Below are 288,358 nucleotides of genomic sequence, written 5' to 3'. Positions count from 1 at the left end.
CTGTACACACAGGCTTCCCCAGGAGAGTGTTTTCTCTTTAGAAGCAATGTCCTTGTAAACAGTCTTGTTCTGAGAGGCAGAGTACACAGTGAAAAGAGTGATGGTATTGGAGTTAGACTACCTGGAGTCACATCCTATCTCTACTACTTCCTACATTTGAGTCTTTGGCCTAGCCAATTAACCTAGGCCTCAGTTTCTTCATCTGTAAAATGAGGAATAGACGGACAAGTCCCTTCCAGCTTTACATCTATGGACTTGAGTGTTACTTTCTTTTATTCCTACCTCTCCAATATTAAAACATCAACAACTTTGTTAAAACAGTTTTGAACTGGGTTTTGGCGGGGGGGGGGGGGGGGGGGGGGGGGTTGAGGGGATGGGAGAGGAGGACAGCAAGGTGTCATGTAGATCTCTAGGGCAGACCTGGGATTTCAATAGTGTGGGCAGCATCTACCAAGCTAGATCAGCAACCCCTCTGCAATATCTTGAAAAGATGGAGTGGGGACAGGTTAAGAGACTTGCCCAGAGCTGCATAGACAATATGTTGGCTGTCACCAGGAACCTTTCCAGCTTCCTGGTCCAGAAATCACGCCCTGGAGGAATTAACTCTTTCACCCTTCCCAGAATTCCTTCCCTGGGGCCCTGATGTCTTGATTGGTGGTTGCCTACACATTACCTCCTACATCTAGGCCAGACTCCAGCCATACTTCCTAGTCCCTGGCCATCTTCTTGCCAGCAGTCTTGCCACCTAACAAGTATTCTCAGTCCCACCTCCACCCCTCTATCCCAGCTTTTTAACTCTGGATGCATAATCAACTCCACCATTGTTCTTGAAAAGAGTGTGTCAGTCTCCTTCCCTATGGCTACAACTCAGCACACCCATAACTTTCCAAGCTAAAATATCACTCTCCAGCTAAGCCTTATCTACATGTGCTGCCTACCCTTATTAAATTGTAAGCTCTTTGAGGGTACAGATGAGTTTTGCTTTTGTGTTTGTATCCACAGGACCTTATACAGTGATTAGCACATTGTAAGCATTTATTAAATGCTTTTAAAAAATATTATTCATGGGGGCAGCTAGGTGGTTCAGTAGATAAAGTACCAGCCCTGGATTCAGGAGGACCTGAGTTCAAATGTGGCCTCAGACACTTAACACTTACTAGCTGTTTGACCCTGGACAAGTCACTTAACCCCCATTGCTAAAAAAAAAAAAAAAGCAAAAATATTATTCATGTAACAGAACTAGCACTTGAATTCAGGTCTTCTTGACTTTGAGTCCAGATCCTCTTTCCATACTGTCTCTCTATGAGCCTGTAGACACTCATTTATTGTTATTGTTCATTTATTTCAGTTGTGTCCAACTCCTCATGACTGCATTTTCTTGGCAAAGATCCTGGAGTAGTTTGATATTTCCTTCTTCAGCTCATTTTACAGATGAGGATACTGAGGGAAACAGGGTTAAGTGACTTGCCCAGAATCACACAGATATTAAACGTCTGAGGCCAGATTTGAACTCTGGAAGATGAGTTTTCCTGACTTTAAGCCCAGCACTCTATCCACTGAGACACCTAACTGCCCCAGATACTCATTAATAAAGACTAAATTCCTAGGTAGCTCCTATAGAATTAAATTACACAGTCAATGAACACTCAAAGAATTCATCATGGCTCCCGCTACTTCCATAAAATACTGAAGTGAGATTTAGGCCATTTACTTATAAAACCTTGATCAAAAAAGGCACACTGAAATTGAATCATAACCTCGAAGAAGTTTAATTTGGCTTTCCAGATTAATCAAGAACAGATATGCAGCTCCAGATACTGTCTTCGGTTTCCAAATGAGTTAGAACATAGACCTATGATCCTAATATATAGCATGTTCTACAAATGTGGACCAGTTCCTAAAATGAAGTCTCTTTGAATGAAAAAAGTCATAGGCATATATTATAAATATTATATGTATATTATAAAACATTGCTATTTTAAAATACAGGAGACAAAAGGTAATAGGCCTGCTGTTCTCTGTCCTGGTCAGACCACATTTAGAAAATTGTGCTCAGGGCATTTTAAGAAGGAAGAGTTCTCAGGGGCAGCTAGGTGGCACAGTAGATAGAGCACCAGCCCTGGATTCAAGAGGACCTGAGTTCAAATACGTCCTCAGACACTTGACACTTGCTAGCTGTGTGACCCTGGGCAAGTCACTTAACCCCAAATGCCTCACCAAAAAAAAAAAAAAGAGAGAGAAGAAGGAAGAGTGCTCAGAGAAGGATGATGAAGGTTCTCAACATCATTTGATATGAGAATCTGTGAAGGGGATTTGGGATATTCAGTCTGGAGAAAAGAAAACTTGAAGGAAACATGATATTGTCCTCAACTAATTGAACAACTATCATGTGAAAGAAAGACTTGTTCTGCATTATCACAAAGGGCAAAACCAGGAACAATTGTCCAAAAAAAGTTATAGAGAAGTAGATTGACTGGATGTAAGAAAAAAACTTTGAAACAGAAATATTTAACAGTGGAATGAGTAGCCTCCATCACTGAATGAACTATACTGTTTGACCATTAATCTGGGAAAGGGATTCCTGTTTAGTTATGGATTGACAGAGATAATCTCTGCTCTTCCTTCCAACTCTCAAATTCTATGACTCTATAGACTAAAGAATAACACCAGTCTGAGCCTCACAGACTTCACATAAGTCAGATAGAAGGGAAAAGCACAGCCTGCTTAATACTAAGCATTGTTTTTGCAAGGGCAATAAATTATGTTTAAAACAGAAATGTGGTTTCAAAAGATACAGAGCAACTGGATTCTATACCATATTATCCCTCTTATCATGCCATTCCCTCTCTCCTCTCCTATTTCATTGTGCTCTCGGACTAAGTACCTATTTCTGGTGAGCTGAGGGCAAGGGAGATTTTTGAAGGTCTTATGCCAGTTCTTATACTCTCTCTTTAACAAATAAATGCTTTCTTGATGACTTGGTTTTTTACACCACAAATCATTCCCAAGTAACATACACTCATAGAACCCTCTCTTATAGTAAAGAAAGACAGTTAAGCAAACCAACTTTGGAATAATCCCCTTGTTTTCCAACATAAGTTATATACTATTCCCACAGTTCATCATCTCAATACTAAGAAGAGAGTAGTATGTTTCCTGATCTGTCCTCTTGATCAAAGATGAATCATTACACTCACAAAGACTTTCTTTTATGTTCTTTTACTAAGCTTTTCTTTTAGGCTTCTTTTCATCTTCATTATTGTAATTGTGGTGTATACTGTGCACCTGGTTTTACTTTCTTCACTCTGCATCAATTCATATATGTCTTTCTGTGCTTCTCCAAGTTCGTTTTATCCATTGTTTTTTATAACACAATAGCATTCCCTCACTTTCATATTCCACAATTTGTTTGGCTATTTCCCATCAATGGGCACCCACTTTGTCTCTTCCTTTTTCTTGCACCTTCTTCCATTCATACTGCTTTGTATTTTAGGCCCAAACTAAAGTTTCATATAAAGATCATCCACTCCTTTACTGAGCCATTTTATAAAGATTCATTCCAAATAAAAGAAACTTACTTTGTAGGCATCCGACCTTAAGGGAAATAACAAATAGCAAATGGATTCTTTTAATAATACTGTTAAGGGCTAAAATTCTAGCTAAACTGTCTAAAATATCTTATGAGTGGTCGCTAATAAATTATAAGCTTTAGCAAGAGTTAGACTTTTTGTTTGTTTGTTTTTGGTTTTGGTTTTTGTTTGTTTGTTTGTTTTGGTTTTGGTGAGGCAATTGGGGTTAAGTGACTTGCCCAGGGTCACACAGTTAGTAAGTGTTAAATGTCTGAGGCCAGGTTTGAACTCAGGTACTCCTGAATCCAGGGCTGGTGCTTTTATCCATTGCACCACCTAGCTGCCCCAAGAGTTAGACTTTTTGTTTTGGTTTGGTTTGGTTTTGTGGGGCAATGGGGGTTAAGTGACTTGCCCAGGGTCACACAGCTAGTAAGTGTCAAGTGTCTGAGGCCAGATTTTAACTCAGGTACTCCTGAATCCAGGGCTGGTGCTTTATCCACTGCGCCACCTAGCTGCCCCAAGAGTTAGACTTTTAAGCATTTATTAAGGAGAATAAGAATTTGATAAAGAGAGAAAGAAAGGCCTACATTCATCTATCTGTTAAAGGGAGAGCACATTTCTAGCTCCCCTCTCCGCCAGAGTCCAAAGGAAAGAGAGCGAAGCAGAGCACCTGGCTCCCCCTTCCTCCTCCCACCAGCAAATGTCACTTCCTAACGCCAAAGAAAAGCCGCATGGCCTTGCCCTCAAAGACCTTCCTTTCATGGCAGAGCTTTTCTACAGTAAGTCTCCAGCAGGTGGCGTCATTCCAATCATTACAATACATTACATCCTACTGTGTTACAAAATTGTCAGCATTAGGTGGGCCTGGGAGACAAGGGATTGGATTCCAATCCCATATTTCCCCGCCAGCTCATCCTGTGACTATCAGAAAGTCTCTCAACTTCTTCTACACTGTTTTATCATTATGAAAAATGGAGGTGATAATACTGGGCAATGTCTACAGAAACCAGATGCTGGGACTAGATAAAAAATAATAACTCCTATTTATATAGCCCTTTGAGGTCTACAAAATGATTTCCTTTGCCTAGAAGTCTCATATTGAAGTCATTCCACAGTCTGACTCCAACCAGCCTTTCCAGCCTTATTTCAAATGGTGCCTTTACACAGTTAAGCTAGTTTCCAAACTCAGCAAGGCACTGCTTCACATCTTCATGCATTCACACATTTCCCCTAAGTTTCCCCATGCATAGAATGAGCTTCCTCCTCACCTTCACCTTTTAGAATAATAATCTTTCTTCAAGGCTCAGCTCAGGTACTAGCTATATCCTTGGAGCTTTAATTCCCCATCTCTGTCCCCTCACATAACTCAGATCCAAGACTTTATCAACCCTTCCCCAGAATCTAGTAATAGGCTCTTAAATTAGTCTCCCTACATCCAGTCTCTTCCCTCTTCGAATTCTCCACACCACCTCGAGGCTACCAAACTGATATTTCCTAACATCAAGGTCTGACATATGGCTCTCATTTGCCTCTGCGATACAAATACAAATTCTCTCTCCATTTTAATCCTTTTGGGTTCTAACTTACTTCACATTACTTAAACTCCTGTACTTTCGGTCCAATCAAACTGTTCTACTTGATATTTATTCTCCATACCACTCAACCTCTCACCCTCCAGGCCTTTGCACAGGCTGTTCCCCACACCTATCCTTCTTTCTCTTCACTTCTTAAAATCCCCACCTGCCTCAAGGTTTGAAGAAGTGCTTGTCACCTACAAGAGACCTGTCCTGTTTCTCCCAGTCTTTCATGAACATGTGCATACACACACACAAACACACCCCATCCCAAATTTTGTTTTCTGTATGTTTTCTATTTACTTTCCTGTGCACATGTTGCTCCCTTGCCTATCTACCACAATGGAAACTCCTTAAGGGCAAGAACAGTTTTGTTTTAGTCTGTGTCACAATTAACCTCTCTGGGCCTCAGCACCTGGCATAATGCCTATGGCACTATAGTAGCACTTACTAAATGTTTATTGAATTGGATTGAATCAATCAACAAGCATTGATTAAGCACTTTCAAAGACTTAAATCGCACTGAATTTTCCCTCTTCTCAAATTTCCCCAAAGCATTTTGTCTGACTCTTTCCTTTGCCCCACTCACTCTAAACCTTGTATTATACTTATCTTTTTATGTCCCTTAACTTAACCTCCATAACTAATTTGGCAGGAGGGATTGCCTTTTATTTTTTTTTAATCTTTGCATCCCAATGCCTTCCATGTAGTAAATAATTAATTTTTTGTTGAATTGAATTGAATTTCCTCATAATTGCTTTAGCCTTATGAGGTAGGCAGTATAATTATTAGCATTACAATTTTATAAATGAGGATAATGGGACTCCAAGAAGTGACTTGATCATACTCAGAAAGATGCCCTCTGAGGTCCCTGCAGCTTAAATTCTCAAACCCTTTCCCCCTATGATTACCTTCCATTTATTCTGTAGCTTGTAAACAGCTGTAACATGGTCTCCTGATTAGAATGTATAAGGGGGCTCCTTGAGGTGCAAGGACTTTTTTTGCCTTTCTTTGCATCCCTGCACGTAGTATTGTGCCTAATGCTTAGTAGGCACTAAATAAATGCTTATCGATTGACTCATCATCTCAATGATAAGTTCTTCACTAACACAAACAAAACAAATAGATTTACTAAAGTGTGTACATCTATCTTACAATGTACAGAGACCCATTTGCCAGTCATGTTCTAAGCACTATGGGAGGGAGCTAGGTGGCGCAGTGGGATAGAGCACCAGCCCTGGAGGTCAGGAGGACCTGAGTTCAAATTTGAGCCTCAGACACTTAACACTTACTAGCTGTGTGACCCTGCGGCAAGTGACTTAATTCCAATTTGCCTCACCAAAAACAAACAAACACAAAAAAAAAAACCTAAGCACTATGGGAATGTAAAGATACCTTCAATGTAATGGAATTCTATTGTACATAAGAAATGAAAAAAGGGACAGGTTTCAGTAAAACCTAAAAAGACTCGTATGGATTGACCTGTGAAATGAGCAGACCTAAGAAAACAACTGATACATATTTTTTTAAAGTGTAAAAAAAAAAACTTTGAAAAATTTAATTACACTGACAAATACAATAATCAGCTATGATTCCAGAATGAAAATGTTCCTCCAAACCTCCGGACAGCAAGGTGATGGACTCAGGGTACAGATGAAACATATATTTTTGTACAAGACTAATTTAGGGAATTTGTCTTGCTTGACTATGCATATCTATATATATTTTTTCAAGGCAATGAGGGTTAGTGACTTGCCCAGGGTCACACAGCTAGTAAGTGCCAAGTGTGAGAGGCCCACATTTGAAACTCAGGTCCTCCTGAATCCAGGGCCAGTGCTTTATCTACTGTGCCACCTAGCTGCCCCAGACCATGCATATCTATTAAAAAGGGAGTTTTGTTGGGGGTGAGAGGGAGAGAAAATCTGGTTTTGTTCACTGAAAAAAATGTATTTTTAAAGATACCTTTTAAGAGTTTAGCAGCTCGGGGCAACTAGGTGGTGCAGTGGATAGAGCACCAGCCCTGGAGTCAGGAGTACTGAGTTCAAATCCGTCCTCAGGACACTTAACACTACACTAGCTCTTTGACCCTGGGCAAGTCACTTAACACCAATTGCCTCACTAAAAAAAAAAAAAAAAGAATTTAGCAGCTGGGGCAGCTAGGTGGCACAGTGGATAGGGTACTGGCCCTGGATTCAGGAGGACCTGAGCTCAAATCCAGCTGCAGGCACTTGACACTTGCTAGCTGTGTGACCCTGAGCAAGTCACTTGACCCCAATTGCCTCAACAAAAAAAAAAAAAAAAAAACCCAAGAGTTTAGCAGCTAATAATGAAGAGCAAAATGAGCAGAACTAAGAGAACATTATATACAATAACAGCAATATTGTTTTAGGAACAACTTTAAAAGACTAAAGCATTTTGACTATTTAAATACCCAAACTGACTACAAAGGACATACAGAGGAAGAGAAAGAATTGATAAATAGAAATATGTATAGAATGATTGTGTGTGTGCATATATATATATATATGTGTGTGTGTGTGTATATATATATATATATATATACCATGCACACACACATATGTATGTACTAATGGTAGCCATGTCAAGGATGGAGGAGGGGTGGGAAGAAGAAAAAAAGTGGGGGGGGGGAATTTACATGATAAATTATAGACTTAAAAGGAACAGCAAGTTGCACATAAAGATTTGCAGTCAATGTGCAATCATCTTTTTTTAATTTACTATGCTTGGTTTTATTCCATAAATTAAAAATATCATAATTTTTTTTCATTTACCAGCTAATTCGGTGGTCAGAGAAACAAAATATTTGTCATTAGTCGTTTAGTCAATCATTTGTGTCTGAACTCTTCGTGATTCCGTTTTGAGGTTTTTCTTGGCAAAGATACTGGAGTAGTTAGCCATTTCCTTCTCCAGCTCGTTTTACAGATGGAGGAAACTGAGGCAAAACAGGGTTAAGTGACTTTCCCATGGTGCACAAACTAGTAAATGTCTGAGGCCAATCTTGAACTCAGGTCTTCCTGAATCTAGGTCTGGCATTTTATCCACTGTACCACATAGCTACCCAAACAAAATAAAAAGCATTGAAAGGGAGAAAAAAAGAGGTACAGAGGAATGAATGTAGATGTGGAATAAGACCGGGTTAAAATCCCAAATAGGTCACTTACTACATGTATGATCTTGGGCAAGACATTAACCTCTCTGGACTTCTGTTTACCCATCTGTAATATGAAGTATTTAACATAAATGACCTCTGAGGTCCCTTCTTCCTCTAAATCTGCAATCCTCTGCTCCCTATGAAAAGTTAAGCATTAATACTGGTCACATAACAATACAAGAATTAAAACAGTTACAGTCATGTAAGAGTTAAACAAACACAATAGCTGTCACTCCTTAGCAATGTCATAAAATTCATTGTCAAAGGGCTGGGAGAAACAACAAATGACAACAGAAGAGAGTGCTTACAACCCTTTGAAATAAAGTACTATAGCAGAGTCTTTTCCAAATAAAATAATAATGGCATTGTTGATGAGACATAACGAGGTCAGGATAACTGGGGCTTTGAACCAGTGTACTGACAGAGGGATAGAATGCATCCTCCCCTCAGGAGTCCTTATGACTTTGGCATCCTCTCCCCAGGCCTATCTTCTCTGACTGCCATGACCTTAACTCCTGGGCTACCTGTAATTCTATGGAAGATGGCTCCCCCCATTTCTCAGTGCAACTATGCCTCCATTGTACTGTCCCCAGCCTTACCCTAACTGAAATTGCCCCCTGGTATCTGAAATCTACATGCTAATAAACACCTCCCCACCTCCCCCCAGAACAGCATGTTATAAGCTTGGGAAATACTCACTTGGACTAGCTCTAATGGGCAATCGCCAACTTCCTAATAGGTTGTATTACCAGGATTCCTTTGTTAGATGCTTTTGGGAACACAGAAGGCATTTTCCCAGAGAAAACAGGGAGGTTCCACCATGGCAGTCAGGTTCCCAAGCAGACCACTGAAGTTTATTTTAACCCATAATGGAGCTGAACTATTTGACTATTAATACCAAGCCTGAAGCTCTGGGTTGCAGAATTTTAATAGAACCTAAAAGTTGGAAAGGACAAAAGAGGTTATCTAGGTCCTGGGAGAGCAGCAGGCCCTTTGGTCTAGAGCCGGGGAACGAGGAAAAGTTTCCTTCCCCTTTCAGTCCTAATCAAAATTTTGAACTAGAGACGGGCAGTGTGGTGTTATGATTGGATTAAATTATCTCTACAGTCCCTCTAACATTAACAACTTTATGCACTCTGTAGAATATATGAACATCCTCCTCAGCACTACTATCTCAGCTAGCTATTAGGAAGAATGGCATCTGACTAAACTAATACATGAAAAGTCATGGATGACTTAATCTACCCCCTCGGGGCTTAATTAATAAATTAATGACATTAATAACTCTCATATGGTTCTTTTTTTCAAAGTACATTTTTCACTATCCTGTGAGGTAAGGTGATACCTCACAATTCACCATGAGGAAGCTGAGCCTCTAAAAGTTAAGTAGTTAAGCCTATGGATTGTCCCAGACCTCATAGTTGGCTAATGTCAGAAGCCTGGTCTCCTGACCTCAAGTCAAGTGTGCTGAGTTGCTAATAAAGAAGAATTTCTAATGTCTAGAAGTAAGTATAATTAAAGTGGAGGGGGAAATTCAGCAATGTGAGAGGAAAGAGTTGGTTTTTGTTTGGGGGTTTTTTGAGGGGAGTATTTTTGGGGGGAGGAGGAAAGGAGTGTTGTGGGTAGGGATACCACTGAGTCTATCTGAGAGTCTGTCTACAAAGCCAGAGCCTTAAGCTGAAAAGCACCAAGCTGGGACTCAGGAGACTGGGGGTAGGATTTCAGCTCTTCCTGTTGTATGACTTGGGGCAAGTCTCTTGACAATCATTCCACAATCCACAATACAGCTCAAGAGTCATGGTTAGACTTTATCTGAAGTTCTGTGTTTCATCCTGACCACGATTTTTAGGAAGGATATTGATAAACTACAGCCTTCTCAGAAAAGGATGACCAGGAAGGTGAGGGGACTAGAAATCATTTTCTGTCCTACAACTGGCTGAAAGACAAAGGAATGTTTATCATGGAGAAGAAAAGGCTTGGGTACAAATACGAAAGTGGCTAGGTGGCACAGAGGATAGACTACTGGGCCTAGAGTCAGAAAGACCTGAGTTCAAATCCAGCTTCAGATACTTACTAGCTGTGTGACCTTGGGTAAGTAATTTAACCGTTTTTGCCTCAGTTTCCCCATTTGTAGAATGAGCTGGAGAAGGAAATGGCAAACCACTTCAGTACCTTTGCCAGGAAAACCCCAAATGGGGTTTCAAAGAGTCAGACACAACTAAAACAACAGAACGATAACAACCAAAAAAATGGAGATAATAATAGCACTTACCTCTCAAGGTTGTTGTGAGGATCAAATAAGATAATAACTGAAAATCACTTAGCACAGTACCTAGCATATAGTAAACACTATATAGATGTCAGCTATGATTATTATTATTATTTTCAAGGATTTGAAGGATGGCGTTCAGATGAGTAATTAGTCTTGCCCAAAAGAGCAGAACTAGAAGCAAAGAGTAGAAGCTGCAAAGACACAGATTTCAGGCTTGATATAAGAAATTATTTCTTAATAATCAAGGCTGTCTGGAAGTGTGATGAACTGGCATCAGAGGGAACAGAATACCCCTCACTTAACTAATATTAAGCAAGGGATGAAAGGCCACTTGCTAGGTCTTTTCAAAGTTAGAAGAGACCTTTGAGATCCCTGTCCAACCTCATCATTTTACAGAAGTATGGACCTGGCAGATTCTGAGATGTTTTGACAATAACAAAAGGGTTACTGAGTTTAAAACTTCCACAGGCAGATGTCGATTAAGAGCAACAGAGACTTGAGGGTCCCTGCAAATCATTTGTAGATTTTTTCTTTATTTTCTTCTATGCAGTAGATAGATATGGATGGATGGATAGATAGATAGATAGATGATAGATAGATAGATAGATAGATAGATAGATAGATAGATAGATAGATAGATAGATAGATAGATAGATAGATGATAGATAAATGGATAGTATTTATCAAGTGCTTACTAATCTCTACTCTCAAGAAACTCATATTCTAGTTGAGGAAAACAACACATATAGGGAATTTGGAAATGAATGGAGAAGGGAAGGAAGAGTATCCTTATAGGAGCAAGGAAGATATCAAGGATAAAGAGGAAGAGGAGGAGGATGAAGAGAAAGATGAGGAGAAGAGGAAAAGGTTAAAGTGGCCAGTCTGACATGAAGCCATAACTAGGGCCCCTCCTGAAAATAATGGACTGGACAGGCAGTCACCAGTCAAGACAGCAAGGCTTTTGCATTGGACAGGGAGCATACTGCAGCTGGAAGACTTTGACTATCCATCACTTCACCTCTAAAAACCTTTCTCATCTATAAAATGATTGGATTCAATGTGCTCAAAGGTCCCTTGCAGCTCTCATTCCAATCACCATTTGAAACTAAGGCGAAAAACAAAGTTACTAAAATGTCCATAACCTATGACCCAGAGACTCTACTACTAGTCATATACCAGCAGCAAGGAGGTCATTGATAAAAAAAAAAGTCCCCCAAATACCCCAAAATATTTATAGCAGTACTATTTATGGGAGCAAAGAGCCAGAAACAAAGTAGATGCCCACTGGTTGGAAAATGGCTAAACAAATTATGGTAAATGGATGGAATGGAATGTTCCTGCTTTAAGAAGCAATGAATGTTTTTAAAAAAAAATTCCATCAACAAGAAATCTCCAAAAAAAAGAGAGAGTTCCATCAACAAGAAGCAATGAATGTGTTGAATACAATTAAGCTTAAAAAGACTTAAACGAGCTGATGCAGAGCGAAATAAGCAGATCCAAGAAAATCTCTACACAAGTACTATAACAATTTCAATGGAAAGAACAACCACCACAACACAGTCGAAAATGAATGCGGGGCAGCTAGGTGGCACAGTGGATAAAGCACCGGCCCTGGATTCAGGAGAACCTGAGTTTAAATCTGGCCTCAGACACTTAACACTTAATAGCTGTGTGACCCTGGGCAAGTCACTTAACTCTCATTGCCCTGCAAAAAAAAAAAAAAAAGAAAAGAAAGAAAATGAATGCCAAAAAATTACAAAGAATAACATGGAGTCAAAGAAGAGATAGAAGACCTCTCCTCCTTACTCCTTTGCAGAGGTGGGAGGTTTTCAGATTTTTTTCTATTGCTGTATTGATCAATTTTGCTGATTGTTTTCCTTCTTTTTATTTTTTAAAAATGTGTTCATCAAAAAGAAATATGTTCATCATTATATGAGATGGTTCTGTGGGAGGGGAAAGGAGAAGGGGCAAGAGGAAAATTTAGGTGATGTAAAAGCAAAATCATATCAAAAAAGATCAAAGATATCAAAGAAATTGATCAAAAAAAGATATCAAAGAAATTTTCTTTTTAAAAAAAAAAAAAAGATACCATGTATAATGGAATAACTAGGTCAGACAAAGACAGTGAGAAAGACAGAAGCTAGATCCCCCAAAGTCAATGAACAATCTTTTCCCAACTTCATTACTCCCTTACACAAGCTTTCTGCATTCTAAAGTTTGCAGTCTTTTTCCATGGAAATACATCTTCAATTTTGTTATGGAAGCTTAATAGGAAAATATGATTCAATTAATCTAAACTTGCTTAACAGTCCATTTTCATGAGGGATCTCTGAATATTCCCCAAGTTTGGCCTCATTTTTTCACTTGGCTTACCATGTGTTATAGGATCATATAAACAATTTCTCTCTTCTTCTAATGACTTCTATCATTATAAAAAATGATCATTTAGGGGCAGCTAGGTGACACAGTGGATAGAGTACTGGCCCTGGAGTCAGGAGTACCTGAGTTCAAATCCAGCCTCAGTATTTAACACTTACTAGCTGTGTGACCCTGGGCAAGTCACTTAACCCCAACTGCCTCACTAAAAAAAAATAAAATAAAATAAATTTTTAAAAAAATCATTTAACTTGTATATACCTTTTAACATTTCAATGAAAGTTGTATGGTGTAGTCAAAGGGAAGAGCTTCATCTTCTAATGGCCATAAAAGCACTACATTCTTGATTCTCTTTGCAGATAAGGAAACTGAGGCACAGAGCCATCATATGACTTGATTCAAGGTACACAGCTAGGGCAGAGCTAGGACTAGAAGCTCAAGCTTCCTGTTTGAGATATAACAAAGTCTTTTAGCTGTTTTCATTTATTTAGACATTTATTTCTTTCTATATTTATTTACATGTGAGTTCCTTGGGGACAGGGACTATGTTTCCACCTTTTTACCAGCCTGGAAAGGTAGAAGAAGGCAAATTGGCCTGATGTCAAATGCTAGGCTGAGGTTGCATTTTATACTAGAAGCAAAGGTCTTTGAGCAAGGTAAGGCTTTGACATAGTAAGGCTTACATCTTAGAAGGTTATTGGCAGTTATGTGGGTAAGTTCAAAATGGATTGCGAAGAGAGGATCTAGAAGGAGGGAGAGTGGTATAAAGGCCTATATCATTCATTATTAAATTATACAATGAAATCCCTTTATAACAATGATTTGGAGGAAAGAATTAATGGCTACACTATAAGCTAACCCTGTTATACTATGTAACATAGGATTTTGCTATGTCTACTTGTATTTCAGGAGAGTGAGTTGATTTGTAATATTTCTCAATCTGCGTGATAAGGACCAGAGAGACAGCATGGCCATGGCACTGTGGATAGAGAAGCAGCCTTAGAGTTGGTGAGATCTGGATTCAAATCCTGCTGGCACATTCTGGCTGTAAGACCATGAGCAAATCATTTAACCTTTCAGTAAATCAGGCAACTCTCTGACAGAACATTTGCCAGTATTTGGGGGGGGGGCGGGGCAATGGGGGTTAAGTGACTTGCCCAGGGTCACACAGCTAGTGTCAAGTGTCTTAGGCTGGATTTGAACTCAGGTACTCCTGAATCCAGGGCCAGTGCTTTATCCACTGCACCACCTAGCCGCCCCCAGTATTTTTTTTAATGTAGCTTTAATTTATTTAGATACTGGTCAAGGATCCAACTGGAGTGCCTTCTAGGAAAGAGTTTTTTGTTTGTTTCTGAAGAAAGGAATTTTTTGTTGTAGTGTTTGTCTTTCTTGGAAGGTATAAATAAGTACATCCAGTCACTGTAAACAAATCCTCAACAGAATAACTAGTAAAGTTCAGAAGCAAAAACAAAACAAAACAAAACAAAACTGATCTCATCCAAAATCTTTTGTGCTCCTTTTATTAAAATCCTGAACAACTTGTTCCATCTTTGAGGCTGGGTACCAATCCAGAAAATGGCAAAAAAAAAAACCCAAAAAACAGTTTTTGCTACATCAGAAGCAACAGGATGTTTCCTAAACAATGTCATGTCCACTCCTCCTTTATGTGAAATTGGAGAGGAAGAGAAGGGAAATATCAGCAGTGTACAGTGTTCACTGTTATCATGCAACATGCAGCTGTTAAATAACATTGGCCTGTCTTGACTGGTGGAAGGGGTTTCCACACCTGGAGTTCCCCTCTCACAACAACAGCAATAATGAGCACTGTTAGAGCAAGTTTCGATGTCATGTCCAGTTGCACATGGTTATAGTTGGGTGTGGTTTGGCAATTACAATGCAGGCTGTCTCTCCTCCAGGCCTCAAGCTATAGCCCTATTTATTCAGCCACTTTTAAATGCTGTCACACTGTTCTACTGGTCAAGGAGGCCTGTCCACATCTGAAAACCAGAAACTGAGCCAAGTCTCAGGAGGAAGATTATAGCCTAACCCTGCTAGTTTGTGTCCTACAGAAGCTATTCTCCATGCTAAAGAATTGTGCTTCTCAATAACTGTGTCTAGATAAGCCCTTGGGCAGCACTGTTGGGAGATTGTGCACTTGGGAGTCCTAAGATGCATAATGTGAGTGATGGAGGACAAGCTCATTCGAGTTTCTCATACTGGGGTTTAGCTAGAGAAAAATACCTCATTCTTTTCATAGATGATGGCATTATGTTAAAATATCACTGGATATGAACTCCCAAAATGACATGCATAATTGATGGGGAATTCTGCCAACTGTTCCCAGCTCAACACAAATGTGTTTCATTAAAAAGAAATTACCAAGGAGAGAGAAGGAGATGGAGACAGAGACAGAGATAGAGAAGGACAGAAACAGGCAGAGAAAGAGACAGAGAAAGAGGGAAATACAAATCGGTTAAAATATCTAGGACTGGTGTTTCAAAATGGTACTAGAGAAACATACCTATCACCTTTCAATGAAAAGGTGGAGGTCTACTGAAGCAGAATGGTGAATATATCATTAGATACCATCACTGTGGTGGTTCTTTTTAATTAACTGTTTTTATTTGTTACAAGGCAGGGTTCATTTAAGGAAAAGTAAAAAGGAGGATTTATATAGAAATGGTTGAGATATAAAAACAAAACACACCAATAAAATTAATTTAATTTTTCAAAGGATATATATTGGAGTGGGGGTGGGGAGTGAAATATTATTGGACCTGGACAGCCCAAGTAACAGCTAGCTCCCAGAGCACTTGAGGAATCATTAGTGGGAGACCCTTCTCCTTTGTCTGCAAGCATGGGTGGGAACAACTCATTTTCGACTTCACAGAAATTGAGAAGGTGAATGGAGAGGGGTCCTTGTGCTAATACCCTATTTCTGTTCCCTTGAAAATATTCCTTTGGGCCTTGCATTTCTCATCTGGGTCTGGGGTGTGAGGGAACGATTTCGCTTTCAAAGCTTCAGCAGTATCTGCGGACCCATATTTGAGTTGTGGGAGTGAAAAATGAACTGGCTTTTATAAAAAGCTGCATTGTCTGCTGCTCAGGTGGATTCCAAGTGGGCTCACTTTTAACTTTCCATGGGAATACTCCCCGAGAAAGAAAAGGCCCTTTGTTACGCTGTGTTTTGTTTGGGGCACAGTAAATTGGTTCTATTCTCTCCTTCCTTTGCGGAGAGCCTATCATGACAGCACCATTGATGAGCAACCAAAAAGTTACAACCAGAAATAATGAAAAGGATGAACCTGCAAACAGACCTGATTTGTCATTTTCCAGCCTTTCACCAGCGGTCAGTGTTCCCCCACCACCACCACCACCACCACCACCACACCTCCAAACTGGAAAGAGCACAAGGAACTTGTGTCTGACAGGGACATCTTGGCCTGGGATGTTCTTGTCTCTTGTCTCTCTAACAGGGAAAGGTGGATATATTACCTTGTTGTTTGTTTGTTTGTTTGAAACAATTCTTTGATTCCCATTCTTAATACATACAGTGAAGAACCCAGAATTTAGATCTAGAAGGATCCTTCCTCCTCCATCTAGTCCAAACCCTAGACTAAAAAGACTGAGTCCTAGAGAGGAAATGTGATTGAATGATAACAGCTTGCATTTACATAGGGTTTTAAATGCTTTACATACATTATCTCATTGTACCATACAAAAACCCTGTGAGGTAAGGTATTCTTATCTCCATTTATAGGTGAGGAAACTGAGGCCAGTGAGATTAATAGTAATAATTCACATCTGCATAGCCTTTTAAGGTCTTCAAAGCCCTTTGCATATATAATATCTCATTTGATCTTCACAACTTCACAACTACTATTACTTTTATTATTACCATTTTACAAATGAGAAACAAAGGCTCAGAGAGGAGCATCTGAGACAGGACCGAAAGCTATTCAAGTCTTCCAAACTATAAGTCTGGTGCTCTATTTTCTACCACAGTCCTTCTGTGGTTCTTCTCCAAATCTTTCCATAAATTCTACAGAAAGGATTGACCCAATGGACTTGAGGTCTTTCCCTGCGTCTTTTGATATTTCGCAGAATCATAAAATCCCAGAATTTGACAGGTGAAAAAAACGAATTGTCGCTAAAACACGCCTGCCAAGTGGTCTCCAGACTCTTCTTGAATCTCTCCCAGGAGGGGGAAGTCCCCCACCACTGCTACACTAGGCAGCCAGCCCATTCCACTTATGGACAATTTTCCTTGTCCAGATTAGCCAGGGGGGATTCAAATCCAGGTCTTTCTGCTTCTGAGGGAAGCATAGGCTCCCGAACACAACAGTCCTTCTCAGGCTTGTTCCAGGTCATATAGACAGAGAGAAAAAGCAGTAGATGACAAACCAGGTCCTCTGACTCCGGCTCCCTCCCTCCTTCCACTGTCCTCTGTTGCCTGAATGACTGCCTGCTCACCTTCAAACTCCTTGAAATCGTCTGTCCCTGTTTGGCTTTAGATAAGTCGCTGAAAATTTGATTGTACTCAATCGGTTTGCTTATCAAGGGAGCCATTTAAACTCTCCCCAGGCCCAACGATTAAGCTCTTTAGCCTTTATCTTTGCTGAAATGTGCCCTTCAGGTGTGGGCTAACCTTTGCCCTCCTACCGGAGCTTACCTAACCCAAGTCAGGAGACTGCATTTTCCTAGGCAGAGTGTCCAGAATTTAGGAATTCTGCTGTGATCAGGTCACATCCAAAAACTAATATTGAGTTCTGAGTGTTTAGAAAGAACAATTAACATTAGGTCAGGTCCAGAGGAGGGAGCAAGGATAATGAAGGGACTTGAGGCTGTGCAATATAGAATAGTGAGTGTTTTAACCAGGAGAATAAATGATATGGGCAGTGCTATGGCTGTTTTCCAATAGGTAAAGAGTTCTCATAAGTAAAATGGATTAGATTAATTCTATCTCCCCAGGGCAGTACCAGTACATAGAAGTTATAAGATATCAATTCAACATAAGAAAGAGATTTTCAACAATTAGAACTGTCCAACAATGGAAAGAACTGACTCAAGAATGAGTGAGCTTGGGGACAGCTAGGTGGCACGGTGGATAGAGCACTGGCACCTGGAGTCAGGAGGACCTGAGTTCAAATCTGACCTCGACACCTAACACTAGCTATGTGACCCTGGGCAAGTCATTTAACCCCAATTGCCTCACCAAAAAAAAAAAAAAAAAAGAATGAGTGAACTCTGTGTCACTGGAAGCATCCAAGCAGAACCAGGATGACCTATCAAAGATTGACTTAATAAGTGCCTCTTGGGAGTGTAGCACTAGGCTAGGTGTGGGGATATAGAAAGTTTAACTAGATCATGATTCCTTCCATCACGAAGCTACACGGGAGACAGGACAACAACGAAGAGAACTACAACACACACCACATAAGTGCACTAAATGCTGACAAATGCCATTGTTGACGTAGGGTAGCCTGAAACACTTCCTGGAGGATCTGCACTTTAAAGGACAGATAGGAATTCAAAGAGCAAAGGATCAGAGGGAGGACAGAACTGCATTAGTAAAGACAAGAAAAGACTAGAAAGGCCAGGGAACAGAGACTAGACCAATTTGGCTAATTATGTGTCGGGGAGCAGTAACAGACAAGGCTGGAAAGGTAGTATAGCATCAAATTGTAGAGGGTCTTGAATGCCAGGCAAAGAAGTTTCAACTTTATTCAGTAGACAATAGGGATTCCTGAAGATGTCTGAGGAAAGGAATGATGGAGACTATAGAAAGAATTTCTGTAGCTCTAATGTGGGAAAATCCACTCCATCCTCAGGCTGCCCAGTGTAGGCTTGGACAGCTCTAATAGTTGAGGAAATTTGCCTCTGTCGTGTAGTAGAAGATATAAATATTACCTTCTCCTGTAAACATTCTCTAGGTGAACCATCCTCCGTTCTTTTAACCAATTCTCATTTAGCATGAACTTAGCCAGCCTAACTGCCCTCCTCTCAACATTCACCAGTCTCTCAATGTCTTTTCTAAACCATGGTGCCTCAAACTGAAGCTAATATTCCAGGTGTGATCTGACCAGGGCAGAGTACAGAGACTCTCACTTCCTTACTCCTGGAAGCCCGGCCTTCTTTAATATGATTCAGGATCACATCAGCTTTGGGTGCCTGCTGTATCATATGACTGACTACTTCCTTCCCTGGTTTCCTTCAAGCCCTAGATAAAATCCCACCTTCTACAAGAAACCTTCTCTGATCCCCCTTAATGCCAGTACCTTCCCTTTGTTGGTTCACTCTAATTTATCCTGTCTATATCTTGTTTGTGCATTGTCTCCTCCATTAGACTAAGCTTCTCAAGGGCAAAAACTGTCTTTTGCCTTTCTTTGTATCTCCAGTGCTTAACTCATGCTGTTGTTCAGCCGTTTCAGTCTTGTCTGACTCTTTATGGGCCCATTTGGGGTTTTCTTGGCAAAGATACTGGAGTGGTTTGCCATTTCCTTCTCCAGCTCATTTTACAGATGAGGAAACTGAGGCAAATAGGGTTAAGTGATTTTCCCAGGCTAATAAGTGTCTGAGGCCAGATGTGAACTCATGAAGATGAGTCTTCCTGACTCCAGAACCAGCTCCTAGCTGTCACCTAGCTTGGCACATAGTAGGCACTATATAAATGATTGTTGACCTGACTTAAGGTAAAGGTTGGACATATCCACTGATGGGTGCTTCCCATCTGCCCCCTCTCTGCTCCCAGTGAGGCCAAAAGACTCAATGACTGATATTTGGAGGAATGCTGACATGGCTGTGGAACGTACTTCTGGAAATAGAGTGATAGCCAGGGAGGCAAGACTAACTTCTTGAACAGCATTCTCCATGCACTAAGGAAGATCAGGTGAAAGAGACTAATTAGTAACACCCAGTGATTAAAAAAAAAAATCAGATTCACTCAGCTGCTCCCAGATCTGTTCATTATGTTCCTCCCTTCAGTCCAGTAATGAAGTGTCTCTTCTCTGATACTCAGAACCGAGGGCAAGAACTCCATTCTAGGTCAGGCCTGGGCAAGGAGCCCTGACTTCCACATTTGAATGTCACCACCCTGTTCCTACACTCGGATCCTTGGATTCATCTTCCTTCTCCATTACCCCCCACATCCAATCAGCTGCCAACTCCCGTGAAATCTACTTCCCCGATGTTTCTCACACCCTTCTCCTATTCTCCACCCCCTCACATTTGCTTGGGCTGCTCCCTCTGCTCTAGGGTTATACAGAACACAGTTTGAGAAATTCCCATTCAGCACCCATGTCCACCACCCTAACTTAGGCTGTCATCATCTCTTGCCTGGTCTATGGCAATAATTCAGCTAATTGGCAGCCTCGGTGCCAATCTCTCCTCTCTGACTCTTATTATCTGCAGGACCTCAGCTGGGCCCACTTCCTGAGCCTTGGTTCCCTCATCTGTAAAATGAGGGGGTTGGACTAGACCACCTCTGAGGTTTCTTCCAGCTCTAGACCTGACTTTTTTTTTTTTTAGTGAGGCAATTGGGGTTAAGTGACTTGCCCAGGGTCACACAGCTAGTAAGTGTTAAGTGTCTGAGGCCAGATCCGAACTCAGGTACTCCTGACTCCAGGGCCGGTGCTCTATCCACTAGACCTGACTTTTTGATCCCATGATCCCTTTCCAATTCATTCCTCACAAGCTGCCCAAGTGACATTTCTAAAGCACAGGCATGAGTATGTCATGGCTCTGCTGAGAAACCCTCAGAAGGTCCCGACTGCCCGACTGCCCCTAGGATAAAACGTGAACTCCTCGACTTGGCACTTACAACCCTTCACAATCTAGTTACCATCTATCTCTCCAGGCTGATTTCACAACATTCACCCTCATACATCCTCTGTTCTGGCCAAACTGGTCTGCTTGCTGATCCCCATATAGGACATGCCATCTTCTACCTCTATACTTTTGCAGAGGCTGCCCCCATGCCAGGAGCACTCTCCTTCCTCATCTACCCTTCTTGGGATCTCTAATTCCTTCAAGGTTCAACTCAAATGCCAATTCCTATATAGTGCCTTTCCTGATCCCCCAGTTGTGAGTATTCTCTCCTCCCCTCCCACCACTGAAATTTGTTTGTATTTACTTTGAATATATTTCACATCTACTTATCTGCGTATGCCTTGTATCTTCCCTTCTCCCCTCCTCCCCTTCCAGGTAGAATGATCTCTTTGAGGTCAGGAATGGCTTCATCTTTGCCTGTATTCCCAGCATCAGCTGCAATACTGGATCCATAGTTGGTGCTTAATAAAAATTGGATTTAAGTGCCTACTGTGAGTAAGGCACTGTGATACACTCTGGACTTATGATGATAAAAAATGAAATAGTCCCTGCCCTCAACAAGTCAGACAGTAGTTGGCATTTACATAGTGCTTGCCTTTCTTAATTCAGGCAAAGTGCTGTACATACATTCATCATCTCATTTAATGCTCACAACAACCCCGTGGTACTTTTATTGTCCCCATTTTACATTTGAGGAAGCTGATTCTTAAGTTACTTGAGGGGCAGCTAGATGGCACAGTGGATAGAGCACCAGCCCTGGAGTTAGGAGGAGGACCTGAGTTCAAATCCAGCCTCAGACACTTAACACTTACTAGCTGTGTGACCCTGGGCAAGTCACTTAACCCCAATTGCCTCACCAAAAAAAAAAAGAAAGAAAGAAAAGTTAAGTTACTTGACCAGTAAGAGTCAGAAGCAAGGTTCAAGCCCAGGTCCTTTTACTTTAAGTCTAGCACTTGACTCACTCTGCTTCCCACCCACCATGCCTCTGGCTCATAGCCTGTTGTCTAGCTAGTCAAGGAACTTACACGTGCTAAGGCATATATACAGGTAACTATAATACCAATACTCCGTTTGCCTACTTCACAGGGTTAGAAAGAAAGGACAGTGTGGTTAGGTCCCAAAAAGCTGAATTCAAATTCCATCTCTGACATACTGACCCGGTGAGCAGGGAAAGTCACTTAACCTCTCAATGGCCAAGGTAGGTCACCAGGACTAAAAACTACAGAGAAAGAACCAATCTGTGTTGGTGGAAGGCATTCTCTATCCTAATGAAATCATGCATCGAGTTTCCTCCCTAGGATAGATATGTATGTATAGTGTTTCGTTGACCATAAAGCTCTTATAGACATATCTACTGTTCCTTTTATTATTATACAAAATGAAAAGTACAGGAAAGAGTTGTGAACAGAATGCTTTATGAGGTTGGAGGCAGGAAAGGTCATTACTGTCTGGTTGGGATTAGGGAAGGCTTCCTGAAGAAGTGGCATTTGAGCTGTTATTGAAAGGATGAGTAGTAGAAGGAATTCACCCGGTTGGGGGAAGGGGTTCTTTGGGGAGGACAGGAAGGCATTTCAGGCATAGAGAGCAGCAATGAGCAAATCACAGGTATGTATGAGCTATAAACAGGCCAGTTTGTCAGGGCTGTAGAGTAGACAGATGGGATTAGTGGGAGAGAAGCCTCAAACAGTAAGGTGGCACCCGACTTCAGAGGGCCTCGAATGCCAGCTTAAAGGGTTTGGGTTTTATTCCATAGACAATAGGGATCTTTCCTTCTAGAGAATAGTATTTCTGAAAGAAAAGAGGGAAATCCATTTAACAAACAGAAAGAGCCCTTAGCTGACATTTACATAGCAGTTTAAGGTTTACAAAATACATTTTCTTATTTGAGTCTCCCATCAACCCTGTGACATAGAGCCAGATGTGAAGGAAGAAAAGTCTTCTCTGCTCACAGTCACTCTGAGGCCTTAGGATAGAGTGGGGTTCCTGTGGTTTAGATAAGTACCTGAAATAGTCCTATCAATTCCCAGAGCAGAGACAGGAGGTCTGGGGTACCCCCTGGTGTGGGAGCTGCTTTTGGAGTAGGTAAGAGAAGAGACCTCCTTCAATTTATATCCCAAACCCTGACTGAGCAGGATCTAAATTTCCTTTCTAGAGACCTGGGGCAGGAGTACAGCACTATTTCTAAATCCTGTGGTGGCTTTGAATCAGGTCAAGTACTTGCATTTGTTGCATTTTTTGTATCCCTAAGGTCCATGGGAGTAACCACACTGAGGGTAAAAATCTTCCTTGAAGGAGAGCACATCTAGTTTTCTTTCTGTCTACTACCACTGGAACTACCACATTCACTTTTGCCTTAGCTGTGATAATAGCTTCCTAACTGTCAGATAGTCAGTCAGCCCACATGAATTTATTAGACACCTACTATGTGCCAAACACTATCTCCAGAGATAGAAAGTAAACAGTCTCTGACCTCAAGAAGCTTACAATATAAAGGGGGAGAGACAATTGTGTACTGACAAGATACAGACAGAATAAACTGGAAATATGAACAAAGGGAACTCACTAATATTAAGGGGAAGTTGGAAAGCCTTCTTATAGAAGATAGGTTTTCAGTGGCGATTAGAAGGAAGCCAGGAGGTGGGGACAAGGAGGGAGAGAGTTCTAAGCATAAGGGGACAGACACTGAAAATGTCCAGAGTCAGGAGATAGAACATCTTGTGTAAGGAACAGCAAAGAGGCCAATGGATCGAAGACCAGTGGAGGGGAGAGAGGTAGAAGACTGCAAGGGAAGGAGGAAGGCAGGTTATGAAGAGGGGTTTTTTGGGGGGGTAAGGGGGGTTGGGTAATTGAGGTTAAGTGACTTGCCCAGGGTCACACAGGGTCAGATTTGAACTCAGGTTCTCCTGAATCCAGGGCCGGTGCTTTATCCACTGTGCCACCTAGCTGCCCCATGAAGAGTTTTTAAAGTCCTTCTTGCAGTTGAGTCCATGAATGAGTGGAGTTCCCTCCACAGATCCACACTGTGCCCCACAAATTGCTGAAAACAGGAGTGATCATAGAATGTCTTTGTATCCCTAGCACCTAATGCAGTACCCAGCTGTGTTGTAGACACTTCAAAATGTTTGTTTGTTTGTTGATTGATCTTTCTTGTGAAACTGTTTCCAGAAACTAGCATGTATCAAAGGAGACCCAGCACCTACCTAAGGCAGGGCTTCCTAACCTTAACTTTAGTCTTCTGTGTGATGGAGCCCTTCTGTTGTCTGATAAAATCTATGGAGTTAAGTCCTTACTAGGTTTCCCTCCTCGGAGGTCTTCAGGCAAAGGCTGGGTTGGATGATCATTTATGTCCTCTGCATAAAATAAAGTACACAGACTTAAAAAGAAAACATATTGGGGCAGCTAGGTGGCGCAGTGGATAGAGCACCGGCCCTGGAGTCAGGAGGACCTGAGTTCAAATCCGGCCTCAGACACTTGACACTTACCAGCTGTGTGACCCTGGGCAAGTCACTTAACCCCCATTGCCTCACTAAAAAAAAAGAAAAAAACCCATATTATACGGAAATGGTTACCAAAATACTTTTTTAAAAAACCCATATTATACTGAAATGGTTACCAAAATACTTTTTTAAAAAACCCATATTATACGGAAATGGTTACCAAAATACTTTTTTTAAAAACCCATATTATACTGAAATGGTTACCAAAATACTTTTTTAAAAAACCCATATTATACGGAAATGGTTACCAAAATACTTTTTTAAAAAACAAGTTCATGGACCCCAGGTTAAGAACTCTTAGTTTTCCAGATTTCTTAGATTCTATATAAAAACTTTCATTCTTATAGTACTTTAAGGTTATAAAGTACTTGATTCAAAATAACCCTATGAGAGCCTGATTATATAAATAACATTATCCTCATTTTACAGATGAGGAAACAGAAGCTCAGAGAGGTCAAGGACTTGCCCAAGATCACAAAGCTAGAAAGTTCTAGAAATTCAATACAAATAGAATTTCCTTTACACTACACTAGGCTATATTCCCTTCTTTAAAAGAACATTTCTAGGGGGCAGCTAGGTGGTACAGTGGATAAAGCACTGGCCCTGGACTCAGGAGGACCCGAGTTCAAATCTGGCCTCAAACACTTGACACTTACTAGCTGTGTGACTCTGGGCAAGTCACTTAACCCTCATTGCCCCACCCAAAAAAACCCACACATTTCTGGATTTTTTCAGATTAAAAATCTGTATAAGCATGTTTGGATTGATAGCAATCCATAAATAAAATCCATAAATGATACCAATGTGGGGCTAATTATTCTTACATATTACAGCCTTCTATTCTCCCCCTACCCTCCCCCCTCCAAGGTGCTAAAAAGTAGTTACATGGATAAGAGTTGTGCCTTCTGTCTCAGCCCACCCCACTCTCCATGGGTGTTAAGCCATAAAATAGCCAAAAGGAAAGCAGCAGGAGGGGGGAGAAGAGCCTGGGAAATCTCCATATTGAATGAGTGTTGTGATTACTTTTATAACCCCAGCAAGTGGCTGAATATTCTAATCCCAGCCCCCACTTCTACCCTCAGTGGCACAGTAGAAAGACTACTGGCTCTAGAGTCAGAGGATATAGGTTGGAATTCTGGATCATTCACTTATCATCTGTCTCATCTTGGTCCACTTAAGAGAGATGGAATAGATGACTTCTAATGTCTCTTCTGGATCTAAAACCTGTTATCTTCTTATAGGCATTATTATCCAGTACAATGGAATGTGAGTTCAAATGCCACACCTTATACTACTTGTGTGAACTGGAGCAAATCATTTAACATTCTTGAGCCTCAGTTTTCTCAACTGTAAAATAAGGCAATGAGATTAAGTGACCTCTGGTGGTCCTGCCAGGTCTAGCTCGATGACCCTATAATTGATTAAGTAATAGAGAATTGATGAGCTTTATAGCTCCCCTCCTCTGGGAATCTAGTCAGGCCAATGGCTCACTTTAAAAAGGCATTGTTCGGGGCAGCTAGGATAGAGCAATGGCCCTGGATTCAGGAGGACCTGAGTTCAAATCTGGACTCAGACACTTGACACTTATTAGCTGTATGACCCTGGGCAAGTCACTTAATCCCAATTGCCTCACCAAAAAAACAAAGGGGAAAAAAAGGCATTGTTCAAGTCTGTGGTCCAGTAATAGCAACTCACATTTTATATATCACTTTAAGTTTTGCAAAATGCCTTTGCAAACATACAAACAACCAAATATAGCTATTCAAAACAATTAAACAGGGGGCAGCTAGGTGGTGCAGTGGATAAAGCACTGGCCCTGGATTCAGGAGTACCTGAGTTCAAATCCAGCCTCAGACACTTGACACTTACTAGCTCTGTGACCCTAGGCAAGTCACTTAACCCCCATTGCCCCGCAAACAAAACAAAAGAAAAACAATTAAACATAGCTATTCTTTGTTAAGAGTCTGGACAGCCCTGTTCAAGCCCTGAGTTTGCCAAGAACTTGACGTGAGACCTTGCCAGTGATGTACTAGTAAATGTCTAACCGGCTCTTAGGGAGGAGGGGAGTAGAATGTATACATCACATACTTCTAAATTTTATCTGCATCATAAATATCTTCTCCATCACTTTCTTAATTCTAGACAATCAACAAAACAATGAATCCAGCTCTGATTTGTAGCTTTTGTTGATTTCTAAGGCATAAATGAAAATCTAACAATTGGCTCACTCAAGTTGACATTAACAGGGTCCAGTGCACATCTGGATCTTGCCCAAGTCATTAAAACTTTCAGGGTGTCAGTTTCCACATTTGTCAAATGAAGGTGCTAAACTCTTGGCTTTCTAAAGGCCTTTCTCGCTCTTATAGTCTATGTTCTAGAGGTTTTTTTTCTACTTCTAACATTCTAAGTGTTGTGTTCTAACACTATTTTCTAAGTTCTTGTCCAGCTCTGACATTCTATTCTAAAATTCCTTCCAGTTCTCATTATCTGTAACTTGTGGCTAGGCAATTAAAGAAGTGCCCAACAATGACAATAGATCCACTTGGACTTCCATAAGAGAAGAAATAGAAAATGCTTTTTTTTTCCAATAAAGATCAATAAGTATGAACAAAATCACATTTGGGGGGGTGGGGTTTGTATACTACATCCACTACATCTCTAGGGATTTTTTAAAGGGTATAATAAATTTAATGTGGAAGCACCAACACCATTCTGCTTGTCTATAGTCCTATCTGGACATAATTCTGTTCACTTCTGTGTGTTTGTGTTTCACTGATGCTCTTTTCTTTATTTTTTTAATCCCATATTACTAGCCACCAATTTCTCCACACAAAGTCCTCTCTTGTAACAAATAAGTGTTGTCACCTAAACCAAATCCACACGTTGGCTACATACGAACATTTATATCTCATTCTTTAACTCTAGTCAATCACTTCTTTGCCAAGAATCCAAGAAATGAAAGTGTAGTTCACCATCAGTCTTCTGGAGTAGTGGTTGGTCATTGCATTGATCAAGATTTATTGTCTTTCAAAGTCAATTTCATTTGCAATGTTGTAGTCATTGTATAACTACTCACTTCACTGTGCATCAGTTCAAATGAAGTGAGTCTTTCCAGGTTCCTCTGAATCTATTGGTAGCATTTTGGTAGCCACTGTGGCTCAGATTTCTATCAACTTCTATTTCACTCTAGAACTAACTATTTAATTCAAAGGTACAAAGTGCCATTGTCATTGCTTCTGTTAAATTAATAAATCAAGTAATAGTTTGACTCCAGGGAGAATAAAATGTAGCTCTTGAAGGTGACTGACAAGTATGTCTGTTTGTTGCTTATTAACAAAATTCTTAAAATACATAGTGTGCTTGGATATTCACAACTGAAAAAACCTACTAAAAACTGACATCTTTCAGTCAAAAAAAGATTTTTTAAAATCTTAATTTTAACCATTTAAACATTTTGGACTCTTTAAGATGCTGTATTTTTCCAATCGATTTTGAATATGTAGCATTCCCTCCAGACTATCTCCCCAGCTCAGCACTCACAGGTTCAGAGGCTGAGTTCCTGTGGGGCTAGCAGTAGCTTAAGTCTGTAACCTCTGGGTCCACACTCTTAAAACTATAGCTTATGAACCCCCACTAGTGAACTTCCCTTTAATAGTTAGCCAGGAGACACAATTAGCTCCAAGCAAAAACATTTAAGAAGCATGGTAAGAAATTTAGTTCCAAGACATTCCCCCTATAAAGCTGGGTCACCCTTTCCCACTAACACACACAGCGTACATAGGAAGAGTGGACACAACTAAAAATACACTTGTAGTGCAGCTGGGTCATGATTAGTTCAAATACTGGGTCCTGTAAAGTAGGGAAATGAGCAAATTATTTGAATTTGAAGTTATAATTATGTTAAATATGGTCATTGGTTCTAGGTCAGCAGAAATATGCAATCAAAATTCAGATAATGCAACAACTTCATTATTCTCACTATTGGGACCTACCTGTAAAGTACAATTGGGGAATACATGTGGTCAAAGCAATTCACACCTTCAACACTGCAGTTCTCAATGTCCTTTCTCTTCTCATGGAATTCTTATGCTGCTCTCCTTCTGGGTGCCACATCTCTGGGGGAAGATTCTTCAGTTGGGCTCCCTGGGTGTGCTCCTTCCAAAAGCTCAACTCTCCAATGTCAAGGGTACTTCTCTCTTGAATCTCTCCTAGTAGCAGTGGAAGGGTCACATTCAACTCCGACTTTAGACACTTAACACTCACTAGCTGTGTGAACCTGGGCAAGTCACTTAACCCCAATTGCCTCACAAAAAAAAAAAAAAATCAAGTGAACTGGCAGGTTTGGCTTTTTAGAGCCTATAGGGGAGTGGACAAGGATAAGCTTAAGCCAGACAGGCTAGCTGCCTTTCTAATTCCATCACAGTAAACTTTTTCACAATTTGTAAAAGGATACCAGCATTACACACTCATCACTGCATCTAGTTTAACAAATTAATATCTCATCTTTTCATTTATCTGCCCCTTACTTTCTGGAATTATATCAGCCAGGTAGAAGAGAGATTAGGTATAAATTAATCAATTATCAACAAATTAAGAAAGTTTTTTTTTTCATTACTAAAACTACTATAAAAAATTGTAATCCTTCAACTGGAAGGAAGTCCAAGGAAGGCCAAGTCCCCACCCTTAAGGAGTTTGCAATCTAGTGTAATAATTGGAATGACACCACCTGCTGGAGACTTGCTGTAGAAAAACTGCGCCATGAGGTGACTGTCTCTGAGGGCAAGACCATGCGTCTTTTTTTTTTTTTTGGCATCAGGAAGTGACGTTTGCTGGTGGGAGGAAGAAGGGGGAGCTGGGCGCTCTGACTTGCTCTTTTTCCTTTCCTGGGGACTCTGGTGGAGAAGGGAGCTAGAAATGCACTCTCCCTTTAATAGATAGATGTAGGCCTTTCTCTCTCTCTTTACCAAATTCTTATTCTCCTTAATAAATGCTTAAAAGCCTAACTCTTGCTAAAGCTTATAATTTATTGGCGACCACTCATTAGATATTTTAGACAGACTAGCTAGAATTTTAGCCCTTAACACTAATAATAATCACAAAATCCCTTTACACAGAGCTTTACAGCATACAAAATAGTCCTTCCCAACACTCCTGCAAGGCAGGTACTACAAATATAGCTTTCTTTTTTCTTTTCTTTTCTTCTTTTTTGGGCAGGGCAATGAGTGTTAAGTGGCTTGCCCAGGGTCACACAGCTAGTAAGTGTCAAGTGTCTGAGGCCATATTTGAACTCAGGTACTCCTGAATCCAGGGCCAGTTCTTTATCCACTGTGCCACCTAGCTGCGCCCCATACAAATACAGCTTTCTCATGTCATAGGGGATACTGAGATTTTTGTTGTTGTTCAGTTGTTTCAGTAGTGACCAACTCTTTGTGACCACATTTGGGGTTTTCTTTGCCAAGAAAAGATATTGGAGTGCTTTGCCATTTCCTTCTCCTGCTCATTAACAGATGAGAAAACTGAGCCAAACAGGGTTAAGTGACTTGCCCAGAGTCACACAGCTAGTTAGTGTCTGAGGTCAGATTTGAACTCAGGAAGTTGAGTCTTCCGAAATCTAAGTCTAGCACTATATCCACTGTGCCATCTAACTGACCCTATACTAAGACTAGCAGAGGCTAAATGACTGCTCGTGGTGATGAGGCCAATCAATGGCAGTGCTAAGACTTAACCTATATCTTCCTAGTCCAAGTCAAATGCTTTTCTCTGCTATTTCTGATCATTGCAATAGTCTCCTAATTGTTTTTCCTACCTCTAATCTCTATCCTTTCCAGTTCACCCTCTACACAACTTGCCTAATGGATATTCCTAAAGCACAAGTCTAAGCATGTCATTCACCTGCTCAGGAAGTTCCAGTGGCTCTCTGTTGCATATAGGTTAAAATTTAGTCTTCTATTTGGCATCAGAAACCTCAGAAAATTGGATCCACACTGCTCTTCCAGATATGTTGCCTATTATTATTCCTTACACATACTCTACATTCCACCCATACTATTTTACTTGCTATTCCCCATGCGCAACACTCTATATACCAACTTTGCATGCCTTTGCCCAGGTTGGCCCCAAATCTTCCTATCTCTGTTTTGTAGAATTCCTAGCTTCATTCAAGGTTTGGTTCAAGGACCACCTCCTACACCAGGCCTGTCCTGATTCTTCAAGTTTCTAGTGCCCTACCTCTCCCCCAAATTTTCTTTTTGTGTTTTATATACATATATATAGATATAATTTACTTATTTACTTTCTGCCCCCCAGCCCAGAAAACCCAAAATATAACGATGGAAAGAAAAAAGTAGATAATAAAGTATTAAACTAACTCTGAAAGACTTTACCATGCCTTCCAAACTAGTTAAAAAGTTTTAACAAATTTCTAGTATGAATTAAAAAGGGGAGTCTAGCCATTGGCTGGGCACAAGATTGAGTACAATCTAATAGTTTGAGGGTGAGTCAGTAAGATGTGAGTCAAGGCTATATAGGGTGTGCTAAAGGGTTAGGGGTCAGAGTGGGGTTTTCTCTCCTCTCTCCCCCTACTACATCACTATCAGCAACGGTGCCTTGAAACAATACTATTCAACCAGTGGCGATAATGGCAGCTAGGGGGTGCAGTGGATAGAGTACCCAGCCTGGAGTCAGGAAGACTAATGTTCTGATTTCAAATCTGGCCTCAGACACTTAATACCTGTGTGACCCTGGGAAAGTCACTTCACCCTCTTTGCCTCAGTTTCCTCACCTGTAAAATGAGCTGGAGAAGGAAATGGCAAAACATTCCAGTATCTTTGCCAAGAAAACCCCAAATGTGGTCATGGAGAGTAGGACACAACTGAAAATGACTGAACAACAACAATATTCAACCAGTGGGAAGCCCCTCGCCCAGCAATTTGAGCATGTGAATTGAAGAAAGTTCAAAGTCCTGTTGAGGGAGTAGAAACACATTCCTTCTGATCAGATACAGACACCTGGGGCAATCACTTGAGGACTGAAGCAGCTTCAAGGAACACAACACCTGGCATTGGATAAGAGAGCTGGCCACAGTCAAGGCAGAACTCTTCTTGTAATCTGAGTCCTCACCTAGGCCCTAGAGTAGCAGAGAGAGGACGATGCCTTGGCGAAATGTGCTCCCTACATAAGTTACTCATTGTTGCTGTGCTCTGACACCTTGCTAACTCTTCCCATAGATGCTAAATGCACTCGGGGAGAGCGTGCCTCAAGTTTCTGCTTTATAGTCACTGCTCTTACTAGGGTATTTTAGTAAATGCCTTTAAAAAGAAGGAATGATGTCTAATGGATGACTCCGCAGGCTACCCAGGAAACTATGGAGATCATGCCTGCTCTCTTCGAACCAACCCTGCAAACCTGTGAGTGCCACGTGGGAGAGGTGGCCCAGAAGGAGGGTTACATTTATTTTTCTACATAATGTTTCTCCCAAGAGAATGGAAGCCCCCTGTGGGAAGAGTTGATTTCATTTTTGTCTTTGTAGCCCTTATACCTAGTATAGTGCCTGACACATAGTATAGGCATAATAAATGCTTATTGAATGGATGAATGAATGAATACTGGGCTATGGTTGTCAACCTTTTGGAGTATGAGGACCAATTTTTACCATGCCCCCTCCCACTAATAATAGTTATTCTATTACTTTCCAATGACAGAGGAAAAACAACAAAAAGCTACTGTTAATTCATTAATTCTTTTAAAAGTATTTCTATTTTATTAACCATATTTCAACTCAAGTCAATTCAATAAACATGGCTTGATCAGCAAGGCACTGAGTTAGCTGATAAGAACATAAAGAGGAAGAAAGAAAAGGAAGGAAGGAAGGAAGGAAGAAAAAAGAGAGGGAAGGGAGGGAGGGGAAGGAAGAAAGGAAGGAAGGAAAAAGAAAGAAAGACAGATTAGGAAGGAAGGAGGGAAGGAGGGGAGGGGAAGAGAGAAAGAGAGAGAGAGAGAGAGAGAGAGAGAACAGAAAGAGTTCCTACCTTCAAGGTGCTACTGAGGGAGAATATAATATTTGTTACAATATACTGTACATGGTTCAATAACTTTGCAGCTCCCCAGGGACCCCAGCCCACCCAGAAGATAAGCCGTGTATACTGTGTATTAATTACTATTCAATTCTACAAACATTAAGGACCTACTGTGTGCGCAATTATAATCCACCTTGAAACTTAATTCATGTATAAACAAAGTTCTGGAATTGCTGAAAAGGAGAAAGAATTTGACTAGAGGGATTTGGGAAACCATACCAGGGAGAGCCCTGACTGTGGATTCAGAGGACCTGGGTTCAAACCCCAGCTCTGACTCTTCTCTTATTACCTGTGTGGCCTTGGGCCAGTTTCTTAATATACTTTTCATTCTAATGCCTTCTGTTGGTTATTTCCAATTTATCCTGTTTGCACATAATTATTTTCATGTTGTTTTCTCCATTAGACTGTGAACTCCTTGAGAGCAGGGACTTTTTGCCTTTCTTTGTTTCCCCAGCACTTAGCACAATGCCTGACACATGGTAGGAACGTAATAAATATTTGCTGACTCACTAACTAACCCACCACCTCCAATGGCTGTTTCCTTCTGTAAAATTAGAGAGTTATACTAGATGGTCTCTTTAAGTCCCTTCTAGATTTAAATCCTACAAATATAAACCATGGAAAAGGCAGCATTTCAGAGGAGCCTTTGATACTGGGGAAGAAGTTTTCTCACACTTTTCATTCAGTTGTTTGGGTTTTGTTGTTTTTTGTTTTAGTGAGGCAATTGGGGTTAAGTGACTTGCCCAGGGTCACACAGTCGTAAGTGTTAAGTGTCTGAGGCCAGATTTGAACTCAGGTACTCCTGAATCCAGGGCCAGTGCTCTATCCACTGTGCACCTAGCTGCCCCTTGTTTTGTTTGTTTTGTTTTGTTTTGTTTGTGTTGTTTGTTTGTTTGTTTCATTCGTTTGAATGACCCCATCTTCCAAGAATACCTGACTGTGGCTTAGAGGTGACCTTGGGTTCTAAGATCACTCCAGTGGAGCAGCGTATTGAATGGTTCTCAAAGGACCAGAAAGTTAAAGGTTATCTACCAACCAATGGATTCATTATTTTAGCTACAGAAACTAATGAAAATAAGGGTAAGTAAGGATGGAGTTCTCTTATTAAACCGATTAAATCAAGATTTTATCTAAATCATGGATCCTTTGAAGTCAGTCTCTAGTCATACTACATGAGCTACTCAATCAGAACTCTGGGCCCCAGTAATCTATCAAGTCAAGCTACTCTCATGAAGATTTCTTTTCAGGAGATGAGTTTGTTTTCAGGTTTTATTATCAGCTAGGTCTAGTCAAGGAGAACTTAACACCTCACGGCATTATTTCCTCTAAATCAATCAACAATCTATCAAAGCTATCCATAGTCATATGAATAAATATTCTGAATCACTTTTGATTAGAGAAATGCAAATTGAAACAACTTTGAGGTACTACCTCACACCTATCAGATTGGCTAATATGACATAAAAGGAAAATGATAAATATTCGAGAAGATGTGGGAAAATTGGGACATTAATGCATTTGTAATGTTTAAAATTTAAATGTGTGGTCACCTTAAATTAGAAGCTTTAGCACCAGTCTTTGGGCATTAAGCATTTATTAAAGCATGCCAAGTATTCAAGTGAAGTTCAGAAAGTTAAGAAAAGGCCTATCTAGCCTAGAGTTCCAGCCTGATCTGATTCTTCCTCAAGTCCTCTGCCATGAGCCTGCTTCAATCATGAACTCCCCAGAAAACTGAGTGTAGAAGCTTTTTATAGGTCGCAGCCATAGGTGGTCCCTTACACACTGCTTCAAGCTGATTGGTAGGCATCATCCAAATCCATTGGTTCACTGGACTTGAAGGTGGTCTCAAATTGAGTTCAAAGTCCTTAGCTTCTGAGAACAATACCGCCTTAAGGGCTAGCCAGGTGTGCTTACAATCTAGCTAACTTGAAGTAGGTGCTAATCAGTAGTCAATCACTCTCACTTAATTCAATCAGTTTAGATTACTCTCCAGGTGGGCCTTTGAGTATCTGGTAAACCCCATTATTTTATCACATATTGTTGATGGAGTTGTGAACTGATCCAACCATTCTGGAGAGCAATTTTCAACTATGCCCAAAGGGCAACCAAACTATGTATATCTATTAATCCAGCAGTATCACTACTAGGTCTGTATTCCAAAGAGGTCATAAAAAAGGGAAAAGTACTTACATGCACAAAAATATTTATAACTCTTTTTGTGATGGCAAAAACAATGTAAATTGAGGGGATGCCCATCAATTGGCAAATGGCTGAACAAGCTGTGGTATATGAACGTAATGGAATATTATTGTCCAGTAAGGAATGATGACAGGCAAATTTCAGAAAAACTTGGAAAGACTTATATGAACTGATGAAAAATGAAGTGAGCAGAAGCAGAAAAACATTGTACACAGTAACAGTAAACTTTGTGTTATCATCATCTATGAATGACTTAGCTCTTCTAAGCGACACAATGCTCCAAGACAATTACAAAGGATTCATGATGGAAAACTGCTCATCCAAATCCAGAGAAAGAACTGAAGGATTCTGAATGACATTGATGCATACTAGTTTCACTTTCTTCATTTTAATTTTTTTTTTATCCTTTTGGTCTATTTCTTCTTCACAATATGACTTAATATGGAAATAAGTTTTATATTGATTACACACATATAACCTATATCAGTTGCTTACCATTTTAGGAAGAGGGGAGGAGACAGAAAAGAGAAAAATTCAGGAATTCAAAATTTTGTAAAAACGAATGTTAAAAATTGTCTTTACATATAATTGGAAAATTAAATATTATTTAAAAAATGTTTAACCAACAATCAATCTGAGGAATACATACCAAAGAAAGAACCACAAGAACCACACCTTACTCTCTAGGAAGCTTATATTCTGACCAGAGAGACAAGTATGCCGATGAAAAAGTGTGCAAGTACATACATATATGTATGAATATACACATTGCATACATAGATGTATTATATATACTCTGTATGTATATGCATATGACATGTATGCATTTATTCTGTGTGTATAAATATATACTCACAGAGAGAATATCAAGAGAGCAAATACAAAGTTAAAATTACAAGGTCATTTGGAAGGGAGGACATTCGAATGGAGGAGATCAGGAAGGATTCATACAAAGGTTGGGCTTGAGTGCTTCTGGAAGGAAGAAGGAGTCTATGAAGGTGAGGAGGGGCTGCATTGGAGTCATGGAAAAAGGCAAGGAGATTGGAGATGGGATTTAGGTGTAAGGAACAAAGAGAAAGGCGTGTGGCTTAGATGGCAGGGAAGGGGAGTAATGAATTGATAAAGCTAAAGAGATAGGTGAAGGGGCAGCTAGATGGCACGGTGGATAGAGCACCGGCCCTGGATTCAGGAGGACCTGAGTTCAAATCCGGCCCTCAGACACTTAACACTTACTAGCTGTGAGACCCTGGGCAAGTCACCATAACCCCAATTGAGAGAGAGAGAGAGAGAGATAGGTGAGACCAAGTAGTGAAGGGCTTGAAAAACTCACCAGAAAATTTACTTTTCCCAAAAGCATGTCCCAAGTCTCTCTGCAAACAGCCCCAAGTTTGTCCCATTGCACTCTGCAATTTCATTCTAAGCAGCAAAGAGATGAAGGAGTAGGGGGACAGGGGACACAATGTATGCAACTGTCAGCAGAGGACAGGTGGGGAGGGAATTAAGGGAATCTCTCCTGAGATCCTAATCTAATACTAATATAACTTTGGGGGGGGGGAACCCCAGTCAAGAAACAAATCTAATTTCTCTTTTTTTTTCACCTAAATTGAAGCTTGTTTTTTAAAATTAATTTCCATCACCACACTTAGAAATACTGGCCACATTTTCAATATGTTTCTTACTTAGCATTTCATCTTCCATCATATTATAACTAATTATTTTGCTTTAATGGAATACTGTCTATAGAGCCCAAGCAGCCAGCAGCCTATGTCTGTGCTCTTCACCACCCACCATCTCCCACCTAAACATTCGTGTCCAGTGAAGTGTTAATAGAATTGTTTAAGAAGTATAAAGGTGAATGGCACTGGATCTGAGGAAAATTATGCCTACAATTATGCACTAATACTTCACCAAGAAGCAGAATGGCATTCCGTGCAAAATTATTATTTATCCCTGGAATTCCCCCTTTGCCTGTTACTAAATCAACTTTTAAAAAAATTCTTTGTTGGGCCAGTGGCATCCTGGGAGCAGTTCCCAGCTTCCACTACCTCCCCCACAGTACATACACCCTGCAAAGTTTCTGTTAAGCAACTGCAAATACCAAAATGAATTACAAGACCATAGGAAGGCACCAAATGAATTTTTCTTTTATTTGACCTGCCTTATTTATTTATTTATCTGGTTGTTTATTCATTCATTCATTCATTCGTTCGTTCATTCATTTGTTTTGCAGGACAATGAGGTTTAAGTGACTTGCCCAGGGTCACACAGCTCGTAGGTATCAAGTGTCTGAGACTGGATTTGAACTAAGGTTCTCCTGAATCCAAGGCTGGTGCTTTATCCACTGCTCTACCTTAGCTGCCCACCTGTTTTAATTTATAATGTTATAATTTGTGTGGGTATCAAGAGGGCAGAGTTCTCCTACCCGAGGCTTACTCACCTTTCTACCTTTCCTAGCACCTAATACACTGCTCAGCACACAACAGATGCTTAATAAATGTTAGTTTGAATATGGACCCCTTTGGCAGTCTAGTAAAGCCTATGAACCCCTTCTCAAAATAATGTTTGTTCAGGAGATCCATAATTGAAGAAAATGCTCAATTTATTTAGAAGTCAGTGAAAATAAAGATGTCATTTTTCCCATTCAACTTCAGGGACCCCTGACATCTATCCAGGGGCCTCAAATAAGTCTAGAGGCAGCATGCAAAGAGATTCATAATGACTTCTGAAAAAAATGTTCAGGGTAGGATTTATGCACAGAATGATCCACTTGGTAGAAGACAACATCATAGGATTTCAAAGTTGGCAGAGCCATAACCTCATTCAACCTTCTCATTTTTCCCAACTTACAGTCAACAAAAACAAGGGCAGCATGATGTGTACTTAAAAAAGAGTCAAAAAGCCTTGGTTCCCAGTGCAGCACAAAGGTTCTTTCTCTGACCTTCGACAACTCAATTTACCTCTCTGGTACTCATTTTCCTCATCTATAAAATAAAGGGGTTGGAGATCTCTATGATGATTTCTAGTCATAGAACTCTGCCTCTCACCCTTAGAATAAATGTAAGGTTCTTTAGGGTAAGAACTACTTTACTTTTGTCTCTGCATTCCCAGAACCTAGGAGAGTGTCTGGCATACTATAATAGGTGCTTGATTTAAAAAAACAAAACAAAGGGGCAGCTAGGTGGCGCAGTGGATAGAGCACTGGCCTTGGAGTCGGGAGTACCTGAGTTCAAATCCAGCCTCAGACACTTAACACTTACTAGCTGTGTGACCCTGGGCAAGTCACTTAACCCCAATTGCCTCACTAAAAAAAAAATTAAAAAAACAAAACAAAACAAACAAAATAAAAATAAACCTTGTTGATTCATTTGTAAGAAGTAATTATTAATGACCAATATCATGGGGAACTTTAGATTCCCCCCCCCCACCTCCCACCTTTCTGTTAAATGCTGAAAGTCAGACTGCTGGCCCTCTCAAGACCATACCCACATAGAATCAAGTATGCTGGCTGGGTCTGGGTGGGGTTTGAATTCCTTGAATTGATTACCTTACATAGAGATATTGTCTCAATCGAAAGGATTCTCAGTCCTTTGACCTGATATAATCCCACCTCTAGTTACAGAACCAATTAGATTTGATCATATATAATGATCCACCTCTTATCAAAAAGGGATAAAATCTGAAAAAGTAGCCACTGGCTAAGGAGACATTTTGTCAATCCCTTACCTGTAGAGATTGATAAATTGGTAATAGCTTGCCCCCAAAAATGTGTATCTTGTAATTATTGATTTAGCTCCATTATTTAATAGTTACTGCTATTTAGTAGGCACTTAATAAATGTTGCTATATATGAAGATGTTTATAAAATAGAGGAGGAGGGAAAAGGAAGAAGAAAAGGAAGAAGAGGAAGAAATTCAGAAGGGAAATATAAAACTATTGTGCAATATTTGAAAATCTGCCATCCAAAAGAGGTGAGAGGGGCAGCTAGGTGGTACAGTGGATAGAGCACCGGCCCTGGAGTCAGGAGTGCCTGAGTTCAAATCTGGCCTCAGACACTTAACACCTACTAGCTGTGTGACCCTGGGCAAGTCACTTAACCCCAATTGCCTCACTAAAAAAAAAAAAAAGAGAGAGAGAGATGAGATTTGCTCTGTTTAGCCCCAAAGGGCAGGAGCAATGAGAGGAAGTAGTAAAAACACAACTTTAGGCTCAATGTCAGGAAAAGCCTCCTAACAATTGGAGTTGTCTGGAAATGGAATGGCCTTTCCTCAAGAGGTTGCAGGGTCTCCTTCCATGGAGGTCCTCAAGCAGAGACTAGGTGACTACTTCTTGGGCCTGTTTCAGTGAGAAGGATGCCTTCCTTACATGGTTTGGATTGTATGGCTACAGAAGTCCTTTCCAACTCTCAGTATCTGTGATTCTCTAATTGATGGATAGCTGGATTGATTCAAGTGAATTCCATTCAAATCAAGGTGCTGTCCTGGGTTTCATCAAAAGGTGGCCAGCCTACTGATGATGTGCCTCCCTGAGATTAGCTGACCTAGTATTGGAAAAGCAGATTCCTATACCATACCCAACATCTTTCCAGCATGGTAGAACCTGCCAGAGCTTACACTCCCATTAGATTTTTAGATTGAGGGCAAGGACTGTCTTTTACCGGTTTTTGTATCCCCTGAACTTGGCATAATGGCTAGCACATAATAGACACTTACTAAATTCTGATTGAATGATTGATTGATTGACTGATTGATTACCTCCACTGGCATAACCTCCAAGAATGCAAGATGACCTCCACATCATAATGAAGCATCAAAATAGGATTTCTGCACAAAATATATACAAAATGGAAAGCAGCAAAGGCCCTTTGTAGAAGATGTCATTAGGGCTGAACCTTGAACTTGAAGAGAGTTAAGGAAGGGTTCCTATAAGCAAAGACAATTGGATGAAATGATCTCTAGGGGCGGCTAGATGGCGCAGTGGATAAAGTACTGGCCTTGGATTCAGGAGGACCTAAGTTCAAATCCAGCCTCAGACACTTGACACTTACTAGCTGTGTAACCCTGGGCAAGTCACTTAACCCTCATTGCCCTGCCAAAAAAACAAAAAGAAAAGAAATGATCTCTAAAGCCCCTTCCACCCCTACATTCTATGATGCTATTATCCTGTGAAGCCATGGGAGGGATGAGAACACTAAGGAAAGAAATGGTTCTATGAGCATTTCCGTCCACTGTACCCACTAAGAGAAAATATATTCAAGCCCTCTGCCAAGAGAGTCAGAACAGAAGTTCAGTCCTCTAATACCAACTTAAAGTGTCAGCCTAACCTACTGAGTTTCCCAGAAAAGATAAATCAGTTCTAGTAAGCCCTTTGAAGGCAAAGGCCTTGTCTTTTTACCTGTGCAGGTAACCCTTGACATTGACAGCTACCTCATTAGCTTCGGCCACCAGGAAAAGGGCAAGAGAGTATGTGGTTGGTGAGAGTACGTCATTTTTAATTCCATCATTTATTTCACAGGGAAATCTAGCAGTCAACTCTGTGTGTGTGTGTGTATGTATGTAAGTGTATTAAAAAGGGACTATTTGGAGTCCCTTTGTAATTAACAAGAAAGAAAAGAAAGAAATACAAAGCATCCAGCACTACAGTTTAAGCTCAAGGCTACTCTTGAATTTTAGTGGAAAGGCAAGAATCAAACAGAATGAGAAGGGAGGAGTTGAGATGGTCGCTAATGGCAACAGGACCCAAAGCCATAAGACTACCCAGAGGTAGTAGAGATTATATTTTTTTTTTCTGGGTTAATGAAGGGAGTATGATACTCTTGAATGGTATTGTAACGCTGTGAAGGAGAGGATCTGCTGCTTTTTAAAAGTTTGCATTTGCTTTTTTTTTTTTAATAAATTTTTGTTGACATCTTTTATTTTCACATTGACTAAGTTTCCCCCTGTATCCCTCCTCCCAGAGTGCCTCCCAGTATAACAAAGAATTGGTTTCAAAAGAAAAAATAAGAGAAAAAAAATCACCTGAACTGATTCAATATATACAAAAAACAGAACTAAGAGAATATTGTACAGTAACAGTGATATTGTTTTAAGAACAACATGGGGGGGGCAGCTAGGTGGCGCAGTGGATAGAGCACTGGCCCTGGAATCAGGAGTACCTGAGTTCAAATCCGGCCTCAGACACTTATACTTACAAGCTGTGTGACCCTGGGCAAGTCACTTAACCCTAATTGCCTCACTAAAAAAAAAAAAAAAGAACAACATTGGGGGCAGCTAGGTGGCACAGTGGATAAAGCACTGGCCCTGGATTCAGGAGGACCTGAGTTCAAATCCAGCTTCAGACACTTGACACTTACTAGCTGTGTGACCCTGGGCAAGTCACTTAACACCAATTGCCTCACCAAAAAAAAAAAAAAAAAAAGGAACAACATTGAGTGAATAGTGATTTTGACTATTATAAATACCCAAATTAACTACAAAGGACATATGAAAGAAAACACAATGCATCAGGAGAAAAAACTGATAAATAGAACCATGTATACAATGATTTTACATATATATACACACATACAAACATATTTGTATCTAATGGTAGCCATCTCTAGGGTGGGGAGAAGAAAGAAGGAAGAAAAAATTACATGATAACTTTATTATATATTAAAAAGGAATAGCAAGTCGTTTATAATAGATTTGCAGTTTCACATACAATTTCTATGTTATGAAAATGCTTGTTTTATCTCATAAAGTAAAAATTAAATAAATAAATAAGATTTTTTTTTTTAATTATGCAATCTTCTACACCCATTGACCTCCCAATAATATAAAGGGGTGGGAGGAGGGGAGAAAGGTGTCTTTTCCATATCTCTTCTTTGGAGCCATTACATTTGTTTTTAAGTATTCAAATTCTACATGTGTGGCACTGATAGTTATTATTCATTTTATTACTAGTAAAAAAGTATTTATCCTATGTTTAACATTAAAATCTTTATTGCTATTACTACTAACAGGTAGTTAGTAGCTAGGTGTTTCCTACCAGAGCTAAGGGGAATATCCATAATTTTGGCCTGGATTTCCTCATTCTAGAATGTTAAAAGTATTGTCATTTTCAAAATTAGACATTTCTCAACCACCTCAGGGTAAAAAGGCACAAAAAGTCACAAAGCATGGCTCCTGACCTCAAGGAGCTTACAATTTAGGCAGGGATACGGAATAAACACACAGAAATGAGTAAACAACAGTTGGCAGGATTCACAAGGGCCATGTTAATGGTTTATAAGGTTAATGCTAGCAAGGTTTCAGGGGAAGGGAAAAATTGCCATGGCTCTTCTAGGGTGGTCAGGAAAGACTTCAGAGAAGTCAAGCTTTAAAGAAAGAAGTGAATTTAGTAAAGTGGACAAGAGAGGAGGACATGTAGACAAGGAGTATAGCATCAACAAAGGGACGAGCCAGAAAATGCCCATGAACTAATCAGGGAACAATAACTATAGCGATGTGGGTATAATGGAGGGGCAATATTAGGGAGCTGTGGGAGAGGAAACTGAAGCCAGATTGTATTCACTTAGTATTGCAGACAGTGGGGAGCCTCTGAATTTTTTTTTTCTTTTTGCGGGGCAGTGAGGGTTAAGTGACTTGCCCAGGGTCACACAGCTAGTAAGTGTCAAGTGTCTGAAGCCAGATTTGAACTCAGGTCCTCCTGAATCCAGGGCCAATGCTTTATCCACTGTGCCACCTAGCTGCCCCCTTGAACTTCTTTAATTCCCCACATCCTAACACATAGCTGTTATTTCCATTGATCTTGGAAGGAGAGGGTAGAGCTATTCATAGAATGCTGGACTTGGAGTCAGGAAGACCTAAATTCAAATCCTGCCTTATATACTAACTGTATGACTTGGGGAAAATCATATCATCAACATCATAGCTAGCATTTATATAACACTATGTACCAGGCACTGTGCTAAGTGCTTTACAAATATCACATTTTGATCCTCAAAATGATCCTGAGAAGTAGGTGCTATTATTATCACACCCATTTTACAGATGAGAAAACTGAGGCAGACAGAGACTAAATGATTTGCCCAGGATCACACCCTAAGTAAGTATCTGAGGCTGGATTTGAACTCAGGTCTTCCTGATTTCAGGACCAGCACACTCTCCACTGTGCCACCTAGCTGCCCCTCTTAAGCTCTGTATGCCACAATTTCCTCATATGTAAAATGAGGATAATACTAACACCTACTTTACAGTAGGTGAGGATTAGATGAGATAATATTTGTAAATCACTTTTGCAAACTTTAAAGCTCTATACCAATGCTAGCTGTTATTAACTATAGAGGCAGCAATAGTCCTTGGAATGGCTTGGATGGGTTCCACATTGGGTCCTTGCTCTATAATATGGTCATTGCCCCAGAAGAGGCAAAGGAAACTGGACTTGGACACTGTCGCACTTAAGTTGGAGTCTCAGCTCTTCCACTTACAACCTGTGTGACTTTGAGCAAGTCATTCACTGAGTCTGTCTTGTGATTTCAATTACCACACCTGATGGTATGGGATGGTTTCTGAAGCCTCTTCACAGGCCTTAGAAGCATGTCATCATTCAGTGGAGTGAATGAGGTAAAGATGTTTAGCATAGAACAGAGAAGATTTCATGAGGGGCATGATAGCTAGAGCTAATTAGAAGTAGAATGTGGTTGCCTTGGGAAGAAATTAGATCTCCATCCTGAGAAGTTCTCAAGAAGAGGCTGGATGATCATTTGTCAGGTTAGCTGTAGGGAAACTTCTTTTTCAGGATTCAACTACACTATGTGGCCATGAAGGTCTCTTTCAGCCTCATGACCTAGGGGAAAAGATGCAATTTTAGACTATTTCATTTTAAGTATGCAGTAGGACATTTAAGTGGTTATATGGAAGAGGCAATTAAAAATGTGTAGGGGCAGCTAGGTGGCTCAGTGGATAAAGCACTGGCCCTAGATTCAGGAGGACCTGAGTTCAAATCCAGCCTCAGACACTTGACATTTACTAACTGTGTGACCCTGGGCAAGTCACTTAACCCTCATTGCCCCACAAAAATAAAAAAGGAAGGAAGGGAAGGAAGGAAGGAAGAAAGAAAGAAAAAGAAAATGTATATTGGGAGCTTAGAAGAGAGGTCCTGGAGGGTACAAAATTGGGAGTTATCTGAATAAGACATGATAATGAAAATGGAGAAAATGGGTGAGATCAGCCAATGAAAGGGCATTCTATTCCATCTTTGTATCCCCACTGCCTGGTACAGAGCTTTGCATGAGAAGCCACTTTATATTTATTGAAGTGAATGGAAAGATTGAAAAGAAGAGAAAAACAGAAGACTAAGAAATGAACCTTGGGGAACACCCACACAGTGAGAAAGAAGAAAGCAAGACCAGCAAAGGAAAGGGGGTGGGGACAAGGAACAGGCTGAGGAGGAAGAAACCAGGAGAGGACAGTGTCCCAGGGAACAAAGGAAGAGAGAGTTTTAAGGGGAGGGTAGTGGATTGTCTTAGATACTGCAGAGAGGTAAAAAAAAGAATGAGAACTAAGAGTGGGCTGCTGAAATTGGTCATTAAAAACACATGAATGACTGGATAGAATGGCTGGATGACAAGTGGAAGCAATGAGCTTCCCAGAAGCGAATCTTTGAAAGGGAGGAGAGATATGAGCAGGAGTGAACTCCTGGCTCCTACAGAAAAATAAAAGGGCCAGGTTTTTAAATGATCGTCCAAATGGAATGCTGAAGCTCTAGAAATGAGGCTCTCCCCAAGGGAAACTTCTTAGCCTCGCTGAGGTCAGGAAAGAGCTGTTTTCCTAGGACAGATGCTACCAAAATGAGCTGGAGGGAACACTGGTCAGGGAACTGAAGTGTGGATGCAACTGGGATTTGCTGAAGTTTGGCACTTAGCTAACAATAAACCAAGCCTTTGAAGAAGTTAAACAAAGGAGCCATTTGTCCACCCTGTTGGCTACAAAGTAAGGCAAGATTGCAGTGGGAGACTGGGAAATAAAAGGAGGGGAATGCCAAGAATGAGAGGAGAAAGGATGCTGCTTCCAGAGAAAAAGACTGCCTAGGCATTTCGCCTTGGAAGCGGATGGGTGAGAAAGGATACCGAATATACTTTATATATAACTTGAGAAAGGCAGGATCCCTGGGTATTTTAGTTTGGTTTGGGTTTGGTTTGGGTTTTTTCTCTAACCTACAACATTTGCTAATTTTTTTTGGGGGGGGGGGTCTTCTGGGTTCTTCTATTCATGTAGTATGCTAGAATTTTAAATAATCATTAAAGACTATACTTTCCTTCCTTCCCCTGCCCCCTTCCCTAAAGACTCTCCCCCACCCCCAACCCCAAGCTGGCAGGTTGGTGTAATGAATAGAGCACTGAGTTAGGAGCCATAGGATTCAAACTTTAATCTAAGTTCTTCTAATCTCCTTGCTGTTTCTCCAATAATATATTCCACCTCCCAACTCTCGGCATTTTCACTAGCTGTCCCCCAACACTTGGAATTTTCTCCCTCCTCATCTCTATCTTCTGACCTTCCTGGCTTCTTTCAACTAAAGCAAGTCACTTCCCTTCTCTGGACCTCTGTTTTCTCCTCTGTAAAATGGGAGTGTAAAGAAATTTCTTGTTAGTTTAGTGTAGTGCCTGGCCTGTAGCAGGTACTTAACTAATACTCCATCAATGATCGAGGAATGGGTTGGACTAGGAACTCAGTTTCCTTTTGTGTAGAAATAGAGAACTGAATTAGCTCATCTTTAAGGACCTTTCCAGGTATAACATTCTGTGGTCTATATTTTAACAGTCATGGTTCTCAGGTTCCTTCCAGCTTTAAGATTCGATGAAAAAGGGGCTGCTAGGTGGTGCAATGGATAAAGCACCAGCCCTGGATTCAGGAGGACCTGAGTTCAAATCCAGCCTCAGACACTTGATACTTACTAGCTATGTGACCCTGGGCAAGTCACTTAACCCTCATTGCCCCACCAAAAAAATAAAATAAAATAAATATATATACATATATATATACATACATACATACATATAAAACCTAAAGATTTTCCATATCCCTTTTGATAATCCCTATTAAGTGAGAGGAGGCAGCTAGATGGCTCAATGGATAGAGTGCTGGGCTTGGAGTCATGAAGACCTGTGTTCAAATACAGTCTCAGGAACTTACTAGCCAAGTCACTTAACCTCTGTTCGTCTCTGGAAAAGGAAATGGCAAACCACTCCAGTACCCTTGCCAAGAAAATCCCATGGACAGTATTGGCATGCTATAGTTCACAGGGTCACAAAGAGTCAGACAAGACTGATTGAATGGACAACAAAAATGTAAACTGAGGGTGCATTTGTTTAGTCTTCTATAATAGGTGGCAAAGTGGATAGAGTGCTTAGGGCCAGAAGAGGCAGAAAGTGGCCTATGACACTTACTCTGTGATCTTGGGCAAGTCACTTAACCCTGTTTGCCTCAGTTTCCTCAGCTGTAAAATCGTTTGGAGAAAGAAATGGCAAACCACTCCAGTATCTCTGCCAAGAAAACCCCAAATGGGGTCACAAACAGGTGGACACAATTGAACAATAATAAATGTCGTACTGGGTTTCCCCAACTAGTATTGAATCCCCCCCATACTTGCTGGTGAATCTCTTCTCCCCTTTGTATTTACAAAGGCACACACACACACAATATATATATATATTTGGGGGGGTGAGGCAATTGGGGCTAAGTGACTTGCCCAGGGTCACACAGCTAGTAAGTGTTAAGTGTCTGAGGCTGGATTTGAACTCAGGTCCTCCTGAATCCAGGACTGGTGCTCTATCCACTGCGCCACCTAGCTGCCCTAAAAATAATTTTTTTTTTTTACTTCTTCCTAGTCTTTTAACATTTGCCGGCTCTATTCTTTTAATCTAACATCCACACTTTCAAAATTATCTTTCTCTAGGAGATGTGTACTGATCTTGCTCTTATCTTGTCCCCATTTGTTGGAGTATGCTTGGCAGGTCTTACACAATTTGAAAGGATGTATGAAGTTACAGTCAAACCATCTCAGTGAGCAATCTTCGGTTTCTCCCCACCCCCCAAGTTAGGGATTTCTTTAGAAGTGTGGTTCTGTATCTTTAATGGAGATGCTTTAAGGAGTGATGTTATCTCACCACCAGCTGACACCCAATAGGAAACTCTGGGGTAGAGGAGAGGGTCAGGGAAGGAGGTGGGTGGATATGCAAATAAAAGGGGGGGTCTGGCATTGGAGTTTTTAAAGTACATGTCATACATTCTATACCTTTTGTTTTTGTGGAAATAAGAGAAAGTTTGGGGCAGATTTCTCATTCTTCCTGTGCCTCAAAATTCTACCTAAATGTAAAATCTACTAACTGAAAGAAAGTTCACCCACTTCATTAGACGGTTAAAATGCCTTCTTGCCTTGACTTAGTAGTGATGAAGCACTTTCAAATAATAATAAATAATTCAAAGATATAGACCCTTTTAAGGGGTACAAAGAGATTTCCTCCCACCAGCCCTATGAATTAGACGATGCAGATATTATTATTCCCTATTTACCCAGAGGTGTTGTCATAGTGGAAAGGGAGTTGACCCCTAAGCCAAGAGAACCTAGATTCCATCACTGCTTTGGACATATACAGGCAGGATGACCTGGGCAAGGTTCAGTGTTCTAGACAACTCTAAGACTACAAATAGCAAGAGACATCGTGGACTTGCATCGGTGGGGGAAAGTCCTCTCCTGGAGAAGGTAAGTTTACCTGCTTAGTGTTCTAGAACCAGAACTGGAAGCCAAGTCTTCTGATTCCCAAGTCCAAAGCTCTTTTTCCACATTGACTATTGCAAGGATAAATGATCATTTCTAAGATATTTTAGGTAAGAAAGTACTCAGTGGGGACAAAGTATTCTCTTCCTGAGAAGTAATCCAGTTTGACTGTTTACCTTAGTCTTAACCCTATAGATAACAGCAAAAGTCAGCCTCTAGATCTCATAGTATTTGGAGCTGAAAAGGAACTTGCTGGAGGGGGGGGGGGGAGGACATCTAGTCCAAACCTGTTTTTTACAGACAAGGAACCAAGGGCCCTGAGAGAGAAAATGCCTTAGCTAGATTCACAAAAGTAATCAGGTGGGACAAGCAAGATCTGAACTCAGGTCTTCTGATGCCATATCTTTCCACTGGACCATTTTATAGATGAGCAAACAGATCAGAGAGAATTAAATGCTTTGCCCAATGTCACACAGGCAATAAACATCAGAGTTTTCATTAGAACTCAGGTCCTATACCTCCAAAGCCAACGTTCTGACCAGCACTCCACCCTTTGCCTTCTAAAGGCCCAAGAAGTACTCAGATACTGCTGGCAATGATTTTAGGACCCTCGTGAACAATTGGGATTCAGGAGTACCTGAGTTCAAATCCGGCCTCAGACACTTGACACTTACTAGCTGTGTGACCCTGGGAAAGTCACAACCCCCACTGCCCCACAAAATAAAAACAAAAACAAAAACAATTGGGCTCAGGTCTTCTCATACATGTGGGAAACCTGACATTCCATCCATGCATGACTGGTGACTGACTCCTAAAACCACTGGGATGAAGTCTGGAAATTAGGACATAAAGATTGAGGTTTCTCACTACACAGCTATGTTGACATCTTCATTTTTTTGTAAAGTCTTCAAAGCACATTTTATTTGCAGGTATGTTTGTGTGATTGTGACATGGTTGAGAATACTGAGTCCCTGTGGTAGATGGTGTGGCAAGGTCCCCAAATCTGGAGGACCTGAGTTCAAATTCTGTTCCTGATACTTACTGTGATCTGGGACAGGACAAATAACTTCACTTTGCTAGCCCTCAGCTTGCTCCTCTATGAAGTGATAGGGATGAATTAGATAAACTCTAAGGTTTATTCCAACTCTGAATCCTATAGTCCTACAATGACCAGGTCTGAAAATCAATCAATCTCTCTCTCTCTCTCTCTCTCTCTCTCTCTCTCTTTGTGTGCGTTTGTGTGTGTGTGTGTGTGTGTGTGTGTGTGTGTGTGAGAGAGAGACACACACACACACACTCAATAAACTCCAGTGGTTACCACTCACCTCCAGGATCAAATATAAAAAATCCTCTGCCTGACATTCAAAGCCCTCCATGACCTGCCCCCTTCTACCTTTCCAAGTCTTCACCCACCTTACTTTACCCCAAGCACTCTTCAAACCCAGGGACACTGGCCTCTTTGCTGTGTCTTGCACAAAATATTGTATCTCCCAATTCCCAGACATTGTCACTGGCCATCTCCTCACACCTGCAATTCTCTCCCTCCTCTTCTCCATCTTCCAACTTTCCTGGCTTCCTTCACATTCTAGGGAACATCCTAACTTCATGAAGGTATTCCTGATTCTTACTTAATGCTAGTACCTTCCATTTGAGATTTTCTTCAATTTATCCTGTAGATAGTTTGTCCAAAGTTGTTTTCATGTTGTCTGTCCCACAATACTGTGATATCCTTGGGTTATTTGCATTTCTTTGTACCCCCAGCACTTAAAACAATGCCTGGAACCTAGTAGGTGCTTAATATATACTTGTCAACTGACTGACTGACCAGCAATATAGAGAGCTACTTTGGCTTTGGTCACTGTGAAATACACATTTTTATTCTTCTGACAAGGCTACACTCATTACTACTAAGTCTTTGCTAAATTACATTCTGGAACCATTCTACTCCTACCAACCTCCATGAGTACCTTCCTCTTCCTCCCAGATCCCACACTATTGAATTCTTCCTTCGAATTAGGTGGCTCATCTTATGTAATAAGAAACAGACCCTTATCTCCCCCCAACAATAACACTAAAAATATGGATATCCTCAAAGTATATGTACTTAAGCAGTGATAAATTTACCTTGGGCCTTTATGGATTCACAACTGTTTCAGTAATAATAATAATTCACATTGATATTCACTTTAAGGCTAAGGAAGCACCTCCTCACAACATTGTGAAATAGGGAGGGAAAGTATTACTAGATCCATTATATAAAGGAAGAAGCTAAGGTTCTGAGAAGTTCAATGAATATGCCCTACTTGCCGCTAAGATGTATCAGAGCTAAGGGATTTCCTCAAAGATTCCTCCCTTAAGAGAGTCAAGGGAGTATTCTCACAACAGTCCTGAGAAGTAAGTGCCCGAATTTCATAGAGGAGGAAACTGAGGCAGATGACAGTAAGAGGATTTGCTCAGGATCACACAACTAGTGTCTGAAACAGGATTTGAAATCAGGTCTTCAAACTATATGTCTACCATTCTATCTAATGTGCCACTTAGCATAGCAAAAAGGGTGCAGGTCCCATAGTCAGTCCAACCTAGATTCCAATTTTGCTACGGATGCCTCCTAGCTGTATGACCCTAAACATGTCACTTAATCTCCCTGGGCCCCAGTTTACTCATATAATTAATAGATTAGTTTAGATAGCCTTACAATGGAAAACACTACCAAATTGTAAACCTCCTTGAAGGCAGGGGTTATCATTTGTGGGGGAGGAGGGATGAACTGAAATTATGAAAAAGGAAACCAAGGCAGAACTACAGTGGGGGGGGGAGGTTGCTTTGGATGGGGGGTAGGATTTGGGGGTGTTTGGGAGTGGGGCTCTTGAGGGACGGAGCGGTTGTCTCTCTCCATTGTTGTCCTGGATGTGTTAAAGGTGATGCTCCCATGGCAGGTCGAATGCGTAAGACAAGTTCAGGAACAAGCAGCTGCCCGCAAAGCGCCTTGCGTGCGTGCGTGCGTGCGTTTTCCACGTCTCCTACCTGCCTACCTTGCTAGGGGAGTGATGGACATCGTCGCCGATGACTACTGATGGGTTAATTTTTACTACGTCTGATCCAGTTGGGTGGGTGTCTCTTAGGTACTTTTCCTTCTCGTGATTAATCTCTCTCTTCCTCTGCTTCCCCCATACGGTCTGGAGCGGGTGGGAAGAAAAGGATGGAGGAGCGGCCCTAACCAAGGATCCAACAACCGGGGATTCAGAAGAGCTAGGAGAGGCCTGCGTCAGCCGCCCCTCCCCCTCCCGGGTGGAATTAATAGACAGTCATCTTTGTCGCCAGTAGAGGGCACAATTACTTCACGTTAGCTCGCTGCTGGCTACGAGAAAGAGAGGGTGTAGTCCTGGAGGGAGGGAGAAGGCAGATCCAGAACGCTTTGCAGTATTCTTTGCTTGAAGGGGTCCTGTAGTCTGGGTGTGTTTCTGCAGCAAACTGTCACTTTTGCATTTCTTAAAAGCGGACTACTGCCCTCTCCTTTTTTGGTGGGGAAGTCATTAATTTAGCAGCTGAACACCCATCTACAAGCTTAATTTATGGAATAAAAAGCTCATAGTGCATAGATTCCCCAGCCCCAAATATCCCTTTTCCTTTCGGATGAGAAAGTTTGCTAAAAATTCCTGGGGTGAAGGGAGCGGAAGAAAAAAGGTCGGTCCTGGTTAATCTTGATTCCCGGGTTCCCATGGGTTATTTACTGCCAGCTTCTTTATGAATAATCGATCGCCCACCTTTTCTTCCATTTTGTGTACTTTTCAAAGATTTAAGGCTTTGGTTTTTTATTTTTGTTGTTTTTTAGATTCGGTTAAGTGGAAATTGTTACTTGAAATACAGCCAATATTTAAATAACCCTAGCCCCATCTAAGTGGAAAAGGAAGAAATAGGGGCGCCCCTTTGATGCTGAGGAAAATACATTTTTTCTGGGAGAAGGAAGGCATTTGCAAAATCACAATATTGTGGTGAAAGAAAGTTCCAGAGTGGAAAACATCAGAAATCGGTAGGGTGACTTTTCCGGCAAGGAAAGAGTTAACGGTTTTGCCTTCTCACCCCCTCTTACCCCACCCCCCGGGCCGCCTCCCAGTGCAGTGTCCACAACCCATTCGACTGCTGGACAGGCGCTGTGTCCGCAGCTCTCCGTCCGGTCCGGCCGTCCCCACCCTCCCAATTCGCCTTCCTTTTCCCTCCTTCAATTTCCCCAAATCCCTAGGAGCCTGGGACTTGAACAGGCAGACTCACACAGCTCAATGGTGCGCAGATAGGATCTGCAATTCCTTAATAAACCCGAAGCTGAAACCAGCTCCTTTTAGGTGGGAGGCTGGGGGGAGGGAAAGATTTAAACTGAGGAGAGTCAATATTCTCTGTGGTCAGTCCTAGTCCCTGCTTACCTCCTCCCCTCCCACCCCCCGGGGGCCCACATCCAGTGCCCTGATCCCAAGGGATTCGAGCTGTCCCCGGGCCTCGGGCTGTTTCTTCCTCCGGATTGGTTTCGAGGCTCGGGCACAGGATCTGTTGCCTCCAGCCTGGCTATGCCGGGGGAGACTGTCCATCGATTGGAGAGGGTTCCCTAGGTCGGAGGCGCCGCATCGTTTTCTTTCATTATTGCAATGCACTTACTCCATCGATTGAACAATAATGTATATTATTTTAATTCCCTCCTCCTCCTCCACGTTTAAATGCCACTTCTATCATCATTCCCTAAATGTTTTCCTTTCCCGAGACTTAGTAAACTGCACACCCGAAATAAGACGTACATGGTGTGGTTGTGTACGTTTTGTGTTTTGCAAATCGTTCAAACTCAGCTGTTCTGCGGAGACAGTCTGAAGCATGAATGAGAGGCATGAAATTTAAGACAGGAAAATCCTAAGTGTTCTTGAATCAGAGAAAGAAGAGAAAGGAAGAGGGGGGATGAGTCCTCACCTTTACACCAAAATGGGGGGGGGGGAACGTTAATCATATCCCTAGTACCATCTTTTTATATTATGTGAAGCTTACTTATGGTAAGCCTGCGTTTCAACTCTTCTGGTGAAATGGCCCCTCCCCTACTCTGTTCTATGCAGTGCAGTGTAAAAAAAAAAAAAAAGGAAAGGAAAGCGGAGGAAGAAAAAAAATCCCCATCTTGCAAATCCCCGCCCACCTCTGCTTTATAATGCAAGGGTCTCTGGGGCGGAAGACCCCTTGGCAGCAATTCTCAGCTTGGACTCCAAGCCTGCAGCGGCGCCCCCCAGTCTAGCTCTTCCCCTGCTTTCTCCCCGTCCCTGACCTGACTGAAGCTAGCTTTCCCGGTCTATTTGCAGTGACTACGGCCACAGGGGCAGAAGCTCCGGCTCCTCCTCCTGGATCTCTCCCGTACTAGGGAAGCTGGGTTTGGCGGGAAAGATAGGCGGATGGATCTGGCCTTGGTGGTATAAAAAGCCCGATTTTAGACGCTTTATCTGACTGTCTCTCCAGTAATACGGGAGAGCGGGATAGAATAGGAGAGCAAAGGAGAGACAGACAGGGGAGCGAAGAGAGAGGGGAGCGCTGAGAGTGAGAAGGGGGGTCTTCTCTTTCTACTAGCCTCTCCCCCCCTTCTCTACCCCTCCCTCTTTTCCCCTCCCGCTCCCCCCTCCTACGGCTGACTGCTGCAACGAAGAAACTTTGTATTGCATTGAGACTCGAATACTTTGCATTGGAACTTACAATACAGAAGGAGAAAGACTCCGGCAGAGGAGAGTGGATTCTGTCTCTGTACTGATACACTTCGGTCCTCTCTTCTTAAAGGCAATTCACCCCCTCCCGAAGAAGACCTGAATTCCCCTCGACTGCTTGAATTCCTGGTAAGTCCAAGAACGTATTTTATTTTTATTTTTAATTTATATATATATATATATATATATATATATATATATATATATATATATATATATATATATATATATATATATATATATATTGCTTTGCTAGTGACGAATCCTTGCCGGATTTTTTTTTTGAGTGGGGTTGCTTTTGCTCCCTCTTCTGCCTTGTCCTTCCTCCATTGACACTTCGGGGAAGAGTAGTCCTATTGAAACCTGGGGGTGACGGGGAGAACCCAGGGCAAGATTTGGGGTGAATTGTCAAGATGAAGGAGACAGTCGAAGTAGCGGGTGTGTGTGTGTTTTGCATTCCTGATCGTCTCGACATTTGGACATTTCTTGTGTATGTATAGAAGGAAGCTAGTTTGGGGCATTCCTGTCGTTTTTTCTGTTCTCGGTTCTCTCTCGTTGTTGGAGGGGACCAGTTGGGGGGTAATAGCTTGGTCATAAAGCTCTTTCGCCTTCTAGTCGGAATTACATATTGCGTCTGTGAGTGTGTGTGTGTGTGTGTGTGTGTGTGTGTGTGTGTGTGTGTGTGTGTGTGTGTGTGTGAGAGAGAGAGAGAGAGAGAGAGAGAGAGAGAGAGAGAGAGAGAGAGCGCTTTGTGCAGCCTGACTCTTGCTGGGAGAAAGGAGGGTATTTAAATTTCGGCTTAGCGCATTTCTGACAGTCAGACAGACACTGCGGCTCTCCTCAGACCGGCAAATCCAAAACTACGTTTAAAAACTCACCTTCCTCCTCCTCCTCCTCTCCCTCTCTATCTCTAATCAGTTGGTACTCGGCTTTTAAAAAAAAGAAATGAAAAGAAAAGAAAAGAAAGGTGTCCAGAGACATTTAAAATAAACCGGGAAGGGGGAGTGGGGGGGGGGAGAGAGAAAGAGACGGCTTTTGGATGGATGTGCGGAACTCCTGGAAATCATTTGCTCAGAGAAAAACAGGGTGAATCCCTTTCCCAGCCTACTCTTTTCATCCCGCCACCCCCGTGTTTCCCCCCCCCCAACCCTTGCTTTTTCAACGTGGGAGGAAGGGGAGATTTAGCGGGCTGAATGCTTTTGCAGAACAGCTGCTAACCCACCACCACCAACCACCACTCCCCATGGGATGGTGGGGAGAAAGGACACCACCACCCCGCATAAGGGCAAATTTTTTTCTTAATTTTTTTTTTGTTATATTACCCACCACCACCACCCCACCCCCCCAGACTACTGCTCTGAGTGAAAATCTGGGGAAAGGAGAGAAACCGGCAAAGACTAGTGGTGGGGAATATGGGGGGGGGCGGGGGTGTGGAGGCGGAGTAGAGAGGAAGATCGGATAGGAGGAGGCGCCGGCGGGGGTAGGAGGAGTGGAGAAGCCGGCTAGAGCTTTAGTGGGAATGGGAAAGGGAGCTGAGGGGAGCCCCTTAGCCGGGGGCGGGGAAGAGGAGGAGGAGGAGGAGGAGGAGGAGGGAGGGAGGGAGGGAGGGAGGGAGGGAGAGGAGGGAGGGAGGGAGGGAGGGAGGGAAGGAGGAGGGGGCCGGAGATACAGCTGCCAGCCCCGCCGCGCCTTTCTCCTTCTTCCTTCAGGTGGCGCAAAACTTTGCGTGTACGATTTTATTGGATCCCATTCCCGCCCCCGCCCCTCCCCTCAATTCCCCGCCCCTAGCCTTCTGAAGGAGAAGAGGGAGGATTTCGCCTTCTTGGAGTGTTAGGAACTGAATCCCCGGGGCTGAGCGCACCATTGTGCCGGCGCGGCGCCCGGCGCAAACTGTTGCCACCCGCTGGATCTTGGCGCAAACTTAGCCGGGGTTAATTGAGGGAGAGCAGCTGACTTGGCTCTGCTTTCGCAGCTCGTCGTGTATGTGCGTGAGCTGAGTTGTAGAGAAGGGGGCTTTATTTTATTTCATGAATTGTGTACTTTTACTTGGGGTCGGGGGGTTTTGCGCTCGTTGCGCTCTCCTTGGAAGCAGAGCCTAGATTAACTCGGACTCTTGTTCTCTCCCTTGTGTGCTTCTTCCCCCTTCTTTGTGTGCGCCCCCTCCCTACTCCAGGCAGGCAAGATGCCCCTCAGTGCCAGCTCCCCTAGCAAAACCTACGACTACGATTATGATTCGGTGCAGCCCTATTTCTACTTCGAGGAAGAGGAAAACTTCTACCAGCAGCAGCAGCACAGCGAGCTGCAGCCGCCGGCTCCCAGCGAGGATATCTGGAAGAAGTTCGAGCTGCTGCCCACGCCTCCCCTGTCTCCGAGCCGCCGCTCCAGCCTCTCGTCCTCATCCTCATCCGCTGGCGGCGGGGGCGGAGGCGGCGGGGGAGGCGGCTCCGTGCCCTCCACAGCCGACCAGCTGGAGATGGTGACTGAGCTGCTCGGAGGTGACATGGTCAACCAGAGTTTCATCTGCGACCCGGACGACGAGTCTTTCGTCAAGTCCATCATCATTCATGACTGCATGTGGAGTGGTTTCTCGGCTGCGGCCAAGCTGGTTTCCGAAAAGCTTGCCTCCTACCAGGCCACTCGCAAAGACAACCGGCACAGTGCACCTCCAACACACAGCCTCTACTTGCAAGACATGCACACGGCGGCTTCTGAGTGCATCGACCCCTCCGTGGTCTTCCCCTACCCGCTCAGTGAGAGCAACTCGCCCAAGCGCTGTACCTCCCCGGTCTCCTCTTCCTCCTTCTCCTCGTCCTCCACCTCCTCCTCCATGATGTCCTCGGTGGCCTCTTCCCCCCGCGCCAGCCCAGAGCCCCTGGCACTATGTGAGGACACACCACCCACCACAAGCAGCAGCAGCAGCAGCAGCAGTAGTAGCAGCAGCAGCAGCAGCAGCAGCGACTCTGGTAAGTCGAGCCACTTTCCCCGAGGCGGGGCTTGATAGCCTTTGAGGGTGATCGCTAGATTTGCGCTGGGGTCGCTTTAGATGACCCTACTTATCACCTGACCCATCGTGTCTGCCTGTGGACCCCATAACGTTCCTCAACATCTTTATAACGTCTGATTGACAAAGTTGGAAGGAAAGGATTTTGAAGGTTAGGTCCAGGTAAAAGTGAACATTCATTCGCTTTCTCCCGGGACCAAGTCTGCCCTCCAACCCCCAGAAATTTCATTACTAACCGATTTATCTTTAAACCCTCCTCAAGCTTATTCACTTCCCTAAAGCACTTTAAATACTGTGCCGGGATGAATAAAGAAGGATTTGAAAGGGGAGAGGTAATCTTCCTTTTCTATTGTCTTAATAAATTATTCTATTTCCCTTCCGGGCCACACTGATCTGCCCTCCTTTGAACCTTTGGGTTGGTAAGGGTTAAGGAGGGGGAGGGGCAGCAGTCTGGGTGGTGCTAAGTGAAAGTGACTAAAGTTTGAATGGGCTGGGAAGTTGGGATATTCTCAGCCTATTTCGAAAACTTGAGAAAGCAATTCAGTGCCAACACTGGCCTTTTTTTCCTTCCCACTCAGAACTTTTTGGCATAATTGCCGGTCCCCCTCCCCTTTTCCACTTCCTGTAAATTAGGAAGGTGCTACAATCCTACCAAAAAAGACTTGGAGTTATCATTTGCACTGCCCAACGGGTGCTTCATAAAGGCCCCTGAAAATAGGAGGTGCTGAGAATGCTTTGCTTTGGGTGTGTCCAAAGCCTCATTAAGTCTTAGGTAAGAATTGGCATCATTGTTGTATTCTGGTAAATTGCAATTTTCTTGTCTCAGCTGTAACCCCGGTTGTCATTTTTGGCCTTCCCTTGCAGAAAATCCCTTTTGAAAGTCATTGGTACTTAATCTCTACCTCTATCCCCATCCCCCTTTCTATGCCTGTTATCAAGTTTTGCAGTATCCACAAAATCCACCCACTAAATACTGCCCATTGGCTGCTATTCCTGGGGCAGTCAAACCCTTTTAAAAAACATTCATTATAGTTAAGAGGTAATGGGGAATGAGAAGGATGAATGAGCCTTTAGAAGACATGACATGATTCTTGTGTTCCCTTTGAGAACTAAATGCTCCCTTATTTATAGAGAATTCCACTTTCAAATAATGAACTAATTTTGGATTTAAGCTTAACCAAAGGGCTTTGACATCTATTTCATTATGGTGACTGGGAAGAAATTGTTAACCAGATGATTTCTATTTGTTGTCTTGCAGAAGAAGAACAAGAGGATGAGGAAGAGATCGATGTTGTTACAGTGGAAAAGAGGCAACCCTCTAGAAGATCAGAATCTGGCTCCCACCCAGCTGGTGGACACAGCAAACCTCCCCACAGTCCCCTAGTCTTGAAGAGGTGTCATGTCCCCACCCATCAGCACAACTATGCTGCTCCCCCCTCCACAAAGAAAGACTATCCCTCTGCTAAGAGGATTAAGTTGGACAGTGGCAGAATTCTCAAACAAATTAGCAACAACCGAAAATGTGCCAGCCCCCGGTCCTCGGACACTGAGGAGAACGACAAGAGGAGGACACACAACGTCTTAGAGCGCCAGCGGAGAAATGAACTTAAGTTAAGCTTCTTCGCCTTGCGAGACCAGATCCCGGAGTTAGAGAACAATGAGAAGGCGCCCAAAGTTGTCATCCTCAAAAAGGCCACAGCTTATATCATATCTATCCAGGCAGAGGAGCAAAAATTGTCTACAGAGAGTGAGCTGTTGAGGAAAGAACAACTTCAGTTGAAACTCAAACTTGAACGACTGCAGAACTCTTGTGCGTAAATTATAATGCGTTGTTTCAAGACTCATTTAAAAGCTCCTCTGTAAATGGCAACAAGTAATTAAATATGAACAATTTTGCCATTGCATGACATGCAACTACACAACCTTGGCCAAATTTTAGAACTGGAAAGTTTGGCCATGACAAAACTGCCTCAGTTTGTGCATAAAAAACACTTTTTTTATTCAGTTTCCTTTCATGTACTATATCAATTGGTTTTTTTTTATTTAAGTACATTTTTCTTTTTAAAATTGATTTTGATATTGCGTTTTAGAAAAAAATAAATATTTGGCAAATATAATTTCGCCAAATCCTGAGTAGCGTTTTTTGCTGTTTTTCCTGTATTTTCACTATACCTTGGCCTACTAATTAGGAATCTGGAGACCTAGGTTCTAATCCCACCTCTGATTCTAACTAGCAGTGTGACCATGAAATGAGGATGGGGGGGGGGGGGAATAAAGTGAGATTCTAATCAAAAGTTTCCTCTAGGGGCAGCTAGGTGGCACAGTGGATAGAGCACCAGCCCTGGAGTCAGAAGGACCTGAGTTCAAATCTGGCCTCAGATACTTAATACTAGCTGTGTGACACTGGGCAAGTCACTTAATCCCAATTGCCTCACCAAAAAAAAAGTTTCCTCTATTTGAACTACTTTAGTATTCTTTTCTGAAATGGGTCAAAACATAGAGGGGCCCTTGGTTCTCAAGACTAGAAGATGCTTCCTAACAGCTTATCTGACTGACATTAACTGGTCAAGATGAAGAGTTATAGTGATTGGCATAGAGAAGAGCAAAGGGTAAGAGTCTGAAGGGACCTCCTTAAAGCTGCAAAACAATTTCAATAAAAAGAGTTCCTATGATTTAGTTGTTAAAACATGCATACAGAGTAACTGGCACTGTGTGGTCTTGTATCTAAAACACCCAGAAGATAAATATCCATCCTGGCTATATGATATTGCCTAGTGAGCAGTTATAACTGATAACAATTGAGTTTTTGAAGCACTTCTGATTCTGGCTAAAAAACAAAGCAAAAAAACCCACAATACCTAATACTTGAGTATCGAGTTCAAAAAATTCATATGGGGAAAATGGAAGGCATTCAAAGAGACCTGAGTTCAATACCTGGTTTTTGCCACAGAAGCCAGGTATGTTACTTTAGGTAAGTCAATTAGTTTTTTCTGGTTCTCAGTTTTCTCATCTCTAAAAGGAGAGGATAAGACTAGGTAACCTCTGTAGGTTAAAAATTTCCAGCTGTTACCATTCTTGAATTAATCTGAAATTCAATGCCTCATGGCTCACTTAATAACATTGATGGTGCTCAGACTTCCAGAGTTGGAGAGGATTTCAAAAGTCACTTAATCCAGCCCATACATGTAGATGAATATGCACTTCCCCTATGATGAGGACATAAACAAATATTCCAATCAAATCTTTGCCCAAAGATCCAATGAGGGAAACCCAGTAAATAAGCATTTAATGATTGTTGAATAAATAAATGTTCCGTCATTTTAGTAACCCTAACTATTTTTATCATTCAACCCTTTTGCATCAACTATCCTCCCTACCCATGGTTCATTGTTTTGGGGAGGTTTTTATTGATGCAGCAAGTAAGGTTTGAGTCAAACAAAAAACATGGTTAGTAGAGTCACATAGTTGAGAAAAATATCACTATCTCCCCAAACATACCCTATGGTATTGGTTTAGAGCCTATAGCTGTTTGAATGCTTAATCAAGGTTATAAAAACATTTACAGGGCAGCCCAGTGGGTAGAGCTCTGGAGTCAGGAGGACCTGAGTTCAAATCGGCCTCAGACACTTGACACTTACTAGCTGTGTGGCCCTGGACAACTCACTTAACCCCAATTGCCTCACCAAAAAAAACAAAACAAAACAAAAACATTTACATCTTTTCACTCCTCAGTTTTCTTCTGTAAGGCATTGGCCCTGTATTCAGGAGCACCTGAGTTCAAATCCAGCCTAGCTGTGTGACCCTGGGAAAGTCACTTAACCTCTATTGCCTCTAAATAAATATGGAAAAAATGAGGGGTTTGGACTAGATGACCTTTACTCCTGTGTGAGTGATATTATCCAGTTCTAAAGATTCCCCTTTTACTTACTAAATCAATCAGTAACACTTAAAAGTGCCTACTAAGCGCTAGACAGTGCTAAGTATTATTTCTCTATGGGCTGCCGCCCTTATCTCCCCAGCACTACTGTTTCTTCACTCAGTTTTTATCTTCAACTGTGCTTCTCTTTTTGTCAATCAACCATTTATTAAGTGTCCAGGCACCAGTCCTAGATGGCAATCACCTTTCGCCTTGTTCAAATAGATAACTACCATCCACTCTTTCCTGGTTTCATAACATCCTTCAAACCTTTGAATACCTTTTCCTGAATTATCTCATTCCAGTCCTTGTTCCCACCAATGAAGATGACAAGTCTCCCTTCAGTTTGAGAAAGAGCATGGTGTCATGGAAAGAATGCATTCAATTCAGAGTCAAATCTCCTTTTCTGGTCCCTATAAAATATGTTAACCTCCCATTTTCTTCATGTAAAATGAGGGAGGACTGGACTATCTGACCTCTGAGGTTAAAATTCAGCTCTAAATTGGATATAGTCTCAATTCAAAGGGAGTCCTAACCAAGAGAAATTCTTTTTAAGCAGTTGAAAGTGTCTAAACTAGGGGACACAGCCTTAACAACTCACCATTTGCCTGGTGCCCCACCTGGGTTGACTTGTAGATAAAACAAAGGTACCTCCATATGAAAGGGAGCAGGTGTCACTTTTTCTTATCATTGAGGACTAGCCAATGAAATGGGGAAAATTCCTCACTAGGAAAACTACTTCCAGACCATCAGGAAAACACTCAGTAGAAACAGATCTTGGCTCTGTTAATTGTAGGGAAGTGTTCCAATATCCTAATAAGCCTATCTTTATTTTACCCAATTAGGGAATGATCCGACTACAGGCCAGATGCCAACTTCTTACCAGAAGGGCAAGGCTGATTTTGACCATAATACCAACTGGCCCTGAAAGCCACTCCAGAGTCCCAGGGGTTTATAGGCATTGTGAAATCCTTTGTATGTGACCACAATCAAGAACTGAAGGGCTGGGCAGGGAAGGAGTCAGAGGGGAGGGCGGTAGAGGGGAGGCTGGAAGAGAGTTAAAATGACTTTGTACACCTTGTGGAATAGCTTGGAAATTAATAGGATACCCCAGGGGGATGCCTGAGTCAGTTTGGCTTAGTGATGGAATGTGTAAGAAGGAAGGACGTTTTGGGGGGGTTTGTTTGGGGTTTTTGCTTCTGTATTGGAGAAACTAAGATCAACACCAATTTTTTAAATTAAGTTATTAAACCTCCTGAAAGCAATTTATTCCCTTGGAATTATAAGAGTTTCTCCCAATTTTGGACAGTTTGTCACGTTTAAATAAGAAAAGAGAATAGGAGATGGACATAGGAATTCTTAGTGTATACTTCTTAGGTAAAAGAGAGGAAATAGTTGGGATGGAGGTAGGCATTCCCTGAAGGGAGAATTCAGTAGCCTATAATTGACCCTGTCATTAAAATACATGTGTGCATATTTCTCTCATCCTGTGAAACTCCTGCCTACGTCTTTTTCTGAATCCTTCATAGAACTACCCAGAGTGCTAGAGGCCTTCTTGCAAGTCACTAATATTTCATAAATAGCTCACATTTCTAGTGGGGGAGAAAACATGGCAATAACTAGGTGCACACAAGTGCAAGTACCTTAAAAAAAAAGATACAAAGTTTACTAACAGGAAAGATAAGAAATGTACATAAATAACTGATTTTTAAAATTAGGATCTTTTAAGTGTAGACAAATTGCCAAGAGATCAGATGAGGAAAGGTTAAGTGGAAGTTTTGATTCAGTAAAACAAGCCCTTTTTGGCCAAGGAATAAAGTATTCCACACCCCAGTTTGCAGTTTTGTAGTTGCTGCTGTTTTCATTCAGACAGTACAGGGTTCCATCTCTGTTTAAGGTCATAGAGCATTATGTGAAGTTGTTGCAAATGGGATGACTATGCTAAGGAAGACAAGGAAGAATAAAGGAGACAAAAATGAAAAGAATCTGCCACCAAAACCATGGTTAGTCCATCTTGCTAAAGTTAGCAGCCCTTAAGTAGAAAAGTAAGAAATGTTACATCTAGTGAAATACAGTTGTGGTATATGAAGATCATGGAGTAATATTTGAAATGACACTTAGGAATTAAAATCAATTCATGAAGACTAGTCTGGATAAACACATCAATCAGCAGGCTAGTTAGTGTTAAGCATTCCCGAGCTAGGCATTAAGCCAGGCACTGGGCATCCAAAGACAAAAATGAAATAGGGCTTCCCTTTGAGAAACTTATATTCTATCAAGGGAGACACCATGTACCTATACAAGCAGAGATAAAATAAATGCAAGGTAATTATGTTGGGGGAAAGGAACAGTCAATCATTGGGCTTCATGCAGAAGATGAGCTAAATCTCAAAGGAAACCAGGAATTCAGAAAGGTGGAGGTAAAGAAGCAGTGGATTCAACATGACTCATGCAGAAATATGTTGAATGTGATTGTACATATATAACCTATATCAGATTGCTTTCTGTCCTGGGGAAGGGGGAAGGAAGGAAAGGAAGGAGAAAAATTTGGAACTAAAAATCTTATGAAAAAAATGTTGAAAACTATCTTTATGTGTACCTAGAAAATAATAAAATACTTTTATGATTTAAAAAAAGTGAACTCCAGGCATGGGAGATGGCCATCAAAAAGGAGAGCAGAATGTCCAATCAATATCATATTGCTTGCCCACTGAATCGGTGCAGGAGGGGTGGTAGGGAGGGAGAGGATTTGGAATTCAAAAAAAATGTTTAATGAATTTTTAAAAGTTTACATACAATTGGAAAATATTTAATGAAATAAATAAAATTTGTTAAAAAAAATTTTTAAAGGAGAATGGAGAGACAGGATGTTCTATATGCAGACCAATAAGGCAGCTAGTTTGGTTGGTCAGTAGAATGAATGAAGGAAAATAATATATAAGAAGACTGGGAAGGTAGGTTGAATTCAACTTTTGAAAGGCTTTAAATGTCAGAGGAATTGATCTGTTCCTAGAAGATGCTTGGGAGCTTCTAGAGCTTATGGAGTAAGGGAATAATATGGGCAGACCTTTGCTTTAAGAAAATCACTTTGGGGGGCAGCTAGGTAGCACCAGCCCTGGATTCAGGAGGACCTAAGTTCAAATCTAGCCTCAAACACTTGACACTAGCTGTATGACCCTGGTCAAATCACTTAACCCTCATTGCCCCCCCCCAAAAAAAAATCACCTTGGCAACTGTGTAAAAGGTAAATGAATGAAAAAAAATGTTTAAGAAGTTTTGACCACATTTCCCATAAGCCTGTAGCCAAGATTAACAGTATATTCAGAAGAATATACTAATTGAATGACTGGATTTAAAGAATAATCATTCGTGTCAACCTTGAAACAAATCTCTAGCAGAGATCCAGACATCTGATCAACTTTTTTTCAATGTAATATGTTTTCAATGATGTGGATAAGGATGTAGATGGAATGATTACCAAAATTTCATATAACAAAAAGATAGAAGGGATAGCTAACATACTGAATTGGAAGAGTTAGGATTCAAAAGAATCTTGATGCCTCAGAACATTGGACTGAATTGAATAAAGTGAAATAAGATTCAGTTCAGTTATTTCAGTCCTGTCTGACTTTCTGTGACCTGATTTGGAGTATTCTTGGCAAAGATGCTGGAGTAGTTTGACATTTCCTTCTCTAGCTCAATTTACAGAAGAGGAAACTGAGCCAGACAGGGTTAAATATCTTGTCCAAGGTCAAGCAGCTATTAAGTGTCTGAGACCAGATTTTAACTCAAGAAGATGAGATTTGACTCCAGGCCCAGCTCTCTATTCACTATTCACCACCTAGCTGCTTTTGCACCACCTATATTGAATAGGGGGAAATGAAAAGTCTTACACTTGGGTTAAAAAAATAAATTTCATATGTATACAATGAGGAATGCTTGGCTAAATAGTAAATCATGTGAAAAAGATGTGGGTGGGGGTTGACTCGCATTGCTCTATTAGCTCAACATGAGTCGCTAGTGGGTAATACAGTATTCAGAAAAGCAAAAAAGATCTTAGGGTGAACTTAGGGAAGAATGATGAACAATACTCTAGTAATGCTCTGCCCCTGTCAGATCAACAACTTCAGCTATTGTGTCCTGGTTTCCATATTTAAGGAAGCACACCAAAAAGATCAAAAGCATCTACGAGGGGGCAGCTAGGTGGCGCAGTGGATCGAGCACCAGCCCTGGAGTCAGGAGTACCTGGGTTCAAATCTGGCCTCAGACACTTAACACTTACTAGTTGTGTGACCCTGGGCAAGTCACTTAACCCCAATTGCCTCACTAAAAAAAAAAAAAAAGCATCTACGAGATGACCAGTATGGGAAAGAGCCTCAAAATTATGTCTAATGAAGTTTAATTGAAGGAAATGAGGGTGTTTGCCTGGAGAAAAGAAGATTCAGGAAGGAGCATAATAGTTCTTTAAATAATTTGAAAGGCTTCCATATGGAAGGGGGTTTAGATTTGCAGTCTGGTCCCACTCCCCCCACAGACCAAACCAGGAGCAATGAATAGGAGTTGCAAAGAGAGAGACTTCATTTCAATGCATGGAGAAAAGAAACTACCTAACAATCAAAGCTATCCCCAAGTGGAATGAGCTGTCGTGGGGTGGAAAGGGTTCTCCTTTATTAGAGGGATTCACTGACACGACCATTTGACAAGGACATCTTAGAAGGGATTCTTGTTTGGATTCTACTGCATGGCTTCTAAGGTCCCCTACAACTCTAAGAGTCTAATGAGTCTGTGCTTCCCTGGATAGAGTTATGGATTCCAAGTAGGTATATTGAATTCTAAAATATTACAGAGGCAATGGATTCCTTATCTGATGCAGGAACCCACCCCATCCCCATCCTTTTGCAGTTTCCTTGGGAAATGATTACCCAGCTTTTGCTTGAACACCTAACAGTGTCGGGTAACTCATTACCTCCCAAAGCAAAAAGTCTGGACTATTTCATATGATCAGGTCATTAGCAGAAGCAGCAACTTTCTTCACCCTCATCCCAGAGGGCTGCTTTCCAGGATCACTGTAAAGGGTAGTTTTGGGGACTGGATAAAAAGTCAGTGGCCCAATTGTGTCATGCCTTGCTATTTTCATGAATATCAGCCTTCCCCAAGTAGAATGTAAGCTCTTTGAGGATAGAGACTGTTTAATTTTTGCTCTGGATTCATGCCCAGCACTTAGCATAATATCTTGCACTTCGTAGGGTTTAGTAAATGCATGTTGATTTGGTTTGTATTGCAGAGTAGAAGAAAACATCTAAGAGAATGTGCATACAGATGAAACAAGGTGCCAAGTCCAGAGGAGAAAGGAAGAACCACAGAATGAATCATAAGGCTGGAAAGAAGCTCAGAGGACATCTAATCAAATTCTCTCATTTTACAGGTGAGGAAATTGAGACTCAGGGACTTGAAGTGACTTGTGCAAGCTCACACAGGTAGTAATCAGCAAAGGTGGGATTTAAACTCAAGTCCTCTGATTTCAGAACCAGTGTTCTTTCTACTAAACCATCACTGCAAAAGGGCTTAGCCTTTACTCTACAATATTATCCTGACTGGACTCAACTTGGCACTGAGAGAGACCTCCCAGAATTGAACAGTCCCACTGACCTATGGCAAGGCATTACTCGCATCCCTGGGGTGCACCCCAGGACCCACCCCAGTATCTGTCCTGGATGAAGAACCATGGTAACCTTTGTCTGAATGTTTGACTGGCTGTTTTAGACATGGAGTCAGAGGCCCTAGGACCCCCTCCATCAGCTGCTTGGGCCCCCAAAACATCAAGGGGTCCTGCCTATTAAACTTTTCAAAAACCAGTGTTAGCTGCTTTGAACCTCTATACAAAGCTCCTTGTGTGACATTGGAAAGATCCCAGGAGAGGCACTGGAGAAACTTTTCATGAGTTGTGGGAACCTCTCCAAGGCCTAATAGTACCACAGTGTGAGGAATTCAGAGACAGCCCTGACCCACATCTTTGCATCTCAGCCCACCTAAACCACCACATGCTTTGCTTAGGCCTGACCTGATTCCTAGGGTTATTTTTTCTGGGGTGAGGCAGTCCTCTCTCCCTCTTCTCAACAGACCAGTCTGTCATTTCTCTGACCTCACAAATCTCCCTCCCCTCTTATAGAGAGCAAGCAGCCTTTTCCACAATAAATCTGCATGTCTCAGAATTCCTCCCTTCCTCAGTTGTGGGAGCCCTCAAATTCACCCTTTCACATAAAACCCCTTTCTGTTTTCCTCTAGGAGGTAGGCTATGGGAGAGGATGGGGCACAGGAGGATGAGGAAGAAGGGGTATGTCCTTTTAAATAAATGGAAATGTGAGATTTCTTACAGAGACAAAACAGATGAAAGCAGCTCTCCTTACTGCTGACCACCTACTCTTACTCATTCTTCTCTGAGCTCCAGAAGGCAGTACCATTTCTAATATTCAGAACTGAAGAATTTTATCCTTATTGGTCAGAAGAGGCTAATTTTATTTAACAAATAAAATTCAACAGAAAAAAAAAAGTATGGGTCATTGATGCTTTCTGTTTTTCATATCACAGGCATTTCCTGATAGTCCTTTCTACCATCAAACCTTGCCCTAAAACAAAGGAAAAAAAGTTAAGGATAGAACAACCACATCTGATAATGCCAAAAGCATCCTGCTCCCCCACCTTTCTACCAAGAAGAAGAAAATGTGTTTCGTTTTCTGTTTAGTGGGACCAAGATTGGTCATTGCAATTAATTTGAGTTGAACTGCCTTTGGGGGCCAAAGTCATCATTAAGTTCCTGCTATGCTCTTGGCACTGTGGTTGTACATGATCCCTGATCTCAGAGAGCTTATGTTCTATTAGACAGGAAAAGTCATGTGAGCAGATCAATATGATAGATGGAAGAATGTGGCAAGGACAAAGAAGAGATCCAGACAGTGTTTCAAGAAAACACAAGGATGGAAAGATCACTTTTAGCTGAGAAAGTCAGAGAAGGCTTCATGGAGGAGGTGACACTTTTATTTATTTACTTGGATTGTTTGTTTGTGGAAGTGGCTTTTTAGATGGGCTTCAAAGAGAAAGAAGGATTCCAACAGGCAGGGATGTGAGGAAAGTACTTTTTAGGCATAGGAGAAAACCTACACAAAAGCACAAAGAAGAGAAGGCATAGAACACCATAAAGGAACTTAATTCAAGTGTTGGTATGGCTGGAACCTTGAGTATATGAAGGATAGATCTATGAAGTAGGCCTGGGAAAGGTAAGAGGGTCACTATGAAGAGTCTTAAATGCTAGGCTTTGGAATATGTAGCTTATCCTATATTGGCCAGTGACAGTTCTTGAGCTGGAGAGCAACATGGTCAGATGTGCACTGGCAAGATGAGCAATCGTGAAAGTTATTCAGAAAATGCTCAGGATTTTAATTAGATAAGACTTCATGGAGAAGAGGGAAACTGCTGGATCCTGAAGGACTAGTGGAATTGAGAGCAGCAGAGCAGAAGTGGGAAGTCATTGCAACTATTGGGACTTATGGCAAATCACTTGACCTGTGCCTTAGTTTCCTCATCTATAAAATGGGGCTTCTAATACCTGTAATACCTGCTTCCCATATGTGGTTATTGTAAGGACTGAATGAGATAAATTACCTAAGCAGTTCATAATTTGATGTTTGTTAAGTTCAGAGTAAAATGTTTTTGTTTTGTTTTTTTAAATCATTCCATAAGCTGTAAAGTGGTTTGTACATCTTAGGGAATCTTGTTCTTCCTGGTGGAAGGGTGAAAGATGGACAGCTCTTTGTGAAGTATGCCTCAAAAAAACTCTTATTGGTAGGTGTAGCAATGGCTAAGGAACAATCAGGACCTAGAATGAGCAGCTGTTTGTCATTTTTTGTCTCTGTGTGTCTATTTATCTTTCTGTTCCTGTCTCTGTCTCTCACTTTCTCTTCTTCTCTCTCTTTTCCCCTTCCCTTCCCTCATTCCCTCCCTCAGAACTCTGACTTTCATCATCTTTTCTTTCCCTCAACCCTTTTCAAATCCCTTGAATCCTTGCTCTGGGTCTGATTTCACTAAAGTATTTGATCTTTTCTGTTGAAATGACTCCATTCAGGTTCTGGTGACTTGACTACAGAGACAGATACCCAAGCTCACTTTCTTTTATTGGACTGAAGTGAGTTTGCTTGAAGACCAATGACATCAGCAGGGCGATGTCTTGACTTGCAGGTGATTTGGATTGAAATGAAGCAGAGATTTGCAAAGTCATCAGATGCCTTACTCTTTTCTCCAAAGTCATCAGAGTCCAGTGGCAAGATGTAAGTCAAGCTGATTAGTGATGGCCTAGGATGCCTTTTTACACTCGCTTGATAAGGAGAGAGACGAAGACTACAGTAAATGCATTTTCATTTCTTCCTTCATTTACAGGTCATGTTGTTACACCATATGCTCACACTCTCCATGTGCTTCTCCATTTCACTAAGGGAATGCTCATCTCCAATTCTTTGCATCCAGTTCTTCACTCTACTCACCCAGATTAGTTCAGGCCTTCATCACTTCCACCCTAGATTATTGCAATGGTCTCCTAATTGATATCTCTGACCCAACTTTCTCCTCACTCCAGTTCATCCCCACCCCTCTTTCTGGCAAAGTTAGTTTCCCTTAAATACAGATCTAACCATGTGACTCCCCTATTCCACCAACTCAAATGGCTCCCTATTAACTCTAGGATAAATTATAACCTCTTCTGTTAGCTTGTAAAGCTCTTCACAACCTTGACCCAACCTATCTTTCCAAAGTGATGGGACATTACTTCCAGTCTTCTTTCTGTTCCTCACATACTGCACTCAATCTCTATCTACTTACCTTTGTCCTGGATATTCCCCATGCCTGGAATTCACTCTGTTCTCACCTCTCCTTCATAGAGTCCTCTCTCTTCCTTTAAAATACCACTCAAAAGTCTTTCCTGATCCTGCCCCCCGCCAAAAAGTGCTAGTGCTATCCCACTCAATTACTACGTATTTAGTTATTTTGTACATATTTGTATTATATATCTATGTATATCTGTGTGTGTGTATATATATATATATATATATATCCCCTATATTTATAAAAATACTTGTCATCTTCCCATGCAAATGTAAGCTCACTGCAAGTAGGGATTGCTCCATTCTGTGTACTAATATCCCAAGCTCCTGTTAGCACAGTTCCTTGACAAGGAGTAGGTGCTTGATAAACGCTTGATGATTGATTGATGCTGATTGACTGATTGATTTGATGCCTTATAGTCACAACAATCAGAGAACTATCACATTTTAAAGCTGAAGAGAACTTAGACATTGTCCTGTTCAATCTCCTCCCAAATTTTACAAATCAGGAAATTGTGGCCCAGAGATGGGGAAGTCACTTACCCAAGGTCACAGAGGCAGTGAGGGGAAGATCCAGGACTAGACCCACATCTTCTGAATCCTAGTCTTGAGCTTTTATCCACTGTACCATATTGTCTGGCAGTTCTAATTCTGCTTCCTACCTTCTGACTGGCCATAAACCACGTCAGAAAACCCCTGCTTCCTTCCTCTTCCTTCCTTCCTTCCTCTTCCCTCCCCCCTTGTCCTCTTCTCTTAAAAAAAAAATCACCTCCTCTCCCAAACTCCAATCCCGTGGATGAGTGGATTAGCTTGGTTAAGAAGTGTTTGTTTGTGTGCAAGTGTGTAAGTGTGTGAGTGTGAAATTCTGGGTTTTGTTTATTTGTTTTACCCACTCAAAGCCCAAGTCTCAGACTCGCTTGACTTCCAGCTTTCTGCATGCCAAACCTTTTTTAGCTATTGGGGACACACAGAAAAGTGAACTGAATGCAAGGCTCTTAGTCAAACATTCTTGCTAAGCCACACACCCTTCCCATTTTCCCCTCAGAAGTCCTGAATCAAAGGTTCCTCATTTTTTGTGCTGTCCATCATTTCCTCTTTCTTCAGTTTCCAAAAGTTGCTTCCTTTTTTCTAATCCCTGACCTTAAAAATCACAGATTCATGGTGAGTGATAACAGCAGTCCAGATTTTCATGGCACTTTACAGTTTACAAAGAGTCATTGGAGCAGCCAGTGATGGCAACATGGAGTTGGGGGAAGAGGGCTGAATTTGGAGCCAGAAAACTTGGCCCTGAAACCCAGCTTAGATTCCTGCAGTGCTACCTGCACAACCAGGAGTAAACTGCTTTATTTGGGCCTCAAATAGATTATTACAGTAATCAAAAGGATGAATGAATGAGCATTTATTAAGTGCTTATTATATGCTAGGTACTGTGTTAAGAGTGATAATGGGGGCAGCTAGGTGGCGCAGTGGATAGAGCACCGGCCCTGGAGTCAGGAGTACCTGAGTTCAAATCCGGCCTCAGACACTTAACACTTAACTAGCTGTGTGACCCTGGGCAAGTCACTTAACCCCAATTGCCTCACTAAAAAAAAAAAAAAGAGTGATAATGGCTTGGTATAGTCAGAGGCCCTAGGTTCAAATCTTGACTCTGACATTTATTATCTGTGTGACCTTAGGCAAGTCATTTGACCTCTTTGGTCATCAGTTTCCTTATATGTAAAATGAGGGAATGGCAGCACATAATCCCTAAAGTAATTTTTCAGCCCTAGATTCTATGACACTAAAAAATAAAAACAAATGTAAATTATCAAGAATTTCTTTCATAACAACCCAGGTATGGAGTTTGGTTCTTGGTCTACACCTGCAATTTCATTGCTATAGGGAACTCTTGATGAAGAATCTCAATTGATGCAGAGAAACATCTGATCTGAAACTTGTAGTCTTAGAGTATTGGGAGGGAGGGAGGGAGGGAGGGAGGAAGGAAGGAAGGAAGGAAGGAAGGAAGGAAGGAAGGAAGGAAGGAAGGAAGGAAGGAAGGAAGGAAGGAAGGAAGGAAGGAAGGAAGGAAGGAAGGAAGGAAGGATATCTTCAAAACAACCCCAGGAGGTGGGTGCTATTAGTATTCTCAGAATTTTACAGGTAAGAGAACTGAGGCTAAAAAAAGTTTAAGTGGCTTGGCCAGGGTCAAATGGTAAGTGTCTGAAACAGGATTTGAACTTAGATCTTGATTCCAGGTCCAACACTATGCCATCCATACCCTGAATTCAAAACCCTTTCCCTCTATTAGATGCTCATTTGCATATCTTCTTAAATGTACAATAGGATCATTCTGTTAAAAGCATATCCTCAAAATCCTGGTTTTTCAACTTAATGACTGTAGGATTTGGGACAAATTCTTATATCTGAATTTACTATTCCTAATCTGCAAAATGGGGATAACAATTTGTATTGTCTACTTTACAAGGTTGTTATGAGGAAATTGCTTTGTAATCCTTATGTATGACCAAAACACAAATTCCTGAAGGTCTGAATAATCGTCACCAAAATTATTGCCACCCTTATGGTGTTGTGTGTGTGTGTATGTATAGGTACATTGGTGTGTGTGTGTATTTAATATGTATGTTTTGTGTGCATATATGTATTCATGGATGAATGGACAGATAGATTCACACCAAACCTATTATTCACTGGTGTATGGAATGCCCAGTGAAGAAATTCCCTTTACTAGTGCAGATACATAACAGCACAACTATTCCATAGAATTAAAATCAAGACCCAGAGAAATCTCAAGCTCAAACTATCTATAATGAACTTACATTTTTCCCACAAACCCACCCTTCTTCCAAATTTCCCCACTTTTGTTGAAGGTACCACAATTCTTCTAGTACTTTAGATTCCTAAGTTGAGCAATATCCAGAACTTCATATTCTGCATCACCCTTACATATCCAGTAAGTTGCCATTTCTAACTGCATAGAATCTCTTAAATTTGACCCCTTCTCTCTACTGATGCTTTTGTCCAATCATTTCAGTTGTGTCCAAGTCTTTGTGACCCTATTTGAGGTCTTCTTAAAAAGATACTACCATGGTTTGCCATTTTCTTCTCTAGCTCATTTTACAGATAAGAAACTGAGGAAAACAGTTAAGTGACTTGCCCAGGGTCACATACCTAGTAAATGTCTGAGGTCAGATTTAATCTCAGGACAATGAGTCTTCCTTACTTTAGGCCACACACTCTATATCCAATGTGCCACCTAATTGCCTCTCTATAGATGACCACCTAACATCTGGCCCTTGTTAACCTCCCACTCAGATTATTGAACGGTCTCTGATTTGGTATCCCTGCCTCAAGATTCTCTCCAGTGAAGTTCATTCTCAACACTGCTGACAAAATGGTTTTCCTTAAATACAAATCAGACCTTGTCATTCACCTCCTTGATCAATTCTGATGGCTTCCTATTGACTCTAGGATAAAATACAAAATCTTCTGTTCAGCTTTTAAAGACCTTCACATCCTGGCTCCAACATATCCTTTCAGCCTCATTGGGCAATACTCCCCTATCTGCATTCTGTAATCCAGCAAATTGGCCTTCTTTCTCTTCCTCACACATTGCTCTCCATCTCCACTGCCAGGCCTTTGCACTGGCTGTCCCCCATGCCTGGAATGCACTCACTTCTCACTTCGCAGATTACTGGACTTGGACTCAGGAAGATCTGAGGATCTCAGGAAGATCTGCAACCCCCCTCAGGCGTTTATTAGCTACATGACCCCAGTTGAATCACTTATCCTCTTTATGCCTGTTTTCTCAACTGTAAAATGGAAGTTGGACTTAATATCCATCCTCTCAGGTTCATTCTAGCTCTTTGGTCCTGTGAATCTATGTGTGCCATCTGGTAGAATCCCTCTCTTCAAGACTTGGTTCAAGTGCCATCTTCTACATATCTGTCCTGATCCTCCCAACTGTTAGTGTTTTTCTTCTTCAACTCCCTTGCATTGATCTTGTTAAGGCTAAAATTCTAGCTAAACTGTCTAAAATATCTAATGAGTGGTCGCCAATAAATTATAAACTTTAGCAAGAGTTAGACTTTTAAGCATTTATTAAGGAGAATAAGAATTTGGTAAAGTGAGAGAAAAAGGCCTAGATTCCTATCTATTAAAGGGAGAGCACATTTCTAGCTCCGCTCTCCACCAGAGTCCAGAGGAAAGAGAGTGAGCCCGAGCGCCCGTCTCTTCCTTCCTCCTCCCACTAGTCCGCGTCACTTCCTGATACCAAAGACAAGACTCCTGGTCTTGCCCTCAAAGACCTTCGCTTCATGGGCAGAACTCTTCTACAGTTAGTATCCAGCAGGTGGCGTTATTCCAATCGTTACAGTCCCCCCTGTTGTTCCTCAAGAAACAAAATGTTTCCTTGACGGAACAGTAAAAACAATATGATAACTATTGCTAACTAATAATATGTGAACAACAATATAGAAAAGGAAGAGAGGAAAGTTTTGTCCAGAGGGGCGATTTTTTTTGTCCTCATGAACCGACGCTTTGACATTAGTCTTGCAAAGGGAGGGCCTCTGCAGAGAATACATGTTACAGATGGTGTATATTATAACAGAAAGAGAAAAAAACCAACAAAAAGAACAAATCAAAACTGTTCATTTAAAGTCTCTGAAAGTCTTTTCTCAGATGTCCTCTAGGTGTAGTCGTGGAATGGAAGTCTTTTCAGGGGTTGATGTGTGGATGCTGGTAATCAGCCAGGAAAATTTCCTACAAAATTGAGCTTAACACAACTTTAAAATAGCTTTGTCAATAATCAAATCAAACAATGAAAGTTCTCAAAAACATGTCTAAGGGAATTCAGAATCTTAGTTGTTACACATGAAACATATAATAAAACAAAAATTGAACCATTCTTTAAAATTACATTATTATTATAGTCCCCCCTTATGGAGAGTAATTGAGAAGACAATTGCTGCGATATTAATTTTTAAAAATAATTTTTATCTTTGTTTCATCACTTTTTGCATCATCTGCCTAATTATCCTCATGCCATTATGAGAAATTTTAAAATCTAATATAATTGGTAACAGGTGTCAAGGCCAAATTCAACACTGTATTTATCATGACACCTGAGATAATTATGGGGGTTACCATAAAAGAACAGAGAAATGATGGGATATGAGCATTCCCACACTTGAGCAATATATACTGCCCATGCAGTATGCCAGGTCTAAAATAGGTGGATGGAATATATGTCCATGCCACCGAACATATTGGAGGAAACTGAGTCAGACTTAATCAGATGCATGGGATTGAGATGTCCATGGCATCAGGCATATAGGAGGGAGCATAGAAGCCACGTGTAGGAGCGAGATGGGTGGGATGAATACTTCCAGCCATCTGTACAATATTGTGGGGAAAAATAAAATAAAATATTAAACCAAGAGAATCCAACCTCAACATTTGTCAAAAGCCGTTCCCTCGGCCATACCTTGACTTCATGCATGTCTCCCCTCATGTGACAGTTCAGTGTCTGCTCTTGCATGTATTCCTCTTGTGATTGGATGGCATCTTGGCCAACTGGCATCTGATAACTCAGAATAAAGGCAATTAATGTCTTAAATGATAAGTTCCCATAATGCAAGTCTCATATGGATTTAAAAATTGAGGATAATAAATGATTGCAAAAAATGTGAATACATCTTGACTCAGAACACAATATATAATTATGCAACAATTTCAAATAATACCCCTTTTTTTTTACTTAGTATACAATTACTTTTGTGAAAAATCAGAACATACTTAAATACAAGTTAAAGCACAACAGAATCTCAAAGAACTTTTTTTTTTTTTGAAAAAAGAAAACTTTTACAAATGTTCCTCTCTCTCTCTTTTTTTTTTTTTGGGAATATGCTTATCAAAAATAATACTTCTAGAATCAATTTACACTTGCCATGGCAACCAATTTGCCAGGGAAATGCTTTAAAGAGTTTGATCAAATAATCAGTTGAGAAAAAATAACAAAAACAAACAACTCAGAATATGGGAGCACAATACTCCTAGAATTAACATTGTATAATAAAATCAAAACCATGTTTCAAAATTAGATAGATGAATGAATAGAAGAAAATACACGTGGAACAATAAAAGACAGTGAAATTCAAACTAAGGAAATCTAAATGAATATGAATTTAATATTAATAAGAGTATTATAAAATATAAACTTGATCACATGACTATAAAAAGCTTTTACAAATATTCTCCTTGTTTTAGAAACTAAGTATAAGACACAATCTCAAAAGCATGAAAATCTCTATGAAAATAAACCCATACCATTAATTTCAAAATGTATATATAATAGCATAGAAATACTATGTAACCTCTGAACTGACATTAATAATCTGAGTGAATTCAGAACACTCTTGATTCCAATATCTAAAATCCCCAATACTCATATCAATACCTTGCTGCTTACTTCTACATTTCTGTAAAATATATACCCTTCCATGGCAAAAGAAGCAGAGTCTTGAACTATGTTGATGATTGTCATTCTTATTCAGCTTAAGTTTTTCTTCTTTAACCCCTCTATATTGTCTGTCGGGCTTTTCACCATACAAATGCTTTATAAGATTACTAATTAAAGACAAAAGCAGGTTAGCAAAATTATGAACAAAACGAGCATATCTGGAATTTAAAGAGTTTTCTAAGATTGTCTCAAAAGCACAGCCAGGCCGGGGAAGGGCTGAGCCTGAAGCTGCAAATGCAGGTAGAAAAAGTTGAGCATGCGCATCAGATCTCTGGACTTCCCAGGCAGGGGAAGCTATGGGCTTGGCCATAGGAGGAGTAGAGGGTGGGGTCTGGAGAGGAGGGGAGGGACCAGAGCAATTTGAATCAGATTTGATTTTGAACTCAGGCCTGGATTCCTCTTCCCCCACTTTGCCTCCAGGTGCTAGGGGATTAAAAGCTTCTAGAGGGTGGGTCATTGCCTCCAGGCATGCAAAATTAGAGCAACAATTAGTGTTAGAATTGGGAAAAGCTGCAGGAATCTCTTCAGGTTTCTCTGAAAAAGCATGGTTGGGAGAGGGAGAGATATTTCCTTGTGTGAGTAAGTTGCTGGCTCTTTTAACAAAAAGAAAAAGAAAAATAGAAAATCCACAAAAACAAAGCATTAACATGATCTTATCTCCCATTTGTCTGGTTAAACAGACTAAAATCAAAAATAGGCTAATTAGGGAGTTTAAAAGGTCCATTCGAAAAAATTTAAAGGGAAAACACAGCCAGTACGCCAGTACTTAGCAGTTAAAGGGAGAGGGAGGGGAAATTTCTTACCCAACCAGAAGATCAGAAGACAGGTTTAGCTTTCCTCTTCGTGGTCAGCCATCTGTTAAGGCTAAAATTCTAGCTAAACTGTCTAAAATATCTAATGAGTGGTCGCCAATAAATTATAAACTTTAGCAAGAGTTAGACTTTTAAGCATTTATTAAGGAGAATAAGAATTTGGTAAAGTGAGAGAAAAAGGCCTAGATTCCTATCTATTAAAGGGAGAGCACATTTCTAGCTCCGCTCTCCACCAGAGTCCAGAGGAAAGAGAGTGAGCCCGAGCGCCCGTCTCTTCCTTCCTCCTCCCACTAGTCCGCGTCACTTCCTGATACCAAAGACAAGACTCCTGGTCTTGCCCTCAAAGACCTTCGCTTCATGGGCAGAACTCTTCTACAGTTAGTATCCAGCAGGTGGCGTTATTCCAATCGTTACAATCTGTATATATTCTCTTTATATATTTTTTGCATATTCTTCTATACATCTGCCCATTAGAAAGTAAATTCTTACAGAATAAATACTTCATCATTCCTAAGGTCTGGAGCAGTGCCTGCCACCTAGTAGGTACTTAATAAGTGCTAATTGATTAATGGAATTCATTACAAGTGATTTAAAATTAGAAAGGGAACTTGGCATAGTCAATATAGTCTTGGACTTGGCGTCAGAAAGACCTGGGATCAGGTCCCACCTCTGATACTAGCTATGTAACGTTGAGGAAGTCATTTAATATCTCCAGCCTCAGTCACAACTCTCTAAGACAGAAGTGTCAAACACTTCCCACTACTGACTGGGGCAGAACCAGACTAAAATATAATGGAGAGGGGCAGCTAGGTGTCACAGTGGATAAAGCACCGGCCCTGGTCTTAGGAGGACCTGAGTTCAAATCAGGCCTCAGACACTTGGCACTTACTAGCTGTGTGACCTTGGGCAAGTCACTTAACCCTCATTGCCCCACCCCCCCAAAAGTATAAAATGTAATGGAGATATAGTTAACAAAATAAATAAAAATAAAATAGAACAAGATGTTAATATATGGTTTTTTAAGTTAACATCCAGCCTATATTTGGGGATCCTTATGAATGATTTAATGGTTCCTATTTCTATTTGAGTTAGATAACCATTACTATTATGAGATTTTTAGATTTTTAAAATTAATTACTAGATTTAGTTATTATCCTATTGCTCAGGAAGCCACAGCTTCTTTATGTAAGGAAGGGAGCTGATGTAGTGAAAAAGTGTATTAGATAAAGATAAAAGGAGGTGCTGGGGCATTAGTACTATTGATGTTGATGATGGTGATGGTGGTGGTAATAATGGCAAAGTGAATGGAGGGATGGCCTTGAGATCTGGAAGACCATGTGTTCATTTCCAGCCTCTGACACATACTAGGTGGGTGATCATAGGCAAGTGAACTTAATTTCTCAGTGCCCTAGTAGCTCCTTAAGAAATACTCTGAGAAACTCTCTAAGTCTATAAATTACAGACAGATTTCCATTGGAGGATGAATTTTCCACACCAGAAATTCCCACACTGATGAAATAGTCAGTCAAAACCAAAAACAACCACTGAACCAATCCAAAGCTCCTGACATTTATACAGGCTTTAAGGTTTGCCAATCACTTTGTGAGCATGATCTCATCTGAGCTTCATAACAACCCTGTAAGGTAAATACTATAGGTAACATTATCCCCATTTAATAAATGGGTAATCTTTGGCAAGTCACTAAAGCTCAGAGAGGTTTAGTTATTTTGCCCAACATCACACAACTAGGAAGTGTCAAAGGCTGGATTCAATGCAATTCCAAGTCTACTATATCATGCTGTTTCCCTAAATCACTGAATGAGCTGATGATCAGAAATCAGAAGATCTGTATTTGAGTGAACTAGCTGTATGTTCTTAGACAAGTAACTTTGACCTTTATGAGCCTCAGTAAAATAGGGATTAGTGATACCTACGTTACTGACCTTAGAGAAAAATATGATTGATATAACCTGATGTCCTCTAGAAATGTTCCTCCTCTCCTTCCTACCACTGAGAAAGAAAGAAAAGCAACCCCTCTGTTACAAAGATTGTTAAACCAAACAAATTCCCATATTGCCCATGTCAAAAAATAATCCTTCTCGGTCTGTACTCTTGAGTTCTTCACTTCTCTGTCAGGAGGTGGGAAGCGCATGTCATCATGAGTCTTCTGGAATCATGGTCATTCTTTGTGTTGATCAGAATTCCTAAATCCTTCTAAGTTTTTTGTCCTCACATGACTGCTATTGTATAACTCGTTCTCTTGGTTCTGTTCACTTCACACTAAATCAGATCATACATGTCTTCCCAGGTTTCTCCAAAATTGTCCCCTTCATTATTTTATTTATTTATTTTTGGGGGGTGAGGCAAGTGGGGTTAAGTGACTTGCCCAGGGTCACACAGGTGGTAAGTGTCAAGTGTCTCAGGCCGGATTTGAACTCAGATCCTCCTGAATCCAGGGCTGGTGCTTTATCTACTGTGTCACCTAGCTCCACCCCCCCTTCATTATTTCTTATAGCACAATAATATTCCATCACATTCATATATCATAACTTGTTCAGGTATTCTCCAATTAATGGTCTGTCATTGACATCATTCTAAAGTACTTCAAACAGCTAATGAGCAAGGTTTATAGAACTCAATTCAGTAGGATTATATAAGCTTTGACTGGAAGGTTTTATAATAATTAGCAGAAATTGTTAAACTCTGGAATGTGTTGCCAAAGGAGAGTATGAGATCGAACATGATCCTGAATTAGAAAGGTCTCTAAAAAGAGCTCCATTTATAGAGGACTTTGAAGTTTTCAAAGTGTTTTCTTCACAACAACCCCAATAGGTAGGTAGGGCATGTAAGCCTACCCTCACTTTGCAGATTAGAAAACCAGGGCTTAGAGAGTGTGACTTGCCCAAGGTCACATAACTCATAAAAAGCAGGACCAGAATTTGGACTTGTTTCTGACTCCAAATACAGTCTTCTTTCTGCTACATCACTTGTCTCACTGGGTTGCTGTGAGGAAAGTGTTTTTGTTGTTGCTACTTGATGTAGGTTATGAGAGGAAGTATTAGACATGTAATTTCACCGTTACAAGGAACTTGAAGTGAAGACATTCCCTTTACCAATGTAAATTCGTGTTTTTTCTGTACCGTATAGTCTTAGGGAGTTGTCTGAGAGGTTGTGACTTAGCCAGAGTCATATAGCTAATATATGTCATCAGTGAGACTGTAACAGACATCGTCCTGGCTTCCAAGTCAGCTATCATCTAAATCAAGGAAATTATCAACATTTAATTGTCCTTCCTTCTCTACCTGTTTGACCCTGGGCAAGTCACCTAACTATTGGTGCTAGAAGCGTCTCTCTAAGTCTAAGTCTATAACTACAGAATAATTATAGATTTGCCTTGGTAGAGGGAGTTTCCTTATCAGGATTTCCTAACATTAATGAATCAATCAAACACACATACACACACACACACACACACACACACACACACACACACACACACACACGTCAAACTTCCGTTCCTTACACTGACTGTAAACTTCTTTGAAGTCTGACTGTGTTGCTTCTTGTTTCCTCCATAGTGCTGAAGATAATACTGGGTACATTACTGATAGGTAATAATAGGTAATTGGTGGGTTATAGGATTTAGTGCCAGAAGAGACCTTACCCCTTAGTCCAACAACATCATTTGACAGATGATCATATTGAGGTCCAGAAGGGAGAGTGACTTTCCCAAGGTCACATAGATAGTAAGTAGGAGAGCATGGACACCAAGGCCACTGACTCTTAATCCATCCCTATTTCAATAACACCAATATTTCCTTGTTGATTGATTAATACAAATCAGCTTCAAATTCCCTTGGAGTATCTCCTCCTTATAGGATATATGATGGCACTGCAGAAGAACAGGATTCAACCGCACCACCATATTTTCAGTCTGATGCCTGCAGCCAGTTTTCTCCCGAACTCAGCAAAGCTTGGCAAGATGTGTGCTTCCAAATCCTTTGTTGATATTAAGAAATATTGATGGACACACTGCTTGGCGGGAAGCTCCCAGAAAATCACAGCAAGCTTTGAACAAAGGCACTGTGTGTGGAGTTCTGGATCAAAGCCTTGTGTGCTCAAGAGGAAAAAAGAGGTCCCATGTTTCTTCTAATGATGTTAATTCATAGTCTAGTCAAGTATCGTCCCCATGTTGTACATGGTGATCAAGTAAATTTGTTATCTGCTCACCATTTGAGCCTAAGATAAATGCACTCTGATCCTGCATTTTGTGTAACCCATAATTCCTACCCTATTGTAGGTGATTTAATTAGAAGTTATAAATGACAAAACAGCTTGAGCCCCATTTACCTGAGTAATTTGCTCAGACAAGTCTGAAGAGTACTGCTATGTTCGTGAACACTTGGAAGTTCTTTGAGGGAAGTTTTCTCTGGTTACCATTGTGTATGTGCATGTGGTGGTGGGTGGGGAGAGGGGGGCGCATGTGGGCACCCACATGCATATGAAGAATGTTGAGGGAGTTTTGTAAATTAAATGTTTTATTAGGAATTTAATCTTGAACCTTGATATAACCCTCTGTACTTGTTTAATAACTATTTATATTTAAATTAGTTCATTTCAACACAAAAAGTATCATAAGGCCGTTTCACATCCCTCTGTCTTAAGTCCTTGTTAAGTACAAAGGGAATTTTTTAAAAATCAAGAAAATAATTTTTAAACATTTAATTTTTAATGACAGTTTTTGTTTTAATATCACCACTATGCATGTGCCCTCTCCTATCAGAGGACCATCCCTTGTAAAGAATAAAAAATAAAGCAAAAAGTTCAGTTCAGCAAAACTATCCAACATATGAAACAAGCCTGATAGTATATGCAGTGTTGCACACCCATGATTTTCACCTCTGTAAAGAAAGGAAGAAGGTACATTTTCTTTCATCTTTTCTTTGGGCCAAGATCACACAGTGCTGTTTCTTTTTATTGTATTTCTCAACTTATATTATTAGAGTCATTGTGTATATTTATTCCTGGTTTTCCTTTACTTTGCATCAGTTCATATAAGTCTTCCCATGTTTTCCTGAATTCTTCACCTTCATAATTTCTTACAGCCCATTCTATTTTATTACACCCATGTACCAAAACCTGCTTAGCCTTTTCCCCAAACAATGGGCCACTTTGTTCCCAATTACTTTCTTTTTTTTTAAAAAGTGCTATGATTAATATTTTGGCATATATGGAGCCTTTGTGTCAATCTGTGACTTTCTTAGGGGTATATGCTCAAAGCAGAATTGCAATAGCTTAAAAGAAACATGAAATGCACAAATTTAGAACCATTTCTATTCCAAATGTTTATATGGACTATTTGTGCCCAACCTGTGGTAGAACCTTCTGAGCCCATATTGTTCTGATCACTTACCTTGATCCCAATATAGTGGTGTCATCTGGGTCCTTTTGGAGCATGCGGGACAACAACCAACTGTCTGTAGTGGGATCTCTCTGGATCAGAGAGTGTGGACACTTTAGTTGCTTAAAAAAAAACCCAAGTTAAACATCAAGCAAAATAATATAAAGAGAGCCTTCCTCTTATCACTAGAAAGATGGTGAACTACAGATAGAAAATGTGACATACATTGTTAGATATAGACAATACATTGCTTTGTTTGCTTAACTATATTTCTTTCTTTTTTTTTTTTTGCGGGGCAATGGGGGTTAAGTGACTTGCCCAAGGTCACACAGCTAGTAAGTGTCTGAGGCTGGATTTGAACTCAGGTACTCCTGAATCCAGGGCCGGTGCTTTATCCACTGTGCTACCTAGCTGCCCCTTAACTATATTTCTTTTTCACAAGGGAGGGTTCTTTGAGCATGGAGAATAAGGAGTCATAAGGAAATGACAGAAACATTTTTTAAAAACATCTCTAAAATATACTGTTATAAAACTTTCCACTGGGATTTTTTTTTTGTCACATCATTTTTCCTCACAGGATCGTAGTATACAGTTCCTTCTTCTAGTTTTGATTGTTTCATTGTCATGTTTTAATTTACATATAGGTAAGGCACCAACAACCACTAGAAACTGTCTTTTCTGGAGAAAATACACTGTTTACTAATTCTTTCTATTGGTCTCCATCTCATATCCAGAGATGGCAATGAGAATTAGAGTTCCTTTATAATACATGGATTGTTTAGTAGTAAGTTCCCTGTCACTGGAGGTGTTTAAAAGTAGAGAATGACCATTTGTTGCAGGAATGTTGTAGTGGGTACCTGCTGTAGGTAACAGTTGGATTAGATAGTCTCTTCCAGGATGAGGCAGTATGGACTAGTAGGCATCCCTGGGGATCAAAAGGGACCTGGATTTTGATCATGGCTTTGATGTTTCTTAGATATACTGGGAAAGTTGTTTCATCCTTTATACTACTTCCTCTCACTAGGTTGTTGTAGGAAAAGTGCTATGAGAAACGTATAGGGCTATAGAAACACGGATTGCTATTATTGAGTCCTCTGACCTCCGAGTTCATTTTCAACCCTGTGTGTGATTCTATCAGTCTGGAATGCTACTGTGAGACCTCTACTTTACTCAAAACAATTTCTTCATTCTCCATTGATGTGTCCTTAGTCTAATGTTTCTTTTTGCCCACTGACCATATGTTCACATCTCTGCCTGCTCCCTCTTCATCCCTTCTGTGTCCTTTCTCTCTGATGGGGAAATTTCATTCTCCTCTTACATTCTTACCTGATCTTCATGCATTTTCATTCATTCTCTAATCACAGAATCTCAGCAGTGGCAATATAGACCAATTTGTACCTGGAAAAGAATCCCCACTATAATACTAACCGGTGGTTATTCAGCCCTTTTCCTTGAAGATCTGCAGTGAAGAAAGACTACTTGTAGGAATTACATAAGGCTTAAATCTTACTTTTTGAAACTTCCACCCATGACTCCTACTCCCCCTGCCCTCCTGGATCCATACTGAACATAGATTACACTGAATTGCATGGGTTGCAATATCTACTTGAGTTTATATTCTACTGTGGCAGATAACATCTTTCTTTTCTTTTCTACCTGATGGCCCTTCAAATATTTGAATAGAGGTATCATATCTCCTCTAAGTCTACTTTTCTCCAAATTAAACAGACCTTGTTCCTTCAACTGCTCCTCACCTGGCATAGTCTCCAATATTGGTCGCTGTCTTCTGGATATGCCCCAGTTTGTCTTTGTCCTTTCTAAAATGCTGTACCCCAAACCAAACAAAATACTCCAGATGAATGTGTCCATAAAATGTGGCATCCCAAACCAAACAAAATATTCTCAATGAAGTCTATATAAGTAGAATATAGCCCAGCTCCTTAAACTTTGGGTTGCAACCCTATATGAGGTCACATAAGTGAATGTGGGGGTTACGAAAAATTTGGCAACAGTAAAAGGTTATGTATACCTATTTTATATACCTTATATACCCAGGATGGTGTAAAAATTTCTCAGGGGAAAAGAGGTCGAGATAAGAAAAACATTTAAGAAGCCCTGGAATAGAGCATGAATTCAGCCCCCTAGCCTTGGACATGATACTTCTTTAAATGCAACCTGACTGTATTCACTTTTTTGTCTTCCAAAATAGTACTAGACTCTAGTAACTTACAATCTAATTAGGCAGTCAAGATATCCACTAATGAAATAATAAAATAACAACAGAGATAGGAGAGGTAAATGATTTATTTATTTATCTATTTATTTACTTATTTTTAGTGAGGCTGGTGACCTCATAAGCATATGGAGATGCAGGTGAGGAAAGTCCCCCTCCCAAGGCAGATCAGCACCTGCTCTGCTATTTTTATTCTAGCTGCCCAGGGCACTGAGACTAAGCAAATTCCCCAGGATCACAAAGCTAGTATGTGTCTGCTGACTACTACATGTTCCCTCTAGATGATTAAATGACAAAATGATGCTTATGACCTGTCGGGTCAGGCTTAGTGGGGACTAATGTTATTTGGAATAAAGGGTGTTGTGTTTGTGTTTTTTCCAGTTTTTTAAAAAAAGATTGGTTAAATTATACCTATAATGTATAAAGTACAGCACCTAAAGGGAAAAAAGATCATAAAACATACACCAAATTCAGTTAAATTCATCCATTATTTATCAAAGCATCTGCTATGGACATTGTTAGGTATTGGGTCATACAGAGATGAAAACAACAAATCCTTGCTTTAAGAAACTTACGTCATATATGATAGAGGAGAAACAATACAGATAAGTACAATATGAGGTCCAATGTGACCAGGGCAATAGAGAGATCCAGACAAAGCATTCTTACAAAATTTGAAGTGGAAGATCATAAACTCATAGTCATAGATTTAGCACTAGAAAGTACCTTTAAAGGCCATGTAATTCACTATGCTGATGAAATCTCCCCTTCCTTTTACCAGTGAGGAGACTGATTCCCAGAGAAAGAAGATGACTTACCAAGGTCAGGCTGGTTGTAAGTGATAAAGAATTTGAACCCAGTTCCTCTGACTCCAAGTTCGGGCTCTCTTTTGGCTTTGTTAAAGGCAAGGATAATTATTTTTACTGCATCAATTCTGTATTTCTCAGCTTGGCTTTTAAGATCCACCCCATTCCAGCCTTCCCCAAATGACCTTATTTGCCCAGTGTTTAATGTGCACTGGCTGTTTACTCTGTCTCACAAATAGTACATGCCCATTCTTGCCTCAGCTGCTTCACTCTTGTGCTTCTCTCTTGAGTGTCAACCCCTCTTTCTCCAACTAAACTATTTAACTAAATCCTCATCATTCTTTAAGGCCTGACCCATAGTTCTTCTTCATCTCCAGGAAATCTTTTTTGACTACTCTGGCTTCTATTCAACTGGATTGTAAACTTCTTGAGAATATAGACAAGGTCTTTCTCTCCTTTCCCCCTGGGGTGTGCTGAAGCCAGCTTAAAATCAGCAAATATTGCAAGCCAGGACTTGATTTACTACTTTGTTGATTTTTACACTTAATAAATGATGGAGAAGGGGGCAGCTAGGTGGCGCAGTGGATAGAGCACCAGCCCTGGAATCAGGAGGACCTGAGTTCAAATCTGACCTCAGACACTTAACACGTACTAGCTGTGTGACCCTGGGCAAGTCACTTAACCCCAATTGCCTCACCAAAAAATAAATAAATAAATAAATAAATAAATGATGGAGAAAATGTTAATAATGCAGATTAAACTTTAAAACATTTTGTATAGTTTTTTTCAAAGAGCCAAGTGTTTTACCAGCATATCCCAACTCTCCCCAGTAAATGCAAGGACAATGTTGGGGTCAGAGAGAGTAGATGCTCAAACATTTGTTGATAGATTTACTGGGGAAATTAATTGAATTTTTTTTACTGTGGGTGAATGATTAGTTTTACATATCCTTTTTCATTTCGTCAAAACACTGAGACCAAGTATGTTCATAAATTCATTTATTTATAGGGCTTTCTGTGGGTATAATGAAAAGATGCTGGTCTTATAGCCATAGGATTTGTGTTTCAGTTCAGACTATTATTTATTAGCCATGTGACCATTAGCAAGAAACGTCACCTGTCTGAACTTCAGTTCCCTCTAATGGAGATGATTTGCTATAGAGGCAATGTGTCATCCTGGATAGAGTGCTGGGCCTGGAATCAGGACAACTTGGGTTCACATACTATGCTTAACACTTACCAGCTGTGTGAGCCCTGGGCAAATCACTTAACCTCTTTGTTTCTCAAGCAATTCCATATGATTTATCTTCATGTGATAGATTCATGTTGGAAAAAGTTCTCATACCACTCACTCAATCAATCAATTGATGAACAAGCATTCACTAAGTGCCAGGCCCTAGGGATACAAAGACAATGAATAAAACAATTTACATTCTATTTGAGTTTACATTCTATTGGGGCAGACATCTATCTATCTATCTATCTATCTATCTATCTATCTATCTATCTATCTATCTATCTATCTATCTATCTATCTATCTATCTATCCATCCATGTACCTGTCTATACAATGCACATATACATACATATACACATATCTATATATGTATGTCTATACACATACACATAATAAAAACAAGGTTGTTGGGGAGATGAAGCACTAGATGCTTTAGGGATCAGGGAATGTTTCATGTAGAAGGTAGTGCTTGAGCTGCATCTTGAAGAAAGGGAGAGAGGTAGAGGAGAGGAGGGAGTGTATTCTAGGTATGAGGGAGGGCCAAGGGAAAGGCATAGAGACTGGAGGTTGAATAATGTGCATGAAGAACAGAAAGAAAGCCACTTTGACAGGATAATAAGAGAATGGGAAAGAGAGGAATGTATAGTGAGATTGGCAAAATCTGTTAAAGCCAAGTTGTGAAGGGCTTTAAAGGCCAAAAAGGAACTAATATTTAATCCTAGGGGCTATAGGAAGGTAATGAATTTTACTGAGGAGTGATATAGTCATATCTACATTTAAGGAAAATCGCTTTGGCAGCAGAGTGGAAGCTTAAATAAAGTAAGAAGAGACTTGAGGCAAGAAGATATTTTAAGAGGCCCTTGTAATAGTATTGGCAAGAGGTGACAAGAGCCTAAAATAAGGTGGTACTTTGTGAATTGAGGGAAGATGCTGTGGAAGTAGAAATGACAAGATTTGGCAAATGATTAGATAAGTAGGGGTTGTGATATGGTCAGACCAACACTTTAGGAAAATCACTTGGGCAGATGAGTAGAGGATGAAGTAGAATAGGAAGAGACTTGTGGCAGAGAGACAATCCAGCAGATTGCTGCAATAGTCCAGGTGTGAGGTGATGATAGTGGTGGCACTGTCAGAAGGGGGCATATGGGAGAGAATTTACAAAAGTAAAATTGATAAGCCCTGACAACAGGAGAGAGAGAGACAGAGACAGAGACAGAAAGAGAATGAATTGAAGATGACATATGCCTAGGTTGGGATCCTGGATGATTAGGAAGATGGTGATACATGACAGTAATAGGGAAGATAAGAAGAGGAGAAGGGTGGGGGTGGGGGAAGGTAATGAGTTTGGTTTTGGAGATATTGAGATTAAGATATCTAGGGGCAGCTAGATGGTGCAGTGGATAGAGCACCGGCCCTGAAGTCAGGAGTACCTGAGTTCAAATCCGGCCTCAGACACTTAACACTTACTAGCTGTGTGACCCTGGGCAAGTCACTTAACCCCAATTACCTCACTAAAAAAACAAAACAAAACAAAACAAAAAACAAAACAAAAAAAAAGATATCTAGAGAACATCTAGTTTGAGATGTAAAATAGGCAGTTAGAGATGGAGGCTGCAGGTTAGGACTGGATTGGTAGATTTGTGAATCATGATGGACAATGAGGCTGAGAAAAAGACATCAGACTTGGCAATTAAGTAGAATATTGGTATCTTTGAAGAGAGTGGTTTTAGTTGAGTGATGAGGTTCAAAGTCAAATTGCAAAGGACTGAAAAGTGAGTGAGGGGAAAGGAAGTCCATATAATGAAGTTGAGATAGCTTTTTCTAGGAGTTTGGTGGAGAAAGACAGGGAAGATATAGAATGACATCTTGAATATGTGATAGGATCTAGTGAAAGATTTTTAAGGATAGGAGAGACTTGGACATTCTTGAATACAGTACGGAAGTAAATAGTAGACATGGAAGGATTGAAAATTATTGACAGTGGATGATTGAGGTTGCAATCTTATGGGGAAGACAGGAGGGGATGGTATTGAGGGTATAGGTTGACCCAGCAAGGAGAAGGGTCACCTCATTATCAGAGACTAGAAGGAAAGAGAAAAGAGTGAGAGATGGTCAAGGGTTTTTGAGATGAAGAGAAGGGGAGAAGAAAGTTTTTGTCAAAAGTCTCAATTTTAACAGATCCTTTCAGAATTACCGGATTACTGTAAGGAAAATATTTTGTAAATATTAAAACATCACATAAATATGGACAATTATTATGAAGCACCTTAAAAGTGGGGTCTTTGTCATATTTATTCTATATATCTCATGGCATTTAGGACAATCTACTAAAATCAGTCAATTAGTCAATCAATAAACTTATCAAGTACCTATAATTTGCCTGGCACCGTGCTAACTGCTAAGGATAAAAATTTAGAAAAGAAAGGCTCTGCCTTCAATGAACTTATAATCTAATGCATATTATTAGAATGATTAGTCTAACTGCACATGATAGGTCCTCAAAAATATTTGCAGAATTAATGTAATTAGTCTAATTGCACATGATACGTGCTCAACAAAATTGTCAGAATTAAAGCAGCTTGAATTCTGAGCAACTGTAATAACTATTCTTAGGGGATAACAGACTGATCAGTCATTTCTCCCCTTTGCAGAGAATTGAGGATCTATGGGTGCAGAATGCTTCATATCTTGCCAAATGAGGTGTTGCTTTTTGCTTAATTGCTTTCCTTTGCTACCTGGGAGGGTTCAGTTCAGGGTATATCGCCAGGATATACCAAGGGGCTATAAGCAGGAATATCTGAAATGTAAAAGAAAACTATCAATAAAACGTTGATATTATTTTTACCATTACTATATGGGTCTATCCAGACCACTCTTCCCTCTTGCAAGGATAATTCTGAGTTGTCTCTTCCCAAATTCTGCTGCCTGGATATCTCTAGTGAAACCAGTGGATCACAAACATGAGAACTGTGGCTTTGTTGGTCTGCTCTCCTTGTATTTGGTGGAGTTTTGTGGCTGGGTCTTTCCAAATTGCATTTTGCTGTTTGGCCCCAAAAGAGCTTGTCTACACAATTTGAAAGAGGATGTTAAAGATAAGGCTGGATGTGAACCTGACTGACCTACTGACAACCAACCAAAGGCCTTATGTCTGGAATGTTCTAGCTAAGGGCTTAGCTGTTCTGATAATTGAGCTACATCCCACCTACCCACCCCGACTTCTTTGCTCTCTGGTGAGGGGAACTGAGCATGTAAGTAACCACATTCCAGATTGATGCTGGAATCATGAAAAATACTAAAGACAGTGTCCAGGTGAGTAGGCTTTTGGATGCAAATAGAGAGCCCAATGTCAAACATCTATTTCTATTGATCCAATAATTCCACCGTTGGGTATATACTTGGAAAGTGTTATTAAGACAAATGTGAAAAATAACAACAACAACAACAAAACAAAACAAAAGAGGTATCTATTAAAAGAGTAACATATTTTCATAGCTATAATCTACATATTGCAAAGAATTGGAACTAACCCAGCTGTCCAATAATGGAGGGACAGGTAAAGAAATTGTGGCACATTAATATTAATGTAATGCTGTCACCTAATTAAAAGCCGTAAGTGTAAGGAATACAAAGAAATCTGGAAAGACCTTTATGAAATAATGCAAAGTGAAAAATTGGAAAAATGGAAAGTGAGAATTAATGTACCTACAGAACCCTGATGTAGAAAATGACTGAAATGTTATGATGATTTAGACATTGGTATTAATGAATTTAAATGTTAATAGTTACAAGGCAAGCTGAGTTGTTTGTACACTGCTTTAGGGAAATCTGAGAGCAAACTCCCTCTACCAATTCAGGTCCATTCCCTCCCCACCCCCCCAATTTTGCAGATGATGGAACTTAGATTTAACAGGAGAAATGACTTGCCAAATCTCACATAGCAAATGAGCAGCAAAGCCAAGATTAGAACCCACTGGCTCCGTGGATAGGGCACTGGGCCTGGAGATAGGAAGACATGAGTTCAAATCCAGTCTCAGACACTTACTAGCTGTGGGATCTTGGGCAAGTCACTTAACTCTATTTACCTTAATCTATTGGAGAAGGAATTGGCAATCCACTCCAGTGTCTTTGACAAGAAAACCCCATGGACAGTATGGTTCATAGGGTCACCTAGGGTCACCAAGACCCTACACAACTGAGCAACAAAAACAATCTGGATTTCCAGTTGAGTGCTCCTGGCACCACACCACAGTAACTCTAATAATTATTGCTTTCATTGTTATACTGAGTACTTCCAAGAACAATAGCAAGGATCTTCTGCAATGCAAACTTAAAAGCCAAAGAGGGACATGGTTATATTTGCTTTAGATAAAATAAAGTTAGAAACTTGATCTGTACATCTGAGGTTCCTTACCAGCTAAGCCAGTTTAACCTGTTGGAAACTGTCTTAATATGCATGCATTTTTTTACAATGATGATGAATTAACCACATAGATATGCGTCATTTGTGAAAAAAAATGGATCATTAGAAGAACCTTGCCCTTTTTAGTGCTCAAGTAGTGAATGTACAATTCCAAAGTCTCCATAAGGAAAGCTTTCATAAGATCCTGGATCAAAATTTGATTAACTAGAGTTTTTTGGGATGGGAGGTGTTGGTGAATTTTCTTTGGCTTACTGAGTTAACCTGAGAGAGCTAGAAGAGATGTTAAAGAAGCCATGAAGTATGGTAGACCTGGGTTTGAATCCTGGGTTTGTCACTTATTAGCCACATGACTACAGACAACTAAGTCATATCTCTGTCCTTCAGTTTCCTCATCTATAAAATGGGGAGAATCAAACTCCCACTTCTGTTATATGCAAAATGCTATGAAGATGTGAATTATCATTACATAGTTCAACTCTCAAATTTGACAAATTAGATAAGAAACCTACAATATAATACTCTAAATGTGGTCAAACAAGAAGGTGAGCAGATTAGGTACCATGTCATACAAATGCCTGATGAAGAAACTGGGTATGTTTAGCATAAAGGAAAGAAGACTTGAGATGGTGGAGGCATGATAGAACTTCAAGTATTTGAAGTGGTATTATTTGATCAATCAAGGGATAAAAGAATCAATCAACAAATATTTATTAAGCGTTTACTATGGGACTTGGAATCTAGGAAAAGGAAAGTTGGTAGGGCATAACAGAATACGTGACCATTCAAATCCCCTCAGATACTACAAAAACTGAAGAAAGTCACTTGATTTCTCTGTGCCTCAGTTTCTTCTTTTGTAAAATGAAGGGGGAGGTGTATTCAATAACTTCCAAGGTCCCTTCCAACTTTAAATCTATGCTCCTATGATCCCCAAAGTAGTAGGGGCAGAAGGAGATCCCTCTCGATCTCTCTTTTTAAGCTTCCAGGTTCTAAGAAATCAGGCCTTGGGGGAATGAATGGACTTAGAAGAAACAACGGAGATCATCTAGTACAATCCCTCCCTCCCTGAAGCTATTCAGGGGTGTGCTGGAGCCAGCTGGAACTGGCTCACAGGAACAGATTATTAAATTTTCAGTGTGATAGACATTTACACCTTGGGAAATTGACAAACAGGACAAATCAGGGCTTGAGTTATTATTTTGTTGATTGTCTAGCCTTAAGAAAGGGATGGAGAAAATGTTAATAATGCATATTAAACTTTAAATTGTGGCCTGCATATGTTTTTTTTTTTTTCCAAAAGCCTATTGGTTAAACATTTAGCAGCACATTCCTGGATAGATTCCCCACTACAAGATTTTGGATAAATTCTTTTGAATGCTTTCAGAGGTCAACTTACCAGCACCCAAGCCAGTCCATTCCTTTACTAGAAAACTAATCATTTGGAGATTAATTTTTTTAAACTACTGAATCTGTTCCATTAAAAGTATCTTCTGAGGCCCCAAAGAACAAGTCCAATCTTTATTCTATGTTCAGCAATTCGATTCTCAATTTCAATCTCAATCTCTCTCCCTCATTCTCTCTCTCTCTCTCTCTCCCCTTCCCTCCCTTCCCTATCTCCTCTCTCTCTCTGTCTCTCTCTCTGTCTCTCTCTCTCTCTTTCCCTCCCTCCCTCCCTCCTCTTCTCCTCTACCCTCCCTCCTCTCTCTGTCTCTGTGTGTATTTCACTTCAAAATATTTTTTCCCTTTTTCAATTTGCTATAGAGTGTCCCAATGGTTGAAAAACCACCAATTAACCAGCTTTGGTAAATTCCCCAGATCATGGTGAAAGATAGTAAATTTCCCTATGTTCTGTCAAACTGGAATAAGCCTGGAGAAATTTCTGCATATGAAGGGGCTGGCAAAGAGTATGCTGTATTTCCTTGTGAAGTTTGTTCTGCAAATGTGGGGCTTGATAAATAATGTTTATGTATGTATGAATTCATAGATCAAAGTCTATTTTAAATGCATGTCTTATCGAAGCTCATTTTCATTGCTCTATAATTCAGTGAGGTCATATTGTCAGGGCACTTTTGCTAAAATAAGCATAAGTATGTATTTTCAGAGACTTATTTTTTTATAACATCACAGATCTGTGAGTGGGAACTCCCTTCACGGATACACAACAATCTCTTCTAATCCTGTCTTATTCTTATCTGTGTTTTATTTTAAATATCTACCCCAGTTTGTTGGGGGCCTTTCCACTGGTGGTTTTTAGAAGTTGCAGTGGATCACTCCAATAGTCCACTGCTTTTCTTGACTTCCTTGAGAGAGGACCAGTCCACCTCTTTTTCAGGTCATAGATATCCTCAGTGATGTCTGTTTTGCTATTTCCGGCATATAAGGTTTGATTTATTATCATATCAGAAAATCTAGGTCAGGTGTTGCATTGGGTTTGACAAAAGTATTAGTCATTATTCTTCAAGTCCCAAGGCACCTTCTTGGAAATTGATTCTCTGTATTGGGGGAATGTACCACACAGCTAGAAGGAACTTGTGAGTTCATCTCCTTCATTTTAGAGAAGAACAAACTTAAGGCTCAAAGGATGAGCTGGGGATTGAATCTCTGATGCCAGAGCCAGTGAGCACTCTTGTGCCTACTTAAAGCTGCCTCCTCTATATCAATTGTAGGCTCATAGACCTGGTGTTGGAAGGGACTTCAGGGGCCATTTGGTACAATCTCCTCATTTTATAGATGAGGAAACAAGTCCATGGTAAATGTGAGACTTGCAACAAAGGAAGATTTTAACTCAGGTTCTCTGACTCCAAGTCTAGAATTTCCCTCCCACTATACCATGTAACCTCCTCTGTCTCAGATATAATCTCTTGTTATTTGAGGTTGTTTACAACCCCTAGAAGTGCTTATAACTTATTTCCTTCCCTCTGCATCTCTCTGTAGGTAGGTTATTCTGCCCATCAGTAAGCACTGGAAGGCACTGTGCTAAGTGCTGGGGATACAAAAAAAGGCAAAAACTGATTCTTTCTCTCTTCTTGTTTCCTTTCCTTCTCTCTACCTCCCTCTCTCCTTTCTCTCTCTCTTCCTTTCCTTTCCTCTTTTTTCTCTATCTTTCTTTTTCCTCAACCCCCCTGTCTCTCTCTCTTTCTCTCTCTCACACATACATACATACGCATGCACACAGTTGCTTGGGCTAAGAATTGATAATGACTAATAAAAAATAATAAAAGTTTAAAAGTAAATGATAGTTATACATATATAATACTTTAAGGTTTGCAAAGCACTTAACATATATTATCTCATTTATTCTCCTAACAGTCTTGTAAGGTGGTTACCATTATTATCCCCCATTTTATAGATGAGATAACTGAAGCTCATAGAAACTAACCAACTTTTTCAGGATCACACAGCTAGTGTTGGAGTGGTATTTGAGCCTTTTGGAGTCTCCCTGACTTCAAATTAGCACTGTACAATTTGTTCATCTTTGCAGCAACAGCAATAATGTAGGTTAGTTAATCAAATTAAGCAAACAGGTTATTCATAAACTACAACTTCTACTTTGTGCTTAACTCTTGACTAAGCACTTACTCATATGCTGGAATTGTAGATTTATATCTGGAAGAGACCTTAGAGATAATAGCCTTGCCCAATCATTACCAAGACGGGGAAAAATATACACTTAAATAATTCTTCAAAATACTGTTTTAAAAAATTGAATTGCTATTTCATGGATAAGAAAATAAAACTAAAAATAAAATCTATTTAAAATGAGATTTTCAACTAAATTGTGGTAACCTTAAAACAAACAATCAACTTCCACTATATCTTAAATCTCTAGACTCCAAATTGTAATGTTATGGGCAAACACTGTCATTTGTAATCTGCACATATATATGATTATTTTTAGGGCATTTGGCCAGAAAAAGAAAATTTTACAACTATATAAAATGTGTTAAGCTAAAGAACTCCTTGTAGTTCTATGTGAGGTGTGGTGCCAAGTATATTGTATAAATATCTTTTGGCAGAATTGGTAGTGCCCAGCCCAGAACTTTCGATTAAAGAGGTAAATACACCTCATAAAAAGAGACTAAAACAATTTGGAATTATGCCCCCAAAGGAAAAGTGACTAAGATATCCATACCTCTTGAACCAGTAAATGACAGAAAGGTGTCACATACATCATGACATTGAAAGTAGTACTTTTTGGTGTAGCAAAGAACTAAGCAAAATGGATGCCTATTGATCAAGAAATGACTAAATAACTGTGGTACATTAATCCAATGGAAAATTACTGCAGTATAAAAGGTGACCAGTATTAAGAATTCAGAGATGCATGGGAAGATTCATATGAACTGATGCAGAGCATGGCAAGTAGAACATGGAAAATATATGCACAATGACAACATTAATAGAAAGAACTAAATAGCAGAACAGTATGGCATAATTATGACCAAGGTTTCCATTAGAAAAGACTTGAGAAAATGTACTTCTCTCCCTTAATTGCAGAATTAAGAAACTAAGGAATATTTTATGAGGTATCAAATGTAGTCCATATGTTGGCTGATGTTGTTGAACTCACTTCTCAAAAATCTCTTTTAAAAAATATTTGTTATAAGGGATAACTTAATGGACAGGGGTGAGGGGAAGGATACATCTGGACATTAAGAAGGGAAAAGAATGAATTATAAACATGAATAATTTTTCAAAAGACTTTGAGTGTCTGGTTTACCTTGGGTAAGTCTGACTTTCTTTTTTTTTTTTTTAGTGAGGCAATTGAGGTTAAGTGACTTGCTCAGGGTCACACAGCTAGTTAAGTGTTAAGTGTCTGAGGCCAGATTTGAACTCAGGTAGTCCTGACTCCAGGGCCAGTGCTTTATCCACTGCACTATCTAGCTGCCCCAAGTCTGACTTTCTTAACAACTGAGAGGAACATCCTTTAAATTCAGCCCCAGATTAATTCATTTATGAAATTAAAAGATCTAGTAAAGGCCTTTATTTAAGACAGGTAATGACTATAATCTTGTTGTCTTATCCTTGACTTCCAGCCCTTGTCCTTTAACTTAGAACACTGCTCAAAGATGAAGTTGAGTGCTACAAAGGCAAGCAGTCTCAGAGGTGTTTTTATTCTCTTTATCTCTTCTCCCTTCTCTCCATTGTTTTTCCTGTTCATTTCTTTGGTTTCTAAGTCTGTCCTTATTTCAGGGCAAAGAATGAAAATACTGTGAATGACTGAACCTATTGTGGTATGTGAATATAATGGAATATTATTGTACTGAAAGAGATGATGACTACAAAGAATCCAGAGAAAAACTAATAGGAAAATTTGTTCTAAATGATACTGAGTCTATAAAACAAAGCCCAGAGAATACTATAAAGCAATAACTGCAGTAATGCAAAGTAATGGAATCCAATTAAAGACATCAGAATTCAGTTTAAGTGCAAGACCCATCATTGGTGGCAACAGGACACCAATGAGGATTTGAACCTCTTTCCTCTCAGTAAAAAGGTGGTGAACCACAGGTACAGAATGTTTCATACACTGTCAGACAAGGACACTGTACATGATTTTGTTTTAACTGCTTTTGTCTTTTCTTATTGATCTGGACAGGTAACTTCATAAGGAAATTATTAGTGAGAAAATTCCATTTACCAAAAGATATAAGCATTTGATCTGCAACTTGTAGGTTCAAAGAGTTGTTTGGGTCACTGAGTGGTGGATTTGCCCATGGTCACACAGTATGTCAGAAGCAGAACCTGAGCTTAGGTGAACAACCATCAATTGTCTGCTATGTGCCAGGGTCTTTCAGACTCAAAGACAAGTTCTCTATATACTATGCCACACTGCCTCCCCCTCCCCATGTTATATGGGAAAGTGTGTGAAATAAATGATAAATTGTAGGATAAAATAAGAGTAGGAGACTAGGAACAACTGGATTAGATGGTATCAGAGCCAGGATGTGAACATGAATTTCTAGATGCCAAGTCTGCTGTGTTTTCTCCTGCACCAAGTTCTTTCTCACAAGGTAGGTGGGAGTCAATGATCTAAACACAGGATTTCCCAGAGGACCTAGAACTAGGCACACATATCTGGAAAGGAGATCAAAGACCAGGCTTAATCTAAGGAGGGGGTGGGAAACAGGAAAGACACATGTTTACAGCAGAGCCCACCTCTAGGCGCTCAATCCAGGCAGGGGCAAGAGTAAGGCAGGCGATCAACAAAGCCAGGGACTGGCATGTAATATGAAGGGGTTGGAATAGAAGGCCTCTGAAATTCCTTCCAGCTTGAGATCTTTGAACCTATGATGGAATGATCTGATTGAAACCTATCAGGGGTTCATACCTGGAGGATTGAGGCCACTGGGCTTCGCAGACCTGACAATGAGGGATGAGATCATGAAGACAAGGGTCCAGTTGTGGTCAGCTGGAGAATCACAGAATAAGCAATAGCATTGAAGTAAGTTTGAGTTCGCTTCCCCAATCCCCATTTGTACTGGCAGGATAGGGACTATGTTTCTTGATTATATTCATATCACAGTGCTTTGCACTGCCTAGTTCATGAGTACTTAATGAATGCCCAGTCAATCTGAAAGACTTTTATGGAGTTACTATAGTTAAAGAGACTGTAGGGGCACAGTGGATAGAGCACCGGCCCTGGATTCAGGAGTACCTGAGTTCAAATCCAGCCTCAGACACTTAACACTAGCTGTGTGACCCTGGGCAAGTCACTTAACCCCAATTGCCTCACTTAAAAAAACAAAAAACAAGAGACTGTAGTGAGTTGCCAGAGGTGGCTAGCTACTTGTCCCTTCAGGGCTCTAGGGCTGAGCCTGAAGAGTTGGGAGTATAGCTTGAGCTCCCACCGGTATGCTTTTCCACAATGATTATCAATTGATATCAACAGCAAGCTAGACTTACCTCTTAGTGAAGAGGATTTGTTAAGGAAGTATAGTAAGTATAATATAGGAAGTATAGTAAGAACATTTGGAATGAGCAATCCTTCAAAAGTCTGGGGACACATTTATTTTCCTACAATAACATAGAGAGTCTAGGGGGGAAAGGGCTCATTCTTAGAGAGCTCATGTGGCAAAGAAGTCATATCTCCTGACTATTATAAGTCCTTTTCATCCCTTTACAGATTCTTCATAGAGTTCTCCTTAGACATAGTGTAGTTTTCTGCTGGGTTCCCTGTAATGTTGTGAAGCTGCCTTTCCTCAGTGAGTCTGGTTCATCCTCCATTCCTGATGAAGATTATGTTAGGTCATTTCTCTTCTAAGGATAGTGCTATGCTTCCTATATGATATTTCAGTTTATAAAATCAGCCTCTTATCAAGGCAAAGTGGAGAAAGACTCTTCTTGCCCATCCCAATTGATTTCCTCTCAGACTACCTTCTCCTTTAAGTTGGTCTGCTACTTGAAGGCTAGAATCTAAATTGGTTTGCTATTTTACATAAGTCAGAATCTCCTCAACCAATCCTGACCCATTTCCTGTGTAGTGTATCACATCATCATATTTCATCCAGTTGTCTGAAGCACCAAACTTCTTGCCCAAATCATTAACTAGGTTGTTAGCATTCAATATGATGCCTTTGATCATAGATTGTTTCATATATGTGTTCTCATCTGATTAATTTTAAATGAGGATGGCGACTGATTGACCCAATAACCTCCTTCCATTTTAAATTAGGCTCTTTATCACTCTACTTCCTAAGGTTAGAAATGATCCCATATTTGAAAGTTGAGCTGAATCTACAGGTAAGGCTTGGACAATAGCCAAACCAATAAATGTTTCTGGAATTGAATTGTTATTACTAAAAATAATAGCTCTTATAGAATAAAAGCTCTTATTAGATAGTAATAACTCTTCAATACTTTCAGGATGAAAGTGCTTTTCTCACAGAAACATTTTGAGGGGGGTATTTTTTTTTATTTAGAGGTAGCTAGATGGCTCAGTGGAAGCACTAGGCCTGACGTCAGGAAGACCTGATTTCAAATACAGTCTTAGACATTTAGCAGCTGTGTCACCCTGGACAAGTCACTTAACCTCTGTTTGCTTTAATTCACTGGAGAAGGAAATGGCAAACCATTCCAGTATCTTTGCCAAGAAAACCGAAGGGATAGTATGGTGAATGGGGTCATGAAGAGTAGTACACAGCTGAATAACAACAATCTTCTCTAATTGGTGTTCTGGTACAATCCAGAGTATTATTTGGTAAGAAGTTTTAGACAAAGTGAAGTGTAAGTAAGAAAGTTATCAGGTGGGAGAGGGATCCGAGATGAAGCAGCATATGAATTGAGCTGGATTTTTACCCCCATTTGAATTGAAGCTCCTTGAGGGAAGGATTGTCCTTGATTATGTTTGTATCTGCAGCAATTAATACAGTGCCTGATTCATAGTAAGCACTTAATAAATGCTTGCTCTCTCTCTTTTAGTCAATTATTTTGGTTGCAAGAGATTGTAATGAGAGTTGTTATGAGTGGGAAAAATTATTTAGTGGTCAACCTTATGGTTTTGGACTTCTCTGTACTGTTAGGCTAGTCTTCAGGTGACAGACACAATTCATAACTAGGTCAAAACTCCTCCACACCCTTCCCCTCCCCCTGAAATATATGGGATAGTCAATTAATAAGAAAGTAATGAAAACTCATTATCTTTATTACCTTCCCCTCTTCCTAACTTCCTGTCATGGATACATACTCCTAGTTGTTCAGGCTTGAAACCTAAGTGTGTATTATTCTTGACTCCCCAAACTTTCATATTTAATCTGTCGCTAAGGTCTGCTGTTTCCACTTTCATTACATCTCTCCCCTATGCCTGCTTCTCTCTTCTGACAAGGTTGCCATCATTGGGTGAAGGCCCTCATCACCAAGACTATTGAAGAGCCTGCTGGTTAGTCTGCTTGCAACAAGTCCTTCCCCATTCCAATCGAAACTCCTCACAACTATCAAAGTGATCTTCCTAAAGCTCAGGTCTGACCATGTCACCTCCTCCCAACCCCCCACCTCAATAAACTTGCGTCTCCCTATCAGGCTTGGATATAAAATCTTCTGTTTCACATTTAAAGTCTTTCAAACCCTGCCCTTCCACCCCACTTTTATGGTATTCTTTTTTTTTTTTTTGTGAGGCAATTAGGGTTAAGTGACTTGCCCAGGGTCACACAGCTAGTAAGTGTTATGTGTCTGAGGCTGGATTTGAACTCAGGTACTCCTGACTCCAGGGCTGGTTCTCTGTCCACTGTGCCACCTAGCTGCCCTATGGTATTCTTAATCTTAAATCTCTCTACATAGTGTGTGATCCAGTAACCCTGATCTGTTGTTCTTCACACAAGACACTCCATCTGACTGAGCATTTTCAGTGGCTGTCCACCATACCTGGAATGCTCTGCCTCCTCGTCTCTCTGCCTGTTGTCTTTCTGGGCTTCTTACAAGCCCCAGCTAAAATCCCACATTGTACAGAAAGGCTTCCCAAATTTCTCTAAATTCTGGTGCTTTCTCTCTGTGATTTCTAACTTATCCTGTAAATATTTTCTATATATAGTTGTTTCCAACTTCCCAAATTTCTCTAAATTCTGGTGCTTTCTCTCTGTGATTTCTAACTTATCCTGTAAATATTTTCTATATATAGTTGTTTCCCAAATTTCTCTTAATTCTGGTGCTTTCTCTTTGTGATTTCTAATTTATCCTGTAAATATTTTCTATATATCGTTGTTTGCATGTTGGCTCCTCCATTATACTGTTAACTCCTTGAGGGCAGCATCTTTTGCCTTTCTTTGCATTCCTGGCCCTTAGCACAGTGCCTGTCATATTGTAGGTGCTTAATAAATAGTTAATGATTGAGTAATTGAATTAATGTTTGGGAGATAGGTTAATGCCACTGAATGAAATACTTTAAAATATATTATTCAGAAATTTGCCAGCGGTATAGGGGCCTTGGAAATATAGCACCCTCTCCCTCTCTAGTTGTTACTTCTCTACTTTTCTCTTTTTTCCTTTCATTATGTTCCCTGTAACCAGATTTTTTCAGATTCTACTTTGATGAAAATGATGGAGGACTACGTGTGGTGTGATGGTGTTGTACCATGGCTCCACTAGGGATGGCTCTGTTAGTATTATTTGTCTCTTTATCTCTTTCAGAGGTTATAAAAAAGAATTTTTTAATGAATCCCTTACCAGTTCAGCCATCATTCATACACTAATTGATAAATGAAGCTGACATTATTGATTACTTCCCTCCCTGAGCAAGTGATTTATTTGTAAAATGAGAGGAATAACTTTACTGAAGGCTGCCTCTGGCCCCAAATGGTGCAAATCAATCCCCAGGGACCGGAGAGGGGTTAGGAAAGGAAGTTTCTCTGCTTCCCTGTCCCTACCCCGAGTGGTGAAAAGAGTACCAACTTTGGAATCAGAATTCATTTTGAATTCTGGCTTTGACATCTGTTTATTGCCACTGTGAGCAAATCCCTTCACACATACCCTCCTCTCCCCCCACCTCAGGTATTGCATTTTAAACATTAAAGTGTTGGACTAGCTTGATCTCTGGATATGCTGGATCATAGATTCAGAGCTGGAAAGGGACCTTTGAAGTAATGTAACTCTGCCTCTTCAGCTTTCTTACAGATGAGGAAACTGAGGCTCTGAGAAGTGTGGGGATTTAGCTAAGGAAGTGAATAGGTTCAATTTCAGGTGCTTTGATATCAGAAATAAGCTCTTTCTAGAGCAACAAGCTGCAGTAGTAGCATTTTAATTTTCCTGTAGTAAAATGGAAAGGGCTCTGCTCTTGAGGGTCAGAACGTTGTATAATCAGAGGTAGGTCACATCAGTTTCTCAATCTGTAGAATGGGAATAATAATACTTGCATTACCCATCTCATGGAGATCATTCTGTGGAAGGTTCTTTTGTAAACTGAAATATTCTAAGATTCATATGTTCATAGATTTAGGCATGGAAAGGTTCTTAAGAGGTTAATTAGCACTTTTTTTGTTCGTTTGTTTTTGTGGGGCAATTGGGGTTAAGTGACTTGCCAAGGGTCACGCATCTAGTAAGTATTAAGTGTCTGAGGCCAGATTTGAACAAAGGGCCTCCTGAATCCAGGGCGGGTGCTCCATCCACTGCACCACCTAGCTGCCCCTAATTAGTACTTTTGACTTCACCTATAGGTAAGTTGAGATTCAAAGGTGAAGTGTGCCATGCCCAAGGTCAAAACTGGCATTTCAAACTCAGGTCCCCTAACTCCAAGTTCATTGTTTTTCCCACTTCACTTGGCTTACTTTCTATCCCTTACGATCCCCTGATGCTTCCCAGTTCAACTCTCTCATTTTAAATGAGGAAACTGAGGCCAAGGCAGGGAAAGTTCCTTATTAAAAGCTGACTTTTATATAAGCGATTTGAAATTTACGTCTTCTACATTCACTATCTTATTTGCTCTTCACAAGTTTGTGAGGTTGTATTAACATACTGCAGGTAGAATAACAAAGGCAAGACTAGCCGAGTTTCCAGATTTCTAACCCACTGCTTTTTCCACTATGCTAGGTCTCTTTTTTGGAGGGGATCCTAAAGCCTTCAGGCTCAAGGAATGAGGACCTGTTCAAGAAAGGCACGAACTTCCCGCTACCCTCCCCCATTAAAAAAAAAATCCGCGCACGTGTATCTGTATTCCTAAAATCCCTTAAAGGGCCAGCTAATCTCGTCCAGAGCCGACAGCGCAGCGAGCGCACACCCAGTGAGGACGCGCGTCCCCTCCCCCACACCATGTGGGCCCTCCGTGCCTCAGCGGCCCATCCATCACCTCTCTCCCCTCTTCTCACTGCTTGTCCCGCGGGTCCCGGGACACGGGCCACTGAGCGGGGCGGGGTGGAGAGGGGACGCCCGCTGCCTGTCCCAGGCCACCCTCCCAGAGCCGGGCATCTGGGGATGCACGCAGACTGGCCTCGTCGGGCGCGCGCGGCAGGGCAGCTGAGACCAGGAGCCGCGGCGGCGGCGGCGGCGGCGGCGGCGGCGTACTGAGACTTCGCGAGCTCTCGTGACGTCAGAGGGCCGTTCGCCAGCACAACGTTCCATTGAGGCGAGCGCGTGCGGCGGCCTGAGCACATGGGGGAAAACGGGCTAGGGCTAGCTGCATCGCAAACTGGAAATGGGCGACCGCGTCTCAGGACCCGTCACTGCACCCCTTTTGGACCTCCACCGGGGAAGGGATTTTAGCCGCTCGATGACCTTTGGATACAGGGTCGGATTCACTCTCCAGTAAGTTGGCATTTTTCTTAGACTTCTTGAGACTCCCCAAGCCATTGCATTTCGGGTAGTGATGCGCAGTGAGTACTTGGACGAAACCAGCGGGCTGCCCGTTTATTGTGTGTATGTGTGTGTTTTTGTCATGCACTTTTCCAGTGATGAGACTTTAAGGCTGCCATCGAGTTTGGATGCCTCCGAGAACGTGTCACTGGATGGCTAGTGTCCAGATAGAATCCTGGGATTTTTACGCTTGGTCAGGGGTCTATTATCCAATCTAAAAATAGACTTAAAAAAAACAACAACCAAAAACCGAAATCAGTGCCGCCTGGGGGTCTCTGACCCTTGCATCCTGGTTTTAGGTTTTGCGGGCACATGCTCACGCAGCTTTGGCTGTTTGTTCCTCTTTGCCTCTAATCCTACCTAGGTTTCCACCAACCTGGCCTTGCCTAGGTTGTTTTCAGAATAGCAAGGTGAGGGGTGGGGGTGGGGGGGCGGGATGAAGGGAGGGCGAAAATTGATATTTGACAAACTCCTTGCGTTTTACTTTTTTTGAAACTTAATATTTTTGTTTTAATGGTGTGGATGGGAGGCTGAACTGAGTCAGTTATGTTTTTTTTGGGGGGGGGGAGGGTTCGTTTTTGATTCAATTAGATTCGATTTCCCTCGGCAAATATTTTATTATTTATGCAAGCATTTATAGTCAGGGTGTACACTTACAGGAAGAGCAATCAGGGAGTGCACGTGTGTTAATATCATAAATTAACCCTCGAGCAGTTCTGGAATATCACTGTCTTGTTCATTTGTACCAAGTGACTTCAAGCCAGAGACCTCTTCTCTTCCCCTCCCCCTTCCCCATTAAAGGATTGATGCACTGAGGAAAGCCAGTGTTGCCTGATTTAGTTTATGCTGTTTCTGGGGCCTTAGCACCCTCCCCTCCTTCCCCTCCCCCCTGCCCCCCCTCCCCAGATTTCCCATTAACATCCCCATGCTCCTTAACTGTGGAGCTTAATTATTGAATTCTTAGCCTGAAGTTGAGAAAAATCTATCAAGAAAGCTTGAAGTTGGGAAAAATTCATCAAGAAATGCCCATGAAATCTAGTTTCCAATAGGGACTGTCCTCAGCTGTGCAGTTCACTGATAGTGTGGGCTGTAGGAGGCCTTATTAGCATATTGGGGTTGACAAGTTTAGACTTGTTCACTTGTCAGTGCTTTGTGGTCATAGATAATCCTTCAGAAATTAGGAATGGAAAGAAGACTGCATCTGTCATGGGGCTAAGTAGGAATGGATGGATGGGAGAAACTTTGGGGAAAACTAGTAATTTCAACATAGAGATCTGGATGAATCTCTGGCTTTGAATATCAGACCAGCCTTTAACTAACTTTATTTGGATGCAGAATGTTTGAGCCACTTGTAATAACTTCTTGGAGGTGAGTATATCTGTTCTTCCATGTAAGAAATTGACTAATATGAAAGCCATTCCTTGCTGTGCTTCTTTTGTGATGGAGAGAACAATGTTATTAAAGCCTATTTACTTGCAAGAAGAGTTTAGTTATTATGGAGCTCTGGTCTGAGACTGGGCCCAGTAATGTTCTGTCTGCTTCTTTGACTTGGCTAGTGTTTCATGCTGATTTTCACAGACGCCATCTGGACTTCAGGAAAGCCAAACCAGAAAACAAAAGACACAACAACAACAACAACAGAGCCCAGTTTTTTTCCTGTTGGACTTCTTCCCTCTTTCTGACTTCTGTCTTTTTGTTTTCTTTCTCTTCTCTGTTAAGATGCCTCTCTGCCTTCTCTCTCTTTCTTTCCTCCTCTTCTTCCTCCCTCCCTTTCCCTCACCCTTTCTCTCCCGAAAACACTGCACATTTCCCAGGGCTAAACAGAGAATTATTAGTTAGAATTTAAGAAATTCTCATCCAAAGTAGTGCTTCTTGGTCCCCTCTGTGATTAGTGCCATTGAAAACTAATTAGTTTTACATTGGCCCAAGCCGACCTCTTTCTTAGGTTTTCTATGTTGGAAATTGCTCTCAGTGGCAAATTATTTCCTGAATACTGGATGAATTTTGAGGATTTGGAACGTGCAGGAAATTAGCATAATAATATTTATTTAACAATGGACTAATAAACCAATTCTCGAGTGGATCCCAGAAGAGATGAGAAAATGCTCTTTCCTTTTGTTTGCTGAGGTGTGAGGAAGGTTGTGGGTATGGAACATGGCATATACTTCTGTCAGACTTAGATGTTTTGGTTGAACTGTGGCTTTTTCTTTCTTTCTTAAAATTCTTTGTTAAAAGAAATGGCCTTTTGGGTTGGAGGAAGAGGGAGGAAGCTGTTTGGAAGGTTGAGGTGATATGAAAAATAATAACAAAACAAACAAACTGGGAATTGTCCCCATCCCCTTTCCTCCCACCTGTTTTCCTGAAGTCCTTGGTTTATATATTTTTTTTCTGGTTCTGTAAGTTTGGATCGATGGCCAAACTTCTCTTTGCACATTAGAAAGATGTGTAGATGGAGGGTATGTTTCTGGCCTTGGCAGTTTTGTTGCCTGGTTTTCTCTGTGCAGGTAATTTTACCCGTCACACCTGCACTTGTATGGAGGGGCTTTCTCTGTCAAGGGTAGTTTATCAGTTCTGTTGACCTTTCCTCGGGACCATAGACTAGCCTGTAACTCTGTCTAGGAAATTGCAGAGCTTTCTTTCCTGGCTGCTCCGGAGAACAGTCTTCCATCTGCTGTGTCTGAAAGGGGTCTTTTGGGGGCACATCTGTGCTTTGTGCTTCCTCTAAATAGACCTAAGAGGGGAAGGAGACTCTTCCTTGGCTCTGTTGGGCCAATTAAGGGAAGAGAAGGGAAAATGTGTTACTTAAGCACCAAAAAGATTTTTCGGCATCATCTCCTCCCTCCCTCACCCAGCGTTTTGCTCTGGCACAAAGAAAAAACATACATCTTGCATCATGAAGCCACATGGTCTGGTTTTAGGCATTTCCCTTCTTTTTTGTGGGAGGCCCATGAACAATGGGAATAAGAAGCTTTTGCGTGGGAGGTCGTCGGACACAGGAACTGCTTCCACATAGCTTTTGCAGAGGCAGTGGGCTTGGGAAAAGAAAAGCATTCTATGCTTGTCGAGTATGGTTTTGTTCTTCTGGGAGTCTGGAAAGTCTTGGGTCCTGGCCAATTATCTGGGATGAGAGGAGGGAGCCCCATTGATTGAGCAGGGGAAAGAGTTCATTTTCAGAATGAAACAGTGAGAGATCATCTTTGGATGTTATGGAGAGAGGCAGTATTGAGTTGGGAAAGAACCTTGAACTTGAAGCCAAGTGACCTTGGGTGTACAGGTCCTTTAGCATCTGAATGCTCTACACTCTCTCTTTTTTTTTAATGGCAGGGCAATGAGGGTTAAGTGACTTGCCCAGAGTCACACAGCTAGTAAGTGTTAAGTGTCTGAGACCGGATTTGAACTCAGGTCCTCCTGAATCCAGGGCCGGTGCTCTATCCACTGCGCCACCTAGCTGCCCCTGCTCTACACTCTGGATGAACTAATTTACCTCCATAAGACACAGCTTCTTCTTGATTGTAAGAAAAGCTTTTGGTAAACTCTAAAGTTCTTTGTAAATATAAGCACTGTTATCAGAGACAGTTTGATAGAGCAACTTAAGTTTCTACGCTTAGAATCAGGAAGACCTGAGTTCAAAATTTGCCTCATATGACCTGGCTGTGTGACCCTGGGCAAGTCATTTTTCTTGAATGTAAAATGAGAATAATGATACCATCAACAGCTACCTCTCAGTTCTTTTATGGGACGCCAATGTTTATTAAATGTTTGGACAATTTAAAAGTGTTCTATAAATGCCAATTATTATTAGTCCATTTCCTTGTGTTTGTTAAGAGTAAAGGCATTTATGGAATGGGGTTGTTGTTTGTAAATTTGGGGACTATTCATTTTGCTTCTTTCCCAGATTTCAGTGTTCTCTTGTTTTCTTTCTTGGGCAAAACTTGTGTTGTGTTTTTTGTTTTTTTTTTTTTTTTTTTTTGCAGGGCGGGGACAGGGGAAGATGGGTGATGGTGGTGTTAAATACGTTTGACCAAGGTCTTTTCCTGTTTTAACAATTTATTAACTCTTCTACACTTTGGTTTTAGCATTTAGTTATTATTAACAAATGAGATAAGTAAATAAAGCTAGGGATGGCCCTCATTTCTCAACCCCCCCCCCATCATTTTATGGGTGAGGATCATAGGAGTGGTTAAGGTTATTCAGGTTTTCTTGTCCTTCCTGCCGGCCTCTCCCCTTCCCCGTTAGAAACTCCGAGTTCCCCAGAGATAGTAAGTGTCTGCACAAGTGAAGTTTTTGGAATAGCTTGTTTTGGTTTGGTTTTTAAGATAGATTGTACTGGGTTGTGTTTCTTGGGAATCAAGGCCCTAGCATAGCCATGTGATGAGCCCCCGTTTTCCCTGGGCTATATCTTTATATCTTGTCTTTGGAGAAACAAGATAACAGTGCAGCTACCTCTTTGTATTGTAGACCTCTTCTTTTCCAGAAGGAATTCATTTCAAGTGCATGGAACTCTCCTGTTTGATGCTCTCTGGAGGCTAATCTCCCCAGGTTCCCTTCCTGCCTACTTGGCTGCTCCTTTTCCATTTTCTTTAGCTGGATCTCTATCTGCATCCCACCTACTAACAGTGGGTATCCTACAGGACTCTATTCTAAGCTTTCTTCTCTTATCCCTCAATGCAGTTTCACTTGGTGAGCTCATCAGCACCTATAAATTCATTTATTTCTATGCTGAGGATTCTCATATCTATCAACTTATTCAGCCCTAACCTCTCTGCTGACCTCCAGCCCTAAATCTTCTGTTGTCTATTGGACGTCTTAAATTCAACATGCTGAAAACGGAACTCCTTATTTCCCCCCCCCCAACAAATTCCCCTCTTTCCAAACTTCCTAATTACTGTCCAGAGCACCACCACCCAATCCTCCCAGTTCCAAAGGCTCCAAACCTATGACTTTGCCCATTTTCTTGCTCATCTCCTTCCCCTTTCCCTCCATTTAATCTCTTGCCAAGGCTTGTCAGTTTTACCTTGGTAAAATCTCCTCCCCTCCTTTTCCTCCTCTGACCCTGCCACCACTCCGAGGCCCTAATTATCTCCCTCTTAGACTATTGCTGTAGCCTGCTGATTGGTTGGCCTGCCATAAGTTTCTCCTCACTAGGTCCACATTCACTCCAGTCCAGTCCACAGCTGCCAGAGTAATCCTCCTAAAGCACATCTGACCACGTCACCCCCATACTCGGTAAATTCCTTTGTGTCCCTGTCACCTCTAGGGTGAATGTAAAACCCTCTGTTTGTCATTCGAAGCCCTTTGTAACCTACCCCTCCATCCTTCTTCTCCAGGCTTCCTGCATCTTGTCTCTCTTCCCAGTGACGCTGGACTCCTCACTCTTGCTGGCACAAGCCCCTCCATCTCCTGACTGGGTGTTCTCCCTGGCTGTCCCTTATCTCCACCTCCTGGCCTCCCCCTGAGCTCTCTTAATTTCAGTGCCTTTCTTCTGTTGCGTGTTCCTGATTTAACCCATATATATATAAAACCCATATATATATATATATGTAGGCTGGTTTGGGCAGGACTGTTCATATGTTGTTTCCCCCTTTACACTGTGAGTTCCTTGAGAGTAGGATTTTTGTCTTCCTTTGTTCCCCCAATGCCGAGCACGGTGTATGGTTCATAGTAAGTGCTTAATAAATGATTGTCCTTATGTCAGCACCAAATTTAGTTTTAACTAAAGGGGTCGGGCTAAATGATCGTCCAACTCCAGTTACTGTGTTTTTGAGAGGGATTGGGTTGGCCCATTAGTGATGGATTATTTATGGATGGCCTTGAAAGCATTGCTTAAGGAGTTTGACATTTATCCAGCAAGGAAGAGGGACATGACCAGATCTGTGCCTTAGGAAGTGGTACAAAGGAGAACCTGTGATTGCTGTCTTCTACTCAGAGCAGGCATACAAACTTGAATCCTCACCCTGAGCCAGCTCAGCCTCTGTGTCCGGGGTTGAGAACCAAAGAGAATGTGTTCTTTTCTTGAAGTGGACTTTCTCTTGGAAATATACAAAGGTGCAATGGAAGGAGTACTGATTCTGGAAGGCAGAGGACTTGGGGTCAAATCCCACTTCCATCACTTAATATTAATGTGACCCTTAGGAGTAAAGGGACATTTATTAAGTACCTATTATGTGCTAGACACAGTACTAAATGCAAAATTACAAATATCTCTTGATCCTCTGGGAGGGGAGGGAGGTGCTATTATTTCCCCCATTTTCCTATTGAGGAAACTGAGGCAAGCAGGTTAAGGGACTGCCTTATTGAAAGTGTGAGATTGGATTTGAACTTGGTCATCTTGACTCCAGGCCTCAAGTATTCTGTCTGCTTCACCAGTTGGCTGACTGGGGGTGACTTTCCTTGGACCTTAGTTTCCTCATTGGCCACAGTGAGAGGGTTGGACTGGATGGTTTCTGAGGTTACTTTCAAATATAGAACTATGATCTTACAGTCTTTGATGTGAACTCTGATGGAAAACATTTATTTTGATTCAACAAATATTTGTTAAATACCTACTGAAGCACTGGGAGTATCCAGACAAAATGAAGAACAGTCCCTTACCTCAGGGGAATAAAACAGGTCAGCAAATAAATGAATGGCTAAGGAGCTTCGTAGTTGGAGATGGTACCTGAATTGAACTTTGAAAGGAGCTAGGAATTTCAAGAGGCAGAGGTGAATATGTTCCAGGCATAGAAAGGCACAGAGATGGGGAAATGTGATGTCACATTTGGAGAATAACAGAGCCCAGTTTGGCCAATATGGAATAATGTAAAATAACTTTACATATTATCGGGTGCCATTTTTTCAGTCTTTTCTCTTTTTCTTTCTTTGGTACCAGTCTTCACCTCTAGCCTTTCCTTGGGTCAGTACACTTACTATTCCATTGACATCCCTTGTCCATAGCTGGTTTCCTTGGCTGGCCCAGTGAGTTGGCTTGGGTGTAATTCTTTAGAACCGAATCCCTCGTGACCCTGTTATTGCCATTTACTTTTAAGCATGGAATGTAAGCTTTGCTTTTGATAAAACAGTAGTGCCTACCTCCTAGCATTGTTGGGAAGATCAGACAAGGTAATATTTGTAAAGCATTTTGCAACCTTCAAAGAGCTATATAAGTGCTTGCAATTATCGTGACTGTTATCATAACATTTTCTCTGAGCTTTATGTACTCTTTCTAGACTGTAGATAACCCCAAGGGCTGGGAAAGGAACCCCAAACTGGAAGAGGCTTTGGGGGCAGTTTTCCCCTCTACCATGTCCTACACAGATGGCTAAAACATCCCCAGTGAAGGGCATCCCATTTCTACTTTGGTCAGGTCTACTAATTAGGAAGTTTTTCCTTCATCCAACTGAATTCTGAACTTTTATTTCTCCTACTTCTTCTGTCTTTAAATATTTTTTTAATTAAAAAAATTTAATATAAATTTTTCTTTTTTTTCTTTTACTTTTACATATAAGGTATTTTATTTTTTCCGTTACATGTAAAGATAGTTCTCAACTTTTGTTTATACAAGCTTTACAATTTCAGATTTTTCTCCCTCCCTTAGACAGCAGGTAATCTGATATAGGTTATATCTATATATCATATCCATATCCATATAGAGATATATATATATATATACACATAATAACATTAATCCTATGTCTGCATTAATCCTGTTACAAGAGAAAAAATCAGAGCAGTGATGCAAAACCTCAAAATAGAAAAAAAAAACAGCACCCAAAACAAAAGAAACAGTATGGTTCAATCAGCATCTATACTCCGCAGTTCTTTTTTTTTTTTCTTGGATTTGGAGATCCTCTTCTATCATGAGTTCCCTGGAACTCTTCTGTACCATTGCATTGGTGAGAAGAATATAGTCCATCACAGTAGGTCAACGCTCAATGTTGATGATACTGTGTACAATGTTCTTCTGGTTCTGCTCATCTCACTCATCATCAGCTCACGTTAGACCCTCCAGGTTTCTCTGAACAATATAAATTTTTCTTAAACTTTTTTTTATCCTAGACTTAACAACCCCTTCCCCAAAAGAGTTTCTCTACACCCAGGAGAACACAAAAAGAGAATTCTATATGCAACTTTGAATCTAACTCTTATAATGAATGATTTCTTTTTTTAAAAAAAAGCCTCAAAACTGTCCTGCTTGACTGTGCTTCCTTCTGATTTGTACCTATGTTGATAATGTTGAAGCCCTAGGTTTTCAGTATATTCCCAAACTGTCTTTTGGCTAATGTTTTTGGGAAGGTAGAAAAGGTTTATACACAGCAAGGGTGATGTAATATCAACACACACACATTTTGGGATTTTGCTCCAGGAGATTTGATGACTGGACACTGAAAAGACTTTGTCATAATGTGGTCTCATCATGGGATCCTTCCAATTGTAACTTTTCTTCATAGTATCATACTGTGTTTCAGTGAATGAAAAATCACTTTTCAAATGCTTACCCTATATCCAGCCCTGTGCTAAGGGCTGAGGATACATGTACAAGCCCTTGGGGAATGGTTTGCAAATCGCCTCCTGTAGACCATGGAAAAGAAACTGCATTTGGCATCCGAGGAGTCAAATCCCAGGCCTGCCTATGGCTGGATACCCGTGTGACCTTGCTCAAGTTCCTTCACTTCAAACAGAGGCATACTAGTCAGCTTTTAAGGCCCCTTTCTAACTTTAAATCTGTGATACTAATCCCAGAGATGGGATTGGACCTTAGATTCCATCTAGTTCAACTCATATCTGATTGAGAATTCCTTCCACAGCATCCTTGTCATTCACCCTCAGCTTAAAACCCTCCAGTGCTGGGAAACTCATCTCTTCACCTCAAGTCAACCCATTTGTGATTTTTTGATAGTGCTAATTAGAAGACCTTATTTTGAGCTGAAATAATCTTGCTCCTACTTATGACCCCTGGGACCAAATAGAAGTAATGTAATCCCCACAACTGTCTTTCATGTATTTGGAAATTGCTACCCATGTCCCCTCTGAGGTTGTTTCTCCAGGGTAAATGGTCCCAGTTCCTTAGATTGAGCCTCTTTGTTTGGCTTGATGGACCCTTTACCTTTTAGGTGATCTTCCTGAAAACGCTAAAGATTATCAGTGTTCCTTTTACACTCCCTACATACATGCCCTAGGGTATCTTTCAGGAACTTGTTAGGGTTAGCATCAGTTTGCCAGAGAGCAAATGGAGGGTTATTTTAAACTTCCTTTCATTAAAGCATAAGAAATATGTTTGTATTAGGGTTTTTAGATTGGTATATCACTGGCTTGGCTGGTACTCTTTGTCAAAAATCAGTTGTGAGTAAAGGATATCCAACAACTTGGTGGAAGGGGAATTGTATTTGGGGTTATTCCACCATCTAAATAGAATGCCCAACTGAATGGGTCAGAGGGGATGACAAAGGGTCTTCCTGATAGGTATACCCTGTTATGACTTGGTTTTGAATAGTTTGTGTTTGGTGAAAGTTATTATGACGTACAGGGAGAATTGGGGGAAGAGCTGTATTCTCAGTTTGTCTTGACATCAACACTTAGATGTGTGAGCAGGGGCAAGCCAAGCCTCATACCCTCTCAGTATTGAAGCTGCTAACTCTCTGGGACTGTAAGTTACCGGCCCTAGTCAGGAGAGGGAGGTTCTGTCCTAATTTTGGGTCCAGCTTATATGTTTGAAGGGGCCATGATATAATAAGAGGAACAGCTGATGTTTCCACAGCGCTTTCAAAGTTTGCAAAGCGCTTTCCATTTGTGGTGCCATTCTTATAGTAATTGTTATCTGTACCAGGTATCTTCTCCAGGCTCCTGACCTCAAATTCAGTGCGCTTGTCCACTTCGGTATAGCATGTCTGGCCTACACCCGCCCACCCTGAGTGGCTTTGTTTTCTAGATCCCTTCTTAGCTTATAGAAGGAAGTGAAAATGATAGCAGCGTAGACCTAGAAAGAGACAGCTCCTAGGGATGGGAGAAAAGAGTTCTGCTCAAGGTCACACCACCAAGAATTGGCAGAAATGGGATCAGTCACCAAGTATTTATTAAGTGCTTACTGTGTGCTAGTCACTCTGCAAAGCCCTGAGTACACAAAAGGGAAAAAAAATGCTCTCCCTGGTGGTCCAGGAACCTTCTAATGGAAGAGACAACATGTAATTATGTATGCACAAGATACACAGTAAATGGAAGGTTATCTTGGAGGGCACTCGACTTCTGCAGAAGGAGGGAAGTGTGTGAGCTGGATTTTGAAGGAAGCAGAGAGGCTGATGGGAGGGTCATAGGCACCCAGTGCAAAGGACTGTGAGATTTAGGGATGGGAGTAAATAAGGTGGGCCTGGGTTTTAATCCTGTCTCTTGTTACGCCGTATATTAGATTTCTTCTTTTTGGACATGCCTCCCAATGCAGTCTCTAAATGCCTGGTAGGGATTAAAGTCATTGGATTTAGAGTAATTAAGACCTTAATAGTCAGACTTAACTAACCCTTTGTGGAAACTGAGACCCAGAAAGTTTAATTGACATGCTCCAGGTCGGAAAACCCTGCCTTCAAATATTTGAAATATTTGAATTTTTTTTTTTTAAGTGAGGCAATTGGGGTTAAGTGACTTGCCCAGGGTCACACAGCTAGTAAGTGTCAAATGTCTGAGGCCGGATTTGAACTCAGGAACTCCTGAATCCAGGGCCGGTGCTTTATCCACTGCACCACCTAGCCGCCCCATATTTGAATATTTTTAAAGGAATTTTATCAATGTTTTTTTGTTTTTACCTCCTAGTGACTCCAGATCCACATCTCAACACCCTTCCTCTTGAGACCTTCATTGTAACAGAAATGACAGCTAAGTTAAATCCAGAGTCTGATGCTGAGGGCGGCATTCCTCACTTACAGTCCTATCTCCTGAGAAGAGATGCACTTCACACTCTGTTGAAGGAAGCAATTATTGACTCTGTATAAGGAAAATATTCACAATTATTAAAACTATGCAAAAAGAGAATGCAGAATGAGCTTTCTCAGTGCCACAATGTTCAGGCAGCAGCTTTTAGAGATTTCTGCTTATATTACATAATGTAAGCTATCTGCTTACATTAGATAAGAGAAAGGAAGGGGGGAAGCATTTATAAAGCACCTACTTTGTGCTAGGCACTGTACTGATTTTCCAGGTCCAGCTGCTTCTGACTTTTCAATTCTGAGATTCCCTAACCTATAGGTTGAAATTCCTTTTACAGACCCCCTTTTTAAATAGAAATATCAGTGCTATTAGACAAAAAGACTTTCAAGACCTAGCTAATTCTTCCACTTAGCCCTATATTTAATGCAGTTAGATTCCAGTAAAACACATAATTTTTGGACAACACATAATTTTGGACATCATGGTTTATTGTAATGGGATTCAGTTGTCTACTTTTCAGTAATTCATGGATGGTTATAGCTGGAAGGGACCTGGGAGATTATAGTCCAACCCTCTCATTTTACAAATGATGATAATAAGAATAATAGTGTAATAATATGTTACATTTTATAGCAAATTTTGCTTTGACCAAGTTCCTCCATCTAGAGCCTCATAGGGATATGATCCATTTCTGTGGGAAGGGACTGTTTAGATTCAGAGTTAAACTGTGAACTGGAATGCTTAAAAAATAATGATGGTGGTGATGGTAGTAGTAAGTAGTAGTGACAGCCAAAATTTATATAGCTCTCTAAAGTCTGCAAAGCACTTTTGCAAAGATATATATCATGTGATCATCCTCATAACCCTGTGAGGGAAATGCTATTATTAGTTCTATTTTATAGATTAGGAAATGATTTGATTTTTTTTTGTTCTTTCCCAATTTCATGTAAAATTTTTAGCAATCATTTTTAAAAAAAAATTGAAGTCCAAATTGTTCCCCTTCCTCCTGCCCCTCTCCTTTCCTTGAGAAAGCAAGCACTTAGATTTCACTTATTCATGTGAGATCTTGCCAAATATTTCCACATTACCCATGTTGCAAAAGAAAATAAATAAAACAATAAAAATAAAGTTTAAAAAAAGTATGCTTCAATCTGTACTCAGAGTTCAAAAGTTCTCTTTCTGGAGGTAGATAGTATTTTCTATCATGTATCCTTTGGAATTGTCTTGGATCACTGTCTTTTTTTTTTTTTTTTTTTTGGGTGGGGCAATGAGGGTTAAGTGATTTGCCCAGGGTCACACAGCTAGTAAGTGTCAAGTATCTACGGCTGGATTTGAACTCAGGTCCTCCTGAATCCAGGGCCAGTGCTTTATCCACTGTGCCACCTAGCTGCCCCTTGGATCATTGTCTTGATCAGGGTAGCTAAGTCACATTTGATCATCCTTAAAAAATCACTCAGTATGCATAATCTGGTTCTGCTCACTTCACTTTGCATGAGCTCATAAAGGTCTTCCCAGATTTCTCTGAAACCATCTTGTTTGTCATTTCTCTTCTTTTTTTTCCCCCTTTTTTTTGCAGGGCAGTGGGGGTTAAGTGACTTGCCCAGGGTCACACAGCTAGTAAGTGTCAAGTGTCTGATGCTGGATTTGAACTCAGGTCCTCCTGAATCCAGGGCCAGTGCTTTATCCACTTCGCCACCTAGCTGCCCATGTCATTTCTTATATAGCCCATTAGTATTCTATTGTAACCATACCACAACTTGTTCAGCCATTCCCCAATTGATGGGTTGTGTCCCCTTGATTTCCAATTCTTTGCCACCACAAAAAGAGCTGCTATAAATATTTTTGTACAGATAGGTCCTTTTCCCTTTTCTTTGATCTCTTTGGGATACAGACCTAGAGTGATATTGATGAGTCAAAGGGTATGCACGGTTTTATAGTCCTTTGGGCATAGTTCCAAATTGTTGTCCAGAATGGTTGTGTTAGTTCACAACTCCACCAACTGTGCCTTAGTTTCCCAATGTTTCCACGTTCCCTCCAGCATTTGTCATTTTCTCTTTTTGTCATGTTAGCCTGTCAGAAAGGTATTAGGAAGTAATCTCAGAGGTGTGTTTATTTGCATTTCTCTAATCACTAGTGATTTAGAGCTTTTTAAAATGTGACTGTTGATAACTTTGATTTCTTCTGAAAACTGCCTCTTCATATCCTTTAACCATTGATCAACTGGGGAATGGCTCTTATTTTTATAAATTTGTCTCAGTTTCCCTTATATATGAAAAATGAGCCCATGATCAGAGAAACTGGTTGCAATTTTTTTTCTGTTTCTTATTTTACTTCTTTGCTGCATTAGTTTTGTTTGTGCAAGGGCTTTTAAATTGAATGTAATCAAAATTATTTTACTTCCTATAATTTCATCTATCTCTTGTTTTGTCATAAACTCTTCCTTTATCCATAGATCAGGCAGGCACATTTTTCCATGCTCCTCTCGTTTACTTATATCACCCTTTATGTCTAAATCATTTCTCCATTTTGACCTTAACTTGGTATATTGTGTGAGATATTGACCCAGGCCTAGTTTCTGCCAAACTGTTTTCCAGTTTTCCCAGCAATTTTTGTCATATGTTCAGTTTTAATCCCAAATGCTCTAAGATCTTTAGGTTTATCAAATACTAGATTATGGTTGTTCTCTACTGTATATTGTGTACCTTACATATTGCACAAATCTGTTTCTTAACCAGTACCAGATTGTTTTGATTTATCAATTTGTAATATAGTTTGAAATCCAGAACTGTTAGGCCACCTTCCTTAGCAAGTTTTTTCCATCTGTTTCCCTTGATATTCTTGATCTTTTGTTTTTCCAGCTGAATTTTGTTGCTATTTTTTTTTTCTGGCTCTATAGAATAATTCTTTGGTAGTTTGATTAGCATGGCACTGGATAAGTAAATTTGGTAGGATTGTCATTTTTATTATATTGGCTCATGCTACCCATGAGCAATTGATATTTCTCCAGTTTTTTATATCTCTTTCTCTTTGTGTGAAAAATGTTTTGTAATTGTGCTCACATAATCCCTGGGATTTATCTTGGCAGGTAGACTGCCATGTATTTCATATTGTCTGTAGTTATTTTAAAAGCAATTTCTCTCTCTTCCTTCTAGGTTTTGTTGGTAGTATATAGAAATGCTGATGATTTATGTGGGTTTATTTGATATCCTGATACTTTACTGAAGTTGCTAATTGTTTCAACTAATTTTTGATTTTCTAGAATTCTCTTAAGTATAACCATCATGTCATCTGCAAAGAATGATTGTCCATTTTTATTCCTTCAGTTACTTTTTCTTATCTTCCTGCTATACCTAGCATTTTTGTTTGTTTGTTTGTTTGTTTTGGTAGGGCAATAGGTGTTAAATGACTTGCCCAAGGTCACACAGTAATTGTCAAGTATCTGAGGCTGGATTTGAACTCGGGTCCTCCTGAATCCAGGGCCAATACTTTGTCCACTGCCACCTGGCTGTCCCAATGCTTAGCATTTTTTTATTGGGTATTTATTGACTTGAATTATATTGATTCGATTGAGTATTCTGATAGTTTTCCTGCTCATAATGTATGATCTTTGTGATACATTGCTGTAATCTTATTAATATTCTATTTAAAATTTTTGCATTGATATATTCATTAGGGAAATTGGAAGAAGACAATCCCTGCCCTTAAGGAGCTTATAATGGGGGTGACGACATACAAATATATATATTCATGTACACATATGTGTATATAGGTATGCGATATATACACACATACATGCATACACAGAAACACAGCTTATATACAGGATAAATTGTTTAGTCGTTCAGTTGTCTTTGTTACCCTGGGTACCATAGTATGTCAATATTGCCCATGGGGTTTTCTTCACAAAGATGCTAGAATGGTTTGCTATTTTCTTTCCCAGTGGATTGAGGCAAACAGAAGTTAAATGATTTACCCAGGGTCACACAGCTAATAAGTGTCTGAGACTGGATTTGAACTTAGGTCTTTTTTCCTGGCCCAGCACTCCATTCACAGAACCATCTAACTGAGTCCACAGCATAAATAGGAAATAATTAACATAGAAAAGGCACTGGAATTAAAAGGGGCTGTGGAAAGCTTCCTGTAGAAGGTGGGATTTCAGTTGGAATTTAAAGGAAGCCAGGGAGAGACCATTCCAGGCACAAAGGACAACCAGAGAGAATGCCCAGAGCTGAGAGATGGAGTATCTTGTTTGCAGACTAGACAGGAGGTGTGTCACTGGTTCAGAAGGAGTAAGAAGAGAATGATTTGGGGGCAGCTAGGTGGCACAGTGGATAGAGCACCCACCCTGGATTCAGGAGGACCCGAGTTCAAATGCAGCCTCAGACCCTTAATACTTACTAGCTGTGTGACCCTGGGCAAGTCACTTAATCCCAATTGCTTCACCCAAAAAAAAAAAAAAGAAGAGAATGATTTGGCAACAGTAAAAGGTTATGTATACTTATTTTATATACCTATATACCCGGGGTTGTGTAAAAATTTCTTTTCTCTTTTTTTTGGATGAGGGAATGGGGGTTAAGTGACTTGCCCAGGGTCACACAGCTAGTACGTGTCAAAGGTCTGAGGCTGGATTCGAACTCGAGTCCTCCTGAATCCAGGGCCATTGCTCTACCCACTGCGCCACCTAGCTGCCCCTGTGTAAAGATGTCTCCAGTAAAAAGGGGTCGTGAGTAGAAAAAGTTTAAGAAGCCCTGCTGTGGCGAGAGTGCGTGTGTTTGTGTTTGTGTGTGTGTGTGTGTGTGTGTGTGTGTGTGTGTGTGTATTTTGAATTGATAGACCCTGGACAAGTCACTTAACCCTGTTTGCTTCAGTTACCACTCCGGTATCTTTGCCAAGAACACTCCAAAGTGGGTCACACAGAGTACATACACTGAACAACTATCTTTCCACTGTGGAGAATGAATTGGAGAAGGTAGAGAACTGAAGAATGGGAGGCCAGTAAGGTGATGTCTGGGTGAGTGGAGAGACTGGAGCAAAGGCAAGATAAATTATGGAGGGAGGGATAAGATTTGACCTCTAGATAAGGGTGGTGAAGTGGTGATAACAATGCAGTGAATCTTTTCTGATTCTGACTGAGTGATTGGGAGGATGGTTGGAGAGGAAGAGCGGGTTTTTAGGTGGAGTAGGCTTAGAGAAGGGTGGGGAAGAGGGTGATAAGTTCAGTTTTGGAAATTGTGATTTGGAACCCATTCAAGTGGATAGAATTACAGTAAAGTATCCCAAATTTAGAGCAGAAACATTCCTTAGAGGCCATCAGTCCCCCCCCCCCCCCAGATAGTTGACTGAGGTCCAGAGATATTAAGTGACCCCTAAATTCACACCTGTACTTAATAGCAGAGCCACTGCTATTTAATTTCAAAAGTGCTCTTTGGATTGGGGGGCAGGGGACAGGGAGTGCTATGTGCCTGAAGTTTGGGGGGGATATTAGGACTGGATATATCTGGATATATAGCAATGAGTCCACTATGAGACTGGGAGAGGGACATGTAGGTCTGGATGACCAGAAAGGCATGCCTTAGCAGGGACTAATGTAAGGGGCTCTGGGAGAGAGGAGGGGTAGATTAGCCACTCCCTGAAGTTTCTTCTGACTGATTATAAGGAGAATAATATATTGCAACAAATTCTGATCCCAGCATAGTAATAGCTAACTGTTAGATTGAGATTGCTGTATGATAGGCACTTTTACAATTATGGTTTATTTCATTGATCCTCACAACAACCCTGGGAGGTAGGGGCTATTATTATCACCATTTTACAGAGGAGGGAACTGAGGCATAATAGAGGCTAAGTAACTTGGTCAGGGGTCACATAGCTAGAAAATTATCTGAGGCCAGATTTGAGTTCAGGTCTTTCTGATTCCCCAACCAGTTCTGTCCATTGCATTATACCTAGTTGTATATCCTTCGACCCAGTGCTACATTTGCTAGGGGCGATCTCGTGGGGGGGGGGAGAGACAGAGAGGGGAAGGAAAAGGACCCTTGGTGACAAAGTGGAAATTAAGGGAGTGCCTATCAATTGGAATGACTGAAAAATTGTTATGTGAATGTAATTGAATAATGTGCAAGGAAAAGATGAAAAAGGAAGACATGATAAGACATATATGAAGTGATGCAGAACCAAGAGAACAATTTATACAGTAGCAACACTAAAGAGAAATAACTTTGAAAGCCTTGAGCAGTTAGTGATCTGCTGTGGTTCCAGGGCTGGTGAGAAATCTGCTGCCCACCTCTTGAGAAAGAGGTGGTGGATTCAAGATGTAGAATAAAGCATCCATTGTAAGAAATGGACAGGGTGAGAATTTGCTTTGCTAGACTTCACACTGGTTACGTGGCTTTTTCTTTTTCTTCAAATTTGGGGATGAGGGTGGGAGAGAAAAAATAAATGCTTGTTAAATTGAAATGTAAAATGTGGAAAAAATATGCACCTCCATTAGATCATAAACTCCTTGAGGGGAGGCATAAGTAGTCTTGCCTCTTATTGTAACCCCAGCATTTAAGCACAGTGCCTAGCACCTAGTAAGTATTTAATAAAAGTTTATTGATTAATTGATGACAGCCTGGTTAGGACCTACGTTACTAGAATCATGCAGTCTCTTTATGACCCACCCCAAAGCTTCTAGTAATTAAGAGGCTGGGAGGGCTTAATTGCTAATCACCATCTTAATAGAAAGGGATTGGAACTGAGTTGGTGATTTCAATGGTTTCAGAATCCCACCCACATGAACTTTTCTCTCCCAATTATGGTTTTAGAGAATTGCCTGGAACACTTAGAATTTCTTAAATGACTTGCCTAGACAATACATACAGTAGTCAGGTCTCGAACCTAAGTTTTCTTGACTCTAAGACCATCTGTCTAGCCACTCTGTTATTCCATGTTGCCTCTTTCATATTATTAAAAATGTACTTATATAGGAAGCATTTTAGAGCCAAGGTCCCTTTTGATTCTTACATTGCATGTAACTATCCTTAGGAGTACATGTTGCCTTTTGTAATAAGACTTATTTGCTAAGAGTTTATGCTAAGAGGTTTAAGCAGCACAAATATTGTAACCCTTTTTCAGATAAGCTAATTGATGCTCTGGAAAAGTAAACAACTTGCCCCAGGTTATTCAGTAACTGGGTTGGGTCTACAACAGTTGGTTTCTGACTTCAGATCAGAGTTTCCTACTTTTTGTCTGTCCTCTTGTTTTTTGATTTGTTTGGGCAGAGTATGTTTTGTACTTCAGTCAAAATCATTTCATTTGAAAAGCAGGGCAGGATGGTGGGAAGAGCAATTAATTTGGAGTCAAAGCCGATAAAGGGATAGAGCTAGCCTCAACAATCTGTAATCAGGAAGACCAGATTTGATCTTAGATGTACTTCCTAGGAAAATACTTACCCTTTGTCTGCCTCAGTTTAAAGTGCTTAGCACCGTGCCTAGCCCTTAGTAGGTGCTTAACTAATGCTTCTTCCCTTCCCCATGGACCTTTGACCTGGGGAAGTTCTGGAGTAGATTTCCCTTACTAGAATATATTTGATTTCTCCAGATTTAGAAAGAAGTGAAACTATCTTATGTTAAAATTTTTCTTTCTTTTTGCAGGGGCAATTGGGTTAAGTGACTTGCCCAAGGGTCACACAGTAAGTGTTAAGTGTCTGAGGCTAGATTTAAACTCAGGTCCTGAATCCAGGGTCGATGCTCTATCCACTGCGCCACCTAGCTGCCCCTCTTTTTTTAAAAGAATTCTTGACTTTTGCTTCCTCTCAATGGTAATTTTTCCATTACTATCTCTCTGAGATAACAAGATTAGTAGAAACCTAATTGGAGCTTTTGAATTGGAAAATAGTATTATCTATGAATTAGGTAGGTTGTAGGAAACACGAGGTCTTTATTAAAACCACATTTTTGGAAATTCCTTGGTGCCTAAGACAACCCTTTTTGTTCCTAGGCTCCTTCCTTTCTTCTCTTTCCTCCATCATTTTGTTTTTATTTTTATTTATTTTTTATTTTTTGGTGAGACAATTGGGGTTAAGTGACTTGCCCAGGGTCACACAGCTAGTGTCAAGTGTCTGAGGCTGGATATGAACTTGGGTCCTCCTGAATCCAGGACCAGTGCTCTATCCACTGTGCCACCTAGCTGCCCTGTGTTTTTATTTTTTAAGGTACTAATAGTATATATATAATAATAGCTAGCATTTTTGAGCACTTTAAAATTTGTAAAGAACTTTACAAATATTGTCTCATTTGAATCTTGAAGCAGTCCTAGAAGGTAGATGTTATTATTAATCTCGGTTTACAGATGGGGAAACTGAGGCTGAAAGCAATTCAGTGACTTGCCTAGTGTCACATAATTCAAAAGTATTTGCAGTGGGATTTGGATTCAGTCTTCCTGACTTTTCAGTTCTAGGACACTGAAGAGCTGGCAGCTTCTATGTGGTCAACAAACATTTATTAAGTGATAACTATATACCAGGCACTGTATTAACTAGACATCAGCAATACAGAGATAAAAGTGAAACGTCCCTATTTGCCACTACCTTTCATTCTTTTATGGGGAGGCAACAGTATTATATGACCTCAATGGTGGTGAAGTGGCCCGGAGTCAGGAAGGCCTGAGTTCAGATGATGATCCCGATTATTAACAGTGTGACTCTGGACAAGTCACTTAACCCTGTTTGCCTCAGTTCCTTATCTGTAAAATGAACCGGAGAAGGAATTGGCAAACCACTCCAGTATCTCTCTCAAGAACACCCCAAAGATGGGAGGAGTCACAAAGAGTAGACAGAAATGACCGAACAACAGGATAGAGCATTAAACTTGTATCCTGGATTGTAGTCTGAGCTACATTGTTTGTAACATGTAACTTTATTTATGCTTCTGATCTGCAGTCTTGACATTTGTAAAATGGGGAAAATCATTAATTATATAATTCCATTAATAACACATTCCTGTGGAATATGTGCTTATTAATTTATGTTGGTTTAGCTGTTGGTATGTTGTGGTGGGAAAAGAAACCTTTTGGGGCATAGTGCCTAGAAACTTGGCCTTTGGGGTGTTAATAATGATGATAATGATTAAAATGATGATAACAATTACTGTGGATTTGGAATTGAAAGATATTTGCTTGACTCTGCTTCTTTGAAGTAGTTAACTGGAAGGTGGATAAAGGCCTTGGCCTGGAGTCAGGAAGACCCTCAATTCAAATCTAGCCTCAGACACAAACTGTGTGACTCAGGGCAAGTCACTTAACTGCTTCCTGCTTCAGTTTCCCAACCTTAAAATGGGGATAATAGGAATACCTGCCTCCAAGGGTTGTTGTGAGGATCAAATGTGATACTAATTGTAAAGCACTTAGCACCTACTATGTGCTAGGCATTGTGCTATGTCAGTGTTAGCTATGATTATAAATGAACTTCCTGAACTAGTGAGTCAGATTAGAATCCTCCCTAAGATCTCTTGTAGAACTAAGTCCTAGAATCCTAGAAAACCCTGGAAGTTGTAGAATTCATTACCCATCTTCAAAGCCCTTTCACCTTTTTTTTCCTGTTTGATCTTGCCAGCTGCTGGGGGGAGGGGGTCAGGTGAGCTGGCAGGTTCTGTCATTATTTAACAGATGAAGGTATTGAGGTTTGAGAAGTCCTGGGCTTGCTTACCATCCCCTCAGTGGCCAGGGGCAGAGACAGGGCTTGAAGATGGGTCTTTTTGCTTTAATTATTGTGCCCTTTTAATGATAACACACCAGGAAACACTTATCAGAGATGACTGTGTAAATATTCATGCTGGCCCTGGTCTGTGTCCTCTCATAGGTTTGACATAGGGACTCTATCCAATGTGCTACAGGCCTTCCTCAGTTTTTCTGACATATTGAGGATTAAGTAGGGCTCTCTGGCCATTCATCTCAATCTCTTTATACGTATGACCAGCCTTTTTTCTCTTACTAGTAGAGAAAATTTTCTTTTATCATTTGAGTCAGCTGTTGGTGCAGTGGATAGAGTGCTGGGCTTAGAATCAGGAAGACCTTAGTTCACATGTGGCCTTAGATACTGTTAGGAGTTGAGCTAGGTGACCCAAGGCAAGTCACTTAACCTCTTTGCCTGTTTTCTGAACTGTAAAATAGGATAACACCTACCTCCCAGGGTTGTTGTTAGAATCAAATGAGATACTGTTCGTAACAAATGCCTAGTATAGTGCCTAGCTGTCTCTATATGTGCTTATTCCCTTCTCTTTCTTCCCCTAGTATACATTTCCTTAATGAAATGATTTGCTCCTGTTTTTGGAATTTTCACATTGATAAGTTGCTTCCTGCTTACAACTTTTGCCTCAGCATTGTGCTTAGCGTATGTAATATTTTCAGTTCTTTGGAGACTGCCATAAATCAGTGATATTATGGTTATTTTTATTATTAGTTCCATTTTATAAATGAATTATGTTCCTAAAGGTCAAATGACTTGCTCAGTGTCACAAAACTATTAACTAAATAATGGTGTCGGAACTTGAACTCAGGTCCTCTGACTCCGTCTAGTGTCCTTTCTGTATATTACCATTGCCTCTCAAGACCCTTCTACTGTTTTTTCTTTTTTTTGTTTGTTTTTTAGTGAGGCACTTGGAGTTAAGTGACTTGCCCAGGGTCACACAGCTAGTAAGTGTTAACCTTCTACTGTTTGAACCTTAGTTTCCTCACCTAAAAAATGAAGAGATTAGATCTCTAAGGATTCTTCCAGCTTTAAAATTCAAGATCCTAAATAAATTAGCATCTACTTAATGCTATAAAATTTGCAGAGTGCTTTAAATATGTTGTCATTAGATTGTCACGACAACTCTGGGAGGTAGACGCTATTATCCCCATTTTCAGTTGAGGAAACCGAGGCAGACAGGTTAAGTGATTTTTCCCATGGTCATAACAGCTAGTAAGTGTCTGAAGTCAGATCTTGCTGACCCCAGGTACCAGCTAGCTGCTAAAGTGATTTACTGTTGGAAGTTATTACCATCCTATTCTCATCCTATTCAAGGCTTTCTCAATTCCTCAGATTGCATCGGCTCTCTTTTACTTCCAGGAGCAAATATATAACAATTCTGTTTGCCATGTAAAGCCTTTCACCACCTGTGCCCTTCCCACCTTTTCAAGTTTTCTCACACTTTACCCTTTCCTGTGTGTGTACACTGTGATGCCCCATGCCTTACGTGGTCTGTGTCCCTTCTCCCTCACATAGATCTTCTTTCATGAAATCCTACCTTTTTCAGGGGGCTTTTCCCCACCTTCCCTTCCTTCTTCCTGGGAGATGGCCTTCCATCTTTTTTATTTTCCTTCCATATACTCTTGAGTGTATTTTATACTCTACCTAGTTAGCTGTATGTCGTCTCCTCCATTAGGATGTGAGTTCCTTGGGGACAGTCATTCAGTCAAATGACATTTGTTAAGCACTCTCACTGTGTTCCAGATACTGTGTGAAGCACAGGTCAGGGACCCTGCTTTTGTCTCTCCCTGTCTCCAGTGCTTAGAACATTTACAATAATGACTTAATAAATGCTTGCCCAGCGGTGGAATACACAACTTTGGACATTAAGAGTATAAAGAGGGGCAGCTAGGTGGCGCAGTGGATAGAGCACAGGCCCTGGAGTCAGGAGTACCTGAGTTCAAATCCTGTCTCAGACACTTAACACTTACTAGCTGTGTGACCCTGGGCAAGTCACTTAATCCCAATTGCCTCACTAAAAAAAAAAAAGAGTATAAAGAAAGGTAAACTTCTCCACCAGACTGATCTACACTCCCACTGCTCATTGCAATCCCTTTAGGCCTGGCTCCAGAGTCACCTGCTTGGAATTAGGGGTGATGGAATCATAGGATTATTCTCATACTGAGATAATCTCAGGTATTTTTGGAGTGTCTGGGTACCATTAACCTGCAGGTATAAGCCTTTTCGGGGAGGGTAGGGATAGACTTTGAGTGGGAAGATCACAGCTGAATAGAAGAGGTTACAGTCTTCGCAAAGCATCCATTCCACCCTATTGGCTCCAGACTTTTAAACAGATTGAGCCTTCCTATAATTGAGGAGATTGAACAAAACAAATTTAAATTGCCTTCCTGACATTCTTCGTCTAGCTGTGGGGCCAGGAGCTATCTGGGATGGGGTGGGGTGGCATGGTGAGGGACAGAGCTTGAGGGCAAATAAGGGGAAAAACAAAGACCTTCTCTGGCGGTAGGGGTGTGGAGAGCAGGGATGAATGGGGGTGTATTGCTCCCTGGGGTGAATGACTACCATCAAGATTGGCTAGTCCCTTTTTAAAATTACCTTAATTAGTTAGGGTTTTTACAACCGTATTCTGAATTCATTGTGAAAGCCACTAAATACCCTTCTTCCCAACCCTCTATCTCTCCCTTGGATCCAAATTCCTTTGTCACATTGGAATGTTTCTGTATTGGATCATATGATCATATAGTTTTAGTGCTGGAAGGAAACCTTAGAGGTAATTTCAATTCAAGCCCCTCCCTTGTATATGAGGAAGCTGAGGACAAGAGATGAGAAATTGCTTGCTCAAGGTCATAGAGGCAGCGAAGAACTGGACCAGAATTTGGTCCCAGGTTCTTCTGAGACTCTGTGTCCCATGTTCTCTTTATGAATGCTGCATCTGGGAGATAAGACACCAGTGTTCTAGTCCCAGCTTTGCCAGTGCTTGCCTGTGGGACTGCAGGCATGTTATTTTCCTTCTTTAGGCCTTTGTTTCTCTCCTTTTACAAAATTAAAAGGTTGGGCTAACATTATTTAAGGTCCCTTCTACCTTCACAGTGCTGTAGTTAGTAGGTTGTGCAAACACTTTGACCCAATACCTCTACTAGGCCTATACTCCAAAGAGATTCAAGAAAGAGGGAAGGGACTCATGTGAATTGAATGGCTCTTTTTATAGGGACAAAGAACTGGAAACAAGGGAAGGGGGTGTCTTATTTGGAGAATGGATTGGGCAATATATGGTATGCCAATGTAATGGAATCTTTTTTTGCCATAAGAAATTATGAAAGGGATTGTTCCGGGGAATACGTAGATGAAGCATTGCCTTGATATATAAAATAAGGGAATAAAGAGAAAACCAGAAAGACTTGTATGAACTGACTGACACAGTGGAGAGAGCAGAACTATGAGAACACCGTATATAATAATATTGTAAAGACAAACAACTTTGAAAGGTGATCCATGCAGAGACCAGTTACGATTACGGAGGACTGATTGTGATTTTTGACAGAGAGATGATGAATTCAGGATGCAGAGTAAGACAGATTTTTTGGACATGGCCAGTGCTGGAATTTGTTGTCCTTGATCACGGGTATCTATCATAAGATGTTTTTCCCCCCATCACCATCTAAATTGGGGGTGGGGAAAGAGGAAGAGAAAACAATTGCTTGTTATTGAAAAATGGAAAAAGATATAGGCTATTATCTGGGGTTTGGAAATATTCATCATCTGAGATTTTTTTTGTTGTCATTGGATATGTTATGGTGGTAGAATATACAGACTTGTGTATATATATGGGTTCAAATACCACTTCCTATATATGTTTACTAGGTAATACAAGTCAATTAATGACTTATCTTCATCTGAAATGAAGTGGAGATAATATATGGCTTTCAGCCATTCACTGAGTTGTGAGGAAAGTGTTTTGTGAACCTTAAAGGGTTCTGGTCATGTGAGTTGTTTGCTACTGTGAGATTTGTCCTGGCCCTTCTATTTTTGCTTGGTTGGGCAGTGCATCTGCCCGAGAGTAATTCTGAAAGGCTTTTCCAGTCATCTCACCTTCCCTTTCTCCAGCAGATATCATTTGCTTATTCAGTGTGGGGGATAAATGTAGGTCACTTAGTGTTCAGTTGAGTGCACATCCTCCCATCCTTGAGTGGTGGTCTTAAGGTGAGCTCCAAGTGGGTGGAATATGGTGTTTTCATTGTAGGTGTAATACATTGTGCTTTGTAAGCATCTCGGAATCTATTACAGCTGTTAAGTGATTTTAAAGCCTCCAGGTATTCTGGTAAGCATGCAGTGGAGAAGAGGATATGCTTTTGTGAAAGCCCAAGTGCAAAATAGAAAGGTTTATTAGAGGAAAGGATAATAGAAGTATGGATTCCTTTCTTGTGGGAAGGGGCGGGAAGATGCCTCCATCTGTTTGGGTGACTTTATTACCGCTTAGCAATTAACATATTTTATGGAAACCGTGTGTGTGTGTGTGTGTGTGTGTGTGTGTGTGTGTGTGTGTGTGTGTGTGTGTGTGTGTGTAGCAGCACAATAGCACTATGCTGGGCACCGTTGGATTTTTAGTGGATCATTGATTTTATCCAAGAAGGTTGCTTCTAATATCAATATAGATTATCAGCAATGCTTGCAATTTAAATCTTAGAGAGCTGCCTGGGGCAGGGAGGGGCGGGCCAGTCTGGGTTAGAGATGGGCCTGGAACCTTTGTCTTCCTGACCTTGAGGCTAACTATATGTCCACCACTCCAAGCAGCACCTCTGTTGTGAGGAATATAGAAGAATTAATAGTGGCTTGAAGTTTTCAAAGCCCCTTCCTCACCGTGACCCTGTGAGGTATACGCCTAGTGTACTATCATCCTTGTTTGTTAGGTGCTCAGGATACCAAGGGAAAAAAAAATCAGATTGGCCCTTCCCTCCAGGCACTCATGGGTTTTTCCCAGGTAGTAAGGATCCTGTCTTCAATGGAGTTAGATGTTGTCTCCACTGAACCAGGCTTCTTTGGAGCACTGGACACCTGGAAATGTCCTGGTATATGTGTTATGCTGTGCATTCCTGGTTTGTCTGGCTGATGCTTTGACTGAAAACTAGTGTCTTTACACAGAATTTTGGGAAGTTGTGGCCTTGCGGGTACAGGAATTTTTTTTTTTAATCACAATCAGGTTGTGAAAATTAAAAAAAAAAAATCGGGAGAGCCACCATTCGCTGTACAGGAGGATTTTTTTGTTTGTTTCCCATTTGGATTCCTTCAAATATTAAACCCCTTTTAGTGCATTCGCAGTTTTATTCTTTTAACACAATTCAGACTTATGCCTCTTGCCCAGTGTGTGAAGGTGTCTCGAAATTCACCTGTAATTCTGAACTGCAGCTGCTTGTGTGTTATCACAGGAACTGGGTAATCTTAAATAGTGATATGGAGAGTCTCTCTCTCCCTTTTCCTTTTAACCTCTCCTTGACTTCTGGGACTTGTTCCAAGTTTATTAATACTGAGTTGCCCTGCAGGCCTTGGATACAAGTGCTCATTTTCTGATGAGGCTTAGTATTTATTTTCTGTCATTTAGACAGCATAGCAGTATGTGGTTCCTACCCCTAGTTAAGTGGAATTCTGAGGTCAGGGACAGGTGGGGGTTTGGAAGGCTGCTTTCCAAGTGTCTGTGCACTGTTTCTTCTAGTTGTGACCTTGGGCAAGAGATACACTCCTTGAATGCCAGACTTTTTTTTTTTTTAAGTGGGGGAGGGGATTGCCTTGCAAAGAAACTTTGCTTATAATAGTTATGATAATAATCTAAGTTTATTGGCCATTCTAAGGTATACAAAGCACATTCTTTCCCTTCCCCCCCCAAACCCACAATATATGGTAAGGTAGATATTTCAAGAATATTGAACTTGGTAACCATTTGGAGATTTGGGTATAGATTCCAGCTTTGATGCTTATTGGCTTTGTGACTGTGGGTAAGCTGCTTCCCTTCCCTGAACCTTATACCTTGTCTATATAATGCGAATAGTAATACTTGGATTATTGTAGGGAAAGCGACTTGTAAACCTGTAACTGAGTATTATTACCAAGTGGAAAGATCAGGAAAGGGTCCCTGTCAAATGGGCTTCCTTACCTGGGGTTGGTGCACTTAATTGTTTATTTGCTTTTGATAATTTCACTATATTGGTTTTTATACATTTTTATGCATTTAACAGTGTTATTCTGAAAAGGGGTCCATCGGCTTCACTATCCTCCCAATGGATCTAAGACACAAAAGTTTAGGGACCCCCTGCCTTAGAGGGTTGCACTTCAATCGGGATTTGCCACATGAGTAGGGAATCACATCACAGTTCTAAGCAGTTCCCTCTCTTGCAAAAGGAAGGGGGTTTTACTAGATGTGATGCCTAAGGCCCATCTCTGAAGAGGTGAGAATGAGGTGAGGCTGAGTATTCCACCTGCTTGGAGATAAAAATATATTAAGTTTACCCTTAATTAGGATGCTCTTTTCTGAGATAGGATTTCCTCTTGGAAGAAAGAGTCCTTAGCCAAGAGAGTGAGATGCTACCATCCAAAGGAGACAGAGTCTTTGAGTAAATTGATGGGCCTCAAGGAGGGCAAACACCCACATTATTTTTAAAAATACCAGTAGTCAAATAAAAAAACAAAAACAAACAAAAAACCCTGGGGCAGCTAGGTGGCAGTGGATAAAGCACCGGCCCTGGATTCAGGAGGACCTGAGTTCAAATTCAGCCTCAGACACTTGACACTTACTAGCTGTGTGACCCTGGGCAAGTCGCTTAACCTTCGTTGCCCTGCCAAAAAAACAAAAACATACCAGTAGTCTAAAGCAAAGCTTCTTAAACTGTAAGTCGTGACCCCATATGGGGTTGCATAACTGAATGTAGGTGTTGAGGAACATTTGGCAACAGTAAAAGGTTGTGTATGCTTATTTTATATACCTGGGGTCACATAAAACTTTCTCAAGAGTCAAGGGGTTGTGAATGGAAAAAGTTTAAGAAGCCCTGATCTAAGGTGAGATCAGTTTAATGCTGGCGATAGTATCAAGGAGAGTAAACCAGTATTAGTGTGGACCCCCCCCCCATTTCTTCCACGGGATACTTGAGTGAAATGAGTCAACTCACAGGTTCATAGAATGTTATTGCTGGAAGGGACCTTAGAGATCATCTAATCCAACCTCCCAATTTTACAGATGAGGAAATTGAGGCCCAGAAAATGTGCATGCACGGCTCGGCTAAGGTCACAAAGGCGAATGAATAGCAGAGGATTTGAACCCAAGACCTCTGACACCAAATCTAGTACTCTGATCCAGATGAGGAAACAGGCCCAGAGAGGGGAAGTGACTTGGCCCAGTTTAATTCTCCAAACATTAAATGCCTTCTGTATACATGGGTGCCATGCCCAAGGTCGAACAGACAGCCAATTAGTGTCGGAGCTGGGTGTACAATGCACGTATGGCCGGGGCTCACTGCTGCACAGGCAGGCTCCTGTCTTTCCATTTCCATCAGAATCAGAGCACTGTGAGTTCACATCCTTCTTTCCTGCTACTTACTACCACCCTGTGACTGTAGAGGTCCTTTCGGTCCTGTGGGTGTGTTTCTTCTTCTGTGAGTGGGATCGGACAGGGTAACCTAAGGGGGTTTTTCCTTGCAGAATCTGTGCTGTGAAGAGTGCTTTACTCCCAGAGGGCCAGAGATGCGCTATCTCCTAAGGCCCCATTAACACACTGCTCCTCCACTCTAATCCCCAGCTAGCCAGCCCTGCTTAGAATTCTCAGTCTAACCTTGTGTCAGGAAGAGACAGAGGAGCTGATGCAAGAAGCCCAGAGGCTTGAGAGGGAGGGAGGCATAGGCACATATTTCTACAGCATCGTGGTTTTATGAAAAGCCCTAGTTGCTGGCCTAGGCAGCCTCCTAGCCTGGGGAGGGTTTGCTTGTCTGTTGGATATCCTCCTTTGAACCCAGCTGAGCCGGTTCCAAGAGTTTTCAGGGCTGTGTAGTTTGCATGTCAGGGTTTTGCTGCTCCTTCCAGGCCCCAGTCTGTGGAATTGGCAGCGGTCTTGATTTTATTTTTTTTTTCCTTGGCACTTGAGATCCTTTACTTTGCTTTAGATCATGAATCTCAGGGGTCATTTCAGTCTAGTCCTCAACCAACATCTTGCAGTTTTTATGGCCTTTCACTTTTCATAAACTTGGTTCAGAGGTGGATCCTGCTTGTTGAAAGGGGCAGTGCCAGAAGTCCAAAATCCCATGGGGAGTAGAGGGGGAGGGGGAAATAAAAGAACCAATTCTAGACCTTCCTTTGCCACATAAAGCCCTACATTTTCAGTATCCAAATCTGCATTCCCACCCCCCTCCATGTAGGCAGCTTCAGGGGACCTTAGACATCACTTTGTCAAACACCCTCTTAATTTTAAAAAATGCTTTTCATTTATCATTGCATCTTCAAGTGCACTTCCTTCAATTTTCCAAGTTACTCCGTCCAGCATTTATTTAAACATCTCTTATATGCTAAACTCTGTCTTAGTCATATTGGAGAAACTGAAACCCATGGGGGTGGAGAGATTTGATTATCATAGGATCATGAAAGGGACCATATTGATATATTTTTTTTTTAGACTTTTTTTTTTTTTTTTTAGTGAGGCAATTGGGGTTAAGTGACTTGCCCAGGGTCACACAGCTAGTGTTAAGTGTCTGAGGCCGGATTTGAACTCAGGTAGTCCTGACTCCAGGGCCGGTGCTTTATCCACTGCGCCACCTAGCTGCCCCCTATTTTTTTTTTTTTTTAGTGAGGCAATTGGGGTTAAGTGACCTGCCCAGGGTCACACAGCTAGTAAGTGTTAAGTGTCTGAGGCCGAATTTGAACTCAGGTACTCCTGAATCCAGAGCCGGTACTCTATCTACTGCGCGGCCTAGCTGCCCTGACCATATTGATTTAGTCTAGTGGTCCCCCCACAGAGAGAGAGAGAGAGAGAGAGAGAGAGAGAGAGAGAGAGAGAGCGCGCGCGTGAGCGCGCACTGGTGAATGCCCACCACTCAGTTCCATGTGAAAAGTCAAGGCCACGAAAGTGCCAGCACAGTGATCATCTGTGGAGATAGAAAAGCAAGACAGTCTCTGCTCTTATGAAGGTCACCTTCTAATGCCCTATGGGGTGTGCCATCAACCATGCAGAAGGTGGGAAGGTCTTGTATCTTGTACAACTACCCCACTCCTTTCAGCATTTCCCATTTCATCCTGCTCTCTCCTAGTGCTGGCTACCCTGGACATGGGTTCCTCAGCAGTTAGGCAAAATCCTGCACTTCCCTCTTGAGGCTGCCCCAGCTGTGGCCAGTGAGTAAGGTTCCTTCCATAATCATTTTATTTTTTTAGTGGGAAAGAGGAGAGTAGTCTTTACCACAAGGATGAGCAGGTATGGATAGATTGTGATTATTACCTGTATCCTGCCCCCCCAACCCCCCAAGAACCTTAGAAGTTTTCCTGTTTCCATGGAGGGCACCATCATATTTGTAGTCTCCCAGATTTTTGGCCTCTGTGGGGTCTAAGGGGGAGCAGGGCTAGAGAACATTGGAAAATGACAACTGACAAAGAACATCAATTCAACATTATTCTTTTAAAAAAATACCTTTTGCTGCTTTGAGCATAGTTCCACTAAAATAACTTAGCCGTATTGTGATCTTCCGTTAAATTATGGGTCTAGGTCATGGTCTCTTTGCAGTACTTGTCCAAGATACATACACAAATTGGACTAACTCAGTAGGTAATGTTTCTAATAGTAGAGAGATATTACTACTAGGCCCCCATTTTACTTAAGTTTTATTGATGCCTTTTCTTTTAAAAATGGTATTATGGGGCAGCTAGGTGGCGCAGTGGATAAGGCACCAGCCTTGGAGACAGGAGGACCTGAGTTCAAACCCAGCCTCAGACACTTACTAGCTGTGTGACCCTGGGCAAGTCACTTAACCCCCATTGCCCTGTCAAAAAAAACAAAACAAAATAAAAATGGTATTATGCCAAGATATTACTTCTGTGCCACTGTAATTAGTCTTGCAAGAAGACAGGGAGTCAAGCAAAAGTGACTGACCAAATAAGTAAGTTGTCTTTGAAAGCATAGATGAATGACATTCTGCTCGCATACTCCTTTCCCTCTCTACCATAGAGAGGGGTGTACTGCCTTCCTGTTTCACTGATGTGGCTCACATAGGTGAAGTTAATTGTTGCATAGCTAGTGACCCAAGATGTGCACAGGAAATGAAATCCAGTTGGGGTAGAATGATGTAGCATGTAAATAAACACTTCATTCATAGAATCTTATATCTAGAGTTGGAAGAGACCTCAGAGGACATCTAGTCCAACCTTCTCATTTTATATATGAGGAACCTGAAGTTTAGGGAGGTTAAAAGATTTGCCCAAGGTCAGATTGTGAAGTGTGTCAGAAGTGGGATTTGAACTTGGGTCCTTTTGACCTCAGGGACAATAATACCCTTTTCTCTGTACCGTGCTCATATAAGTGGGTATTGATAATGAGTGGCTTTTGGAATCGGGGAGATCTGACTTCAAAACCCCACCTCTGACACTTTTTAGTATCTTTGTGATTCTGGCCAAGTCATTCAACCACCTTAAAACCTAGCATTTTCCTCTATACAGTGGGGATAACAATAACTACCTCACATGGTTATTATAAGGCCCAAATCGTTTATGTAAGGTGCTTTGCTCACTTTATTTATTTATTCATGCATTCATTTATTTGATAAGGCAATTGGGATTAAGTGACTTGCCCAGGGTCACACAGCTAGTAAGTGTTAAGTGTCTGAGGCTGCATTTGAACTCAGGTCCTCCTGACTCCAGGGCTGGTGCTCTATCCACTGTACCACCTAGCTGCCCCTGGCATATACTTTTGCATTTGATAACATTAGCTTTCTTCTCTCCTCAGCTGTTAGAGGCAGAGGATTTAATATTGGATTTGGGGAAGCTGTTATATGAGGTAATAAATCAGAAATCTTACTTAAAATAAACCAAATTAGATGTGACTATAAAGAAATGAGGCCCATACATTTTTTGTTTGTTTGTTTGTTTGTTTTTGGTGAGGCAATTGGGGTTAAGTGACTTGCCCAGGGTCACACAGCTAGTAAGTGTTAAGTGTTCTAATACCTCTGTAACAATTGGAGTGACACCACCTGCTGGAGAGTTACTGTAGAAAAGCTCCACCATGAGGAGAACTCGTCTGAGGGCAAGCCATGCGCCTTTTCTTTGTCATCAGGAAGTGATGTTTGCTCTGGGTACTGTCTATCAAAGCTACCAGCCAATTAGCTTGGAGCTGTGTGTGCATGTGGACAGGATGTTCCCAGTTTCACAGGAGGCTTGGGGGAGGAAGAAGGGGCGAGGCTGGCTCTCTTGCTCTCTCTCGTCAGGACTCTGGAGAGTGGAGCAGAAATGTGGGCTTCCTGAGTTAGATATTTTAGACTAGCTAGGATTTTAGCCCCTTACACCTCTCACAATTATTGTGAGGATCTGATGTGATATCGTGTGTGTGTATATATAGTGCTATGCAAATGCAAGCTGTTGTTATTATAATAAAAATAAGTCGGTGATGTTACCTTATCAAATTTTGTATGTGTGTATATGTAAACATAATTGTTATTCCTAATGACAAGTTCACTCTAGTACCCATTAATAACTCACATTTTTATAGTGTTTTTTAGGTTATAGTGATTTCCTTAACCCCGTGAGATGCTTAAGGCAATTATAAAGATTCTCATTGCATAAATGAAAAAACAAAATTTGGATCAGAAAGGCCAGGTGACTTGCCTATGGTCACTACATAGTTGGTGTCAGCTGGGATTTGAATCCATGTCTTATGACTGACAATCAAAAGTACCCTTTTGGTTATACCATGTTGTTGTATGACATTTTAGTCATGTCTGACTCCTTTTTGGGGGTTTTCTTGGCAAAGATACTGAAGTACTTTGCCATTTCCTTCTCTGGCTCATTTTATAGATGAAGAAATTGAGGCAAACAGGGTTAAGGGTCACACTCAGGTAATAAATGTCTGAGACTGGATTTGAACTCATGAAGATGAGTGTTCCCTGGTTCTGAGCCTAGTGCTAACCTAACTGCCCTACACAGCATCACTGCCTTCCTAAGTGTAGAATCTGCAAATACAGGAGTTTGGAGGGGCCTTAGAAGTCATCCATTCTATAGAGAAGCATGGAAAAACTTACCCAGACTGATGTAAAGTGAAGGAAGCAGTGCCTACTTGCTTGTTAAGTTTATAGGCTTTAATTTCATTCAAGGCCTTTACTCTCTAGTTGAAGAGGAAAGATGCATGTACATGAAACATCAAATAATACAAGTGATATATACACTTAAACAGTATACACACTGATTACAGCTGAATAGCTGTAATAGGCAGAATCACAATGACACAGTTATCAAAAGGAGAAATTTGGACCCACAGAGATATTGAGGACCTCAGTCTTCCAAAGGGATAGATAGAGCAATGCATGTAACACAGCATTTTTTTTCAATGTATTGATAATTTTGCTGATTTTTTTCCCCCTCTTTTAAAAAAAACTTATTTGTTATAAGAGGTGTCTCTGGTCACGAAGAGATACAAGAGGAAATCTGGTTGATTCAGAGACAAAAAGATATGACCAAAAAAAATCTTTTCTTTAAAAAAAACAAAACAAACCAGCAAATAATCTCATCTGAATCCTTGTCACTTTGGTGGAGGAGCATGGAGGTCATGTGATTTAGTGAAGGTCATGCAGCTGGTATATAGCAAGTATCAGAGCTGGAATTTGATCTCGGGCGTCTTTCATTGCAGGTCCCCCTGTGGATTTCTTTAGGTGACACCGCCTCCTTTTCACCTTTACAGGAGCCTCCAATGTGAGGAAGGAGAATTCTCCTTCATTGTAAGTAGGTGCTGTTGCCTGTGCAACTTATAAAGAAATAGGCTCCGATCTCTGCCCAGGTTCATCTGATGAGCTGTTAGCCTGGCCTACGTGCCTCGTGGCTGCCAGCCCGTAAACCTCAGGAAAGAGAAAGGAGCAGTGTGTCCATCCAGAGGATATGCTGGAGCCCTTGATAATCAAATCCCATTGTAAAAGTCCTGTTTGAGTTACAGTTTTTTAATCTTTGTTCCAGTGGAAAACTTTTATAGGCTGTCCCAAGCAAATCCTAAATCCTGTTTGTAACACAGAGGGCCTTAAAATAGCCTGGGATGCTGGAAGAAGGGTCTCCAGAGGGAAAAGAGAAATGTGGAAACAATACCTATTGCAGTCTGGTGGCACAGACCTCTGTCCCCCCCCTCCTCAGCTCTGTCCTCCCCTGCTGAATCTGGCGCCCACAGATAGCACTGCTTCCTCAGGGAGGTACACAAAGGCTTTCATATGCCTCATCTGAGCTCTGACAATAAACCAGCCTTCACAAAGATGGGTGGCTCCCAGTTGCCCATTCCAGATGTGTCAGTGCTGGTTGAGTCCCAGCCCTAGAGCCGGAGCCCTGAATGAAACCATATTAGGCCAGACTGTGTTGTTGAGGGTATTTGTGTTGCTGCGGAATGTCTATTGGGAGTGGGCCACAGTGGTGCTGCCGCATTCGGATGGCTGGTCCAGGCATAGAGAGAGGGATAGCTGGTGGAGAAAAGGAGGAAGGGAGAGACAGAAGCTGCAGCCCATGCTTCCCTGGGACATCTGAGGTCAGATTTGAACTCCGAGGCCATCCAGTGCAGCCTCTCTCTGAACAAGAAACAAGCCCTGTGCCACATCTTGGGAATGACAGTTGTCTTCAAGGGGCTGGAATATCCAGAGGGAATGAGATGACTTTCTTTTGGGACCAGGAGGGCAAGAATTAGGATGGAAGTTGCAGAGAGGCAGTTTTCAATGTGATGTAAGGAAAAAACCGCCTACACATTAGATCTCGCTGTGGAGGGTGTTTACAGTTGTAAAAGATCTCAGAGGCCATCTCTTCTTAACCTGAATTTATATTTAAATACTTAAACATAATAAAATAATACATTTATATTTTAAAATTTATACAGACATTTTTATAGTGATATTTCAATATCATTGATTTTCTTTGTAATCCCATGTATTTTATTTTTTTCATTACTACATAAAATTATTCAGTGGAGTCTGTACACTTTACCAGGCTGCCAGAGAGAGGTCTGTGACACAAAAAAAAGACTAGCAAATTGATTCTAATCCACCCCTCATTTCACAGATGAGGAAACTGGGCATAGGAACGTTAGGTGACTTACACATAACCCATATCTGGTTGTCAGTGCCTTATAAGCCCACCTGAATTATACACAAGCCAATAACAATAATAAGGGGCAGCTAGGTGGCACAGTGGATAGAGCTACCGGCCCTGGAGTCAGGAAGACCTGAGTTCAAATCCGGCCTCAGACACTTAACACTTACTAGCTGTATGACCCTGGGTAAGTCACTTAACCCCAATTGCCTCACCAAAAAAACCAAAAACAATAATAACAGTATTAACAAGAACAAAAACAACACAACTACAATTTGGTAGTGCCTTCAGGATTACAGAGCTTCCTTTTCAAGAAGAGGTTTTGTGTGTGTGTGTGTGTGTGTGTGTGTGTGTGTGTGTGTGTGTGTGTGTGTGTGTGTGTAAAAGTTCCCCTTTTTAGGGATGTGGAAACTGACATTCAGCATCTCAACCAAGGTCATGCAGTTAGTACGTGTTGGAGCTGAGATGCCTACTCAGGTGTTCTACTTCCAAATCTGTCCCTTTCTGCTGTCACTCTGGTGGCTCTGTGACTATATACCAGGTGAGATTCAAATTCATGATGGTCATGTTTCAGTTTAAGAAAACATGGGTGCTCTATTGGAAGGTAGATAAATTAGGAGGTATTGATTTTTTTTCCCCAGAACACTCAAACACATTTTAGTTTTCTTTATTATTCAAAAAAACCATATCCTTTTTATTTACTTTTTTGACTCTGTGCCTGTGTCTTCAATACCTTCACAACAATTTTCTGCTTCTCAATCAGGAAAGCACGCTTGATCCTGTCACGGACACATTAGCACACATGGAGCCACCGTAAGCCCTGCTGACATGCTTTTTGGTCTTTGCTAGCTTCATAAGAACTTTAGGTCTCACTGCACGAACACCTCAAAGTCTTCCTGGGTACATACCACAGGCTGATTTTGGTGCTTTTCCAACTTTTAGTATAAAGGTAAACAATTCTGTTACCTGGGGTTTGTGACAGCCGAGTTTTGTTGGAAGCTGTGTTGTAGGACAACCTACAGCGATATGTCAGATGCTGAACCATTTTTAATTTCTATCGAGTCTGTTCCCGGGAGGGGGGACGGTATTATTGATTTTGCAAAAGAACTCCTTTAGATAATGACTTTGTTCAGTTGTTTTTCAGTTGTGTCTGACTCTCTGTGACCCCTTTTTGGGGTTTTCTTGGCAAAGGTACTAAAGTGGGATGCCATTTCTTTTCCAGCCCATTTTTCCTTTGAGGAAAGAAGGCAAACAGGGTTAAGTAGCTTGCCCAGGGTCACAGCTCATAAGGATTGAGGTCAAATTTGAACTCAGTTCTTCCTCACTACAGGCCTAGCACTCTATCTATCCACTGCACCATCTACTTGCCCCATAATAATGATGATGAGCTGGAATGCATTTAAATTCTTGTTTATAAACTAATAGGTGTTACTTGGGGAGCCGTAGTTTGGAGCAAAGAGAGATAGAACTTTATAGTCTGCACCATTCAATTTAACACTTGTATTATTTGATGTTTCATGTATGTGCATCTTTCTTCTTCATTTAGAGAGTAAGGCCTACAATTTTTTTTTTTTTTAGTGAGGCAATTGGGGTCAAGTGACTTGCCCAGGGTCACACAGCTAGTAAAGGCCTACAATCTTAACAAGCAAACAATAAACAACCTTCTTTTCCCTTTAGCTAATTTAGCTGCTTTCTGGTTTGGAGTAAAGTTTGAGTTGGCAGACACTGGGAGCTAGGTAACCTCTGAGTCTCCATCAAAGTATAATTCTGAGGCTCCGTGATTCTGTTCAGCTGCCTCTGGTAACTGGGCATACAACACCTGGTGATTAGTACCTGCCTGTTGATCTGTTCATTTTCCCGTATAAACATGGCTCAGTCTTTGAGTCAGTAGCCCCAGATTTGAATCCTGGCTCCAACACTTTATAGCTTTGTGGCCCAGAGCAGCCTCTCTGAGCCTGTCTTTATGGGGAAGTGGAACAGCTCTTCATCAATGCACTGTTTACCTCCCTGGGCTGCTGCGGGGAGAGCATTTTGTGGACCTGAATGTGTGTTAGGGAGATGTGAACCATCGCCGCCGTCAGCCAGAGTTATTTTTGGCATTGCCTCTGAAGATGTGGAAACTTGTGGAAAAGGTGATGTTGGGTGTTGCTCAATTATTGATGTTGCTTGTGCATTATTGAAGGGATTTATTTGCATTATTTAACTGAATTATGGCATTGAGATAAGTGGGAGAGACACCTGGCTGAAGCAGTCTTGATTTTAGTCTTAGTAAATAGACCTGAAATAATAAGAGTCTAGCTGTCTTTTTTCTTCCCCCCTTTGAACCCCGTGAGGACAGATGTGGCTAAGCCAATGACCTGCTGCATCCTCTGTCTTTCTTTTAAAATCACTGTTAATATAAATGTTTTACTGGTACCTCTGTATGTCTTTGTCATTCCCTATTCCCTAACATATTCTCCAAAAAAAACCCTGAAGAAAGCAAGAATCTTGCATTAGCTACCACTGGACAGGAATTAGAGAAAGGGATGGGAAGATGATCTAATGGGGAAGAGCAGTATGAGCAACAGAGAAATCTGAATAAGGAAAAATTACTTATGCCAGGCATATGTATGCCAGGCAAAAGAAGACATTGGGGAGCTAGAGAGCTGGGCTTGGGGCCAGGGACCTGAATTTAAGATCTCCCTCTGACATGTGGCTGTTTGACCGTTGGAGAGGCATTTACAGGGTTTTAGGCAACTCTGACACTAGAATGTGCCAATCTGCATTGGTAAAAGGGAGTTTTCTCCTCTGGAAGTTAACTTATATCAATAAAGTAACAGGGTCTAGTCTGTGTGTCAGTCACTAAAAGCTGAGGGAGGATACAAATAAGAAATGAAGACAAGAGTCTCTACCCTTAACTAGCTTAGTCCCATAGACAGAAATAACGAATATAGGGGAATGATGGTCAGGGAAGGCTGTTTCTTTCTGGGAAACCACTGGAATGCTGAGTGGACATATGGGGGCTGGGGGGGGCAGTTGATATGTTTGATTCAGAAGCAATGATAATATTGATTCGATTATAATTTCCTGAGCAAGAAGTAGAAAGGGGGGGGCAGCTAGGTGGCGCAGTGGATAGAGCACTGGCCTTGGATTCAGGAGGACCCGAGTTCAAATCCAGTCTCAGACACTTGACACTTGCTAGCTGTGTGACCCTGGGCAAGTCACTTAACCCTCATTGCCCGGGGGGGGGGGGGGAAGAAATGTAGGGTGGCTGTGGGTGTGGGATAAAGTAAAAAGACTCCAGTGATAATTCCCAGCACAGGGCATTCAATCAGTTACATGAATGTAATCAAATACTATTGTGCTGTAAGAAATGATGAAAGGTAAAGGTTTAGAGAAACCTGAGAAAGACATAGATGAACTGATGGGAGTGTGAAGTGAACAGAACCAGGAAATCAGACTACTAACAACAATAACATTGTAAAAACCAATTGCTTTGAAAGACTTCAGATCAAAGCAATGACCAGACATGATTCTGAAGGATTGATGATGATTTGGCCTTCTCACTTTCTGAAAGCGGGAATGAACTCAAGATTCAAATTGAAGCATACATTTTTGGACAAGGATGGTGTATGGATTTGCTTGGCCATGTGTATTTGTGACGAGGGTTTTGTTTTTCTCTTAAATTGGGGTGGAATGGAAGGGAGAAAAAGTGCGTTCTTATTAATTAAAAAATTAATTTTAGAAAGTCACTTCAAGTTTCCTGTATCTCAGCTTTGTTACCACCGAAGGAGGGATAATGATACTGCTTTGTTTACCTCCCAGTGAGTTGTTGGAAGGCTCTTAGGAGATAATGTAGTGAATGTACCTTGCCAAGTGCAGGTAGGGCAGATATTTACAAGTGACATAGCGGAGAGAGACCTGATCCAGATTTATAGCAATATGTGGGAGCAGGATGCCACCTTCATAGAAGGGGTGTCTTTGCTGGATTAGGCCAGTCTGGCAGCTAGATGAGTGAGGCAGAGGAAGCTAGAAGTAAACTCTGGGCAGCTCTGATTTTGTTTGCTTCCCCCCCCCCCCCCCCAACCTAGGAATATTTTTAACTTCTCAAGGCCTCTCCATAGTTACTGGTCAAAGCAGTAGCCTAGTCAGTTTTCTGTTGCAGAGCTAAGTTTTCTAAAAATATTTCCAGAGGCCCAGGGGCAGTCTGCATCAGGCCTAGAGGGTACAGAACAGTTCAAGGCCAAGTGATTAAGGAGGACTACATGGTTTGAGCCTCCAGGTTTTAGGACATGCTGTTCAGAGAGCAGAGGTTGAAGGACTGGTTTTCTATCAGATAAAAGGCAAGGTCCCTGTGTAGGTATTAAAATATTCCCCATGCATTTGAAGTTGCTGTCATTTAAAAGTAGATAAGAAGAAAAGAAAGAAAAATGGGGAGAAAAAAATAGTGGTATAACTACATTGGAAACTCACGTGTAATTGATGACATGCTATTTCCAAATGTACATTTCCCATGGAATCATAGAGTATTTGTTTGGGAAAGGGACAGGGAAGACCATCAACTCTGGGCCTCCTCGTTTTTCATATGGGGAAACTGAAGCCCAGAGATGTGAATAATAATACTGATACCATCACTACCACCACCAGTAACCTCATATTTCTGGTAAGTATCACTTGTGGACAAGTAGTATCTCAATTTAAAAGAATATACTGAACAGAAATGTAGACTCCCCCCAGATTGTATCATACCCCCTTTCCAGCCTTCCGCAGTAATGATATTTTCATGTGGTGCTTTTTGTGTAGAGTTGCCATGCCCTAGGAATTCGTTATCTTGTGGCCAGTCTGTCAGTAATGAACTTTTCTGAATGTAGCTAGCATGGTGCAGGCCCAGTCTGTCTTTTGAGAATATTCTTGAAGCCTTTCGAGCTTGGTAGAAAAGTCTCTGATGCTTATACTCCATTGGCACAGCCTCTGAGAAGCCGGATTCCCGCTGAAGCTCCAGAAGAGGAAGTTGAGGCTCAGAGATGCACAGTTAATAGCAGGATTGGGATATCCAGTGTTTTCCACTGTTCACTGGACTGGTCTCTGTACAGGTCCTGGGACACACCACTTTGTGAGCGTTCTCACTGGCTACACTTCACCTCTTTTTGCTTCCCTGGCTCTTGAGACTCAGCTGAAGTCCTGCCTTCTCTAAGAGGCCTTTTCCAGGCCTCCTTAATCTTCATGCTTTTCCTCTAAGACTGACACCAGTTTTTCCTGTACGAAGCTCATTTGTCCGTTAGACTGGGAGCTTCTTGAGAGCAGGAACTGTCTTTTACCATTCTTTCTGTCTCCAGGGTTTAGCACAATGCCTGGCACGCTCTAGGCACTTGAAGTGCTTGTTTGTTTTACTTGACATTATAACAACCCTGTGAGGTGAGTACTACATTTAGTTTTATGCCCATTTTGCAGATAAGGAAACATATTTTTTGGGGGGGGAGTGTTAAGTAATTCCTCTGGAATCAGACAGATCGTGTAAGTCCTGGGCCCTGTTCCCTTTTTCCTATACTATTTATACAATTTCCCATATTTTATTATACTATTTCACTTTTGGTAATCAGCTTCCATGGCTTAATTTATTTACTCTATTTGAATGACTCTCAAATTAACTTATCCAGACCCCACCTCTCTCTCACCTTCCACCTTCCATCTCCAGTGACCTTTTAGACATTTCAAACTGAATGTCCAATAGACATCTTAAACTCACCAAGTCCAAAATTGAACTTGCCTTTCTCACAAAACCTTTTCCACTTCTTAATTTCTCTGTTATTGTTGCGAGTACCCCCATCTTCCTAGTCACCCTGGCTCACAACCTAGGTAAGTGTCATTCTTGACTCCTTACTCTCCCCCCTCACCCTCTTATGTCCAATTAGTTCTCCTGGCATCTTCACCTTCTCTCCTCTGACATTGCTGCCACACTATTGCAGTGGTCTGCTGGTTGATGTCCCCCTGCCTCAAATCTCTCTTCACTCCCAATCTATCTTCTTTGCTTAGCTGTCAAATGGATCTCCCTAAAATGCAGAACTAACTATATCACTCCTCTTTCCTCCCTGGCTCCCTATTGCCTCCAGGACCAAATTGAAAACCTTCTTTTTGGCGATCAAAGGCTTTCACAACTAGAATCCTGTTGCCATTCTAATTTTGCCCCTTATTCCCCTCCAGGTACTTTACGATGTAGTGACCCTGGCCTTCTTACTGTTCCTCACACGAGGCACTCCCATCTTTTGCCAGGAGTGATTTTACTGCCTGTACCATTTGCCTGAAAACAGGTTCCCACTTCATTTTACACCTCCTAACTTCCCTGACTTTCTCACCCAAACCCCCATCTTCTCCAAGAAGCCTTTCCCAGTCTTCCTTAATCTTAGTACCGAGACTATCCTCTATTCTACATATATTTTGCTTGTACATAGTTTTTTTTTTTTTACACATTGTCTCTCCTATTAGACTGTGATCACCTTGAGACCAGGGATTCCCCCTCCCCTCCTTGTTTTGGTCTTTATATCCTCACTGTTTACAGCGACTGAAACATAGTAGGTGCCTCATTAAATGTTAGTTGACCGACTATTTTTTACAAAGCACTACATAGTTGTGAATTATAAATGCTGACAAAACATTTGTATTTCTGTCTTGTAAATTCAGGAGCAAGCCTCCCAATTTAGGTAATTACTCTGAGAAATGATGTTTGATTTGCACCTGATCACAGATAACAATTTTAGCTTTATGGTTTCTGAGATTACTGAATTGAAGACAACCGAAGCATCCCTAAATTAGCTGTGTTTGCTGTCAAAGGGCCATTCAGCCCCAAAAACATTTCTTGTGTACCCACTCTTAAGTGTATAAGATCTGAATTCAAAGGACATGGAGATCATTAAGGTAAGTAAATAATTAGAAGCTCAGTTCTGGTTTTCTTTCTGTAGGGAGATGTTTGGTCTTGGACAGGTCCTTTAGATTCCTTGTGCCTTAATTTCTCTCTTAGCTGGTTTGACTGGAATAATATTAGGCAGGAGAAGCCCCTTAAGGTTAGAAATTAACCTGGATATATATAATGGGCCATCCTAGATTGCAAATCATCCAAGTAATGAGTAAGTAAATACTTATTGAGTATCTGCTCTGTACAAGGCACTGTGTTAGGTATCAGGGAGAAGACAATGAAGTATAATTATAATTGACATTTAATTGGTGCTTGATAAGCAGCCCGGCATAGTAAATGGAGAACAGGCCTCTGAGTCAGAATCTAGATTTGGATTTTAGTGCTCCCTTTGATTCATACTGGCTCTGTGGCCTTCCAGCAGTCACATAATTAGTGACCCAATCCACTTTCTCACATTGCAAATTATAGAGCAGGTCCTCCTATAAATTGGTGGATGGAGTTTCCACCCTGGATTTCCCTCTGTCAATATTACAGGTGTAGTTTTAAAAAAAAAAAAAAAGAAGCTTGGGTTGGGATTAGGGATTATTCAGTGTTTTGCAAAAATGTTTTTTTTTTTTCCATTCTATTTCTAGGCTAGTTCTCCTGATTTCAAGCCTAGTGAGCCTTCTGTGCCATATATGGATAACATTCTTTCTTTTTGTGAGGCAGTTGGGGTTAAGTGACTTGCCTAGGGTCATACAGCTAGTACATGTTAAGTGTCTGAGGTCAGATTTGAACTCAGGTCCTCCTGACTCCAGGGCCAGTGCTCTATCCACTGCGCCACCTAGCTGCCCCGACAGCATATCTTGGCAATTAAATAATACCAGAATATTGGGGGGGGGGGTGGTGGAAGAGTTGCCACAGGATATATAACACACCTGTTGGAAGTTAAGAGGCTGTTGAGTTTGTGGGTGAGGAACTGAGCTGGCCTGTGGGGTTTGAACAGGATAGGAGAAAAAGTGAATAAAGGTATAGCCAAAGGAACTTAAGAGATGTGTGCAAGGAGGTCTTTCTGGCTGAATTCTTGATTTTTAGGTATAGGAGTAGTGGGGAAATGGCTTGAAAACTAGATTGGGGGACTGTGAATTTCAAAGGAAGGAGTTTGGAGTTGACCTGACCGAATAAGATTTCTGACTATACTTTCTCCTGATCTAAATCTTCCTGAGTGGCTGTGGCCAAAACATTCATCATTTGTTAGCCAACTCTCTGGGATGATCAAGGCTATTACCTGGCCCTTATTTGAAGTTTGTCCAGCTTGATGCAGGACCTGTCAGAGCTTGTACCCTGTAGCCTAGAGGATTGAGGATTAGCTCCTTTCCTGATGACGTGTAGGAGTAGGGGGGAAGAACCCCCCCAAATCAGAAACCATGTTTTCCATTTCCTAAATATTAGCCTTTATGTGTAATTTTATGTTTTTGAGGGTTTTAAAAAAAATTTTTGATTTGAGAGAACACAAGGCAGCATAAACAAAAAGAATCCAAGTTCCTTCACCTCTTTATGAAATGAGGAGGTTGGACTAGTTGACCTGTGAGGTGCTGCCAGCTTCTAAATCTGTGATCCTCTGAGGTTGCAAATGTTATTTTTAAAAGGCCAGTGGTTACCTTTTTCATGTACTGGCTGTCTAAAGGAACTGAGCTTCCAGTGGAAGCTAAGCCTCTAGATCCCTAATGTGTAAAGAACTGGAGGATTGAGCATTCTCTTCAAATGGAGAGAGCCAGGAAGGCATCCTGACTATTTCCTCTCAGTTCTGGGTCCTTTTCCAGCTTTCCGGCTTTCATGGGGGCAGGGAGCAGGGGAGCAGGGGAGATGACACAGGAGGGACCCGATGCCAGAATGGGAACACAATTTCCCTTGCTCAGTCCCCGACTTGGTTCGTCAGGCTTCCAGGATGACCTCACTTGGGTCTGAGCCTTTTGTTTGTTTTGGAGGTGCTGAGAAGTCCATCACGTGGCTTTCACGGGGTTCCTCGTCATCATTGGTGGAGGGCCACGGATGCCAGCCACGTGAGTCGCCCCTGAGCCGGGGCACTATGAAACATTCCCCGGCCATGAGCTCCAGGGCAGAGTGGGGGAGACAAGGAGGGGAGAAGAAATGGGAAAAAGAGGGGAGATTGCTTTCATTCCTGCCTGCTGACTAAGATTGGCCTCTGAGTCCATCCTTGTGGGGAATTTTCCTGGAAGAAGGGGGGGGGGGCTGAATCAGGCTTCGGACAACTTGCCATTTCTAATCCCACTTTAAAGAGAATCACCGGAAGAGAAAGGTCTGAGTCAGAATCCATGAAAACACTGAACACATTTGTCGGCCTTCACGCTCCCTGCTGACTAATGTTACCCAGAATGTTACTGAGACACACAGCCCTCTGTGTGCTGGGTCAGAGAGGAAAAATGTGACACTTTTTTTCCCCTCTTGAGCCTTTAAAATCAGCAGAGGGCATGACCCTGTGTCCCATTTGCCACCCCCAGTTTTATTTCTTCCCCATCCTGTCCATTTGCTGAGACTTAGGGGATTACACATCCCTCAGGGACACATGCCACATTCCTTCTACCCTTAGCCTGCCTTGCTGCATCTTCTCTGTCTCTTGGAAAATCAGTGTCCCACAGCGTAGCTCAGACTGGCAAATTGAGTGGGAAAGGAGCCAGGCCAGTGGTTAAACAGGCTGTTAGTCTGAGTAGTAACTCTGTATTGAGGAGGAAGAGGAGAGGAGTAAACCAAGAATGTTCCCAGGAGAGAACAGGACACAGCTAACTGGCAGAGAACAGTCATCTTTCTTAGCAAAGGATAATCTTAAAAACAAGTTTTTTACATAAGTTAGGGCTCAGTGGAACTCAGAGTGATGATGGGGGCCTAATAAGTAGATACACAACCACACTCATAGAATCATAATCCAGGTTAGACCTGGAAAGGACCTTAATGTTCAGGTCTCTTTGTGAGGAGCATCATAAAGTCAAGAGACCTGGATTCAAATCCTAGCTGATATCTACTGACTCTACTAACAGACAAATCATGTAACCTCTGTAAGCTTGTTTCCCTTTTTGTAAAGTGGGGGCCATCCACCTCATGGAGTCATTATGATGATGGTATTTTATAAGTCCTTTCAAAGCAATACTATGGTTATTATTTCAGAAATTTTTATAGGCTTTTGTTGAATTGCTGTCATTATGACTGCTTACATTTTCTCCTGGATGCCTCCCACTTTTCCCTTCCAGTGAACTGCCTCTTATAATATATTTTTTAACAAAACTGGCCCAATAAATGTGTCTGATTTACATGCAGTGTTCCACATCTGTGGACCTCTCCTTTTCAAAGGAGTGGGGGTGATGGGTGTCTTTTTATATCTTCTTTGGGATCAGTGTTGGTTATAGTAATTTGATTATGTTGTTATTTCTTCCATCATTGTATTTTCCTATATCATTCCCTATCAATTCATAGAAGTTTTCCCCGTTTCCTTATTTTTATCACGTTCCTTTTTTTTTGAAATAGCACAATGATTTTTTTTTCAGTATTATTTATTTAAAACTACTCCTTAGATTACCACAGATGGAGAAATAGGTCCAGAGATTTAAGTGACAAGGTCAAATAGATAGTATTTATCAGTTTCCAGACCCCAAAATTCCCATATGGCTTTTTGCCATTTCCTAATAAAGACAGCATTCATCACTTAACTAAATTATCAGATTAAAGTTAAGACAATCAGCAGAGACAGTCTATTAATTTACAGATCACTGATTGACTTTAGCCAGTGGGAGGACATTATTCATAGTGGCTATTCTTTCCTTAACCCTGTAGGGATAGATAGTATTTGGCATACACTGAAAGGGAGGAAGCTCTTCCTAGTAGCAATTGTTGGAGTAGAAAGGATTCTGAGATTGGAAATGGACCAAAGATTGGAATTTGAAATTTGGAGGGGGCATGACTTGGATCTGTCTGGGAAGTGAGGTGGAGACCTAGATATGAGCAAGATAAGCCCAAAGCCCATTAGTTGTGGTCTAGGCTGGTTCCAGGGGTGGAGGGAGATAGTCTCTCATAGAGGCAACCTAAAAAGTGAAGGAAGGGCTTAAATTGTAAATAAATTTTCTTATAAATGTTAACTAATGGCTGTCATTTTCTTTCTTTCTTTTTTTTTTTTTAGTGAGGCAATTAGGGTTAAGTGACTTGCCCAGGGTCACACAGCTAGTAAGTGTTAAATGTCTGAGGCCGGATTTGAACCCAGGCACTCCTGACTCCAGGGCCGGTGCTCTATCCACTGCGCCACCTAGCTGCCCCGATGGCTGTCATTTTCATCCCCCAAATGCGGGAAACACTGAGGAAGGAAGTCTGGGTTGATCTACCACATAATGAAAGATTTGATAGGACCAATGATGAAGAGTGCTATATTCCTCCTGACAGAAAAGTATGATCTAATATGCATAATGAGGAACTCACTTCTGAACATAGCCAATGTGGGAATTTTGCAATAAGATGGAAGGGAGGGAAAAAATTCATGTTTTATAATTTAAAAAATTAAATTAAAAAATTTCTTTTAGAAGGATAGAATATTGGGCACTGTGAAGGATCTTAGGACATTCACTTCAGTTTATCACACATTTATTAAATAAGTGTCCACTGTGTGGAAGTTGCTGTGTTGCTTGCTATGGATATGCTAAGACAAAAAGGACAGAGTACCTGCCCTCCAGGAAGCTAATATTATTCTCGGATCTAGAAGGGATCATAGAACATTAGAATGTTAGAGTTGAAAGAGTCCTTAGAGCTCATTGATCAACAACCATTTATTTAAGCACTTATTATTTGCCTGCTCGTCACTAGTGAGAAGCCTTCATTTTACCAATACGGAACCTGAAGAGCTTTTTTTATAAGTTATAACCAGCCTTGGAGCTGAAGAGATGAAACTGAGAAGTTTTGGAGGTGTTCAAGTATGGGCTAAAGAATAGATGTCTTCTAGAATATAGAAGGGATTGGGATGGAGAATTCAAAGATTTTGCATTCCCTTAGCAGGTTGTGATATATTCTGTAATGAGTTGTGATTCTACTACCTGAATGGAAGCAAGTTAGTATCCGTTATTAAAAGTAATGGTTGAAAGAAGCTCTGGGAGGAGTATACGATGAATCATTTGAGGGAGAGTGTGGTATATAGACCAGTTCCAATCTCACCTCAGGTCACGTTGCTTAACCTTTCCGTGCCCCCCCCCCCTCCCAACTTGTTCTATAAAATAGAAAAAATACTATCAGCTCTTTCTCTGTAGATGGGTTGCCATTTTCATAAGTCCTTCAGGGTTAAATGAAAACAGATGGAAACACATTAAAAAAATTTTTTTTTTCCTCTTTGACAATTCTTCAATCTGAAGTTTTGGGGTTTTTTTTTTTTTACTTTTTTCTCTCATAACCTAGCTAATGTGGGAATGTTTTCCATGACTACTCATGTATAACTTATTTTGAAGTGCTTGAGTTCTAGTTGGGGTTGTGGGGAGAAGAGAAGTTGGAACACGAATTTTTTAAAAAAATTGATGTTGGGGCAGCTAGATGGCGCAGTGGATAGAGCACCAGCCCTGGAGTCAGGAGTACCTGAGTTCAAATCCGGCCTCAGACACTTAACACTTATTAGCTGTGTGACCCTGGGCAAGTCAATTAACCCCAATTGCCTCACTGAAAAAAAAAAAGAAAAGAAAAAAAAATGATGTTAAAATTTGTTTTAACATATTTTGGAAAATAAAATTCTATTCAATAAAAATAAAGAAAAAATACTACTTGCATTACCTATTCCTTGATGGATTTTAAAAATCAGTTTGTGTTTTTTTTTCTAATTATAAAGCATTATTTTTTCTCTTTTCCTGTCTCCACATTGACCATGTCCAAAAATGTGTTCCTCATTATGCATAGTAGACCATAGTCTCTCTGTAAGGAGGTATGTAGAAGTCTTCTTCACTAATCCTGTCGATAAAAATTGTTTAAATACCTACTGTATGCCAGGCTAAACACTGAGGTATATAAAAAGATGCAAAAGACATTCCTTGCCTTCAAGGGGGTTACAGTCTAATGGAAGAGACAACAAGCAAACAAATATGCCTTATATAGCTTGTTTGTACATAAAGAGGAAATAATTAACTGAAGGAATGAACAGGAATTAAGAGGGGTTGGGGAAGGCTTCCTGTAGGAGTTAGGCTTTCAGTTGGGACTTAAAGGAAGACAGAGGGAGGTCAGCAGTTGGAGCGAGGAGGGAAAGCATTGCAGGCATGGGAGATAGCTAGAGAGAATGCCCAGAGCTTGAGAGATGGACTGTCTTGTTTGTGGAACACCTAGGAGGCTGTTGTTACCTGATGAAAGAATCTGTGTAGGGACTGAGGTAGAAGAGAGAGGCAGGTAGGTAATCAAGGGCTTTGAATGCCAGAGAGTGGTTTTCTTTTTGTTGGGGTTTTTTTTTTATCTTGGAGGTTATTGGGAGCCATTTTGGAGTTATTATTCATCTTTATGTAGATCAGATTGTTTGTTTGTCTTTTCAAATTGTTCCTCTGGTTTTGCTCACTTCATTCACTCTGTATTAGTCCAGATATGTCTTCCCAGGGGTATCTTAAGCTGTCCTTTCTCTTATTTCTTCTGACAGTAGTATTCCATTACCTTCATAGACTATAATTGGTTTAGCCAGTCCCCGATTGATGGGTACCTCTTTACTTTTCAGTTTTTTGACACCACAAAAAGGAGCTGCTCCAGATACGTTTGTATGGAGGACCTTTTTCTCTTTCTTTGAAATGTGGAGGGCACTTTTGACATTGGTGCACAGGTGAAATCAAAAGTCTGGACAAAAAATACTCCCCACACTTAGAAAATAGAAGTGGATTGGGAAGTATGGCTAAATGGGCTCAGAGTTGAACCTAGAGTCAAAAACTAGTTACTTGACCATGGGGACATCATTTATCCACTCTTAGGGTTCTTTAGTTCCATGCTTTTATGATGTGAAGCTCTCTGGAGCTCTCTGTAATGAGTAAATTACTTTCCCAATAAATTTGACTTCTTAGTAGTCTGCTTTTCCCCCTGAGGACAAATATGGGGATTAGACCTGTACTTTCTTTAGTATAGAGAACTCCGGTATGAGGAAAGCCTTTCCACCAATTTAATTTGCAACTTTGCTGCAATTTATAGTCTCTGAAAGTCACCCAGATGACTGAGAGTTTAAGTGCCATGCCCAGGGTCACACAGCTAGTAAGTGTCAAGTATCTGAGGCCGGATTTGAACTCGGGTCCTCCTGAATTCAGGGCCAGTGATTTATCTACTTCTGCAAGTAGCTACCCCCAGTCAGTATGTATCTTAAGGTGGGCTTGCTTAACACAGGTCTTTGTGTTTTTGAGGCAGGCCTCTATCCATTCTTGCATAAATAACCTGTTCCAGGGCCGTTTATTCTGAGTTTAATTAGTAATCCTGGTTTGGTGAAACCTAAAAAGATACTTATGTTACCATGGAAACAATTAAGTTGTTCTATAGACTACATTATGTCATTCTCCTACATAGTTAAGGAATAGTGAGTGTTGGCTATAACTAGGACATCTGCTGAATACAGATGCATTGGGTAGAGTAAGGGAAGGAGCCAGAAGTGAGAATAGAATTTTTGTTTCTAATAAGTAGGCATTTGAAATTTTCAAGTGGTTGTGTTAAGAAGAAAGGGTTTAGCTAAAGGCTCGTAAATACAGTGAACTGAACTACCAGAGCCACCAGGCCCTTCTTCCCACCATTTGTATTTTTTAATGTAATGTGTGCTATAGGGCTTTTCAGTGAGAGTATTTATTAATCACTTACTGAGGACCAGGCATTGGGCTTAGTCCTGGAGATGCAAATAGAAGCTAGTAGAATACCCAGCTTCCTGGTTGAGATGGCTGAGAAGTGAGGTAGAAGCTTGGATCTGGAAGAGATAAGACGGTTCATCTCTCACAGTTCCCAGTGGGTGAAATCAAAAGGCTACTAATGGACCATAAGGAGACTGACTGTTCATGAGCTATCCCCTCATTCTCTCCCTGTATGTAAAGTGCTTTGCAAACCTTAAGCACTAAGTGAGCTATTTATTGTTGTTATGCCTTTTTCAGTCACACCTTTCTCAGATAATATCCTTTACTCCAGTTTTTCTGTATAGTTCCTTATTTGCTAATGTCATAGCCTACTCACATTCAACCATGTATCTTTCCATTGCCCTGTAAATTAACATTATAGATAATTCTTTAGAGTCCTTTATCTTATCCCCATTTTGTAGATGAACAAACTGAAGCTCAGAAAGGTTTGGTGACTTGGCCACGGTCACACTGTGCGTGAGTGTTAGAGGTAGAATTTGAAGCCAGGGAGATTCTCTACCTGCGTCTACTCTTTGTACTACACATTCTCTTGAGGCTCTGTGTGTGTGTGTGTGTCTGTCTGTAGAGCGAATCAGACAGACATAGTTCCCTTTGGTAGTTGTTTGGAGAAACCTAATCCTTCTCAGAATGTTTTGTTGCCTATATTCATAATGGGAGGAAATGTTAATCATCATTTAGAGGCTAATGAAAACAAAGACATAAATTTGTTTTCCCATCCAAGTTCATGCCTCTCCCCTTCGCCTTTAGTATATGCCTTTCTTTTTAAGGTTACATCCTCAGGGTGTGGTCCACATGAAGAATAATGCTTCTTTACTGGTTTATCTGTGACATAATGCACCGTGAATAAGTCAGTTTATTTATTGGTCCTGTGACTGGCACCAGCAGCACAGGGAAGCTGTGGGACCTACAGGTAGCCAGGAGGAGTCATGTGCAGGGAAGGATAAGTTACTGGAATCAACCAGGTAGAGCCATTAAAAGGAAATAATTTGGCTTCCTTGGGTGACCTGGCACAGGAGAAGAGCAGGTTTTAGCAGGAGCTGACACTGCTGTAGGAAATGGTGTTGGCAGAGTCTACGCGGAATTGGTTCCCTGTGCCGAGCGCTGGGGTGCAGTGTGGGGCTGGGAACCTGGATAGACCTGCCCAATAGAGGTTCTATGAAGGAATAAATGGTTCAGAGAGCCACCCCTTCTTGTTGATGCTTTGGATTAGGGAAATGGGACTTGAAATTCTAAGTGTGAGCCCCACTGATCGACCCCACCTGCTCTACTGGCTTTGGAAGGTGAGACTCCCAAGAGTGGGGTCAAGTTGAAAAACAAAAGGATTTGGGAGTCTTTGGTTCTTTTGCAGATTCTACTCTTAAGCAATTGAACGAGTTTTCCCCAAAGGAGATATATGTGAAAATATATCAGTTATAATTTTACAAATAGAAATTGTTGTCATTATTATTGTTGTTATTTGAGTAAATTTTGCCCAACTAAATTGTAGCTCCTTGGGGGCAGGGATTAATCATGCCTTAGATGTCAGAATGTTTCAGCTTAAAGGGTATTTAGAGATCATCTGTCTAATCCATCACCCTTCATCTTGCTGAGGAGGAACCTGAGAGGTTACTTTAAGCAATTCTAGGTCATGAAATTGGTGTCAGAGTTGATAGTATAACCAAGCTCTCCTTAACTCTTAAATGTTTCCCATTCTACTACAGTGTGTGTTTTCTGTTATTTTGTTCTCCTGGCTTCTTCCAGAATGCCCTGAAAGCTTCTGGCTCAGTCTGTCTTTGTTGATGATTTTACCCTGAGGGGTAAAGTTTGGAGATGTTGGAATGGATAGGGGACTCCTCCTTTCTGCGATGCAAAGGTTTCTCCATGATCTAATTGAACAGTAACTATGGGGACCTCAGAACTAGTCTTTTCCTACCTTCATGGACCTTGCAGTATAGTATGGGGAGATAAGATACAACATACACAGACACCGATAATGAATTTCCCCATCACAGTATGTGTATATTATGACTTATGTTCAGACTCTAGAAACTTCATCCTTAAGTCTTTGTTACCTTAACATTAAAATTATAAAGAAAATAGAGAACATAATTATTGCTATATTAGGATTGTCTTCTGCCTCTGACCCGCTGTACTATAAAGAAGACAGTACACCTGGGGGCAGCTAGGTTGTGAAGTGGATAGAGCATCTCGTCTTCCTGAGTTCAAATTCAGCCTCAGACACTAGCTGTGTGACCCTGGGCAAGTTACTTAATCCTATTTGTGATAGTTTCCTCATCCGTCAAATGAGCTGGAGAAGAAAATGACAAACCACTCCAGTATCTTTGCCAAGGAAACCCCAAATGGGGTCACACAGAGTGTTGGAAACGATTGAAATGACTGGACATCGATACAGATTAAATGGGGGGAGCAGAAAGAATGATAAGCAAAATCTACTTACGTACAACATTCTTCTGTTTGACTACTAAAACTACCAAAGAAGACACTGTCATTCCACTAAATCTGGTAGGAGAACTTGAAAGGCTTAGAACCAGGGGTGGCTAAATCTATTAATTTTTTTGATTGTCTAGACTTCAGAGAGTGATGGAGAAAATGTTAATAATGCAGCTTGATCTTAAAAGTGTTGCTGGTACAGGTCTTGTTTGGAAAGCTGGTTGTTAAACATTTACAAGCACACGCCTGGTTTAGATCACCATTTTGTGTCTCATACAACACTATATTCTAAATCAATAAAGTATATAAATGTAAAAAGTCACTCAAAAGTCTAGAAGAGAATGGAGGTTTTATCTTTCACATTTATTGATGTCATCATCAGGTACTGGATAGAATCAGTGAGCCAAAAGCACAGTCTATGTGCTAGGTACAGTTCTAGGTGCTGGAGATGAGAAGACAAAAATAGGATCATCTTTGCCCTCAAAGAGCTTTACCTTCAGTGGGTCAACACTAGTAGCTGGAGGAGAGCGCAACTCTGAAGCCTCATGGGGGGAAGGGAGCTTGAACTCAGCATGAAAAGAAGCTAGGGTTCTTAGAGGCAAAGGTAAGAAGGGAGAGTCCGTTCCAGGCAGGGGAAACAGCTTCTGCAAAGACATAAGAGGAAAGATGGAATGGCATTTGTGAGGCGCAACAAGGCCAGTCTGGCTTGATTGTAGAGTCCCTGAAGGGCAATGAGGCTACTAGGTTTCTAGCTCTTTGCAGGTGGAACAATACTAATATGTGGACCTTGGTGGCAGAAAGAGTCTCAGACTCAGATAATTCTAAAGATTGTGATATTCTGGACAAGTAGACTCTGTCACAGTTTTCTCATCTGTAAAATGAGGGTAATAATAACCCCTACCTCATAAGATTGTTTTAATAATGGATGAGCTAATATGTAAAGGGTGTTGCAAACCTTAAAGCGCTGTAGAAATGCTTGTTGTTTTTGAGTTGTTTCAGTCGTGATCCTCTTTAAGGGTTTGGTTTCTTGGCAAATATACTGGAATGGTTTGCTGTTTCCTTCTCCAGTTCATTTTACAAATGCAGAACAAACAGGGTTAAGTGACTTATGCAGGGTCACACAGCTGGTAAGTGTCTGAGGCTGGATTTGAACTCAGGTCCTCCTGACTCCAGGCCCAGTGTTCTGTCTACTGTGTCACCTAGCTGCCCTAGCTATTAATATTTTGTGGCCAGGCTGTCTAGGTCTTTGAATGCCCACATTGGAGGTTATGTTTAAATCTAGAGGTAATAGGGAACCACTGGAATTTATTGAGCTTTATTTATTACAAGGGAGAATGATATGGTTAGACTTATGTTTTAGCAAAATTCATTTTGGCAGATGTGTGGGAGGATGGATTAGAGAGGGGAGAGGCTTGAGACTGGGAGACCAGCTTGGAGGATTTTACAATAGCTCATAATGGGGAGTGGTAATGAGGGCTTAAATTGAGGGTGGGGAGAATAGAGTGACAATGTGAGTAGAAAATTCTCCAGCGTTATGGAGACAAAAATCAATAAGACTGGCTCTGTGGTGTGAAGGAGAATGAGAATGTTTCTAAATGTGGAAACCTAGGAGATCTGAAAGGTCATGGCATCCTCTCCAGAAAGAGGGAAAAGATCGTAAAAGACAAAATTGGAGATGAGTTATGACTATGTGTATGATTTCATTGTATTGGGTTTTCTGAAGGAGTTAGTCTTTCTACCAAAGCAGATCTGAACCTCCTTTGTAACTTCTAGTCTTAGAGAAGTTGCCTGGAGTACTGAGAGAATCACACAGCCAAGACTTGAACCCAGATCTTATGACTGAGGCCCCGAGTCAAGTACCTTTGCTCCTAAAATAGATAATTTCACATACATAAAACAATGCCCAGGTAAAATCAATGCAGTAAGAGTCATACTTCAGACACTACCCCTAATCTCTCACCTCATTATCTCTTAGAAAATATCACCTACTTGTCATTTTATTCATCTGCCTCCAGCTCCTCCCTGCTACAGCTCAGTGTAATACTTTTTGATATTATTGTTACCTAGTACCTTAAGTATGGGTATATTCCTAGTTTCTGTAGAGTAGAGGTGTCAGAAGTGGGCTTTTGGGGAACCTGAACTAGATTCAAATGATATTGGGAAATATTTAACAAAATAAATATAAATATGATAGAACATAGATAATGTTAATATCTGGCTTTCTAAGTCAATATGCCTGGGCAAGGATCAGTCAAGCGATCAATAAACATTTATTAAGTGCCTTTTACGTGCCAGGCACTATTTATAGTTTAGTGGCCCCATTTCTATTTGTGTTTGACACCACTGATGTTAAGAACTTCATTCCCATTGGTGGTATCCTGCAACACATAACAGTAATAATAATAATTGCTGGAATTTATATAGCATTTTAGGCTTTGCATCAAATCGTTGAATTTGCTCATATAATGTAATCATGTAAAAAGCACTGTTCTTGGCATATCAGAACATCAGGACTAGCTAGAGTCCTGTCTCTGTTACCAAATAGTTCTATGACTGGGGCAATCATTTAGCTTGTCTGAGCTTTGGTTTCCATGTTTGTGAAATTAGAATGACAATACCTACTCCCAGCACAGAGGTAGTGTCACAGATCATGACTCCCTCATTTTATGGAAAAGTTAAATGAATTGCCCAAAGTCCTATAGGTAGAGTAAGTAAGATTCGAACCCAAGTCCTCTGACTCCAAATTCAGTGCTCTTTCGTCAACACCAAGCTACAATTTGAGTGGTATCACACTAAAGAAGAGTTGGTTGTTCATAGTGCTCTCCTATGTCTTTCTTGCCAGCCCCACACCTGGACAACTTGTCCATTGTGGCCCCTGTTATTACCACAAGACCACAGAATATTCAGATAAAAATACTGGAACGTGAGATGGAAGGTATTAGAGGTGGAATGTACCTTAAAGCTCATTTAGTCCAGAACCTCTTCATTTTAGCAAGGAGAAAAGTCTTACTGGTGTTTTATTACAAATCTTGGCTTTCAGACTCTGATTATACCTACATTCTTCCTTTAGATTGTGAATTCCTAGAGGGCAGGTTCTGTCTGTGCCTTTATATCCCCAATTTTAAGCACAGTGCTCCTTAATGCTTATTCACTCACTCACTCTCTGACCCTTCTCCATCTCTTTATCTCTTCCTTATGTAGCCACCTCTTGGTTTTGACTGATAAGAACTTTGCTTCCCCTAGTCATTGTTCTTCACTTGAGAGTGTGTGTGATCAGGACTTAGAGCATAAAGGGGTTTGACACCGTGCTTGGTGAGGATCAGTTGAGAGAACTTCAGACGTTAGGCCTGGAGAAACAAAAACTTTGGGTGGGATAATCCCTCTCTTTATCTGAAAGGTTCCTTTTGGAAAAAATATCCATGTATTCTGTGTGGCTGCAGAGACATGAGTGGAAGGAGAGCAGTTTGCAGAAGGTGGCTCTGGGTCCAGTATTGGGGAGATCCTATGCAAAAAGAAAATGAGTTTATCTTAGCAGTGAATTCCTAGCTTTGGGAAGGGCTTGATGTTCCCTTGTCAGACAGCCAGGTGGATAGCATGATGTATAAAGTGCTGAGCATCAGTGATCAAGTCTGGATGACAGGAGTTCAAATCCTGCCTGATCAGAAATCACTTAACCTCTTTTAGCTCGCTTCAGTTTCCTCATCTATAAAATGGGGAACAATACATAGCATGTAAACCTTTCAAGGGCTATGTAAATGTCGAATACTCTTATGTTGTGGAGGGATTAATGTGTTCAGTAGGAGAGGGAATGAAATTTCATGGTCATTGGATTTAGAGCCATTAGGGACTTTAGATAGACCATGTGGTACATACCCTTCATTTTACAGATGAGGAGATTGGGGTTCTTTGAGATGAAATGATTGGTCCAAGGTGACACGCACATAAATAGTAAAGTTCCAAAGCCCAGATTCAAACCTAGATTCCCTTACTCGAAAGCCTGTGCTTTTAACACCATGCCATCCCCTAAAATGACCTTTCAGGATTATTTCAATTTATGGTTCTATGATTCTAAACAACCTTTTTACCTCTGGCAGCCCGCCAGACCATGAAGCTGTGTCAGCTCTTCACATTCAGAAGGTTTTTGAAAGTGAAATCCAATTGTCAACCCCCTAGATCCAGTTTCCCCACTCCTGTTTGCATTTTGTAGCTTTGGCTGGGAGGGGTGGGAGAGCCTGGGAAGCTGGGGGTAGGGCTGCAGAGTATGTAGGCAGGCCTGTGCTCTGGCCTGTGCTCTCCAAGACTGGACTCGTCCTTGGAAAGCTGCCTGACTAGGCACCCCTGAGGGTGTTTACCTCTCTTGTTTATTTGAGTTCTGAGTTCTGAGAGAATGGGCACGGTTCAGTGCATCTGGGTGAAAGGTTGGGCTTGAGCCCCAGGTTAGTGAGGGTCACCCAGAAGGCTCCTGGGACTCCCTTCCCTTTCACACAACTCCTCCCCTCTCCCTCCCCCCCACTCATGAATTGCTTCACATGCCCAGTGCCATTGAATATCTCGGGAGAAAACTGAGAAGTCGGGTTTGACAGCTTTGAATCCCTGTTAACCGCTGACTTAAAGGAAAAAAAAGACCAGTGGGAATGATGTGTGTCTTGGGAGGTGGGGCATGTGTGAATGCTTGGAGTGGCTTTGGGAACTGTGAGCAGGGGGAGCTTGCTTTTTTGTTTGTTTTGTGGGGCAATGGGGATTAAGTGACATCTAGTAAGTGTCAAGTGTCTGAGGCTGGATTTGAACTCAGGTACTCCTGAATCCAGGGCTGGTGCTTTATTCACTGCACCCACCTAACTATCCCCTCACCTGAGAAATTTTTAAGCGATTCTATTTATATAGGTATATAAAATAGGTACACATTAATATAATTAATAGGTACTGTTGCCAAATTTTTCATGGCCCCCACATTCAGTTATGTGACCCCTGTATGGGGTTGTGACCCACAGTTTAAGAAGCTAGGCCCTAGATAAATGCTAACTTGTAGTAGTAGCAGCAACAGCAACAACAGAAACAAACAGCAATAACAATCTCTGCTTGAGCCTCAGTTTTCTCATCTGTAACATGAGGTCCTTTCCTATACTGTCTCTGATTCTGTGTAAAAGTTTCCTTCTCGAGGTCACTGACTTGGGGAATATTGGATTATGTGGTGGTCCCTACTGTCATGTTTGGATGCACACTAGCATATCCATAGCTAATCATTGCAGACCCCTGCTCTAGACTCAGTTGCTGTTATCTCTTCCTTGCATCAAGCAAAGAGGAAACTGAAGACATCTCCTGACTGACTTGCACCCAGGACTGTTGAATTTTCCCTTTTTAGCATGCAAAAGTACACATTTTTTTACTCTGGCTTCATTTATTTATTGGTTTATTGATTGTTAAACTCTAGCAAATAAAGCCTTACACAGACTCACTTGCAGAGCAAAGTCTGTGTGTGAGAGACAGGGAGACAGAGAATGGAGATAGCAGTATCTCTTCTATGTTCAATGCATGTCAGAACTCACAGGAATTTTTACAGAGGATTAAATTGAGAAATTGAGATGGAAGGAGGGGGGGGTGCAGTTTGCTAAATGAGAGGGAAGGTCAGGGGGTGTAGTTCCCCAAGGTGGCATATTCACTTAACACACATTTATTGAACATTATTAGATGTTGGGATACTAGATTTAGAATTGTAGGAGCATTTGGAAGTTATCTAGTCCAACCCTTTATTCCCCTTATGTTTACTTGTGAGAAAACAAAGCTATCCTTTGACAGGAGGAGTCATGTGACTTGCTTTGGTCTCAAAGCTTAGTGGTAGAGTTAGAATTTGGATCCAAGTCCTCTCCCTTCGAATCTGGAGCTCTTGCTCTTAACACTACATGGTGAACCTAGTGTAACGCGATGCAATAGAAGCACAAATAATTGTAATGCCTCTGATTACCAGATTGCCTGTCTAGTAAAGTGCTGTAAGGACATATAGTCATCCTGGACTGAGACTGTGCACCCACACTTAGCTGCTTTTCTCAAAATCTGGATTTAACCTCAGTACCAACTTTGCTGGCCCCTGACAAAGTATAGTATTTAGCCCAAGAAAGGAGCAGGTGCAGACATTCCTTATTTGGGTATTCTTAGTATAGGGGTTTTTTTTTTTTAACAGGGCAATGAGGATTAAGTGACTTGCCCAGGGTCACACAGCTAGTACACGTCAAGTGCCTGAGGCTGGATCTGAACTCAGGTCCCCCTGAATCCAGGGCCAGTGCTTCAACCACTGCCACCACCTAGCTGCCCCCAGTATACTTCTAATACTACCATTAATAATAAATGGTTGGGGAGAGTGGGACAAGTCAGGAAGATCTGAGTTAAATTTCTCCCTCAGGTGGGTACAAGACAAGTACAACAAACTAGTAACTTAACCTTTCTGTCTGTCTAGTTTCACATATGTAACATGGGGATACTCTTAGCAATTCCCTCTTAGGGTTGCTGTGAGGATCAGATTAGATAACATATGCAGAGTGCTTTGAGCTCCTTAAAGTGCTATATAAATGCTAGCTATTCTTATTATTAATGGAAAACTGCTGCCCTTGACCACCCCCTCACAACACTGATAAGAATGTTTTAATAGATGTCACCACATAAAATATGCATACTCTTGATAAACTATGCAGAATGAAAAACCTTCAGAATTCAGAGACTACCTTAGAAGAAATTAAAACATGTGGGAACAGGATGGGTGTGTGTGTGTGGGTGGGGGGGAGGGTTATGGGTTATCCTTATCATTCTATAATTTCTGCGATCCTAGTTTTTCTAAAGATGATTTCAGTGAGTGCAGCTGAGCTTACAACTCCATATTTATTTTTAATTCAATTACAAAAAAGCAATCTTTTTTAAAAAATCATTTCCTCAATAGTCTGCAAAACATCAAATATTTTTTTAGAAAAGAGAATTGTCAGCAGCTCGGCCTTGGGCAATTTCTGTCCAGCCTTTCTATTTAAAAAATGAGAATGAGATAAGTGATGATGTTGATGAAGCTAGGACTTTAAGAATTAGGATCCTCAGTTCAGTTGATCATTGCATGACAAATATCCGTTCACTAATTTCTTTACATTCTGGATAGTTTCATACTTTACATAGACCCATATTTATTTGTTTTATTCATTTATATCTGTATATTATATATACAAGTACATATTTCATCTATATATAGTTCCAAATATATTCCATACATATTCCATATGAAATGTGTATGTGTGTGAAATTTGTCTATATTATGTGAATTGTGTAGTGTTACATATACACACACGTGTGTGTGTGTGTGTGTGTGTGTGTGTGTGTGTGTGTGAGAGGAGAGAGGAGAATATGAACCAGAGAACGAACCATGGCTGGGCCATGGAATAGTGAGTCCTCCAAAATTTCCAAAGTGATCTTGGATTAGCTGTTGTCCAAGGTACCTTCCAACTCTAGGTGTTGTTGCTTTACTAAGGTTATGCTAACCGATTACTCTGAGTGACCTAGGGAGATGTCTTTAGCAGCAGTATTGGACAGTGACTAACTTACTTTGTAGAAATCCCCACACAGTATGAAGTGCATTGACAAAGAAGGTCAGAAAGGAAATGGATTGGGGGCAGCTAGATGGCGCAGTGGATAAAGTACAGGCCCTGAATTCAGGAGGACTTGAGTTCAAATCGGACCTCAGACACTTGACACTTACTAGCTGTGTGACCCTGGGCAAGTCACTTCACCCTCATTGCCCCACAAAAACAAAAAACAACCCATAAAACAAAAAAAAAAAAAAAGAGGAAATGGATCGATTCAGGTCGAGGAAAGTGACCAGACTAGTCAGCCGACTTTTCCTTTCTTTGCAGAGACCTCCAACCTGACCACGCCCAGTATCAGGTACTCTCTGGTACCAAAGTGATGCCAGAAAAATTTTGCATCTCTTCCTCCTTCCTCCTCCCTTCTTCCTCTATCCCAAATACTTAGCATTTTTGTGTAAATGTAGCCATTTCTATTTCTGCATTTGAAAAAAAAAAAAAGTTAAGTGCTACAGGTGTCATTATCCCCTTTACAAAGGAGGAAACTGAGGGATTGAATTGTTCATTCAGTTTTTCATTTTCAATTCACTTAAATTCAGCAGCTTTATTAATTGTCTATCTACTGTGTGCCAAGCCCCAAGCTAGGCTCTAGGGACCCAAAGACAAAAGTAAATGAATTTATTGCTGGGTGTAGGGAAGAGAACATTGACATATATAAAGCCAATACAAGATATTTTCCAAATGAACATGTTTTGAATGCTAATTAATCCTCACATATGAGTTCCCTAATTTAGTGGGGGAACTGCTGGCTGGGGGCAAAAGTATGGAAGTCCTTGTTGACTTTTCAACTTCTTATGCATTGCTGGGAAATCTTAGGCAAGTCAAACTCCCTTATTCAGATTTTTCCCATCAGTAAATTGGGATAATGATGCTTACAAACCTGGCTGGGATGACTTGAATATTAATGTTGGTGAAAAGCTTTGAGATCCTGAGATAAAAGGCACTATGTAAGTGCTTATTATTATCCTCCTTTTACCCAAGCATTTGCCTGCAGGGTGACTAGGGTAATGGTTAGATGAAGTGTTGGGAATTTTTTTTTTCAAGTTTTAATTGTTGGTTTGTTGGAGGTGTTTAATTTTTTTTTTTTTTTTAGTATTTTGACAAGTGTATATTAGCAAACTGAATGATGTTCCCATCTGGCATCCCACTCTGAACTAGGGTGCATTGATGGCTCATTTCTCTGACTCAAGCTTGTTGGATCATTAGTATTAAATGTGCTGAGCAATGCTACTTCCTTATTTGGTTAAGGTTGCTTTCCTCCATCCTTCCACAACTCCTCCCTTTCATCTCTGACATGTAGAAGCATGATTTATTTTGGTGAAAAAGTGGTTCTGATGATGCAGTGGCTACTACTGTCCCAGCTAGAGAGCAGGGAGATATGCTGACCTGCATTCTTGGGCCTTCTTCCTTGTGGTGGCTGCATCTCCCCCACCTTATCCAGAATATTAAGATTCCACTTGGACAGAATCTCAATATTAGAAGACACTTAACAGGGCTTCTCCAAAAATGTGAGTATGAGTGCCTTTTGAAGCTTATACAACTCAACAAGTTATCAGTCAGCAAGCATTTGTTAAATAACTACTATAGGTCAGGTGTTGTGTAATAGGAACTTGGAGTAAAAAAAAAAGAGTGGGATCTTTGTCCTCTGGAACTCTGCCCTGAAGGAACTCAATCTCTTCTAGTCACATTTGTATAGCATTTTAAGGTTTATGAAGCACTTTCTCCACTGCAGCCCTGGAAGGTAGAATACAAGTATTATTATTATCCCCAGGTAAGGAAATTAAAGTGTAAAATTTGCTCAGGGTTTTTACAACAACAACAACAACAACAACAAACACTGTCTCTGCTTTGTACTGAACTTAGGATCTACTATTTACTCAGTACTGGATGGATTCCAATAATTCAGACATCATGGAGAGCCAGAGGTGCTGTGGAAACTCAAATGCTTAGCAGACCTAGTTTTCCATCATGGACTGTGCTTTGATATGAAAAGAACAAGGGCTTTCCTTATCAAAGAACCTATCTTTCCAGGCTGATTTTCCATCACTCCCTTTTGTATTGTAGTTCTTGCCAAACTGGGCTACTTACTGACCTCTCATCTGCTACTTCAATGCCTTCTCAGTCTTCTCCCCTGCCTGGATGCACCCTTCCTTCTCCTTCAGCCCTCGAAATCCCTGCATCACTTCATTTCTGGCTTCTTTTCTCCAGCACCAAAGCACAGTGCTTGTTAGGGAGGGAGGGGTTTCATAAATGCTTGTTGAACGGAGTTATAATACGTAGGCCAACACTATCAGTGTGGATAGTCATGGATCAACTTCTAGCCTAGCCGGTTTCCAGAGTGGAGGCACACTACCTGGCTCAGCCCACCCTTATTCCAGCAAACCACCCCCCCCCCACTCGAATCACACTGAATAATGATGAAGAAATGTAGTGAGAACAATACAAAGAGTCAGTGATCGCCTGCCTGCCTGCCTGCCCTCCCTCCTGCATACAACAGGCAAAGCGCCTACCCACAAAACCACTGCCTACTCAGGCAGATGAGCCTGCAGCTTCCCAACGTGGCCAGAGTAAGGTCAGAGCCAGTGAGAGTGTAGCCTGGGCCTGACACAAAGCCCCAATTCAGGGCCTAAAGCTGGAGAGATGAGTAAAGCAAATACACCATCCAGTAGAAAAAATTATTGCAAAACTAGGGATTCCTCAAATAGGGAATAACTCCATAACAGTTGCAAGGAGAGACTCAAAGTTAAAAAAAAAACACCCAAAAACAAAAAAGGATTTTTCACAGAGGCTCCATGAATACCTACAAAAAATGAAGAGATGCAAAAATGAAATAAAGAAACAGAGGGAGGCTGAATAGTTTAGAAGAGAAAGTGGGAAATGTTCATTAAGTAATAAGATTCCTTAAAGATTAGAATAAACCAAACAGAAATCAGTGACTCCATGAGATTTCAAGAACTATGAGAACAGAACCAAAAGACTGAAAAAATAGAAAAAAATATATTGCATGATCTCACAAACAACTGCCCTGGAAAATAGGTCAAGAAGAGGTCATTTAAGAATCATTGGACTATTTGAAAACCAGGATAAACAAAACAGTCCGGACACTGTATTTCAAGAAATTATAAATGAAAATTTCCAAAGGTATTAGAACTAGCTAAGTTATATAAATACATATTTATATAAGTGGCTAGAGCACTGGGCTTGGAATCAGGAAGACTCATCTTCCTGAGTTTGAATCTGGCTTCTGGCTTCAGACACTAGCTATGTGTCCCCGGGAGAGTCACTCAACCTTGTTTGCCTTCAGTTTTCTCATCTGTAAAATGAAGAAAATGGCAAACCACTCTGGAATTTTTGCCAAGAAAACCTTAAATATCTTTGCTAAGGAAACCTCAAATGGGGTCGTGAACAATTAGACATGAGAGAACTGGAGGGCAAAGGTAAGAATAGAAAGAATGGGTGGTGGGGGGGAGACAGAGAGAATCTTGTGTAGTCTGAATTAATGCAAAATAAAGAGAACCCGGATATGCAAAGATGACATTGCAAAGAAAGGCAAACTTTGGCCATCTTTGAAAGTCTTGAGAACTCTGATGCTTGGATATGGCCACTCTGGTGGGTTGATCTCATCAGTTGCACTTGATAAGCAGACTCACCTTTGTATGGGTTATTCACTTTCTGTACTCATTAATTGATCAGACATTTGTATGTTGGCCTACATATTTTAACTCCATTCGACAAATGGTAACCTGCTGGGAGGAAGGAAGGAAGGCCCTGTGCTGTGCTCTGAGGCCCTCATGTCGAGGAATTTACAATCCAATGGAAGGAAGAAGTGGAGATACTACTGGGTGATGGGAATGCCCTATTGTTGGTACTCAATAAATGTTGGTTGAATGTATGTATGGATAAGTGCCATCCCATATTGTTAAGAGTATTTGAATAATCTCTGATGGGAAATTGTCCTGTTTGGAATAAACAATAAGGGACCTCCCATAGCTTCCTTGTTCAAGTGCTGATCATATGTTGTTGGAGAGCTCCCCAAGAGGTCCACAGCCAGACTGGGGCATTTCTGACCTAGGCCTTGTTGCCTTTAGAATGGTAAACTGTACCCTGGGGGCACATGCATCCTGGTGAAGGTGGAATCCTGACTGCTTAAGAATGCTGCTGTCTCCTTATTTCTCATGCAGATGTCAAAAGGGAAGGGGCTGTGGATGAATGAATGGAGTAGGGAGGAGGGGAGAGGCTGATGGGTTTCTTTCTCTATACTAAAGCTTGATGCTAAGATACCAACTTTTGAGCAACTTCCTTTAACCAGATCAGGCATTATTGATAAGGGAGGCACCTTTTTTTAAAATGTAAATGTGCTGTGTGAGCTATGCTTTGACCCTTGCTGCGACTTTTGTGCTCCTAACTATGTCAGACTGGGAAGTTGGCATTTGTGTAAATCAAGAGGAAGAACAACTGGAAACAGCCTTCTGTGGTTATCTAGGCCTTCATTTTATAAAGGAAAGAGCAAATGTCTTAGAAGCAGCTAAAGGTGGTGCAGTGGATAGAGTCCTGGACCTGGAATTAGGAAGACCTCAGTTCAGCTCTGGCCTTAAGACATTTGACTTGCCCAGAGTCACAAAGCTAGTTACTTAACCATTGCCTGCCCCAGTTTCCTCATCTGTAAAATGGGAATGGTCAGTAGCACCCACCTCTCAGGTTTTTGTGAGGATCAGATGAGATAATATTTGTAAATCACTTTGTAAAGATTAAAACATGACCAAAATGCTAGTTATGAGAGCGAAGATCAAGGTGTAGAAGCCTGTGACCTCATTTTACAGATGAGGAAATTCGGGCCCCAGGGGGGCTTGACTTGCCTGTGGTATTACTGCCCAGAGTTGGGATCCAGTAAGAGCACCTTGTAAACCTCTTAATCGTTTTGATTATAAGCTACTGATACTGATATTATTACCTTTCCTACTTAGAAATGATCCTGTTTTACTATTCGCTTTTTTCTTTTTTAAAGTTTAGAGCAGGGCAGCTAGGTGGCGCAGTGAATAGAGCACTGGCCCTGGATTCAGGAGGACCTGAGTTCAAATCCACCCTCAGGCACAACACTTACTAGCTGTGTGACCCTGGGCAAGTCACTTAACCCTCATTGCCCTGTCCGTCCCCCCCCCCCCAAAAAAAAAAGCTTAGAGCAGTTGGAAATATCTATTCTTTGATATCTCCCTCCCCAACAGACATGGGTGGGTACTGCTTTTGTTATAATATATTTGAGTCTCCTATAGTTTCTTATATGCATTTGACATTCAGGATAGGGAGTAAGATCTGTGATTTGGGCGATCAGCATCTTCTTTGTAACTTAGTCTTAGAGAGTTTGCTTAAAGCAGTAATAGGTTTAATGACTGGCCAAAGGTTGTATAGCCAATATATGTCACAGTGGGGATTGGAACCCAGGTCTTCCTGGTTTTCAAGCCAGCTCTCTAGCCACTCTGCCAAGTTGCCTCTCAACTTCCTGTATGTTGTTATTTTGTTTTCTCAAGAACCCTGTAAAGAGGCAGAGGCAGAGGCAGAGGCAGACGGCCCATGTGGGAATACTTAGGGTTTTTTTTTTTTAAATAGATAAGGATACAGGTATAGAGAAGGGTAGTGAATCCCTGGTTGGGGGTGGGGAGGTGTCACACAGCTAATAAAGGCAGAGTGGATACCAGAACCCCAATCTTTGGATTACTCTATGCTTTCCCCTTCCTCATGGAATTAAGTAAGATCAGTTTCCCCATCTGTAAAACGAGAATGATAATACTTACATGATTTATCTCACAGAGTTATTTCTGAGGGAAGTATTTTGCAAACCATGTAAAAGCAGGCTATTATTTATTATCTCTACCCATTGGATAGAGTTCTCAAACTTATGAGTAGAAACCAGAGGACTGAAAGGGGCATCAGAAGGGAGTCAGTCAACTGGTATGTAAACTGCTTATCTAAGGATTATCATGAATTATTTAATACTTCATTATTGAATAATGAAACACCACCATTATGCTTTATCATTGAATAACAAAATGGTGATGATGCTATCTGGTATTCATTATTAAAGCCTTATTACTTAGTATAAAGCCATATGGTTGACTAACAGAAGATCAAAGTCAGAAAAGGTGTTTGCATTAGTCTGCTGGTTTGGAAGTAGAAAGGAAAAGTGTTTTCTCTGGATTCTGTGACTTGAAGATTGAATAATTTTTTTTCCTTTTAAAAAGTGGTTTTATTATGAGATTCAGGGTTGAAATGAATAATTTTTTTCTTAAAATGTTTTTATTATGGGATTCTAGGGTAAATTGTGGTATAGGAGAAAGAGCACTGGCTCTGGAACCACGGGACCTGGGTTCAAATCCTACTTCTAATGCTTACTATTTGTGTAATGTTGGGGATAATAAAATAATAGCATCTATCTGCCAGGGTTGTTGTGAGGATCAAATGAGATAATAGTTGGGAAGCATTTAGCCCATTGCTTGGTGCACAGTAGGTACTGTATAAATGTTAGCTATTATCAGCATTACTGTTATAACAACAGCAACAATAATTTTCTTTAGCTGTAAAGTGAGGAAGTTGAACTAGATGACCGTTACAATCCCTTCCAGCTCAAGACCCTATGGTTATAATCACCTTGTAAGATATGTCATACAATATGACATGACATGATAGTCTTATTGAGCATCCAGGTCAAATGAGATAACATATAAAGCCTTTGTAAACCTTGAAGCCCTGTGCAAATGCTATTATTGTTGTTGTTAATAACATTCATATAGTATAATAATGTTTATGTATGTTGATGTAAAATCAGTTGGGTTTGAGTCAGTCTGTCTCTGTCTAAGATGGGACTTAAACCCATATCTCTCTGGCTTTCTTAGCTTGCCTCTCACTCACTTAGGTAGATAAAAAGATTAAGTGAGCTCCATCCTCTACTCAGTTTCACCTAGCACTCTGGACAGCATCACAGGCAGTGTGAGCAAGCCCTTCTTCTGTTGGCTGACTGTGCAGTGTTTAAGCAGGTAGCAGCTCATTCTGATGCTATGTGTGGCATTTTCCTCTAGGGGAAAGAGCAGAGCCCTTCCCAGTCTGAAGACTGGGAAGTCATTAACCCACTCCTAGCAGCCTGTCTGGTAGATAGATTTTGCTTAGGCACACTCACCTCCCTGGCTTACCCTCTACAGATTACTTTCAGATAGATGATCTCATTGGATACTCATGCTAGTAATTGCTCACATTTGGAGATCCTTCCACCTGAAGTTGGAAAGCCCAAGTTCAAGTTACTTCTTTTTGGCTGTATGTAAATAACTCGGTGCCTTGACTGACAAATGAGAGGGTCAAATGAATGGGTTTGGGCATCCTTCCTCCAGGCTTCTGGAAAAAGGGAAAGAAGTAGCTGCAGCCTCGTAGCGCTGACTTGTTGGGGACACTGTTGATGGTACAGCACTTGGGGAAAGAGCTGCTGTCTGTGAGAGGTGTTGTGGGTGGTAGAAAGGGCCCAGGGTTTAAAGTCCAGAGAGTCTGAATAAGTCCTGTGTCAGTTTTGGTACTAACTATTTCCATTTCCTTGCCTGGAAGGCTCTCTTCTCTTTCCCTTCTTGCAGTCCCCTGCTTAGCTCTAAGGCCATCTTCTCGAAGAGGTGAATGCACCTAGTTGTGTGTCGTCCCTGTCCTCCCTGCCCATTACTCTTTTGTATTTTTAAAAATGTTTGTCCTTGCCTAAGCACATGTTGTATACTTCCAGTAAAATCTTAAGTTCTCTGAAGGCAATGACTGGTCTTCTATTCTCAGGATCTAGAACCTTGTCTGGCATGTAGTAAGTGCTTAACATTTTGAATTGGATTTCCACTTTCTGTGTTGGTGACCTTGGACAAGTCACTTCCCATGTAAAATGTCACTTGCCTTATTTGTAAAATGAATGGACTCGACTATATGGGCACCAAAGTCCTTTTTAATTCCCATTCTCTTTAGTGACCCTAAAGAGCTATAAGTATTTTATTTGCAATTACCTTGTGAGGTAGATTTGGGCAGATGCTTAAACTAAACCTGTGGGGTTTTTTTTGGGGGGGGGGGGAGCAGGGCAATGAGGGTTAAGTGACTTGTCCATGGTCACACAGCTAGAAAGTGTCAAGTATCTGAGGTCAGATTTGAACTCCAGTCCTCCTGAATCCAGGGTCAGTACTTTATCCACTGTGCCACCTAGCTGCCCCTAAACCTGTATTTTATAGATGAGGAAACTTCAGGCATGGGGAGGTATGAACAGTCTGCATTAAGGTCACAGGTTAGGTAGTAAATCAAGACTCCAAGGGACCTTAGAGATTATTTAGCCCTACCCCCTCATTTTATGGAGAAGGAAACTGAAAACCAAGTTGGTTAGATGACTAATGCAAGGTCACACTGGTATCTTAAAGTCTTGTACTAATTCTAATTTGATCTCATTATAACATCTCAATTAGGCCAGTGTAGTGGAAAGAACACAAACTTTGTAGTTACAATATCTGGGTTCAGGGGCAGCTAGGTGGTGCAGTGGACAAAGCACCAGCTTTGGATTCAGGAGGACCTGAGTTCAAATCCAGCTTCAGACACTTGACACTAGCTGTGTGACCCTGGGCAAGTCACTTAACCCTCATCTTCCCCCCCCCCCATGTCTGGGTTCAAATCCTGCCCCTGACAGTGACTGGATGATCTTGGGCAAGTCATTTAAGCTCCCAGGGCCTCAGTTTCCTCATCTGTAACATGGGGGAGGTAGACCAGATGGCTCCTGAGGGCCCTTTTACCCCCATATCTATGATACTCTGATCTGTGTTAGAGGAAGTGGGTTGAGCTATGTTTTATAACAACAGCTTGCAATGGTATGTCCTTTGGAGAAAAGGAAAAGGAGACAGGTAGAAGTTATCAGCTTTATCTTCCATATACTAGCTTTGGAGATAGTTTTCTTTGTGTCCGGGACCTGCAGTGATGTAACCAGGGACAGAAATTTATGGATTAAAATGTTTAAAAGAAATGGGAATTAATGGGCATGTTTTTGCTATGCCAAAGTAACAAGCAGTGTGATTCATTGTTTATTTCTCCTTTTAGTCTTATTAAGCCAGTGATGTATGTTCCTTGCTATATGCACAATAGCGGGTCCCAGAACCCCTCACTTAGTGTCTGTCTGGAGCCTTTGCTGGGAGTATTCCTGCCTGTCTACTTAATAATATGATGTGATAAAATGTACATAACGTAACACAATATAATATAAAATGTCTCATAACACAGGATATAATCACATATAAACATAATCTAATATAACATGTGTCATCAAGCGTTCATAATTTCCAAGCTACTTGGAATGAAAAGCTTTCAAATATAGAGGCCTGGAAGAGGAAATTAAAATCATGGTGGAACAGGATGAGGTCCGTATCATCCCATCATCCTGTTAGCTGCTCTAGTCATCCTGAAGGTGCTCTCAATGAGCCTCTAGAAGATAAGCAAGCGTACGTTCTAATCATTATTTTTAATCAGTTACGAAAAGCAGCTGCTTCGTCCATCTATTTGGTAGTTTTGAGGAGCATTAAATATAGAGGAACAGTGGCAGAATAAAGGTTTGTCTTAGCATTGGTTTGGAACTCCATGGGGAAAATATAAAAAGAAGAATGAGATGAGTAATAATAATAACAATAATGATGATAGAATAAAAATATGAGAGGAATGAGATAATAGCAACAATAACTGACCTTTAGATAGAGGTTACATACATTATCACACAAACCTCCACAAAACTGCCCTCTGAAGGAGGCAGTGAAACTATTATTGTTCTGACTTTGAAGATGACTAAAGATTCAAAGTTTAGAGATTTTGTTTAGTCCAGTTTTGCAGCTAATGCATGAGACTGCAAATCCAGTACTTTTTCCTCCCTAGCCATCTCCTATAGTCTGATAGATGTGTTGAGTAGCAATCCTCTTGGCTTCCCCTATTCTTCCCCAGTCAGTGAGGTAGCATTTATTAAGAGCCTAGTATGTACTAGGCACTGGGGATAACCAGAAAGGGGGCAGGGGAGAACAGTCTCTGGAAGCTCAGTGTGAGCTCCCAGTCTCATGATGTAGTGGAGGGAATGTTGGACTCAGATGACCTGGAATTAGAATTCCACCTCTAATATTTACAAGTTATGTGACTGTGGGCAAGAAGTGAGTAGGTCAGTAAGGCCAGAACTCAGAGTCTGTACAGAGAGGAGTAATGTGTTAAGAAGATTGGAAAGGTGGGGCAGCTAGGTGGCTCAGAGGATAGAACACCGGCCCTGGATTCAGGAGGGACCTGATTTCAAATATGGCCTCCAACACTTGATACTTATTAGCTGTGTGACCTTGGGCAAGTCACTTAACCCCAACTGCCTCACCAAAAAAAAAAGAAAAAGGAAAAAAAAAAGACTGGAAAGGTAGGAAGGGGCAGAGATGTGAAGAGCTTTTATGACCCACCAAGAGCCGATGCATGTTTCCAGAGGTAACAGAGAGCTAGCATAGTTTATTGAGTGGGGGGTGCTGGGTCAGCGGGAACTAACAAGATTAGACCTATGCTTTTTGCAGAATGTCTTCGGAAGCTGTGTAATGAATGTGTAGAGGGGAGAGGGTCTAAAGGCAGAGACCAAATAGGAGGCTGTTGTAATAGTCTAGATGAGAGGGTGACAAGGGTCTAGGGTGGTCAGTTTGTATGAGTGGAGAGGAGATAAATTGAGGAGATGTTGTGGATCGGATTTAGTTGATTGTATAAGTAAGGTGAAGACAGCAAGGTGACACAGTGAATGGAATGCCAGGCCTGGAGTCAGGAAGACCCAAGATCAAATCTGATCTCAGATAATACTTACACTCTGTGACTCTGGGCAAGTCACTTATCCCTGTTTGCCCCAGTTTCCTCGCCTATAAAATGAGCTGGAGAAGGAAATTTCAAACTAGTACCTCTACCAACCCCCAAAAGACCCCAAAAAGGGTCACAAAGAGGTAGATACAACTGAAATGACTAAGTATCTACATGGGGTTTGTGAGAAAATATTTCTAAAGCACTTGGTACAGTACAATGCCTGACATATTCTAGGCACTATATAAATACGGATTCTTGGCTCTGAAGTGATCAGGAGGTCCAGAAGAGGTTTGAGTTCCGGAAGACAACTAGGTTCTGTTTTGCACGTGTTGAGTCAATGGTGATTTTCAAGAGAGACTAGGGCTAGATAAATAGATCTGGGAGTCATCTTCAAACAGGTGGTGATTGAATCCATGGGAGATGATGAAAGAGTTCCTGAGCGTTAATGTCTGTTTCTGAGGCTCCTTTCTGGCTCTGAGTCTGATTCTTTAATGTTGTATAAAGTGGTCTCTGGCTTTGTGTGTGTGTGTGTGGGGGGCACACATTTCCCCTGAACTTAGGCACATTCATGAGTTTCTATGGCCAAAAACGTCTGGTAAAACAGCCTTGTCCAGAGTCTTTGTGGGAGAAGGAGCCTGGACAAGACTCTTGAAAGATGATGAGAAGGTCCCCTTGAAAGGCCTACACATTACCATTAGGTAGTATCCCTATCAAAGGAGATCCATTGTGTTGTTTTTTTTTTTTTTTTTTTGGTGAGGCAATTGGGGTTAAGTGACTTGCCCAGGGTCACACAGCTAGTAAGTGTTAAGTGTCTGAGGCCGGATTTGAACTCAGGTACTCCTGACTTCCAGGGCCAGTGCTCTATCCTCTGCGCCACCTAGCCGCCCCGAGATCCATTGTTTTTGCTGTTCATTAGTTCAGTTATGTCTGACTCTGTGACCCTCATGGACCATATTGCTTATGGGATTTTCTTAGCAAAAATACTGGAGTGGTTTGCCATTTCCTTCTCCGGTAGATTACAATAAACAGATTTAAGTGATTCGCCCAGGGTTATATAGCTAATATATAAGGCCAGTTTTGGGGCCAGTTTTGAACTCAGGCCCTGTTAGTTCTCTATTTACTGAGCCACCTAGCTGCCTCTTCGAGTATTATGCCATCAAAGTATTATGCAGATTTATCTCAGATCTTATGGAGGGCAACGTGTGAAGGATATTCCTGCCCCTTAGGTGGGAGTAGTCTGGAGCCAGAAATTTATATATGGACAGCAGCATTCTAGAAAGAATTCTTTTTGTTTGTTTGTTTTGTTTTTGGTGAGGCAGTTGGGGTTAAGTGACTTCCCCAGGGTCACACAGCTAGTAAGTGTCAAGTGTCTGAGGCCAAATTTTGAACAACACGTGGAGTCAGGTCCTCCTGACTCCAGGGCTTTATCCACTGTGCCACCTAGCTGCCCCTCCAGAAGGAATTCTGATGTCACCCATCCCCAGTTACTTTTAAAGCCATAATCCTTCCCCAAATAATTTATATGAAGAAGTGACAGTTTTATGTGAAAAGGTTGATAAAATACCATTTTCAGTTCCTTTGCCAATCTCTTGATTGACTCCTTACCAAGCACCCTCAATTTTTACCTTTTCTCTGCTTGTGTCACGATGTTTTTTGATGTGACTGGAGTTAGCCTGCCTGGGTTAGCATGCCCTGGGTTAGCCTGTCCTGAAAGTACAATGAGGAATAATGATTGATTATTCGGATGCCTGTGGTATCTGAGGTGTGGTACAAAACATTAAAAATGCCATGACCCTGCCTTCAGGCTGTTTCTAGCCAGAGGCTTTTCCCAGTAAAGCAAGTCTGTGCCTACATGTTGCTAGGCCTTCAGTGCAGAAATCATGTATTTTCCTGTAGATGTTAGCTGAGGTTTGTGCCAGGGACAGGTAGATTCCCATGGCACATAGTTTGTTTAGGTTAAGCTTTATATTCACTTAGCAAACAACAGTTCAGTTTATTCAGGATGCATTAACTGTCTGTTCTCTTCTCCTGTCCCCCAGGTAGAAAGAAAAGAAAAAAAACCACTCATGCATGTCCCTAACTTTACAAAACTGATTTGAGGATTCACTTCAGCAGACACTTCATAAATGCCTTTTCCTTGAGCCTTTAGGTGACTGGGAGGTTGGTTGGGGGAAGGGGTTGAGCTCCAGAGCATCCTACAGTCTGAGAGGCTTCGGGTATAAGTCCCAGTGACAGGCTCTGTGTTTATGTTCTGAGAACCAGCCCAGATAAATTCTTAGAGTTTCGTTACTGGAAGCTTGGCTACCAAATGATTTTTATTTTTTTAATTTGTTCTTTTTGGCCCAGGCAGAAGACCTCTGGCCCTGAGGCCAGAGAGCTTGTGGCCTTTGGTTGGTAGTTGGGAGTCCATACTTAAGGCTGCTGAGATTATTTGTTTGTTTGTTTTTTTTGTTTTTTTTTTAGTGAGGCAGTTGGGGTTAAGTGACTTGCCCAGGGTCACACAGCTAGTAAGTGTTAAGTGTCTGAGGCCGGATTTGAACTCAGGTACTCCTGAATCCAGGGCCGGTGCTCTATCCACTGCACCACCTAGCTGCCCCCTGCTGAGATTATTTGTAAGACTCTGTAGAACATTGGTGATAGTTTAAAGAAGGCATGCTTTCTTTGTTTTCTCTTCATGGAGTTTGGGCTAGCTATGGAAAAACAGCACCTTGTGGTGGTTGCAAGTTAGCTTATCTTCCCATAAGAAGCTTACCCTTTACTTGGGGGTCAGGGGTGGTTGCCCATAAGAAGCTTATATTTTACTTAGGGGGAGGGGTCATTGATATGAGATTGGGAAGTCCACACATGGCACTTGTGAGAATTTGAGCCACCAGGGTTAGGGGCAAAGTTGCTCTGAGTTAGAAAGGGAAGGTGATGGAGGAGGAGGTACGTTAATGTTTCTGTGTTGTGTGGGGGGATGGGGTGTGTACTGTACCTCTTTTTTTTTTTTTTTTTTAACTGTACCTCTTTTAATGATGGGAATCCTTGCTATCCTTATCCCAACCTGGATAGAATTAGAGATTGAAGAGACCTCAGAGGTCATCTCCACCCCCCTCCCATCTTACTGATAAGGAAACCTACACCTCCCTTTCTCCTCAGCTTGCCCAAGGTGACACTGCTTATAGCAGAACCAGGACTTTGAATTCATATCTCAAAATCATAGAATGTTAAAGGCAGAAAGAATTCTTGAGATTTCTTGGTCCAACACATTAATTTTACAGAAGAAAGGCCAAGGCAGTTGATTTAAGGTCATCAGTTAAGGTTAGTGAGCAGAATCTCTCAAACCCGTGTCTTTGGACCCATGCTCTTCCCATCACACTACATTGGCCTCACTTCACCCTATTATATGTGTAACAGCCCCTAAGAGAAATTTGGTGGGCAATAAGAGAGTTCTCTCTTCCGGTAATTTATCAGGCTGCTTCAGTTTGGCCTTGTTTTCCTGAGCAGGAAGCATTTGTCCCCAGTTTTCCTCTAGAGTGGGGCTTCTTAACTTTTCTGGTGAAGCCTATGAACCGCTTCTCAGAATAATATTTTAAAATTAATACAACAAAATGCATAGGATGACAAAAGAATTATGTTGAAATATGATTATCAAACGTTGTCGTGGTGGTGGTGGTTTTAAAAATTCATGGACTCCAGGTTAGGAATTCCTGATCTAAGGTGAAGAGAATCACTTATTCCCCTTTCCCATTTTCTCCTTGTCCTGCATGTCTTTCCTACTTTAACTTAGAGGGAGTTTTGTCCTCCCACGTGGACATTTGTATGGCCTTATTCTAAGAGTTCATGTTGAGAGTCACGGGAAAGCTTGATTCTTTTTCTGGGTGAGTAAACTCTCAAGGCACTGGGGAGTTCATTAAGTGTTTCCTTTGCACAATGTGGGCACTTGGTAAATATGAAATGATTAAAAAACAACCCTCACCCCACCCCCAGACAACAGCAGCCGTCCCTCTCTGTGTGTTGTCACACTTGGCTTGAAGCGAACACTGGAATGCCACCCTTTCCCACGGGGCTCTGATGGCTTAACTTCCGAAAGCCTGGAGCCGATACTGCAGTACTGTCCCATGGCTTTGCAGCAAAACGTTGTTTTGGAATGTTGAGCTAATTCTTGTTATTATTGCACACCTATTTATTCTCCTCCACTGCACGAGTAGTATTGGAGAGGTTTTATGGAGTAATTGAAAGAAAACCGGATTGGGGGCAGGGGGGCAGGCATGGGGACTTTGAGTCAGAAGACTTAGGGTTTGTTCTAGGATCCCGACTCCAGTTACTTATTAGCTGAGAGATTAAACTCCTTGAGGATAGGGGCCCTGTCTTAAGTAAATTTTGCATCTTTCTCAATGCTTAACTTTCCTGCACATAGTAGGTACTTTAATATGTGTTTAAAAAATGGAATTGCTTAACCTCCCCTCACACAAAAAATGTCCATCCTGCTGCCTCATGGGGTTTTGGGAGGAATTGGATGAAATAGCAACAATGATTATTAATAAGGGCCTATCATGTGGGTACTCCCTTTTCTCTCTTTTCAAAAGATGTATTTAATGGTCATAAATTCAGAGCTGGAAGGAACCCCCTCCTTTTACAGATGGGGAAATGGAGGTACAGAAAGTCTTAAGTGACTCACCCAGAGTTTTACAGCTAATTATTTGTCAGAGATCGTATTTTCCTGACTAAAAGGCCAGTGCCCACCACTACCTCTTCCATCATTATGCATTTTTATTCATTCACAGTTAAGCACCCACTGTGGGTGCGCTAAACTTTGTTCCTTCTGGATCTCTGAGAGGTGCCTGCCTTCCCAGCAGGATCTGGTACTATACCAACTCATCTCTATAATAATAAATTCATTAGAGCTACAAAATAAAATGCTACTTGAGGTCTGAGGGGGAGATCAAAGAGGGTTTCCTGTATGTCTCTAAAGCCCTACATAAATGTAAGTTGTTATTAATGGTTTCATTGGAGATGTTTGGAGGAGGGGTTGAGGTAAAGGATGGAAATAACAGATTAGGCTCTCACAGGATCCTTTACTGGAATTTTAAAATGCCTTCTTATCATCTAAGGACCATGTGGGTAACTGGAAAGGGCCCAGCTGTTCAGCCTTCTCTGACTTGGTTTGTTTTCAGCATCAAACAGCCTCTTCTTTCTCCTCTCCCCCCCCCCATTATCTTTCCCCTCCCACCCCCATCCCTTCTCACTCTCCACCTAGCTTCCTACCATCTCTCTTCTCTCTCTCCCCCCCCCCTCCCCAGGTAGCCTTCCTCTAAGTTTTTCAGGAGTTTCCTGTAGGTTATAGAAGACTTTTATTCACTGAAGTGTGTGTTTTGGGGCTGGGGGTGGGGAGAAGCCTGAAGTGAAACCTGTTTCCCTGAAAAGTCAGAAGTGCATTCCAAAACCATTACCATGACCTTCCCGGAAGCCCTGCTAATCCTGGATTTAAAGAGGAATTGTAACAAAGACTGTGATTATATCATGTGTGGTGCTTTAGTTGAAAAGTCAGGTACAGTCTCATCATATGTTAGGAAGTTTTATCTTGATTATAGGGATGTGAACAAACTCATTCCCAGTAAGACTCCTTCCCACCCACTGAGACAGTTGGGAGCTCCAGGCTGCTTCTGACTGAGTTTATAAAAAGGTCTAATTTACAAGTCTCCTGCCCCCACCCCCAGCATAATGCAGCCCACTTTACCTGAAATGTGATTGAACTTGGGCACTTGATATCGTTCTAGGATAGAGAGGACTCAAGGGGTCCCTTGTGTTTAAGTATTTGAAAGACTTGCCTTGTGGAAAAAGGTATTAGATTTGTTCTATTTGGCCCAGGAGAGCAGAACCGGCAGTGATGGAAGGAAAATGCAAAAAAGCAGACTGAAGCTTGATGGAAGAAGACATTTCCTAGCATCCAGAGCTGTCTAAAAGTGAAATGGGCTGCCTGCAGTGGTCGAAGCATAATACAGTGGAAAGTGTAGTGGCTTTGGGGGTCAGAGGCCCAGAGTTCAAATCCCACTGCTGAAGCTTATTACTACCTGTGACCATATGTATGCATGTACATCGCTTTACTGTCCTAGACTTGCATGGTCTCACGTGTAGAATGAGGGGCTTGGATTAGATATCCTGGGAGTTCCCTTCCATTCTTAGATCTCAAACTCTTTGTATGTTCTCCCTCATTGGAGGTCTTCAGAGGCTGAATGACCCCTGTTTGGTGTGTCATATTGGCAGTTATGTGGTGCTAGACATGGCCTGTCCTCAGCATTTCATTCCTCCAAATGGATCTTACCATATCCTGCCTGGGATAGGGGAAAGAAGAGTAGACTTGGAGTCAGAATTGGGAAACTTCAAGCAAGTTCAGGTCCCTTCTCTGTCACTCACTATCATGTATCTTGTATATTCCTTTCCAGGAAAGCACTTGGTATGAACTTCTTCCATATTTCAAGTGTATCACCTGTAGATTCCCTTTACTAATGCAGATTGTCTGCCACACAGATTAGCATTTAATTTTATGCCTTTCTGTATTCTTTGCTAATTTTATGAAATTCCTTAGGGCCACCAATTAGATTACGAATCCTTTGAGGGCAGGTATCCTCTACCTCCATGTCATTTAGGAAATAGTTTTTATTTCAAGGGGCTTTTTTTTTTTTAATTTTTAGGAGAAAAGGGAAAGCGTTTTGAAATTCAACAACAAAAAAGAAAACAAAGCTCTTGTGTGGAAGCATATAATCATTTTACAATTTTATCTTTCTCTTGAAAGGTCTGTAGGTTATGGAGAGAATGACCAGTGTCTTATTCATTTCTGTAGCTCACTTCCACTATTTCATAGTAACTCAAACAGGTATTTATTGACACCTACTATGTACTGTGAATATAGTACACAGGATATATATCTATATCTCAGACTTGCTATATACAGGAATAGGCTATATAGGATAGACTATGTAGGAATATATGGTAATATCCTGCTGATAGGAATCAGCAAACTTGAATAACTCTCTTAACCTTTGCACTTCAAGTTTCCTCTACTGTGAAATGAGGACAATGCTATTTGGATTACCTACAAGCAAGTATTGGGAGCTATCTGTTGAATGGTTGTGTTTGTAAATAAATTTGATTACAGATACATACCCATGGATCACTTTTCCTTAGGTAATTGTTTGGTAGGTCATTAATTACTAGGCAGTCTACTTCCCTTTGTTAATGGGAGGGTGTGTCCTTAATTACCTTCATTGGTTAAACACTAGGGGAAAGTAAATACATGTATGACATTTCTATCCATATGGACCAGTTATGTAGCCAGAGCAAGATGTAACTGATGTATGGTCCTTGTTTTGGATCAAAACCCATGAAAAGTCAAGAGATACAGAAAACTAAATGAGACAGGATTTGAATTCAGGACTTCCTGATTCCAAGTCCAAAGAGGGCTCTATGCATGAATTTTGGTGACCTGAGCCTGGTGGTCCGATTGCAGATAAAATAATCTTTCTACTGTAACTTACTGAGGGTCTTTCCTCACCCCCACCCTGTTTAATCTTTTTTTTTTTTTTTAGACTAGGTAAAAGAGGCCTTTCTTTGCCTCCTCTCTTACCTAACTTTAATCACTGAATGGGCATTGCTTCAGACAGACTGAGACCTGTGAAAGGCCTTAGCTCAAACAGCCACGGTCTCCCACTGCATCTGAGGCCATCTCCACTTGTCCTGATGTATATCCTGCCAGTGGACCCAGGTGGCTCTGGAGGAAAGAGTGAGGCTGGTGACCTTTCACAGTCCTCTCTCACTTCAGTCCAATTCATTGCAGGTCGTGACATCATACTGATGTCATGGTCCTCTTTGAGAATGAAGGACAAACAATAAATAACAGCAGCATCACAATGAGTTTACCAGTCCTTTGAATGCTTCCAAACAAGACTACAGTACCACTTGCTGGGGATGCTGATGGGAAGGATTTTGTGTTTCAGGTAGGGGTTTGTATGGATGACCTCATAAGGATCCCTGCAAACTCTAAAGATAATGAAGGCCAAGGCTAGTTGGTGGCATCGAGAATAGAAAGGAGGGGAGTCATGCTTCATCTAGTATTTTCTCTCTCTGTTGATTATTTCCTATTTATCCTGTATATAGCTTATTTGCATGTAATTGTTTGCTTGTGATCTCTCCCATTAATTTGTAAGCACCTTGAAGACAGGGATTGTTTTTTGCTTCTCTTTTGTATCCTCAGTGCTCAGCACCTGCCTGGCACATAGTAGGCACTAGATAAATGCTTGTTGACTGATTTTAAGCTGTGGGGAGTTTTTGGACTTCATTGAAGTCTGAAGTTTTATTGCCTCTTTCCACATCATCAGAGGCCCTGGGTCCTCTCCCAATATCCTCTTGACATGGAAGAAATCTTATTGCACCAAAATAAAAGACACTCAGGAAATTTGGAAGCCCACACACCTTTCAGACTGGGATCCTAATAGCTGGAACAACTCCATCACTACCTGACCAAATTCTCTATCATCTCATTCCATTTAGTCTTGTTGCTTCCTGGCAAGCTTTCCCAAGGTGTTCTAATGGGCATCTGCTGACTGTTACTAGTACTAAAATAAACAAATGTGGTCAATTGTTCCAAATGAGAGAGAGCAGAAAGAGGGGGGGAGACTTTATTCAGTAATATTTTCCATGCTTAGTACTTTGTAAAAACTTAGAGCCAGCCCTCCAGGAGTACATTTTTGTATTGTGGATCCATCGGCGGCTTCTACAGAGGCAATCTGGTGTAGAAGTAATAACAACAACAACAACTTAAATTTATTAATTAATAAATGTTTGCAAAACACTTTACCCATTTGAGCTGAACAGCAACCCTTTGAGGGTTATTTGATCCATTACTGTTATTCCCACTGTGGCTGTGTAGACTCGCTGGTTGTTCTCCAGGCCTGGGATACTCTTCTCTCATCTCCGACTCTTGGCTTTCTTGGCACATAGTAGGAGCTTTATAAATGGTTATTGACTGATTGACTGAAACCTACCTTCTCGAAATGGACCCAGTCCAAGGTCCTGTTTATTTAATGACATTTTAACCCCCTTGGTGTGACTTCCTTCCTCTTCTTACTTCTCCCTTTGTCCAAGCTGATCTTACCGCACCCCTGACTATACCTGCTTTCCCAAAAGAAGCAATTTGATTATTCTCTCTGACTCCAGCCTATTCTCTCTCCAATCCATCTCTCCCCACCCCACCCCCACCCCACCCCACCCCCCCAGGCATTCTTTTTTTTCTTTTTCTTTTATTTTTAGTGAGGCAATTGGGGTTAAGTGACTTGCCCAGGGTCACACAACTAGTAAGTGTTAAGTGTCTGAGGCCTGATTTGAACTCAGGTACTCCTGACTCCAGGGCTGGTGCTCTATCCACTGTGCCACCTAGCTACCCACCCACACCCACAGAGTATTCTTAAAGCATACTCCCTTGCCTTGTTATCTTCAGTGCCAGGCACATAGTAGGCACTTAATAAATGAGAAGCTTCAGCTGTTCCCTGTTGCTCCTTGGATAAAATACTAACTTTTCTATTTGGCATTTAAAGCCCTTCAAAATCTTACACCAGTTTATGTTTTCGGAATAATTTTCCATTATTCTCCATCATTTGCACTTTCCTTTCCAGTCAAATTGACTTTCTTGCTGCCCTTGTCTTTGCACAGACTCTCCCTAATAATCCATTCTATACTCTTTGCCTCTTGGAATCCCTACCCCATTCAAGGCTCGGTTCAAGTGCCTTCTTCAAGAGACCTTTCCTCATAACCCTCAGATGTTAGCCCTCTCTTCCTCAGATTGCGACTTATTAATTTACTTAGCATTTCCTCCCCCTATAGAATATAAACTCCTCAAGGGCAAGGCCTTGTAGTTTTTGTCTTTGCCAGTGCTTGGCATACAATAGGTGTGTTGAATGCTTGTTGAATGAATAAATGGATGATTGAATAGACTTTCTGCAAAGAATTATCCCCAAGTGTTACACCTCCTCCTTAAGTTTTATGGCTTTCATATTTTTTATTAAAATTCATTTCACATCTCCTTGAAGGTAGGGATTATTGCTAAATGGCTGGGGTCTTGTGGTCCTCATGGATATTGCTGAGTCCTCTTGGTAGCTAGTACAATGGAATTGAAGGACAAGAGACCAACTCCCAACTTTCCTTTCTCTAATCCACTGCCAGGTTAATTATATTACTCTCTCTTCATCTACTCCATAGTATAAGCAAATTGACTTTCTAGTTGCTGAACACGAATGAATTCAACAAGCATCTATTAATCCTTCACTAAAGTATAGCTGTTATATTAATGAAATCTGCAGGTGACACAAAGCTGGGAGGGATAGCCAACACTGGATGACAAATTTAAGTATCCAAAAAGTTTGTGATGGTCAGTCAAAAGCATTGACTGGTGCCAGCAGCAAGGTCTGGAGTTGGTTGCAAGATTGGACTTTTCAGAAACGACACAGTTTTGACTCACCTTTGAAACGAGAGCAGTAAGAAATATTTCAAGGCCATTACAGTAAGTAGGGGAGAGATGACTTATGGCCCCAAACTTCAGTTAATGGTAGGATAGAGAGGATGGGGAACACAGCCTGTTAAGTATTGACTGAGTCCCATGGGCAAATTTAAAGCAAAGTTTGTTTTTTCAGGTCAGGTACATTAAAGTTCTGTCACCTGAGGAAGAATTATTCCATGGTCTGTTGGATGTTACTGCATAAATGCTGTAGCCAGCTGACCAGATGTAGTTCCTGAGTTATTGTTTATACTAGAAGACAGTCCAGCCATATCCTCAGCTTTCAAGGACGAAAGCTGCCTTTATTTTTGTGATTTTAATTGTTCATAACATCTCTCTCCTGCTGGGCAATATTTTTCCCTTTTGCCATTAGTTTTGCTTTGCTATTCCAGGCAAGCTTCTTCTAGCTTAGTCATTGAGATTGTAAAAGGAGAAGCTGGACATCCTTCAGTTATTAATTATGAGGGGATGACTATTTCAATAAGTAGACTGTTCATGCTACTTCCTTCTCTTCCTCCCTCTTGTCCTTATCTCCTAGGGAAGGGAAGGAAAAACAAATGGCTCGCCAACCAGACATAACAGATCCTGTTAGCCCTGCCCAAAGGAAGTTGATGATTAAAATGAAGTTTTTATTCATAGGATTGTTTTTCTGAAGTTTTGATGTCCTTTCTCGTGTGTGTGTGTGTGTGTGTGTGTGTGTGTGTGTGTGTGTGTGTGGAGAGAGAGAGAGAGAGAGAGAGAGAGAGAGAGAGAGAGAGAGAGAGAGAGAGAGGGAGCACGCGTGCAGGAGGTCAACACCCATGTGTTTTCTTCTGAGAGGTACTTTGGTGTAATGGGAAGGAGACTAGACCAAGAGTCAGCCCCACCCCCCACCCAGGACTTGAAGTGCTAGTTTAGTCACTTCTCCACTTTAATGCCTCTAAGGAAGGGAGAATCCATCACCTCTCTAGGCAAGCTCTTCCACTTTGGGGCAGCTGTAATCACTGGGAAGGTTTCATTAGATTGACCTCTTTGCAGCTTATACCCATTGTTTTTGGTTCTTACCCTTGATGCCAAAAAGAAAAAGTCTCGTCCCTATTTCCCAGGACAGCCATTCAGATACTTGAACACATTCATCTACCCTTTCTCCCCCTTCCCTAACCCCAGCTTGGCTTTTCTGTAGGCTAAATATGCCCATTTCCTGCAACAATCAGATATCATGAACTCAAAGGCCTTCCCTGTCCTAAATGCCTTTCTCTGTATGCTTTCCAGGCTTATCAGTATCCTTAAACCGTGATGCCCCAAACTGAACATAATACGCTAGAGGAGATCTGACTTGGGCAGAATACAGTGCGACTATCACCTCCATACTCCATTCTGCCTCTCCTAAGGTAGCCCAAATTTGGCCCACACCATGTTGCCAACTCATTGAGCTTGCAAGTCCACTAAAACTCAGGGACCTTTTTCAGAATAACTGGTCTTCATCCTTGCCATTTTTTGCATTAGCCTTTTATCCTGTATTGGTGGAGGTGATTTTTTTAACCCAATCGCAAGACTTGTTATAATTTTATTCGCTATATAACTTTGTCTTAATAGATTTAGCCCAAGGTCTTAGAGTGTCCCAAACCTTTAATCCTCACTCTGCTGTACAGTGTGTTAGTTGTCCCTCCCAGTTCTGTGTCATCTGCAGATTTCACAAATATATCTATGCTTAATAAAGGCTTGTTTATTCATTTGTTTATGTTCAGGAAGCAGCCAAGCGGCCAGTTGGCTGTACCTAGAGCGAGTGAAGAGGTGCTAATACAATTAACCTGGAAAATCAGGTTGGAGCCAGGTTGTGAGGCATTTTAAACACCGATCAGAGTTTGTATTTGATCCTAGCGGCCTGAGAAAGTCACAGAAGTGGCTGGGGGAAGTGCTCTGGTCTGATGTGTGTGTCATGTTGGCAGCAATGTGGAGAGGTGATGAGGGTCTGCACTAGGGTAGGGGTGTTCTGTAAGGAAATAGAAGGGATAGATAAAAGATATTGGGGAGCGGTTGTATATCAGATATAGAAATCCTCTGTTCGGAGTTCAAAGCCCTTCATAACTCCCTTACTCTGAGTCTTCTTACATTTATACTCCTCCATGTACTTAATCTGTGATCCAGTGACCCTGATTTTCTCTTGACTGTCATGCCTGGACTTCTCTCCGTCCTGGCTTCCCTGATTTCCTTGAAGGTCTCCCTAAAATCTCATTTTCTCTAGGAAGCCATTTTTGATGCCCCTTAATTTTAGTGTTTTCCTTTGGTAGATTATCTTCAGTTTATCCTAGATACAATTTGTTTGTCCAAGGTTGTTTGCCTGTTGTCTTCCCCATTCAACTGTGAGCTCCTTGACAGCTGAGACTGTCTTTTGCCTTTCTTTGTATCCTTGGGCTTAGAACAGTGCCTGGCACATATTAGGTGCTTATAAATGTTTATTGACAGAATCATACAGTGAGGCAAAGGAGAGTGACTGCAAAGACGACCTGGACAGAAGTAAAAATAAGCAGGTGTGGGAGAGGGTTGAGTTTTGGGGGAAAGGTAATGAGTTTTCTCTTGGACGTGTTGAATTTGAGACTTTTCTGCATCTATATCAGATTTATTTTTTGTTCATTTGTTTTCAGCCATGTCCAACTCTTGGTGACCTCATTTGGGGTTTTCTTGGCAAAGATTCTGCAGTGGTTTGCCACTTCCTTTTCCAACACATTTACAGATGAAGAAAGTGAGTCAAACAAGGTTAATTGACTTGCGCAGGGTCACAACAGCTACTAAGTGCGTCTGAGGCTAGATTTGTACTAAGAAGATGGTTCATTTACTTGTGTTATTTGTAATTTTGCCCAACCCCCATAATAACGATAACTAACATTTATATAACCTTTTCAGGTTTGCAAACATTACCTTATAAAAGATAACGTGTGTGTGTGTGTTTTTGGATGAACTTTCCTTTGCTATTTAAAGGCTATCAGAATTTAATGTTCACCCCCACCACCTGTGTTTTGCAGGCTTTTGAGAGAATTCAGTAGACTTCTTGGGCAAAAGGGGGGAGAGTTCATTCTTGGTATGAGACTCAGAGATTGGAAAGGACCTTACAAGAACAGTAGACTACTCTGTCTAGACCATGTCACTTATCCTCTTCCCTCCTCAACTGGATGGGATAGTCAGCATCTTTTCAACAAAAACGGCTTTGGTTTGGGGAAGTTTGTAGGGTCATCTCTCTCCACATTTTCCCTTCCCTTATTCCCCTTCCATGTGATGTCATGAGGAAGCCTTGGCCCTTGGATTTCATCTGTCTGGGTTATCCTGAGGTCCTACTGACTTTATTTACTACACCATCCACCTCTGGAGGGTGTTGGAGTGAAAGAACTTAATTAAAAACAGCTGCCTGTGGCTTAGGAAACTTTTTTAAAAGCCTTCTGGGCACACTGAGTCAGCAGTGACAGAACTGAGGAGCACAGTTGGGCTTGTTCTCTTGGCTGCTGTATTTCCTATTCAGAATGGTCTTTAGGCCCAAATTAGGCATTTCCTCTTTGATACTATACGAGGTGTTTCAAACATTTGATAGTAGGCTGCCTGCCTCAGAAGTTCTTGGAAGAGAAACAACTAAAAGCTATTTTTGAGTTTCCCCTATGAATCAAGAGACACAAAAACAAACCCATGTGTGCGCACACACCTTCCCCCCTACAACCCACCCACCCCCTAGTTGGGTGGTTGGGTGTGTCTGTGTTTGGTAGTTTGACAGACTCCCCGGCATCCTCATTAGGGAGCCTGGCTGTCTGCTGCCTAACTTTAGGGGACTGGCCAACTTGAACCTGGAGAGACCAGGACTAGGAAAGTGGGTGCCCTGGAAGGCTGCCTGGGCTGCTCACCTGCTGGGGTGGGGGGAGGAGAGGGGAAAAGACGAAGGGCCTCTTACTGAACATAGAGGAGAGAGGTGTGGGCACATGGATGGCTCCCTTCATTCTTTGCTCTTTGGGCCCTGTTTTTTGGGGTTTTTTGTTTTTTAATTTAAAGTGGCGGGCTGATGAAGTAGAGCAGCAGAATTGTAATTAGAAGACATGGGGTGGAATCCTAGCCTTGAGAGATGCCAGCTCTGTGACCTTGGACCAGTCTCTTTCAAACTCTTTTGATCTCAATTTCCCAGTCTTTTATTTATTTATTTTTTTGTTGGTTTTTTTTTTTTTTTAGTGAGGCATTTGGGGTTAAGTGACTTGCCCAGGGTCACACAGCTAGTAAGTGCTAAGTGTCTGAGGCCGGATTTGAACTCAGGTACTCCTGACTCCAGGGCCAGTGCTCTATCCACTGTGCTAGCTAGCTGCCCCCCAGTCTTTTAAATGAGCACAATTTAAAAACAAAAACAAAACCAAAAAAACTTGTAACACTCATCTCACGGGGTTTGTTTGTTTTTTTAATAGAGAAGTACTTTGTAAAATTTAAGGCTCTATACAAATGTGAGTACAAATTGTTATTCCCTACAATTCACTTCAGGAAATATTTATTAAGTGCCTGCCATATGAAAGACACTGTGCTTATTATAAGTCGTTTTATTTTCATGGGTGGATGTTTGGGTAGGTTTTGTGAGGCATAAGGGAATTGAGGGAATTGCAGGAAAAATTTCAATTCACACTCAGCTTATTCTTTCTCTGCCTAGAATGCAAAAAGTGCTCAATCAGGTTCTTTCACTATACAGTAAAAACAAAAAAGAAAAGAAAAAACCCGTGCAATGAAAACTTGAAGCCGGCCCAGTACATGAAAGTCTGGATTTATTCAAAAGATAAATTGGGATGTGGTTGTTCACATTACAGAAGGATTTGTCATAGGGAGGCCTTTAAATAGCAAGTTTCCTAGTGTGTGCATTCAGAATGACTCAATTAACAAAACCTCCTTAAAAGTCCTGCTCTGATTTCTTGCCCTGGTGTAGAAAAGTTCTCAAAGCAAAGTCTGTGCTAATGAAGTCCTACCAAACTGGAAAAGCTTCAGGTGTGGGAGGCCAGTATGCCTGTCATCTTCAGCCACACTGGATCAGTTTGGTAGAAGGGTAGGCTTGTGGTCAACCTCTCTTCCCTTAAGGTGCTTTGTATTTGCTTCTTTGTAAGGATTGTTTTCCCCCATGGAATATGGGCAATAGCAGTTTTATTTTTGTCTCTGTATCCCAAGTGCCTGTTGAATAGTAGGTGCTTAAATAAGTGCTTGTTATGTGATGAATGATGGCAACATATTGCCACAGAAACTCTTGAAAACTGAGTTGCAGGGGGATCTTGGGCACAAGCAGATTTCGAACTCTGTTGTGAACCCATGCATTCTGACTCCAAGGTCTCTTTCCATATCACAGTTCCTTTCTCTTCCTCTTCTCTCTTTACACACAGAAAGAAGCACAGAATTTCAAAGTTGAAAGGGACCCTAGTTGTCATGGAAGGCAGCTGCTGGGCCTGAGTCAGGAAGACTTGAGTTTAAATCCAGCCTTTGCCACTTAGCTAGCAGTGTGACTCTGGACGAGTCACTTGTCCTCTGCCTCAATTTCTTCAACTGTAGAATGAGGATAATACAGTGTCTACCTCTGAGGGTTGTTGTTAGAATCAAATGAGATATTTTTAAAATGTTTAATAGTGTCTCACATACACTGGGCATATATTATGTTGTTCCTCCGTTCCTCCCCTCTTCTCTTCTTCCTTCCCTTCCTCACTCCCTGCTGCTCTCCTTCCCTTCCTTGAGTCTAACCCTCTTAAAATAGAGAAAAGGCTACTGAGACCCGTTGCATTTGCTATTGTTGTAGAGATTATTCATGTTTCTAAAATCAGAAGTACATTTGTGCTCTACAATGTAATATCTGTCACTGATGAGAGTAACTTATTGTCACTGTCGCTGGGGTAGTTGAGCTTGCTGTGTTGTACTGGGAAAGGTGTAGCTGTGAAGGGTGCTGACAGTTACCTGGGCTGGGACTAGAGGAAGCACTGGAGCCTGGCCTGAATTATCTTTCTTTTGGGCCATTAACTAGGAAATGGATTTAACTTTGTTATACAGAATGATTCTTTGCTATGGGAATCATTAGGCTGTCTCTAGGGAGCCACAGGCCCCAGGGCAAAGGGTATACCCAGCAGTTTGGCTCTGAAAATGAATAAAGGTTGTGTGGCCAGTGAGTGAGTGAGTTGAGTGAGTGAGTGTGTGTGTGTGTGGGGGGGGGGTGGCATTGGGAGAGGTGTCACAAAAGGAGATATGCAGCTACTTGAAATGGGCTGCCTTGGGAGGTAGCTGGTCATCCCATCACTTAACATTTTAAAGTAAAATTTGACACAGAGAGAGAGAGAGAAAGTGGGGGGGGAGTGAGGTCTGGTAGAGGCCTTGGAGTAAGAAGCCAAATCCAACCACTGCCACTTAACAATTCACTGAACTACTCCAAGGTTTCCTCCCTTGTTAAATGTTTTCTGCTTCATTTACCTTATAGGGTAGCTTTGAAAATTAAAAAAAAAAGTCACTTATTACAGTTATAAGATAGCGCTTTGTTATTATTTCTACTACCCTATCCATATATGTGTGCAGCAGAGAATTTAAAGCTGGAAGGAACCTTGGAGATTATCTTGTCAAAGCCCCTCCTAGCAGAGGTGACAAAGCTCTAGCACCTTGGCTGAGATCACATGTGTGGGACCTGTCTTGGGCTGGCATTCAAACCCCAGGTCTTCTGATTACAGATCCAGTGCTTTTTTCTCTTATACCACTCCTCATACGAATAAAGATGCAAGTGTTAACGTAGGGTTATTTTACTGAGATTTTTCTTGGCATATTGAAGAATGCAGAATGTCTGAGTTTAAGGCTAACCCTGGTTTGGGAAAGATGAATTACTGCTTCCTTCTTGATGTTAGTGAGTGACAACAGTCTTTTACTTCTCTCTTCAAGGTTTTGGTCCTGATCTTTCAACCAGCAGAGAAATGAAAAGATGAGCCTCCTGACAGTTTCCTCTGTTTCATCCAACTGTGTTCCAGTATTTACAAGACCTATGGATTTACAGATACTGAGCCCACCTCGGGGAATGCTGATGAAGGGGTCCTTTGGAATGCCATGCTGCTATCATTTGCATTTTTTTCCCCCAAAGATGGGTTGATAAAGAACCTGTTTTGAGTTTCTTGTGAGGGATCTTCTTAAAGTTGGATTCTTTTGAAGGTTGATTGAGAAGAGGAGGCTTTTTCCATTGAAGAAAGGGATTTTGCTTCATCCGTTTCTTTTTAAACAATACTGGTTTTTAAAAAGGTAAGCTCCTAGTCTCCTAGTTCATGCATCCTAATATGTCTGGGAATTTTAGGTTGGGGTCTTTGTGTATGGGGATCAGTAGGGGAGGGCTCACTAAAGGCCACTTGTTGACTGTAGTGTCTATTAGATATTTTCCCAGAAATTGAAAATTGGCAGTGTATACACATGGGTCAGGTCACCATACCAAAAAAGTTTAGAATTCAACAAGAAAATAATTTTAAAGTATTTTTAGGAAAAAAATCTTTCTTCATTAGAAGGAAAAGATAATTCTAGTTTTAAACCAAAAAGGTTTTGAGATGCTTGAGCACTTATTTTGGTTTTGTTTTTGGGTTTTTTGGTGAGGCAGTTGAGGTTAAGTGACTTGCCTAGGGTCACACAGCTAATAAGTGTTAAGTATCTGAGGCTGGATTTGAACTCGGGTCCTCCTGACTTCAGGGCTGGTGCTCTATCCACTGCACCACCTAGCTGCCCCTGCTTGAGCACTTATGATAATCTCTTATATGATGTTAAGACACTAGATTATTTCAGTATTTGGAGTTATCATTTGCTGTCTGCTGACTCTGATGGAACCTAGTGATCAAATATAAAACTAAATAATAATAATAACCACAGCAACATGAATGTGTGGCATTAAGATTTGCAAAGCACTTTACATGTATTATCTTATTTGAACCTCCCAACAGCTTTCCTTCCACATCTTCCTATCACTAGAGTGTCTTATAGGAAGACTGATTTACAGAGAAGTATGAGAAAGTAGTCCTTGTCCTCGGTGAACTCACTGCCTAGTGAGGAAGACAAAAATACATTGAAAAGTTAAGGAGCTGCTAATCTAGTAGATATCACCAGATAGTTCTGTAATGTTATGGGTTCCAAAGAAAGTGAGTTAACTGTGGGCTGAGAGGTCTTCATTAAGGAAGGCGGATTTTAAATGAGCCTTGAAGAATGTGTAGGGTTTGGAGGGGGAAGGGAGGAGCCATGGCTTTCCTAGTAGAGAAAATATGCATGTAGATAGGAATCTGTAAAGCTTGATTAAGAGAACTGAGATGAGGCCAGTATGGCTAGAGTGGAGAGTTCCTTTAAAATAGATAAGGTTGGAAGGTTATTTGGGGCCAAATTGCAGACAATCTTAATGCCAGCCCAGGGATCTTATGAATGATCTAATGGCATAGCAAGGACATCATGACATTTGGTTTCAATGATTAAGCCAAATAAAATAAAAACCTGTAGTTCCCCAAGTAAATGGAGACTCCGGCCCTTCAATAATAGTCAGTAAACATTCATCCGGTGCCTCTGATGTGCCAGGCATTGCACAATAAGAAAAAAAACAATCCCTGCTCTCAAGCAGCTTATAATCTAATGGGACAAGATAACACACAAGAAGAAGCTAAAAACTGGGAGAAGGTCAGAAGAGGGGTAGTGGACAAGCCAGAGAAGTCCCAAAGTAGATAGTGCAGCAAGGTGGGAAATGAACACATCTGTGCTGAGCCCCCTCTTGAAATGGAGGTTTTGGAGTATCCTTCAAGAGAAGGGACAGAAGGAATTCTTGTACCAATATGCCCAAATAATTGGTCTTGATTTTTTTTTTCAAAATTGAATTTGTTCTTCACTTTAAGGAACAGCAAGGCCATCTTCTATGGTCTTGAAATTGCAGAGAAGACTTTACTAAACCTGTAGAATTCTTCAGATGCCTCGCTCTGTTCCATTAGGCCCATGGGTGTGGAACATTGTGTATCAGGATGTTCTCTCCCCCCCCCCCCCCCAAAATGTGTTAGTTTTGCTGTTTCTTTTCTCTTTTTGCCCCCTCTTATTTGAAAAATTCTAAACTATGAGGGTTGGCCCTCTGGGAGAGGGGAAGAATAGAAAGGGAAATCTAGGTGATATATAAAAACAAAAGATAATAAAAGTAAATTTTCATCAAAAAATTATTTTTATTTTTATTTTCAGTTCAAAATTCTCTCCCTCCTTCCACTCCTCCACCACCTGTTGAGAAGGCAAGAAATCTGGTATCCATTATACAGGTCATACAAAACATATTTCTACATTAGTTATGTTGGGGGGAGGGGGAAACCAAGAAAAATAAAGAAAATGTAAAAAAAATAGGCCAGTCTACATTCAGAATTCATCACTTGTCTCTTTGGAAGTGGATATCATTTTCCATCATGAGTCCTTTGGAATTATTGTAGATCATTGGATTGTTAGAGTAGCTAAGGCCTTCACAGTTGATCAACGTTACAATATTTTTTCTTTTTTTTTTTTTTTTGCTGCGGGGCAATTGGGGTTAAGTGATTTGCCCAGGGTCACACAGCTAGTAAGTGTTAAGTGTCTGAGGCTGGATTTGAACTCAGGTACTTCCTGAATCCCGCGCTGGTGCTCTATCCACTGCGCCACCTAGCTGCCCCCATCGTTACAGTATTGCTGTTACATGTACAATGTTCTCCTAGTTCTGTTCATTTCACTTTGCATCAGCTCATATAAATCTTCCTGATATAAATCTTTCCCTTTGTCATTTCTTATAGCATAATGATATTCCATCACAATTATATACCACAATTTGTTCAGCCATTCTTCAATTGATGGGTATCCTCTCAGTTTCTAATTCTTTGTCACCACAAAAGGAGCTACTATAAATTATTTTTGTGCAAATTGGTCCTTTTCTTTGACATTTTGGGATACTAACTTAGTAGTGGTGTTGCTGGGTCAAAGGATATGCAAAGTTTTATAACCCTTTGGGCATAATTCTAAGTTTCACCATCAGTGCATTGGTATACCTAAAAAAAATTTTTTTCTTTAAAAAATTGCCTTCTTCTTTCTACTTACAAGCTCACAGAATCAAATAATCTCATAGTTGAAAGGGCCCTCAGTCAAAAATTATTTTTATGCAACTATTATATGTCAGGCACTGTGCTTATCAGTAGGGGTACTAATACAAAGAATGAAACAGTCCTCTTCTCTCCCCCCCCCCCCCTTTATATTTAATGGGCCCATGGTCTCTTTAAGAATATAACCAATCGGGCAGCACTGACCCTGGATTCAGGAGGACCTGAGTTCAAATCCAACCTCAGACACTTGACACTAGCTGTGTGACCCTGGACAAGTCACTTAACCCTCATTGCCGCCGGTCGGTCCCCCCCCCCCCAAGAATATAACCAATCCAAGTATATCTATAAAACCAATCTTCTTGTTGTCATCATTGTTCAGACATTTCAGTTGTGTCCAACTCTCCATGACCCCATTTGGGGTTTTCTTGGCAAAGATGCTGGAATGGTTTGCCATTTCCTTTTCCAGCTCATTTTATAGATGAGGAAACTGAGGCAAATGGGATTAAGTGATTTGCACAGGGTCACGAAGCTAGTAAGTATCAATTGTCTGAGGCTGGATTGGAACTCGGGTCCTCCTGACTCTAGGGCTTTATCCACTGCACCACCCAGCTGCCCCCTTTTCCACCTCTTAGTTCCCAGTTCTGATCACTAGGGCCAAACAGGGCGAGTCTAATGTCTCTTCGTTATGAAAGCCCTTTAATACTTGAATACAGGTACCATGTCCATACTAAGTGTAAAATACATCCACACCAGGTGTAAAAGACAGTGTTCAGAACTCAGTACACTGCTCTAGATATGGTCTGACCCACGCAGAGTACCATGGAATTGTTTTCTTCTTTACATCTTATCTTCTCTTAGTACAGTCTAGGATTGAATTTGTTTTGTTAGGGATATCATTCTGTTGAATTCATTTTGACTTTACTGCCTACTAAAATCCCCTTATCTTTTTCATAGGAATGCTTGTCAAGCCATACCTCTCTTGGTCTATATTTGGGACATTAATTGTTTGAGTCTAAGTGTGTAATTTGAGTTAAGTTGAACTAAGAGAGGTAGCTAAGTTGTGTAGGCTGGAATTGTTAGTTAGGTGTTCCTCTGGGCTTTAGTTGTTGAAGCATTAAACCTATCTAAGGAATGGTATGGTTTCAGAGTCAAGAAGACCTTCCTTTCTCAGTCTACTTATCAGCATAGTGACCTTGGACAAGTCATTTTCTGTCTCTGAGATTCGGTTTTCTCATCTGTTAAATGGGGAAGAAAACATTGTCCTTGTCTTCTTTATAGGATTGTGGGGAGCATCAGATGCGTACCCCTTTCTTCTGGGATTACCTTCCCCTTTCACCATATATTATATTTACAGATTGGTTTGCATGGTTTCTCCTCCCACGGAATGTAGGTTTCCTGAGGGGCAGGGACAGACTGTTTCAGTCTTTTTTGTATATTAATGTTTATGTCAGTTCCTGGCATGCAGTAGACACCTAATAAATGTTTGTTGACCAGTTGACCAGAGTTAACTTGGTAGCAAAGATTATGGCAAAATAACTGATCCATCCTCCAGAATCTGAGATGCTAAGGAGGAGAGAGTTGGGCATGCTCAGCTTTCAGCTAAATGTCATGGGATGTATAAAAACAATATAACGTAATATGTACTGAAAACATTTTCACATATATTATTTCATTTTATCAGAAGGCCATATTACACATTATTCTTTCCTTCAAGGGAATTTCTTGCCAGTGGAAGAGACAGCTAACATAGGGAGGAAAAAACATCTCATGAACCACAGAAGAAAGGATACAATCAAAAGCGAATTTGTGTGGCAAAGACTCTGGTTGATCCTGAAAAGTGAAAGAAACCAGCAAAAGTTGTAGTGGTCAGAGTAAGCTTTATGAAGCATGTGGGGATGGAGTTTGACCTTTGAAAAAACATCATTGTAAGGGAGAAAAAAAGTCAAATGGGAAATGAGAGGCTTTTTTTTTTTCTCAGGGACTCTTGGTTATCATCAGAGACTTACTGAAGCCCACAGTTCTTAGAACTGTGGGAGAAGGTTGAGTTGTCAGGCCAAAGCCGATTGTAGTCAGGAGAGAAGAACGTTGTGTCTGTGGGCACCAGGGACCCCGAGAAATTGCACAACAAAGACCTATTGAGATCCCTGGAAGAGATAACTACCAAGACTGGTAGGACCAGTTGTATTTCTTGGCAGAAATTGGAAGATTGGACACCACTAGAGAAAATTTGCCTTAGCATTGAAACTGGCCCCAGGGGATATGTGTCCATCATTTGCCTACCGCTGAGCAGGAGAATGGCCGCCAAAATGTTCTGTTCATCATGGCGCGGTTCACCTAAGGCCATTTAATATTTGGCTTGCACAGCCCTGGGGTAGTTCATGGAATTTGCGTTGGAAGGGAACTTGGAGATCATGTAGTCAAAGCCTCTTTAAAAAAAACAAAAACAAATTGCTGCCTTTTAATCTTTATATCCTTTTTCCAAATACATGTTGTCCCCTACCCAGCAAACCTCCCCCTTGTAAGAAAGACTTCAACAGAAAAAAGGGGGAAAAAAGATTTTGGTTTAGCAAAACCAACCAATGCATTACTTTTGTCTGATGATGTGTGTGATGTCTCGAACCCATAGTCCCACACCTCTGCAGGCACATTTTCCCATCTCTTCTCTGGGACCAAGTTTGGTAGTTATAATCATATAGGACTCGGTTCTCTTTGGTTCTTGGGGTTTTTTCTAGAGTCACTGTATATTGTTTTCCTTGTTCTGTCTATTTTATCCTGCCTGGATTCATCTCCATATTCCCATGTTTCTCTGAATTCTTCATTTTCTTTGTTTCTCACAACTAAATCATATTCCATTGCATTTGTGTGCCACAGTATGCTTAGCCAATTCTCCAGGTGATGGACTCTTATGTACTATCGTGAAATATACTTCAGAGAACATTTTAGTATATGTGCGACTTTCTTGCTTCCTTAAATCTCCTTGGGGCTTATGTTGAGTGGTATTACCTCAGAGTGTGGACGTTTCAGTCCCTTTAATTAAAAAAGTGTTTTCCAGAATGGTTGAGCCTATTCACTGTTCCACTGACAATGTATTCAGGTGCTGCTTCTTTCTTCAGCCCCTCTTACTGTGGTAAAAAAATATGAAAGTTTTTTAACAGTCAGTTAGGATAACTGAAAGACGCCAGTTTTTTTAAGGACCACCCTTTCGGGGAGGAGACCAATGGCATGAGCTACGCACGCCAGTCCGCCTGCTGCGCACGTCAGACTGCCTGCTAGCACTCCACTTCTGGGGTGCGAGCTTAAAAGGCAAGGAGAGAACGGAAGTGGAGTTTTTTTTTCCTGCTCTGCTGGTCTCCTGACTGCTCTGCATAGGCTGATGCTGATGAGAGTTCGAGTGGGCCCGGCTCGCGGTTAGCAGCAGCACGCGCTTGACACGGTCTCTCTCTCTCCCCAAAGGTGGCCTTTGACTTTTGGTGAGTTTTATACGGAATATAGACTAAGCTTAGACTTAAGACGATTTGTATTGTGTTTCTACTTTCCTATCCTTCTAATCAACATCACCTTGTGACTACCATACAATAAAAGCTCTAACTAGAAAACCAGAAGCTTCTTCCATTTACTAGTCTGGGAGATAAATTAAGGGAAAGGTTAAAGAGGGGAGATTTATGATCTAATATCCAATTTTAAATCTCACATTACATAGACATCTTAGGGCAGTGGAAACTGAGACCATAGAGGTAAAAGGGACCTAGCCAGTGCCACACAGGTTAGTAAGTAGAACTGGGAATATGAACCCCAGCTCCTCTGACTCCAAAGTCATTGTTTTGTTGTTGTTGTTGTTGTTGTTGTTGTTTTAAAGCCAGTCAGTAAAGTTAACATTTACAAAGCACCTGCTAACTTCCAGGCAGTGTGCAAAGTGCTGGTGGTACATTATACTATTACCCCTCAGAGTAAGAAACTAATGCACAGGGCGGGAGGATGATAAAAAGACAATTGAGCACAGCACAGAAGGACTCCCTCTGTAAGACTATTAAGGAGATCTCATTAGAATAAGAAGACTCCTGCACTGGTTTCCAGTGACCAAGATTCCAGCCAGTCTGGCCTTATTGGATATTTTTAGTATGATCTTGGCCAAATCACTTATACTGGGTTATTGTGAGTATCAGCAATGTAGGCAATTAAAAGTTGTTAATAACCATAACATACCTCGTACAGGTGAGCCCTTGTTAATATCATTCCAGATCTAGTTGAGTCCCTGTACCTCTCAAGGCTTTCTTTCTTTTTTTGTTTTTTGCAGGGCAATGAGGGTTAAGTGACTTGCCCAGGGTCACACAGCTAGTAAGTGTCAAGTATCTGAGGCTGAATTTGAACTCAGGTCCTCCTGAATCCAGGGCTGGTGCTTTATCCACTGTGCCACCTAGCTGCCCCTCAAGGTTTTCTTTCTAGACCATATCGCCATTTATTCCAAACAAATGGAATTAATGAGTGAAGGAACATTTATTAAGTTCTTACTATGTGTGCTGAACAATGAGGACACCCCCCCCCCCAACACACACACACACACACACACACATTCAGCTCAAAAGGAGACCACATTCCAATTAGGGGAGATAGGATGGAGGGTTCAGCTGCCAGATATGTAGAAAGGGTACACTGGAAGGATAAATGGTAATGTCCAGTGGGCAGTTTGGTTGACAGAACAGATAGTGAGGCAGCTAAATGGGGCAGTGGATAGAACACTGGACTTGTGGTCAGAAAAAAATGAGTTCAAATCCAGTCTCAGACATTTATTAGCTGTGTGACCCTGGGCAAGTCACTTTTCCTGCCTGCCTCAGTTTCTTCATCTGTAAAATGGGGATAATAATAGTACCTGCCTCCTATGGTTCTTGTGGGGATCCCATGAGATTGTAAAAGTGCTTAGCACAGTACCCGGCACACAATAGGTGCTTATATCCTTTCATTGTCCCCAAGATCTGGTGGGCCTTAGAGAGCAGTAGCAGAGCAAAGAGTAAATAAAGCCTTGGACTCCCTTCTTCTACTGGAAGGATTGTAGTTGGTAAATTGAATTAACTTGTATAATGAAATAGAAGAGGACTTGACTTTTGATTTCATGGGTGGAAGGAGTTCCCAGTAAGAGAGAACCCTCTTGATCCATGTAGGTAGCTTTTCTGTATTTAGGTCTTAGTGAGTTCCCTGGTCATCGAGAGGTTAAATGATTTACCCAGGGTCACACAGCCAGTGTAGTGTCAGGGATAGAACATGAACCCAGGTCTGGCAGACTCCAAGGCAGACATCGATTATGTCATTCTGCCTTCCCCAAAGAAAGTCATCTAATGTACAAACCTTAGTTATTATAAGTGAGGTTGCAGCAAAACCTTTATGACATCATTTGAAAATAAAGAATGCAGCCTTTTAGTCATCTAAAAATATTTCAAAATGTAAAAGGCTGTTCTCTCTTAAAAGGTTGCTGAGAAGGAAATTGTGTGTGTGTGTGTGTGTGTGTGTAGAGAGAGAGAGAGAGAGAGAGAGAGAGAGAGAAAGAAGTAGAGCCCTGAATTTGGTATCCAAGGACCTGAGTTTGAGCCTTAGTTTTGCTACTTATTAACCATGGAGAGATTATTTTTGTTCTCTGGACTTCAGTTTCCTCATCTACAAAATATAGTCGAATTGGAAGAGAGAACAGGTTCTGGGTTCAGATCCTGCCTCGGATGCATATTACCTGGGTATCTACAGACAGGTCATTTAAACCTCCCAAGGCCTTAGATTCCTAGTATGTCAAATGAAGTCACTGGTCTAGTTCACTCAGTGCTCCTCTCCAGTCGTGGGCCCCTTCCAAGTTATGTTGGGTTCTATGTTCCATTGATTCGTTGTGGAAAAATTTCAGGACTAACCAATGAGAGGAAGACTGACTCACTGGAGAGAGACACAGAAATATGTTACTAATATTTTTCTGAACCCCACATTTAAATAAACAGACTGACAAAATCTATTCCTTTCTAAGAGACTCCATTAAATATATGCATTTAAACTTTTTTTTTTTTTGGGTGCAGGTTAATGAGGGTTAAGTGACTTGCCCAGGGTCACACAGCTAGTGTCAAGTATCTGAGGCTGAATTTGAACTCAGGTTGTCCTGAATCCAGGGCCAGTGCTTTATCCACCATGCCACCTAGCTGCCCCCTGCATTTATCCTTTGGAATCTACTGCCCCTGAAAATCTGAGTTTTCCTCTCCTAGTAGTCATTCTCTGCTTTGTGGCCCAAGGTTTAGTTTAGGTTCTCCCCCACCCCTGACCTTCTGTGAAGGAGGTGTCTCTGGGTTCCCTCCAGTGTAGACTCCTGAGGTATTTGTGTAGGTGTGCTGGCCCTCTGTCGACCTTACGTAAGATGTGGAAGGAAGAAGGCTTGAGAGAACATTGGCCCTTGGAATGCTTGAGTTAATGAAAGGAACAGATTCCTGGAGGCTCCTGTGTTTGCCCTTCCCATCCCTTCTCTCACCCTATTTTTATCCTTGAATAAGTCTGAAGTCATTGAAATCTTAGGGCAATATAAAATTCAATTCCACTAACATACAGTTGGCCAGGAGAAAATAAAATCCAGTGGGTGAGTTTTCAAAAGCATTCCATTGGTGCATAATTTGCATTAGAGATAATCCATCTGGACTCTACCCAAGCAGTCATGGGAGATGGGGGAGGGTGGAGAAGCAACCATCTTTGTAGACTTTGGTAGATTGTTAAAAAAGTTGAGTGGGACCTTAGATACCTTAAGCTGGGTCTAAGGAGAGATTGGGGTGTGTGTGTGTGTGTGTGTGTGTGTGTCTGGACTTGGATGGGAAAGAAAATTACGCCTTTATTTTCACTAACCATTGGTTTCCTTGGTAATGCTATGTATTTTGTTTTATACATTTTAAAAACACTCAGGAGAGGTTTTTAGGTTTCACCAGACTGCTCAAGGGGGCACAAAATAGATTTAGAACCCCATATCGAGTCTATCTCTCCTCATTTTACATGTGGGGAAACTGAGGTCCAGGGAGATTAAGTGATTTTGCTCACATTCCTGTAGCTTGTTGTGGCAAAACTGGGACTAGAACACTGGCTTCTAGCATTCCCTCCCAGTGTGCTATTTTCTGCTTTCTACCTTACCCTGTTCCAAAGCTCCTTGAGGACAAGGGGTGTGGGGTTTTTTTGGGGGGGGGTTGTCTTCGCATCCCGGTGTTCATCAGTGCCTTGTATAGTAGGCATTTAATAACTATTTGTCCGATTGAGCTGTCAGGATTGGGGGTGGTGATGGGGTTGAGCAATTCCAAATATCTTGTTGCTTTCTTCAAACTTTTTTTTAACGTAGGAAGAAAAAGCCCATCATTCTTAGCATTTTAATGAATCATTAATTTGAGTGAAACCTAATAAAGGGGAAAAGGGTTTTATTTACAGATACATTTACAGATGTCCCCAGAGCCTTCTTGCTTTCACAGCTTCCAAAAACGGTGCGTCAAATGTCGGGATGTGGGAGACTGAAGCTGGCAAGAGGCAGACGTAAGCCCTACTGCCCTCTGATTTATGTCTGCAACTGGGATGGGGCTTCCAAGGGCCAGATGTGGAGGAGGACTCCCCTAGTTCTTCCCTCTAGGACTTGGTGTTACTTTGTTGAAGTTGAAACGAGTCCCATAGCGCTCTGTGGGGACCGTCTGTGAGCCACTGTTTCCAATTTGTCCTGGTGGGAATCTTCTGAACCTGATTGTTTCTTCAGCAAGTTTTCCCTCTTTTTAATTTTAGCCACATGAAAGGTGTTAGGCTGGCCCAGACCCATAGCTCTTTTTCCAAGCCAATTATCCTGGGGTTGGATGTGTGGTTGTTAGACCCAGTTCCCCTCCCCCTGACCACCAACAGGCAGTGGTGCCCCACCCTTGAGAGGCTCCCTGGCAAGTGGGAGAGGGTCAGCCTGACCTGATTACTAGGAACTGAACTGACCCCCCCCCTGCAGGCTTATCTCTTGCAGACCAAAGAGCAGCTGCTGTGGTCTCTGAGTCACTCCTGCCTAAGCTTGGAGTTGGAGGTGGCTGAATGAATGAATGAATGAATGAATGAATAGTTAGATAAATAGAAGATTAAAAAATCAAATTAATAAATAGGACAAAAAATTAAAAACCCAACAAACAAATGGATTTCCAGTTACATAGGTGAATGAATGAATAAATGGACTCCTAGTTGTTAACAGTTCATCCCAGTATTCTGAGAAAGCTCATGGCATTTTTACAGAAGGACAAGATTTCCTGGTGGGAAAAGTAAGTTGGGTTCTTGAAACATTGAAACAAATCAGAATGAGAAAGTAAATGATAATAATAAGGAATTGTATTTTCTTATCCCATATATGTGTTGGATCCCCTGCCCAGGACCCCCCAAGAAAATGTAAGGTCCTTGAGACCTGAGACGTTTTGTTTTTCCGTCTTCCCATCCATAACCCCTAGCAATTGAGTCTTTCACCTAGTCAGCCAGCTAGTATTTATTAAAGGCCTAATACATGCCAGCCCCTGTGCTAAGCTCTGAGGATACAGAGAAAGGCAAAAGACAATTCCTGCTCTTAAGAAGCTCTCAGTCTTAATGGAGGAGACAACATTGCAAATAACTGGACAGTTAGCAAGATGTATATAAGATTGGGAAAGGCCTCCTGCAGAAGGCAGTATTTTGAACCTAGTGAAGGAACCTTAAGAAGTAGAGATAAGCAGAGGGACCCATTTAGTTTTGGATTTGAAATCAGGAATGCCTGGGTTCAGATCCAACCTCAAGCACTATAATTATCTGTGTGACCCCTGGCAAATTATTTAATGTTTCTTGATCTCAGTTCCTCATCTGCTAAGTGAGGGGGTTGGATTAGGTGGTGTGTCAGGTTCTTTCCAGTTCAAAAATCTGTGGTCCTGTGATCCAGAACTAGAGGGAAACTTTGAGAGAGGTCTTTTAGTTCATCTCCCTTCTATTAGAGGTCAAGAAACTGAATCTCGAGAAGGGTAAGGGACTTAGCCAAGGTCACACAGGCATTAAATTTCAGAGGTAGGATGTGAACCCAGGTCTGCTCTTCAGTCTGCTATTCTGTTTCAATAAATATTTATTGAGCTGAATTTTTAAAAAAACACCTTATATTTATATAGTACTTAATAGGATGCCCGTACTATCTGACTGGCTCTTCATTACAAAGCTGTGATGTATTTCCCTATTTTACAGATGAGGAAACTGAGGTTTAGAAATATTAGGTGACTTGCCAAAGGTCAAACACCTTTGTTCCTTGAATCTTGTAGTCAGAAGCCTCAGGACTTAGCTTTTCTTTCATTTAACTTTTTTTTTTTTAAAGGAAAAGGGCTGTGGGAAGGTGTAAGTGAGGTTTTCATGTCTCAATGGGCTTAGTGTTTAGCGCGGACTGTGATTTATATTGTGCTAGGTAATTTCATTGCCTGTGGTCCATGACCAAAGTCACAGTTTCTACCCTTGTTACCTGTACTCTAGAGGTTCCAGTGCTATGTATTGCACTTGAGCTAGATAGCTAACAGATGAGTGCTGTTGGTCCCAGGGTACGTGGGGGACTGATTGGGAAGGCACAGATGGTTCAAGATCATCACTGCTTTTGAAAAATGAAACTGAGTATTCCGAGAGGCCACCAATTTCAAGGAGCTATGATTCTATTCGTTATTCCAAGGAGTAAGAGTTATACTGATAATGCTTTTTCTACCAAAAAATAGCAGTGGTAAATAATCCAAAAGGTAGAGGAAGCCTCTTAGAGGGGTTTTCAGTTAGAACCACTCAATGGGGACAAAGTTGCTTTGGAAATAAGTGTCTAGAGAGAACCTTAACATTTGAAGATTGGAAAAGAAGGGGCTAGGTTAAAAATAGGAAATTTGGGTATATCTACAGTTTTGAATTATGAATTTGACGGTTTAATGATTACTACAAAAAAAATTCCTATGTTTACATTTTTAAAAAACCAACTGAATAATTACAGGATGAAAGAGATATAGCTAGATGGAGTTTTTGTGTGTGCAAGGGACCTGGGGAAAGCTTTGTGGATGGCTGAGTGAATAAATATGATGTGGCAAGCAGAAATGTTCATTTTAATAAGCTTAACTTTTAGTAAGTTTAATAAGTCAATCTTATGTGAATAGAAATATATATTTGCATATACATGTGTACGTACGTATTATGTATTCTTCTTTGGGTGAACAATATCTGGAGTACTGTGAAGTTTTGAGTCCTGCCTTTTAGGAGGGGCATTGGTTAACTGAAATGAATTAAAATGAAGATAGTTACGATGGTGATCGGGCATGAAAGCCTGTTGTGTGAGGATCAGTTAAAGGAACTGAGAATGTTTTGCTTGGATAAGACATGACTTTCCGACTTGATTGTGGTCTTCAAATATCGGAACTGTTATGTGTAAAAAGGATTAGGTGTGTTCCACATAGCTCTGGAAAGGAGAACTAGGATCAGGAGGCAGAAGTTAAAGGAAGATAAGATTTTTGGCTTAATGCAAAGAAAAAACTTGCCTCACAATTAGAAATGTCCTAAATGCATTGAGCTGTAAGTACTGAGTTCTTTCTTCATTGGTGTTGGGGATTGAGGGGGTGGGGAAGGGACCAAGTAGACCTGAATGACCGACCATGCAGGCATATTCTTGAAAGGATTTCATGCATTGGGGAAGAGGGCAGACTGGATGGCTTCTAAGGTTTCCTGAGATTCTGTCATTTTAACAATTCAAAGTGTGCCAAGTTTTGCCAGGAATTTTTACCTAGGGAAATGGGCATATATATAGTGTGAATTTGTAAAAGTCTTAATAGTTTTCTTTGAGGAAAGGTTATAAGGATAGTGTAGCACAGTGGATAAAAAGGTCAGGTCATTTGTGGAGCCACAAAGACCTGGAGTCAGATTCTTTCAACATTTCATTTTTAAAAATTTTCTTTTCCAAATGCTTTCCCTCCCACTAGCCCCTCCCGCATCCATCAAAAAGGCAAGCAATTTGATAGCATTTATACATGTGAAATAATGCAAAACATATTTCTGTTGTTAGTCATGCCTCAAAAAGGGCAAGAAAAGTAAAGTGAGTGGAAAAAAATATGCTTCAATCTGTACTCAGTTCATCAGTTCTCAGAATACTGGGATGAGCTGATCATAGCCAGGAGTCCATTCATTCATTCATTCATAGCATTTTCTATCACGAGTCCTTTGGAGTTGTCTTGGAGTGTATTGATTAGAGTTGGTAAGTCTTTCAAGTTGATCATTGTTAAAGTATTGCTTTTACAGTATATACATGTTCCCCTGGTTCTGTTCACTTCACTTTGCATCAGTTCTTATAAGTCTTCCTGGATTTTTCTGAAACCATCCTGCTTGTCATTTCTTACAGTGCACACTAATATTCCATCACAATCATAGATCACAACTTGTTCAGCCATTCCCCAGTTGATGGGTGTCTCCTCAGTTTCGAATTTTTTACTACCACAAAAAGTTGCTATAAATATTTTTGTACAAATAGGTCCTTTCCCCATTTCTTTGATCTCTTTGGGATACAGGCCTAGTAGTGGTATTGTTGGGTCAAAGGTTATGCACAGTTTTATAGCCCTTCCATAGTTCCAAATTGCTCTCCATAATAGTCGGATCAGTTCACAACTCCACCATGGTGCATTTTTGTCTCAATTTTTTCACATCCCCTCCAACATTTGACATTTTTCTTTTCTTTTTAAATCACATTAGCCAATCTAATATACAGATATACAGACAATTTTTAAGACTATTAGATGTAAAAAATTAAAAATTAAAAAAAATACTATCAGAAGTAGATAGACATGTTGCTGCTTTGCTTGGGGGTGGGGTGATATTTTACTATATCAGGAGTTGCCTACTCATATGAACTTGAATTCATAGGTCTAGAGTTTCCCAATACCTGTTAACAATGTTCCCCACCCCAAAAAGGTCATAGACTTGGAAATCTAGAACTGAATGGGATTCAGAAGCCATCTTCTAACTGAGGAAATTGTGGGCTAGAAAGGTTAAATAAATTACTTTTCTGGGGTAGTAAGCTAGCCTGGTCAGCATTTGAACCTCAGTCCTTTAATTACAAAGCCAATCAGTCTCTTTCTATGGTATTCTCGATGTTTTGGAAGTCTAGTGTTACCCCACACACCAGAAATAGAGATGGAACTCGACTCTTCATCTCACAAAAGTTTAATATGCCTTGATGTTGATTGTAGAAAAGACCTATGGTCCTTCACGTCTTCACTGAGTTGTGATTAGTCACTGCATTGATGCAAGTTTTTAAGTCTTTCAAAAGTTGTTCTCTTTGACAGCATTGCAAAGCTTTGGTTTTATAAACAGGCTTTTTGCCAGGAGTCTTGTTGCAAACATTCGTGAAAATTATCAATGGAATGAAGCAAGCATATGACATCAGAAAAAACCAGTTGAATCAGGACAGGCCTGAGGCAGAGATGTAGTTATGTGTGTGTATGTGCATTTGTTTCTGATTTTGTATTCCCACCACCTAGCACAATGTTTTAGACATGGTAGACACATAATGAGTGGGTGGGTTTTTTAACACTTTAATTTAATGGACAGCTTTTATCATACGACTGTGTTACTCCAAAACCTTCAGTGGCTCTCTATTGTCAGTGGAATAAAGTCTGAAATCCTTAGACTAGCATTCATGGCCCTCCATGGTCTTTCACCATCCTTATTTTCCAAGTTGTTTTGTTTTTTTTTTAACTTTGGCCCATCATTTACTCTGTGATGTACCCAAAGTGAGCCACTTGTCTTTGAACATTTTTCTGTGCTTTCTCACCTGTATGACTTTGCTCAGACTATTGTGTAATGCTCGTCATGCTTTCCCCCCCTTCTCCATATATTCTTTGAAAGCTAAATTGTAATACTAATTCACCCAGGAAGACTTTTCTTAAATCCCCAGCAAGCAGGATCCAATCAAAGGACCTCTTGATTTCTGGTAAAAGGACCTGGATTCAAATCTTAGCTGTGTCTACTTATTACAGGGCAAGTCACTTGGTTTCTCTGGACCTCTGGTCCCTCATGTATAAAATGAGAGAATTGGATTGGAAGACACCTAAGGGTTTCTTCCAGCTATGAAGGTTTTCTGAATCTTCCTCTTATGAAGTAAGAGTTCATATTGTACCTTGTTTGCATCTCCCTTCTATACATACCACAGCCTTTTTCATATTACAGTCATGTTTTTTGTATACATGGCTTATCTCCCCTGCTAGATTGCATGCTCACTGAGGGCAAAGGACCTGATTTTCTTTTATCTTTGTATCTTCCCCCTGCACCTAGCAAAATGCCTTACATTTACTTAAGTGTGGGTGTTGAATCAGTGTGTCAATGTGATGGGAACTAAGACTCACATAGGTGAAACTACTGACCTGCAGTTACATGGAGCTGAGACAGGATGTAGGCCATAGGTCCCTTGGCTCCTAGAAGTTCTCTCTAGAGCACATCCATTACCTCATTTGCTCTTCATGACAGCCCTGTGACCTCTGATGCAATTGGCATGGCTGGCTCACAGTTGTTTACAAGGACCTGGAATCTAAATCCTATCTCCCAGAATGTCAAAGGCTGCCCCTGGATCCCCGTTCCCAGATTGCAACAACCACGTCAAAAACAACCACCCAAGGGGGCAGCTAGGTGGTGCAGTGGATAAAGCACTAGCCCTGGATTCAGGAGTACCTGAGTTCAAATCTGGCCTCAGACACTTGACATTTACTAGCTGTGTGACCCTGGGCAAGTCACTTAACCCCCATTGCCCCGCAAAAACAAAAAACAAAAAAACCCCCAACCACTCAAGAACTCATTAGCCATTAGCAATCAGACCAGTGTAGCACATTTTGGTCATGCATGTGTGGGCTTCAGGTTGCTACAGGAGGAAGTAAATAGCATTTTTCGCCAGCTGTTTCCTGCCCAGAGGTACATTGCTAGTAAATGGGGTCCCTGAGTCCTCCATTTTCCTTCTGGATATGTTTACCACCAAAAGCACCTCCAGGGGATGCTTTCAGGCCTGCTGGTCAGAAATATTAAGGGGGTAGACATAACCTGGTTTTTGGTGAAGTTAAGATATTAATAGCAAAGTTTCTGTATGTCTCTAAAACATATAAAAAAATGCTTCAAACAAATAGCTCCTGGCCCACAGGTCTAGATAGAAAGAGGAGAATCTTCAAAGCTCTTTCTTCCTATAGTTGACTAGAGGGAGCACTTAAATTTCACAAAGGTTAACACTGGGTTGCTATGTTTACAGTAGGAGAGCTTGTCTTTCAGCCCTTCAGGAAATTATAACCCTGCGTTACTCACTTGAGGAGGGGGATTGGGAGGAGGGTGTGCAATGAGACAGGAAGTTATAACCCTGCTGTATTGACTTGTGGTGGCTAATTGTAAGGAGACGGGGAAAAAGCCAGAAAATACATTTTTGCATGTCCTGTACCCCCCTCCTCCTGGCAGGAGGGAAAGTATCATGATTATGAATGAATCATTATGGGATGTGATTTGAATAAATGACCCAGAAATTTTAATTCTCTTCCCCCTCCCATTTATTGTAGCTTACATCTCTCAGCATCCAGGCCCCCTAATTCCAAGCTCTAGAACTTAAACTTAATTTTATTTTTAAACCAAGGCTTTAGGTGGTGGGTAGGTTGGGGATTGAGGTGGGGGTTGGGAGAAAAGGTAGAAGAAATTAATCTTTGCTATGAACAATCTCTCCATTATTAAGTTCCCCTTAAAATTAAAAAAAAAAAAAAGCCCAAAACACACACAACCCCAAACCTTACAAGGGTTTTATTCATTCAGCTTGATTTGTCCATATTTCAGTAAGAATTGAGTTACTCTGTCTTCTCTTATTTAGGAAGAAATCCCATTCTGGCTATACTTTTGCTGATGCCTTTTAGGGATGTTCTTTCACATCACTTCATAAACGGTCTCATCTTTGGGGTGTTGTTTTGTTTTGGTTTTTGGTTTTTTTTTTTTTTTCAGTTTTACAGCATATATGTGGAAACAGCATTTTTGTGATTGGATGGGCTTATTTTAGAATCTGAACCTTCATGGATATGGATGGCAGCTTGCAGGCTTTCTGTTTTTAACCTGGTTGCTTTGCAATGGGGATCGCTTGGGTTTTCCTCTTATCCATTATTGCTTGGGTTTATTATGTGCATCCATTGTTAAGTAATCATGGATTCAACTGATCTTAGATTTTTTTAAGTGACTTCCTGCCAAAGTGAGTTTGGCATTTTCTTCTCATCAGATGCTTATTGAAGAATCTAACCTAAAGATACTGGCAGTAAGGTGGAGTGGGAAGCAGTTGCAGTCAGGAGGGAGGCCCTGCAAGGGCAGATTCTGCCCTTGATGAGCGGTGTCATCTAGGGTGAGCAAGAAGGTTGGTCTAAACCTCAGGTCCATAAATCTGGTTTTAAAATATTGATTACTATTGCAGCATAATTAGTTTCCTTTGTAATCCCATGTATTTTATTTAATATATTTAAAATCAATATTCTGAGAAGGGGGTCTATAGACTTTACCGAAAAAGAACAACAAAGTTAATAATTGTAAAGTGTTTAACAATTCTATCATTATCATTGTCGTCTTCATTGTTATTATTTTTATTAATCTCCAGACTGCCTAAGGGATCCCCATGACACACGCCAAGTTAAGAACCCCAGGTCCAAATGATTTCTATGCAGCTCAGAGTTACATGAGATTTAACTGCAGAATTTAAAGAGATGATATTATGGATGGGGGAATGTGAGGTTTGCCTCCTGGGTCAGTAGATGGGGATGGGGAGAGAAGGTAGTGGTGGAGAGGGATATTCAATATTAACAGCTCCAAAAGAGATGATGATGCTTCTCATCCATATTGCTAAGCATTCCACAGACACTGAATTTCTCTTCTGTGTTCAGTATAGTAAAGTGATAAGGGGAATACAACAGAAATCAAGCACAATCCCTGGCCTTGAAAAACAGCCTTACCAGTCTTTTGGGGAGAGGTGAGACTCAGATTCCTGAAACAATATAAGGCATTATATAATGTAAGAGCTAAGTCATGCGGGGCAGATGATAAATGCCATAGGAGTTCAGAGAATGTGAGAGTAGTGAAAGCTAAGTGATCAGGGAGGATTCTTGGAAGAGGTGGGGCTTGAATTGGGCCTCCAAAGATGAGTCAGATTAAAACAGATGGAAGAGAACATTCATTAGTGGGTGGGGGATGGGAAGAGGAAAGAACAAACAAGATGGGTTTATGGGACAATACAGTGACTTCATTAAGATCATAGATTTAGAGCCATAGGAAACTTACTGGCATCTAGCCTTCATTTTACTTTACTTTTTCTTCCTTTCTTTTTTTCTTTTGCAGGGCAATGAGGCTTAAGTGACTTGCCCAAGGTCACACAGCTAGTAAGTGTCAAGTGTCTGAGGCCGGATTTGAACTCCTGAATCCAGGGCCAGTGCTTTATCCACTGAGCCACCTAGCTGCCCCTCTTTGTATTCATTGATTCTTATGACTTGATACTATTTGAGGACATTCACATATCAGTTCTAAGAATCTGTCCTCAAGGAGTTTACAGTCTAATGGGGGGGGGCACTGGGATATCTCAGCTTGGAGGCATCTTGTTCTGGGAGTTGAAACCAGGCAGTTTCTGGGGCACTGCCCTCTATAAAGGAAGGTATTGAGAAGAATTTGGTACTCCACCCTCCAATCAGAAGGGAGAGGAGGCACAGGAAGGTGGAGTCAGAGTTTGAGTGATAAGATAAGCATGGTGATAAGATTAAATGTGATCAGTTTATTCTGGGAGGGGCATCATCCTCAGAATTGAAACTAGGAATTGTATAAATTAAAGCTATTATTATTAGGGGTTGACAGAATTAAAAAGTTTGTCATCTTGTAGGCAACCTTTTGATGATGAGCCTCTCGAAATTTAGCTCGGCTGTAGGAACCAGCAAGACCTGGCTTCAAATCCTACTACTTCTGCTAACCTCTGGAACTCAGTTTCCTCACCTGTAAAAGGAGGGGGTGGGATTTGATGGGCTCCAAGGTCCCTTCCAGTTTTATATCTGTCATCCTGTGTTCCTCATGATCCTGTGCTCCTTAAAGGACTCATCTCCATTCTATGCTGAAAACATCTTGGGGATCTCCCCACCTCCTTGATTTTGCTGACACTGTCTAACCCTGAAGAAAATTCCCTTTTTTTCCAATTGCTGCCTCTTCATAAAGGTCTCTTAGTCTCTTTCTCCTCTGACATCTTCTCTGATAGTTCAGCCTTCCTTCTCTTCTTCCCTTCCTTCTCCTTCCCTCCTCCTCCCCTCTTTCTTTTCTCTTCTTCCCTCTTTCCCTTCCCCTCTACTTCTCTTCCCTCACTCTTTCCCCCTCCTTTTCTCTCTTTCTTCCCCCACTGAACTTTTCAGTTAGGAAGAAAGGAAACTGACAACTATATGGATCACTTTTTTTTTTTTTTTTGCTGGGACAATGGGGGTTAAGTGATTTGCCTCAGGTCACACAGCTAGTAAGTGTCAAGTGTCCAAGGCTGAATTTGAACTCAGGTGTTCCTGAATCCAGGGCCGGTGCTTTATCCACTGTGCCACCTAGCTGCCCCCTTATATGGAACAATTTTTTTTTATTTTTTTGCGGAGCAGCGGGGGTTGAGTGACTTGCCCAGGGTCAAACAGCTAGTAAGTGTTCAGTGTCTGAGGCCAGATTTGAACTCGGGTACTACTGAATCCAGGGATGGTGCTCTATCTACTGCGCCACCTAGCTGCCCCCAATGCTTTATTCCTTAACCTTTATTTTGCTTACCCATTAAAACTAGTATTAATTCATTACTTCCATCAAAAATGATCCATATGGGGCAGCTAGGTGGCACAGTGGATAGAGCACTGGCCCTGGATTCAGGAGTACCCGAGTTCAAATCCGGCCTCAGACACTGAACACTTACTAGATGTGTGACCCTGGGCAAATCACTCAACCCCCATTGCCCCGCAGCAAAAAAAAAAAAAAAAAAAAAAGGAATAAAGCATTGGTTATAGAAATTATAAGGAAGATGCTGTGTAGTGAAGGAGCTTTTAATATCTCACCTTTCCCTGCAACATGTCAGACCTCGGGGCTTCTTTAGACGAGAAGGTCCAGAAAAGCTCCTCTAGAATTCAGAGAACCATATAGAATGTTAGCACTCTGCAGAACCTAGGTCAGTGTGGCATAGTGGATAGTGATGGGCTTGCAGTTCAGAAGATCTATGTTCATATCCTTCCTCATACCCTTCCTAATCGCATGGCCCTTGGCTTCTATTTCCTCATCTGTAAAATGGATGTGATTCATAATTATCACATGGTCGTTGTTAAGGGTTAAAATTCTAGCTAGTCTGTCTAAAATATCTAATGAGTGGTCGCCAATAAATTATAAGCTTTAGCAAGAGTTAGACTTTTAAGCATTTATTAAGGAGAATAAGAATTTTGTAAAGAGAGAGAGAAAGGCCTAGATTCCTATCTATTAAAGAGAGAGCACATTTCTAGCTCCGCTCTCCGCCAGAGTCCAGAGGAAAGAGCGCGAGACTGAGCGCCAGTCTCTTCCTTCCTCCTCCCACTAGCCCGCGTCACTTCCTGACTCCTGGTCTTGCCCTCAAAGACCTTCCCTTCATGGGCAGAACTCCTCTACAGTAAGTATCCAGCAGGTGGCGTTATTCCAATCGTTACAGTCCCCCCTGTTGTTCCTCAAGAAACAAAATGTTTCCTTGACGGAACAGTAAAAACAATATGATAACTATTGCTAACTAATAATATGTGAACAACAATATAGAAAAGGAAGAGAGGAAAGTTTTGTCCAGAGGGGCGATTTTTTTTGTCCTCATGAACCGACGCTTTGACATTAGTCTTGCAAAGGGAGGGCCTCTGCAGAGAATACATGTTACAGATGGTGTATATTATAACAGAAAGAGAAAAAAAACCAACAAAAAGAACAAATCAAAACTGTTCATTTAAAGTCTCTGAAAGTCTTTTCTCAGATGTCCTCTAGGTGTAGTCGTAGAATGGAAGTCTTTTCAGGGGTTGATGTGTGGATGCTGGTAATCAGCCAGGAAAACTTCCTACAAAATTGAGCTTAACACAACTTTAAAATAGCTTTGTCAATAATCAAATCAAACAATGAAAGTTCTCAAAAACATGTCTAAGGGAATACAGAATCTTAGTTGTTACACATGAAACATATAATAAAACAAAAATTGAAACATTCTTTAAAATTATAATCTTACTATAGTCCCCCCTTATGGAGGGTAATTGAGAAGACAATTGCTGCGATATTAATTTTTAAAAATAATTTTTATCTTTGTTTCATCACTTTTTGCATCATCTGCCTAATTATCCTCATGCCATTATGAGAAATTAAAAAATCTAATATAATTGGTAACAGGTGTCAAGGCCAAATTCAACACTGTATTTATCATGACACCTGAGATAATTATGGGGGTTACCATAAAAGAACAGAGAAATGATGGGATATGAGCATTCCCACACTTGAGCAATATGTACTGCCCATACAGTATGCCAGGCTTAAAATAGGTGGATGGAATATATGTCCATGCCACCGAACATATTGGAAGAAACTGAGTCAGACTTAATCAGATGCATGGGATTGAGATGTCCATGGCATCAGGCATATAGGAGGGAGCATAGAAGCCAGGTGTAGAAGTGAGATGGGTGGGATGAATACTTCCAGCCATCTGTACAATATTGTGGGGAAAAAGAGAATAAAATATTAAACCAAGAGAATCCAACCTCAACATTTGTCAAAAGCCGTTCCCTCAGCCATACCTTGACTTCATGCATGTCTCCCCTCATGTGACAGTTCAGTGTCTGCTCTTGCATGTATTCCTCTTGTGATTGGATGGCATCTTGGCCAACTGGCATCTGATAACTCAGAATAAAGGCAATTAATGTCTTAAATGATAAGTTCCCATAATCCAAGTCTCATATGGATTTAAAAATTGAGGATAATAAATGATTGCAAAAAATGTGAATACATCTTGACTCAGAACACAATATATAATTATGCAACAATTTCAAATAATACCCCTTTTTTTTTTACTTAGTATACAATTACTTTTGTGAAAAATCAGAACATACTTAAATACAAGTTAAAGCACAACAGAATCTCAAAGAACTTTTTTTTTTTGAAAAAAGAAAACTTTTACAAATGTTCCCCTCTTTTTTTTTTTTTTTTTGGGAATGTGCTTATCAAAAATAATACTTCTAGAATCAATTTACACTTGCCATGGCAACCAATTTGCCAGGGAAATGCTTTAAAGAGTTTGATCAAATAATCAGTTGAGAAAAAATAACAAAAACAAACAACTCAGAATATGGGAGCACAATACTCCTAGAATTAACATTGTATAATAAAATCAAAACCATCTTGCAATGTTTCAAAATTAGATAGACAAATGAATAGAAGAAAATACACATTGAACAATAAAATACAGTGAAATTCAAACTAAGGAAATCTAAATGAATATGAACTTAATATCAATAAGAGTATTATAAAATATAAACTTGATCACATGTCTATAAAAAGCTTTTACAAATATTCTCCTTGTTTTAGAAACTAAGTATAAGACACAATCTCAAAAGCATTAAAATCTCTATGAAAATAAACCCATACCATTAATTTCAAAATGTATATGTAATAGCATAGAAATCCTATGTAACCTCTGAACTGATACTATTAATAATCTGAGTGAATTCAGAACACTTTTGATTCCGATATCTAAAATCCCCAACACTCGCATCAATACCTTGCTGCTTACTTCTACATTTCTCTAAAATATATACCCTTCCATGGCAAAAGAAGCAGAGTCTTGAACTATGTTGATGGTTGTCATTCTTATTCAGTTTAAGTTTTTCTTCTTTAACCCCTTTATATTGTCTGTCAGTCTTTTCACCATACAAATGCTTTATAAGATTACTAATTAAAGACAAAAGCAGGTTAGCAAAATTATGAACAAAACAAGCATATCTGGAATTTAAAGAGTTTTCTAAGATTGTCTCAAAAGCACAGCCAGGCCGGGGAAGGGCTGAGCCTGAAGCTGCAAATGCAGGTAGAAAAAGTTGAGCATGCGCATCAGATCTCTGGACTTCCCAGGCAGGGGAAGCAATGGGCTTGGCCATGTGAGGAGTAGAGGGTGGGGTCTGGAGAGGAGGGGAGGGACCAGAGCAATTTGAATCAGACTTGATTTTGAACTCAGGCCTGGATTCCTCTTCCCCCACTTTGCCTCCAGGTGCTAGGGGATTAAAAGCTTCTAGAGGGTGGGTCATTGCCTCCAGGCATGCAAAATTAAAGCAACAATTACTGTTAGAACTGGGAAAAGCTGCGGGAATCTCTTCAGGCTTCTCAGAAAAAGCATGGTTGGGAGAGGGAGAGATATTTCCTTGTGTGAGTAAGTTGCTGGCTCTTTTAACAAAAAGAAAAAGAAAAATAGAAAATCCACAAAAACAAAGCATTAACATGATCTTATCTCCCATTTGTCTGGTTAAACAGACTAAAGTCAAAAATAGGATAATTAGGGAGTTTAAAAGGTCCATTCGAAAAAATTCAAAGGAAAAACACAGCCAGTACACCAGTACTTAGCAGTTAAAGGGAGAGGGAGGGGAAATTTCTTACCCAACCAGCAGATCAGAAGAAGACTGAGGGTTAGCTTTCCTCTTCGTGGTCAGCCATCTGTTAAGGGTTAAAATTCTAGCTAGTCTGTCTAAAATATCTAATGAGTGGTCGCCAATAAATTATAAGCTTTAGCAAGAGTTAGACTTTTAAGCATTTATTAAGGAGAATAAGAATTTTGTAAAGAGAGAGAGAAAGGCCTAGATTCCTATCTATTAAAGAGAGAGCACATTTCTAGCTCCGCTCTCCGCCAGAGTCCAGAGGAAAGAGCGCGAGACTGAGCGCCAGTCTCTTCCTTCCTCCTCCCACTAGCCCGCGTCACTTCCTGACTCCTGGTCTTGCCCTCAAAGACCTTCCCTTCATGGGCAGAACTCCTCTACAGTAAGTATCCAGCAGGTGGCGTTATTCCAATCGTTACATCGTGGTGAGGATTAAATATAAGAATTCATATAGAGAGCTCTTTCCAAACCTTGAAATGCTTTATAAATTCAGCTGTTCTTGTTGTTTATTCATGACAAAATAGAAGTTTAGGATGGCAAAATGACTTGTCTTGGGACATGCAACCACTATGTGCTACATCTAGGGATCCAGTTCTCCTGGCTTCAATGTCACTGAGCCCCATTCTCCCCTTCCCTGAGAACAGACATTTGAATAAAAGTAGGTAGCTTCTAAATAGCTTATGTAATAAGGACCAGCCTGGCCTCCCCTTGCTGGGGAAGTCGGCAACACTGGGATCCTCTGGATGTCTTCATGGGGTGACTTTTTCCTTTTGTTTACAGTCTCTGTTGAGTTTTAGATGACTTTTTTTTTTCATTTGCTTACAGTCTTTTTTCTTTGTTCTGGTTAATGTTGTCATGGGCCCCAATCAGATTGAATAGATCCAGACCCCTTATGTTTGGGGATGCATCCAGATGGGGAACTATTCTGCTTTCATAAATATGCCAGGAAATTTTCATGACGGAGAGCTTCTAGGTGTAATTCTTTAGGATTTTAAAGTCCTTTCCCTACCCCCCCCCCATCCCACAATATTGAGTAGCCCTGGAGTGCCTTACACTACCTTCTCCTGTACCCTAATAGTACTATAGTCTAACTAAAGAATTCTTGCCCAGCCTCTTCACCATGAATTCTAAGCCAGATCTGTCCTTAACTTGCTTTGTGGCCTGGTGTCAGCTCACATCTGGGCCTCGGTGTTCTCACCTGACATCAGAGTTAGTTGGGCAAGGTCATCCTTTCTTTGACAATGTTCTTTGGGAACCTGGTGTTTTTTGTCATTCTGAATATGGTAGATTTCTGAAAAATGTCAGATAACTAAGCTGTTCTTCCCTTGGAACCCCTTCCCCAATACAATAGGATATGTTGTGTGTTTTCAAAATACTTGACTTTTTTGGGTTAGTTTTTAATATGAAAATAGGCTTGATTTCCTCTGGCTCCCAAGTTCCTCTTACCCTTCTTTTTATGGGGGGAGTGTGTGTGTGTGTGTGTGTATTTTTTTTTTTTTAAGTGAGGCAATTAGGGTTAAGTAACTTGCCCAGGGTCACACAGCTAGTAAGTGTTAAGTGTCTGAGGTCAGATTTGAACTCAGGTACTCCTGACTCTAGGGCTGGTGCTTTATCCACTGTGCCACCTAGCTGCCCCCTTACCCTTCTTTTTAATAATAGCTTATGTTTACGAAGTGTTTTACATATATGGTCTCCTTTACCACAGCCCTTTTAGGTGGGTATTATTTTCCTTGTTTTACAAATGAGAAAACTGAGAGTTAGAGGTATTAAACGACACAAGTCATCAGGCTGTGAGAGCAAGAACTTTTTTGTTTGTTTTGATTTTCTTTTGTCCCCGCCTGGCACAGTGTCTGGCACATAGTAGTTTCTTAGTAAATGATAGTTGGCTGGCTGACTGACGGGTCCAATGTAAGTGCAGGAGACAACCTCCAGACTCAGTTCTCTCCTGACTCCAAATCCAGGAAGGACTGTCTGATATTTTCAGACTTCTTTAACTGCTCTATTCCACATTTCCCCATGTTGAGGGCTAACATTTATTTCAATCCCCAAAGGGTTTACATGGTCAAATTAGTTTTGGATATGCTGGATTAGATGACCTCTGAGGTTTTGCAGAATTGCAGAGTTGGAAGGGAACTCAGAGGTCATTTAATGCAAGGAGGACATGGAGGGGGCCGGGGTGGGGGGGATTCCTTTTATAACATGTGAAAAATGATCATCCAGCTTTTGCTTGAAAACTGCCATTGAGAGGGAACCGCTTACTACTTCCTAAGTAGCCCATTCCCACTTTTGGTAGCTCTTATAGCTGGGAAGCTTTTCATGAGGCCTAAGTTTGCTTATTTGCAACTTGAGCAGGATAAGCCAAAATTCCCTCTTTAACATGAAAGTCCTTCAAGTAGTTAACACAGCTGTTGTGTCCCCACCAAATCTTTTCTTCCCTAGGATAAATGATAAATGTGCCTGCTTTTTCCTGTAATATGGCCTCAAGGACCTTCTGTATCCCGGTGGCCTTTCTCTTCATATGCCCTTCCCAAAATGTGGAGGTTACCGTTAAAATAGAGTACTCCAATTGTAGTCTGTCTAGGGCAGAAAGAGAGAGAGGGAGGGAGAGGGGAGAGAGCGAGAGAGAGATTGTGAACAAGGCAACATGAGCACATGTATCTAGTAGTCAGAGCACTTGTGTTCGTAATGACCTTACTATTTGCATATAGCAGGCAGAGGGAGGAGAAGACAGGGGCCCTTGGTGGTCCTATTTGGCAGCTTGGTGAAAGGGTATGTATTGGCATGCCAACCTTTGGCACGTGCCCTCCTCCCTCTGTAACTTTTAATCAGATAATAAAACCCTACAGTCCAGAAGTCCTTATATATATAGCCTGAATCTCTCTCCTGCTGTTCCCATTTCCTCTGTTCTATCTTAAGTGGAAATGGAAAACATCTGGCTGCCCGTATTTGTCCTTATGTACTTGAAGACTGTATTAAGTCATCCGTCAGTCTTTTCTTCTCTTAGCCTCCTTTGACCTTTCCTCACAGGTCTCATTTTCCAGCCCTTTAATCATTTTCATTGCTCCCTGCTGGACTGTCTCCAGTTTGTTCAAATACCTCTTAAAATGCAGAGCCTGCAACTTAATGAAGAGCCTTAGTGACATTTCAGCAGCTTCTCTACCTCCTGTCTCACTCCCTGTTATTCCAACCTGTGCATATGCCACCAGATTCATCTTTCTAAAACCCCACTTTCATCACATTTCTCCTCTACTCAAAAATAATCAATGGCTCCCTAGTGTCCCCCAATCATGTCTTGCTTATTCCTGTATGTTTTTTCCACCCATTCAGAATTCAGCAAACATTAAGCATCTTCTCTGTGCAGGTAACTGTGGTTATGGATACCAAAAAAAAATTATGCAATTTTGTTTGTTTTTAGTGAGGCAATTGGGGTTAAGTGACTTGCCCAAGGTTACACAGCTAGTAAGTGTTTTGTTTTGGTTTGTTTTGTTTTGGTTTGTTTTGGGTTTTTTGCAGGGCAATGGGGTTTAAGTGACTTGCCCAGAGTCACAGAGCTAGCAAGTGTCTGAGGCCAGATTTGAACGTAGGTACTCCTGAATCCAGGGCCAGTGCTTTATCCACTGCGCCACCTAGCTGCCCCCAGCTAGTAAGTATTAAGTGTCCGAGGCTGGATTTGAACTCAGGTCCTCCTGAATCCAGGGCCAGTGCTCTATCCACTGTGCCACCTAGCTGCCCCCAAATTATGCAATTTTGAAAGTGATTACTTTGCTCGATCATAGAGGGAAGAATTAGTATGAGTGGGTAGAAATTGTGTTAAGCTTTATATGTAAGTATTAAAAAATTCCCAGAAATTAGAGTTGTTCAGCTTTGGAATGGACTACCTAAAAGGTAGGGACTTTCTCCCCGCTGCCCTCTGTCCTCTCCTCCAAGGTCTTCAGGCACAGGTAGGTTGGGTGACCACTTGATTGGGGATGCCATAGACTAGATTCTTGTCCAGGTATGGGTTGGACTGGATGTTCTCTGAAATCCCATGCAGCCTTGAGCTGTTCTGATTCTGTGATAAACACTTATTAAGAGGTTATTTTTTGCAGAGAATATTGCAATAGGCTGAAGAAGATACAGAGTTTGTATCCTGTGTATACCTGGTCTTTGACATGTTGTCTTTCCCATTACTATGTGAGTTCCTTGAAGGCAAGGGTTGATTTTTTTTCTTTGTATCTTGAAGTGCTCTTTGGTTGATTGTTTTTGTTTGCTTTTTTTTTTTTTTTTTTTTTAGTGAGGCAATTGGGGTTAAGTGACTTGCCCAGGGTCACACAGCTAGTAAGTGTTAAGTGTCTGAGGCTGGATTTGAACTCAGGTACTCCTGACTCCAGGGCCAGTGCTCTATCTACTGTGCCATCTAGCTGCCTCGGTTGATTGTTTAGATAAGAAAAGCTCCAGGCTTTCTCGAAGCTTACAGTAACACACATATATAGAGTAAATATGACATTAACTAATTATAAATTGGAAGGTCATGCTGTGAGAAATTTTAGAATGGATTCTCTCTTGGAATTCCCTCCTCTTTCCACCTGTCCAGATCCAGCCTATGCTGTTTCCTGACAACTATGATGACACTGGTGATGATAATATTAGTAGCTAACATTTATCTTGTGCTTTTAAAGTTTGCAAAGCAATCTACATGTTATCTCATTTGGTCCTCAAAGCCCTGCGAAGTAGGTGCTCTTGGTGCTCCCCATATTTTACAGATGGGGAAATCAAGGCTTTAGGAGGTTAGGTGAATTGTCCAAGACCACTTGCCTCCTAAGTTTCTGAGACTTGGTTGGAAACTCTGGTCTCCAAGTCCAGCATTCTGTTCTTTTCAACCCCTTAACTGTCCATGATCCCGTGAACTCCCTCCCATTCCATATATTTTATATGTTGGTCACACTCTTTGTCTTATTTTCATTCATATGCCTGTTTTGTTTCTCCAGTTTGGTTGACTGTGTGCTCTGTGAGGGCAGGGACCAGGTCATTTTTTTTTTTTTTTTTGCAGGGCAATGGGGGTTAAGTGACTTGCCCAGGGTCACACAGCTAGTAAGTGTCAAGTGTCTGAGGCCGGATTTGAACTCAGGTACTCCTGAATTCAGGGCCGGTCCTTTATCCACTGCGCCACCTAGCCACCCCGACCAAGTCATTTTCATGGCAGTGTTCTTTCCAAGATTGGTGTACTCAGAATGAAGCCCATCTAGCGTTGTTAGTTGGCTTGAGTTGTATGCACACCTCATTTCTTTTGCCAGAATGTGAAACTGATTATCTTAGGCATGGGTGTTCTTACACACTGATGTCTGCCTCACCACCTCTGCCTTATTTATGTACTATGTGTTTATGATAGGCCTTCCTCTTAAAGTGCAGATGCATTCTATTGACTGTAGGATGCCTGTCTCATTCTATACAAATTACATTCCAGGAAGGGGAAGCAAAGAATCCTCAGATACTGATTCTCTGGTTTTCTCTACTGGCTCAGGAACCATGGAAAAGACATGAACAGTCATTTGGTCCAGCTTCAACCTGGGGCATGACTCCTCTCTCCATAATACCCTGACCTATCTTGAATCCCTTCAAGCAAAGAGGAATTTGTCTATTTCATAGCAGCCCTCCTTTCCAGGAAGTTCCTCTTTCTATTGAGCTGAGATTTGCCTCCCTTACTTAGCTCTAACTTCAGGGGTCAAGCAGAAATGTCAGTCCTTGGATTTTTTGAAGTTGTAATTATGCAATCTGCATTAGATAAGTTTCTGAGAAACCATGTATAAATTGAATCCAATGTCGGTGAGGCATGGGAATAGAGCTACTGCTTTTGAGGTCTCAGAATCCCAGAGTTTCAGAGTGGGTAGGGACCTTTTTTGGTCACTGTGAGGGAAAAATTCATCCTCTTCTCAATAATTCTCAGGAACTCAGCAGCGAGGTGACAAAGGCTTTATTTTCTTCTCATGAGAAGGAGGCACCCTAGTGTGCAGCTAGTGGGTGCCCAGAAAGGGGGCTCGCAGGCCCTGTTTTATACCCTAGTCCCTAACGCGAATGGACCTTCCCCTTTTTCATCACTGGTCGGGGTTACAATCTACTCGCAAAAACTAGCTAATCGGAACGCAGTATTCCCACAGACCCTCTTCCTTGTATGGGTATAACTCAGGAATTGGACCTTATACTTCCTTATATGGACAGAACTCTGGAGAGGACCTAATTGAGACCAGAGCTCCTTGAACCATGTGACCTTGCTAACCTGAGGGGGAGGAGGGGATCTGAGACCTTTGTCCTACAAACAGGTCAGGGGAGTATGACTGACTGTTATATCCACATTGAGAGGAGACAATTACCCATTTCTCACAGTCACTTTATCTCATCTTTGACCAAGTTTTTTTTCTCCAGGATGGCCCTTCAGAAATTTGAAGACCGCTCCTATGTCCCTCTCCCTCACATTCTCCACTAGCATCTTTTTCAGAATAGGCCATCCCCAGTTCATTCCACTGAACCTCATATGACATACGTGAGTTTCTTGTCTAGGTTTTAGTCAAAGCTTAAGATGTCATGTTGAAAATTCTAGATTCTTCCCTAGCTTTACCACTGACCTATCTTGATTTCCCATTGTTTTCTTCCTTCCTTCCTTCCTTCCTCCCACAGTGGGGATTAAGTGACTTGCCAAGGGTCACACAGCTAGCAAGTGTCTGAGGCTGGGATTTCCCACTATTTTCACAGAGGTTTGTGACCATGGACAAGTCAGTTTATTCCCACCTGTGAAATGAGGCATTTGCTTCTAGCTTTAACATACTTTGTACTAAGGAAGGTCCATTCTATATCTATCTAGGTTCTGGTTTTTCAGCTGGTGTTGATGGAAAGGAACAACTTCTGATTTCTTCTTCTTCTTTTTTTTTTTTTGATAGTAGAAGAAATTTTAATCCAGCCCTTGGAACTCAGATTTTCTCAAATTTTCAAATTCCCTCCCATTGGACTATTCAGGTTGGAGACTAGGTGATCATCTGTCTGTTCAGGATATTTGTGTCTAGGGTTAGAATACTAGAACGAGCACCAGATTGTGAATCAGGAGAGGTGTACAATGTTCTCCTGGTTCTGCTCATTTCATTTGGCATCAATTCATGTAAGTCTTTCCAGGTTTTTCTGAAATCTGCCTGCTCGTTGTTTCTTATAGCACAGTAGTATTCCATTACATTCATATACTACAACTTGTTTAGCCATTCCCCAATTGATGGGCATCCCCTCAATTTCCAGTTCTTTGCCATCTAGCTGTGTATTCCTTTTGTTTGTTTGTGTTTTTTTGGTTTGAGGCAATTAGGGTTAAGTGACTTGCCCAGGGTCACACAGCTAGTAAGTGTCAAGTATCTGAGGCCAGATTTGAACTCAGGTACTCCTGAATCCAGGGTCGGTGCTTTATCCACTGCACCATCTAGCTGCCCCAAGCTGTGCATTCTTAAACAAGTTGAATAACCCCTAAACTTCATTTTGCTCATTTGTAAGATACAACTAGAAGGGAGCAGCTAGGTGGTGCGGTGGATAAAGCCCTCGTTGCTCTGCAAAAAGAAAAAAAAGAAAAAACAAACTGTAATACAACTAGAAGATCCCTTATCTTTGTCCTTTAAGCATGGGGCATAACTCCTCTCTTCCAGGTTTCTCTTTTGTTGTCTTTAATTTTATATTGAGTGCCTTGGCAATTTTGTCTGTTCCCATGGCTTCAGTTATTCCCTCTATGCAGATGATTACCACATTTCTTCTCCTAACTTGCTTCCAAAGTTCTATTTCTACATCTTGTATTTTAATGGACATTTCACCTGGCTGGCCTGCTGATTTATCAAATGAAGCATTTCCCTAACTGAATTCATCACTTTCCCACTAAAATGTGCCTTTCCCACTTCTTGATTGTTGGTGCCACTGGGCTTCTAGTCACCTGTTCTCAGAAACTCTGCCATTTGTGACCCCTTCCTCACTCTTCAGATTGAAGCAGTAGCCAAAATCTTTCTATCCTGTCTTACCAATATATCTTGACTAAGTCTTCTCTCTATTTCTGCTATTACCACCCATGTTCAGATACTTGTTACTTTCCACCTGGTCTTTTGTAATAGCCTCCTAACCAGTTTCCAGGTCTCTAAACTCTTACTTTTCCAATCTAGCTTTGCTACCTCTACCAAAATACTTTTCTTAGTGAACAGATCAGATCAAGTCATTTCCCTGTTTTAAAATTAAAAACAGGGAAACTTTTAGTGCTTTTTCATTCCCCAGTGAATAAAATATAAACTCCTTATTCTGGCATTCAGGGCCTTCAATGATCTGGCTTCAACCAACCTGCCTTCAGTTTAATAATAAATATATTTATTAAGCACATGCTACATATGAGGCACTATACTAGGTGAAGGGTATCCAGAGGCAAATAAACAAACCCATGCTTGCCCTCAAGAGCTTAAATTCTTAACTTTCCAGGTTTCCCATTATTCCCCTTGATGTACTATTAGCCAAATGTGCTACTAGCTGTTTGGTTTCCTACCCTGTCCTTCCTCTGATTTTATGCACAACATCCCCCATAGCTAAAATGAGCTCTTTATACTATCTCTGTTGTCTTCCTTCAAGTTTTAAGTGATACCTTCCGTATAAAGTCATCCCTGATCCCTCCCTCTTGGAATTTCTCTAGCTACTATTGAACTAATGCCCTTACAACATTCCAGCCATCAATTGTTACTTACATATGTAATGTGGGAATATAGGATCATGGATTTTAGATGCCATCTGGCTCAACTCCATCATTTTACAGATGAGAAAACTGAGGCCCCAAAAGGAAAAGCAACTTGCATAAGATTAGACTGGTAGTAAGAGGTAGGGCCAGGATTAAGAGCTAGACCCTCTGATTTCAGATCCATCAGTCTTTTTTCTATACCATGATTCCATCCCAGTAAACTGTATTTTTCATCTTTCCATCCCTAGTGCCTAACAAGGGGCCTTAAGGAGAGGCATCTTTATTGAATGAAATTGAATTAAATTCTCTCTCACTGTTTAATACTCCATGCCTCTGTAGAGAGATACATGCTTTGGAAAAAAAAGACTAGAATGGTTAACCTTGCAGGACCTTTTCCTTTCAAGGTTAAAATTCTATGCTTCTTTGAATAGATCATTTAGTTGACGCATTGGGTTTGTGATAATGATAATACCTTCCATTTACGGAGTACTCTGCAATTTATGAAGTGCCTTTTACACACATTATCTCATTTGTATAGGAAGAAAATAGTGGGAAATGAGACTGGAAAGGGAAGATTTTGACCAAACTATAGAAAACCTTGAGTATCAGGCTGTGGAGTTCGGACAAGAAACCATAGGGAGTATAGGGAACTGTTGGAGGTTGATAAACTAAGCAGTAGTGTGATGAATAAGAAAAGCATTGGGATCCCCAAGCTTCCAAACCTCCCAAGAGTCTAGAATCTCTGTTCTATGTACTGCAAGACCTTGGATGAGGTACTTCCCCTCTCTAAATCACAGTTTCCCTTTACACCAAATGAAGGGTGTACACTAGATGACTTCAAAGGTCCCCTTCTAGTTCCGAAATCCCGTGATCCTAGTTTTCTCAATTTTAAGATGATGGGGTGCCTGTGGAGTCCCCCTCCCAGCATTTGCTGTTTCAGGGCAGAATTTCTAGGCTTTTAAGTGTAAAGATTTACCTGATTGCTTTCTAAGGCTTTGGGGGCTGTGTATACCAAGGGAGGATATGAAATTACCTCCTCAGTATTCTTGATAAAAAATATAGACCCTGGTCAAAGTGACTTGTGTGTTGCCTAGCATCAGGATCCATGGAACTTAAGATTGCTTCTAGCCGTGAGATTCTACAGTTCCCGGTTCTAGGTTTTTGTGGTGGTTGTCATTGAAGGGAGAGGAGGTAGAGAGGAGAGGGTGGGAGGAGGGAGGGAAGCAGACAGAGATGGGGCAGTTCTTTTCCCGTGTGATGTTTGTGGTTTAAAACCTCCATTTCCTGAAGAGTAATAGGAAGCTGGCGTAGGAGAAGATCAGCTGTGGTTTGGAGGGCTCATTGCTCATAGGTTTGTGCAGTCGGGGCTTCTGGTTGGAGGCTGTCTTCTGGCATAGCTGTGTTCCAGACACTGTTTCAAGTTGAAAATCAACAGTCCATGCGGTGGGCCCGGAGTGGAATTCTCATTCTATCCGGTTACTCAGCGTTCTGTAGCAGATGGTCTTTCTGCTCCATGAGGATTTTCTGTAGAATGAGGCATGTGTTTCCGACAGCTGATCTGTCCCTGGAGAGCCAAGAAAATGAAACCATTTGAAAAGCGATGCTGGCGTCTCTCCCTTCCCTGCAACTGAGATTATGGAAAAGGCATCTTTTATAATAAGCAGCTTTGCTTGGCCCGTAGGAAGGAGATGAGAGGCTGTATGCAGAGTGGGTAATTTTGGTTTTCCTGATGAAAGGCATTGTCATTATTTCCAACCTCATGCACACTTCAGCATTCCCTTTAATCTCCTGTATCAAAGTGTTGCTCTGATTTTTGCATGCAAGCATGTGTGAGCACAATATCTAATAAATTGTATTTGTTCCCGGTATTAAAGGATGCAAAAGCTGGTGGTAACGGCAATGTCGGGTTGCCTGTGCGGTATGCAAAGAAGGGGCAGAAGTGCCGATGCAGCATCCATTTGATGAATGCCTGGCAGAGATCACTTTGAGCAGTACCCTGGATGATTTTTACCATAGGAGGGAATGCTGTGGGGACTTGGAGGAAAGATCATGGGCTTTAGGAGTCAGCACACCCAGGCTTAAATCCTGGCTTTGACATTTCCTAGCTAGGTTAGCCTTCTGACTTAATTCTGAGACTCACAGTTTAACTCTCTGTAAGTAGGGACAGTGAGATTTGCACCACCTAATTTACATGCATCTTGTCACAATGATGCTGTGAGTGGGGGATCGTGATGTAGTGGCTGGAGTCGGGAAGCACTGGGTTCAGATTTTACTTCTGACAGTAACAGGCCCTGTGACCATGGGCAAGTCATTTAACTTCTTTGCCAGCCTCCTCACGTGCATAATGGACACGATGATGGGATACTTAGCAGAATTGCTGTGGAAACCAAATGAGATGATATGTAAAGTGCTTTGGAAATCATAGAGTGCTCTGTAAATATATTTTTTAAAGTCTTTTTAATAAGCTGTGGTTTGGGGCAGCTAGCTAGTTGGCTCAGTGAATAAAGCACCGGTCCTGGATTCAGGAGGACATGAGTTCAAATCCGACCTCTTGACACTTACTAGCTGTGTGACCCTGGGCAAGTCACAAACCCAATTGCTTCACAAAAATAAAAGAAAGAAAGAAAAAAGCTGTGTTTTAAGCAGATGTGAGCTGCTGTTACTATTCTAACACCATGATCAAGTACACAGATATATTCATTCAATGATACCACTAGTTTTAGAATCAGGAGACCAGGGTTTAAATCCCTTTCCACCCATCCCAACCCCCCTCTCCAAATACATGGATGATCCTTACTTGTCCCTTCAGACCTTGTATATCTTTCACAACCAAATTCCTGTCTACATTCTTTCCTCCATTCTCTCTACTCTAACTCATCTGCTCCCCCCCTGCATTGTCTTCTGACCTCATCTCTTAACTGAAAATGATTTCTCCAAAGTTACTGGTGATCTTTTCATGGCCAAATCTGATAACCTTTTCTTAGGTTTCACAGCTTTTAACCTTTGTGCTTCTTTTGATTCTACTGCCCACCCTCTAGGCGTTACCCCCTACCCCCAGCCCTCTCTCCCTGTATGTCCTCCCTGAGGTTTTGTGACACTGCTGGCTCCTGGTTCTTCTACTGCTTCTCATTCTCCCTTACTTTAATATTCATCCTTTGGGTCCTGCTGCCTAACTGAGGATATACCCTAGGCTTTTCACCTCTTTCTATGCTATCTCTTTTGTTGACCTCTTCTGGTCTCAGGGGCTTGATTATCATCTCTATGCAAATGATTCTAACTGATGTCCTGATCCAGATCCTGGTAAGAGGCTCTAGACTAATCTCAGAGGGGGAGACCTGGGAAGACCAGAAGAGATTAGAATGTTAGCATTGGAAAGGACTTTAGAAAGTTAAGTGTTTCTTTTGAAATTATATTATTTTTAAAGTCTGAGACGAGGGAGGTCTCTTCCACCATGTGGAAGACATTCAGGTAATAGTGCCATTTCCTTTTCCAAATTCCAGTGCCTGGGAAGTTATTTACTTAGATACCTTGTGTCAGTTTGCGTGGATTCCTGTAAAGTGGTCCTAGGAGAGTAATCATTTTTCTTCCTCTGTTTTTTTTTTTCTTTTGTTAAACTGCTTATGTAAATTCCTACATAAGTGGTCATAAGACAGAGCAAGTACTATGAATGCTTCCAGTTTAAAGTCTTAGGAAACCCCCTCAAGATTCTGTTCTCTTCAAGGCAAATGTTAAAAATGGAGGGGGGGAGATACCTGTTTTAATATATTGAGAATAGAATATTAAAAGTGCTCATTGGGATTATAGATTTAAAGATGGATGAAATGCTACAGATCAGGGGTTTCTTTTGTGTTGTGGGACCCCTTGGAGGTCTGGGAGAGCCTAGGACTCCTTCTCAAAAATGTTTTTTTAAATGCATAAAATAAAATTAATAGGATCACAAAGAAAACCAATTATATTGAAATAGTTATCAGAATATTTTTTGAAAACCAGTTTATGTACCCCACGCCAAGAACTTCTGCCTCTGATGATCTATTTAGTTCAATTTCATCATTTCACAAAAGAGGGTTAGGGAAATGAATTGACTTGGTAGTGTAGCTTGTGTGGCAGAGCCAGGTACCAAACATGGATGGGTGGGTATTCTGGCTTCAGATGCAGGGCAGTTGAGTTCTGAAGACAGAACTAAGAGCAGTATATTGAATGCTATTTACATTTTAGTGATGATCTATGAGCCCCAGAAGCCTGCCTGGTGATGAGCCTCTAGTAATTTAACTGGGCTAGCCTTTGAATAACAATACTTCACTTGGGACTTAAACTTTAAAAGTCTTTCCTGCTTTGCAAGAAACAGCAGTTAATGGTTAGGCAGAGATATGGATGTATATGTGTTTGTGTGTGTGTGTGTATGTTTCATGTTATTAATATAAAGGAAATAAACATTTTTTAAGGTCTGGGGATACAAGCAAGAATAAACACACACACACACACATATATATATATAACAGGATGCCTTTTCAACCCAAAGATTTTATAATGTACCATATTCTATGAGATAAATGTACATTAAAAAGCACAAAGCTTAGGATATTTTAACTGGTTGCCCTTCTTACTATTTCTCATACTTTTTCTGGCTAATGGGTCAGAATGTTTGGAGAATTCTCAAGATTCCTTTCTTTTTTTTCCGCTCCTGTACTAGCCTATCTTGAAAGAAAACCTGGGTAGAAATTGGGGACTGTAAAATGTGGTTGAATGATCTGTATTTTCAACTTAGATTATCAACTCCAGCATAGCTAGACCCGTGTCTTTGAAATCTTTCTCTGCGCATTGAAATCCAGAATGGGGCCTAGTTAGTTTTTCAAAGAGTTCAAGATGATGTTGTAGAAGGATCTTGATAAGCAGCTTCCTGGCTTCTCAGTGTCAGTTTAGATGGGGACTCCCCTACCTAACCTGGTGAAAATAGAACGGATGGGAACTCTGGGAGTGAATAGGAAAAGAGTATTGGAGAGAGCTAGTGCCTAGTCCAAGAAATAATTTGATTAATTAACGGTTTAGTTATTTTTTGTTTTGTTTTTGTGAGGCAGTTGGGGTTAAGTGACTTGCCCAGGGTCACACAGCTAGTAAGTGTTAAGTGTCTGAGGCTGGATTTGAACTCAGGTCCTACTGAATCCAGGGCCAGTGCTCTATCTACTGCGCCACCTAGCTGCCCAGTTTAGTTATATTCAAACCTATTCAGACCTGAAATTCATGAAATTCATAGAATCCCAGAGCTGGGAGGGAACTCCTGTGGAATTCATGGAATCACCGAGCTGGAGGCACCTTATCAGAAAAATGAACTGGTCATACTAGACTTTAGAAAGTCATTCCTCCTTTCTGGACCTTGGTTTCCTCATCCTGTAAAATTAGAGTATTTTATTAGATGACTTTTAAGGTTCATTTAACTTTTAATTTCATAAACCTTTACTTAAGAATCTTTGTCCGTTGGACATTATGGTAGGTGCTAAGGGGGCTGGGCTAAACTTTAGGTCTTTTGACCTTACTTCTTCCTTTCACTGATTTAAAAACAAACAAACAAACTGCAACCCAAAAAGTGAAAGTGACTGCCCTCAAGGTCACTCTAGACAAGACTCCAGATTATAAATTAACTAAATGAAGTCATGATCAGTACGCCATGGGAGGTAAACAGCTAGGTGTTCTGGTGTATACAGTGTTCCACATGGAGTCAAGAAGACCTCAGTTCAAATCGTGTCTCTAACATTTACCACTGTATCACCCTGAATACATCACTTAACCTCTCTCAGCCAAAGTTTCCTCATCAATGGAATAGGGTGATTGTGGGAATCAAATTAACTCATGTACCTAAAATGCTTTGCAAACCTTAAAAGTGCTCTACAAATGCTGCTGCTGTTGGTGGTTGTTATTGTTGTTGTTGAATTGGGAAGAACACTGATTATAGGGGTTAGAAGACTAGGGTTTCAGATCCAGCTCTAACATTTATTAGCTGTGCTAACAATTCTGGGGCAGGTCACTTCAGGGCTTTCTTTTAGAGCCCTTTACCATTGGGCTCCTTCCTATCTTTCCTGTCTTCTCCGTAACTCTGATGTTCTTGCTATTGTTCCTTGCTTGCAATAATCTCCTGAGCCCTTGCTTTTTTCACTAACTTCCCCAAACCTAGAATGTTCCTCACGTCCTGGCCTCTCTATCTCCTCTTCAAAGCTCAGCTCCAGTCCCACCCTCTGAGGGAGGCTTTTCCCTGTCCCTTTCTTCCCCGGGGCTAGTGCCTTCCCCCTGACGTTACCTACCTTTTACCCAGCATATCTTGTATGTATGTGCATATTTGTTGACTTGTCTCCTCCCATTAGAATGACAGCTCCCTGAGGGGAGGAAGCATTAAAAAAAAAATCCCTTATGCTTGATTAGTTGTAAGCACTTAAAAGAATGCTTGCTCACTGATTGGAGCCTGTTTTAATTCCCTCATGGGGATGTTGTAAGGAAAGTTCTTTGTAAATCTTGAATTCTATTGCAGTGTGAGTTATTGATCACTGATCTAGAGCTGGGGGGAATCTCAGGCCATCTTTTCAATTCAATAAACGTGTATTAAGGGGCTGTCTAGGTGTCGCAGTGGATAAAACACTGGCCTTGGATTCGGGAAGACCTGAGTTCAAATCCAGAGTCAGACACTTGACACTTACTAGCTGTGTGACCCTGGGCAAGTCAGTTAACCCTCATTGTCCTACAAAACAAAACCAAAAAAACCCAAAATAAACATGTATTAAGTTCCTACTATATGTCAAGTTGGGGCGGCTAGGTCATTCAGTGAATAGAGCACAGGCCTATATTTAGGAAGACCTGAGTTCAAGTGTGACCCTGTTTGCCTCAGTTTCCTCATCTGTAAAATGAGCTAGAGAAGGATCTTTGACAAGAAAACCCCAAATGGGGTGATGAAGAGATTGATCTACAGTTCTCTCATGAAGAGTCAGATGTAACTGAAAAAGACTGCTATGTGCTGAGGATACAAAAAGAGGAAAAAGATAGTTCTTGCCCCCAAGGAGCCTACTGTCTAATGGAGAACATAACATGTATGTGCAAAGCAAGCTATATAGTAGGAAATAACTAACTGCAGGAAAGCACTGGAATTAAAGAGGGTCTTAAAAGGAAGGCTCCCTGTGAAAGATAGGGTTTTAGTGGGGACTTAAAGAACATCAGGGAGGTCAGTAGTTGCAGTAGAGGAAGGAGAATGTTCTAGGCATGGAGGACAGCCAGAGAAAATGCCCAGAGCTGAGAGATGAAGTTTCTCTTTTATGGACCCAAAGAGCCCAGTGTCACTGGAAGGAAAATTACTTATAGCGGGGTAAGTTATAAGAAGACTGGAAAGGTAAGAAGGGGCTAGGGCATTGAAGGACTATGAATGCCAGACAGATCATTTTGTATTTGCTCTTGGAGGCGGTAGTCACTGGGGTGGGGTTTGGGGTAGGTGACACAATCAGACCTGCATTTGAGGAAAAATCAGTTTAGTAGTTGACATCTCACCCAGTTCTCTACAGCTTTACAGATGATGAAACAGGACCATGGAGGTTAAATGACTTATGCAAGATCAGACAGGTATTACAGTATTAGAGACAGGATTTGAACCCAGTTCTTTGGATTCTAAAGTCAGTGTTCTTTCCACTGCATATGTTACAGGTCCAGGATTGTGTCTCTTATGCCACTTTTTGCGTGCAAGTCATCTTTAGTAATAGGTTCTGTGAGATGCGGATGACTTGAGTGTCCTCTTGCCATCAATCAGCCTTTAGGGTAGACCTTCCATGGCGTGTGTGAGGAAGAGATGGAAGAGGTATGTAGCTTGAGAGGATAGCTTGGAGCTGCGATTTGCCCTGGTGCTTGGAATGGCCACATTAGTAAGCTCAGGGATACACTGAGGTCTCAGTGTATTATCATTTTGAATATTACTGGCAGAGATTCACAGCTGCCCAGTCTTCTCCTTCTAGCCCGAGAAGTATGTGGAAATACTCATTTTATATGGCATTTTGTTAAGCATTTTTTTTAAGTATAATTTTTTTTCTCACTGGTCTTAGTGCCTAGGGAAGAAAAGACTTAAACATTGGAGCAGATCTTTCCTAACTAAGGTAAGGTTTAAAAATGACAAAGGTAAACACAGAACAAAACAAAAGAGAAAAGGGTCGAGATGGATGTGCTGGGCCCTGGCAGGGGCCTCCCGTGCTCCTTGTACTCCCCCTGCCTTTAATAACCAGCTGTCACCTCTGGATTTCTCTGGGTCAGACCTTTGCAAGTACAGATTGAAAATTAAACAAACAGCGGTTGCTTTATAAATATTTAACTCCCACTGTTTAGGACTTACTCAGCACAAGAGACAAAATAAAGAGTTCACAACTGTCTACATGAGCAGCCCTCTTCTGATGTCGGGTCCCCAAGGCAGGATTTCTGGTCCATGGCACAGTAACAGTTCTGAAGCCTTCTTTGCCGTGGGGTGGTATTACTCTCGTCTGTTTTGGCGTTTGTATCTTGGGGGTGTCTGTGGAGCTATTTATAGATAGCTCTGTCTATACACTGGTTTACATTTATATATACTTGAGGTCTTGCAAAGGGGACCAGAAAAGTCTATTTTCCTCTCCTTCTGTCTTTTAACCATTTGAGAATCTTAGGCAATTTTCCTTTCTCTCCACCCGCCCCCCCCCCCCCATCTTGATAGGTCCTAACACTAGGAGAAAGTAGGTGATCTAAGAATGCTCTGGTGCTATGGAATTTAAATGACTCTACATCATCCTTAGAGAAAATAGTACTGATTAGTGATAATACTAGTAGTGATGACCAAGGAATCTTTGGCAAACTATAGCCTGGAGACCAACCCAGCCTGGTGCCATTTTTTTCCCCCATATAGTACAAGCTAAGAATGGTTTTTACATTTTAAATTTGATTTTAAGAATTTAAAATTTATTTAAATTTTTGAAAATTTATTTAAATTAATTTTTTAAAAACCATTCTTAGCTTGAGGACGATACAGTTAAAGGCAGTGGGGTCAGAGTTGGCCTACAGGCTATAGTCTTCTGACCCCTGTTCTAAGAGTACAGCTAACAAGGGGTCATCCCCATCTTTGCTTGAATGCCTCCCATAAGAGGGAAATTCACCACCTCCTCACTCTCACTCCCCCCAACCCAGTCACAATCATCAGGTCTTATCAACACTACGTTCCTTACATTTCTCACATATGTCCCTTCCTCTCCTGGCACTGCCACCACCCTGGTATAGGCCCTTATCAACTCATGCCTGGATTATTGAAATAGCTTTCTGGTTTGCCTCCAGCCTCAAGTTTCTCCCCACTGCAATTCATCTTCCACTCAACTGTTAAAGTGATCTTCCTTAAGGGCAGGTCTGACCATATCACTCCTCTGTTCAGTAAACTTCATTGGCTCCCTATTACCTCCAAGACCAACTATAAAATCCTGTTTGGTTTTTAAAGCCTTTTCTACTTTCCCAGTCTTCTGCTCCTTACTCTGCTCCATGTAATCTGTGGTTCAGTGATATTACCCTCCTTGGAGATCTCATACAAGATGCTCAAATCTCCTGACTCCTGCCATCGTCACTGTCTGTCCTCCATATCTGAGATTTTCTGCCTCCTGACTTCCTGCAGATTTCAGCCATCTTAATGCTAACACCTCCCCTCTGTTGGTTAACACCATTTATGTAGGTGATAGAGCTCCAGGTCTGGAGTTAAGACCTGAGTTCAAATCTGCCCTCAGACACTTATTGACTCTCTGATTCTGGGCAAGTCTCTTAATATAGGGATAATAATAGTACCTGCCTCACCACATTGTTGTGAGCCTCAAATGAAATAATCACTGTAAAGCCCTCAGCACAATGCCTGGCACATACATAGTAAGTACTATCTAAATGTTAGTTGTTGTTATAGAGAGCTTGTTTGTACATAGGTTTTTTTGTTTTTTATATTCTTCCCCATTAGGTTGTGAGCTATACAAGGGTAGGGACTATTTTTTGCCTTTCTTAATACAGGGCCTAGCACATAGTAGGTGCATAATCAATGCTTGTTGACTCCTTCCAGATGCAGTCAATTCCACTTTTGGATAACTATAATCGATAAAATTTTCCTGGCAACAAACTTAATTTTCCATGTTTACCAATAATGGTGGAATTATAAACACAGCATATTGCAGAATAAATGAAGAATATATGACATGTATATAATTTTATGTGACATTAAGTTTTTTCATCCTTATTTCATTTGATTCTGTGAGCAACCCTTTGAAGTGAGTAGGGCAGGTATTATTATTGTTTCCATTATATTGATAAGAAAATTATAGATAGTTGAGTTGTTTAACTAGTCACTTGGCTAGTAAGTGATAAGACTGGTGGAGGAAGGTTAGCTGAGGCATAATGGCAAAGTCTAGGAGAGTGGACACAGCTACCAAAGTTATTTTTCCCAAAAAAGCATATCACCTCTCTTCCCATTCCCCTTTTCCCCCAATAAATTCTCTTGTCTCCCACTTAGCTGTAGGGTCAGATATGAATTCAGTTAAACATTTAAAGTTCTTCAAAACTTAGCCCCTTGTTATTTTTGTAGTCTTTTAACATATTATTCTCATCTGAGCACTCTCTGGTCCAGTCATATTGGCTTACTTTCTGTTCCCCATGCATGACTGTCCATCTTCTGGCTCAGTGTCCTTGTACTATCTGTCTCCAGTTGCTTACTGAGCATTTATTTTGTATATATGGATTTATATATGTTGCCTCCTTGCTCCTCCATGGAATGAAAGCCCTTGGAGGCCAGAGACAATAAAAAAATACTATCTTCCCTTAGCAAAGGGCATAATAAATATTTCATTATTGATCAATTTCACTTATGTGCCCCAAGCAACTCTTGAAGACTAAGTTGCTCTGTATTATTAGAGGGAGTTTTTAACAACAATAACAAAAATGCAGATCTTTGGGCTCTAAAACTAGTATACTTTTCTTTGCTCTGCCCAGAGTAACCTTTCCTTCCCTCTACCCCTCCTCTTCCACTTCACTCCTTAAGTAGGTTATAAACAAAATCTCTTTGAATTGTTGATTTTGCTAATACTTACTAAGTTCTCTCTTCCATTTTGGGGTGTATTTCAGGGTTTTATTTAATTTTATTTAATATCATTTTCAGTCTTTTGATGGAAGGCATCAGTAACAAATTTGGAATCGGGATATGTATGGATTGGAAGCCCGCCTTTGCCAGTTATCCTGTATATGGCCTTGGTCAAATTACTCAGCCTTTTGGAAGTTTGGTTTCCTCATCACAGTGCCTGGCACATTGTAAGTACTGATCAGATGCTTGTAGATTGATTCTAGCCCTGGCTTTCATTCATTCTTCCCAGCAGGTGGTTTCTTTTCCCCTTTTTGGGTCCTTCTTGAAAGTGGCCATCTTTCACTTATACCCTACCAAAATACACCCGAGTTATACAGCTTTATCCCTTTTAAAAAGTCAAATGAGAGGCAGCTAGGTGGCTCAGTGGATAAAGCACTGGCCCTAGATTCAGGAGGACCTGAGTTCAAATGTGACCTCAGATACTTGACACTTACTAGCTGTGTGACCCTGGGCAAGTCACTGAACTTTTGTTGCTCTGCCAAAAAACCCAAAACAAAACACAAAAACCAAACAAAAAATCAAATGGAATGCATCCCAGTATCTACAATGCTAGACTAGAAATAGAGAAATTCAGCAACTGACCCTTTCTGTGACTTGAGAAACTCACTTCTCTCCCCTCTTAGGGCCTTAGTTTCCTTTAACTATAAAATAATAGGATTGAATTAAATAATCCCTAAGGTCCCTGTTGGCTCTGACATTCTAAGGCTTTGTGAGCGTAGTTTTTGTTTTTGTCTTTGTTTTTTTAACAAGAAAGCCAGAAGACCTTAAACCGCATCTCTTCACTGTTTCTGGACAAAAATGGAAGATGTGGTTTGTATAATTGCATTGCTACATGGGACTGACTGGATCCAAAAAGTGGTGATTAATAAATTTATGTCAACCTGATGGGACTGTCTCTCACAGAGTTCACCAAAGAACTGCCCTTGACCTTTTTTCTAAGAGTTAGGACAGCAGCAGATTGTAGCGGGCTTGAATGCCAGTTTTAATTTATATGTTTGTCATCTATAATTGAAGACAGGGTAAGAACTTGGTGGGAAATGACCCCCCCCCCCTTTTCAATGAGAGGCATTTAAAACAACAATAATATAGTAACTGTGACACAAGGGTACAATGGAAAAAGCCCTGGAATAGGTGACCTCTGTTCAAATTTGACCTTTGACACTTTTTATCTTTGTGACCTTGGGCAAATCGTTTAACTTCCCTGAACCTGTTTCTTCATCTATAAATTTAGCAAGTTGGACCAGATGTCCTCTCTGTTCCCTTCCAGACCTAGACTTGTAATATTATGAACCATCATTTGTATAGCCTTTTGAGTTTTACAGATTTACTTTATATGAGGTTTATAAAATGATGACCATCAGCCAGAACAAGGGCCTCATCATCTGCCCTTCTTCTTTAGGTATGCCTCCATCCCACTACCCAAACCCCCTAAAACACAGGTGCCACCTTTTGCTCCAAGATCAATAATGAAATTATTAATTTGGTTGATTGATAAGACAATTTATCAGCTTCTCAGTTTCCTTATCTGTAAAAATAAGGGGTTTGCACTAGACTAGATTACTTCTAAATTCCATTGCCACCACTGCTGATTAAATCTGTTGCCTACTGGCACTTCCAGGAAGCCCCCTGATTCTGAGTTGTAGGCTGCCCAAGCTAAAGCTTCTTTCTCTGGCCTTGATGGCTAACCATGTTAGTCCTATTCTATCCTCCCCTCCCTTTCCATTAGATCATCTGGAATCCCTGTTCTGTTATTAACAAACTATATTAAACTTAACTATTTATTAGACTTAGGTCATTGGCATTCTCTTCCACCCCCAACCCCCAGATTATTTTATGTATGTGTATTTGATTTTCTATATTACATTCATGTTGTTTTTCCCCCCAAAGAATATTGCTCCTTAAAGGCAAGGACCATTTTGCTTTCTGTTTGTGTATTTCCTGGCCAAGCAAAATGCATGGCATCTGGAATATGCTTAATAAATGTTTGCTGCATTGAATCCAATTACCCTGCATTATCTTATTTGAGCTTCACAGGAACCCCATGAAGTAATGCTAAAGATAGGACTGCTCTAGCTTTACAATCGAGAAAACTGAGGCTCAGAGACTCGTGACTTATGGCTCCAAGGGCAGACTTCTTTCCATTATACCACCCTGCCATGAGTGATTTTCCTGGTGGTCCATCAGTCTAGAAAGATGGGGACTTTCCCCCCATATTATAGTACCACTCCCACCCACCCCCAGCCCAGTTTCTTCCTAAGCTTTGGCGAAGGGAGACATACAAAAAGGGAGCAAAATGAAATTGTGTTAGTATTGGATCCAGCCTCTGAATTACTAGTGACTTTGGGGCCAACAAATGAATCAGCAGGAGCCTACTCTGGTACCAGTCAGTGACTGACTTGAGTCTCTTTTTGCCCTTTCAAAATGTTTTTTAGGGACGTAACGCTGTACAATTCTAACTTGTGCGGTGGCCGTGGACCACAGTGAAGAATAAAGTGTTGAATAAACTTGTGTCAGAGGCAGTAGTCCAAGGGCAACAGGAATCTCTGGTTGACCTTTAAATAGACGGGCTTCGATCCCATCCAGTTCCTGGAAGTTTAAAGAAAAGTTGCCTTTCAAGGGATGAGACTTCAAACCTCAGAAGAGATGCTTATATTTTTAAAAGCCATAATTTCATGTTGTTTTTTTCACTTCATTATAGATGGCCGTACAATAGATGAGAGCCAACATACCAGCATTAGGAGGAGAAAATCCTCAAGCATGTTAATATCCCCCTACTTAGAAGCAAGATAAACACATGTATTGTACTCTTCTAAAGAGGCATGGATTGGGGAAAGGAGAGGGCTGGAATCTCTTTAAAGGCCTTTTTAATCTGAACTCTGAGGTTTTTATTTGTAAACAACACTGGTAGGAAGGAAGGCTGCCAAAGGACTCCTGAGATCTTAGAAAACCACCATTTTTTTCCTTTGAGGAGTTTAGAATGTTGTGTCCTTCTGCCATTCTCTTGAGGCCTGTATTTCCTGCTGCCCCCAAACTAGGCTGAAGGTTGCCCACACAGTTCACTTAGCTGTTTGTAGTCTCTTTCAGATAAGAAACTTCTCTGAATTTAGCTACCCTTTCCCCTCATCAACCTCATCTTAAAAAACAAAACTCCTAAACAACAACACAAATTGGATTTATCTACATGGTACCTAGATCAAAAGGCTGTAGAAAAGTTAGGGAAAGAGGAAAAAATATCAGACAGTTATTATGAGTATTTTGTCAATTTTATGATAAAAAGCAGGGCAGCTAGGTGATGCACTGGATAGAGTGCTGGACATGGAGTCAGGAAGACCTGAGTTCAAATGAGCCCTTAGATGCTTACTAGCTGTGTGACCCTAGGAAAGTCACTTAACCCTTTTTGCCTCAGTTCCCTCATTTGTAAAATTAATTGGAAAAGGCAATGGCAAACCACTCCAGTATCTTTGGCAAGAAAATTGTAAATGGGGTCACAAAGAGTTGGACACAACTGAAATGACTGAATATTTATAATCATCAATGGTAGTTTTCAATAATTTACCTCACTGGTGTCAAATTCAAGCATCTTCATGGGCAGCATATTGACTTAGAAAACCACAACTAACAATATCTTTGTATTTTTCTGGTTTGGGCCACATTCAGGCAGCATGTTTGACACCTGTGATTTACACTCTTAACCTTCCCATCTTTATGATGTGAGTGAGAGAGAGAGAGACAGAGAGGGTCTGAGTCTTAATTCTGTGTCTGTGTAAAACACAGTACAGTAGAAAGGGTTCCCGATTTGTAGTCAGAAGTTCTGGGTTTGAATTCTGGTATTTACTACCTTCATGACCTCAAACAAGTCAACTAATCAAGCTTCTGTTTCTTCTGTGAAAATAAGAGGTTGGATTAGATTGAATGACTTCCAAATTCCCTTCTAGCTCTAGATCTTAGGAATTTGGGTGCATGTATATATTTCACAACTTTAGAAGATATGTACTATGATTTCCATCTTCATGTTCAGTCTCTACTGGTAAGTTTTCCCACCCTTCCAATTCTCAGTAGACTATTGTTCTGCATGTGTTGCTATGAAAAAACCATTGACTTTCCTGTGTCTTCCCCCATTTCCCTCTTGAACAACCTTTTTATTGGTGAGTGTCTCAAGTCTTACCTTGACTGATCTGATCATATGGGCACACAGTCTACAATTGGCACCTGACAGGTAAGGTAGGATCTTCCAGAGCTTGACTGGTGTAGCCCAAGAACTCAGGGTCATGAGTGATTCATGCCATGATGATGCGGGAAGGGGAAGGGAATAAACATCTTTGTAGCACCTACCATGTGCCAGGCACTATTCTAAACACTCTACAAATATTCACCCATTTGATACCTTCATGGTAGGTGCTGCTATTATCCCCATTTTACTATTGAGGAAACTGAGGCAAACAGATTAAATGACTTGCTCAGGGTCACATAGCTAATAAGGACCTGCAGCTGGATTCGAACTCTCATCTTTGTGACTTTAGGTGCTTTATCTGCTGGAACACTTAGCTGACATTTTTCTATTTTTGGTTAGCTCACTCAACATTACAGTAGGACTTTAGTGGGGAAAGAAGATGTGTTTATACATATACACATCAGTGTTTATATAGCACTCCTAGTCCTGTCTTACTTCTCTCTTCATTTACATCTTTCCATATTTCATAGGATCATAATGTAATAGATCAGGCCTGGGAAGGGCCCTTGGAGGTCATTTAGTCTAACCCTGATTTTATAGATGAGGAGCAGAAGAGGGGAAGTGACTCCCCAAAGTCACAGAGATAGTATGTGGTAGAAGCAAGGATTTTATCCTAGATGCTCTGTCTGACTCCAGATCCATCATCCTTCTTTCCCCTGTACCAGTGCTTTAAGGATACTAGTAATTAAAATTTTTAAGGTTTACAAAGAACTCTCTTCTCAGTAGTTCAAGTATTGTTCACTCCATCTTAGAGATGAGAATATTTGTAGATAATATTTGTGCTTATTAAATGCTTGTTCCCTCCCCCACTCTAAGGAGGAAGAGATTGATCATAGTGTGATAAAATAATGGGATTTGGCAGCCGCCCAGGGGTCCCACCTGAAGATTGATTTAGAATTGCTTGAATTGGGTGAGACTGAGAAACTGACTGAGTACCTACTTAAAGGTGATTTGATGGAGACCACACCTGGCTGGCCCTGAGTGACTGTGGACTACTGACGTCAGCAGGAGACCACTCTCAACCAATTAGCTTGAAGGATCTCCCCTTTCAGAGAGGGAGAGAGGAACCTAGGAAGTGGAGGCTCACTGGCTGAATTGGTCTATTTTCATGGAAGAACCGGCGTGCCAGGAGATGAGAGAAAAAAGGAGGGTCTCTCTTGTTGTCTAGGGCATTGGCTTGGTGGGAGAAGAGAAAAAGCAGACAGAGAAAAGGAGAGGAAAGTAGATAGATTTTTCTGGCATTACAGGATCCCATGTGTTGTCTTTACTCTTTAATAAATCCTTAGAAGCCTAAACTCTTTCTGAATTTATCAGTAAATCTTAGCCAGTTTCCTCCCAAAACTGGGGGCGGGGGCAGATTAGGACCCACATATAGATTTTAAACAACACAGTAGACAGTTCAACTTTAGAGTTGAAACTTGAACCTGTGTCTAATAAATAAAGAAGCCATGCTGCCCACCTCCCTTCTTGATGGAACAGATTGCATTTCATCAAATATATAATAATTTGTTTGGCCATTTCCCTGCAAACAAGCATTTCCATTGTTTCCTTTGTTTTATTTCATAGGATTATAGGCCAGAAGGAAGCCTAGTGGTCATCCAGTCTGACCCCCCCCTCACTCCTCCCCCCCAATTTATAGATATAGATATTTCACATTAGGGGTTGGAAGTGACTTGTCCAGAGTTACACAAGAAGCAGGATTTTGATCCCAGGACCTCTGAATGCTGATCTGATCCACTATATATTGTTATTGTTTCTTGATGTATCACCCACAGTAAATGTCTATCCATGTTAGTATGTTGGTAATTAGCAGATGCAAATCTCCAGATGTTTGTTGCCTTCGATCTTTGAGGGTAATGTTGTGTACTGGGGGATTAAGGGGCTAATATGTGTCACAGGCTGAATTTGAACATTGGAAACTTCCCCACTCCGTTGCCAGCCCCGGTCCACCAGGACATGCTGCTGCTTCTGAGTTACTGCTGCTGTTTCTTAGCTGGGTGACTGGGTAGCTCCCTCCTCCTTTTGGGCCTCAGTTTCTCACTCAGTAAAAGTGAAACTTAAATCACTCTACCACTGTTCTAACTACATGCTGGGGCAATTGTGAGGATTCAGTGAGACAGTGCCTGAGAAAACACTTTCTAAATTGTAAGCTGTGTTAATCCATGCCAATCATTCTCTCTCCTTTATTTCAAACGGAATACCAGCATTCCCCTTCACACTAACTTTTTTTGTAAGAAGGGGTTCTTTTTGTTTTGATCACTTACCAGGGCCTGATAATCCAGGACTAGAGAGGTGATGGTAATGCTGTGTTCTGCCCTAGTCAGATACTGGAGTCTGGGGTGCTCAAGTTCAGTTCTGACCACCACATTTCAGAAAGGACATTATTAAGCTAGAGAATATCCAAGGGAAGACGATAAGATGCTTAAGGGCCTCAGGATTATACCACCTGAGGACCAAATAAAGGAACGAGAGAAGTTTAGCATAGAGAAAAGACTTGTTGGACTTGGGAAAGGAAGATGTGCCTCCTGGCCTGAAGTGTTGTCAGGGAGGAGGGATTATACTTAGCCTGTTTGACTACAGGTGGTAGAAGCAGTGGCAATGGTTGAAAGAGGAAAAGAAATAGGTTTAAACTTGGTATATGGAAAAACATCCCTAATAATGGTCAAATGGGCTACCCTGGAAAGATGCCCAAGACTTTCTTCTCATCACAGATCTTCAAGCAGAGGTGAATGCCTGTTTGTCAGAGATGTTAGGGAGCATATTCTTGTTCACATGGGTGATGGACCCTTATGACTTTTAAGATTCTGTGAATCCCACGTTGGGGGATAGAGAAGGGACTTTGCCGCTGGTGGCCCTCCGACCCCTGTTGTACATGTGAGCAGACTTCAGAAAGGCAGTTGTGACAGAGAAGAAGACCTCCCCAGTGGGGTGGGTGACTTGGAAATCAGTCAATTTAAAAACATTTTACTGATGAAACATGTGTTTCAAGCAGTGTGCCAGGCACTGGGAATACTTAGATAGCTATAAAATCGTCTCATCCCTAAAAGAGCTTGCATTTGATTGGAGAAAACATGGACATAAATGGAGACAAAAGAAACACAAGGAAGATTTTTGGAGGGAAAGTGCTAGTGAGGTGGGGGAGGGAGTGGAAGGCAGAATTAGGAAATTAGGAAAGGCTTCGTGTCAGTGAGCATTTATGAAGCACCTACTTGGTACTAGGCACTGTGTTAAATGCTGGGGATACAGAGAAAAGCAGTCAAACTGTGATGCTTGAACAGATTTTTGAAGGAAATGAGGGATTCTAAGATGTGGAAGGTCAGGACAGTTCTGGGGAACAGTCGGTGCAAAGGTGCAGAGATGGGCTATTGACTGTCATGCATGAGGATCAGCAAGAAAGGCCAGTTTGGCTGGATTGTAGAATAGCTAGCTGAAGAAGATTCTCTAAGGTTAGAGAGGACAGGTTGTGAAAGCCTTTAAAAACCAAACAGAGGACCTTCTATTTAATCTTAGAGGCAATAGAGGGAGCCTTTGGAAGCAAGGTATTGAGATAAACAGGTAGCCACCCCTGCTGTATGTACTTGCACCTCTCCCACTTTCCCTTTTCTCCATCTTCTCCCTCCTTGAAGGCATGAGTCCCTGTGATTCTTTTACAGCCAAAGCCCCTGACTTGAGCCTGTTGTGCAAGGGTTTCCAGGGTCACAAACATCAGGCCAAGTTCATGTACTTTGTATATGTGAAACGTGTTGTTCTTTTTAGGGCCTGTTGACAGGACAGTTCCTCTGAGACACAGCATTGTATCTAGGGTAAATCTAGCCAAGCAACAGAGTCACTCCTCAGCCCGAGAAATTGCCCATTTGGCTCGAAAAAATAAAAGGAGTTAGTCCCTTGGAGGTTTTTGTCAGAGGGCATGAACTCTGAAGGGGGCACACCCCTAGAAGAAGGGAGCTGGCCTCAATAGGCAGCACTCAGCTAGGCCTCGGAACACTCACCTCATCATCTGCCAAGACCCCATTGATGTTCCTTGTACCCAATCCCCGTGCTTTGGATGAGGTTTGAACCTCTGGTGAGTATTTCCTAACTAGACTTTTTAAAACAAAACAAACCTCTTCTGACTTAGTGATGCTCCCAGCAAAGTACCCAGACAAATCTAGAAACACTAGGGTCGGGGGGAGTTCCTCATTCTTATCTTCACCCCCACCTCATATTTATTTCCCTCTCCCCCTCCTCTAGCCTGGCCCTGTGATTTTATTCATAGATGAACCTCCTGGTGAAGATACTTCTTCTACCCATCATCTTGAGGCCCACGAAGGTTTAATGATTTGCCCAAGGTCAGGGGATCAGCATCACAGTGGGGTTTAAAGCCAGGCCTTGGACTCTGAAGACTGTGCTTTTCACCGTATCATTCTGACTCCCCTAAAATGATGGAGTTACAAAGGGTTGTGTCTTGGGACCTGCTCCATTGTCCTTTGACCTTGTACCTCTCCATTGTCTTTTGGATGCTTCTTAATTTCATTTCTTTAAATAATACAGTGTTTGATGACATCTCAGATCTACTTGACTATTTGATTATGGGATTTTATAGTTGGAAGGGACTTGGAAATTGATGTGATCATTCCTCCCATTTTACAGATGACAGGGCTGAGGGGGTGATTTGTCAAAGGTTCCATGAGAGTAATGACTAAGTCAAGATTTGAACCCTAGTCTTCTGACTCTCAGTTAAATACTGAATCAGAAGTTTGCTAACCTAAATCCCCTAATAACTTTTTTTTTTTTAGGGCAATGAGGGTTAAGTGACTTACCCAGGGTCATATAGCTAGTAAGTGTCAAGTGCCTGAGGCTGGATTTGAACTCAGGTCCTCCTGAATCCAGGGTCAGTGTTCTATCCACTGTGCCACCTAGCTGCCTCCTAGCCCCTAATAATTAATACCTGCCCAGAACCTCCACTTAAAATAACCCTGCTTTATCAACTTTGGCCTTGGGCTATGCCCTTTTCTGGTGCCCATGAGTAATGGTACCCAGTCCCCAATCATTTAGGAGAAAGGATAGTGAGACATCAGTGTCATAGGTTTTGAGCTGGAAGGGACCTTAGATATAATTTAATCTAACCCTCTCTCTCTTTTTTTTTTTTTTTTTTGCTGCGGGGCAATGGGGGTTAAGTGACTTGCCCAGGGTCACACAGCTAGTAAGTGCCAAGTGTCTGAGGCCCGGATTTGAACTCAGGTACTCCTGAATCCAAGGGCGGTGCTTTATCTACTGCGCCAATTAGCCGCCCCTTAACCCCCTCTTTTGAAAAACATATACAGGTGAGCTTACAGCATCTCTGAGATGTTAAGATTAACTCATCCAAAGTCACAAGGGGATTGAAGGGCCAAGTTGGGATTTAAATGCACATGCTCCAGATTCAAATGCAGCACTCATCTCATTGCAACATGCTACACAACAAAGCTTCTTAAACTGTGGGTTGCGACCCCATATGGGACCGAATCACTGAATAGAGAAAAATTGGGCAACAAGAAAAGGTTGTGTATGCCTATTTTATATACTGATATACCCAGGGTTGTGTAAAAAATTTCTCTGGTGAAAAGGGGTTCTTGAGTAGAAAAAGTTTAAGAAGCCCTCCTATTGGAGTGAGGTTCCACCTTCCCCATTAACTTCCCTGCCCTTGAATATGAAACCTCAGGCCATCTATTCAGTTCACTAATGATTTATTTAATGCCTACTATATGCCAGGCACCGTGCTAAGTGTTAGGAATACAAAAAGAAGCAAAAGAAATAAATGAAAAAAACAATTCTGCCCTCAAGGATCTTAAAGTCTACTGGGGAGACAGCATGTAAACATATCTAGAGGACGGAGCAAGCTATCTACAGGACAAACAGGAAATAATTGAGAGGGAAGGTACAGTGGCCGTTGTAGTGATAGGCACAGAATGATTAGGCTTACCCTGACACTAACAAGGATAAATTTGGAGAGGGAGGTATGAGATGTGAGGCAGAAGTAAAAGCCATAGATGACTCTGAAACCTCCATCTTGACTGTGATACAGACAATGATGGTACCATTACCAGAAATGAGAAATTTGGGAGGAAGGGGTAGACTTAGATGAAAATTCTGTCTGGAACTTGGGTTGATGCCAGGACATCCAGATGGAGAAGTCTAGACTTTCCCATCTGGCATTCAAAGACTTTTACAATCTGCTTCAAACTTAACTGGCCATCATTATTTCATGCGACTCCCAAACATTTCTGACCAAACTGAACAGTTTACCCTCTCCTGAATTCATCCTTCTCCTCCTGCCATTGTACTATTTTTTTTTTTAAGTGAGCTAATTGGGGTTAGGTGACTTGCCCAGGGTCACACAGCTAGTACGTGTTAAGTGTCTGAAGCCAGATTTGAACTCAGGTCCTCCTGAATCCAGGACCTGTGCTCTATCCACTGCACCATCTAGCTGCCCCTGCCATTGTACTTTTGGTCAGGTCTCATCTCCTACATCAGGTTTCCTGCTTTCATTTTTTTTTAAATTTTACTGACACTTTGCCTTTCATAAAGTCTGTTCCCTGTATCTGCAATGTCCTTCGTCTCCACGTGTTTAAATCATATCCATCTTTTAAGGCCCTGTCCAAATGCTACTTTGTGAAGGTTCCCTGATCTCCTTCCTCATCTAAGTGATTCCTTCCCCGTCCTTCATCTCTTGGCCCCTTTGTATTTCTGAAGGCATAAATAAGATCCTAGCTCTAGAGCTATAAGGAACCTTAGAGATGACTTAGTCTAGCCTTCTCATTTATATATGAGCAAACTGAGGCTCACAGAGGTTAAATGATTTCCCCATAGTCACATAAGTGACTATGGCCAAGCCAAAATTCCAAGATTCAAACTCTGGTTCTGTGACTCCATGGGCCACTGTACCATCCAGTGCCTCTTCATGTTCTGTTTTTGTTTTGTTTTTGGTATTTTCATTTTGTGCATGTCATCCCTGATGTAGATTAAGGCCTCATCTGTCTTTGCATTCCCTATTGCCTAACATAGTTCTGTGTACTCCAACACCCCAGTGGATCTATGATCTCATAGGATGTGGTCATTCTGTTTTTTTTTTTTTTTGTTTGTTTGGTTTTTTGGTGGGGCAATGAGGGTTAAGTGACTTGCCCAGGGTCACACAGCTAGTAAGTGTCAAGTGTCTGAGGCTGGATTTGAACTTGGGTCCTCCTGACTCCAGGGCCAGTGCTCTATCCACTGCACCACCTAGCTGCCCCAAGATGTGGTCATTCTAATAATGATGATGACAAGGCATCTATTCTTGCCTGTCTTGTGCACATAGTAGGCACCTAGACTGGTGTTGGTTAAACTAAACAAGCCCTTGATGTTTCTATCCACATTCACTTACTGTTTGTGGTTGCTGTGTTTTGTTTTTCATGGGTTGATGCGCACAACAGAGATGGAGCTGGGATGCTTTGGAATTCATATTTTCAAGATTTTAAAATACAGGGACATAAAATGCTGCTGATTTTTGTCAGGTGACCTTATATAACTATGTGCTATTGGTAGGGGTGGAGTGAGTGGATTTGATGGTACATGACATTTCTCTTACTCCTCAGGGATCTGAATTCCTGGTTTTCTTTGCATATCTCTTCCTCATCTTTCTGTTCCATTAGTTTTTTACCGTTGCCATCAATGAAGTATCATCCTGTTCATGTGTTTGTGTAAATGCCAGTGACACAGTCTATTTAGAGGCCTTTTTTTTTTTCATCCTTACTTTTCAAAGTAGTTTCATTCATATATTCATCAGTTACCTCTTTTGTGCACAGGTCATTACTGTAGGTGCTGGACTGGAAGAAGATACTGGGGGGGGATATATAATTGAACAGTGTGATGTAGTTTAAAAAAAAAGTCCTGGGGAACAACATTCCAACTCTAAATCCGATGTTTGACCTTATGATCTGGGTTCAGATTCCAGTTCTAAAGCTATATGGCCTTGAACAACTAACTCATCTAACCTCTGTTACTCTCTGATTCCTGATCTGTAAAATGAAGGGTTGAACCAAAGGCCTTTCCAACTCGGAAACACGATGATCCTATGAACACGGGCCAGTTCAGCTTTAGCTTACTTTATTTCAGACCTCCTTAGCCCTTCCAGGACTTCTCCAGTTATGCCACCCACCCCCACTTCCCTTTCTAGCTCCGCAGCTCTCCTTTCAAGGTTGCTTTCCCCCATTAGAATGTTCAGCTCCAATCATCGATAAGAAGAAAGCCTCCATATATAATTATCAAACGTGAATTTTACATTATCATAAAGAGCATGATTCCAAAGAGATTTGAGAAGACATCTCCACCCTACTCCTTTGCAGAGGTAGGAGGTCTACACTGGTTATGCTTTGAACATGTTTTCAGATTTTTATAATGTACTGATCAGTTTTGTTGATTTTTTTTTCCCCCCACCCTCCTCTCTTCTCTCCCCCTTGAAAATATTTTTATGGAATGACTCTGGAGGGGAGAGTGATACTAGGGGGACTTTTATGATTTAAAACAAAACAAAACACATCTGTAACATTTATTTTGAAATAAAAAATATAACCTTCTTGAAGGTAGGGGCTTGCTTGTATTTTTGTCCCTAATACTTAGCACTGTGCCTGGCATGTGATATTACTTAAATCTATAGAAATGTTCATTTTCTCCCTTTTGAAATTATTTCTTTTACATTTTTTTTAAACATACTTGTCATCAAGTGTTGTCCCTCTAGTAGAAAGCTTTTTAAACTGTGGGTCATGACCCCATGTGGGGTTGCAAAAAATTTGGCAGTAAATGTTTGATTTGCATATCTGTTTTGTCTACCTTTATGCCTGGGGTCACAAAAATTTCTTAGGTAAAAAAAGGGTCTCAAGTGGAAAAATGTTAAGAAGTCCTGATGTAGGAGAATGTAAGCTGCTTCAGGGCAGGAGATGTTTTTTTTTTTTAGTGAGGCAATTGGGGTTAAGTGACTTGCCCAGGGTCACACAGCTAGTAAGTATCAAGTGTCTGAGGCCGGATTTGAACTCAGGTACTCCTGACTCCAGGGCCGGTGCTCTATCCACTACGCCACCTAGCTGCCCCGAGATGTTTTAATTTTATCTTTGTATGCCCAGGTAGCACAGTGATTTGTATGTAGCAGTCATTTAATACAGTGATGTCAAACTCAAATAGGAAAGGATCCCTGTGGGGCCACGTGTTGACTTAGAAAACCACAAATGAACATTATCTAGGTTGTATTGTATTTTTATTTATTTTGTTAAACATTTCCCAATTACATTTTAATCTGGTTCTCCATGGGAGTTTTGCTGGCCTCTTCTGGGAATTTGACACCTAACTTAATAGATGTTTGCTTAATTGAACTGATTTAGGGAATGCATGATTAGCCTTGTTTTTTAAATGATTCCCATAGTGGTTAAATGACTGGCCCAAGGTAGGGTGTGGGTGTGTGGGTGTGTGTGGGTGTGTGTGTGTGTCACACACACCTCTTTTTTACATAACCAAGTGGAAACAAAAGGTTACATGTCTCGACCCTTACCAGACCCATTAAGTCAGTCTCTTTCCTCCTGTAGTGGACATATATTGAATGTCAGCCCCTCAAATCAGGGTATAATCTCTGGAGTGGAGGGTGACTTCTCTGCAAGCACATGTGATATTCACCATCAAATTAGGAAGAACCATTGTCTGGTGTTTGTGTTGCTCAATAACACTGGTTACTCATTTCCTTTGGAAAACTTGCGGGAGCATTGTTTGCTTGAATTTCCTCCTCTGCCTGTCCACATCCCTGTACTTCCTTTATTTTTAGTTTTCCTTCAGAATTCTGTGGTACTATTTGAACTGTGCCTCTTTCAATGTGACCCATTTGGGCTTTGTGATAGAAACAAGGATTCTTATTCAACTTGGGAGGTTATGTAAAAAAGAGTAGATGCAAAGAGTGCATCTACTCTTTGATGGAGATGTATTAGTAAAGTTTCCCAAGCCTTCTCTCCACAATCACCCTAGTATTTAGCCCCATTTTTTAAGATGAAGAATCTAAAGCCCTGTAGAGATGAATTGACTTGCCTAATTTCTTCCAGCTAATAAGGGTCAGGACCATTTAGAGATTAGGTATAAGCTCCAGATCTTGTGTTTGCTCTTTAAAATGGGGATAAGAATACTTGAATTGTGGTACTACCTTAGCGTGGACCTTGAAATCACAAAATTAATGAGTTATTATCCAGAGCTAGGGCTTTGCTTACCTGTTATTTTTGCCTAGGGCTCTCACCTGGAGCTCTGTATCAGCAGAAACACACCGCAGTGGGTGGGGAGGTAGTCCTTCTACCAGACAAAATTTCACTTAACCTTCTGGGCTTGGGGATCAATGCCGGAGGCAGGGGGTCAGGGGGGGCTGGGTTGCTAATACTTATCTTATCTCTCTAGCTTTTGGGTTACTAGTTCCAGTCATTGCTTTTGAACTCAAGTGCTAAAATTCTATGGCTTGGAGGGGGAGGGGAGATCTCCTGCTGCTCCAGGCCAGTCCTAGCCTTATGAGATGTTTCACTGTTTGGGGGGAACCCTACAGTCTAAGGGTGTAAGATTGAACTCTCCTCCTCCCTTCTTAGGGAGCTGCCCACAGGAAGCAATCCTATATCAGAGTGATCTAGTTTGGTAGGCAGCAGAATTTGGATAGCTACATCTGAACTGCTCCAAGGTAGCTCAGGGTCCTTGGGGAAAGTTTTACTTTCTTTTTGGGATGATTGGGTGGGGGGGGGTAGGGGGGGGTGGAGAGGAGGTAATTGATTCCAAAAGATGCCACTAGGGAAAAAGAAAACAACACAGAAAGTTTCAAGCAATAATTAGCTTTGGTTGTCAGTGTGGCTGCTCTTCAGCAGTGTTAATGAGCAACATACTTCTTTTTTTTATTATCATAAAGTACTATATAATAAAGTTCTGAACAGCCATAGTCATGTTTGCCTGTTGATAGGTGTTTATGGCATAATATAATGATATGGAGGTTATAGCCCCAATCTTCGTGTGATAAACAACTTGCCAAGACTCCCAGCAGAGCCCAATCAGTGTGGTACAGCAGAAAGGCCTTGGCTAAAACTCGGCATTTGCCATTCCCCATCCTTGTTATTTTATAGCCTAGTCCTTGCCTTCCCTTCTGGAAATACCGTCCGTCCTCACTTTTGTCTCATGCCCTCTGATCCCCTTCAAAACTCTGGCCAAACATCGCTCCTTTTTTCTACTTCTCATCATTGTTTCTGCCCCTCTCATCAATCACTATGTTTTCATTTTGTATTTATTTGCATTTTTATTTTATACATTTAACAAATTTGTGTTTTCTATTTGCTTATTTCTAAACACATTATATCCCGAGCTCTGGAAGGAACTGATTTACTCATTCCATTCCCCAACTCCCCACCACCATTGGTATCTCTTGCACTTAGTACACAATGCCTGGCTATAATAGAGGCATAATATATACTGATTGATTAATGGAATTTGAGTTCTGAGTACTTAGGTCCAGATCTTAGTTCTATTACTTATTTCTTGACCTTGGGCAAGTTATTTTAACCTTCCTTTACTTTCTCAGTTTTCTCATCTGTAAAAAAGGTTTCTTTCAACCCATAATTCTGTTAATGAAAAGTTCAGGTCCCTTAAAAAAGGTCAATCACTCAAACCACCACAACAAAAACATTTATTAAGCACCCACTATATGCCAAGCACTATGCTCAATGCTAGGGATACAAAAAGATCTCTACCCTTGGGAGCTTAGCTGGGAGAAGGTGTGACTTCTTCTTTTCTCCTTGTATTAGGCCTTTAGATTAGGCCATCCCTGGTATCTAGAAGAAAGTGTCCCTGGTTAGTGAATGTAGGTTTGCTAGAGTGGCTTTTCTGAGAAAACAGAGTGATTTGTTCAGGTAGGGCCCCAGGGCTCTGAGAATAGGAGTTTGGTTCCTGGTATTTGGAGCTGTGGGGTAATAGTAAGATCAAGGTCATGTGGGGCAAGCGGCTACAGATAGCCTGAGAGCAAGCAGACCCTTAAAACCTACAAACTGACTGCGTGCCTTTTTTCTCCCCTCCCATCCCGGATGATCCTAGGAAGGTAGCCTCATGTCACTTCCTCCCCACCTCCCCCCTATTTTTGGCTTTATTTTTCTCAGAAAGGAAAGGAAGAAGACTGCGGGCAGCAGAACTGTTTTTGTTTATTTCCTGTGGTTTCCCCTTCACCTGGAGCTGCTGTCTTAATTATGTGCGTCTCTTATTGCTTTCCCCAGGTATTCTCCAGGTGTTTTGGCTCTGTATCTTCAGTAAGCACTGACCTGGTCCCTGGGGAGGAGGAAAGGTGGGGGCGTTGACACAAGAAGCTACTGTTCTCAGTAGATGTAAGTTCGGAAACTGGATTCTGCTCTGGCATAAAGAACTAAGATTTGGAGTAAGCCAGGTGAGTAGACAGCTACTGCCTACAGTTCAAAACCTAATGAGGTGGAGGTGGAGGTGGTTATAGCAGTGTAGGGGCAATTAATGAAAGAAACTCCTTTTTAAAAATAATTTTTAAGCACCGGCCCTGGACTCAGGAGTACCTGAGTTCAAATCCGGCCTCAGACACTTGACATTTACTAGCTGTGTGACCGTGGGCAAGTCACTTAACCCCCGTTGCCTAGAAAAAAAAAAAACCAAAAAAAAAAATAATAATTTTTTAGTTTTCTTCTAAACTTTTTGCAAACACCAAATTCAGTGGGAATTTGCATTATGCATAGTAGGAGACAATAATAGAATATTCTGTGATGGTATGTCTCTGGTACATACATTTTGCTTTTCTTTTTAAGTATATCATAAGATCAGCTTGCTTGTCTGCTTTTTTCTGACCTTTCTTTTGCTCTTTTTTCTCCATTAAAAAAAAAATTGCCTCAGTGATCCTCTTTGCTTCCCCCTGCCCCCATTTTTAGTACCCTATCCTTCCTTTCCTCCCACTAGAAAAGAAAAACAAAACACTTGTGACAAATAAGCAGTCAGACCAAAACTCCCACTTGGGCTGTGTCTGGAAAATGAGTGCCTCATTTTGCTTCTTCAGTTAGTCTGAGCTTTTCTTAAGCACTTACTGACTGCATGCTGGGAACTGAACTAGAATGGCAAAGAAAGAGGCCGTCGTCATCTCTTTTATCAACAGCTAGGTCGAGTGCTCTTCCTCATCTGTCTTCTGGAATCCTGCTTGATCGGAGTTCTCAAGACTTAAGGCTGGGAAGAGTAGTTAACATACTGGACAACTGTCAGGATGCAAAATATTTTCAATAGGCTGGAGCATGAGACCCAATCTACTAAGGTGAAATGCAGTAGGAATAAATGGAAGGTCTCAGACTTGGATTCAGAAAAATAAGTTTCCCAACAAGTATCAGATGGGGAGAAAAGGTCTGGAGCCTTGAGTGGCCAGCAGGCTTTGTGTGAGCCAGGAGTTTGGCAATTAGAAAATCTGGTGAGAGACTTAAAGCTAGAGATACAACTTCTAGGAAGTCATGGTCCTTTACTTAGCCTTCGTTAGACTACATCCAGAGTACTGTATTCACTTCTGGGAACAGCCATTTTGGAAGAACATTGATAAGCTGGAGAGTAGCCATCAATGGAAATATTCGTAAAGTGCTTAACACAGTGTCCAGCACATAATAGGTATTCAGTAACTGTTTGACCTCACCATCTCCCCCGTCCAGAGGAAGGCAGCTAGGATGCTGAAGGGCCTTGTACCTGTTGTGGGGATTGGCGCTGTTTAGACTGGAGAAGGTGTAGCTTCAAGTATTTGAAGGGCTCTCGTGTGGAAGAAGGAACAGATCTGTTCCCTTTGGCCATAAAGCATAGAACCAAGAGCCACGAGTGGAAGTTTCAGAGGGGACAATTTAGGCGGGATGTCAAGAAGAGTTTCCTCAAAATTAGAACTGGAATAGGTTGCCTGAGAAAGTATTCCCTCCTTAGAGATCCTCAGACAGACACTGGATGATCACTTGTTGGGTATGCTAGAGAGGGAATTGAATTCTTTTTCCTGTCCGCATTGGACTAGCCAGTGAACTCCCTTCCAAGCCTAGTCAGCAAGCATTTATTTATTGCCCCCGATGTGCCGGTCAGGTGCTGGGAATATAAAGAAAAACCAGAAAATCAGATCCTGCTCTTAATGGAGGTTTAAAATGCTATAATACAACTTTTTTTTTTCACATGCACATATTCAAAGGCCCCCCAATTTTTATATCCATAGCACATAAGGAATTTTATTTTGTGACAGAAGTGTCACATGCTACAACAAAAGCTCAGAGATACTGGCGAACTATGTTAGTGCACAGTTTTAAAGAGGTGGTGGTGGTATGTGTGTTTGCTCAGGTCTTGCTGCCTCCTATGGTTCTTTGTATAATTGCCTTGGCTTGGCATAATTTGTGTATAAGATGTAGATCTGGTTTGCTGACCATAGCATCATAGATTTAGAGCTAGGTTGGATGTTAGAGGGCGTCAAACCCAATCTCTTTGCATTATAGATGAGTAAATTAAGGCACAAAACAATTAAGTGTTGCCTGGGGTCAGAGAGCTAGTAAGTGTCTTAGGTTGGATTTGAACCTAGGTCTTCCAGACTCTACCCATTATACCATGATGCTTTTTAGCACTTACTCTTCAATCTTCAATTATTGAGGATCTGTTGTATATAAGTATGTGAGCACAGTTGGACTCCCACGACCCTCTCTGTCTAGATTCCTCTAATAATTGATCATCGACTGCCTTCTATGGAGTGTCTCTTGTCTACTTCAGCCTATGCTGACCTTTTCCCAATGAAGTCCTATGGGATGCAACAATCACTTGGTACTTAACTGTGTTTTGGAATCCCATTAATGCTACAGTGTTACTAATGATATTAAGCCAGTCCATCTCCCCTATTGCCTAACCATCCACAGAGGTGGGGATTCTGTACTCCCTTCCATGCCTCTATATGTAGCTTTCCAACCAAACCCCTCAAAGATAATGCAAGATACCTGAGAACAGGGACTGTTTTGTTTTCATCCCTAGGGCCTACATACTACTTTGCACGTAATAGGAGTTTAAGAAATATTTCTCATGGGCAGCTAGGTGGCAAAGTGGATAAAGGATCAGCCCTGAATTTCAGGAGTATCTGAGTTCAAATTTGGCCTCAGACACTTGACACTTGGTAGTTGTGTGACCCTGGGCAAGTCACTTAATCCTCATTGCCCCACCCCACCCCCCAAAAAAGAGTAGTAGAAGTGAGTAGCATGCTTTTGTCCTTAGTGATTCGTCACTGCACTGATCAGAGCTCTCTCAAAACTTTTCAGAATTGTTTATGTTTACAAATGTTGTTATATCAGTTGTTGTTTTTCTGAGCTCTTCCCTTTGCCTCAGTTCCTACTTTCTCGGTTTCTCTGCAACCTCTTAATTCCTTTGTCATTTATTAAGGTACAATAATATTTGATTACTTTCATGTGCCATACTTTGTTCACTCATCCCATCCCCCAATTGATCGCCCCTGCCACCCCCCCCCCCTTCTTAGTTTTCTAGTCCTTTGCTACTCCCAAAAGAGCTACTCTAGGTATTTTTGTACATATTCCCATTTAATCTCTGTGGCTACTGGGGAATACTGTTCATCCCTAAGAGATTTGATTTAGACATGGAGACTCTGCAGCCTTGTGTTATCCTTTGTATTCTCTCTGTAGACAGCTCACTCTACCCCATAATTGACCCTTTCCTTAGGATCACAGAGTTTCATAGTCAGAAGGGACTTTACATATTGTCTAATGTGACACCCCACCCCCTTGTTTTTACTGATGAGGAAACAGGCTACCACACCCCTTTGTGGGTTTTTTTTTTTCCTCCTTAGAATGTAAACTTGACAACAGGCACCGTTTCTCATTGTGTTTATATTCCTAGAGCTTAACCCAGTGTTTGACACATTTGTTTTCCCCCCTCTTAATCAAGGACTAATTAGATGTCCTCTAATTCTCTAGCCCATTGTAACCCCACAATTGATTTCTTTATCTATCAAATCAACTTCTTTATGTCTAGACATTTATTTAGTCACTCAGTAGACATTTATTAAGTGCCTACTATATACCAGGCTGCTGCTGGTGTTGTTTTTGTTTGACTTTATATCTAATAGCACATATTGAGAATTCACTCCTTTTGAACCTAGGGTAACCATACAAGGCTGAGTTCAAATTCAGCAAAGATAGTGAAGTCCAGGAGGGACTTTGGAAGCATGAAATCTGTATAGGTTCTGAGAGAGAATGTGCAAGAGGAAGTTCAGCTTCACTATAAACAGCTGTCTCAGTTGCTATGTATTATGAACAGGATATCCCCATGACCTCTTGTTAGTCACTTTTTTTCTTTGGGTGTCATTTTTCTCATCTGGAAAATTGAGCATCAGATTAGACAAACCCAGTCCCCTTCCAGCCTGAAATACCATGTTCTTGTTCAAAGGATCCTTCGGGCATTAACAGCATATATTGTCTGGCTTTCCTGCTCTGACGTGTGATTTAGGAGGAATAGAATCGTCACATATGTCTGTCCACTCTGGTCTTATTTTTGCATGAAAATCACCTGCTAGTTGCTTGCCAGGGAGCATCAGTGTTTCACAAGAGGATCACAGTTCTCTGGTCAACTTGAACACCAGTTAAGTTCTGAAAGAATTTTTGGAAAGGTATATGACTCTACAAGGCCTCCAGATATCCAGTGAGGGAACTATTATTATGGAGAAACTCAGTTCCTAATTCCTTTGAGCACAGAAGATCACGCTTATTCATTTCAGATTTTTGCATCAAATATACCTTCCTCCAGGGCAGCCATTCAAGATGAAAATGTGAGACTCCCCTAGAGTTTTGAGGGGTCTGTGATGTGGAATAAAGGACATACCCTGTGGTTATAGCCTGTGGCGCGCTCTCTCTCTCTCTCTCTCTCTCTCTCTCTCTCTCTCTCTCTCTCTCTCTCTATATATATATATATATATATATATATATATATATATATATATATATAGGAATGCTTCTGGCCATACAAATTGTACAGGGAACTTAAGGGTAAAAGCTCTTTGGGTTCTGATGGGAGACAAAAACACAATAAAGTCAAACCAGTGCATAGAGGAAAGGGGCTCAGATTTTGTAAAAACCGTCTAAACTGCTGAACTAGGGGAAGGATTTAAATTTAGGGGTAAGTGAAGTTTCCATTCTGCAAAGGAATAATCTTTTTATTTGTAGCCTACGGCTTGTCATTTCTACCAGAGCCTTATATTTGTCAGCCTTTGGAATTGGTGATTCTCAATTGGGCCCCATCTTAGGGAATTATGGGTCATAACGTATCACATCATGTCCTGTATCTCATGTCATGTTGTGTTTTATGTTGTATCATATTATGTTAAATCTGAATCTCTGGATTCATTGGTCTAGATGGTAAACATGGAGTTTGGTACCTTCCTTTAATTGGAATATGCTGCAAGGTTAAGTGAATTGCCCCAGATCACAGAGCTAGTATTGTTAAGAGTTTAGAACTCAAACTTGGGGGGGGGGGCAGCTAGATGGCGCAGTGGATAGAGCACAGGCCCTGGAGTCAGGAGTACCTGAGTTCAAATCCGGCCTCAGACACTTTACACTTACTAGCTGTGTGACCCTGGGCAAGTCACTTAACCCCCATTGCCCCGCAAAAAAAAAAAAAAAAGAAGAAGAAGTATTAGGCTCTCCACACCATTAGGGGAGGGGAACAATCACTTTTTTCTTAGGACAGCATAAGGAGGAACTGCTATATAAGAAGAACTTTGAGAATATCCAGAAATTCATAGGAAAAAGGCAGCCACAAAAATCCATCATCTTAGATGTCTATAGACAGAAGTACAAAGCATAATAAAATGTAATGTAAACTGGAGGCCTGAAAACAAGGAGACAGATTTTTATCTCAGAGATCCCAGTGAGAATTGGGGTGAGAACCATGCCTGTAATATTGCTGAAGCATGCTATTTTTCACGTTCTTTCATTAAGTGACAAATATGGTGATGTTTTGCATGATCATATATATATATAACCCATATCAGATTGTTTGCTACCTTGGGAAGGGGGGAAGGGAGGGAGAGAAGGAGGGATAGAGATTGTAACAGGAAAATATAAATAAAAATTCTTAACATGAATGAATGAATGAATGAAAGAAAAAGATTGAGTTTGGAGTGGTGGAAAGAGCAGTGATTTTTCAAGTCAGAGGACCCTCTGCCACTGAGACTACTTGTTTGATTCTAGGAAAGTCATTTAATTTCAGCCTCAGTTTCCTCAGCTCTGAAAAGAGGATCTGAACTAGATGTGGGTAATAGGATTGTATGTTAAGGAAATATACATGTGATAAAATCTGGTGGGCAGGAGCAAGAGGATAAGAAGGTGAGAGTGGTGGAGAGCATTTGGGAGAGGGTCAACGGAAGAAGAAACAGAAGCAATTTTGTCATCAGAGCATCCTACATATCATCTGGACTGAAGTAGGAAATGAAATAGATAGGAAGTTTTCCAGTAGCAAATCACAAGTCCAAAGCAGAGTAAGTAGGCTATAGTAGGAATGCAGAACGTAAGTTACACAGACAGTTTCAGGAACCCTCTAATTGACAAAGGCAAAGTAACTCATAATTTCTTGACTTGGCCTAATGATCCTTTAAACAAAAGATAATAAATTTTATCCTCAATTTAATTTTCACAAAAAGGGAAGAATCTTGCAGAGCAAGGGGTGTGGGAGTGTGCAGACTATTATGACTTAGAATCTGCAATAGAAAAAAAGAAGGAAGTTGGGTATAGTCTAGACTTGTACCCCAAAGCATAAGAGAATGAATCTCAGAGGTTCTGAGAGAGAAAGGAGACTCCACTGACCTAAAATATAATAGAAGACATTAGCCAAGAAAGGATGGGAAGTGATCAAGAAATTCTGAAGAGACAAAGGGAAACAATTCCAGTGTAAATTGACTGATGTAGAGAATGCATTGACTAACTTATATTTTAAAAAGTCATGGGAGGGCAGCTAGGTGGCACAGTGGATAGAGCACCGGCCCTGGACTCAGGAGGACCTGAGTTCAAATCTGGCCTCAGACACTTAACACTTACTAGCTGTATGAGCCTGGGCAAGTCACTTAACCCCAATTGCCTCACTAAAAAACAAAACAGGGCAGCTAGATGGCACAGTGGATAGAGCACCGGCCCTGGAGTCAGGAGTACCTGAGTTCAAATCCAGCCTCAAATACTTAACACTTACTAGCTGTGTGACCCTAGGCAAGTCACTTAACCCCAATTGCCTCACTTAAAAAAAAAAAAGTCATGGGGTCAGAGCCGGAAGGGATCTTAGAGATCATATGTGGAAAATGGAAGCAAGGACTGGTAATAAAAGATAAGTATAAAAGTATGGTCCGATCCATGGTATGCCAGTTAGGTGGGTCAGCAGATAGCGTGCCCAAGCTGGAGTTAGAAGGACTTGAGTCCAAAATCCAGCCTCAGACACTTAGTAGCTGCATGACCCTGGGCAAGTCACTTAACCCTGTTTGCTTCAGTCTCCTTATCTGTAAAATGAGCTGGAAAAGGAAGTGGCAAATGCCAGGAAAACCCCAAATGGGGTTACAGAGAGTCAAAACAGGATTGAAACGACTCATCAACAAATGGTCCTTTAAGAATTGTGTCAAGGATACTAAAGCCCAGAATGAATGGAGGCAGATGAGAAAAGTTAAAGATGACAGATAAGATTTTCTAAGGCTATTCTGAAGAAAGGAGGAGGATCCAAAAAGGAATAGAGCCACTTTCAGGTTGGATGAGATGTTGCTTTTACATAACAGAAGGCAGAGCAGTGTGCTTGCTTAGTCCAATGCCTGGCACATAGTTGGTGCCTAATCTTTATTGTTTGTTCGTCTTTGTTTTGTTTTTGTTTTCCATTGAGAATATCTGTTGAATAAACTTGAAAAGACAGAACAAAAAAAAGCTAAGGAGTTGATACTCAATTCACGTGAAATTAGTTGAATGTTATCTCACAAATCTAGGTGGTTAGTATTTGAGACCTACATTCAGAAAGACCTAAGCTCAGGTTTTGCCTTACACATGTACTAGCTGTGTGTCACTTGCTCAGCCTGCCTGTTTCCATAATATTTATTTTTATTTTATTTTTAATGATAATAAACATTTTTATTTAAAGTTCTGAGTTCCAATTTTTATCCCTCCTTCCCTTCCTCCCTTCCCTCCTCCCTGAGGCAGTAAGCAGATATAAGTTATACATGTAATGTAAAACATTACAATATTGGTGCTATCTGGATTTTATTAATGACTTGAATTAAAGGGATAGATCTCATGTTATCAAATTTGCAAATGACATGGTACTAAAGAGGGGATGTTCTAGAAGTATTGGATGATAAAATGAGGTTTCCAAAAACACTAACAGGCAAGAGTGGCCAAAATTAATAGAGATAAATGTAAATTCGTTGACTAGGTTTCAGAACCTCAACTTCTGAAGTCAATGAGGCATGGTTAGCCAGAAGCGCAAACATGAGGCGAGTCACCCTGAGAACTTCCAGGCATAAGATCTAGCAGGAGCAAGGGGATCATCCCTCTTTACTGTGGCCCGATAAGATCACAGCTCGAGTGTTATATTCCGTTCTGGCCGCCAGGCTACAAGTGGAGTGTCTGGATCAGGGCCCACCAGGATGGTGAAAGATCTTCTGGTACCATCATGTGAAGTTTTGTTGAGGGGAACTGGGGGTGCTTAGCCTAGAGAAGAAAACAGTTGTTGAGGTGAGTAGATGGGGAATATAGCTCTGTTAAAGCCCCTGAAGGATTGTCATGTGGAAGAGAGAATAGATGTGATCTGCTTGCTTTGTCCCTGGAGGGCAGAACTAGAAGTAGTGGGTTAGCAGTTTGAAAAAGTTCCTAAAATTGAGGGCTATCCCAAAATGGAATGTGCTGACTCACGAGGACTCTTCCATCAATGGCTGGAAGATCATTCACTGGGTATGTTGTAGAAGAGATGATGGTTTCAGGTATGGTTTGAACTAAGTGACTTCTGAGGTCCCATCCTTCCAACTCAGAAATTGCTTTATTCTGTGTCTTAGGTACATTCTAATGTAATACTTAGCCCCATTCTTCAGATGAGCCAGCTGAGGCTCAAGGAAGGTAAAAAATGATTTGGCCAAGGTTATACAGCTAGCTTAGAATGGAACCCAGCTCTTTTGTCTCTCCTGGGCTACCCCTCCATTCTCTCCAGCACCCATCCCCACCCCTGTCCTAGGATTGGTCAGAACACACAGTGACTTAATTTTGACTGCTGAGAGACAGAGACACACCTGAGACATACACACACCAACACACATATACACACAGACTAGACGGAGCGTGCTGTAATGAGGTAGATACTAGTTTGCACAGGTGAACTTGAAGACTCTTTTACCTCAGCCAATCACATGAATTTGGTTTTTGTTTTCCAAGTTCAGTTTAATGTTTAAATACAATCAAAAAGGCTGGACTGTGGGAGAGAAGGGAGTGTTCTCTGCCTTCAGGCTGAAAATGAAGCATGATAAGAATGAAGCCTTGCCTTCTAGCTCCTGGGTAAGCAGAGGGCATTGCACACAGGAGTAGGCTGTTTTGTTTGAAAGGGGATAGGACAGGGGTTAACTTTTTTTTTTTGGTATTATGGGCCCTCTTGGACAGTCTGATGAAGCCTCTGGACCCTATCTCAGGATAATATTTCTAAATGAATGAAGCATGGAAATCTAACATCCCTGGCCAGCCTCTGCTGGAATCCTACTTCTAAAGGCTGTCTGTTCCCTAACTGGAATAACTTAATTCCTGAGGAAGAAGTTTTTCCTTGATGAGCTGAAATCTTCTGTTGTTCCTACTTTTCATTCTCCTATTGGATTGCCTAGAACTCACGCACTGGTGCCAATTTGTATTAGGCAAAAGTTAGAAACAAACTGCCCAGTGCTTGGGGAACAACTGAATTAATTGTGGCCTATGAACGTAATGGAATATTGTTGTGCTATAAGGAATGATGAACATCGGGAATTCAAAGGGTTGTTGAGAAGATTCGTATGAAGGGATGTATGGTGTAGAAAAAAGAACCAAAAAAATCAATATACACACTGAATTACAACTGAGCAAATGCAAACAATATTATAGGAGGCCCTCCCTATAAAGGTGAAGGGGACTGCCCCTCACCTACTTTTTAAAACACACGAACTTCCTCCTTTCCTTGAACAAAGGGCAGATTTTAAGAGGGTTCAGTTATTCTGGCTATCAGCAGCAGGCACTACTATGTGGTTTTGTTTTAACTGTTTCAGGGAGTATACTTTGTGTTGGTGTTTGCCTTATTGGTTTTCTTAAAACAAAATTTGTCATTAAAAAATATGATCGCATATCTCATAAGACACTTCCATTTAACTTGCTTCTCTTTTGTCTGACAGTCAGAAAGCATTTGTTCAGTGCCTACTATGTGCCAGGCTCTGTTCTCAGAGCTGGAGATACAAATAAAGGCAGAAAGACCCCCCCCCCCCCCCCCCCCCCCCCCGCCATCCAGGAGTTCATAATCTAATGGGGCTGACTATGTACCAACAACTATGCACCATGTGCAGGACATTGTGTGTATGTATATATACTCTATGAGTTATATTATACGATGTAAATTGGAAGTAAGCAACAGAGGGGAGGCAATAGAATTAAGACACAGTGCCTAGCACAGCGCTAGGCCTGCTGTAGCTACTCTATGTAGACTTCTTAAACTACTGGACAATATGGCTTATCAGAAAGAACACTAGGTTGGTCGTTAGCTGGCCTCTGTTCAGTCCTACCCCTGACGCTCACTTGTTGTATGGTATCAGACAAGTCATCTCCTCTCTCTGGTCCTGAGTTTTCTTCTTTAAAATTAGTAAGTTGGACCCAGATGATCTGTTTCCTTCCACCTCAAAAAAATTTTTTTTTAAAAATCTGTTTTTTATCAACTTGATAGCATTGATTTAGGGATAGGAGGTAGGGGGGAGGATTCCTCCTTGTGGTAGTTCCTTTGAAAAGGTGCTGTGATGGACATCCTTGAATTAAATTGCCTGGAGGGATATGGGTTGTCTCATTAATACCTATAGTAAAAACAGAAGGAATGCCCTGCCTAGCTCCTAACCTTCACTGAATAATTGCCAAGCTCTGTGTATGTAAGATAAACTGGTGTGAAGGAGCCATGTGTCAGTCAAGAGGATGAATGTTTGTTTCCAGTCCCTTACCCCAGCTGTGAGGGAACAACTGGAATTGTTTGCATAGCTCTCTCCCTCCTTAGAAGAGATGTTTCCCTCCTGCCTTGCCTCTCTTTGGCAGATTTAGCATTTTAGAAAAGGTTTTGCTCTCTGGTTCCCTGGTTCAGGGACCCAGCTAGACAGTACTTGTTAATTACATGACTAGGTTCATGCTGATTTACCTCAGTGTCCTCATCTGTACAGTGGGGATATTGATACTTTCATTCTCTGTCTCACAGGATCAATGAGAAAAAAATTTACTGTAAACCTTAAAGTTCCATAGAAACTTGGTCTTTCTGAGATATCCCAAGTCATATATTTCCAGCTTCCCCCAAGAATTTGTATGTGTTTGGTAAGAAGGCAGTGTAAATATACCTCCCCATTCAAGAGATGAAATAAGGTCATTCTGTCATGTGTGAATTTTCAGCATTTATTAAATACCGATTGTGTATATGATACTGTGGAGGGGAGTGTTTTAGTTGGATATGAAGATAAGATCTCTCCCTGCCCTTTAGGGGTTGATATTTTAATGAAATATAATAAGTCTTATTATTACTACAAATAAGTATTATTAGATGAGGGCAGCTAGGTGGATGGAATCCTAGATCTGGAGTCAGGAAGAAAGACTCATCTTCCTGGGTTCAAATGTGCCCTCAGACACTAGCTGTATGATCTTGGGGAAGTGACTTAACCCTGTGTGCCTCAGTTTCCTCATCTGTAAAATGAGCTGAAGAAGGAAATGGCAAAGCACTCCAGTATTTTTGCCAAGAAAACCTCAAATGGGGTCACAAAGAGTCTAACATGACTGAACAACAACTACATTAAAGGAAAGAAGGATGTTGTTACCTGTGAATTGAGTTTTCTGAATCATGCAAAGTGGATAGAGGTTAGAACGTGGGAGATTAAATAATAAAAGTAATATTTTAAAAAAAAATTTGTGCTTCCTCTTTCCCATCCCCCATGCAAAACTGGTCCCAAAGAAGATGACAGAAACCCAAATCCTGTCCATATGGCTAAGCAAGTTGTCCTCATTTGTAACAGTCAAGGACTACTCTTTGAAGTGGTTTTAAAACCAGTTTGGTAACTTGATTTGGAAAGCTGTATCAATGACCCCGAGTAACTCATTTGGCTCATTAGCTAGTCATCTGGACAGGGCAAATTGGTTTAAATGGAATGAAATGGGTTTCTCCCTCTTCAGGATACCTCACAATTCATGGCTTCTGTCCAGGCACCTAATTGCTGCTAATACCCCTCCTGAGCAGAGGACCATAGCAAATCCATCCTGAGAGCCTCGGAGGAGTTTTAATGTGTGGATTCTACTTCCCCAAGGGGTTAGGGAGATAGGGCTGATAAAACATAGGAAATTAACCTGAAATGAGCTGGGCTGGGAGAGGAAGGGAGATATACCATCAAAGAAGCAGGTCTGACAGACAGCATGGAGCTAGAGTGAGAGATACTTATCTTTGAGGAGGCAAAGATAGCAATAATCATAAAAGAGAGCGTATGAGCTGTAAGGGACCCTGGAGATCATCTGCCTTACCGGCCTACCCTGCCCCCAATGTAGAGATGAAACAACGAAGGCCCAGAAAGAGGAGGCAGTCTAAGACTGCCCAGTTGATTGCCTGTTGTTTTTACAAATTAGAGTCACCTGAAATGGAGACAGAAGTTCCCTGAGAAATTATGGAAATATTGTGCCCTAGGATAACTGTCAGAATGGTCTGGGTATTAGATAGGTCGACCACATCCATTGCTTCTGATCCAGTGCCTTTCATGCCATGAACACAAATTGAATGTGTTCATTTTAAGCTAACTTCTCTTTGGGGTTTCATGCAAGATTAATATTAACTGACTACCACATTGCACTTTTCCATTGTAGGGCACTGTTTGTCCTCCGAGGCTAGGTCTGGGTGGGTATCCACCTTTGAGTGGTGGCATTCAGGGTTGAAGATTCGGAGCTTTGAGAGGTCTCAGTGGCTATCCTATGTGTGGCTGTTTAGTCACAATCATTGATAGTTTAACGTCCTTCAAAGCTCCGTTCAGATGCTGTCTCCTTCAAGAAGCCTTTCTACTGTATAATCAGTAAGCATATATTAAGCACCTACTATGTGCCAGGCACTTGCTAGCACTAGGGATACAAAATAAAAAGGCCTCAAGAAGTTCCCAATCTAATGGGGGTGACAACAAGCTACAATACAGGATGCTAGAAGTAAGAGGAGCTGGGGAGATAGGATCCTGTAGGAGATGAAGTTTTATTTGGGATTTATTCTAGCTGTATAAAAGAATTTTGGGTAGTCTGATTGGTATGGCACTGAATAAGTAGAATTGTAATTTTTATTGCATTATCTTGGCCTATCCATGAGCAATTGATATTTTTCCAGTTACTTAGATCTAATTTTATTTGTGTGAAAAGAGTTTTGCAGTTGTATTCATAGAGTTCTTGGGTTTGTCTTGGCAGATAGACTCCCAAGTATTTTATATTGTCTATAGTTACTTTAAATGGAATTTTTGTCTCTTGCTGCTGAGCTTTGTTTGTCACCTATAGAAATGCTGATGATTTATGTGGATTTCTTTTATATCCTGCAACTTTACTAAAGTTGTTCATTGTTTCAAGTAGTTTTAGTTTTAGTTGATTCTCTAGGATTTTCTAAGCATACCATCATATCATCTGCATAGAGTTTTGTTTCCTCCTTGCCTATTCGAATTCCTTTAATTCCTTTTTCTTCTCTTATTGCTAAAGCTATTTAGCTGGGATTTTAAGGAAACCAGAGAAAACCAGTTGGTAGAGAGGAGAAGGGAGAACTTTCTAGGCATGGGGGAAGCCAGAGAAAATGCCCACGGGCCAAGAGATGGACTATCTTGTTTATGGAACAGCCAGGATATCAGTGTCACTGAATCAAAGAGTATGTGGAGAGAGGGCAGTAAAGTGTAAGACTGGAAAAGTAGGAATGAGCTGGGTTATGAAGGGCTTTGAATGCCAAGCAGAGGATTTTGTTTTTAATCCTGGAAGTGATAGGGAACCACTGGAGTTTATTGGGTGTATGGGAGGGTGGGGTGTGTGTGTGTATGTGTAAGAGAGACAGACAGACAGACAGACAAGACAGACAGAAATCAGATCTTTAGGTAAATTATGTTAGTGGCTGAGTGAAGGATGGATTAAAGTGGGGGAGAAACTTGAGGTCAACAGACCCACCCATACATCAGAGTTCTCCTCATTCTATAGCTCTTTCAATGTTCACTGTTCTCATCTTTGCCAATTTTTGTAGCATGAAAAACTGTAGATTTTAAATTTTTTTCATTAAAAAATTGTGTTATAGAATGTGTTTTTCATGTCATTTACAGTTTGGAGTTCTTCATTTGAAACTTTTAAAAAAAATTTCCTAGTCTTTGATCACGTGTGTTACTGGGACACAGCTCTTAATGTTACATTTTTTATCTGTTACATATTTCAGATATTAGACATTTATGGGTGATATTCGATACAAAATATTCTCATCTTACAGATCTCTTCTAATTCCAGCTTTGTGCATTTTATTCATGAAAAATAGTTTACATTTTATTTAGTAAAAATTATCCATCTTATCTTTAATTGCATCCACTTGTTAAAAATTTTTCTCCTTTCCCATAATTCAGAGATACCTGTTCTCATATTTTAATTTTTTTTTCATGGTATTGCCTCTTATATTTAGGGTGTATATCCACTTAGAGATTGTTGTTATTTATAGTGTAAGATATTGGGCTAAATCTAATTTCTGCTAAAGTAGTTTTGAGTTTTTCTAGCAGATCTAGTTAAAATGAAAGTCCTCATGAATTTATGTTGTTGGTTTTATGAAACATTGGGCTACTATTTATCTGTTCTTAATTATCTGGTCTGTTACACCTAATGTACTTTTTTGGGGGAGGGTGACCAGTACTAAGCAGTTTTAATGACTTACTTTATAATACAGTTTGAGCCCTAGTAATGACATATCCCTTTGATGATTCTCTTTTCACTATTTTTTCTTAAAGTTCTACATATTTTTGTTCTTCCAAATGAATTTTATTATTTTGTCTAGTCCAAAAAAATTCCCTTGATAATTTGATTTTTATAGCACAGAAACTAAATTAACCTAGATTTGTCTTTTTTATTATATTGTCATAGCATCACCATAAGCTATGGATCACTGTCCATTTGTTTAAATCTCTATTTTTGTAAAGATATTTTGTTATATTTGCATAATTCTTGGTTCTATATTAGCAGGTTATTAGCTCCTAGGTTCATTATATACTTTCTAGTTATTCTGAATGGAATTTATGTTCCTGATCACCATGAATGTCCCCTGAGGCCCAGTCCTGAGCCTCTCCCCCCTCTATACTATTCCAACTCCAGGGGTTCCTTTTGCTTCCAGAATCAAATTTTAAATCCTCTGGCTTTTTTTTTTTTTAAGTGAGGCAGTTGGGGTTAAGTGACTTGCCCAGGGTCACACAGCTAGTAAGTGTTAAGTGTCTGAGGTCAGATTTGAACTCAGGTACTCCTGACTCCAGGACCAGTGCTCTATCCACTGTGCCACCTAGCTGCCCCCTCTGTTTGGCTTTTAAACCCTCTCCCTCTCCCCCTACCTGGCTCCTTCTTACCTTTCCAGTTTTCTTACACCTTACTCCCCTCCATATACTCAATGGTCCAGTGACACTGGCTTCCTTGTTGCTGCCTGTGAGAAACACTCCATCTCCAAATTCTGGGTATTTTCATTGGCTACCTGGGTATTTTCCCCATTCTTGGAATTATGTCTCCTCCCATCTTAGCTAAAATCTCATTTTTAATGCTAATACCTTCCCTGGGCTGATTATCTCTATTTTATCCTGTCTATAACTTGTTTGTACATAGTTGTTTGCATGTTGTCTCTCCCTTTAGACTGTGAGCTTCTTGTTTGTTTGTTTTTTGATGTTTTTTGCTTTTGGGGGGGGGTGAGGGAAGGAGTAATTTTATATTCTCAGTGCTCATCAGCATCTCCTGGTGTGTAAAAGACACTTGACAAATTCTTGTTGACTTACTGTTTTTTCTTGGGTTTTGTTATTACTGACTATTCAAGGCCTCCTCTCTCTGGGCATAGTGAAAGTCTTACCCAAAGAGGATCTAAGTAGGTAGAAAGGGCATGGCTTTGGACTCAGGACTTGTGTCCTCATCTTGGTTGGCTCTGTTACCTGTGTTACCAGAGGTAAAGACACTCACCTCTGCCTCCACGATATCTGAAATCAGTTCTAGCTCTAAATCCTCTTAAGACATGAGTGTGTTGGGGGCAGCTAGGTGGTACAGTACATAGAGCACTGGCCCTGGATTCAGGAGGATCTGAGTTCAAATCCAGCTGCAGATACTTGACACTTACTAGCTGTGTGACCCTGGGTAAATCACTTAACCCTTGCCTCACCCAAAAAAGAAAAAGAAAAAGGGAAAAAAAAAAATCCGTGAATATGTAAAACCCCCCACTGAGGTTATTAGCTTATACTAGGTAGAATGTATTTCTCTCTCCATCCCTCCCTCCCTCCCTCCTTTTCTCTCTCTCTCTCCCTCTCCCCCTTCCTTTTTCCCTTCCCTTCCCTTCTCCCCCCCAAACATAAGACTTGTCAGTTATTTTTCAAAGTTTCTGATTGGTTGCAGATTTTGCTATAGAGTGAACCCTCAGTTGGCAGGAGCTAGGAGGATGAGAAGGACCATTGTTGAGTGTTCACACAAAGGTGTGAAAGAAAAAGGTCCTATTTGCTCAAAAGTATTTATAGCAGCCCTTTTTGTAGTGGCAAAGAACTGGAAACTATGGGGGTGTCCATCAGTTGGGGAGTAGCTAAACAAATTATAGTATGTGATTGTAATAGAATATTATTGTTTTGTGAGAAATAATGAATTGGGCTATTTTAGAGAAACCCAGGAAGACCTGTATGAACTGGTGCAGAGTGAAGTGAACAGAAAAAGTAGGACACTTTATACAATTGTAAAAAATCCTATTATCCCAGACTTACTTGTACCAAGAATGGTGACACCCCAGTGAGGGGAAGTACCAAGTATGATCACAAAAGATACCTAGGAACTTAGAAAATTCAGTCACATACAAGGTTTCCCTTGGATATCTTCCCAAGGGCCATGGTTTGGGGAGAAATGTATTTATTTTTAGAACAGATTTTATTGATATATTCTGTTTCTTACATCACCATAGTATCACATGTATCTCTTCCCCCTCCCTCTCTCAGAGAGTCATCCCATATGACAAATAGCTTTTTTTGATAGAAAAAACATTAGCACAACTGATTTATATATGGGGAAAAGTCCAAAAACATGTGCAATATGTAACACCTTAAAGAGAGAAATTTAGACACAAAGAAAGGGTTTTTTTAGCAGTATGTATGGTGGAAAGAAATCTGAATTTGAAGTCTGAGGACCTAGGTTTATGCCCTGAATCTGCCATATTTTAGCTCTTCAACCTTAGGCAAGTCACTTTACCTCTGTGGCATTCACTTTTCCAATTTTGTGAAATGTATGTGTTAGAGGAAGAGAGGGGGTGTTGTACTAAATTTACCTGTATGGTCCCTTTCAGTTTTGTCCTATGATCCTATAATAAATAGCAGGCAAACACCAGCAAAGATCAAGATTAGTTACTTGTGTGGGGGGACAGTTGGGGTTAAGTGACTTGCCCAGGATCGCACAGCTAGTAAGAACTCAGATCCTCCTGACTCTAGAGCCTGTGCTCTATCCACTGCACCACTTAGCCGCTGACCCCTATCTGTTTGGTTTTAAATATGAGAATATGCCCAGTATCATCCTATTGACCATCTTAGGGAGAGAGTTTGGTGTACTAGAAAGAAGACTGGATTCAAAATCAATCCTAGGTTCAGATGTTAACTTTGCATCTTTACTGCTTGTGTGACCTTGGGAAAATCATTTCTCTGGACCTTGGTTTCCTCAAATGAAAATGTTAGACTAGATAACCTGATCATTGCAAAAGTCCTGACATTGAAGACCAGAATACTGATAGTTCTCATGATTCTTCTACCTTTAAACCTCTTAGTACTTGATACCACCTAGATACTATAATGGTAATTCCTGTAAAGTAACTCCCTGCTACTCTTGGGCATAATACCTACGCTGGCCATGGTGCTGACATCTATGAGGAACATGACTTATAAGATACATAAGGTACATGTCCTAAAGGACCCTTATTGTGGGTTGGGGAAGAGGATGTCTGCTCATGAATAGATTGTAATATAAAATGGTGTGTAATCACGATTAAATGATAAAAGGTGTGTTTGAGAGAGAATTTGAGGTACTTTAGAGTTGGACATCATTGAATTCTTCAGTAGCCATGGAAGACTTTGTGAAGGGAGGTAAAAATTGAGTAAGAATGTAAAGGGTACGTAGAATTCAGAGTCCTTTCTGAACACTTTGGTCTTTGCTCTGCTTTCACAATCCTTAGCCTAGCGACTGAGCAACCTGGCTTATTCTGCACTCTCTAGAAAAACTTAATATCAATTTCTGTTTTTTAATTTTGGTCTGAGTCAGTATTTCCATAAGGATTTCATAAGAACTTCTAGTTGCAGTCCCAGAGCCCTGTAATTTGACTGTAGAAATAGCAGAGGCCCTCCTTCACCTTGATAACCTCCATAACCCTCCTCTTATTATTCTTATTCCTGAGCCCTGTTGTCTTAATTGAATTTGGCTGTTGTCCCAGAACTGACTGTGAACATACTGAAACTTGAAAAGCTATTGTAGTTCTTCAGGTAGTTAAATAAATAGGCATTTTTTGAATTAAATAACACTTATCAATCAAACTCATTGGTTCCTCTGACTCCCACCCTCTTGCCATCTGACTTGGATCCCTTTCCCACCATTTATAAATTTGAAGATTAATGTAGTCTCTTTCCTCTTTTAGTCACTCCATGTCGTAATAATGTGTGTCATCCTCCCAATGGGATAAGGAGACTGTTCAACCTCTAAGGTTACCCAACTCTTACAGTAAAAGTGTAGTCATTTTGAATTGGATCCAGTTCATGGCTTGTCACTTCCCAGCCAGGGTTATTGGGAAGAGGAATGTAACAGAGGCTGAGCTGGTCACCCTAGGGATGTTCTGGCCAAGCCAACTTTATATGCTGAAGCACAGGCATCGTGTTGAGTTATTTCTTTCAAGGGAACTTAACTTCAGGGGAAGTTAACACTGTAAATTGAATCATATTTTTACATAAGAAATAGTGTTATGATAGAGGTTGTGTCCCTGAACAGTGGCTTAATACCCTTTGATAAAGTTTTTTTTTAATCTTATTTTTATTGATATCTTTTACTTTTATATCACATTCATTCATTTCTTTCTTTCTTTTTCTTTTCTTTTTTTTTTTTTTTGCAAGGTAATGGGGATTAAGTGACTTGCCCAGGGTCACACAGCTAGTAAGTGTCAAGTGTCTGAGGCCAGATTTGAACTCGGGTCTTCCTGAATCCAAGGCCAGTGCTTTATCCTCTGTGCCACCTAGCTGCCCACATTCATTTCTAAATATATCCCTTCTTCCCTCCTACCCAATGACCCATTTGTCCCTTCTAATAAAGGTTAAAAGGAGGAAAAAAAGAGATTCTAAAACAAACCAGTATATTAACTGTGCCTCATAGTACATGCAGTATTTCATAGCCATGGTCTCCTACCTCTGCAAAAAGGAGAGAATTTTCTCTGTCTTTTCCAGGACAAAATTTGGTTATTATAATTTTATAGTGTTTAGTATCTGTTTATGTTGTTGTTTTCATATATTTATTATTTTCCTGTTCTGATTATATCAGTTGACAAAGCCTGACATGCTGCTCCTCTGCCATCTTCATGCAGTGCTTCTGCAGACATTCCATCATCTCTTTTTCACTCCCATTTTTCTAGATCTGGGGAAAAAAAAAATCACTGTTCCTGTGGTTCTGCTCATCATCCCTGGGAGTTCTCCTTCATGGCCACTTTTGTCGTTGTTCTTGTTCAGTCATGTCTAACTCTTCATGATCCCGTGGACCATAGCACACCAGGCCCTTCTATATTCCAATATCACTCAAGTCTGTTCAAGTTCATGTTCAATTGTTTCCATGACACCATTTATCCATTTCATCCTCTGTCTCCTTTTGGGGGTGGGGGCAGTGGGGGTTAAGTTCCCATGGTCACACAGCTAGTAAGTGTCAAGTGTCTGAGGTTGGATTTGAACTTGGGTCCTCCTGAATCTAGGGCCGGTGCTTTATCCACTGTGCCACCTAGCTGCCTCCTCTACTGTCTCCTTTGCCTTCTGCCTTTAATCTTTCCCAACATAAGGGTCTTTTCCAGTGAGTCCCATCTTCTTATGTGGCCAATGTATTTTAGCTTTAGTTGCAGTATTTGGCCTTCCAGTGAATAGTCTGAATTAAGTACTGACTGTTTCGTTCCTTGTCCAAGGGACTCTCAAAAGTCTTCTCCAGCACCACAGTTTGAAAGAGTTGATTCTGAAGCACTCAGTTTTCTTTATAGTTTCACTCTCACAGCCATACATTGCTACTTGAAAAACCATAGCTTTTACTTTAATGGACCTTGGTCAGCAAGGTGATGTCTCTGCTTTTTAGTATACTGCCCAGATTTGCCATTGCTTTCCTTCCAAGGAGCAAGTCTTTTAATTTCATAGCTAAAGTGATTATATCTTTAATTGATATCTTTGAACCCAGGAATATAAAATCTGATGCCCTATAAAATATGTTATTAATAAAATAACCTCTCTGAGGAAAGGGACTGCCTTGCTTTTGTATTTGTATCTACAACACTTATTAACAGAGTACCTGGCACATAGTAAACACTTAATATTTTTTTAATCCATTTATTTAACACCATATTTAATCAATTACAAACCCACACACCTGTAAATTGTATGCAGCTAGGTGGCCTAGTGGGTAGAGTGTTGTACCTGGAGTCAGGAAGACTGGAAAATGTCTCTGGTACTTAACTAGCTGTGTGACCTTGGGCAAGTCATTTCACCTCTGTTTACCTCAGCTTCCTCAACTGTTTTTTTAAAAAGAGGATAATAATATCTCACAAGGTTGTTGTGAGGATCAAAGTGAGTTAATATTTGTGTAGGACTTAGGACAGTGCCTGGTATGTAATAGGTGCTTAATAAATGCTTATTTCCTTTCTAAAAGGCATACAAATTCAGTATAAAGGCAATGCTGTTTGTTATATAGGAGTTTCCTGGGTGTCAGATTATATATAGAGAGGTGGAGGAGCTTTACCTAAGACAGGAAGCAGAGATCTCCTGAGGACTGCATGTGGGAGATAGAGCACAGTAGAATAGACCAATTAATTGACATGAGCCATGTACTCCCTAACATATGTGTATTGGCAGAGGCTTTGTAAGTGTGAATCACTGTGAAGGCAAAAGCTGCTTGTAGTGTGACTGAAACAACCTGGACAGTAGGATTTAATGCTTGTTGTAGTTTGGGGACAGGGCATGCTGAAGTTGTTTTCTTCAGGACTTTTGCAATACTGTTCCTTATTGTTTGAGGGACCATAAGTAATTCTCCTGGCAAGCAAAGCTAATAAAAGCTGAAATTTCTATAGTATTGGAATGCTCTCAAAGCAATTTTGTGTGCCATTATCTAATTTGTTCCCATTTTACAGATGTGGAGACTAACTATGGCCTGGAGCAATTAAGTGACTCACCCAATTGCATGGGTCTAGTAAAGTTCAAAAACTAGAACCAGAATCCAGGTCTCAATGGGTAAACTCAGGGGCTTATTATCTCACTATGGCAAGCTGTTCTTTACCAGGTGGAAGAGATGGAAGGAATAGAATATCATTAAAAATTCCATGAACATTAACCTATTAAGTTATGCTTTGGGCTGCTTTAGGAAAAGTGCTATGTTAACATTGAGTTCCATCATCTAGAGTTCTGTAAGATTATTCCCAGGACTACAAGGTGCCAACAGTTGGTTATTTGCTTTTTTCTTTTTTTTTTTTTTACCCTTCTTCCTGGTTCATTCTTCTTAAACTTTGTTTACTAATCAATCTATCATTCAGGTGCTTGTCACTTCTTAACCACTTGAAATGTACTTGCCTTTCCCAGTCACTTACTTTGCTCCAGCTTTCATTACCCTAGAAGTAAAGGGGGGCAGGAACTAGTATGATGTAGCCAAGTAAAAGTGGAAATGTAATTTACTAAAGAGAAAGACCTGAGTTCAAGTTCCAGCTCTTACACTCAATAACTATATAGTATTTAGTAGGAAGCAAGTTGCTTCACTTCTCCTTGAACCACCTATCTCATAAAATCGGTAACTCTGTGACATTCTTAAATCACTATAGAAGAGTCAAGTTAGCTAGCATTAAGTACTGACTGTATGCCCAGTTACTGTGCTAAGTGCCAATACTTCAAAAAGGCAAAAACAGTCCCTGTTCTCTGAGAGCTGGCAGTGTATTGGGCTGATTATTATCAGTTTGTTCTGATCCTTGGGCATCCAAGGTTCTCAAGACAGAGCTTTTGTATGCTGAAAGAGTGATACAAAAATGAATAAGACACTGTCCCTGTTTTCCCCAGGAAGCTCCCAAACTGGAAAGGTATGTTGTGGAGGAAAGTTAAAGATAAGACAGGAGTAAAATGAACTAGAACATAGAGGAATGTGAAAGGGTGGGGAAAATGTTTAAAAAAAAATACACAAGAGTTTGAGGGGTGAGGTGGCGACCAGGAAAATTGTCATATAAAGTAGTGACATGTAGAGATGTGAATCACACACTCTGAGTGGAAGGAAGTAAATCTCTTTGTGACTCTTAGAGTGCTGTGTAAATAAGAGTTTTGTTTGATTCTGTGTATTTAATTCAAGACAAAGATTTAGAATTGGAACGGATCTTAGAGGCCATTGAATCAAATCCCTTGGCTCTATTGATGAAGAAACTGATAGAGATAAAGATAAATAGCTAAAGAGGTTAAATGAGTCTTCATTTCTCACCAGGCTGTAATCTGGATTCCTCCATCATGCTCCAGAAAACTCTTCATCCTGGGAGATCACCTTGGCCCTGGAACTCAGGCTTTAGCCCCTGGGGCCCCTCCCTCTGCCTGGATGGCTTCTCTCAGAACCTTCCTGTCTCTCGGTGGGCCATCTCTACGTTTCTCACCAAGCTACAACCTGGATTCTTCCATCATGGCCTCCTGAGGTCCCTTCCTCTCCTCACTCTCTTCAGCCTCTTTTTATTCATTGTCATCCTCCATTAGAGTATAAGCTCTTCTAGGGCTGGGACTGCTTTGCTTTTCTGTTTGTATTTGTGGTCCCAGTGTTTTAGCTCAGTGCCTGGTAGATAGAATGGGTTCGATAAATGCTTATTGACTAACTTGGTTGCATAACTAATAAATGCCTGAGCCTAGATTTAAACCCAAGTCTTCTTGACTTCCAATTCAGTGCCTATGTATACTGTGTAATGCCCCAAAAATAACATCTAGAAGCCCAAATCTAAGGAGTTGATGAGTTGGCAAGTCTGGCAAAATTCACCTCCTTGGCATTTTTTTGCATCTCTCTACTTATCTCTACTCATTTGAGAATTGCTCTAGTCCCTGGCCCTCATCAGTTCTCCTTTGCACTGTTGTGAGAATCTTTTCACCCTGTATCCCATCTCTACCTCCTTTAATCCATCTTCCTTACAGATGCCACATCGATATTCCTAAAGCAACAGTATGTGGTCACCCCTCTCCTCAAAAAACTCCAGTGGCTCCCTGTTGCCTCAGGGATATTGGACATTAAGCACTCAGCATTAAATGGTCATCTCTTTAGGCAGCTCTGGAGGAAGAAAAACGAATGAGACGCAGGAACCGATGGGCAATATAGAGCACAGTTTTCCGATGTCCTCGTGGCAGGAGCTGCGGCTCCCGTATTAAACTGCACAGCCACACTGTGGCCTGTGGCTCTTCAAGGCGCTGATCCATGGTCGTCCGCGACTGGCAGAAGCCTACTACTATAATAAATTCTTATTGACTGACTGACTGACTGACTGACTGATATGGAATACCTTCTTGCTATTCTCACAGTGCCCTGTTCTTAGCTTGTAGAGTAGCCGAGGTAGAATTTTAGCCCTGGTCATACCTACCTTGACAATGAATGGGTGGAAGAAATTGGGAAGAGGGAGCCCTCCTCAAATTGTACCCTAATTTTATTTATCTGTATACATGGAGAATCTCCCCAGTTAAAAGTAAGCTTTTTGAGTGTAGAGAGTGGTATCTCTAGCATCTAGCACAATGTCTTGAATACAATACTTGCTTAATAAGTATTGTTGAGTTTGTTTTTCAGGCAAAGTTATTTTCATGACCCATGTCAGTGCAGGATGAAGGTACAGCGTTTGACTGCCTAGACATTTTGGCTAGAAATTGTCTAAGCGCACCTCTCTCTCTCTCTCTCTCTCTCTCTCTCTCTCTCTCTCTCTCTCTCTCTCTCTCTCTCTCTCTCTCTCCAGATCTTCTTTTTTGGGAGAGGGAGGTGATGGAAGAACTGGGGCATGGACAAGGTGGAATGATTTCTCTGTTTTAGTGGATACAGTCACCCCATGGCCTAGCTCCAGTGGTCTCACATGTTCTCACCCAAGGAGGAAAGAAAAAAGGCACTGGTGTGAACCTCTAACAGAGAATGTTCTGTTTCATCTAGAGCTAAGTGTCCATGATTTAACTCGGGGGACACACTCAGTGAACTGAGCAGAGGAAAATACTGACTCCTCCTTTCCATGTTCTCTGGCAAAAGAAGAAAAAAAGAAACGAATGACACAACCATTCAGCTTATTTTTTGCAAAGCTCCAGGCTTCCCTGAATAGGGAAGAAGCAGGAGTTGCCCTGTTACTAAGGGAGACTCTTCTTGTTACTCTTCCTCAGCTGGTCTCACCTTGGGCTTGGTTTGCTGCACTGGAAGCAGAGGGGTAGGCCCTGTAGTGATGAGCTGATGACAACTGTCCTTTCCATTCATTCCCTTAACTTAGCCTCACAGCATCCTGGTGAGCTTGACAAATCTGGTATTAACAATGCTATTTTGCAGGAAAGCAAATTGAGCTATGGAAATGTTAGATGACTTGCCCAGAGCTAGAGGCTTGTGGTTGAAAGACTCAGAAGTAGAATGTGTGTCTTTGGAATGAATCCAGGCCACTTTCCTTAGTAGGCTATTCCCCCTGGCCATAGATTTTGGAGTAACTTTCCTACTTGGTGGTCAGTTGGTGGCAACGGGGTCAGTCCTGTTCAGTAAGACACTGTCACTTTTTGGAAGCTCATTGAAGTTTGGAATCTCTTAGTACCAACAATCTCAAAGTTGGAGGGAACATTGGGAGATGACCCATCTCTTCTTATTCCTACTTGAGCAAGAATCCTCTGTATCACTATCCCTGAAAATGGGATGTTATGCCCACTTAAAGACACCACTCAAAGATTCCCGCTCAGGAGGAAGGCCATGCTGCTTTTGGAGACCTCTTGTTCTTAGGAATTTTTCTTTTTTTCAAATATGGTGCTGGACACAGTACTTCTTCTTCTTCTTCTTCTTCTTTTTTTTTTTTTTAGTGAGGCAATTGGTGTTAAGTGACTTGCCCGGGGTCACACAGCTAGTAAGTGTTAAGTGTCTGAGGCCAGATTTGAACTCAGATCCTCCTGACTCCAGGGCCGGTGCTCTATCCACTGCGCCACCTGGCTGCCCCTGGACACAGTACTTCTGATATAGTTTGACCAGAAGCTTTCTTCTCCTCCCCTCCTCCCTTTTAAAAAAAATACTGGCTCTTTTAGCCTTTTACTTACTAACTTATTTTTCATTTACATAGAACAGCAAAGAACCCCTGAGGGTAGGGGGAGACACAAGGAAGCCACCTTGACCACCATATTCCCTCAGAAACTGATGAAGACATCCCCAGGAGCCTTGAGTCTGGCAATGCTTACAGCCTCGTGTCCACAGCCATCATCCTAGGAAGGAATCCCTATGGAGATGCAGCCTGGCAACTGATCCTGCGGGGGCTATAGATGAAGCAAGCTATCAGAGACTCAAAAGAAGGATCTCAGCACTGCAGTGATGTGATTTTTATCGGTACAACTGATGTGAAAAGCAAACTCTCAATTCATTAATTTATTAACATATTGCCAAACTCAGAAATTCTTATGCTGTTGTATTTATTCTATCTTGCTTTCTGTTCTATTAGATAGACATTTTTTTAAAAATTTATTTTATTTGGGGGGCGGGGCTGGGCAGTGAGGGTTAAGTGACTTACCCAGGGTCATACAGCTAGTAAGTATCAAGTATCTGAGCCCAGATTTGAACTCAGGTCCTCTTGAATCCAGAGCCGGTGCTTTCTCCACTGTGTCACCTAGCTGCCCTGACATCTTTTTTTTTTTTTTAATTAACTTTAATGAAGAAGTGTTGTTAAATACTTGATGCACATGAATAGTTTCATTATTGTTCTGTAGCCTCTTAACCCAATAATTCATTGAAACACTTTTGCTTAAACACTTGCATTGCATTCTATTCTGAGGACTGTGGGATTTTTCCACGTGGCTTACAGCTGAAATGTGTTGTTTCCCTGATTAGATTGTGAGCTCCTTGCAGGCAGGGACTGTCTTTTCTTTTTCTATGTATCCCCATTAGCGCAGTTCTTTACACAGAGTAAATGCTTAATAAATGCTTTGTTTCCCCACTCATTTATTCAAATAAATGTTTTTACAAATATTTTCCTTGTTTTCTCATATGTTCTTTCCCCTTGCCTCCACCTCTCTGTCGTCTCTTTGTCCTTTGTGGCTGATCTTTTTGGGGAACTCTGGTAGAAGAAAGAGCTCTATCTAGGGGACTCAAACCCCAAGACAGTCTCAAGCAGTGAATACAGAATTAGGACTCCTTGTCGAGCTTGTCTGCGGGACCAGTGGGTCCTTCACAAGATAATAACAAAAAGAAAACCTTAAAAAAGTATTCAAGTTCAAATGTTCAAATTCAAAATTCAGATGTCACCTGCTTCCAAGACTCTGTCCTTGACCCTTCTAGCTGATTGTGATTTTTCCCTACCATATTCTAATATTTATTTTTGGTATCATTCCCCAAGCCATGCATGACACATCATTCATGCATGGCATGGCCTTAAATAAATGTTGACTCATCCCTCCCAATGTTGATTACCTCCTAATATTTTATTACACCTAAAATCAGAGGATGTAGACCTAGATTAGATCTTAGAGATCATTTAGCCCATAATTCTCATTTTCCAGGTCAGGAAACTGAGGCCAATAGTGTTGAACTCACTTTCCCAAGGTTGCACAGATAGTAAGTGCCAGAGCTTGCATTCAAACCTAGGCTTTCTAATTGCAACCTTGATTTTTCTATCACAATATGTAGCCATAGCTAGTTTTGTATTTTATTTTTATAGGTATTTGTTTTGTTTAAATCATCCTCAGAGAATCCAATTAGAACAAGCAGAGGATAAATACAAAATATCCTGTCATGAGAAAAAATTAAAGTAGTGAGGTAATGAATTGTTATTAATAATAAAATAATATTTTAAAGCATCATTGAAGTATATCTGAAGGACTGATCTCCAGACCTTTGAATACCATACTTATATACACAATCCTTTGTGATTTAACACAAAGGTTAGGCATAAAAAGAAGTCTTCACTTTTGCTTTATAGATTTAAACTTGGCACCTCTAGCCTTGAACCTCCCAGGCTGAAGAGGGAATGCCAGGTCTGTCTGGTCACAGTTATACAAAAGCTGACTTCCTGTTGGAAGAGAATTTATTAACAATAGATCATGCACAGGTATTTTGTTAAATAAAATTACATTCCTGTCCCAGGGAGCATCTAAAAGCCCTCTGGTTATCCCCAAAGGTCGGGGAAGTTTCATTAAGTATCTTAATGAAATGTCAGTTTGACAAGATGTGTGTTTAACTCATATTTGCAAATTTTTCTTTGGATAAAGATGGATTCTCTCCACTCCACTTCCCCCAAATGAAGCAGGACCCTTATGTTTGAATATGAAATGCAAACAAAAATTGGATCTAGAAACTTTACGAACAGTCTCAGTAAAAACAAAGAAACTTTTTTCCCCTATTGTTGTCGTAGGACTCTCTGCCTTTACTTTTATTTATATCTTTTTAATTTTTAAAAATCATATTGCTTGCTTTCTCAATGGGTGAGGGAAGGGCTGAAGGGATGAAGAGAATGTGGAACTCAAAAAACATTTTAAATTGAATCATTACACTTTTTTTTCCAAATGTATGTTTGTTTTTGATTATCTGACTAGGAAGTCTGTCATTCTTGGAGAGAGAAGAGGCCTGGCTTCTAGTCATAATTGTGTCATTAACTTACCTTGGGGAAGGGGATAGTCACCCATCTTTTCTGCTTGCTTCTTAGTGTCATCATCTCTAAACTTGAGGGAATTGGAGTAGGTAATAACTGACATTTATATATTGCCTTAAGCTATACAAAATATTTTGCATATACCTTTGGGAATAACCAGAGGGCTTTCAGATGCTCTTTGGGCCAGGAATGCCATTTTATTTAACAAAATTCCTGTATGTGATCTGTTGTTAATAAACTCTGTTCCAACAGGAAGTTAGTTGTTTTGTATGTTATTTGATCCTCACAGAAGCTCTGAGACAGATGCTATTATTTCCTCCGTTTGTCACATAATGAGGAAACTGAGCCTGAGAGAGATTGAAGAACTTGCCCAGGGTTACAGAGCTAGTAAGTTTAAGGCAGGATTCAAACCCATGTCTTCCCGAGTCCCAGGTCTAGGTTTTTATTGACTATGCTTTTGTAATATATAAAAAGTTTGAGAGAGTTTCTGGGTAGTGATCATTTTGTTAATTATGGCTAGCAGATAATTAATAAATGGGTCATTTGGCTGTCTCTGGTAAACCAAAGACCCCTTATAGAACCCACTTGGAACCTTGGAAGAGTGGGTGTTCCAGAGGGTGGAAGTCAACTCTGATGGGTTACCAAGTAATAAGCAAATGAATATTATAATGAGAGGTGGGATTATTCTAATGAGGGTCTGGGGACTGTGACTGATCACTCAGTGACAAAGAGATTTATCTATACCCATACCACCTAGGATAATAATCTAGACAAAAGGGGAAATCCACTTCTACCCAGACCTGTCTGACTAAAACACAATGGGCCAGAATTTACCAATTAAACTAAACTACAGTTTCTTTACCTTTTGATGAGATCTGAGTTTTCCCAGTTGGGTACCTCTCACCCAGTATTTCACCTTATCATCCATCAACCCTGACCTTTAGGGTCTGATTTCTGAATGTGGAAATAGGAAGGGGAAAAACCTTAGTCCTAATTCAATCATTGATTATTAATATAAGAAAGAAGTAATTCTTTCTCTCACTTTGATGCCATATTGAGATGATACTGCCAACCTTTTTTTTAGCTTCAACATTTGAAGATTGCTGTTTCTCCAAGGATGCCATCCTGCTAAAGGATAGCTCAATTGATAGCATTATCCCTAACTTGTAGAGAATAAGGTTAGGCCAGAAACTAGACCAAAGCCAGGTTCCATACTGCTCTTTGTATGGGCTAGTTCATTTCAACTTCACTAACTTGCCTTCATGCCCAACAGATCCCCCTTTATAATCCTAGATGTATTGACAGTTTGCATTATTGGTCCTGATAATATTGTGGGATTGGGTTAGAAAGATAGTTTGGCAGGGCAGCTAGGTGGTGCACTTGACACTAGCTGTGTGACCCTAGGCAAGTCATTTAACCCCCAAGCCCCTACAAAAAAAAAGTCTGGTATTTACTAAGAAATAAAGTACGTATCAGTGGAATGGATTAGGTACCACAATACACAGTAGTAAATGGCCATAGTAATTTAGTGTTTGATAAACCCAAAGATCTAAGCTTTTTGGACAAAAACTGATTATTTGACAAAAACTGCTGAGAAAACTGGAAAACAGTATGACAGAAACTAGGTATAAATCAACATCTCCCACCATTTACCAAGAGAAGGTCACAATGGGAACATGATTTAGACATATAAACAGTTCTACCCTAAGCATGGAGAGCATGTATTAGTTTACCTGTCAGATGTGTGTGAAGAATTTAAGACCAGACAAGATATAGAGAGCATTACAAAAATGTCAAATGGATAATTTTACTCCTAACACAGCCAAGATTAGAAGGAAAATGGGAAACTGGAGGGAGATATTCACAATAAATCTCCCTGATAAAGACCTCATTTCTCAACTATGTAGAGAGCTGAGTGAACTTTTTAAGAATATAGTCATTCCAAAAATTGTAGGGGATATGGGGAAAATGAGACTAATGCACTGTTGGTGGAGTTGGAAACTGTTTCAACCATTCTCTACAGCAATTTGGAACTATGTCCCAAGGGCTATAAAATCATGTATACTCTGACCTAGCAATACCACTACTAGGTCTGTATCCAAAAAGAGAAAATAAAAGGGAAAGGACTAATATATGTGAAAAATATTGATAGCAGCCCTTTTCTGGTGGCAAAGAATTGGAAATTGAGGGGATGGATGTCCCTCAATTGGTGAATGGCTGAACAAATTGTATGTGATTATGAGAGAATAATATTGGGATAAAAGAAATTATGAGCAGTGCTCTCAGAAAAACCTGGACTTACATGAGCTAATACAAAGTACTCTTTACAAAGTAATAGCAACATGGTAAAATGATCAGCTGTGAATGGCATAGCTATTGTCAGTAATGTAGTGATCCAGGACAACCCTGAAGGACTTATAATGAAAAATGCTATCTATTGGAAGAGAAAGAACTAGTGGTGTCTGAATACAGATTGAAGCATGCATACATACATACATATACATATATATATATATATATACATATATATATGTATATACTTTAAACTTTTCTTTTTGTCTGTTTTCTTCCACAACATGACTAGTTTGGACTAGTTTTGCATGAGTACACATGGATAACTTAGGTTGAATTGCTTTCATTCTCAAAAAGGGGGTAGGTGGGAGAGAATTTGGAGCACAGAGTTTTAAAAATGGATGTTAAAAATTGTGGGTTTTTTACTTGTAATTGGGGGAAATGAAATGCTAAATAAAGAAAAAAATTAAAAGAATATGAGTCATTCCCCAATTAATGGTCAAAGGATATGAACAGTTCAGACAAATCAAAGCTATCTATAGTTGTATAAAAAAATGCTCTAAATCGCTATTGATTAGAGAAATGCAAATTAAAACAACTCTGAGGTAATACCTCATACCCATCAGATTGCTAATATGATAGAAAAGGAAAATGATAAACGTTGAAAGGGATGTGGGAAAACTGAAACATTAATGCATCGTTGGTGGGATTGTAAGCTAGTCCAACCATTCTGAAAAGCAATTTGGAACTATGCTCAAAGGACTAGAAAATTCTGCATACCCTTTGATCCAGTAATACCAGTACTAGGTCTGTATCCCAAAGAGATTTGGTTTTCTTTTTTGTTTTGTTTTGTTTTTTTAGTGAGACAATTGGGATTAAGTGACTTGCCCAGGGTCACACAGCTAGTAAGTGTTAAGTGTCTGAGGCCAGATTTGAACTCAGGTACTCCTGACTCCAGGGCTGGTGCTCTAACCACTGCACCACCTAGCTGCCCCCCCCCAAAGAGATTTAAAAAAAAAAAAAAAGGAGAAATAACCTATTTGTACAAAATATTTATAGCAGATCTTTTTGTGGTGGCAAAGAATTGGAAATTGAGAGTATGTCATCAATTGGGGAATGGCTGAACAAGTTGTATATTATTGTAATGGAATATTGTATTATAAGAAATGACAAACAGGATGATTTCATAAAAACTTGGACTTACATGAACGGATACAGAGTAAAGTGAGCAGAACCAAGAGAACATAGACATAGTAACAGCACAATTGTACAATGAACAACTGTGAATGATTTGGCTAATCTCAGCAATACAATGATCCAAGACAATCCCAAAGAATTCATGATGAAAAATGCAATCTGTCTCCAGACAAAGAACTGATGGTGTCTGAATACAAAACGAATTTTCTCTCTCTTTCTCTCTCTCGTTTTCTCCCACAAAATGACTATTATGGAAATGTTTTACATGATTGTACAAGTATAACCTATATCAGATTGCTTCCCATCTTAGGAAGGTATAGGATTTGGAACTCAGACGTTAAAATTTTTCTTTACAGGTAATTGGGGAAAAATAAAAATATTATTTTAAAAAATCATTACCAACTATTTCAGAGACTACAAATCCCTTGAGGACTTACTTACAAGCTTATGTCTTTTAATTCAACTAAATTCACTGAACATTTATTTCCTTTGTTTCCCTTCAGTACCTTTGACCTACCTTTTCAGTGATAGGGTTTGATTGAATTGAAAGCAGCTGGATGGACTTGAGCATGTCACTAAACCTTTATGGGTCCTTTTCCTCATCTGTGAAATGGGGATGATAATATCTGTAGTGCTTCAGGGTTGGTGTGCAAATCCAATGAGATAATGGCTATAAAAAGTGCTGTGCAAAACTTACATTAGCGTATACATATCAGCTGTTAGCATATATAAATGCAGCTTGGGCTTTTGGGAGGAGGCACTCTATAAATGCCAATTTTTGTTATTATATCCTTTTGCCTTTTCGGGTTGTTCCAAAAGGAGCTTGCCAGCTTAGTAGCTGTTGCATCCGCCCTGGCAGCTGCTACAGTTAGGAGCCTTAAATGTGGTTAGCTGTGGAGGGGCTGAACACACACAGGAGATAAGATTCCTGCTCTGGGGCAGTTGATTCGTTTTGGCCCCAGCCTTTAAGTCATGCCAGACTCTTAAATGGGATCCAGCCCAGCTCTCAGAGCAGAGGCAAGGGAGTATAGTGGGAAGAGGACGATTCAGCTACTTTCAGTGTTTGAGTTCTGGCCCAGTGCTAGTAATCAAGAGCAACTCACTCCCATGTTTCTGGGGCTTAGTTTCCTCTTCTATGAAATGGGCATAATAATGTTCGCTTTGTGCTATATCCATCAAAAATTCATTGAGCTGGGGGCAGCTAGATGGCGCAGTGGTTAAAGAAAGCACCGGCCCTGGATTCAGGAGTACCTGAGTTCAAATCTGGCCTCAGACACTTGACACTTACTAGCTGTGTGACCCTGGGCAAGTCACTTAACCCCCACTGCCTACAAAAAAAAAAAAAAATTCATTGAGCTGTGTGCTAAGCACCAGGGAAACATACAAGGATTAAAATAGTCCTTGCCCAAGTTTCTTACGTTCCAGACCTGGGAAGATTGGGAGGCAGAAATAGGGAAGCTGAGAAGAGGGGCAGGTTTGGGGGGGGGAGGGGAGAAGATTTGGGACATACTGAGTTTAAGCTGTCTCTGAAATATTTAGGTTGAATTGTCCAGTAGGTAACTGGTGGTGTGGGAACTAAAGCTCAAGGGAGAGCCTGGAACTTGTGATTTACATAGCATATGTTTATGTTATCTGCCCAGAGATGAAAATTAAACACATGGGAGCTGACGAGATTACTGAGATAGAGAGTATAGATAGAGAAAAGAAGGACAGAACCTTGGGGAGCACCATTGAATAATGAGCTAGCAAAGGACAGAGAGAACAGAAAGGCAGGAAGAGAACCAGGAGGCAGTAGTGTTAAGTAATCTTCAAGAATATCCAGGAAAAGAGTGACCAACAGTGTCAAATATAGCATGGGGATTGAGAAAGGTGAGCAGTGAGAAAAGACTATCAGACAGCCATTAATAAGAGATTATTGGGGCAGCTAGGAGGCACAGTGGATAGAGCACCAGCCTTGGATTCAGGAGGACCTGAGTTCAAAGCTGGCCTCAGACACTTGACACTTACTAGCTGTGTGACCCTGGGCAAGTCACTTAACCCCAATTGCCTCACCAAAAAACAAAACAAAACAAAAAATAAATAAGAGATTATTGGTAACATTTGAGAGAACAATTTTAGCTGAGAAGTAACTGCAAAAGATTGAGGACTAAGTGTGAATTGAAGTGGACCGGCAAGTGTAGGCAGCTTTTTCAAGATGTTTGGCTGAAGGATGACTTCAGAAAGGTCTGGAAAGACATGCATGAAATGATGTCTAGTGAAGTGAGCAGAAACAAGAGAACATTGTACACAGAGACAGCAATACTGTTTGATGAAGAACTGTGAATGACTTGACTATTCTGTTAAGGGCTAAAATTCTAGCTAGTCTGTCTAAAATATCTAATGAGTGGTCGCCAATAAATTATAAGCTTTAGCAAGAGTTAGACTTTTAAGCATTTATTAAGGAGAATAAGAATTTGGTAAAGAGAGAGAGAAAGGCCTAGATTCCTATCTATTAAAGGGAGAGCACATTTCTAGCTCCCTTTTCCACCAGAGTCCAGAGGAAAGAGCACGAGACTCAGCGCCAGTCTCTTCCTTCCTCCTCCCACTAGCCCGCGTCAGGAAGTGACGCCAAAGAAAAGACTCCTGGTCTTGCCCTCAAAGACCTTCGCTTCATGGGTGAAACTCTTCTACAGTAAGTCTCCAGCAGGTGGCGTCATTCCAATCGTTACAATTCTCAACAATACAGTGATCCAAAACAATCCCAAAAGACTATTAATGAAACATACTATCCACCTCCAAAGAAAGAATGGATATTGATGGAACACAGATTGAAGCATGCTATTTTTACTTTCTTTTATTTTTTCTTTTAATCAAGTTTTCTTGTACAAAATGACAAATATGGCAACTCTACACTGTCTTCTGCTCTCCAAAATCATCTCCCCTCTCTTGAATCTCTGTTCCTATCATATATTTCAGGTAATGGGGATTTGGGGGGACTGGGGAAGGGTTTTTGGTTTTTTTTCTTTTTTACAAGATGTCTAAAGTCCTTTCTGTTTCTAAATCAAATGATTTTATGAAAACAGATCTTTAGACTTTTAACCCAGTGCTGTTTCCATTATTCCCTCCTGCCTCTCCTCAGGACGAAGATTGGGCAGATCTTTTCTTTCCTGCAGGACGACAGAGACCAGAAGAGTAGAAGAGCCAGCTGGCCTCTGGCCCCCATGCTGCTTGCATCCCCCCCTCCCCCATTCCCCTACTGCTTCATGAGGCCTACCAGCCCTATTGCTCTTACTGTTAGAAAGGATGTGAATGCTGCTAAGCCATGTTTAAGTACAATTGCTGTTATTTTCAAAGGTCAGTAAAGTGCACCTCTGCTGTTGTTAGCCCACATTTACAGAAAGGTGGGGAAAGGCAGTGTTGTGACTGTTAATTCTAGATATGGAAGACAGGTTCAGCAATCATATTGGAGAAATAGGAGGGAATCATTGGAGTGGTGAGGAGGAGGGACTGATGATTCTCTAATTGTATATAATTTTTCCCCTATCAGATCCAATATCCACTAATAGGTTTCTCAGATCTTGATGGCCCCTGCTTGGGTTCAGCAAGACTAACAACTCTATGATCAAACTGAATTCCCCTTAGTGGGATAGTACTAACAACAATCAATCAACAAACACTATACCTGGAACTGGGAATACAGTCCCTGTCAGCAAGGGGCTTACATTCTGTCCAGGGAAGACATGTCCATGAATCAGTATATTCAAAATAGATATGAAATCAAAAGTAAATTTGGGGGGTAGCTAGATGGCACAGTGGATAGAGCACCGGCCCTGGAGTCAGGAGGACTTGAGTTCAAATCCGGCCTCAGACACTTAACACACTAGCTGTGTGACCCTGGGCAAGTCAACCCCAATTGCCTCACTAAAAAAAAAAAAAAAAGTAAATTTGAGATTGGAGAAGAGGGAACTAGCCAGAGGTTGGGATCAACACTTTTGAAGGAAACAGGTGATTCTGAGAAGTGGGGAAGATGTGGGAGTGCATCCCAAGCTGTAGTACAGTCAGTACAAAGGCTGTTGGGAAATGGGAAAGGATGAAGGGAGATGGGACAAAAAGCATTGTGTGTGAGATAACAGCTCCTATTCTAAGGATTTTTCAGACAGATCACTTCTCTACCCTGGGAGCAAGAGAATACAACTATGATTATTAACCCAGTTTTACTCATGTGGAAACTGAGGCTAAACAGGGGAAGTGATTTGTTTAGGATCTCACAGCTCATTGTCACTCAGTCCCTGGCCTCCTAAATTCAACATGTGTGTGTTCTTTCCAAATAACAGGTTCCTTGTGAGGGAACAGAAGCCTCTGGAAGGTGCTAGGTTCTTAGGAAATGATTGTTGATGGATTTATTATGCTTGTGGTTAAAGTAACCTCCTTGTGAGTATGAGCTTTTGCTTTTGTATTTGTATACCCAACATTTAGCCAAATGCCTGGCACATAGAAAGAGTTTAATAAGTAAGGCTTGTTGATTAATTAATAGATCGCTATGTGGTATCCCACCCATTAAAATATGTGCTTCTGAAGGAAAGGGATGGTTTTGTGCTTTCTCTTTGTATCTGAAGCATGCAGTATGGTGCTTGACAAGTATACAGGCTTAATAAATACCGGTTGAATGGAAATTTGCAGAATAAGCCATATTTTTTGGACAGCCAATGAGGGAATTCATTTTTCTTGACTATGAAAAAGACTCAATATTTCTTATTATCAGTGGGGTGGGGTTGGGAGAGTTGAGAGTAGGAGGAAGAAGGCTTGTAGGAAAAGGGATAGAGTAGCCAAAAAGATGGCCAATGAGATATCTTTTTGAAAAATGCATAGAATGAAAGGAAGGCCAGAAAGAAGCACAAACAGAACAGATTTGAAAACTACTGGGTGAATTTATTTTATACTCAGAAAGAAAAGGAAACTGTACATAATAGAGACTTAAACTTGGATGTGAAATCCTCTTTTGGGGGGTTCTGTTATGT

General features: G+C 41.0%; 1 protein-coding gene and 1 long non-coding RNA gene across 3 annotated transcripts; both read left to right on the top strand.

Moving 5' to 3' along the window:
* Window positions 1-52,527: 52,527 nt before the first annotated feature.
* Window positions 52,528-58,144, top strand: MYC (MYC proto-oncogene, bHLH transcription factor). Of its 2 annotated transcripts, none has more exons than XM_043978844.1 (3): window positions 52,528-53,166; window positions 55,211-56,000; window positions 57,297-58,144. In XM_043978844.1, exons 2-3 carry the CDS (start codon window positions 55,220-55,222, stop codon window positions 57,854-57,856), a joined length of 1,341 nt encoding a protein of 446 aa, XP_043834779.1. In that variant the 5' UTR covers window positions 52,528-53,166; window positions 55,211-55,219; the 3' UTR covers window positions 57,857-58,144. The 2 variants fall into 2 exon arrangements, with proteins under 2 accessions (XP_043834779.1, XP_043834780.1); XM_043978845.1 differs by lacking the exon at window positions 52,528-53,166 and adding an exon at window positions 53,352-53,527.
* Window positions 58,145-102,019: 43,875 nt separating this feature from the next.
* On the top strand, window positions 102,020-280,051 carry LOC122734426. Its single transcript, XR_006354062.1, has 5 exons — window positions 102,020-102,474; window positions 190,475-190,825; window positions 235,154-235,302; window positions 251,624-251,790; window positions 277,359-280,051. It is a non-coding gene; the product is annotated as an uncharacterized LOC122734426 (long non-coding RNA).
* Window positions 280,052-288,358: the final 8,307 nt, after the last annotated feature.

The sequence above is a fragment of the Dromiciops gliroides genome, chromosome 1 (genome assembly GCF_019393635.1).
Source record: "Dromiciops gliroides isolate mDroGli1 chromosome 1, mDroGli1.pri, whole genome shotgun sequence".
Taxonomy (NCBI): domain Eukaryota; kingdom Metazoa; phylum Chordata; class Mammalia; order Microbiotheria; family Microbiotheriidae; genus Dromiciops; species Dromiciops gliroides.
Note: the sequence above shows the minus strand (reverse complement) of the source record. Positions and strands in the feature narration are given on the sequence as shown.

What these genes read in the sequence shown, in the direction of transcription:
- MYC (XM_043978844.1), top strand. Translation starts at nt 55,220, where the DNA reads ATGCCCCTCAGTGCCAGCTCCCCTAGCAAAACCTACGACTACGATTAT. An exon ending in CAGCAGCAGCAGCGACTCTG is followed by an intron (nt 56,001 to 57,296) that starts GTAAGTCGAGCC and finishes GTTGTCTTGCAG; the next exon opens with AAGAAGAACAAGAGGATGAG.